General features: G+C 38.8%; 5 protein-coding genes across 11 annotated transcripts; 2 read left to right on the top strand and 3 right to left on the bottom strand.

Moving 5' to 3' along the window:
- Nucleotides 1-6,480: 6,480 nt before the first annotated feature.
- Nucleotides 6,481-26,527, bottom strand: lrrc38b (leucine rich repeat containing 38b). Its single transcript, XM_063473620.1, has 2 exons — nt 25,023-26,527; nt 6,481-11,733 (listed from the first exon to the last, which is right to left on the bottom strand). Exons 1-2 carry the CDS (start codon nt 25,648-25,650, stop codon nt 11,486-11,488), a joined length of 876 nt encoding a protein of 291 aa, XP_063329690.1. The 5' UTR covers nt 25,651-26,527; the 3' UTR covers nt 6,481-11,485.
- A 26,129-nt stretch (nt 26,528-52,656) lies between these two features.
- On the bottom strand, nt 52,657-176,274 carry ephb2b (eph receptor B2b). Of its 4 annotated transcripts, none has more exons than XM_063473618.1 (16): nt 176,126-176,274; nt 129,460-129,539; nt 114,731-115,415; nt 90,405-90,560; nt 87,600-87,935; nt 73,078-73,202; nt 70,781-70,943; nt 69,074-69,182; nt 67,591-67,658; nt 65,861-65,974; nt 65,496-65,743; nt 61,836-62,051; nt 61,254-61,403; nt 59,420-59,613; nt 58,637-58,792; nt 52,657-57,510 (listed from the first exon to the last, which is right to left on the bottom strand). In XM_063473618.1, the coding sequence occupies exons 1-16, from the start codon at nt 176,175-176,177 to the stop codon at nt 57,402-57,404; spliced, it is 2,961 nt and encodes a 986-aa protein (XP_063329688.1). In that variant the 5' UTR covers nt 176,178-176,274; the 3' UTR covers nt 52,657-57,401. The 4 variants fall into 4 exon arrangements, with proteins under 4 accessions (XP_063329688.1, XP_063329686.1, XP_063329687.1 ...); XM_063473616.1 differs by having other exon boundaries at nt 52,658-57,510; nt 65,861-65,983; XM_063473617.1 differs by having other exon boundaries at nt 52,658-57,510; nt 65,861-65,983; nt 67,591-67,655.
- A 30,775-nt stretch (nt 176,275-207,049) lies between these two features.
- lactbl1b (lactamase, beta-like 1b) lies at nt 207,050-230,829 on the top strand. Of its 4 annotated transcripts, none has more exons than XM_063473609.1 (9): nt 207,050-207,184; nt 211,275-211,353; nt 213,054-213,129; nt 216,306-216,486; nt 217,604-217,710; nt 218,750-218,907; nt 225,379-225,626; nt 228,193-228,298; nt 229,144-230,829. In XM_063473609.1, the coding sequence occupies exons 3-9, from the start codon at nt 213,070-213,072 to the stop codon at nt 230,120-230,122; spliced, it is 1,839 nt and encodes a 612-aa protein (XP_063329679.1). In that variant the 5' UTR covers nt 207,050-207,184; nt 211,275-211,353; nt 213,054-213,069; the 3' UTR covers nt 230,123-230,829. The 4 variants fall into 4 exon arrangements, with proteins under 4 accessions (XP_063329679.1, XP_063329680.1, XP_063329681.1 ...); XM_063473610.1 differs by having other exon boundaries at nt 211,275-211,374; XM_063473611.1 differs by lacking the exon at nt 211,275-211,353.
- Nucleotides 230,830-230,941: 112 nt separating this feature from the next.
- nmur3 (neuromedin U receptor 3) lies at nt 230,942-239,710 on the bottom strand. The gene is made up of 3 exons (XM_063473613.1): nt 239,550-239,710; nt 237,271-238,198; nt 230,942-233,749 (listed from the first exon to the last, which is right to left on the bottom strand). The coding sequence occupies exons 1-3, from the start codon at nt 239,562-239,564 to the stop codon at nt 233,319-233,321; spliced, it is 1,374 nt and encodes a 457-aa protein (XP_063329683.1). The 5' UTR covers nt 239,565-239,710; the 3' UTR covers nt 230,942-233,318.
- Nucleotides 239,711-274,143: 34,433 nt separating this feature from the next.
- Nucleotides 274,144-274,888, top strand: si:ch211-220m17.5 (guanylin family protein). The gene is made up of 3 exons (XM_063472872.1): nt 274,144-274,219; nt 274,453-274,645; nt 274,761-274,888. Exons 1-3 carry the CDS (start codon nt 274,145-274,147, stop codon nt 274,817-274,819), a joined length of 327 nt encoding a protein of 108 aa, XP_063328942.1. The 5' UTR covers nt 274,144; the 3' UTR covers nt 274,820-274,888.
- Nucleotides 274,889-283,281: the final 8,393 nt, after the last annotated feature.

Below are 283,281 nucleotides of genomic sequence, written 5' to 3'. Positions count from 1 at the left end.
AGAAATTCTTAACAATGTCAATTCAACTCTCATTACCAATCATAAACAGAAGCCTTTGTGCATGGTGACAACCTGTCTGCTCCTGGAGGGCATCATGTCTTCCTCACTTTAGGATAACTGGCAGTGATCGCTGAGCATGCAAGCACTGTCTCATATTAACTGGTTCCAATTAGCTGAACAATTGCCCAGAGCTGAAACCATCCCTTAAATGAAAGTGTTGAAGAGAAAAGGGTACGGGCCTGGAAGTTAACATTTGACACAGCATCTTTTCTTTTTCGAGGCAAATGAGTCAGCACGAGCCGTAAAGGTTTTGCTATATTTAGCTTCTTTTGCTGCCTTATTCCTAGGACTCCCGTATTCAGAGCAAGCATGTGTCAGAATACTTTGAATTCAACAGTGTGTCTGTAGTGCAAAAAATTACAAAAACAAGTCATCTCTCTAGCCACATTTCCTTCAACCTATCTTTAAATTCTAGCTGCAGTCTATTTGTTTGCATGTGTAAACAGTCAGGTGGGTTATTATTCTTGTCAGTCCTCTCTGGAGAGATGCATAGTCTCCCCTGCAGCTTCCTCCCTGCTTGGATAATCCAAACAGATGTGGACTTCCCTCAATGGCCCCCATCAGTCCTTTGGCCCCTCTCACATCGACTAATCTCAGCCATGCCTGTGATAGCAGAGAGTGCACCATCTGCTCTCCTCCAACCCTCTTTGAGATGGGCAGACCTCCACATCTGGACCCCTGCCTGCCCCGCCTGCTTTTTCTTCTTTTATCCCCTCTGTATACTGTCACTATCACTCACATAGAGTGCAACGAGGATTTAAGAGCTCATGAGGCTTTATAGTTTTAATATATCAATGTCACAATCAGTGAGCAGTGGATTTTAAACTAATCTAAAGTTAAGTGTTCCAGCAATTTTCTTTAAAATACGTTGAAAATATAAGGAAAATTTGTCTTTTATCTTTGAATATTTTATAAAATAAAAGGTCTGATTGGTATATATTTTATCACATGGAGCCTAAAAATAGTTATATTTTTTAACAACTAATCCTAACAGACCTCTGCTACTGTATGATGCAAATAAGTAAAATGAAGGAAAGATTTATATTTAAAGATATCTTTCTTTAAATTTTAAAGTGTTTCATTGTTATAGTCTTTGCACAATGAGTTATCATGATGTATTATTTTTTAGGCTTTTTTAACACAGCTGGCTTTTAATGAATGTCAATTAACTTTAATGAATCTGTTTTGAACTTGACAGTTAATAACAATACAAACAGAATTTAAAAACAATAGTCTTGATTCAAAGTCAGGCGGCATTCATGCAGGCTTTCAAAACTGCACTCACTAGTCCATTACGAACTTTAACAGCAGTTAATAAAGGAGCCTTTTTTTTCTGACACAATCATTAACATTCATGTTGTGTTTCAACATGCAATGAAAAATGATTGTCAGTCAGCTTCTTGCAATTAGCGATAGAGGATCCATTGATTTAATGGCACTACTCTTCGCTATGTAATGAACACTAAAATGATCCAACGCTCAAGGCACAAACAGAAACCCTGATTGATAGGCTTTTATTTTGTTGTTGCGAGAAAAAACACTCTCTTTTGTTAATTAAACCATTAACAATAGAGGCTCTTGTGAGCTGATTCTAATTAACCATTAAAATCAAGTGTGTAATTATTCATATATCTCATCTTAACACCCTTTTAATTTCCCTTGCAGGATTAATATACAAACAGTTAACCTAGCTAGGACATATTAGCACTGTTATTATGAAGTGATTTATTTATTTGATGTGCAAACTGCCAATAGCCTGCAGACTATATTATCACTGTCAAGGATAAATTGGCAGACACTGTTGCGCCAGGTATTGATTAAACCATTCATCTGTATCATCACCTCCAGACACACAATAGGAAAACATTTAGACACCCTAATGAAGTCCTTGAGGTTTCGTTTTTTTTTTTATGTTTACCACCAACGTGTCCCCTTACTACCCCCACGTTAACTGTTCCAGTGAGGGAGAGCAAACAAAGCTGACGTTCCTAATGGCTTCTCCACCCTTTAAAAACACTGAACATGAGCTCAGAGACCAGCAGGAAACTTATGAAGCATGCGCACAGGTCTCATTGTTTTATCCATCAGCAACTATTCATCCCATTGTGGGTGACTTCACAGGGAGAACAGCCCTGTTGCCAAAAAATGAACACTCTTGCAACCTTGACATTCATGATGTTGTGAAAGGGTTTGTAAACAGTGAGGACGTAGCACTGAGTGATGCCAGGAGGAAAACAAATGTGGTCTGTCTCCAGTCTTCTTTTCTCTGTTCCATTTGCTTTCTAACAATTTGTTGCTCTCTCAACCTAATCCATCTTTTAGCCCTAAGTAGGCCATATGGACGCCTATATTTATTTATAGCACACCTCTAAAATAACTCTTCTCTCTTTTATATATGTTTTATATATAGTATATGTTACTATTAGCATTTCTTAAATTATTTACATTTGATGACACATTATATAGCATGACACATGACACTTAGTGTGGCTCTTAGTGAAATATGACACATCTTTTATGTAAAAGAACGTCATCATTCAGTGTTCAGTTTGCTATTCTTCTCTTTTCTTTTTAAGTTAGCGCCACTTCTTTGTGTCAGAGGTTTTTGTAACTGGCATCTGAATTGCATGTGTGAGAATCCATGACAAGCATTTAGCTCTAATTGCAATCCTTCAGCTGGAGCATATTGTTTCAGTGTCTTAGTCTTTTCCATGTAGGACAAGTATTATATTACAAACATGTTAAATGAGTAATCGGAGATCCATCCAGATTTTGATAGACAAATCGTGACTTCAGCTGCTTGCAGCCTTGTTTTCTGGTGGCATAACTTAACTGCAGGCACTAAAAGTACATGTATCTGCTACCACTAGTGGTGCTTCATGCAAATGTAGTATTTTGTAGAGAATTTGATTAATGTGGTACATATTGACCTCATTAGGCCCCAAGTGAGTCAGGTTGAGCGATGCTAAGATCCATTCCCTCCTGCCACTTGGCGCTACCAGCTTACTCTTCCCCTCATTTATCTTTAATGTGTTTGCTGTGCTGGATTAATTTCTCCAGTTCAACACACATCAATCACAGGGTGATATCACTCCCCGCTTGGTGATTACAGTAAACACTTTTTTTCCATTATGCACTAATGTCCACTATATTGAAAATGGCTCGTTTTTACACAGCTTTTTCAGTTATTTTTGATTTGGCCTTATATTTTGGAGTGTAAAAAAATATTGCTTTTTTGATCTGTTCATCTGACAACTGTTTGCACTGACTATAAAGAGAGTGCATAACACTTTTATCACAAATATCAAAAATAACAAAGCAGATAAATCTGATTCTTTTGAAAGACATTAACTCAGCCCTAATTTTAACAATGGTGCATAATAGAACTTTGCTCTTAATGAACGTAAGGAAGCAGTATTTCTTTCACCATTCATTTATCATGTTTCACTCTTAATATTTACACATTTATGTTTTTTTCTCTATACAAAGAATACAATTTGAGGGTAATTGACTCAGCCAGCCTGCCAGCCTGTGTTTTGGTGCAGTGGATGAGCAGTTCGCCAGGAGTATGCATTGATGCTCATGGCTGCCCACGGCTGCGTTGTCCCTGATTCACCTCTCACCCTCTCTGCTTTGAATGATATTTCAAAGCTTCTGTCAAAGTGTGACTGGGCAGTGGCAAATACACATCATCACTACACTGTGGATTACTCTGACATTATGTTTTAAACAACATTGCAGTAGCAGTAGCAATTCCTATTTACACTACTTTGTTCAAATGCATGAATACTGTTTCGACTATTTCTTTAATTTGGCAGGTGAGAATGGAGGATGGAAGTCAGGTGGCAGACAATCATACTAAAATGCCAAGAGTAGCAGCTGTTCAAATTTCTCTTGACCACATTATTTTTCATCTTACCACTGGGGTGCACCAGAGTCAGAAATGTGTGCACAATGGTAATGGGTTTCATCAGACTTGCTAAAAGAGCACGTGAGATATTTTACACATGAGGGTCAGCTCATGTGTAAAAGAGGAGGGAGTAGTTTCTGTTAAGTCAGGCAGTTGCATAATGTCTCCCTTTTCTCTAGAAGGCGCTGTCTAAAGTAGAAAAAACTCTATGATGTCATCAGAGGATTAAAATCAGGATCTATCTGCATCTGGTGCTTCAGTTCTGATCATTTTTTTAAAGCCGTTTTCACACATGAGTTCCACACAATATCAGTATAACCAGGTTGGACAATGTCGAGAAATCCTCATAATGGGAAATAGTTCAGTTCAGTCCATACATGCTCACTTCTGAGTATGTTTGGTTTAGTCGAGACTGCTGGCTGTGCAGAGCACGCAGGAGGTGGGACACATGACACCCACTTCCTCACTGTGAAGTCACCAAAAATTTACCCGCCTTATTCTGACATACTCACAACTGGACATCATAAAGACTTTTTAGTGCAAAATTTAATTGTACTAGACACTGTGGTTATTCAGCAATTTTGGCAAATCTTAGCTAAATAAATAACAGCTGCAGTGCGAGAGTGCAGTGCAGAGGAAATATTCAAGGCAAATTAAAGTTACTGGTTAGGGAAAAAGAGGAACATTCTGAGAATCAAAGTGAAGAGTAAAGGTAGGATAAAGCATGAGAAGGTGACACAGCGTTTGATCTAACACCACCATTTTCTCTTTCACACTCATCTCCACTAAGTCCCCACTTCTGTGAACTCTGTGAACATTCAGCATCAGTTACACCAACAGAGAAACTGATCACACAGGGCTCCTTTGAACTTTGCAACCTGACCCACTGCTGCCCACTCCTTCCAAAAACCTTAACTCCACTGTAAGTCACCAGACCATTATTCATTCAGTGCTTCCTCTCTGGGGGTTGGCTTACTTTCCTTTCTATCCTGCTCACTTCCTGACTTTGTGGGTCACGAACAGACAGTAAAGAAAGACGCAGAGATAGATATCTAAATTTAAAAAATACACAAATGCTTCTTTTCCAAAACAAATTTCACCTACGTCATTTGCTTAAATAATTTATTACCATGTAATCTTTTGTCATAATTGTTAAAATTGAAGCTACTCTTATAGCCTACAGTGATCGTACATCTAACGTGTAGTGAAGCAGCTGTAACTATTGCTGAAAAAGATCAGTGATCCTTCCATGTTTGATGGCATTAATATACTCAGTGATGATAGGGGTGGGAGTGAAAGTCTAAAATGGGTTTACAGGGACACAGCGCTGCAGACATTCTTTTTCTTTTTTCTTTTTAGATGCCAGGTCCAGTTAGCTGATGCATGGAAAGAGAGGCGAGGCAGTCGCACACTGAGGGCCAAGCTTCCCAGCATCCCTCCCTCTCCCTGTTCCCGCCTCGGCGTCCAAGAGCTCGGGCCTCCGGCTGTGTAGCCATGACAACCAAATGAGGTAAATGGTTGCAGGAGAATCCTCATCACGACCACCTTCACAGCACTTCTTTTCAGTGTAGCATGAATGTAGTATGTACAAGTCTTTCCCGCATTCTGCTCTGTATCCAGTGTAGTAATTCCCATTTGGAGTCACAATAAATGAATCTCAGCTCATTCTTTTCTGCAGTATAGCATCCGCCTGCTTTCTGTCAAGCTAACATTACACGCCCCAAGGGTTGTTTTTATCCCATTATTCTCTTCAGATGGCTTTAAAAAAACATTATCTTGTTAGACTGTATAAGAGATTCTCACAAGAGAACATGACAAAGGCACATGCTGGGGAAAATATGGAAAAATGAATCATGAGTATGAGGGATCAAGAAAATGCAAACCTCTGTCATCCAAAGAGGTTACTCCTTTGTGCCGTGCATATAGAGGGAAAAAAAGGCTGCAAAAAAGTAGTAAAAGTATGGAATTGCATTGCATGTTGAGTAACCCTCCTGACTTTTTTTTTTATCCTTTCATCATATTGCACAATTGTCCAAATGCAGAAAGCTCACACTGACAGATACTGTACTTGAACAAGCTGGATACTTGTTATGCAAGCATATGGTATTTCATTTTTCTCCCAAGTCTCTAATTTCTCTAACACCCTTTCCAAAAATAGTGCAGCCATTTGCATACCTGCAGTGTGATAACACTGCTGTGTGAAATAACACACTGTGCAGTGTTTACAGATGAGCCTTCCTCATTTGCTGCTGTGACAAGAGAAAAGCTGTCAGATCCAGGGAAATGAAAGGAAGACAGTCACAATTATTATGGGATCATTTAAAGACTTTGCAGGCTTCGTGACGAATCACATTTCCACTAAAGATGGCATGTGATTGAAACAGAAAAATCCGAATGAATTAGAATGAGGTCCTCTTCCGTAAATAATATTTTACACTAACACACCCTTCCCCTTGCTTTCTTTACGAGTGCAGGCAAACAATGTTTTAAAATGTTTATTATTTGTCCAGTACAATTTGGTTTGTATCAGAGGTATATGGAAAATTAAACATATTTCATTAGTAGCAAATGAATATCCTTTTTTAAATCTGTATTTATACAACACAGTGTCTTTACAAATACAGACCACAAGACAGAAAAGAAAGGATTTTATTAGCAGTATTACTGTTTTTTTAACGAAACATGAAAATACAGCTACACATATGATCTCTTTAACAGTATCTGTTTGACATTTGGAAATGCATTCAGCAGCAGTAGCATTGTCACCACTCTCTTCTGTCACCCAGTTTAGATTTAAGCCTTACTGACATTTATCTGACAAAACATAACATGGTTTTTTTGGTATTCTAAGCAATATCGAGACACACTGTACGAGAGCAGCCACTACTAACTCTGCTTTCCAGGGTGCACAACGCCAGAATGTTATTTTGGGGACAGATTTTGAATAGAAATTGAATAGAAAAATAGAAATGAATCTGAAGTTTATACTGCAGATAACTCAACAGTGCATGCTGTAATGTGCTGATATTGTTACTTAATTAAACAAGTAAGGGAGAGGAAACTGCCATGCTAACATATGCTTTAAACTAACAATTAAGCTAAATAAATAAATTGTTAATGTACAGTAACTACATAGTAGTTGGAAATGATATGTATCAAAAGCCTCCCTCTGATTCCTTGACTTAGGTATGTGTCTGTTGTTATTAGCTGGGAATGTAGTTTGCCTTGTAACAGAAAAATGATTCGGCTAATTTAATCCCATTTAGCTATTCCGATGGTGTCATTTTTTTTCTTGAATATGTCAATATGCTCATCTACAATTACAAACTTTTGTCTCTGAGACTCAGTTCCTTCAAAAGTCCTTCCAATAGACTCTTTTAATGTGAACTTGCAACTAATAACATCTTTCCAGTGGCTGTTTTCAAATGTTGTTATTTAATAGAAACTGCCACAAGAAGTTGAAACTGGAGACTTGAAAAATGAAATTCAGGTGCAAAAAAGAATTGATTAGTTCAAGCCTGTCAAGCTTTCCATTGTTGCAATGCTGCTTTAAAGTTTAAAGTTATGACAGCAAAAGACTAAAAATCACACGTGATCTTAATTCTGAAGGACTGGGTCGTTCACTGCACGGAAATATAAAAGTATGCTTCTCATAGCTAGCTTACAAATGTGGCTTCAGCTTCTGATTACTTGACATGTGTGGAAGATATGTTCAGATTAGCAGCACTTTGTGTACAAAGCTACTCTGAACCAATTTTAAAGGCCTTTGTTATAATAAAAAAAACATAATACGTGTTATTTGTTCTTACATAAACCTTTAAATGTTTGCTTACTATAGAAACAACCTTTGACCATGCAGTTTGATTAGTGCTATGAATTGTTGTTCCAACTTTCAAACACCCTGCTTTACTTTTCCATGAAAAAGAGAAAAAGAAGAACAGAAATTTGGCAAATGTAGCAGTAGCCAACATAAGTTTGGCTGGAGTTGATAAGCATCAAATTCCCCGTTTGCAGGAAGGAGGTGCTACCATTAGAACTTTAAATTCTCATATAGTGCAATCTTGGCTAAGTGCAATGCTGAAAAGAACCTGTAAACCCACAAAAATATGTTTATTTTGTTATATTCTGCAGATATGCACTGTTGCTCATCTTGTAGAGCATGCACACCACTTCAGTATAGAAAACCAAAGCTTGACAGGCCTGCTGACATACCTAGTTACCGTTATGACCGGACAGTTTATGAAAGGAGTTTATTCAGAGGTCATTTTATATAAATTTATAATAATCATATCTTTAAAGTGTACCAGATGGTGTCAACTCTAGCAAATAAACAACATCCATACAGTAAAAATCACATTGTTTATAAGGATGTGGCATTTTCAGCACAACATGTGACATTACAGGCTGGTACCAACAAACAGTATGAGATAACACAAATTTCATGAGTGTGTACCAGGATCATAGGAGTTTCCTTTGTGCTTTTATTGATGCCTACACAAATGGAAAAATAACAAAAAACAAAGAAGGCCACATTTATTTTTTGTCAGTTTCTGCAAAAATGTGCTTAAAAATGATGCACATTCAGGGCTATGACTTCTTCAAAGGGGACAGAGGCATTTAGAATTCCTTTTTAACTTTTTTTAACCACACAGAAACAATGACTATTTTCTCATGGCTCTTTTTCTATCTGCTGTTTGTTTGCATTGAGAGGCTTGACATTCTTTCTGCTACATATCTCAATTTTACTGAATTATTCATGCCTTACAAGAATGTAAGAAGCAGTGCAATATACCTTCAGTTTGGGTGGCAAAAAAAGAGTCTAGCTTTCTGCTTTCCATATCTTAATAATGGAGGATTTAAATATACAAAATGCAAATATTGTAGCAAAAAGACATCCATGAAATTCAGGGCATAAGTTTATTAAATTTGGAATGTGCTGTACTGTTGCTGCTTTGAATACAGATCCTGTTCATGAAGCCGGGCCACGTTCACACTGCAAGCTTTAGCGCTCAATTCAGATTTAATGCTCATATCTGACGTTGTGTTGTTGTTGTGGTTGTTGCTTGCGTGCCTGCCTGCCTGCTTACAAAACTATTTAAATAGCCAGTTCAAATAGTAAATACATTTCTAATTCCACGGTGAACTGCTTGCCATCATAAACTGACCCACATTTGAAAAAGAACAAAAACAAAAATGTTGCATGCAACATGCTGTAAAGAATTAAACACATGGGCCACTGAGGCCATAGTGTTTCCTTTATAAGCTGATGTACAGTGGAAGCCAAATAGTTCATAAGGATGACAACAAGGATGAGGAAAAACAGAGCCAGCTTCTTAACACTATCCCCGCCAATGATGAAATATTCCAGCAATCAGTGTTTTCATATCATAAAAAAATCTCATTCTTACTTTTTCTTTTGGATTTCACTTTCTTTTAGCCTCATCTGCTCCCTGAAAAAGCACATAGAGTTGGGTTTTATCACCTGCCAACAAGGCTGGGTTGTTTAGAGTGATGTAAAAGCTGCGTGTTTACCAACATGACTGTTTCAATTGAGTTTGCATTGCAAAAACCCTTCTGGCTGGTCATGATTTTTAAATTTCTTTGAACAGTCATTAAATTGTTAGAACAAATATGTCTTGTCTTCACATATACATTCTTTCTAGTTTTTCTACCAGCTCGCTGTACTATCTAATGCTACAGCCAGAAAATTTTGGCAGTTCACCTAGAAGCTGTTTGCCAAGAACAACAAAAATAGAAGAACGCCTTACTAACTACGAGGCACTGGACTGTTAAAACATGTGTGACACAGCGGGGTGCTACGGCAAAAGCTGGACAAACACGCAAAGGCAAACACCACTACAGCCAGTCAAAGAATAGTCTAACATTTACCAGATAATTTTGGTCTAAATCAGAAATTAAAAAGTTGGTATTTCAACTGATTGCTGATTTGGACACTTTTGCCTGCAGTCTGAATGTAGCCATAAGAATTTTGATATGAAATTTTAATTTGGCAATATCAAAGCCTCAACTTTAATGCAAGATATCAAACTTTCTAATAAAGGTACAGCAAGATGTAAGTTATCTTTTAAATATTACTGGATGTTTAATTATTTATTCCTAAAGAAGCCAAACTCTTGCTTGTCACCCTCGTTCCCTTTTTCTTTTGAAGTGACCTTCCTGTTAACGTAAGTGTTGAACACTGTCATTTATATAACCAAGTAAGACAGAATGGAAGAAAATGTAAATCTTTGGAGATTATACCTGTTGGAGTAAAATGTGTGTACAGTGTGATTTGGCTTTGATTTGGGAGCTATGTTTACCTCACTAGAAACAACAAAGTCCTTATATGCAATTTCTCCTCCATCTGAACCTTTGGCAGATGAACACAGTACCAGTCTATTTGCTGTAATTGAGGACTAGCCAAAATTAGGTTCACCATTTAAAGTGCATCATTTAACACAACAATTCTACATAGATTCTATTTTTATATTGCATTTACCATAATTTATTCATTTAATTGATTATGCTGTTGATATTTTATGAATTTCTTTCTACACAGTTCACAAGTATCGATCTAAGGAAGTTACAGTATGTCCTCTTGATTTCTATGATTGTTTTACTTTACACCATTTTATTTTGTACATAAATTTGTGATTATGTAATAAATATGTGCTAGAATGTGTAGACCCACTAGAAGCTTTTTCTGCCTGCAGTACATAATTACCCAAATCCTGCTTGTTGAGCTGACATCCCTGCCACAGTCTAATTCTACATGCAGAGAGAACAACAGTATTTGCCTTCTTCAGTGCTTGTGAACAACGTCTTAATGTTAGTGAGAGTGGCTGTCCAACAGAGACTCGAGAAAATGGCAGGATATGCCAGCATATCATGTTATAGGCAGTTATATATCGAGGTCACTGGTCAATATGACATCCTTTTTTATGGAATCAAGATCAAGCATTCTGGCCTACTCAGATAAAACCCCAGTGAAAATCATTCAAAGGGTCACACTAACTTTGAAGCCATTTTTACAGGATTTCAGATTCCAGGATTGAATGTCCTACATGACTAAATTTTGAAAGATTTTTGGTATGACTAAGACTAATACGAGAGTACTGCAGCAACACTTTTTTTTATTATCTATTTCTTTTCTTTTTTTTATAAAGGTCTTGGCATATTTGTGTAGACTTATATCACTGAGCCAAGAGCCAGTGGCCATAAATGACCACAAGCGCTAACAGCCAAAAATAAGATCTCTATAATAGCATTTTGCAAGTGGTGCAGCACACACGCTAACCTTTAATAGGACTCATTCCTTTCCAGTGTCTTTTATTACCATATTTCAGAAGTCCATGTGCAAAGAAAACAACTTCAGCCTTAACAGGGCAAGATCGTACCATTGAACAGTCCTGGATATTGGCCAGAAAGGAAACGGCATGGGGCACACATTGTCTTCTATGTTCTCTCACTGCTGGAAGGAGAAGGGCCGTGCAGTTCTTTAAAAGTAAGTTCTTCTCACTCCTCACTCTCCTCTTCATCCCCCTTAGTGCCTTTACTCCAACGCTGGAAGCAATGAACAGTTGAAGCCAGGAAGAAACTGGTCATAATGGCCACCACAGACACTGAGATGCCAGAGAAAATGATGATAAGAAGGTCTGTTAGAGTCAGGGTGGCCTGGCACTCACGGAAGCTGTCCTTTGAGAGCTGGGTAAGGGATACACGTCTGCCATCCATAGGGAGGGAGCACTCCAAACCTTTGACCCCTACATAGAGAGAGTAAATGCAATTATACAAATGAACAAGACACATTGAACCTCACATTCATTCATTTCTATACAAATTCATTCTATGGCAGTACTTACATTACAGTTTACATCATATACAAAAACTAGCACATAGTCCAGGTACTGTAGGCCTTAATACAGTTCACTATATGCACTGCACAAACACAAGAACTCTAATTTAACTCCCCACTGGTTTAAAATTAAAGGTGATGTGCATTTGATCTACTGCTCATGCAGCCCACACCTGCTCAGAACTAAAGACTATCAAAGAAAAGTGGAGAGCATAGTTTGAGCTGTCCTGTTTGTATGAAGCCCTTTAATTCTGATAGTGGAATATCTCAGTTCAACAGGGTAACGCAGTTTCTTCCTAAGTGTGGGAGCTGATTTAATAACTGTAAGGTCGATCAGAAGTCTTCACTTATGAGTTGAAGTTGCACTGTGTATACAGTACACCCACCCACACCATGACTGTAGGTTCACTCTTGGAATACAGCTGAAATACTGTGAAGCAAAGTGATACAGTATATGCATTAGTGAGACATGGTTGATTTTATCTAGTGTGCTGTAGTGCTGTGAAAGGAGCCCATTTTCATGTCAAGATAAATGCATTAGTTTCAAATGGTTTGGTGAATGAAAATAATTTTAAAAATAATTTAATTTGCTAGCTGCACAAGGTAGATCTCTTAGAATGCACACGCTGTTGAATATGACCTCTGTTGCACTTCAAAAATCCACTGATGTACAGCATTAGCAAAGGGCACTGTCTCAGACAGGGGCACCTTGACCAAACTCATCTCAAGATGAAGCCGTGATAAATCAGTGAGTGCTGCTCTCTGTGCCTTTGTCACTTTAACGTGGTTTATTGTTCAGACATTGTTTAAATGGAAAAGGACAGTGACTGTGGCTTATTGGATTTCAAGGATACAAGCCCTTTATCAGAGTCTTCTTTTCCTCTCGTGATTACAAATGACATCAGCACTGGATCATTCGGATCAGTTTTAACATGCATGTGTTGATTACAGGCCACTGATACTATCACTAAAGACAGAAGGTGTTCATGCTTACAGAGTCAGGTATTCAAGTTATTTTAATGAAAACTTGATTAACATTTGACATTAACTTGATACAAGTTCTAATTTGGTGCTAGAAATCTTCTTTCTTTCTGTATTTCTTGACCTTCATACTGCAAATGTTATACATCAACAAATTTAATGTAACTAAATACTGGCAATGTACACAGGTGGGAAAAGTAACGTAGTACAAATATTTTGTTCTGTTCTGTGCTCTACTTGAGTTTTTAATTTTTTGGACAACTTGTTACTTTTATTCCCTACATTTTAGTACAAATATCTACTCTACTTAAATTTTTACAAAAAAAGGCCCAATACTTTTGGCTTAAGCCATTTGAGGGGAGTTATTGTTTCCTGTACCTCCACAAAGTAAATGGAGGGAACAATAATATATAAAATCTATCCTACTGGTGTACCCATCAGCTGTGCTTGTTGCACATAATAAGCATCAGTAAAATAGGTAAAAACATATAATTTAGACATCATTAATAGCAGTACTCAAGAATTACAGTGGGCTGGAATGATCCAGAAAAATCAGGAACGGCATTTTTGGTACAATTATTATGATTTAGACTCCACTTAAGTCTTATGGTTGTCTCACCCACTGAATCCACTTTTCATATCCCTCTTTAGGTATGGAGGCAAAGTCACTAAATCTACAATTTGGTAACAGCAAACAGAGACATTTACTATCTACCTAATCTACTTAATGAAGATTGTATGTACTTTTTCCACCTCTGACAATGTATTGTGTGAAGAACTAGACATATGGATGCAAGTGTTAGTTTATAGGTGGGTAGAGATAAATCTTTAGAATGTGGGTGGCTACTTTCTACTGATACTGTGCATGCAAATGCACACACTTGGCAGTACATCAATTCTGGATCTTTGCTCAACAGTCAGCACAACATGGAGCATACTGAAGATTTTCAGTACTGCCCGAGAGTGTGTTTGTTCAATTAAATACCTTAATTCTGCACCAAAATGACATTTTTTTATGTGGTGTTTAATTTATTACATTTAAATTGTGGTAAAGTATTAGAGTAATGTTAATAATACTAAACTAAATAAATAACTAAAACATCTGTGATGATCAATTAAATAATTGTTAAATGTATACAACTTTGTTGTAAAGGAACAAATAACCTTCGAAAGTTGAGCGAGTTGGAAATATAAATGTACAAATGTAAATATAATTGGAAATATGTGATGGTCCTTTGACTGACTGGTTAGAGTATTAGTTGGACTCTTTAAGACCTTGTTGAAACTTAGTGACACCAATCTCCTAATAAAAACCTCCTACATTTCCGCTGACATAAATATTATGGAACACGTCATCAAAATAACAACAACCCAAAATTACAGGACAGGAAAAAAGTTATGTTTCATACATATTAAATACACTATTTTGATTCAATGTTATTTTAAAATAACACCTGTCACAGTATTTGGGTTTTTCAGAAGGTTCTGTCCACATCTCCATCTCCGGCAAGGGTCTTTGTCACTAAACCTTTTAACAATAAAGTACAAAATCTAAATGTCAATAATCATGCACATATTTTGATCTAGTTTCATTTCCTCTGTTTTCATCCATCTTTTTCCAAGCACCTTCTTCACTTGTGCTAGACCGCAATAGGTCAGACAAAACATTAAAAAACACATTTCTTACAGACATCATGATTAATGTATTCCAGTGTAACTGTATAAACAATTTATAAATGCATTATAGCCTGGAAAACAATGAGGTTTGGTGGTTCTGCTCTTTTTAGCCTTAGACTTACATAAAAATGCCACATCCAAGTCATCATGTTTGGGAGTAATTCTGACAGTACATATTAATGTATTATACCTGTTATAACCATTTTTTAAGAACCACGGCATTAATGTATTTCAATTTCATCACAAAATCCCAGCATCAAGAGGCTTCAATAAGCCAATACCATCAGTCCTTATGAAGCTCAAGAGGAGCATATTGGTTCCTGGCATCATTAAGTCCACGACATGTCGGCCATATGCTCTGGGAATCAGAGATCAAAACAAATTCATGTTTCACTGCCTGTGAGAATACTGCTCATTCAAGTTGTCTGAGGGACATGCATGTGCTGAAGAGGCAAAGTTGGCCTTATAAAGGTCGCAATGTATTTAGAGATGTTTAATCTCCTTTCATGACAAGTATGAGCTGAAACGTTTTGTTGGCTTTTAATGCTTTCAAAATCCACTATTCTAAGCATTGCATTGCGTAACCAGCCACATGGCTCACACTTTGAAATTTGCAAAGTGCAGTTTAAATCAGCTGGGCTTCTTTGTTTTTCTTTTTTTTAATTGTTATTTTTTCCAACATTTCTATTTTCTCTGACAGTACTCAAAACTACTGCTTGGACCTATTTTATAGACATTAAGAGTGTGATTTCCTCCTTTAATATACAGGTTTATGAAATTAATTGTTTTTGTATAAAGAAGCATCTTGTTTTCTGTTTTATCTAATATGCACCATCAATATATATTCCAAAAAATAGACATGGGTAGAATGCAAATTAATTTGTATTAACTAGTTAACAGCAGTCATGCTGAATGAAAAGTCACCTCTAGCATAATTATCACATACAAACACTGCCTGTCTTGTCCATTTGCGCATAAAACAACCGATTTACATTCATATTCACAATGTGCTTTCTGCATTGCAAATAAACAGTCACCTTAGAGACTTCGCCTTTGCCTTTTGAGATAGTTCTGTCTGGTCTTGCCTCTTTCAGATGCTTGATTAATGACATCTGAGACTAAAATTATCCTGGTGAACACATGGCCCCTGCAGGAGTAGCAGCATTATCACATTTATCAAAATGGATTTAGAAAACAGACCATTGGTAGAAAGAGACAGCAAAGTTATCTTCTTCCCGGTAGTACTACTTTTGTGTGTGATAACAAACTTGTCATGTACCTTGACAACACAACTTTGTTTTTGTTAATTTTTACGTTTGTCTGAGCATGCCATACAATATGAAAAGCTCGCCTCGATTAATTTAAGATTTGTACCTAAACCACCTTGAAATAAGGGACATGTTGAACAGCTGTTGTGTTTAGCAAGAAGAGGAACTCTTATAGAAAGACATCTTATTGATACACAGAGGTTTTTCAGATTTTAGATGCAGGACATGGAAGACTGAGTCTGATATTTTAGAGGTAATTAACTGTGAGCTAACATTAAAAGAAAAAAACATTATCCCAGCTTGTTCTCCCATGGGATAAAATTACAGCCAAAATCTCACCAATGCTACAGCCAACTGACTGCAATTAAATCCATTATAATCCATTATTTTGAAATTACATGCAAACAAATCTTCTCTTATAAAACGATAACAGACTCTAGACTTGTATGAATGGAAATAGCCTCTTAGTTATGAAAAGTCAAGCCAGTGCAGAAGAACCTTAAACCTGCATTCCTTATAATAGCCACAAACTCCAATGATACACAAATGTAAAACAAATGATTCTTCACCAAAGTGAAGAGTTTATGGTTTCACTCTTTCAAATCTTATTAAACAGCGCAAAATCACGATTTTGTTAAAAATGATCCAAAGAGTCAAACATTGTAACTAAACAGGGTCGGCTTCAGGGTGTAGCCACCCAGTACTGTATGAGCATATCATCGCTACAGCTTTTATGATAAAGTATTTGAATGTATTCCATCATATTCCTCCTATTCTGCACTCTAAAAAGTAATTCAGAGGCTTAGTAAATATCACTATAAATATAAGTTAGATGAGCCTGATAAAATCTATAAATATTCTTTTAGTAATTATTTGAGTTTGATAAGTTGAAATAAATGTCTAAAATGTTAACGTATGTGTTTGTGTTAAATAAGGTATTTATTTACATTTATCTCAGACAAAAAATTCAGTATGTGGTTCACAGCATAACTTCTTTGCATGTACTTAATATTTTTATTTAAAATTGAATCAAAATATTTGAGAAATAGGTATCTATACTCATCAGTATCTTGTACTAAAATAATTAATTATTCAAATCAATATTATTTATTGTCAGCAACTACAACTGAAAAGTGTAAGTAAAACACGATAATGCAGAGTAATTGAGTACCATGAGCCTTTTTCATTGTTTTGTTCATTTTGTTTTTTAAATACTCTGAGCTTTTGTGTTTGCTCTCCTGGTTTGCCATTTATCCTTCAAGTATGTAAGGCTTTGAGCTAAAAGGGAAAAGGCTCTTGCCTTTTTAGTGCTTGTTCATTTCGAGTTATTTCCATGTTTATGAAAATTAAAATTTCATTTGGAAAAATGTTAACATGTGGTCATTTTTCATACATGTATTATGAAACACACAACTACATATTAGTTTGTTTGGTTTTTTAGACTTAGACTACTAGTGAAATACAATAACATTCATATTTGAATGTTAGGGGGTGATCATGGCTCAAGAGTTGGCAGTTCGTCTTGTGATCGGAAGGTTGCCGGTTCGAGCCCCGGCACCAACAGTCTCGGTCGCCTACTGACGGCGGTCAGAGGGCCCGGTGGCACCAGTGTCCGGCAGCCTCGCCTCTGTCAGTGCACCCCAGGGCAGCTGTGGCTACAATGTAGCTTGCCATCACCAATGGGTGGATGACTGAATGCAGTGTAAAGCGCTTTGGGGTCCTTAGGGACTAAGTAAAGTGCTATACAAATACAGGCCATTTACCATATTTAATATGAAGTACAATTTTGATTACGTTCAGTTTACAATATTAAGTAGATGGAACAATATTTTGGATTAACTGACCATCTATATTTCAGTTACATTGACCAAGCATGTCAGTGTTATTTACTCAATTTTTTCATGTTTGTTTAACAACTTCAATTATTCATTTCAACTTAATATGTTTAAGATTTAGTTATTTAATTGATCGAGTATATTGAACAGATTTGGCTGGTTTCCAATCTACTCAATATTTTTAAGTGTAAAAGTATTTCCTCAAAAATTTTAAGTAAATTTCAGTTTTAGTTTTTAGAGTGTGGGTACAGCTCAGAACAACACAAATCTTGTATTTGTGAGTCTCACCTGTAATCAAAACACAGTTAATGCATTTATCACATTTATTAATTGAACTGAAATAAATGAATACACTTTCATCTAATATAATACTCATTGCTTCAGTAGTTATTTCTCACAGTTATTTAGTAGTATCTATTATTTAAACAACTCTGCCTCTGTCACATAACCATTGTTATAGCTGGAGTAATACAGGGAGCTGGGAACAAGCTTTGTGACAGCAGTTATCCAGGACATCCAATGTTAGGCTCAGTGAAGCCAGGAAACCCCAAGAGAGCCAGACTAACTTAAACTCACTTCTGGGAAGAGGCTCAAAGGATGAGGCTCTCTTTTGACTTTTCTATTTATACAACTAGTTTAAAGTAAAAAAAAATAATAAAAAAGTGAGTGCAATGCAAATACAGTTAACAGATACCAACTGCATAAGTGAGCGAGAGCGAGAGAGACAGAGAGACAGAGAGAAAAAGCTTTGTTTCCTTTGCTTATACCTGTAATTGAATTTGGTACCTGTCTTGTCCAGTGTAAATATGTTTAGCAATGATGTATCTGGAAATACAGACTGTGTTTTGTTGCCCGGGGATAACACAAAGATGCACATTATCAACCTAGACTGAGCATATGCTCTTAAATGTTTAAAGCCCAATTCTTTGTGAATCCAGCAAAACATTTAATAAAGATATGATTTCTAGTAACTGTAACTTCACACTTACTCTGGCAGAAAAATAAGATGGTGTTTTAAAGTACACAGAGTATCTAGGTCCATGCAGTGAGTCAATGACAGCTTGTTAAATGAGTAAGCTGACGGGGTACAATTTTCAGAGTTCAAAAATGACCCCAAACACCAGCGTGATCACACACACAAAAAAAACACGTGTAAGGAGCAGGCTACTGTGCACTGACACAACACAAATCAGATCCTTACACTATCAGGTATGTCGGCCCACACAGCTATGTTACATTCCTGGCACGGACAGTTGATGGATTACATTTAGGATTATAGCCAGTCAACAGGACGGGCTATCTGCTGTCTCAGTCGTGATTGATCTACCTAGCTGTGGCAGAATGATATCAGAGGTTTGTTTCTCCTCTCTCCCTCAACACCACATTCTTTGTCCAGATTGATCTCTGCACCAAAGGCTAAAAGCAAAATTACCCCATCAGTACATCTGCACACGTATAGTAGTTAGCTTTCATTTGGCCATAGCATACTGGTGTCGAGGTACTCTCTATGAATACTCCAGCTGCGACAATGATTAACAAAACTGTCCCCTCCCTGCTGTATTAAACGGGATGAATGTGCCATTCAAGTCCAATATTCAGCGGATGTAAATAGAACAAGGCAGGCATAATTGCAGAGCGACTGAAAAATGATTCAGTTCTAATCCTCCAAAGAATTTGAAGGAAATCTGGGAGAAAATGGTGAGATGTATGCAAGAAAAGGGCAGCAGCAGGGACTGGAGTGTGGAATGTGTGAAGTGAATGCACAGCTGCACAAAATGACGAGCACGTATGTGACAGTGGGGTGAGGGTGACTCGTTCAGAAGGGGATTCCTTCTGCATGTAGACTCAGAGACATCGTTGTACTATGGGAATATTTAAAACATCTCATCTCAAAAACAATTGAAATTGCTTATTCCCAAACACCAGAGGTGACTGTTTAAAAGCAAATGCTAGCAGATATATTTCTACTATGTCATTAGACTGACAATGCAATTTGTCTATTGTCATAATTCATCCCAATTAAACAGTTAAATATGCAAGTCATTTATGTCATTTATGCCTCGCAGTTGGCTACATAGATGCACAAAAAAAAAATCTATCATGCACGATGTTACACACTCTCAGCGAGATAATGCTTTTGGCTTTTCACCTTTTATTTCTGACACTGGCAGATTATCCCTTTCTGCTTTTGTATAAGCTCTGTCTGATGCTATCCCACTTTGTAATCCTGTCCACCTCTTCACGCTCAGCTTTCCCTTCCCGGTACTCTCTCCTTCACATCCCAACTTTAAATAAACATTAAATTAGGCCAAGATAAAACAAGCTGTCCGTCTGTGTTAATGGAACAGATATTTTCTCTCCATGGTAAAGATAGCAAACGATCATGCTGGGTAGCATGGCAACATGCGAGTGTCAGCCAGTGGCATCATATTTTCAGAGTGTGCTTTGGAGTGCGGAAACAGGTCTCAAAGGAGATACTTGATACGTTGTCAAGGAATATTCTGATTTTGACCCTGTCACATGAACTGCTAGTTTGTCGTGAAAGTGTTTATGTCACGACTAGTGTTGATAGCAACTGCATGACGAGGCTCAGATCCAGTCTACCGTCGCCCATGAGAGTTGGCCTGTCTTGCCCTGTAGGCAGCTCTAGCTCCAATTACCCTGGCCAATGTGCTGTAGAACTGTGTCACTGTGAATTATACATGGCCTTTGTTCATCCTTAACCCAAGAGCACTGGAGACAGCAGTGGATCATGTTTACACTCATCCTTCCACTGAAACATTCATGAACTTCACTGTTGGCTAAAAACTAGACATTTAAATGGTGCAAATTCTTTTTTTTTAATGGAAAAGTTTATATATATGACTAATCAGCTGACTGCTCAACAGGACAGTTGATGGTTTTTGTATAAAGAAATGGTAAGTCTGGTTTAACTAATTTTAAAACAATCAATATTAATTTTTATCAATGTTGCACATCAACTTTATTTTTCTATCCAAAAAGTCCTGAATTGATGCACCTTCCAAGCACTCATCATGCTGGCCTGCAGTAATCACTGTTATGCAAACACGAAATTGCGCTGTACTGTGAACTCGAAATCACAGGGGAAATCAAGAGGTGAAAAATGAAATGGGAATCCAGTTTACAGCATGGGCTCTTCAGCTGCTACATTATGCAGGTCTTAACAAGGAAGTCATTGATACCTAGGGAAAACATAAAATAGCAATACAATTTTTCTTTATTTACAAGTTTGAAATTAGTTTGAGCTAGAGCGACAGACAGAAAGAGGGATAGTTTATTAGTGCTCTATATTAATTCTGGAGAAGGATTTCTGATTTAAAATTTAGTGAAAGGCTTTTTCCTGCAGCAGTCTAGCTTCTGCGGTCTTTGTTGAATTGCTAAGAAAACAAAAGCACATTCTTCAGTGTTTCTAGGTCTTCTGTTTATTGGAACAAAACCAAGGGAACTACGCTGATTTTCAGCTGGACTTTCTTTTTCACTTTCGTGTTTCATGCCTTGTTTCCCCTGCTCTCTCAACATCATTTTGTGGCTTATCATCTGCGTAGCTGGAGCAGACTATGACTTGGTACTTGGATGGTACTTTCATCACGGCTCCCATTATCACATGGTACTAGTACACTTCCAGTAGCAGCTGCGTTTTTTTATGTGGCCATGCAAATGATGTTATCACAAGCTATTTGCATAGAGTTGCACATAACTGTTTGCTTGTTTTTCTATTCTACCCTTTTTGCAGTAACGCCACTTAGTTTCAGTCTGAAGCCACATGACAGTGAATATTAAAATGAGTATGTAGTGTTTAATTGGGATACCACTGGAGTAGCCTTAGCCCTTCTGTTTTTAATATTATTGAGCTCTTGCTGGTAAGAGAGACAACATTCTCAAATTTAAAAACTATTTTTTGTAGCTATTTACCTGATTTGCTGCTTGCTAAAAAAGACATGAGGATGCAACACCCACAAGTGTGAAAAGAGCACACTAAAGGAGAATTTAAATTCTACTTTCTGTCTCTATAACTGATTTTCTCTGAGATGAGTGAGACATTAAGTGGCAACGCCCACACTGATGATGGTTGTTAGAGTTGATACATATTGAAACGCTTACCAAGTCAAGCTCATTCACTAATGAGTGTCCATCTGTTTATTGTGTAACCACTACCAATACAGCATTTCAGAGACTAGGTCATTGCATTTTTCCATGATCGAGAGCTCAGCCATTACGTTAATTAGGTCTGGCAGTTTGATTCCTGCATGTGTGAACCGTGTTTGTAAGTCCAATTCACTATAAGCATCCCAGCTATTTGTGCTTCCCACAGAGACTCTGTGAAACCACAAATTCTCCTGCAATATGTTCTTAACTTCTTTATATTTGTATGAGCTGGTTGAAAATTTAGTTACGTAAAATAAACTTCTGCTCACTTCAAAAAACACATTCAAGGTGTTAGTGACATACATGAACATAACAACACATGGATATAATCCACAGACAGTATTTTGGTAGCTGTGTAGTTTTATCATGAGATACACAAAGCCGCTTCTATAAACTAAACACAGAATAAGACAGCAACTTGTTTGGAAAGATATTGTCCTGTGTGACTGGTACTAATTTGCATTGTTTTCCAATAGACTATAATAAAGTATAATTAGTATCCCTTTCACCAAGATATTATTTATCTTGGTCTTATTAACACTAGAAAGTAAATTCCAGACATATTTTGTTTAAAGGAAATGATAAAATATTACAAAAGACTGAGCATAGACTAGTTTAAAGACTCTTTACTATTAGGTTTGACTGTGCATTTTGTCCAAGCTGCTAGGGCCATAAAACAAACACTTTCTGATGGGAATGTAAAAGCTGCTGATGAGGTGAGATAAGCATTACTAACTGAATTTGAGAGTGTGTTTTGGGGCCAGTTGGCAGTCATGACAGCAGCTTGGCCAGGCCTTTGGCTTCTTCTTTGTTGTTGATGTCTGTCTGGCCAGCTTTTGCCTTGGTCCAGACCTCTGAATCAGTCCAATCGACTGTGTTGACTGATTCATCTGGCATCGTGACATACAAACAAACAATGTTTTCTATTGAAAAAGCAAAGAGTGCCATGGGATCTCTAACGATTAACCATTAGCCCCTTAAAAAAAGCATTAGATTCAGGTGGAGACATTGGTCTCTAGTGATTGATTAGGGAAATTCAAATCACCTTGTCCCACAGAAATTGGTTAGAACGGAGGTAATGTCGACTGGAGATGGAAATAAAGTGTGATGTGTGATATTAGGTAAGGCCAGCGCTGCTAATGCAATTCATTATGCCCGGGAGTTGACAACACATAGAGCCTGTGATTAATGCATTTGCAAACTCCTGCTTGGGGGAATTGGGTAATCTTGCCAGTTTATCAACTTTGTTTCCTCACAGGCCTAAACTTGCAAATTTGGGGCAAATGAAAAAAGAACACAGAAGCAGAATCAATAGCATGGTACACCATGGCCTAAATGTATATTAGAAGTTTGCTTTTGTGAGGTGTCAGCAGTTTGTAACAGCCAGCCACTTTGGGAGGGAGCTGAATTAGAGTGTTACCCAGTCAGTTCACAATTTTAGCGAGGGTTATTTCACACATAAGGCATAAGGGCAGGCTGGCATTGATTTGGACTACATCTTTTAATAATTAACCATGAATTTCATTACAGAATAGGAATTCTGGAAAGGATATCCACTATCTGAATATCCTGTCTACACAAGAGGGCAAGGTAGAACATCAGCTGGCAGGGTGAGGGGGGTTGGGTGTTACCCGACTGTCTGACAAAATATTAATGTCAAACCCAAATCATTATCTTTTCTTAAACCATATGAGTATTTTGGAGCTTTAACCAGAACAAACAGCAAATGAAAAGGAATCTAATTGTCAAAAATATAATAAAATGAAATAAACTGAACAATAACTAAGCCACATCTAAAAACAAGGTATACACGCAGGAAACACAATTGAGATTCTTTTAAAACAAATTCCATCTAACGTCATACTTCCTTAAAAAAGGTGCCAGCTTTGGAAATTTGAAAACACTCATGTGGATGTGCGCATGGTTTTTCTGCAAACACTCATATCTTCTTTTTCTCGGTTAACCTATTTAGGAGATGAGAGCAAGTTTAAAACCCCCATCTTGAACCACACTGTTATTCAGGCTTTTGATAAAACATGTTTCTTTGTTTATGCAGGGCAACATTTTACACCCTGACAGTAACTGTACACCTTCATCTTTAAACCCAATAAACTGTTCATGAACATTTTGTGGCGTATTCACAGGTTTGGTTGCTGTTTTGTTCTTAAATACACCCACTGTGAGCCACATTCAAACAAAGTTCTCAGAAGATCTACAGCACAGTTTAAAATTCATGCATAGCAGTACTGTCAGATTTGTTTATTTTAGCTTTTCGATCGAGTGCAGTAGTCTTCTCTTTTGAGAAACCTTCTGTCTCTTATGTGAGAATGTTGATTGCGATTAAGATATTTTATATAGCCTGATAAACAGAACGCCAAACAATGGTAATGCGTTCTGTTTTATCTGGGACATACCATGCAACTCCCTTTAGAATACATTAGCTCTGCTTTCATGATGTAAGAAGATCTTACCCTGCGTATAATACTTCTGAAAGGACATGGTGACCCCCTTTGTCTTGTTTTATTCCTCAGATAAGCATGCACACATGGAGATTGCCTTGTAAAGCCTCCAAAACTTCAGTCCTGTTATCTAACTCAACGCTGCAGGCTAAATCACAGTGGTAGACAGCGTGTGTATATTATGAGCCTTAAAATTCACATGGATAGAGCAATCAGCACAGGAACAGGAGGAAGAGTCTGATTTTCAGTGGCATAGAAAAAGGTTACATGGCTGAAATATTGTCAACTAAATAGCAAATATTATGTGAGAATTATATATATTATCTTAAATATTATATAGCCAATATAAATATAAGCCACAAATGAATGCTGATGATTACACAGGATATAGGTCAGGCTTATCTACACATTCAAATGTGAAACCATTAGAAAAGCAAGTTAGATTCTTAATGTGAGTTGTTAAATTTCTCTTTACAAATCAGACAATATTACATTTCAAGTTGCTTTCTATAACAATTGATTAACTTTATACACACACTATCCTCGCAGTTTTCACTTTCAAATGAGTGCTATTGTCTCGTATTACACACATGGTCTCACACATTATAGGCTGTGGGGGTGGAGGGAAAAAAAGACACAAAATTAGAACAAGGGAGAGGGAGGGGGGTTTCCTCTCCTACAGGGAAAACATAAATAGACCAGAGAAGTGTTGTGGTAATGGATTTGCCATAATACTGTTGAATGTTGTAAAGAGATATGGTTTATTTGGGTCAAACACATGAAGAGAAAATGGCTCTTTTTGTTACTTACCATTTGGAAGCTTATTACTGTTCTCCGTTAGCCATGCAAACAGGTTGGCAAAGTTGCAATTGCACACCCAGGGGTTGCCCTCAAGCCTCACTACCCGCAGGGAGGGCAACTGACTCAATGCCCCCACCTTTAGGGTAGACAGCGCATTACGCTCCAGTTCAAGTTCTCTCAGAGAGGTGAGGCCCAGGAAAGCATCCTCACTCACCTTGCTCAGATATGGGTTGTTTCCCAGTCGTAGTTTGATCAAACTCCGAGACTCCCCAAATGTCCCCTTAGGGATTTCAGTCAAATTGTTGCTGCCAAGGTCCAGGAAGACCAGCCTGGAAGAGGTGCTGAGAGTCCCTTGTTCTATGTGGGAAAGGGAGTTGTTCCGAAGGTCCAGATAGACCAAGTCACTGTATAGAACCAGAAAGTCAGAGGGGATACGGTTTATCCAGTTGTCGGCCAGCAAAAGCCTCCGCACATCCAAGGGGATCTCATCGGGTAAACTGGTTAGCCCACGGCCACTGCAGTCCACAGTGTGAGGATCTGGGCACAAGCAGGTTGTTGGGCAGTTCTCCCCCCGGGTCCATAAGACAGAGGACAGCAAGATGAGGATAAGCTGAAACCAGCAGACACATGGCAACATGGTCAAGGGGGGGAAATGAGTTAGGGGAGAAAGAGGCTTGGGGTTAGGACAAATAGGAGAGGGTGGTTTGGGGTTAGGAACAAGAGGATGAGGGTCAGAGGGCAGGAGATCAGGACAAGGGAGGGGAAGGGGTGACTGAAGGGGGTGAAGGGGATCAATCCTCCTGGAGAAACATCCTTTTGTTATGGAGATGAATTTCTGGAAGGACTCAGGAATTGGGAGATGGCAGAGCAGCGTTGAAAGCTGCTTTCCAAGGGATCATGTAGCGAGCTGCCTGGATAAAATAATAGCCTGCCTGCTTTGAATGAGGAAAGACAGGAGGATAGTAAGCAGTAGGTAGCTTGAAAGCAAGAACGACTGCTTTTAACAACGAGGGGAGGGTAGAATGAGAGTGGTAAATAGACACGAGCGAGCAGGGAATGAAGAGACGTCGGGGGCACAGACAAGGGAGAGGGGGGTTGAGGAGGAGGCTCTGTCCGCCACACTACCCCACAGTTGATCTGGCGGCAGTGACAGACAAAGACAATAAGGTCTCTGACACAAAAGGATATAATACGAAGCTCTGATTCAAGCATGACAAGCAAAGAGTAACATCGTTACATCCCTCCATTAGACCCAGGTCTCTGTATAGAAAAGCCCGTTGGTCTGATGAGAGAAAGAGAGAAGCTCACGGAACATCGCTCAAGTGTTCGTAAGGTTGTCTCCCCTTATTATTCCTTCTCTATCTCCCAGTGCCCTGCAACATGCTGTCTTACGCTGTCCAGCCCTGCATCAAAGCTGTGTGAGAGAGAATCCAAATATCCAGGCAGAAGCCTCGTGAATGTAGATTGCAGTGCTGAGCTGCACACAGCCATGCCAATCCAATGTCTGCCTCTGAATCTACCACAGTTTATCACATGCCCTCTCCCCTCTCATTATTTCCAGGGGGCGTGCCTGAACCACGCTGTCAACACGTGATGTCACTTCCTATAGTGTTAAAAATGATGATTAGTTGTATCTTAAAGTATAAAATTTGAAAGATGTGATGCTGTTTATTTTAATTGGCATTTATGTGCCCTTAAAGACATATCCAGGAAAAAATATCTATCATGTTATATACTTTTCATTTTTTTAAATTTAGCAATGAACATGTAGATATATCGATAGACAGACAGATGTATAAATATATAGAAGTGTAAATACAATGGTCTTTATTTATGTATATTTATGTTCCTGTAGTATTTTGTTTCTACAATGAACATGAGCACAGTTTTGGTGTAGTGTTAAAATGCCCTTGCAGATCACCTGTCCTCTTGAAAGGAAAGTTTATTAATTATTTAGCTTTTCAATTTATACATATTTATAACATCAGTATCTGAGGTGCATTCAAGTCTCAACCCATAACGTAAAGAAGAGGATTAATTCTGAGTGTGTATTGAATTCGACAAATGGGATTTTTCTCTAACAGGTAAATGTAATTAGACCACGGTTGTTGCAGGGTCAAGGCAAATTAGACCTGTGGAGAATGAGGGTCGTGTGAAATGTCTAAGAAAGTGGCTTTGTCATGCATGAAATGTCAGTGTCTATTTCCAAGATGATAACAGATTCACACACTGGTTCACAAGTTTAACAAAAATTGGCCATGCACACACCTGCCCATAATAACAGGAAGATGACAGTAACATCTAACTCATTTCATCACAGAAGATCTAATAATAACTCTTTGCTCAAACTTTGCATTCACTGAAATGTCTGCAGCGACATCGTGTTGACAGGGGTGAAAGGCTCTCTCATCAAAAAGGGATATTTTTTGCACAGTTAGCATATAAGAGCTGTAAAACTCTAAAAGCTGAGGCAGCGTAAATTGTTTTCTGTAAACACATTTCAGCTTTACATCTCACTGAGAGAATTCAATGGCACTGCTGTTTTTCACAGTATGATGAAATATTTTCTGTCTCACGGACAGTTTGATGCTTTTCTAAGAAACAGTTTCCTACACTGGAACATACTGATACAGTTGACTGCTCCATGTCCATTTTACTGCTGTTGTATTCAAATAAATATAGTGATATAAGTGATAAGGAAAAACTGTAAATCCCATATTTGGATCTGTAGATCATTCCTGACCTAAAGAAGTCTGTTATAAATAAATCAGCTGTTTCCACGATGTAGAAGTTTATAAATACCCAACCACCCATTTTCTCCAAATTATCCAGTTCCAGACATGTCAGTTTAAACAAAGAAACCCAAACCTCACTCCCCTGGCCACCTTCTCCAGCTCATCCAGGGGGACACCAAGGCATTCCCCAGCCAGCATTTCCAGTATGTCCTGGGTCTGCCCCGTTGCTTGTCAAGGCTACAAAACACATGTAGAATGGTTGGGCAAACTTCAGCAGACCTTTAAATATCCTGGAGAGGATTAAGAGCTGGTCAAGTGTTCTGTAACCTGGTTGAAAACTGCGATCCCCCTCCCGTGCAGACCATTCCAGGGAGGCTGAGGAATGTGATTTTACTGTGTAACCATAGATCAATTTCTTTTTTTTTAAATGATGGTTTACAAAGATCTGGATTTATATGGAAGCAGTGATTAAGTTATGTAATGTTTGTTGTCATTCCACACCTGCCCACCAGCTGTCACTAGAGAGTTTCACATCTTACCTCAGTGGTTTCATATACCTGAGATACTTTCCATGTGCATTTAAGTTCAAAATAAGGCTGCTGAAAGACAAACATAGCCTTCTGCTCTTAAAAGTGAAGCCAGTAAGAAGTGCCTTAAACCTGCATTCGTTCAGAAAAGAAGAGTCCTCTGGCTGCAACTAAGAGAAAATAACCCCACTCTTCACTTGAATTATAACTTCAGTAAACATTTTCATAATTAATTGATAGCTGCTTCAGCCCAGCACAATGTCCATTTTTTCCCCCATTATGCTCCCACTTAGACTAAAACAGGGAATACTTTATGGTGTGGTCACCTCTGCACTATCCTTCAATCTGCCTTCAGATTCTGCCTTTGCATAAAACACTTCTCAGTTAAAAAAAAAAAAAACACTAGTATTTTGTTTTTACTTGCTTACATTTTGGTTTCTATACGTTTTATCCTCAAATGTTTATTTATTGGTGCTGTCTTTTCACCTATGTTTGTTTTAGACTTATCATCCATGTGTGATGTGATTTCCAGTGTTTGAGTAGTTTAGAAATGTGTTAAGGTTTAGCTGGCAACAGGCCACCATGACCAAGACTGAATTCAGGCTCCTGTTCCTGCTCGTGGTTTCTGATCCAGTGATACAGGTTATTTATCAAAGCAAAAACGTTTTAATTCACGCGACAGTGCTGATAATTGTTCATTTACTCCTGAATGAAATACAAGTGATGGGCATGCATTTTGTATTGACATTCTTCTGTTCATGCCCTGTTGTTAGTTAAATGACTAATGCTTGAACTGATATTAGTCATTCAGTTGTAGTGGCATTTTTTTCCTTATTGTTGGATTTTTGTCTCACAGCTGCAAGAGCATAACTGCCTGCTGATTTATTGCCAAGCAGTTCAGAAGAAATGGGCTTTTAGACATTTAGAATGGAGATGGTTTACATTGAAATTCAGCTAGAGCAATGCCACCAGTGAGTTTAATGGCCACTCTGTTGCTGAGGGCAGTCATGCAGATGCCCAATCCTCAAACGTGATCCCCAGAGTCTCTTGACAGCCATTTGACAGTGTAAAAAGCCCTGAAATGTTTGTATGGGTGTAGTAGACCTTTTAGTCTGTCATGCATTCATAAAAAAGCTACATTCAAGATAACCCTATCTCTTCTCTAATATCAGTGATGATTAATGGCAAAAATATAAATAACATTGTAAAATAAAGGTTGGGTTTTTTTGTGGTGGTGGTGGGGAGGTGGGGGGTACTGCATATTGTTAACCATGATCGTTTACCCTTCTTTTCATTGAAAAGGGTACAAAAAAGATTGAATAACTGAGAAAAGCTCTGTCATATTCTTCTGTATCTATCAGTATTGACCACAGATACGTCAGTGGATTGATCTTATAGTGAAACTTGCATTGAACCAGCAGTGTATAAGGTTCCAAGGCAAAGAAAAACTGCTTTGACACTAATGTCTAACTGAATTTTTGTGTATCTATTCATGTTTTACAAATATTATGTTGCTCTTAAGCCTCTGGGAATACTGAAAATTCCTTGTTTCCCTTCACTTTGTTCTCTTTTAACCTTGAAAACCTGAGAAAAACAATTTGATATTGAGTGTCCACAAGAGGAATGGATAGAGCAAAGCTTTCTCAACAGATGCTTGCACAAATTGATTTTCTAGTCTCGCACCAATGACACGTAACTTAAGTGTTAAAAGTATTGTACATGTATCGGGGAGGGAAGAACAAGCCTGTGCTTGACATTTTAGTGACCTTGTCACTGGTGACGCAGCATTAATCCAGGTTTACACAGTTGATGTGCCCACTGGATTTCATGTGTACTGCATAAAAGTAGCAATTGCTTACTTGCACATTAAAAACCCCAATTTTTAATCTTCTGAAAGACATCTTTTTAAAGTTTAAATATAATTTTCTCCTTTTCAGTCGTACATGCAAAAATCCATACAGAACACACATCAAGAGTTCAAGGAGCAGATGTGCTGATGTTCAATATTCAAGTTGACATTAGCCAGTGCTTTGGGGTTAGTTTGTGTCAGAGCAACCTTGCTTAAGGGGATTTGGTTGCAAAAGGGACAGGCAATCAAATTTCTCAAGGGGCCACATGTGAAACTAGGACTGCTGTGGAGGGCTGCACCAATAAGCTAAACTCAATTCTGCTCAGTATTAATTTTAATTCTTTAAAGCTTATTTGGTTCAACCCTTTCAGTTTCTCATGTCATGTCACTATCAGCTCTGTTGAACACTGAGCAGTTGTCAAGGAGCAGTTATGATTTAGGGTCTTGTTTAAGGATAGTAATGAAGCAGGGAATAGCAATATAACACATTACAGTCCTGACTGCTTAAACTATTTTGTGCCTCTGTAATCTTGTAGCCTTTTTTAGTTGGCTAAAATTACACCAAAGAATTTAAAGAGATTTTTCATACAGTATTTTTTGTGCAAGATGCCATTACCAAGATGGGAACTTGTTTACTTCCTCATATTTATATGGATCAGTGTAGATTGTACTGCTAGTATACAGATGATACAGTACAACACGTGGATTAACATATGCCATGTAATTTACACCATGACATGTATCACTGCAAAAGCAAAATAACATTGTCACACTCAGTTTGTATAAGGAATGATGTTCATCACAGTTTAATCTCTGCCTTGTTGTTGCTAAAATTAACCAACTGACCAAATGCAGCTGCTTATGAAGACAAATTAATCCCATGCCAGATGCAGATTAGATAAAAAGGGGGCTGGGGGTGGGGGCGTAGTCCTATGTCAGGGGTTGTAAATGAAAGAAAGACAGCCATGGTTGCAGGATAATACACATGTGAGGATTAGTGTAGGTTAAGGCAGGCTTCAGAAAATTAATCTTTACAGGGCTTCTGGCTTCTGAAAATTACATAACAGCTAACATACACAGCTGAATATACAAAGGTTATCTTAATAAATATAGTAGTTCTTGTGGCATTGGACAGACCTGAGATTTCTCTCACAATTACATGTGTACATGGCAAACTTTGTAAGCATACGTATTCAGGTTAAGAGGCCTTGAGGCTTACTTTGAGCCCTCTTCTTACTCTAGCTCCATTAGGTGGTTGATTTTCTGCCCCTATACCCACCTCTGAGCAAGAATGAAAGAAGTGTAAACAGAGAGTGAAATGCTAACAAAACGAAAAAAGAAGGGGGGGGGGGGGGAACAACCCTGCAGGTTATTTTTTTTGTGTGTCACAACCATTATAAGTCAACAGTGGTGCTCCCAGCACGCTGAGTAAATGTGGGCCCTCAGTAGGAGGGCCTTCCCCATGGATCAGCCAGTGTGAGAGCAGAGAAGCTAAGCACTCTCCTGCTGCAATTAAAGAGCAGCCCATCAATAAATGATGAATGTCAAACACAGCATGATGTTTGACCTGGTAAGAAGACTGGTATCCTATGTAGATCCATGGTCACAGTAGGGCAGGAAACAAGGGGTGGCATGATGGAAGCCGAGAGAGGAGACAAGAGGATGTTAAGAGCACCCTGCTGCAAATGTCACTTTGTCCCATTCACCAACTTCTCAGAATACAGCAGTGGACATTCAAGATGCAGACGCAGCTGTCATTTCTTAAGCCATCCACTGACATTTGGGATTCTGGGCAGCATGCCCTGTGCCGGCACAGGAAGCTGGATAGAGGACAAGGGGGTTCTCTATCAGCCAAGGGCATAGTGGAAGAGATGGCTCAGGACAATCATCGGTCATTACATTAGCACCAGAGAATATTTTTGTCACTGGACACACGTTTTCCATTTGGGGGAGAACTCTCTGAACTTCTCGTGCGATATCCTCTTAAAAGACAAGGTAGTAATGCAGTAATATCTGATTTCTTCCATGATACAGGGATCACCTAGTCATAAACATAAGTATGCCTAAGCTCTCTTTAAAAAACTAAATAACAATAATAAATACTGGGCTCACTATTGCACAACTAACTGCCCTTTGCAACACGACTGGAAGGCTTCCTTCTCTTGCCAATTTTACCAGTGGAGGGAGTGAGATGAGTCAGACTTGTTGTTGCCGAGCCTCTCTGCATGTAGTAAAAGCCCACAATAGGTGACACTCACCACGTAGAGACACTTTTGTTAAAGTCCAACAACGAAAATATTATTTGTCTACTTACATTAGAAACTAATTCTATCAATTTAATCTATAGATTACACACATTTCACCTATAGATTATTTAATCTATAGATTACATATAAAAAGAATAATTCCATTGTTTTAATACACATGTTGTTTTATTTGCTCTATATGAGTGATTTATCAGAGCTACATGTCAAGATGCAGCTGCTATATCCAATATCATTCTGTGTTGGTCATTAGTCCAAAGTCCACCAGGCATCGAAATCTACAAAAGGGTCTGAAATAGAACTGCCAGCTGTAACTTCAGGGGCACAAAAAGATCAAACATGGAGTTAGCACTTATACATAAAACATTTAGTGTTGCAACATGACAGCTTAGAGTGTTGTGCAATAAAAAATTTACTATGAAATATTGCGCACTGTACAAGAATAAAACAAATCTATATTTTATGGTATGCTTTATCCCTGAAAGTTGTTGTTTTTGTTTTGTTTTGTTTTTTCCAAAAATGGAAGGAATGGGATGGAAGACAGGAACCTTTTCATATCTTGTCATCCATGTAAGAGACGTTTCTGGGGCAATTTCACTGATAAACAGTTGGTGGAGGTAATGTGCCATAAATGTTGTGTTAGCTAAGGCAGAAGAAGATTGCTTGGCTGGAAACCTGCATTCAAACGATGTAGGTTTGCATGCAGGTTTGGAGCATAAATTTAATTTGATGTCTGTTACCCTGTAACACTGACCATGAACACCATAGCTGCTCTGTGCCAGTCTAACTTAGTCCATTATTGTAAACTTTATCCAGGAACTGCAAACCGACAAGCACAGTCTGCACTTAACCGCCCACAATTTTCATTTTCATGCAATATCTGAATATCAGAAAGCTAGTGTGCTTGAATTTGTTTTGCAGGATGTTTCTCAAAAACAAAATTCAGCAACACATCATGTACAGGTCCAATATCTGATTAAAACAACTCTAAAATAAAATGAGGACTTTAAATGTAAACTTTAAATTTGAGGTTTATCAGATGTCACAAAGCATTCCTTACCTTTGAAAATAACCTTTCTTCCTCTCTTGCTCTGTTTTTCTTACACTTTTCTCCTACTCTGAGCAAATTTATCTAATATTCTTTTCTCTCACTGGGAAATCAATGTGAGATAACTGTGTTTGCTAACTACAGGTTCAAGTACACAATGTGTTTCAACCCATAGCTAGCAAACACAGTGTGTGCCAACCTGCACAGAAACAGTTTGTCTGTGTTTGCTGATATTTGTTGAGCTATTAGAAACCTTTTATTTAAAATTACCTGCAGATTAAAAAATGTGACTCCCTAGCTAGAAACTGATGTACTGGTAATCATAGCTTATTAACACCTACACAAAAAAATCCATTCTGAATGTCCCAGCCCACTTTAACTCCTCATTATTGTGCTACAAGTCATGCATTATAGGTTTTATTGTACTAGATAAACAAATAGGATTGTCTTGTATGTGTTATTGTTTCCTCCATGTAGGTTCAAACCAGTTCGACATTTAAAGACACGCAGTGACGGGAAATAACAATTCATCATAAATGCATTAAACCTGAAATAATGAGCCTGTTTTGAAAAATATAAGGAGCAGAAAGTAGATATTTTTTGCAAAAATGTAGGGAATAAAAGTAAAGAAATTACTGAGAAATAAATACTCAAGTATAGATGCCTAAAAATTCAGCTTCAGTACAGTAACTTTACTCACATCACCTTCCATCTCTGGTCGTCAGCCCTTAATCTGAAAACCTGATGTTCCTATGCATTCCTTTGGGTTTGTTCATGAGTAAATAAAATTGAACTGTGTGATCTGAGGTGTCACTGGTCATGGCTGCTGTGTCCACTGTGACACTGTCAGTTGTCAGTAGTTTCTAAGTAGAGGAACCATAAGTGAGGCCTCCCAAACTGAAGCACATGTTTTCTAGACAGTTGTAAACCCCTTCGAGCAACATGGAAATGATGTGCATGCATGTGCACATACACACACCCAGATCCCCCAAAAGAACAACCAGACTCTCAATCTACTATCAGTTACTATCAGTTAAATGTGAAAAATTAACACACCTTTTTGACAACTGCATATCCAATAACTGCATACATTTATATTTCTAAATAACCTTATTAACTGTAAGTATTAAATGTTTGGTGTGAAATGTCAACTCACAAGAAATGACTAGGCTACATTATAAACTAAAATGTGTTATAATGGAGTTGTACACAGTTGGCACAAATGATGCCTGATTTTTCTTCCACAGTTCAGCAAAGGATGTTCATTAGTCAATCTTAGCCAGCTGGCTCCTTTAGAATTATGCTAGCACTGCAGAAAATAAAGAGAGTGTGAAGAGACGGCTGCATAAACACAGAAGCTGCTTCCTTCAGGCTCAAGGATGAATCTGATTAACCATGTCCTCCTAACTGTGTCATCTCTCAGCATGAAATGAGGCAGGTAAGAAACCAGCGAAACAAGGCAAAGGGACGCAGAAAGTGAAATTAAATGAAAAAATAAACAGGCTTAAGAATGAAACAAGAGATAAAGCGATAAAAATGGCAGTAGTTCCTGTGAATGTAGGAACACGAGGAGCACGTCCTGTCAACCTAGGACTCTCCTCTGACTTGTCAACCGCCAACACACAACTCTATAGCTGTGCCAGCTGCCAGGGCAACTGAGATGGCCGGTTGATCCTGCAGAGGGTTTGTATTACCCTCCTGCAACTGAGAACCTCCATTGCTTGCTGTCAGCTGTGCTATTGAGGGAAGTGTTTATGTGCCGTTTAGGATTTAACTATGCCCCAAGTCAGATGCCTGAATTTGTGCAACTTTGTCCCTATCAAATTTCGCTGCCATGTGTATTGTGTCAGCACATCAGTCTGTCATGCTACTGACAGCCTAGAAAGTTGATCTTTCGGATTTAATTGGAAAATATATTGCAGTCACATTTTTTTCGTATGCTAAATCTGAATTTATTCACAGATGACTACGGAAAAATCTACGAATGAATCTATGAATATGACTTGCAATGTGACTTTTGATCGGAAATATCCAAACTACCGTCAACAAGGCATGCCTTAAACTCACATTCAAGGTAAAATCAGACAAACTTTCAACTTTAAGCATGAATAATATAAAAATATCCAAAAATAAACCATTTCATTCACTGCCGTGCACAATAAATGATCAAAAGACATCTTTGAGTAGAGGGGGACTTATAAGGTATTCAACAACCTTGCATGTAGAAGTAAGCAGCCAAGCGCACAAAGCAGCCACCACATGCACGAGAGTTTGTTCTTGGCAAATGCTGGAGGGCAGACAGCTCTCACAGATAATTCTCAAAGTTACAGCTCAGTTCTGCTCATGTGCCTCAACCTAACTTTGACAGTACTTTGACTGTTTTTTTTTGTTTTGTTTTGTTTGTTTGTTTGTTTGTTTGTTTGTTTGTTTGTTTTGGGGGGGGGGTTAAATATGGGTAATTTAAAGTTACCAATTAACCTAACCCCACTAACTGCATGTCTTTGGAGTCTGGGAGGAGTGAGAACATGCAAACTCCACACATAAAGACAGGAACCTTTTCATATCTTGTCATCCATGTAAGAGACGTTTCTGGGGCAATTTCACTGATAAACAGTTGGTGGAGGTAATGTGCCATAAATGTTGTGTTAGCTAAGGCAGAAGAAGATTGCTTGGCTGGAAACCTGCATTCAAACGATGTAGGTTTGCATGCAGGTTTGGAGCATAAATTTAATTTGATGTCTGTTACCCTGTAACACTGACCATGAACACCATAGCTGCTCTGTGCCAGTCTAACTTAGTCCATTATTGTAAACTTTATCCAGGAACTGCAAACCGACAAGCACAGTCTGCACTTAACCGCCCACAATTTTCATTTTCATGCAATATCTGAATATCAGAAAGCTAGTGTGCTTGAATTTGTTTTGCAGGATGTTTCTCAAAAACAAAATTCAGCAATACATCATGTACAGGTCCAATATCTGATTAAAACAACTCTAAAAAGACCCCGGGCCTGATGGTGGAATTTAACTTAGGACCTTCTTGCTGTGAGGCAACAGCGCTAACCACTGTGCTGCAAAATAATAAATATATATAAAATATATTGCAGTGATATATGAAAAAAAAATATATCACAGCAATTTCATTTTAGTTACAGAGATTTTAACAAAGGGACAGCATTAATCTTCATCAGACTGAAAATTACATTTAGTACAATGTGATCAAAATCTGTGTTTGGTAACCCTCCGCCCACACACTTTTTCTCCAGACTCGTCTAATCTTATTTAGCGCTGGTGCAATCCCTTTAATTTCGGGATACAAATACGAGTGGCCAAGCTACACGTCACATTATTATCACTCATTCTCTCTTTCTCTGCACACAGTATCACAGAGATACACACGTAATACATTTGCAAAAAAACCAAGGGCACCATCTTCCACAGCATGTTTCTGTTTTGTTGAATTTAATACTGATGAAGCAACTCTATAGTTTTCCACCAGTTTGCAGATGCTAAATATAAAACGGACCATTAACAATTCACATTCATACAAGCAATGTTTTGGTCTTTTCATTTGATTGCTGTTAGCTGATGTTACACTTACTTTAACATTGCTTCAATTTTGCTGCAAAGCAGAAAATAGTCACATGTTCTTACACCACCGCAAAACTGTAATGGGGGAGTGAGTGGACAAGCTTACAAAGTGTCTGACTTCAACACCAGAGACCCGAGTATGCATCCCACCTAGTCACATCCTACAAATGCTTTATATTGGTTTCTTTTTTTCCTACTTCTAGGATCATTTTTCTTGTGGTGTTTCAGCAACATCAGCATGTTTCTGTTTTGTTGAGTGCGTGTAGACTTAATCTAAAAGCAATACACAGCTGCTTTGTGTTACAGTATGAAAATAGCTGAGATAGCCTGTACAGGGCTAGCACGTATTCTCAGTATGGTTCACTGGTTAAATATCTCCGTCATGAATTATGGAGCAACCTTTTACTTCAGTAGTAGGGTTTAGCGCAAAGGTTCATCTGTTTTACTAAGACTGAGGATCTGCTGGGAAAGTGGGTCTAAAATCCTCCACAGATTGGCCAGAGACCACTGTAGAGAGCTCATTGTGAAGATGTCACACATTTAGTGAGCTCGGTGACGGCAGAAGTCCCCCAAGGTTCATGCACATGCAAAAATAGCATGTTTGACTGACAGGCCAAAATACAACCAGGGATTTCCGTTCAGAGCCGTGATTTACATATCAAAGTAAGATATCACCCTCCAAAAGTGAGTGAACGTTTGGCATAACTTGAAATAAACACTACAGAAGTAATATATCATTTTTTTTTAAAGAAAAGCAACACAACTTAGACATATTGGGACATTTCAACATGAGAAATTAATGGTATTCTCCTGATGCAGGGATGGGGAAGTCACATGAAGCCTAATGACCTTGTCATATACCAAACAGACACACTGATTGACAGGGTTTTCTCTCTGCCAGCTGCCTCCGAGACCCCAGCAGCTGAAGTAAAATAATGTCTCTTCTGTACTGGAACAAGAAATGTCCTGGCATATTTCATCACCAAGAAAGACGATTTGAGGATGTGAGGACAGTTGAAAACCACCATAAACCAAATATAAAAGTTGTAGGCTGTGTCAAGGTCTGACACCAATTCTTAGACAATTTAGAAGCTCCTTAAGCCTGGATTCCTTCTAATAATCATTGACTCGTTTTTTGCAAAAAAAGGTCAAATTGATTTAAGAGAAAAATAAAAATAAAATAGTATTTAATCAATGGCTTTAAGAAAAGCCCCTCTAATGAGTTATGCTCTTAGTTGCTAATACAACATAATGTTCAAAATCTAAACACAGTACCCTTCACGTAAAATTGAAAAAGTACTAAATACTTCAAGTTGCAACTGACAAGTCACTAACATGTGCACTGTCTCAGTTAAACCGACCCTCACTCTTTATCTCTGGTTTCAAAAAACAAGGAAAAACAGGATTTCAAAACCCAAGAGTGATTTCACATGTTACTCCCATCTTTTTTTTTTTTACACAGCCTTTGTTGACAACTCATACCACAGGAAACCACCATGTTTTTTCTGTGTTTTGACAGACCAGAGACAAATAACTGCTATTGTGTCATCCAGTGGTCAGCTTCCTTTAGTAAAACTGGCTACATCTGAGGGCAGGGTTTTATTTATGTTTTACCCCATCATATATCATCAGCTGTGTTTTGATTTTTCTTTTCAGTTGCAAACATGAAGCAATTCCCCTTGACCATGGAGCAGCCAAGTCGTTGAGTGTTTTCGTTTTTGTTGCAGGCCTGTCAGCACAAATGAATCGCCATGATAGCGATAGTATTTTCAAGCAGCTCAATGTCAATCAAAAATATTTCTCAACTAGTGTTTTCCAGCACTAAGGCTTTCTCGAGCATCTTGGCATAACACTGTTTTGTCATGTCCACAGCTGCACACTGGACATCATCATTAATATGTCCTCAGCACAAGTTCAGGGGTCAAGAAGTGCAGCTGAGAGATGGCATGAAATGGTGACATCATTAGCTCAGTGCCACTGGGCAGCGTGATGGCAGGCAGAGGGTATGCAAGGTGGCACTGCAGGGTGGCAGGACAAAAATAACACAAGTGTAAATTTTTGCTGTGCCCTCTTGGCCAATGGAAACATGCTTGCGTTCTCCATCTAACACTTTGGAACCACGTTGTATCTGGCATTGGACACTAGCAGTGGACACTAAGCCTGATCTCGCAAAATAAATTCTAGTGTGTCCAAGAGGGGTGCTGAAATCCAAGGTTAACAGTGTTTGTGTTGGCATGAAATATGTACTTCTGTTTCAAGTCTTCAGGAGATGATGAAATTAGACAGGGCACTCTGCGTCAGATCACTCAGACAGAATGCATAATTTCATTCAAAGGCACATTAACTTTGAGACAGCTAATGAAAGAGATGGAAACACAGAGACGGAGACAGTTTCAATTGGTTCAACCGGGCGGAGATAGTTGCCAAGGAGATAAGTCGTGTGAGTGTGAGGTGTGACTTCTGCGTCACAGATTTTTTTCTTTTTTTAAAAAAAAAAATATAATTCTCTTTCCTCTCTTTAATATGGATCAGTCTTTCGTCCCTGCAACATCAGACACAACGTTTCCACCCCTCGCAACCCCCACGATCACGATGCGGTGGGGGTGGGACAGACAAGGTGGGGGCCTTGTCTGTTTTGCTTTTCCCAAGATCACCATCAAAGTCATGGCTTCACATCTGAGGAGTGAAGGAAAATATTTTTGACTGTCACATCTCCCTCCTGTTCACAACTAGTCAGCAAGTGTGAGGATGTTCTGTCAGCGCATGCCATTCTCAGCATTCACACACGCGCACATGCACACACTGGAGGAGAGAGATGACATTTGAGCTATGTGCAGCATTTCAGCATTTCCCAAACTCAGCCATGGAAGCCATATTTAGAGGTGATGAAAGGATTTGGGATGACATTTAGAGTCTACCTTAATTACTGGATAGGATGTTGCATGATTGCATACATAGCTGAGCAAAGCACACAAACTGACTGCCATGCATAAATAAATACTGCATATTTAACCTTCCCCCACTGCTCTGTACTGCCCAGTTATATAAGAAAGGACACACAAATTTTACTTCAGTTTTCCAGGGCCCTCATTAGAGGTCAATATATTATAATATCCCTGCCACAAGACCTTGTACGTTATGACTAACAAGCTTGACATACCTCCTTATATCATACAATATATGGGATGTTTTTACTGTTTTGTCAATCTGTATGTAGGTTTTGGCAGTTTGTTTAATGGACTTAATAAATCTGAAGGACTGACAGCAACATTGTATAGTCACTGTCAAATTGGTGAAGACTGTTGCCTTTCTTTTTTAAAACCTTTTTTCAGGTATGCACTAATATTTAACATTATCAGACAGACTGTATGATCAGTACATATATACACTGATGTATTACTTTACTTTTTTTTTGTTTTTCTTTTACAATTATTCTCTATTGCTGCCCAAGGAGACCTTGTATATCAATTAAAGCAAACAATAAATTAAAATCACTGTCTGCTGAATTATTTCAGCTTACACACACACACACACACACACACACACACACATATATATATATGCCTCATTAGTACACAAGTCAGTGATCTACACAGGCTGAGACGCTGTACACAACAGAGCACAAAATGCCCAACCCCTGCTGCTCCCTCCTCTCAAAGTCCCCGTGATTTGAACTTCAATGAAGAAAAAACTCAGTTCGGGGAGACAAATGTCCCCATCAATTCTCCTCCAATCTAATGGATGTCTCAGAGGGAGCCACAGCAAGGAGTTTCGCAATCACTCATGCCTCCCTCCCTTATCATTCACAACACCTTCCTGCCTGGCAAATGTCAGCGTGTCATAGCCTAACCTAACTCTGTGGTGCACGTGTGCGTTATATGTGCTGTGTGTGTGTGTGTGTACACCGTTGAGACATCTGAGTATGAGATGGACTGAAGCAGTGATGTGGAGGCAGCAGGATCGTGAGGGTAGAGAGGACAGCTACCGTGAAACGTCTCCCTGTGCCTGTATTAGTCAAAGCAATTCCATCTATCATCCCCCTCTCCACTCCTCACCCCCTTGACTCAATTGTCATTCTGCCCTGAAGAGTGTGATGGATAGACTCCACTTGATGTTTATTCCAACTCCATGAAAAAAACAGCCCTGGTTCGAAACACTTTGAACAAATGCTGCAATTGCTTGATTTAACCTTATTGAAGTACCCAGAAAAATGTATTTAAAAAGTCAATATAAATGTATGACTGTGCTTTACAAGCAAACTGCCTAAATAGAGCATGCGGACTTCACTCACTGTCCCTATAGAATGATGGAATACATATTATGGGCTAGGATACTGGACAAAAAATAAATTTTACATTTCAAGAGTTTCATGTCTTGGTTAAATAAAGTTTTTGTAGCTTTACATTCTAATTTCCTTATTCCAAAGTTTCTCAAAGTATTACAGATGTTCTGTATGAAATTGTCCACTTTTATGCCCAAAATGTTTAAATAATTTATTTTTAAAGAAAGCGTACTAGAGGATTCTACATCTGAAAAGTAAAACTAATATAGCAGCACTCTTTAACCTGCAGTGTTACTGATGGCCAGCGGGGGGCGACTCTTCTGACTGCAAGAAAAAAAACCCAAAACAACAAAAAACAAATATCTGGTTATATAAAAGTCTATGGGAACACCCCCTCAGCTCCTATGATACAATGACTTCAGCAAACACTTTTATGATGAGAATTATGGTCTCATCCCAAACTTTAGTAATACACAATGTTCATTTTGTAAATTGTAGTCCCATTAGAGTCAAAAAGGACCACAAAAACAGGACATGCTTTTAGGGCATGACTACCTTAAGTACACATAAATACCACATAAATGACAATGGCTCCCTTGTTATGTCTGATTTGAAAATGCTCAGCTGGAGGCTTCAAAAACATGACTTCACAAACCAATTGGTGATGCCAAGGTGGCTAGGTTCATCTTTTCTAGTCTTCTAATAGACTGGTTCGCAAAAATGAGGTACAGACCAGTATTATATGCCATCAAAAAGATAATCAACACTGGGCAAAAATTTGCTCTAACCGAGAAAAGACAACCCATTTCCAAACAAACGGCGACATTGTGTAAAATGTAAATCAAATCAGAATGCAATAATTTAGATATTTAAAAATATTTTCTTCTCAATGGAACATAGAAAAAAACATAAAATCTTTAAACTCAGATATTTTACAATCAAACTGAATTTGATGGCAGCAAAAAGTGAGTGGTACTAAAGAACAACTGGAGCAATATTTTGCAATTAACAGTTAATCAGTAACATGATTAAATATAAAAAGAGCTTCTTAGAGGAAGTTAATATGGGCTGAGATTCCGCAAACATCAGTACTGTATGGCTTTCATCTTTGGGCTTTCAGACAGCACTACATTAAAAATTGGGATAATTCTGTCAAGGAAGGACCATCTGACTTGTCATCAAAAGCCTGCATCTCTCATGGTATGGGGGTGCATCAGTGCCTATGGAATTGGCAGATTGCACATCTGGAAAGGCACCATCAGAGTTGAAAGGAATATGCAGGATTTGGAGCAACATATGCTCCCATCCAAGATATTTCCATGTGAGATAAGGCCTTGCATATTTCAGCCACACAATGCTAAACTGCATACTGCATTTTTTTAAGTCTTGGCCTGCATGTAGTCCAGATCTTTCACCAAGTGAAAACATTTGGCACATCATAAAACCAAATGCACAACAAAGAAGACCTAGGATTGACCCAGGACTGCTGAAAAGCTAGAATCCTATCAGATGAGAGCGGGACAACATTTCTCTCCTAAAAGTCCAGCAGGGGTGTAATTTCCAGGCATAATCAGACCCAACCAATATAACCCCCCCAATAAAATTATGAATTATCTTGCATAAATAGGCTGTTGATTTTCTTTACTCATTTCAGTTATTACCAGCAAAATAGTTGCATGTTTAATCATCTGGGAATTTAACCAGATTTATTTATTTATTTAGACAGAGATCTTGACCGCCCCCCCCAATGTTCAGCACAAAGTTACGCCGATGAAGTCCAGCAACCGGTCCTGTCTGTTACCAGGCATTTATGGACTGTCGTTAAAAGAACAGGGGATGCTACACAGTGGTAAACACGGCCCTGTCCCATTTTTTTCTTAGATTTGTTGTTGCCATCAAATTCAAAATTACCTTATTTTTTCTTTGCTGGAACTGGAGGTGAAAATAGTTGGACTTTTCCCCTTTGTCTGCACAAAGTAAATTCTTTGCTTTTTTTATTCTTACATACTCTATAGTATACCCTCCTCACAGTCGTGCACATATTACTATTTATATGGTAGCTCTTGCTCTTGAACTATGCTCAAACCAGTGCAAATTTAGGTACAGAAAAAATTAATTCAGTATAAATGTAGATATCCGCTATATCCAAGGCCCTCCTGACAGTCAGTAAATAATATCCTTCACATAATCACATATCATTCATCTGTACTCATGAGCAGATGGGATGGTGTGGCTGACATGTTGATGATATCTTCCAATCAATCATTTTTAGAACTGTAGTGATAACTGCTCGTATAATGTCACATGGGAGGAGATTAAAGGTGAGCAATGACCTTCTCTTGGATTACATACAGACTAAGTAATCTTTTGCAACTGGAGGACACACCTCACTGCATCTCAAAATATTCCTTCAATGTCTCTCCCGCGGGCCAGAGATCAAAAGAGAAGATATTACTTTGTTGCTGCTGGCATTTATCAGCCTCCTTTGACTGAAGTCCCATATGCCGGTTGTTTCTCCTTGCAGCCCAATTTCTGTTTCATTTTGTTGGTTGACAAATTTCATCAGCTTAGACAAGACAACAGTGGATAAGCTGCAAAATTGTCCGTTTAAACCATTCAGGTAGAAATGTTCGCACTCTCTTTGCTAGCTCCACAAAATAGAAGAAAATTGCAAGTTGTCTAGACAGACAGAGACCTTGGAGGGAAATTTGTCCTCCAGATCGTGACACTGGTTGAGCTGTTGTTAAACACTGCCCCCATGTGGTGAAATGTGTCAACAGTGCAACTGATTATCCACTGTAACTCCTTATTCAGTGGATAATCAGGATGCAAAAATCATATGACAGCCGACCCTTGTGTATTAGTACATATATTATATATGTAGAAACCTTTTATTTTCTGAGACTCCATGCTTATTTATGCTTGCACAGTGCCATAAAATTGAAATATTTGGTAAGATTTTGGCCTCATTTTATTCACACAATTCCCTTGGACTATATTTACTGGATGAACAAAGCATTTTCACTCAGATACATTTTAAAATGCGTCATACTCTCTTCAGCTGACAGCCACAATCATTTCTAGCCAGACTAAATTGTTTGGCTGTTAAAAGTTTCACATTGACAGCAACTTGGCTTCACTACCTGCTTTTTAGATCTTTGTTGAAATCGAGCCACACGGTCAGCCGCAAGAAAGGCCAGGTCTTTGTCATGTTTTCAGCAAAGAACATGAGAAATATTAAAGAGCTGTTTAAAGAAGGTTGAAGGACAGATGTATCTTTGTTTTCCATGAGTCAGGCAAGTGTCCACCAATCAAAAGGTTTTTTTTTCCCCTCTGTTTCCAGGAAAGTAGATGAGAGAATGAGCAAAGAGAAAGCACATGTGTACCCTGCTAAATTTCCTTCAACAAGACACGGGCTGAATTTGTAGGGGGAATGCCCAGGTTTGTTGGATAGAATTTGGCTGGTGAACAATGTGAGGGTTGATTCTGCTGGAATTCATGTATGTATGAATCAGCTCTTGAAGAGAAAACAGTAATATTAGGTATCGCATTTGATGTCTGCACTGTACCTCGAAGCAAGAATGTGCCATATTTCAAGGATTCAAAAAGCTACTTATTCGCTAAAGGAACGATGAGTGAACAGGAGTTACCTGGTAATTATAGTCATCTGTAGTTCCCTAACAAAAGCTAATAAATCGCCTTAATGATAGATAAAGAAGACATTTTTCAAAGATCCAGCTAGGAGATATTAGTGAATCACTGGGTCATACTTACTTTATGATTATCAATACATACATTTAACTTTTGCTTTCTCCAACATCTGTTTCTACTGAACTCTTATCTAAACACTGGGAGGTGCACAACAGCAGCTACTCATTCATTATTTATTACTTTCAATTTCATTCGTTTCATGTTGCTTTAAGTACTTAGTACATGCAGAATCCCTAAATAATTTGGCATTATTTCACTATTAAATAGTTTTATGTCTGCTCTCTTCACTCAAACAAGCACCAAGGAGCTGAATATGATACTTCAGGTTTTGAGGTAAATATAGCAACTGATCAGTAACAATTCTTGAAAAACATGGAAAGTTAGATCACTTTTATGGACAATTGTGTATTATCGATAACCTAATGACTTACTATCTCCCAGAATATAATTCTCTACTATATAGACCTGGATCCGGAGTTATTTGAGAAGTACTGAAGAACAATTTATTAATCATCAGCTACTTTCATAACTATGAAAGCTTTTGTTCCTGTACTGGAACATAAGATTGATTTTGTATGCAGTTTATGATAATATATTAATTAATTATTATATAATTAAAAAATATGATTTCAAGTAAGTGAAATTCTTAAAGAATGAAATAATGACTTTTGATATTAAAGAATATCTTATAGTAGCATACACGTGAATGGGTCCTTGTAACTAAGGGCAAGTCAAAATCCAGATCACTTATTCTAACACTAGAGGGCTCACTGAACCCATGACAAAACATAAATAACCCATTTTAATTTAAACCGGATGGACTGTAAATCTGTAAAATTGGCACAATAACTACACATGATTTTAATTTCAAATGTTACTGTTTGTTTGGATGAGTCCAAAGGACTGAGCTTTAATTATTTCTGCAAAGATCTTAAAGAATACTGTACTACTGTGGCTCTTGATGTGAATATATAAGTATAAAAGATTATTCTATGAATTTATGACTGCATGAATGTTCTACTGCTGCATATTTTTCTAAATGACATACAGTTTGTTCAGTTTTGTTCTGAAATGTAATATAACATTTATTTTGGATGCTGCAATTCCTAACCTTGACATGACTATTTGTGTTCGCGCACTCCAAATACTGGACTAGTCTAACCCTTTCGTCTCATGTTCACAGACTGACAGGTGAGCTTTTAATGGAGCATTTGATGTAATATCATCTAAATGTTTCGAAACAAAAATCTAGTTTCATCTCTTTAGAGACTGACTAAAATCAAATTGCTGACTATAGCGTCACATTTTTGTCAGTAAAGCTGATTAAATGAAACCTGTGCCTGAGCCTTTTTGTTGATTACATTTCTTCATCCCCTCAAGCATTACTCCCACCAACGTCAAAGCCCTGGGCACCTGCAGTTCTTCTTTCCAGCAGCTGATTTTACTAACATTTATTCAGCCACAGAGGAATGCATAATCACTGAAATCAGCTCTGGTGGTGATTGGATGGTATGAAAACCTGTCGACTCTCCAGTCTCCACAGCAAATGGTAATGAACAATTGCACTTTGTTGATCTATGCTTCTGTTTCTTGCCGTTTTTCTTTTATGTGATGTTTTTTTCCTTTGTGATTCACATTTGATTGCTTTTTGTGTGAAATGTACTGTATGAAAAAGCTGTTAATACATTCAGGCATACAGATGAGCAAATACTTCTGTCTTGATGTTAGAAGTATCTGGGACTTTTAACTGAACTTCACATTGTTTGGCTAAAAAACAAACAAAGAAGCAAAAAAAAATAAAAAACTATGGCAGCCATGCTAAACTAAATACTGAGAGCTTTAAAGCAGAAGCGATATAATGTAACTCTTTATCTCTATCACTAGATGGAGCTCAGGATCTTTTATAGCTTTCCAGAGCACAACAATTTCCATATTATTTCCATATTATTCAACAGCAACAATATTAAGTAAACTTAATTTATTAACAGTAAACTGAGGTACAGTGTTTGAGAAAAAAAGTCTTTGACTTCATGCTATCTCATTATAATAAAAATGTCATATAAAATGAGAAACAATGCAACAATATATAAGGAACGTAGTGGAATATATGATTTATACTGCCATGTAGGTCAGACATTCTAAGCTCCTCTGAGTCATGCCTCCATGCTTTGCTCCCTTTGCATGCTGGAGGCAGACATGAAGCTCAGCCTAAAACTCAGTGAGCATTTCTGCAAGAGGGAAAGATATTCCCTTTGGTTCTGCCCGACACGATGTGGCATCTGTGGGTTGTGTAACTCAAGTGGAAGGGAATTAAAAAGAAAAGCGGTTCAGCAGTCACCCGGAGTTCACGTGTCTCTCTGTGTTGCAGTGAATTTACACTTTGATGTTGGCACTCTGCAGCCACGCAAATGTCACTGCACGATTTAACTGTGGCAACTAATTGTCTTTTTACAATTGGATATATTATTAAGTACATAAAATCAGTGTATTTGCAGTCAGATTTTGCTTCACTTGCAGTGCAAGATGGAAAACCTGGCACATTTCCCTAGTTTTTGATTATATGCCTTGCCAGCTTCATACCGTTAATACTGATAACAAAGCTGTTGCTTGTCCTTGGGAAACGGCTTCTGTTTAAATGTTGCTTAAAGTGCCAAGCCATAGCAGTGTGCAACATGGATCAAATGTGGTTTTTATTTATAACCAAGGTCCTTGCAAGGTTCACATTAACCTCTGAGTCTTTTTTACTGTACCTGCTGGGCCATATTAAGCAGAGTCCAGTTAGAGCTGGATGTAATTTGCCAAAGCCCAAGCCCAGATGTCCAGATTTCTTGGACACATTAATTCATCAATCCAGACAAAGGGTCTAAGCAGTCTGTGCCGCATTAGCCACTGTCTCGTAACTCTCTTAAAACCTGGCTCCTGGGGTCAAACTTTTGAGCTTCTTGCCAATTAAGGGCAGTTGTATGGTAAGCAGATCCATTCCTCGTGTGCCCGGAGGAATCACTATGTCTTATTTCATTCTAATTCCACTTTCCATCATGTTTCTGGAGCAGGACATGATGGAAATGGCTTGTGACAGTTCTGACCCATTTGGAGGTCTTTCGACACAATATGAACTGGTGAACTCTTCCTCCCTCACTCACACTGGCCTTAATGTCCTTGGTGGCCACATACAGTTTTTCATCTTGCAGCCAACATTATGGAAAATCTGCAGTGATTTCCTGCTTCCAAATCTGTCTGCCTAATAGGGACATTTTCTGCAATGTGAAAATACTGGACAGCAGCTCGCATGAATTTTCAGAAAATCCAGAAAACATACCTGCTTCAGGCTATGCATATGCCAGTTTTTAATGTATTTAATGTTTTTACGCTATGCCTACTTCTTCGTAATCTTTCATGCATCTTTAGTTACTTTCTTTGTTTCTTTTGACATCTGGACCAAGATCCTTATTAAGAACTTTCCCAGCTGGTGGCTAGATGTTTTCATATAAAGTGAAAACCCAATCAAAGTTATAAAGTTACTCTTTCTGGTTTGTTTGGCTCAGGCTTTCGTCCAGATGTTCGGCAGAATTTTTTTTATTTTTTTTTTTTGTATGTGAACCTTTTGAACTGATTTTAACTGACTAACTGGTTCACCATAACTTACTGCTATTTAATTTCAAACAGAACTTTGATGATGTTGCATAAGTATTTTGAAAAGGTGATTCCAGCTCAGTGTGATGTTGTTTGACTTGTAAGGATTATGTAGTCTAGTTCTTCATATGTGGATGAGTGGAAAAAAGCTTAAAATTCTTCCCAATCCCACTACAGTGCCACTGGATACATTTTAAAATGCTGTATTAAATTTAAAGAAAAGAAAAGAAATAGCTATAATTGCACAAAAATGGATCAATGAATAATTACAATTTTAAAATCTGATTAAAGGCATGCTCGAATGCTCAAATGGCAGAAAATATGTGAACAAAAATGTAAAAAATCAACACAAACAGATCTGTTCCTTAGTTATGTTTACATGAAGCCAAATATTGTTTCACATTAGTTTTATTCTATTTAGGCTTTTAAACCATTCTACAAACACCATGATCAGATTTAACAAACTCAGACAAGTTTCAGACCCTTACATTAATCTTTACCTCACCTAATCAGAAGAAAAACTGTACTGTATTAATAACTTAGTCTGCTAACTTTCAGACTGCATGCATCCTATGTTGAATACGATTAAAGAATAGGAAGAAACGTCCTCAGTCTTAACATAAATGTGTGGGAAAATAGACCTCTCTTTCTAAAATAAGAAAAGTTGTTTTTTTTTTGTTTTTTTACATATTCAACATTTGTACACGTGAAAACTGTTGGTCCAAAATCTTAATTCAGAATCGTTTAGGTAAGAATAAACAAAATGTGTGTATGTAACCACTTACACTGTAACCACTTACAATGTGAAAATAATAATTTAATAATACCTCTTGCTAACACTAACTTTGACATTATAATAAATATTGACACTGTGTGAAATCATTTCTGTATGCGTCAGCATAGTTATGGTAACAGGCAAAATTATAAATGAATATAACTGATAATTGCCATTTAACTTTTTTCAAATGTTTAAAAAAATATTGCAACTGTAAGTGTAATTATCCATTTTGTTTTAGTACACATAACTGAAGTAAAACATTCGCATTATGAGACCACTAACCATTGTAGAATATAGTTTCATGCTCGCAAGTTATTTTTTCCGGTTGTTGATGCCTGCAAATACTGATCATCTAAAAATAAGTTTAATAATTGTAAAATTTTAAATTTAAAAATAACACATACTGAGAAGGCAACCCTAAAATTCCACTGCTTGGAAAAAATGAAAATCTGATTAGAAGAGATAGGGTGGAAAAATATAATATAATAACTCATTAATTCTTTTTAATGAGGCATTCACATCCCCCCTCTAGATAAACACCTGGTGCTTTGTTAGTCCGTCTGTTTTCCTGCGTGTGCTTGTTGTGCCTACCTTTGTTTCTTGGAAAGGTGTTTTGTTTTGACTATTTGAGCTAGCTTTCTGGATTCTGTTTTTTGCAGATTTTTCTACATTTGAATCGACTATTACATGGTCATTTTTTCTTCTGCATGCCTGCCTTCTGGATATAGGTTCTTTTACACTACTGCAAATGCAATAAGCCGTTAGTACAGTCCAACATCAGACTTATTTTCATGAAAGAAAAGAAGAACAACATGAACATGGCTGGTTCGCAACTCTTTTCTGTAAGTGGTTACACCAGGTGCAAAGGAGGGCTCTGGACGTAGTGTCGTAGCAATGAATTATGCAAAGGACAAGACCGTAGGCACCGCTACAAATCCCCCTTATCCCTATTCAACCATAATTCAACCAATATAAAAATGCTACCGTCACTCACGTAAAAACCTGTAATCTTCTTTGCACCCATCTTTCCCTCCACCAAGTGTACTGTATGTTCTTCCCCGCTCAGAGAAAAAAAAATCTATCAATTTGTTCCAATGCTGGACTGTGCTGGGCCTAGAGTCATCAAGGTATAACCAAGTGGGAGAAATTATGGGTGGTCAAGGGTAGCAGTTGAAAAGGGTTGGGTGTACCCCCCTCCACTGAACTCCTGAACCTCTCCCCTACTCCTCATGGGGTAAACCATTTAACACACACGCCATTCTCTAGCGGGTCAGGTCGAGGTCTCCAGCCTTTCACGCGTCGGCTGCTAATGAGGTTTCAAAAATCTCTGAGCAAGGTGAAAGGAGCCTGACCTACACTCGAGAAACGGAGCTGTGGAGAGATGGCAGCGCTGTTGGTCAAATCACTTCTGACACAAAACTACAGAACAATGTGCAGTAGGAAGGCTCCGGGCATACACTGAGAGAAGTGATGCTAACTTAAATGTTTAATTTGACCTAAAATAATCATCTCTGGATTTGCAGGTGCTTTTGAGACTAAGTCCATTTTGATGTGTATGCAATGCGACATTTATGAACATGAAAGCATTTACTAAATCTTTAGCCATGCTTTTAGTATTGGTGAAGTTACTACAGAAGATTTAATTTTTAAACTGTAGGAATTTGAATTATTTCCTGAGGGACTTTTTTTCCCCTTTCTTTTTAGGATAGCTCATTGTGAGCTCAAATAAATCCCATCAGTGTAGGACTTGTACCGCTGAAGGTTAAATAACCCTTCTCTTACGGTTTTCTTTTTTCATAAAACACCCGGTCAGGCATTTTAAATGTTAGAATTCTCAACATAAATACAGCACTCTATTGAGCAAAAACAGAAAGCAACAACTAAGCAGAAGTTTAGCTAAACTGGTTTCAATCTGGCTTGTAAACCAAATAAATGATTTTTTATGAGTTTTTATGAATCTGTTTTTTTGTCCTTTTAGGCTGCGTAACCCAGCAAAAAATATTGCCACAAATCCAAATATTGCATGCACAAGGGGAAAATGAAGCTTATGATGATTTGAACCTTGTATTTCAAAGGAATTAAAAACACTAACAGGTGGAATATTAAAGCAAAAGAGAGAGAGAAAAAGATCCTTTGCACCTACAGTGAGGGCATCCTGGGGCTCTGTTGTACTCTGATGAAACTCTTTTATCCTGATGAGAGTGGTCTCTTCCAGATTGCCAGTTCCCTGAATGATCTGTGAATATTATGTGAATCATATGCTAAAGATTTCTGTGTCATCTGATAATGCAGTGTGTCTGGATTAATGGCATCTCCACTAGAAGTTCCAGGAAGTTGTAAATACAATGGCTTAACAAAGATTTCCTGACAGTATGCTGTGGCCCAATTCCTTACTAAGAAACTTCTGTTAGCTTTTTCTTTAATCTTTCACCCATCTACATGCCTGCTCTGTCATGGGTAGATGGGGCCACCATTCAGTACGCCTAAAAAACGATGTAGAACACAAACAAACCCCATGTTAGCTGTTGAATGTAAGCAAGCTAGCCATAGCAACAGCTTACTTGAGCTTTTCCTTTTCATTATGACTAAATGTCTCATTTATTACTAAGGTTTTGCTTTGGGTTTGTCAGCGATGACTTAAAAAAAAATATATATCATCGGGGTAAAATCAAATCAGATATGTAGATATTAGCTGAAGTTTTCTTACCTGCTCTTTTCGGCTGTTTTTTCCCCTCAGTGCACTAGCTTCCTTGTGGCAGTATGCCTTAGGTGTTTTCAAAAGTGTCACTTGGCTTAGCTTTCAAATAGTTTATTTTTATTTTCTTTTTTACATTTACTCTAATAATTTATGTTATTGGGTAATTTTTGAAAGGCAAATAAGTATCAAACGTAATGTTAACCTAAAATACCACATTTTGCTTTTCTCAATTAATATTTAATTTTAATAAGAATTGTATCTAATGCTAGGAAAAAGTAATCCTCGGCATTTCAAGTGATTAGGTTTTGAGTGATTTGACATTCTTTTAAATTGCAAAAGAAATAATAGTAAAGTAAAATATAAATATAAAAAGTATAAAATATATATATATAAAATAAAAAAATATATATTTACTTACAGCATTTATTTGTAGCTGCCTTTTACTTGATTAAATTAAATGCCAGCTGACTAGACTATTGCCACAGAGACACATTTTTATTACATGTAAACTTAAAAAAAAAAAAAATCCTCAAAAAATGACTTAACCAGTAATTATTTGTCTGGCAGTGCAACAGCCAGAATCCACTCATGTTTGTGACACCACATATTTTTAGATAAACACTGTAAAACAGACGTTAAAAATCAATAAATAATGAAGAAAAAAAACCTTATCGACATTTTCTTTTTATTACAGATGTTTTTTTTCTTTGTGTTTTTTTTATTGAGGAGAGTCAAGTTGGGCTTTCCATTTTTAGAAAATAAACCAATGACAATATTACAAATAATGAAATTGTTACATCATTCACAGGGTTACAGTCAATATACATTTATACAGAAATACAGGATCTCCCACATCAGTCACAGTGGTCTGAACCAGCACTGGTCTATAATATAGGCTTTAACAGACCAGAGGAGCACACAGAGATACCCTGACTGCACTAACCAACAGCCAGAGTGGTAGTGGTGGAGTGAGGGACTGGGGTAGGGTGAGAGAAACAGAAGGCAACACAAGTGACAGGATGCCATACTGGAAGAAAAGTTTGTTGAACTGAGCGAAAGACACAGGCCTGCTCTGAGCAGCAGCCAGCATTTGTCCATCAGCAGAAGCTTTCTGAAATGTCCTAAACACTGGTAATCTGGCTGCTGCAGCATTCGCAAACTACTTGGACCTGAAAATGGCACCCCAATGAGATACATTTGACCACCATGGCAGTAGAGGGCGCTCTGGTACTTCAGTCTGCAGCCATTAAAGAGGAGCCATTTTCTGCCACAACAGGAGCTAGACTTCAAGGTCTGACCAAACTGTAGTAAGGTGGCGTCCATATGCAGCCCAGTTGCTGGCACAGCTCGTGTTTATGCACACGGTCGCGTAACTGTAACACTGAGGCTTAACGGTTTTTCTTCGTCCTTCAAAAAATTGGCACACGGTGAGGACAGAGCTGAGTGGTTTTACTTTTCTTCACAGATGTAAAAGGAGAAAGTACAAGATGTTTCTCTGAAAAATGCAGAGACAAAATGCGTGAAACCATCACTGGCATCACCACCACACTGCATCTACTTTACTACCCAGAGGAAAACAAGGGAAACTGGAGTCTGCATGTGTAGATGCCGTATATTTGCTGCGGTAAGACTACACCTGTTGAGGTACTCATACATGCTGTTTTTTGGGGGGGAGGTGAATGGTAAAAAGCAACTGCTCTGAAAGAAAAAATAAGCAAGTGAATAAAATAAAGAGCACAAAGACCCTTCTGTATTTACAAGTCATCAAATTTCCAAGTGATTGAATATTCTGATATATACTACTGCACTTCTGAACTGTGAAAACCATTTACAAAAATGGAAAAGTAATTTCATTTAAATGAAATATTCAGTCTGATTTCAGAGGCAATAAAAGAATAATCACATTGAGTGAAAAATTCTTTTAGAAACATGCCTGTCATAAAAACTGCACTAGCTGAATCACTAATTCATTTTCTATACATTTTTCAATAGCCTAGAAGTTGAACATACGGGCTCGCTGGTCACTGCTCTGATCTGCAACAATACTTTTTTGTGCCACGAGAATCATAAGATACATAGAGCAGACACTTCATGCTGCATTTCCAAACACTCCAAATTCAAACAAAAGATTTAAACTCCAATATATGAAATGAAAAATAAAACAAAACCAAACTCTAAGCTGCAAGAAGTACAGACAGTATGGACCAAAAGAAATTTGAATAATTTCAGCACTATTCTACCACTGCAGCATGTCCGCCCACCCTGTTTTAGGTACTTCCTTGAAGCTAACGTCAAGGATAATTGCTTGATTAATAACTCACAGTCTTGGCAGCATCCAAGGACAAGCATCTGAATGAGCTTTAATGGGGCTGGAGCGAAACCTCACCAGCCTTGTGTATACTCGAGTCTAATTTCTTAAGTGTTTTTCCTGACGACAGCATATTTGCTGTACCACGAGAGCATACAGCCTCAACTAAATAAAACTGATGAGCTGTTAAGTATTGGGAAATGGAAAGGGAAGATAATCAAAACTCAGGAAAAAAAAGGAGACTACATGTTGGCATCAGTGGCATTTAGGTCACAGCATCACTTCTCACTCGCGTCTCAGCTATGACTTAACAGCTCATGAGTCTCCTCCTCCAGTTTCATATGTTATGAAAAGCTTCCAGGGAAATATTTGTTCGATGTGTTGTACCGCAGATGAAAATAACCAAGCAGAGCATAGGGCAGAAAAAGAATGAAAATCCCACCATCCACTGTTGGCCTTAAATTCTCTGGACAGGCAGGGATAATGAAAGGTAGAACGACAGTGGAGCAGTAACTGAGGTTTCTCACTTTCTTTAAGAGGGGCTTTGGTGCTAAAGCTGTCTTGGGAACTCCTGTCTACATCTGAGGATTTGGTGCAAGCAAACATGGAAGCATTGTCCGGTCCGGAGGAATCTTTCTCTCATACTCAGTGGCATGCAGCATTAGGACAAGACATGACACAACTGCCCCACTCATGAGTGGCAGTTCGCCTGCTGCTGTAGATTCTTTTAAAATCGCCGAGATGAAACCGGACAACTGTTGGAAGCCGACTGTGTGGAGATCAGTGGAAGCGGCAGACAGGTGGCCCACAGGCATGTCTGTGATCAAGAGGACGGGGAAGGAATCAGTGCCTGGACAGAGCAGCAGTGATCAGGGTGCGGCTGCCCCGCTGTGACCAGACACATCTGACCGATGGCTCACAGCTGGACATCCATGTCTGGCTGTCAGGTCTCAGAGCGCAGCTCAGTGGGAGCTCTCCACTGCTGATAACATTTAGTGGCTGTGTACATAAACCCCTGTCTGATTCAACATTCACCATCGCTGGAGAATGACTGCATTGCTATACACTCCATCTTTCCCCCCATAACCCTTCCAACAGGTTACTGACCACAACACAAACAATGACTGAGTGCTCTGAACTCATTAGACAGTACCTTTCACAGGAAACCATAAAATAAATGCATATACTGTCTATTAAATAAAGCCAAGGCCTGTTACATGAAATTGCCATTTATCTACATGGTTTTGTGCACCAACATGATTCAAAAATAATTTCAAAGCATTTATGGAAGATCCAGAGTGTTTTGTTGGAGTCACACAGTAGACTCAGTGCAGAAAAAAAATCTTAAAGTAATAATAGCAGTTCATTGATACCAATAGAGAAATTAATACAACGCATTGCATGTTTTTCCATTCAGTCAACATCTCGCTGAAAAGTTCATTCACGAGTGGGATTGTGTGTGCAAGGAAAAAAAATGTACGAATTTGTTTACAAAAGGAAAACTGGCAGAAGAAGACCGAATATAATGCAGACGCATTACACTCTGTAAAGTGTGTCAAATCTAAGCTCTTACCAAACAGAGTTCTAGTAATTGCAGCAAATCAAAGCACTGTGAAATTAACCACTCACTCAGCATGCTATCAAACAAGTCCCGACGTTTCGGGAGCGACTGCTTCTTTGTGCATGTGTTATGCATGTGCACATGCGGACACACAGCACCGGAGATGAACATGAGGGAGGAAGCTTTAACAGGGACTTAATGCACGTGGATTCTAATGTATAACCTGTCTCTTTTTGTATGACTACACAGGAATTCAGTTTGCTTAAAAAATAAAAAAAATTAAAAAAAAATCAAGCAAATAAACTCAAGCCCCCCGCCTTTGCAATCAGTTCTTCTGCTCCTGAACTGTTTAATTACAATAGCTATCTCTGAGTCATCGTTTTATGGCAGGTCATGTGCATTTGATATGTACAGTACAGGATCATGATTGGGGTGCAAAATACTTCTATTTGGCAGGCTGTGAGGAAAAAAACACTTTAATTTTCTTTAGTGAGAGGAAGCATGGTGAGAGGGAGTCTTCATCACAAAATATCACACAATATAGAAAATTACTTGCAATGAGATTTTTTTTTTCCTTTTTCTTCAGTGTTGATTTCACTGTTTATCAGTCTGATTGAAAGTGGTTTTGACATTGTCTGTGGCAAAAGTTGTCTAGTTCACTCTTTTATATCATCTTTCCCGGGGAAACAGTTGGGTGTACACATCGGATCACCTAGTCTCCTCCACACCTTGCCTTTCTGAAAACCACAGAGAATTTCTGTGTTTTTGCACAATGTCCAAAATTAAAAACGAAAACAAAATCCAGGCCTTGTTGAGGGCAGTCTCCTCAACTCTTCCTTGTGTTCTTTTTTGTTGCCCTTTTAAAGGGTAGCTTTCCTACTCAGTTCATCTAGTGTTCAACCTTATATCATCTATAAATTTAGATAAACTCCTTTCCTTTTTCAGTTTTTCTTCTTTTTTTTTTCTTTAAAAAATTCTTTAAAAAATGATCAGAACAAGCAAACCAAAAAAATTAAAAAAAAAAATTAAAATAAAATAACAACATCAATGAAAAAAGGTGGAAGATTGAAAAAATGCGTTGCTGGTCACGTCTAACCTCCCATGTTTCTGGCTCTAAAGGTGGTTTGGCTGTGGGCGGTCTTATGCTTCTTCACAAGGACTTTTGTATTCCTAACTCTCCACAGCTGATCCCAAGGATGGAGGGAGAGTCAGGGTAAGGGGATAGGAGGAGCACAGAGGGAAGTGGAAAAGGGAATGGGAGATGAATGGCAGTCTGGTGGGAAGACCAGACACATTGTCACATGGAAAAAAAAAAAGAAAAGAAAAAAACATCAACTCCATCCTCTGCACCCAGAGCCCTGCATCCCAACCGCCTTATTTTTCCCTCTGCTCCACTTGGGAGGGTCAAACCTCCACCGACTGGATCTGGTTCATCTGTGCCCGCATCATCTGGACACTATTCAAGATCTTCTTTTGATGGCCTGCTAACGTCACACCAACCCTCAGGATGTCACTGGAAGTACAGACAGAAGCAGATGTTAGGCTGATGTTACCACAGGCTATAAAACAGTCTTTCACGACCTGTTACTCCATCTATCTTTCAATCTTTCCATCCACCCACAATATGCATCTAAAAGACAAATGGGCATTTGCCAAAAAAGTCAGAAATTGGTAGCAACATATCACCACATATCACAGCATAATATGACAGCATAAGACATGACACAAGCATTACAACTGAAAAAACACATGTATGAAAAACGGTTTGACAGTAATCGAACAAAAGCATGAATGATTTTGACAAGACACAGTTGTGTGTCCATGCACTGAGGTTAGAAATAAAACAAAAATAAAGCTTAAACGTCAGGGGGGTTTTTTGTAAAGGAAGTCTTCTGGCTGTCTCTCACCACTAAATCGAATGTATACAATGCCAAAATCGCAACATGTTTTTCACTAAAGTCTACCATAGAGAACATCCGTTACAAAGATCATGAGTTCCTGCTGAAATATCCAGTCCCACATTGTCTCAAGGCTTCGGCCCCAAATATCGCTTGCTTATAATGTGTTTCTTATCCATAAAATAATTAGTTTTCTTTCTCCTACTGCTAAGTCTCAGCAGTAATCACAGTTGTTGAATTACCCATTACCATCTGTTTTCTTCAAAAGAACTGAAGCTCAACATTTCTGTGAAACAATGTCAGGCATGTGATACTGTTATACACTGACAGCATTTTTTTTAATCAATTTCTCTACATGTGGCACTCTTAACAAGATTCTATTTTATATGTTTGGGGTAATTGTTCTCCTAGTATTTCATGAAACCGACCCCACATTCTGATGTTTCCTCTCAATCTTTAAAGTGAGGTCAAAGAGAGGCCTGCTGAACACATGGCAGAGAATAAAGGCTGATTTTATAGCTCTGAGCTATTGTGCCGATGGTTCAGCCTTGCAACTGCATTATTACAATCTGCTAATTGCATGCAGTGCTTGCGTCTTTTCGAACAGGCCAGAGGCAGAGTCTGGTGCTCGTTCAAGTTTTAGGTATATATGAGACTCAGCAAACCCACTTCTTGTGATCTTTTTTTTTTTTTCCCTTTTTCCTTATCGTATCCAGAATACCAGCAATCATCAGCACTTACTCCATGGTCATCTGAGACACCACATCAAATGTAGTGAAGTCCGCATTGGCAAAGCTGTCTTTATACTGGCCCATCTTGATGGCATCCAGCCACTCATCCACAGTGCTGAAGCTGGAGAAGTCTGGGATGCTGCGGTCCAGGAGAGGGAGATGAACACTGAAGGGGACACAAGCAGGGCCCGTTAAGAACAACGATAATACAAAATGGCAGCTTGAACATCAAAGCCAGTCTAGACCACCTGGGTATGATTCAAAGATGAATTATTACATTACATTTTCAAAATTTGAGACGGAACTTACAAAAATCCCACCGGCCTTATCCATGAACCAATATTTTCCAAAGTGATTCCTCATAAAGGGTATTTTCCAAATGAAGTGATAGGCTTCAGGGAGCCAATATATTCACTCAGTCTGTGTGGAAAATCTGGCCCTTGGTCCTGCAGTTCACCACAAACTAAACTACAGACGGGGATAATGGAAATCAGTAAACCCTGGCTCTCAAAGGAAACTAACACCCAGAGCAGAAACGCTTCAAATGTTTTGAAAATTTTGAAAGTGCTTCAATCGAGGATTTGCCTGAAGCATTCGTGGGAAGGATCTGATCTATCAAACCAAGGCTTTAATTTACATAACCACTCGGCGCCATGGGAAACAAGAGACAAAAGTTGACGGTGCTGTGGATGACACTGTAGCAAGAGGACGAATTTAGAAAGACAGAGTCTTTTTATGGAGAAAGACTCTGATGCTTATATTCTATCATTGACAAAATCTGTTTTTCACTCACCCTGAAGATAAAGGGGTCATCGCCTTCAGTGTGTTAGGATTACGGATCATCTTGTCAAGGTTGTTAACAATCTGGCTGAACTTGGGCCGGTTGTTGCGGTCCTTCTGCCAGCAGTCCAACATGAGCTGGTGAAGGGCACTGGGACAGTCCATGGGCGGGGGAAGCCGGTAGTCCTGCTCAATGGCATTGATGACCTGCAGGGGGAGACACAGATTTCTAAGGGCCGCTATGAGGCTCTACAAAGAGGAAACTGATTTTTAGGGAGAAGAGATTTAAGAGCCAATTCTGGAAGATGTGAAGACATCTTTCCTTAATTATAAATAACAATATGATAGTTTAAAATACTGAATTACATGGGCTACATTCGAAAGTATGGATGTTTGTCTGACAATATATTATAATACATTACGTTATTAGATTGTTAATTGCAGCAGTGCTTTTGAAAATAAAATCATGTAAGGTAGGACAAGGAAAAACAAAACAAAAGATTTACATTTTTATTTTTTGGTAAACTCTACATATATTTAGTGATATTTCTAAGACTTAGAGAAAAAGAAAAGTATCTTTGTTCAGAGTGCCAAAATAATGGCTCATAAAACTTTGAAAAGTTATAAGAAGCAGCTGCTTTTTATTGGGAAATTAGATCAATTTAATTTTTTAACGATGTAGTATCCCACGCCTAAAAAAAATAAAAGAATTCTCGATATTTCCCTTACAAATACAGTTATTAATTATTATTATTATTATTATTATTATCTTAGCTTTATAGAGTAATGCCCCAGCCACAGTAAAAATTCATCACAGCCACATCTAACACCAAGTAAATCCCGGCGCTGATGCTTTCATTTCTGATTAAATGAAATCATCAGCTAAGCAGTGAACTGCTACAGCCATTACTTTGTGCATTATTGCGCAAAGTAATGGCTGAAATATTTAAATTACTTTTAATTACAGTTATTCCATATATATAATATATGTGGAATATTTTTGTACAGAACTCACTATGTTAATTCCGATTTTGAAGAGGTGTGAAACTCTAGTTAGGTCAGTAGGAACATAAACCTTATTCCAACAACTTCACATTTCCCCTTACACTCTGCCAACAGTGACTTAATCTCCGGCCTTTAAAATGTATTTAATGCTTTCTCCCCATTAAGCCACCTTAAATATGTGTCTGACGTGTGCCATGGATGTTGTTGGTCGAGGGAGCACACAGAGGTGGTGCACGGTTAACAGAGTGAAACAACTCAGAGGACACTTGTGACAAGGATGCCCAATCCCCTGCTCATTATCAGGACCATTAAAGAAGCTCCATTCAGACCCAGATTAATCTCATTCATGAGACCTCCAAACGAGGACCCCGATGGAGCAGAAACACTATCTGGAGCTGCTAATAAGATAACTGTTGAGGTCCTCAGTCCCTCTTAGCACATTAGTGTTCTCACTTTCAATTTGAAACTATTTTCATTATCTCTCTCCCCATAATTTGCTCTCCCCTCCACTACCCAGAGGGAGATAGAAAATGGAGGCTCCAGTCAAGAGCAGAAATTGTCCACTGAGCAGGGCTGTGCATTTCAAATGATCTGATTATGTCTCTGTGGCGAGTGCGGGGAAATTTTCATATAAAGCCCATGTGTGAAAGCTGCTGTTTAGCTAAGGGAAAGCAGATACGATGGCAAAATGCCTCTCTAAGGAATTTGAGGCTGTAATGAAACTCAGAAACCCAAAATTTACCCGTGGTAAGGCCTCATTTAAAATGTTTCAAGGGGAACTTTGTCTAAAGAATTAAGAACAGCCAATTTAAAAATTATTTCAGCAAAAATTAAATACATACATCTTGATTAGTCATGTCCCAGTAAGGCCTCTCTCCGTAGGACATGACTTCCCACATGACAATCCCATAGCTCCACACATCACTAGCAGAGGTGAACTTTCTGTACTGGATAGCTTCGGGTGCAGTCCATCGGATAGGGATCTTCCCTCCCTGTGAACACAAAGGGCACAACCTCAGCGAAAGACGCAAGACCGAAACCTGACCGTCACAGTGTCCTGGCTCCGGAGAGAGACACTGTTCATGGCAACAATGCTGATGGTAATCCAAACTGGGAGATGGATATAACAAAACCCCTGGGAGGAAAGTGTGGTACATGAAATACTGGAGAGAGAGGAAGTAAAGAACAGGTGAAGGGGTGATATTTGTCTTGATAGGGAAAGCAGTCTGGGAGTGCACTGTAGTATGCACGTCAGAGCTTGACTTAACCCTTAAAATGACCTATAAAACTTTCTGCCAGCAGCAGAAATGGAAGCCACGTGGTCATTTGCAAAATCATGTATATCATTTAGAAGACACAGTTTTATTGACTGCTTGTGTGTCTCGTGTCTCATTAGGTGAAGTTAAGACTTGATTCTTTCATACCAAAGCGCTAGTGTAAGTAGGATCCGACGTATCATCCTCGAGGAAGCGTGAAAGGCCGAAGTCTGACACCTTGCACACAAGGTTGCTGTTGACCAGGATGTTTCGGGCAGCAAGGTCACGGTGCACATAATTCATGTCGGCAAGGTATTTCATGCCCGAGGCGATGCCGCGTAGCATACCAACAAGCTGGATCACTGTGAACTGCCCATCGTTTTGCTGTAAAAGAGATATATTGAGTTACAACCGCGTATTACATGGAGGGGTTCATAAAGAGGAGAAATTCTGGTTCACAGCAGGACAATATGTGCATACAGTTAGACCATCAGTGCAAATTCATCTTTAGATTTGTCATTTCTCAACTAAGTTTAAAAAATGTGTTTTCGGGATCGTCAGTCATGGTTTAATATTTTTAAAAAAAAAACAACTTTCACTGTCTTGCCTTAAACTTTTTATTAAACTTAAAAAAAAATGTTGTGTGTGTCCAGCTTGAGACTCAAAAAGATTATACCTAAAAAATACATCCAAAAGGGACAGGTGCTGTGCTCATACACTACAAGCATCATCTATTTGATGCACCAAATAAAATGTGACATTTCAAGCACCGCTGGTGATGAAGAGCAGTGGTGTTGAAATGTCACATTTTTTATGCTTAAAGCTTTTATTTTGTTGCATACAATTTAAACTTTCTTTTTTCAGAGATGAAAATGTTATTAATGTCATTTTCTTTCTTTTAACTGTTCCACACACTCTGCTAAAAATGTGCTACAAATACACACTTTAGTTTAATATAGTTAGATTATATATAGAAAAAAAACATGTATAGATCTGCCTGAAACCCGAGCCCATAATGTCAGCGTAGAAAGTTACTGTAACGTATTGGCTTTCCTTTAACAAAACACATTGAAGACAATGTTTGGGTTTGTACAACTCGGCTCAGCACGGACGGGCAGGACTAAGCTAGGTCTGGCTGGCAGTCTACAGCTGTTCCCCGCCCTGGTTTGGTTAGGGCTTTACCCCATACGTGGGGAGCGTCTGGAGCAGTGGTGCAGCTGTGCCTCCAACTGTGCACACCTGCACTCTCCCCACCACCCACCACGTTGCCCGGAAAACAAAAGATTCCACAGGATGGTGCATGGGAGCTCAGAGCCGGGTGTGAACAGACAAAAAGGCTAAGAAGTGGAATTGGAAGGGCAGGCAAACAAGGCCCAGAGCACAGCCAAATTCCTCTAGCCCATTTCTCTTTCAAACACTTTGCTGCTCATTAGCCGAGTGGATGCTTCTCCTCACGTCAAGCTGCTCCTCCTTGTGTACCACAGCAATTAAGCAGAATGCATTATTCATGAAACTTTTCTCACAAATACACAGTGCCACCTCATCTGAAAGCTATGTTTGCATATACTTTAATTGGAAAGATTCATCCAAAGTCTTTGGGGTCAGACTAACTGGAAGTAATACCCATGAATTTGTGAATGAAAGTCTAGTGTGACTGATATGAAAGCAGTGTTTCACATTAGAGACAGAATTTCATTTTTTGTACTTTCTCACCTCATATTGAGCTGCAGACACAACCCCCAGCTCTGATCGATCTATTCCTTTCTCTACCTTGCTGCAGGTTTGCTGCAGAAGGCAGCAGGGGAGACAGTCCTCCTGCAGGCATCTCACTGCAGTGACCATTTAAACAACCGCCCACCAATCACCTCAGAGAAGACACAAACCATGTTCGGAGGCTTTGACACTGTCAGCAACTGTTGTCATAAACTGTCACCATGAGGCGTTGCAGGCGTTCCCTGTTGCTTTGAGTACAATGTGCTGTCAAATATGTTTAGCAAAGATCTAAATATACACAAACACCATGAGCCACAAGATCAAATTCCAAAAAGAGACGATCCTTTCCCTCTCAGAGGTCAGAGGCAGAATGCAAATAAAGATTTTGAAACCAGTCTGAGCAGTATGCTGACAGGAGCTTGGATGTTTGTTTCTTAAGTCTTGGCCTAGGAAAGCTAAACTGGAGGATATCATTTAAAGAGATAGAGACTGTTCTCTGGTAGTTAATGATTAACCAAAAATACCATAGGAAACAAAGAAGAAAGGCAGTGGTTCTGGTGCTCACTGAGAAAATGGAAATAAAGCAATAAGGCTAGATTAATCCATATAAAATATACAAATCTACTAGTCTAAGATGCATTTTTATTTCACTCACATCCCAAGACAGATGGTAAAGGTTTGTCTGATATCTCATCTCATATCCAGTATCATTTTTAAACATCTGACATCTCATTTTAACTCTAGCAAAGTATCTTAATTATTTATGGGGGTTGTAAATGGCAGAGCATGCCTGCCTCATTCTAATATCCTTCTCTGGTTAAGATTATGAAAATTAAAAATCTTGGGAGCAATCCTTATTTTTTGTCAAGGAGTGGTTGTTGGGAGGGTCTCTGTATCCATAGTCTGATATCTATGTGCATCCATACACATTGCAGCATATTAAGTAGAAAGAGTAAACACAAGTAAAGACAAGAAAAATAGAAAAGCACACAGACAGTGCTGCAGTCTACCTTAAAATGCTTCTATATTTATTATTGGTTTCACTTTGAAGAGAAACTCGGAGTAAAAAATGTTAGTGTTGGGGTGAACACACATTCAGTGTGTGTGATGCATGATTGATGAGAACAATTTTAACACTGTGTAACTCACTGACTAAACTGGAGAGATTTTATGAATAATATTTCCTTGAACTAAGACTAAACGAGTGCATAAATGACATCAAATTATTTGAGAAGTACTTGTGTAACTGTCAGTGTGCGTTTGCGTGCACGTGTCTATGTGCAAATACCATTTAGTATTCTTGTTTGTGATGCATCTAAATAACTAGCAAACTAATATGGCTGAATGATTCATGTTTTCATATTAACACTGCAATCTGAAAACCATCCTACTTACAAAATGCAAAAGCTGCAATTTTACATTTTGAGAAGAACTTCACAAACTGTAATTAACAGTGCATTAATAATCAGGAGATGCTAAAAAAATTCAAACTGACAACTGTGCATTTCTTCAACAACCATTGGAGGTAAATTTACTGAAGTGAAGCTAATTAGCATTAATTCCGTGATTTGGCATAACAACTAAAAAAAAAAAAAATGAAAAACTTGTTTTCTTGATAATAATATGCTCTTGTCATAGTAGGGGTGATTGCCTCTTGTCAGTTTTTGACAGGTAGTTAGCAGGAAACTCAGCAGTTGTCTAGTGTAACAGACACTGTTGTCAAAAAACTCATTCTGCTAATACCATCACATCAGTTTTTAGGCTTGTCACAATAAAAGCCCTGAATTGAGACCTCTGAGATTCAAAGCAGTGAAGCAGTTCATCTTGTCAGTGTGTGAAGTTAATGTTACTGTTAGCAAAACAGCTGCAATAAAGAGAGCTTTCAGTTTCATAAGTCAGTCTGACTCACTGCCAGTTTTTCATTATTAATATACGGCTAACCATGCAACTAGCAGCAAACATAAATCAGTGCAATAATTATCTCATTTAGTACTATGTAGACCACATAAATTAAAATTTGTAGAAGAAGACTAAATCACAGGCGCAATATTGAGACAAAAAAAATCTATCACGGATGAGACCCAGGCTAAATAATGCAAACATGTAGTCACTTACTCTGAGGAAAGTGTCCAGAGATCCATTCTCCATGAACTCGGTGATGATCATAACGGGACTGCTCTTGGTGACCACACCTTCCAGATGAATCACATTAGGATGGTCAAACTGGCCCATGATACTGGCCTCGCTCAGGAAGTCTCGCCGTTGCTTCTCTGTGTAGCCAGACTTCAGTGTTTTTATCGCCACAAACATCTCCCTTTTACCTGGAAGCTTTAGGTTGCCACTGCACACCTCCCCAAACTCCCCTGCAAAGAGGTTGCATAGAAAAAATTGTTTAATTAAAGTTTGCATCAACTGCTATTTAGAAATCAGCAAACATTGCGTCGTATTCTGGCCACGTTTCAGTCAGATTTTTCCATTACCTGCACCAATGACCTGTTCAATCTTCACACAGGATATATCAATCTCCTTCGCAAACTCCCTCACAGCCTCATTGGGGTCCTCATATGTGAACGGATCAATATAAATCTTCATTCCTGGAGTCACTTGTAAAAAAGGAAAGCACAGCTATAATATTTGATTCTTGTGGTCATGCTTACACTGCTGTGGCTTGACAGCCAAATGCAGTGAGGCACATTAACAAGCAGTTCACCTTCCATTCACACACTCCTGTACAATTATGGGATTTCTGGTGTGACATTCAAGCGATGAAGGTTGAAAGATGGAAGCAGTAGTGTAGTTACAAATAGAGGTTATAAGTAGTGCCTCATGGCTACCATGCATGGCTATTCAGGCAGCAAGGACATGGTACCTCCAGTCCTATGATAAGGCAGGTTAAAATATATATGTATAATCTCCTGTGAGTCATAGTGCCATTAACACCCAGGAAAGAAACCTGGACCATATATCAGAATTGCTTAGCCCCACTCCAAGAAATAAATTGCCTATCCTAAGCCCCAGTGCCAGGTAAATTGGCTTAAGGTGGCTTTTAAGCGTTCAGGGACTTAAGTGTCCCAAGTTTTAAATCCGATTATTAAGCTCATACCTACACATCAAGCCAGAGGCTATTTGAATGGATACTGAACTAATGGTCCACTGCAGAGCTAGCCGGCCTAGCAGACTGCCTCAAAACCTGGCACACAACGCTGAAGAAACAGGGTGCAGAGATGAACAGATGGAGACGATCTTACCAGGAAACCCCCCACCCCCTTTACTAAACCCTAAAATCTCTTCCCAAGCTGTAGCACTGTTTAACAGACCACCTTCATGCGATGGCAAAGACCACCAAGAGCAAGGGCAGAAGTCTGAACTGTGACTGGTGTGAGGACAGAATGCACAAAGGCACACTGGCTTCTGATGTTAATAGCTGTGAAATACCCACGCTTTTCACTAGCACAGTGAAACTGAACTAAACTAGAATTCTTCGCACAGAGGATTTTACACAAAAAAGATGAAGCAGAGTGGTAATTACAAAATAAAATAAACAAATTTAGATTAGGTCATAAACTTGAGCTCAAAACAGATCTCTGTTTCTCCAATCATGCAGGAAAGAGACAGATTAGCTGTAAGATCTTAGATGAAGCAGTGGTGAAATTACTCCTCAGTCCTTTTTCACAGATTTATCTCTGCATTATTGTCCCTATAATATTGTACTGCCTGAAAACGAAGAAAATCATTGAGTAATTTCATTCATTCAGAGTCTTTTGAATTTTTTAACAATGACAAATGACTCACGTGCATTAGCATGCTAATGGCCTTAACGTGAGTAAAGACTGACCTATTTCTGGCACAATGGATTTAGTTAACTATGAAATGTGTTTCACAGTACACACAGACACACACACACACACACACACACGCACACACACACTTGGAACACTGGTTTTGATGTGGTTAAATCCAGGCTCTGAGTGAGCAGATCCAAATAACAAAGTGGGGGACGAACAAATAATGGGGTGCTGTGCAGGGCTGTAGCCAAGGACACCAGCATGCAAGGTGGTAGCCATGGAGACAGGTGTGTGTGGCAGCATGAGGTCTGAGTGATAGCCATAGAGATGACTATGTGACATGGTAGTCATGGAGACAGGTGTGTCTGGTGCAGGAGGAGGAGACAATGGTGGCCGCAAGCAGAGAGGAGTGGTGGTTTACTCACTGTGGCCACTGGTGTAGTGCTGCAGCTTGTCTGTGTATTCTGAATCTGCCCTGTCAAAGCCACGCCTCCTGGGGGAAAGACAAAGAACTCTAGCACTGGTTCAAGGAAAGGGAGCAGGGAGGAGGAGAGAGACAAATCAAACACCCCCAGGTCTACCTAAACTGAAGAGATACCAACTCCTGCAAGCCAGGACTTGGTGAGCAGAGAAGCCTTTTGCTGTACTGAGAAAAGTATCCAGCTATGCAGTCTTACTAATTCGATTTTCTTTCCAGTACACAACAGTTGGGCAGCTGCATGAATCTGCATGTCTCTCCCTCCTGCCCCAAGTTTATATAATGATAATATGGGTGGGGGTTATTGGTAAACGCATAAATACTAATTTTCAATTAGATAAGCTTGTATGGTAATCAGTAACATCACAGAGACTCTTCAAACAGAACATGACAGAGGTCTTCTTCACAGATGAATAAATACAGAAATATCAGGTATTGCCAATTACTACAGATCTTCCAATAAATACTTGATGCTTTCGCCAAAAACAAGTTAATCCCTCATTGACTGTTAAAATCCCCAAATTCAGCTACAAAAAATGAAGAAATTTGTGTTCCAGTTTTTTGTGACTAAGAATAGAGTATCTATTACTTAGCACTGTAGGTATGCACTTTATCGTTTCTGCTTATGAATCCAACTTGTAACTAAGCGTACCACCATAACCAGATATCTCAGAGAGCCACCCTAAGTTCTGGCTCAAAACAAAACAAAACAAAAAAAACCCTAACAAGATTATACTTCGGTTAGATGAAAAAGCTATTTTTTAAATTCTGTTTCTGTATCATAGTTTTAGCCACTGAGCTAGTTTTTAGTATTACAGACTTAACTTAATATATGGCACATCAGATCAGATTCTTAAGCATTGTTAAAATTCTCAGTGAGAAACCTTTTTACCTTTTTTTTTTTGCACTGTATGATCTACAGTATGTCATCACAATATATGACAGTGACATGTCTAAGCAAAATAGCCTGCCTACGTAGTAAAAAAAAAGAAAAAAAAAAAAAAAAAAAAAAAAGGGTTAGATCTCCTATAGAACACTGAAAAATTCATCTTGCCCATTCTTCTGTGAATTAAAATGCTGTACAGGTGGATGGCTACACTTTTAATTTAAGCGGCCATAATGAGAACTGAATTCTTAATCTTGCATTATAAACCTCTGGCACCGTCTGAGCGTGAGCATCCAAAGAGCTCTAATTTCAGAGATCTAGACTTTTACATATTATTTTTGCTGCTGCGAGACTGAAACTTATTAAGAATTAATATATGTTAATCAAATTGTTTTCATCACTGCAAAATCACATTTATGAAGCCATGACCCCGAATAAGCTTACTAATAAAAACTCAACAAATAAAAAGTGCTCATTGTTGCAGGCCTGTTCAGACATTATATCAGCGAGCAGTTTAATAAACTCTGTGTCAGGACTGACTCACCGATTACAGACGATGATGATGACAACCACCGCGATGAGGAACACCAACCCAGCAGCTGCTGAGCCAATGATGAGAGGCAGCTTCTCCTGAATGCTGGTGTTGTATTCCTCTGTAGAAAGAAAAAAGATATATAGATAAACACAGATAAACATGTGTCATGTAAAAATACACACACCCACGCACGCAGAGTCACAAGCTGAAACATATGGGCAAGCGTCTGAGCCACTGCATATGGAGGGAGCAATGGGTGACAGACAAACATACGGTTCGGTGAACCGATGAGCATTTTGGCATCTTGACTGGTTGCATGCACCATTTTCCAAAGCACAGTGAATGTGTTCAGATGCCACAGATATGGACAAATCATCTGGCAGAAAGTGTGTGAAGTGAGAGAAAGCATGTTTGGGTGAGACCCAGACTGATCAGGCAGCCAAAAATGGGAAACCAGCTACTGAATGTGCACACAGCCACGGCGCCAGATTTTTTTCTTGAGTACCACGAATGATAAACAACTTTGCAATCTTCCAGACAAATGGGTGTGTGAGTTCCCCACAGCTTTCCCTGTGATACAGTATATGACATTTCATAAATAGTTCATAATACAATGTAATGTAGGTGGCAGTAGAAAAAAAATCACATTTATTAATGAACAATATTCACCACCAAGATGTTATTTACATCTACGTCATGTTTGTATTATTTATTTTTATTATTTACAAAGATGTGTGGGGCTAGAAGTGTTGCCTAAATCATTAATAACATATAATAAACTCTTTGGAGTCTTCAATCATTCATCAAGAATAAAGTTAGTGCAAGTGATTGATAGTGTGCTGATGTCTGAAGAAATGTGCTGGATTATTATAGGTTGCTGGAACTCTGCTGAGAATTCGCCGATGTAATAATTTCTCTGTACAATTGTATTTTTTTTTTAAACTTTGATGTGGATACAGTTTAATAATTAATTAAAGCATCTGTGCTTTTCTTTTGAAACCCCAGTTTCAAAAATATAGTTACAAGCACAGTAGTTTCTGTTTTTTAGGTTTTTCAAAACTTTTCATTTGCTAGTCATTTTTCCTTTCGTCTTCTTTCAAACACATACACACACACACGTTAGAGTCTCTGTTTACACAATATTTACAGGTACGAGACAGTTTGATACCTGTATCATTAGCATGGCATCAAGGATATTTGTATTAAAGGCTGAAGACGGCACCGCAGGCACAGGAAATATGATGTTCAGAGGGGGAAAACCCAGGCTTGGTTCTAAAATTAAACAATTCCACTGATGTCTTCTAAATGTTCTTCGTCTTTAGTTGTATTGCAGTACAAAGATAAGGTATCGCAGTACCTTGTGTTTTACTTGAAAGCTTAAAAACAAAAAAGCTACATTTTTTCTTTTCATAAAGAAATCTGTTTAACAACACAAAGGAAAGAAATCTGCAGCGCTGAAAAGGAGGATAGTAATTATTATACAAATAAAATATTTAAGATTTCTCTTGCTGAAAAAAGGACAATGAAAATAAGAATATGACTTCAAGGGCTGTCTTATATGGTTTCGGGTATTGGGATTGTTTACGCCACAACATGCTTCCTTCGCATTCCAGCAGCTGTCTGAATTCATACTATACAACATGGTGTGTCGGCAGGCCACGCATGAAAGGTGATAACAGCCCTGCGTGCTCTGGTGAACATTGGCTAAATTCTCACCCTCAGTCATGGTCTGGAAGTACAGTTTGCCACTGTAACGTCCAAAACCAGCTACGGTGCGGGCCCGGACCTGGAACACGTAGATGCTTCCTGGCTTGAGGCTGCGGATGACTGCAGTGTTGGTCTGGCTTCTGATAGTGGTAGAGTTATATTCTGATTGGTCCTGCAAGAAAAAAACATGTTAAAGAAAACAAAATGTTAAATTTGGTAACATTAGTCATAACAGTCTTATAAGAATTATGAACTACTTCTTAAAGTAGAACCCAGAAGAGACAAATAATTCAATAGTACCGACAAGCACAGCATCTAGCACTTATAAGGAATTAAAAAAAAAAATAAATAAATAAATAAATAAATAAATATTATATATATATATATATATATATATATATATATATATATATATATATATATATATATATATATATATATATATATATATATATATATATATATATATATATATATATATATATATATATATATATATATTTTTTTTTTTTTTTTTTTCCTTTCTTATCTTCATTCATCACGCTGTGTTGTTTTAAACTGTGCATATATTAATCACATTGTACCTGCGATGTTTGGAGCTGGAACAGTGCAGAGGAAAAAAAGCACTGATAAATTTCCTGACTTCCCTACATTTCTTTTACATTCAAGGTAACCTCAAGAGAACTAATATGAATCATTTGCTACCACAAAAATAATGCAGTGTTTAATAAAGAAGCATGACTGAAAGTGCTCCAACAGCCCCAGTTAAGAAGGTAGAGCTGGTGGCAGTTCTAGGTCAGTCGGCTTTTTTGAGCCATACGTTCTGATGATCAGAGTTGTATTTCACCACCACGCTCTTCCTCTCCAGAAAGCTGACAGGTTTGAGAGCAGAGACTCTTTTAACTGCTCCCTTCAATGCAGTGCTCAGCGCACACTTCTGAGTCACAGCAGGGGTCAAGATGATTGTTTTGACAGCTCTCTCCAGCAGTGTCAGAAAAAGGAATTATACTCAAAAGTGGAATGGCTCAGCATGTAGACAAAAGCTTGACAAATGCTGCTTATGTGTGTGCAAATACGTGTGTGCGTGCCGTTATGTCTGTGAATGGCTATATGTATTTAAGTGAACGTTCTGCTCAAATCAATGCACGTTTCTCACTTCAAGCGTTGCTGTGAGAAAGTATGCCTATTTGGTGGAGCCTGCCCCTTAAAAACTATTTTTACAGCAGTCAGTGTACCATTGTTTTAACCACAAGTCTGCATCAGTCCCCAGTGGCTGTTACTGCAGGCCTGAGCATGGCTTCCTTTCCCACTGACGTCTGCTCATTCTCTATATATGAAAGAGTTTGACAAGCTCTTTCTACAAGCTTTATAGGATCTACTGTGGACAGACATTCTGAATTTAAATTAACAAACAAACAAAAAAAAACTGCTTAACAAATGACACTAACTGGCCACTTCATTAGATATACCTTACTAGTACCTAGTTGGACTCATGCTGTGTCATTTACACTACGCTCAGTTAGTTCTAAAGTGTGCTACAGAAATGTGCCCATATTATTACACCTCCACCAGCAGCCTAAACCTTTGATGTGAGGCAGGATGGGCCCATGCTTTCATGTTATTTATGCCAAATTCTGGCAGAAATTCAGACTGATCAAATCAGGCAACATTTCTCAGATCTTTTATTGTCCTGTTTTGGTGAGTTTGTGGAAATTGTAGCCTCAGTTTTCTGTTCTTAGCTGACAGGAGTGCCACCCTGTGTGGTCTTCCTCTGCTATAGCCCATGGTTCAAGGTTCAACATTTGCGTTCAGAGATGCTCTTCTGCATACCTTGGCTGTAATGAGATGATATTGCCTTCCCAATAGCTTAAAGCAGTTTGGATATTCTCTTCTGTCATCGATATAACCCAGAGAACTGCAGCGAGCTGGATACTTTCTTTTTCTGACCATTCTTTGTAAACCCTAGGGATGGTTATGTGGGAAAGTTCCAGTACATCAGCAGTTTCTGAAAAATTCAGACCAGCCCATCTGGCATCAACAACCACACCACGTCCAAAGCCACTTAAATTCACTTTCTTCCCTATTCTGATGTTTGTTTTAAACTTCCTCAGATCGTCTTAGCATTTTCTACATGCCTAAATGTTCTGTGTTGCTGCCATGTGTTTGGCTGATTAGAATTTTTTATATCAAATCAAGCGTCCTGTGATTGTATTTATTTATCCTAAAAAGGGAGAAAAAGAAATCGAATTCATGTTTATGAGTACAAGTAAAGAGTGTGTGTTCAAATCAATGTGCATGAACTGTACCTTCTCATAATACCGCAGTTCATAGTCTAGGATGACTCCATTAGGCTGGTCGGGCTGGGACCAGGAGAGGGTGATGCTGTCAACAGTACGGCTCACCTGGTGCATTATAGATACAGTCGATGGAGCTGTAAAGAGATAACAACAACAGCATATTAAGTAAAAAGCAAATCAATCACCACCAACTTCACAGTCATGCTCAGGAGAGTTTTACAGCATCTTTAAACTCACAGCCAAACACTGGGTTCTGCAAAGGTGTAAGGCTATAAAATCTAATGTAATAAAGTGGAGTCTCCTGCTGGAGAGTTTCATGGCTAGGAAGCATTGCAAGTTGGTTGCAACACTAGCTAAATCACATAAGCAGCCTCACGGGACTTCCCAGTATCAACCGTGACTTTCATGGAATTAATTCCCGCTTGTTTTACTGTTGATAACAGACCACCTTCTACAAATAAATCATTTTAAAATCACCAGACCATCATATATTACACGAAGAAAGCATATTTTGAATAAACTAAACAAATTAAGCTAATAACATGAGCCACAAAGAGTCTACACAAAATTCTTACCAAGCTGTTTTTGTCCTCCAGCATTCCTATTTTATTAAGAAATTTTTACAAATGGTGTGTTTTCTCTGCCAACATTTTTTGCAATTCCAACATTTAAAAATAAATAAATAAGGGTGACTGTTGACTGTGATGGATTGGCTTAGTAATAAGATTAAGTCAAACTGATTTTAAAGAGTGCTGCACAGTTGTTTGGCTGTAACGTTAAGTATCCATTTTCTAGTTAAATATTCAAAACTTTTGCTCTGTTTGCCTAACAACAACAGGTAAATGGCCTAAAAGGTAAATCCCTCTGGTAATTGTATATAGTTAGGACTTTTAATATTTGATCACACATGTGTCAGGTCTATCTTGAATAGTATTGTCTGTGTCATAAAGACATTCTTTAAAAAACAAAGCTTGTTTTTTGCATTTTTGTGAAACTTTTGTTTTTTTCTGTGAGTTTAAAAATGATTGGGCATAGAGAGAAAATATTTTTCAAGGTTGTGATATTAGTGAAGTTCTTTTTTCTTTTATGTAGCAAAACAAGTGAAAATATTTTTACTCCATTGCCTGATTTTATTCATACATGTGTTTTCGAGCAAACTGAGTCACAAAGTAATTTAAACTTCTTACATCATGGGTGGTCTACTCTGGTCTTACACAGCTCAGTGACCTAAAATTCTGTCAGGTCGGGGGGGGGGCGTGAACACCTCAAGTCATCCAACATCCATTATGATTAGTTCAGGGTGCTGCAGGTCAGTGTTAAGCTAAGAGAAGCTAAAGAGAATGTATGGGAAGTCTGGCAAGGCCTCCAGGCCTTAATGTCTGTTCCTCTGAGTGTGTGTGAAAGGGTAGGGTGGGTTAGGGTGTCAGAGAAGGAGGGGTGCTGGGCAAGATTTATGGACACCAAGCCCCATGCTCATCCCCTACAGACCCGTGCTGCTCACACACACAGCCCTCAACCAGCAACAAAGTGGCTCCCCAGAGTCCCAGCAATAAAGTCAAAAGTCTCTCCACTGGCACGCGTTCTCTATGGAAAATCCACTGACTGGAAAACTACAACTGCCACGCCTCTATAATCTAAGACTCTAAGGCTGTGTGCGTGTGGCTTTTTCATATTCAATAAAACTTTCATTCTTGTTGTGAAACGCTTACAAGTGAGTAACAGGAAGGCACATCTTTCTAACTACTGTCCTAAAGCAGGGGATAAAATATCATATATAAGTAACCATATTGACTGAATGAGCCAATGACTAAAAAGTCCCATTTTTAATCTTACTCATTATAATTAACCAATCAGCCAAGCTGTTAATGCCCTCTGACCAAAACAGAAGCATCCATCTGACGCAACAAATTATGATGTCTCATATAAACAGTGATATTCAAGGCAATGAGTATGTCCTCATGTATTACTGCCAGAAGATAATAAATTGAGGTTCTGTATTTCATCTCAGCAAAGCACTTAAACCATGATGGCCTGTGACTCTGCAAGTACATCATGCCCCTATCCTTGAGTCAGAGGTACAGTAATGTATACAGTATCCAGCCAGGACACCAGTCATAGGAATCTCTTCCATCTCCAAGTTCTTTTGCTAGTTTGGTTGCAGTCACAAGACGACGGCCTAATAAGGCAAACGGTGACTCTAAGGAGGACTCACGAGTATCACATTACGGATGTACATAGCATATATTGAAGACTGCCACATGGCCTTTCCTGCATAACATTTCTATTAAACACACAGTGCTGCCTTGCTTAGTAACCTGATACAGGGCCACAGAAACAAAGGCAGCTCATGTATTCATGTACAGAGGATGGACACATGCCAACATTGAAAGCTGTTGGAGGGGAACACTGTGGTTTTCTTCTGTTAAAGGACAACTTCCAGACAGAGTGGCAGTCGCCATGTCTGGGCTCAAGAAACCGATAAGGGGCGGTGCAACTAAAAACAAACAGATTAAGATTAAATGATGACATGACTGAGGTGAATACTAAGTAAGAATACCAAGTGTTGAAACATTACGCTTGCAGGGAAAATAAGAATGCATTTATGAATATAAATCCAGCTGTGCTGGATATTTCAAGTCAATTCAGTACACGCATTTCAAGCTAAGCTGACGTTCCACCAATTGACTGCAGAATGTAGCGGTATGCCAAGTCAGCCTTTCATTGCATTACGGGCTACAGCACTGATTCACATATGAAAACCATTTTCAGACATCCCATTGATGTACTCCAAATCTACAAGTCTCCATTATATTCCAAATCTTAAAGTGTACCAAGAATTATTTTCCACAAGTCCATCTATAATTTGAAGGGTTGAATAAATACTTGGTTTCCATTGTGTCAACATTAGTCACTGAGTTATGCCACTAAATACATATTGTAGCTGTTTCAAACAATTTTCTTTGTTGTTACAGTAATTATTTTTAAATCATGTGGATCCTGCTCCATTAAAGATAATTAGGAATTAAAAACAAAGATGTGAAAATCTTCCCTACCATTTAAATGAAGTAAGCCAATTTTCTGTCAAGTAAGATCAATGTCTTCATAGTGAGTGAGCTGCGCTTGCAATGGATGCTTTAGTTTTCTCAATGAATCCTCTGTTCATGTTCTTAAAACTAATGAAGCAGCTATAATGACAAAGACAGAGATTGCACATTCATATAATTTGATTAGACTGCTGAACCTAAAAGATAAATGCTGGGACCTAACTGGAGTATTTTATTATTTTCCCATACGTTACAGAATAGTGAAGCCACCAGGACAAGGACTGTTAGTGATAATCACAGCCGATACAATATCTTTGTCACAAGCATGCTTCTTCTGTTTCTGTGCCCTAGTATGATTATTATTTATTTTGTGTGACTGCATTTAACTTCCTGAACTCCAGTATAACTAAACTTATAAATAGCTCAGAGATAATCAGACTAATAATCAAATCAAATAATGAATACGCTGGGGCCTGGGGAGGAGTGCAATCGTATTGCTTAATTGTGAGAAGATGGGAGGCCCCAGCTGTTATAGGAGAATTAGGTTTCAGACCCCACATTATTACCCAGCCTGGGATCTGATATGGAAGACAGTGCTTTTGGAGTCTATTCTAGCATGACACTCTGGCCTTTGCTCAAAAGCAGAGAATACAAAGGCTCTGTTTTGCTTAACATCACTATAATAGATCTTTCCCTGTTATGTTTGAACATAACAGCGACTTCCCTAATCAATTATAGACAGGGTTTACGGGGATATTTTCACTCATTTAAATCCAAGGCAATTTAATGGGGAATGCTTCTGCTAACACACATAGATAAGTGTGGCTTTCCAATGGAACCGGTGTGAGATTAGGACCTAGTACTGCTTTGGTGAAAAAAGAGAGTAAATGCCCACTGGAGAGCTCCCTCAGTAGCTACATACCTTCAAGGGCTTTTTTCCTTCTCCCAGTAGGAACGCTAACCTGACTTAATAGCACAGCATAGAACAGCTAGAAAACCAACAAGATAGATGTTGTGATTTGAGCTGTGCTCTACACATGTCATGTGTTTCATGATGAAAATGGAAAGGCAGGGATTCAACCAGAAAAGTTGATAAGCCCAGCTACTATGACCAGCCCAAGGAACTACTCACCCATTATAAGGCCATTATGTTACCTGAGGCAAGAGGAAAAAGCAACTATGTAGATGCAGCTTAGTTTGTTCTTTTACTTTTTTGTAATCTTGTTTCAGCATCTTAATTTTCTGTCTATATCCCTTTGCTGTGTGTGAAGGCCCAAGTTAGCAAGTGTTAGGGGAAAGGGTATAAGCTTAATAAAGTCTGAACTTCACTGTCAGGCCATCTCTTTATGTTCTGCTCTATTTTAAAGCAGTCTCCTTTTTACACAGCTGATAATTACATGAAATTTATTAAAGTGCCCATTATCTGTGCTGGAACAACATTCTTACATCACTTGCTCATTTGTGCTGGAGAGCAGCTAACCTGAATTAGAACCAAAGAAATACAGAAAAAAAAGGGGCTTCTAAGATATTTGATGGTCGATTTCAGTGCAGACAGGGGCCTCCTTCAGGGTTATAAGAACTGAAAAAGTTCCTTTAGACTGAGTTACATAGCGTTATGTTTGGCTGAGCAGTGGTGGGAAAAAAAAGAAAAGGAAAAAAAAAATCACAGTAATCAAAATAATGATTTTACTTCCTGCAGCTAACAGACGACACCACCTGATGGTTTAATACTTTTCACTCTGTTCTATATCAGTCAACGCAGCACAGCCAAAAGGTGAAAAACATTCGCTGGCACATGAATCATGTTTCTGAGAAAGTATATGTTTGAGGCTTTTTATCTGCATCTTTCTTGCATCACTCTGTGTCTGCAACCATGTGGCTCTGATTTGATTAGATGTTCTGCTGCAGAGAACCATGCTATGATTTGGGGAAGATGGGGGAGGTAGCAAGAACAGGTCAGGGCTCGTAAATCCCTTTTTCCTTTCATTGTAAAAAATCTGTTTCCCTGCAGAGCAATCTCTCCCAAAGGGCTCAAACCAGCTGGTCCTCTACCAGGCTGTCTCCTAAACAGGCTGCCACTGCTCCAGTCTCTCGACTGCCGTCCATTTATTAGCAGCACGTTGAGATGTCTTAAAGAGAGAGGCCCATATTTGCATGTACTTTTAGCATGCTGGCAGCCTGCCCCGTTTCCCCAGCTGAAAAGGATTGCGGCTTCTATATCTATAAAGATTTTCCAGCGCAGTAAAGCTACAAAAGTGAGATTTCAGTTCATCAAGCTTTAAACCATCTGCACTGGAAAAGATTTGAGGACTTTAACGCACTCACACATCTATAAGCCAATTCTAAAATAGGCGATTCAGAGGTTTGACCAGTTTTCAGATGCTTGCAGAGGTTAGCGTTTAATTCTAATCCAATATATAAAATCTGCAGGCAGAAGAAATGCAAGCCAGGTTAGTATATGTGGACAGAGGGAAAGAGGGATATTTATACATTTTATAATCAAAACCAGTACATCTCTTTAGTGATTGCATGTTGGTGGATCTAACAAGGACATGCATGGTAGTGAATGACTGTCACTACAAAAGTTGATGGACTGCGAAAATAAACCAAGAGCAATCTTGTACCAGACGGTTTCATGTGTTGTATATAAACACAAGGGAACTTGGGGGGGGAAACCCAAAACTGTCAAAGCTGCTGCCAAATCACACAGATTCTTAAAATTCTTAAAAGTTTTCTTTTAGTACAACGAACTTTGTACATTCTCACCCACCCATTTCAATTGTTAAACACTTCAGATGGACTAAAGAATACAATATGTGTTTTGTTTGCTTCTGTGAGCAGAGTTGGGCATTACAAACAATGTTTGAGCTGTCTGGCACAGGGATATGCGTGGAATTACATTTGTGTCAAAAGCAGCACGCGAGATAAAACATGAGCGCAAGAAAATAACTTCATTTCATAGGTGCAGGTATGCATTGCCTCTCGCACAATTCAATTCCTCGCTTGTAAATTCAACAACCCGTGCACGTAGAACAGAGTTATTATAGTTTTATTTCATACTGACTTTTTGTTTTTAACTCAGTTTAGTTTCAGTTAGTTAGATTTTCTTGTTTCGGTTTAGTTTGTATTGTTTGGAAATGTTTAGTTTTAGTTTTGTTTTTATTAGTTTCAGTGTCAGTTTTATTTATCATTATCATTATTATTATCATCATTATTATTATGATTATGATTATTATTATTATAATATGGAGGACATGTGTCAGAGGCCAAGATTTAGGAAAATTAGTACAGATATTACAATAAAAAGTTGGCTCGCAGTCTTGTGGATATCCAGAGTCTCATTAATCTATCAGGTTTAGGTTAACATGTTAAGCCATAATAACTGCGTTATACTATATTTGTGCACTCTTGTCATGACAGACTAATGGAACAGGAGTGCAGTGGCTTCAGTCTCTTTTAAAGATTTCTTCAGTATTAAAGTGATTTGGTCATAATTGTCAGTACTTCCACAGCTACACACACACACACACACACACACACACACACACACACACAAAGAGAAAAAACAAAACAAAACAGCTGATAGTTAATTCCTACCAAAATGTCTGTGAATGTTCTCAGTCATCCAGGTCATCGTAGTCTAAGGAGCTTGGAAAGAAGTCCAGAAGTCCGTAAAGAAATCCAGATGCTTTTCTTTCCAAGATCCTTAGACTTAATTCATCAACTTTATTTTGTAGGTTGTGAAGAAGTACAATACGAAACAGTGCCCATGTTACTACCCAGTGAATCTCACTTTCAAATCGTAAATTGATCCCGCCAGGTACAGAGGTTGTGGTGTCACTGCTTCGAAAGTGACGAATCACATTACTTTCCTTCTTCCTCAGTGCTCCACCCCCCCAACTCTCAAAAGTCAGATTGATCTGCGTGAGTAGAATTCAGCTTCGTGATCAGAGCTGCCTGCGAGAGTGTGAATCTGCTGCAGAGTTTGCCAAGCAGGCACACTCATGTGAATGATGAGTTCTCTCTGAATTCAGTGCATATGAGTTGCTGAATTTATGTACAGGAAATTACAAAGTAATTTAACTGTTTGTGACAATGAATATCCAATAAAAAGTGAAATAAAATGATTTCTTCTTGGTTTTGTTTTTCCTCTCACACCACTTTTGACAAATATAATTCCACAGGTGTGGAATTAAGTTCTTGACACACACAGCTCTGAGAGGAACTGGAGGAACTCCATTTAATCAGCACTCTACTTTTAATGCATTTAAACAAGTTCTAAACTGCCATCTACAAGGAGAAAAACTCCAGAAGCATGTCAGTGTTTTACAGGGTTGGAATGACCAGCCTGTTCTCATTCCCTGGGCGCCAAACACTGCTGTAGTTAAAAATGCTGGCATCAGAGATATGCACAAGGTGTGTTTTGGCATCAGGGACTTGATGAACCAGGTTGTGGCAAGAGTGAGATGGATTTCATCTATTTAAATGTGATCCCCTGGCATCACATTTAAAGCAGGGCATGGTTAATGAGAGGCATATTTGAACTTAAACCTAGCTGTGAGTTTTTGGTGCCTAAACCTAGCCAGCAAGTAAAAATGCAAGTAAAGATGAAATAGTGTGTATTGTGCGGTCTCCTGACATGTTTAGGCCTTAATCCACCAGCACCTATCTGATCTCCAATTAAAAACCTTGTTTATTATCTTTCTGCTTTCAGTGTACTGAATTATCTACACCATGGGACACCTTGTGTGCATATCTGAAACCCAAGTAACATCTAAGAAGAGCAAAAACGTAATGCCCTGGGATGAAAATGTGTTTAAAAGAGTGGATAGTGTAACAACGTGAAGATATGAAATCCAGTATGGTGCGACATCCTTCAAACGGAGACCTGTTTAAAGATTATTTATTTGACAGCGATTTAAGCAGTGTCCTGATTTACCATCACTCTCATTTAACAAATATGAATATGTACGAGGATTTACACAAGTTCTGTCAGTTCCTGTCACTCCCACTCAGTAGCTCAGAAGTAATGATTATCTAAAATAAAGAAGATGTGGAAATTGCATTTACTACACCTGCTTCATTTCTGTTTCAATGAGCAGCAATGACTTCTGTCTTTACATTGAAGTCATTCTTATCTACACAGTATGAAGTTGTTATAATGAGTGGCGCACAATAGCACAGATTACAAAAGATCATCTCACATTATAAAGTTCCTGACCCCAATTTACAGTTAATACGTTCAAGTGGATGAGAGTCTGCAGCTTGTGTGCTCAGTATGATCCGTGCGAGCGAATCAAGGCTACATTAAAAAATGAGAGGTATTCATGACGTGCGAGTAGGAGCGGGGGGAAGGTGGCGTGTCACGATCACACCAGAAATTCCAGACAGGAAGAAGACAGTTGCTCAGACAGTGACAACTTTGTTTTGCAGCAGCCTTCAAAGGAATACTTGGTGTACATGACTGCAGGAATTTGAGTGTGTTTTGTAAACAGAAAGGTTGAGCGGGACACAAAAAGAGAGGATCAGGGAGAAAGTCAAAAGAGACAAAAGCGGGGAGTGGCACCGAGTTTATCATAAATCCATTTGCTTAATTGACAAAGTTAACTCCATAAAGTTTATAGAAAATCACTTAGAAAACAGCGAGCTGATTAGGTTGTCACCCCTTTTTGCTTCATGACCTTTATTTATTATCTATATTAATTATCAGCGCTTCATGCTCTTGAATGTAAAAAGTAAATAAATGATTGCATTCAAGCACGCTCAGTCATTTATGCACCTCAGTGTATAGCTAATACACTCAATGTTAATGAATAATGTATTCACGTTACGCTCACTTTTACAGCCCAAAGACCAAAAGATCATGGCCTTTTCACCAAGATGCATATACAGCTGAGGTGTTTTTTCTGTTCTGCTTTCCTGTATAAATGCAAATGAGGGAGAAAAGATCCATAAAATCTACCCTGAAAAAAAAAATTCAAATGACTACTGAAAGATTTATGAATAAAATCAATTAGTTAACTAATTTAGAGAATCCATGTGCTAATTCTCTTCTGGGGAGTCGTAATTAAATTCATATTGCTTATTTAAAGCCTGTAGCTGTGGCTCAGGTAGAGTGGGTATCCAATAATCGCAGGGTTGGCAGTTCGATCTGTGGCTTCTCAACATGCTGAAGTGTCCTTGGGCAATACACTGAACCCCAAGTTCCTCCTTTTGGCTCAGTATCAACAAGCACTTGAATGTGGTTTATGTATGGGTGGCTAGCTTACTACCAGAACAGCCTTCTCTCAAGGCTCTGTCAGTACTGAGGTCCAGGTGCATGCTGAGGCCTCCTGTCTGTCTGCCTGGCTGACCTACACTGGCACCCACCATATGTGCCCTTCTCAACACCTTCTGTCACTGTCACACTGCGCGGCATGTATACCGGTGGTCCCTGTCTGACTCTCAGTTTATTTTCTATTTTTCAGCTTGCATCTCTGGCATTTTGCTGATACTGAGCTGCTGCTCCACTGAGAAAATTTCTAAATATTTTCTGTCTCAAGTTTGATTGATTTTTTTCTTACCTTGGTCTGTTAGTAATGTGAACTGCATATGCACGAGGATGTATTATAACTTTTTAAGATACTATATAGTGAATGAAGCACACATAAGGCTTTTCAAACAGAAACACTTTTTTAAAATGTTACGTTTCAAGTCTCATCGATAAAAAAGCCACTGTATTAAACAAAGGCAGTCAATCAGTGGCCGTGGCCTAAAAATAATATATCTTTTTGTAACGGGTTTCACTGCCCTCAAGTTAACAGTGTAGTAGCCACATTTGGCTTTTTGGTGTACTGATACATTCTGGCGGTCCCACCTGGCTCTGTACCAGTGCTTTTCACACCATGGCCCAGTGGAGCAGCAAAGGACTTGGTAGCCTGGTTACAATGGACCTGGGCAATTTGGACCATAATTAAGTCATAAATCTTCTCTAGACCATATGAAAAGGCTGCACCCGATTACACGCCGCCCCCACCGCCACCCCACCCGGGTTCCCTCGCACAATCAGCCAGTTCAGCTGATAAGAAACCAATTCAGTTCCTCTGCTTTTCAATAGCATTAGCAGCAGCTCACCTTGAGTTAATGAAACGCCTAAACAAATATGTCCTCTGAAATCTAATATACTCAACCAGAATGCAATATGGCAAACACACTGGGGATATGGAGATCTCATTCATCTGTCTGCAGAATACCGATAGTACTCACTGAGGTAAGAGATGATCTCTATTCTATGCACTGAAATTGATGATACAGCATATCTAGAGTAAGCTATAACATAAATGTCAGTTCTGTTCTTAGCTATTATTTATTCATGTCTTGTCTGCATACAATAACTGGATAAAATCCCTACTGACATAATCCCAACTTCAACCAGTCTCAAGTGGAACCAATTTAAAGGACCGCCTGGTCACTCTGGCTTGGCAATAGTGGTTTATTAAGAAAAATGAGGTAAAAATCACAAAACCTAGGAAATGAAAACATCTAAAATATACTGATAATGCTGCTATTTGTCTGTGTGGCTACTACAAAACAATGTAATTTGCCTTATTGCTACATCTTTTTGCTTCACCTTACTGCTACTTTCATTTGACTGAAATCTACTTAGTTAAAGCATGAGTCAGACAAATGAAAAGCTCCCCAAGAATACAGTGAGGTGTAAAACAAAACTGCAAGATCTAAGTTGGTGCAGAGAGTGAGAAATTCTCTCTGGACAGTCATGCACAGTCATGAGTATACTAACAAAAACTGGATTTGCTGGATATAACCTCTTTCTTTCATAATGTACGTGTTCAGTAATTCACTGCTTAGAAGTTGTAATGACACACACTTGTTGTAAATCTTCTTACCAAACATAAGATGGACAAATATAAAATCTATCCTCACTGCACCATGTTCACTGCACGGAAGGGCAATCTCTTTAAAAGAGCTGAACTATTTTGGGGCATTTGTCTAGTTTACGTCTGTTTGCCTCTTTTTTTTTTTTTTGCCTTCCTAGGTTAGATTAACTAATGAAATGTAATGAAATTATTATTTTACTTATTTAAAAAATAATAAATAAACATGACTTCCCTATCCTGTCTAACTCTTTGCCCATAAATATTTGCACAGAGGAGTGACTTGAAAGAAACTGCAGTTAATAAATGAAATTGCAGGCCAATGGTGAACGTGATATATACAGATGTTTTTAATATTTTTTGGAAGACAAGGTAGACGACTAAGTTGTTGCTAAGTCAGACACTGAATACGCTAGCAAGAAATCTATTCACTTTTTTTCTTGGCCTTGTGTTGGCAGTACAAGCCACACATTCACACACTATTTTATTCTATGCATACCCTGCTGTTACACAGACTAATGGAGGCATCCTGGGATATTTGTTGTTCTATACAGTATTTTACCAAAGGAAATTTTTACTTGTATACCCACTAACTCCTGAGCTAGACCCTCATTTTCCTTATTTTCCCCCTGAAAGGAAGGGAGGGAGTATGTAATCGGTTGTGCTTGTTTGTTTGTCCATTTGTTAACATTCTAGCAGCCCTAGTTTTCAAGATATTATTTTCAAATTTTGTGTGATGGTAGATACCAATTACAGCTCGAGGTGATTTAATCTTGGTGAAAATTAGGTCAAGGTGACACCAAATGTGAAGAATCAGTAAAAACTTTATTTTACCCACGTATTGTCTTCACACTTTACAACAATTTAGTAGGCTTTGGTGGTCACAAGTATCTTTGTTGGCTAAGCATAGTTAACACCCAAGGTCAGAACTGGCTTGAAAATAAATCACAGCAAACGATATTGAGTAATATATCATATGGAAGGGCATGGAGAGAGCCTTTTTATTTTTTCAATATGACACTCTATGACATCACAATGGCACCATAACAGGCTGACATCGTCATATCGTAATAATAAAAACAAGAAACATCAAAAGTTTTAGTATAGCCCTTGTCCTTCAGGGGGAGTTGCACTCTGAGTGCTCTGGTTTCATTTATAATATTGTCACACACCCAATATCAACTATCAGTATAACTAATTTAGAATATGTATACATATAGTGCACCACAAAATGTTTGTGAGGATGGTCTTGTGGCATAACTACAGATGCATTACCCAGAAATGGCTTTTTCGCTGCTGTAAAGCATCTCTTTTGCAACTCTCTGCCTGATTCCCAGTGCATATTTCATGTCCCATATAAGTAACATATAAATACAGTGAAGCCAAAGTAAATGGCTTAAGTGTGACTCATTATTACAAAAAAGGCTTAGAGGCACATTTCAAGGCTTCTGCGTATTGCACACAATACAAGGTTTGGGGAATTAGTCATACGCTTATAAAACAGGCTCAAACGGCATTCAGCCCAGAATTTGCTTTTGTGTGGCATTACACTGTGTAATCAAGCGCCACACTTTCCAGGGCAATCATGTCCTTTATCACAGAGGAACTGTCGCCAACCACCTACAGAGTGGGAGGATAAGCCCTGTAGGTAATAGCGTGTGGTGGGTGCTTGATTGGGTATGGAGAGTGAGAAGTTTTGCTCACACTCCCCCCCCCCATACCCCACCACCCTTTACACCAACAAGTCATAGCAGAAGAGGCAGCCATCCGTACAAGTAACGAGACACACTTTTACGCCACTTGCTTCAAATTTTCTTTTTTGTTGCTTTCACGGAACGCTCTAGCCGATGGTCCAAAGCAGGTCGAATTTACATGCATGTATCTACAAAAATTCATAGACTCTGGCTTTTGTTTTCTCCATCTCACGCTCTCATTTTCATTGTAAGGGGAGGCATAAAACTGCCTGAGTTAATTAGGGGTGACACGATGTTTATGTAACCTCCAAGCCTCACAAACCAGACGCAATTATGGGCTCCAGTCCCTGTGACCCCAGCCTGTAGCATAGCACGGCAAAACTCCAATCCCGTGTCCCTGGAGTGAGCAGTAAGGTGATGGGGGAAGGTGGGAACGTGGAGAGGGGGGGAGCAAGAGTTGAGTTCTTTTCACAGCTCCATCTGACGGGAGCTCTCGCTGCCTAATCCAAAGTGACGGACACTTCAGTGGAGAGGGCACAGAGCCCCCCAATTTCCGCCAGGACCCCTCGGCAGGAGAAGCAGAGAAGCCAAGGGTTGGGGTGGCAGACTTATTGTGGCCCAGTGAGACAGAGTGGGGCAGGGGCCTCATTACAACGCTTAACTGCACTCACAGGCCCTCATTAACCCACCACACCAGTGACTCAAATCAAAACAGACAATAAAAAGAGGTCTGTGCTTGAATAAAGGCCTCTGTTTTAGTGTGACAGAGTTTCAGCATTGTAACGGAGCACTTTATGGAGCTTTTAAACAAACAAATCACATACGTTTGTTACAACGGGTCACTTTAAATAAAGGATTTCCCTCTTGTAGATATCATCATTCAACTTGCATACAGTTCTCTCGTTGTTTTCCTTTTTTTTTTAAAAAAGCACAATGAATTTATGATTCAAAAACAAAGGGCACCAACATGGTGCTGTAAGAAGCGCATTTATAAGACTACCTGCAGTGCAAAGGCATGGATGATGAGTGATGACAGACACCTAAGCATGCTGCCAATGGAATGCAAAGCCAGTGCAAAGATTAAGTGCAGGCTGTATCCCTCCGCTCATCAGTGCTTCGGGAAACGAAGCTTAGCCCGCCAAATGATGCGTTTCATAGACACAATTAAAGAACAAATCAATTCTGCTGCCTCGGTAAAATACTCAGAGATGCGGTGGCTGAATTTGGCTGCAATTGCATAGTGGAAAGCTTGGAAAGCGCCAACCATTGCACAAGAATGATTAAATAAGATTTTGATTTCTATAAAATCCTAAAGATTACAACGTTGCCCCACTTATCAAGATGTTTTATATTAACATACTAAAATACTGGTTTCTCGTTCATTTATGAAGTTTTTTTTAGTCTACAAGGTAGCTCATACATTGCGATACTAGCCTTGCTTTTATTACTTTTTTTTAAATGTAATTCTACAACCAAGTGGCTGCATGCGTATAAAGCTGTAATCACTGAACCGCAGATGAAGTGGGGAGACAGCAGCAAGCCTGCTCTCAGCTCCTCAGTCTGAAATACATGGTGATGAGGTCACACTGTAAAGACCAGCAGGCCATCACATTCTGTCTGTCACATCATCAACGGCACTCTCCTTCCCATTTACAGCCCTTAATCTGCATACATCACCATGCAGGAAAGAAACAGACATAGTGGAGCTTTATGTGCTGTGCATTATGTGCTTGTAGAGGAGTTTGAGCAATGAAGAGGTTCTCTACAAGGAGTGTGTGACAAAGGGGAGAAGTACAGAAATAAACACGGTGAGAAGAGAAGAGAAGAGAAGAGAAGAGAAGAGAAGAGAAGAGAAGAGAAGAGAAGAGAAGCCACATGGGGAGTATAATGTGCAGAAAAAGACAGATGGGTCCACTTACCAGCCTGGTTAGTGGTAATGTTGACTGAGGCATACTGAGGGGAGTAGGGGCTCTGATCTGACACCCCGTTGACAGCCTGCACCTCAAACGTGTACTGTGTGTGGGCCAACAGGTCACTAATGTAGACCCGAGTTTCTGTCAGGCCCAACTGGCGGGGTAAAAACTGAACGTTGTCCCCACATCGGGTGCACCCTCCTCGGCCTCCGCCGCAGCTTTTGCAGATGATGTTGAAGACCACATCCTCGCGGCCCCCTGAATCTCGAGGGGGCATCCACTCCAGCATTACAGAGGTTTCATTTACGCTGGAGATCACATTTTGCGGCGCTGAGGGGACAGCTGGAAAACACATAAATGTGTGCATTTATTCTAAATGCCGAAAAGTGCGAAGAAAAATTAATCAATAAAAAGGGAAAGAACACTTCAAGAAACAAATGAAAATGTAAAGAGGATCCAAGTCACTATTTTGACTCCAATTTTTGTCACATTACAGCCTTTACTTTTTTTGGGAAAGGGTGGGTGGGTGGTCAAACTGGAGCAAAGTAAAAATATAGTAACTATAAAGTCGATGCAAAAATGAAGCCAGGCAAGACTTACCGACTAACAGACTAACTTTATCATTTCATTTAGAGTTGGTCCTGTTTCATAAAGTTTGTTATTGAAATTATAATACGAAGCCCCCCTGAACCAAACAAAGCAGTAATTTAAATCTAAAACAAATGTTTTCCAAACATTAACTCATTGCTTACTTATTTCTAATATGAATCATCATTTTTCCTGAAGGATTTTCCTAATCTTAAACACGGCTTAATTGTAGCATTGGCACATCATATTCTCGATGAACTTGTATTGTTCTTTTGTTGTTTTGTTTTGTTTTGTATTTTTCATTTTTCAGATAAGACCTTTTTTTTTTTTTTTTTACTAATGCAACATCAGTGGTGGCTTCCCAAAAGAGCCCACCCAAGGAATACACATGGAAATCAGCTTTCAGCTGGACCTAGTACAATACTTGTATTGTGCATTGTCACTTTTTAATATCTAATAATCAGTGATTAAAAAAATTCTATAGAGATTTGCAATAGCATTGCAATATATACACAAATGTTGCAGCGTTTGCCATTAAATGAAAATTGCTTCTAGGTGGACCAGTGATGTATGTAGATCATGGACAATAAAAGGGAAAGAAAGACGATGAAATGTGTTTTTATTCATTATGTTATTCAAGCCAAACCTTTAAAGACATTTTTAGTTCTATATAGAATTGGTGTAATTTTGGGATGGAAGTTGTATTGCGTCCTTGATGGCATGGAGGGCAAAATTACAAACCCTATTTAAACAGTAGCAGAAAAAAAGCTCGCAAAGATACTGTATAGTCATTTTGAGGTCTGTGCTGACTGCATTCCAAGCTGGCAGCGCCTCTTCCCTCGGGATGCCCATTTACACTTTCTCATTTTCAATGCTGGTGTCCACTCCATCAAGTGTTTTCTTAACATCTATTCTTGACAATTTTCTCATGGAGCATCGTATAGAGTTACTGCAGCGGAGAGAAACCTACTGTTTCTCCTATTGAGACATTCTTAGCAGCTAGGCATTACAGAGTGGAAACTTTCCACATGGTGCTACATGTTGAGTGGCAGGCCAAACAAACAAACAATGAGAACTGTTTAGCTTTTACAGACATGTGCACCTAATTATGGTAGACGTATCCTCCAGGACTAATGAGATAAACAATTCCACTCCGCCCACAACATCCTAAAATCTGAATCGATCATTTCTTATTTAACCTCGTTTTAATTGGCAGCAATTAACAGATCTCTGGCTCTGGAAGAAAGCCCACTGGAGTGCCCTTCTTGGTGTCTCTTATACATAGAAACATAACTCCTCCTTGGCATCTCCTTCCTGGGGAGGAGGACTAATATCCGCCCCATTAGCTGGCGGGCCGCTCTGATGGGCCCATTCCCTTGCTTTAATCAGGCCGGGCCCTGCTGCGCTTAATACGGGTGACGTGACGCTGTTGCTTTCTCATTCACAACAGCTGCTCAACTCCCAGAGCCAGGCTTATGCAAATCTCCTTTGTTGGAGACCATCAAATCTTTTCCCTCCTCTCTCTGTTTCAATAGACAGAGAGGGGGAGTGAGGGAAAAAAATACTATCGAAGCATTGAAAGGCTTTTTTATCCCACTTTCTCCCATTTTGTTTTAGTTAGACTGCACTCTATGCAGTAATTCCGTCTTTTTCAAATACACGCACCCATTCTCCCTCAAATTCCTCCTTCGTGTCTTTCTGCATGTCTTTCCTCGCACTTTACCCCTCCCTTGCTCACTTTTGCTTAGGTCTATCCCCGGCCCGTCTCTCTCATCCAACCTCTATGTCAGTCTCAAATTCAAATTCAAATTCAAACAGCTTCATTGGCATGACAAGAGAGGGTCTCGCCTCGGCTCATTCTCCAAGTCTGCCCCCTCACATAACTATGCGCCCTGGCCCAGTAACCTCTGGTCTGGTTTGGAGTACGGACTTTGTGATGTTGAGGAGGGGCAGCTGAGGCTTGTGCGCTGGGTCAGATCTGTGGACAGCCACACTATGAGCATGTCAGCATCCCTTTCGTGTGAGGGACAGCTCTGACAGGGTTTCTGTTTGGAGTTACACAGACTACCACTGTCCTTTGATCCCGGAGCGCTTCTGCTTGTGCTTGTGACATGTGTGTGTCAGAAAGTTCATATCTGACGCCAAAAATTTTCCATTCCTGTCTGTGTATTATGTGCAAGTAATTGGCAAGTTCATATATCACAGCTTCAGTACCATACATACTTGTGCAAGGCATCTGGAGAGGATCTGAGTCGGTGCGATAGTATCCATTTCGGCAAACGCAGTTAATAGCACCTTCACTGGTGGTACGGCTGTTGATGGGACACTGCATACAGGGCTCATCTCCTTGAGTTGGCTTGAAAAAGCCTGACAGACAGGCTAAAAGAGAGAAGAGAAGAATTTTTAAAATCACAACCAGCTGATTTTCAAAAAGCAGACTGCATGTGAATAATGTATTTACATGCAGTTTGTATGAAACTTTACTTTGTACTGAAGTACTAGGTTTCTATAATACTATACTTATCATTGTGGCAGCCATAAAAAGGGTAGCCATGTAATTCCGTGTATATATGCATCCACTGCCAATGCATAGTTCATATTGTGTTATAAAAGAAAATCCATCAAGTTACCAGAAATCAAAATAAAAAAACCCAAACATACACACCATAAATCAAACAAAGATATATCAGAGCAACCCTGAATATAAACACACACTCTTGCATGCCTCTGCAGGTATGGCTACATGTAAGTTTGCTCTGAATTATTCACCATGCTGCAGTTGCCTGAGAAATCTCTGAAGTGCCCCGCTTCCTGTTAAGAACCCTTTTAAGGGCCTCTTTCTGGAAACATGGGAGGAAAGTTACATTTATCACAGAGACCGTGATGAACACACACACGGCTCAGCCATTAAATGTTCTATCTGTGCATCTGACTTTGTGTGGGTGAATCACAGGCTCTACCACTGGGTACATCTGTTTGCGTGTTGCCACAAGCGCCACTCACTGCTGCGATAAACAAACTTAGCTGTCTGTGAAATCCCCTTATCCTCCCCTTTCCAGTCACATTCCACCTAAACCTTCACTGCCTAAAAAATAATAATAAATAAAATAAAATAAAAATAAATAGCCTTTTTTTCAGCATTTGCACCTGCACCATGTCGAGAGATTTTCTCGTATCTCGGGCCAAAAAAGCTACGGTTTTGCTTCAGGTAATCCAGCTCCCACCTGCCCCTCCGATAAAAGAATATAGAGGTGTTGAGACAGAGACATGAAATAGTAACATGAAAAATTTACACACGGGACACACTGCATATCGGTAAGTTAAAAGCCCTCGGGTCTTTCGGTGCTTTTTCTGGGTAGAAAGCAAAATGGATTCAGTGCGATGAAAAGAAACAAAAGACAGAAGATGAATGCTTCCTTGCATATTTCTTTTATTTGAAAAGTTAAAACTGTTGATTTATATAGGGCTCCTTTTTAAAATGCACTTCAAACAATTTCTCTTCCTCATTAAGAAAACAAGTTATCCAATTTTCTACTAGTATTAAAAGCCTTACTATTACACGACTGCCATTTCTACACTGTAAAGTTATAAAAATACAGCCATTATTTCATTCTGAGACTATACTGGCAATTACAGCTCCACTGTAGCATCTGGAATGTGGAAATATCAGCAGCTGCAACTCCCATTTAAAGGAGGTCATTTCACAAGGCAGAATTAGTCCGGATCCAATCCCAATGTTTAGATTATGCAGACACCAGTGTACTCATAGACCATACAGGCCACAGATTAATGGCCTTTTTCCCTTTTGGAACTCGACATACATTTCTCAGAGCCATCACCTTCGACCACCATGAAGAACAATTCTCTGTAGTTCAACAAATCATAATAGTTTAGCCGTATCACCTACAGACAGTAGAGTAAAACATGCGCTACTACTTTACGAGGGGGCACTTTAAAAGAAGCTTCATTAATACAGTTTAGCGTGAATGCTAGTTTCATTAAAACTAACAAGAAACAGAAGAGATCATTTCTTTCATTCACTGAAAAAGTTACGCCTTAAAGACAAAAAGTACAAACAAACAAAAAACAGTGTTTTGTTACTGAATAACACAAACGCCAGAATGGCAGAAAGTTATTCCTGAATAAAATGGAGACAATCTTAAACATCTCCTCACTCAGTATTAGCTTTGACATGTTTTTCTACCACTGTGATTGATGGCTGAAAAATGTTTCGGGGTACAGCGTGAAACATGAGGCCTGGACATTCACCCTGCCAGTCAACGGGGTCTGTGAATGAGGCCCGGGCAACAGCTATGCGGGGAATTGCGATCGAACTTCAGTGGCGCAGTGAGGTCTATGAGAGCGAGGCGCTCTGAGGAGCAACACCAAAGGAAAAGGCATAAAGAGGTAGTCGGGGTGGGGGCGTAAGGACAGAAACAAAGAAAGGAGAGGGGCGATGTGGGGAATGGCTGTGTTTGGAGGTTTTTCAGCCAAGGATTCAAGTGCATCACTGGGCCCACAGTGAATGTACAGTATGTGCTGTAACAGTATGCAGACGGTGCATAACAATCAGAACAATGACTTGCGGAGGAAAATGGAAGTATTTAAATGATTAGCACTTATAAAGCCACATGATGCCATGCTACCACAGTGGTTGCATTTAAATACTCTGTGGTAGCTGTTGGATGGCAAAATGGTAGTTAATTCTTATTTTCCCACCAAGTCCCAAACCATCAAACATAAAAATTTTTTACCGTCTACTGTAAGCACATTCAATTAGGCGTGGAAAAAGTTTGAAAAAGCTTTCTTTGTTCATCAATTTTCAAACATTTTTACACACAAGTTCCTGTAACACCATAAAAGGTCAAACTGTAACCAATCACATGAGAGCAGAACAAAACTCATCATGGGCAAGTAAATAACATTTCCACTTCGAGTGACTACCTACAACAACGTTGCTCACTGTGTTAACACCTATTCATGTGGCACTTCATAAAGTTACAAGGAGAAATGTCTGTAAAAACCATCCTATGCCATTTCAAGAGGACACTGAATTATATGTCTTGGCTTTCCTGCGTGCTTCACCAGGGCCATTATTTTGGGGAAATATTTAGGGAATTTCCATTTTACTCTCGGATGACAGATTTTAAGAGTTGCACAGTTGTCTGGTGTCAGATGTAGAGAAGCAGAGACACGGAGAGCAGTGATTAAAAATCAGATCAGAGCTTTAATTCCCTACCTCCCTGCCTGCCCGGATTGCTGCTGTTGAGCTGTTTGATCATCATGCTGGCAGTCTTGCTCAACATGTGAGAACTAAAGGCTGTTATTTTGGATGCTCCTTCAAACTTCAGATATCCTTCTGGCAAGAAAGGTTTAATTACTGCAAGAATATTCATTGAAAAGAGCTCCTCTGTTGCTCCTGCTTCCTATACACACACACTGCTATTAATATCATCAATGGCAGCAATCAAACATGCCAAGTTTTCCTATTAGATCTCTGGAGACTGTGAACGTGGATTTTTGGAAATGGGACACACAATAAAACGTGGCAATAAGTCAAGAACAAAAGCCGCATAGAAAAGCTTAAAGGGAATTTATAAACACTTCAGACTCAATTTAGTGGTAGCTGTGTCAAAAGGTCCAGATCACCCCTAAAATTGGTTCCAGGCACACAGCAGGCACGTTCGCTCTTAAATCCCAAATTTGAAAAATACGTGAAAACCTCTGCCAACAGGGCGAGATAGTTTTGTTATGTTGCGTGTTCATCTGAAGAACGAGTATTGCATTACTTTAATCTAACAGTAAGTCTTAAATCGTAAACTGAATACCTTGCCCCATACACACATACCAAACCCCCAGCTGCTCGTGTCTGCCTATGTTTATGGCTTCCAATAATATATAGTGACATAAAAGCTTTAATTAGGGTTTTCTGCTCGACTCACTGAATAAAAATAGTTGTGCTGGAGCTGTGGGGTAAGGGGTAAGCCACTGCGCTAGGGTGCTAGTCAGTTTTTACAGCAGGTAATTTGCTGGTTGTTTCAAAGGTTTCCTGAATATTATAGCCGAAAGATTTATAACGCACTGAAGAGGAGACCTGTAGCTAAATCCACCTGAATTCGACTGTGTGTGCATGTATTTATATGTGGGAGGGAGCAGGGAACCATGTTAAAAGAGAGAAGAGGATTGCAAGCTCAGAGTATGACAGAGAAAGGAAGGGAGTGTTGTTTTCAGTGGCAATGGCAACATGAATGGCCGCGCTGGCCTGTCCCCTTTGTCCAAATCGCACACACACACACACACACACGTTTTCATATCTAAATGAGGACATCTAATTGACATAATGCTTTCCCTAGCCGCTTACCTTAACCCTTACCATCAAAAATGAAGGCCTAACCCTAACCCTTAGCCTAAACCCAACCATAACCTAATTGTAACCCTGATGCTAAAACCACATTTTGAGTTTTAAAAATGCCTTCAAACTCATGGCCACAGGCATTTTGTCCCCATAAGGGACTGTTGGTCCCCACAAGTATAGTAGCATTCCAGTTTTTGGTCCTCACCAACACAGTCGTAACACTACACACACACACAAAGAGACCAAACAAAATCAGGGCCTTTGACATTTCCATCATGGCTTCCTGGGAATTGGTCACAACCAGACAATCAGTTGGGAGATACAGGTAATCCACTCTATAAACCCCATATCTATTGTAAAAGGGAAAAAATAAATAAATAAAACAACCCAGCACTTCTCCAGCCTCCGTCTCCCACCATCTCTCATCTATAGCGTGCACAACAGCAGCCTTCTTTGTCCAGGAGGATGGGCCATCACAGCAAAAACAGCACACCCTTCAAGCCCCCTCCCAACTCACTCTTTTCAGGGCCCAATCCACCCTCCCCAAAACTGCTTTATTTGATGAACACACCATCAAAGAATAGACAAGGGAGATAAAGACAGGCAAGGGGTGTGTGTTCATGTGTGGTGTTCAAGGTGTAAAAGAGAAAAGGCTGGAGGGGTGAAAAAAAGAAAAAAAAGACAGAGGTGCTAGGTTTTGTGAGCACAGCAGGAAAAAGTGCTGAAAGCGGTGAAAATGGGCAGCGTCAGAGGGATTGTGTGTGTGTGTGTGGGGGGGGGTATTTCCCTGTATTCCTCTGTGACCAAAGAGGCCCCTAGAGCGAGCCATGGACAAGTTTGGGCCTCCATTTGCTTTGGTGCTGCCCGTAAAAACTACATGAATCACTGACGGGACAAATTAGAGGCTTATATAAAGAGATTTGTTCTTTTTACAAGAGAGACCAACGCTCATTCAAAGGGCTAAATTAGATTAAGACAACCTGTTAGCTTTTGCAATGGCTTTCTCATTACCTTTACCATCATTCAGCCACAAATATAGACTATCAGCCCTTGAACTGGTCACATCTGAGTGGAGTGTAACCTTGTGAAATGTCAGTCACGGCCACAGATAAACTATAGTAGAGCAGCCACGAGTTGCGTGTCTGTTCTTGGGACCGAGGACAAACTGGCTTGCCCCCCTCTGCTTCAGCACTTCCATGGGGAACACTAGACAGCACTGTTTGCAACACAGGGTCTCTGCAATTCAATTAGGAACGCAGTCCTCCTGGCCGTCTAATTCAATCAGGCTTGTGTGAAAGCTATTAGACAACTGGCATTCGCTTCACTCCACACACACATACATATGCACACACACACTGGCACACAAATGATATATTCATTTCTCCCTGTAGGTTTCCATGTCTGGTGCAATTAACAGGTCTGGGGCTCTGTGTGGCTCCTCACACTGTGAGCCAGGACAGTGCCAGTGTGTGAGGGTAACCACTGATGAACTCCAAGGTGTAAATCAGCCCACACTCAAACTCAAGGATACCACAGGGTCATTTAAATGGGGTATATTGTAAGAAACTCCTGTCTGATATTCAACTTTTATAACTAAGGCACGTCAGGAAAACTATAACAAAACACTACCAATTTATTCACTAGATGGGTGAAGTGGCTAAACATACACGTTTGCTGATCTTACATACATACATTTTTGCGACTTTGTGTGCTTATGTACTCATACAGGCGACTGGACTCATGCATCCTGGGGTATGAGAGGACAGCAGAATGATTTTTCCCACTATGTACCTCAGCATTTTGCTCTAAGCTGTGTTTCCTATGCAGTTGTCACAGAGCTCAGATCCCCAATCCCCCTCCCTTCAGCAGAGTCCTTTGAGACAGATTAGGAGCCGAAGTGAGGAGCAGATTAGCTGGGAATGTGGGGCACCTGGGAAATGAGCGCCGAGGGTGTAGGCACCTTAGGGGGGCTAAGACCCAAAGCACACATACACACAAACAGGACCTGTACCGTACCTACTCCCAGGAAACTCATTTAATCCATCTTCTTCCGATACACATACATCAACACATAAATAAGTAGAGGCCGTAAAGCAGAAAGCTACTAATAAACCCCATCTGGCCACGGCCCAAAGGACAATTTCAGCTCATACTTCAAGGGCTTAACCTCATAGATGTGGCACGTATATGAGGCTCACCATCACAAGGTTTGGTATTTACAAGGACAAAAAAAAGTGTTCAGAATGTCAGCGGCAGCTAAAAATATTCTGCAAGGGAAATATTCATCATGTAACAACTGGTGTAAATTAATTTCCTACTAACTGACCTTATTTCTTATTATCTCTTTAACGTTGGCCATAAATAACACAGGGGAGCAACAAGGCACAGATATAGTATATATTACGCTCAAGTATTTTTGGTCTCTTTTGAATTTTCTATAAAGCAGATTTTGACAAAATAATTTTTATTTTGTTTACTATAATCACAGTTGATTGTTGGAAAATATTGCATACATGTATGCAGCTGGGGATAAAACTGATTTTTTTTTTCCGTCTCCAATTTATTGGACAGATATGCTTTAATTAATCTATTCAACTTAATTCTTTTAAGACATCAGAAATTTTCTTTTGAAAAAGGCCTCAACATGGTTCCAGTCCCAACCCCCAAGAGATATTTAATTTAAATTATCATAATACAGAAAAGCTGAAAATCTTTATTTGAGAAACCAGAAGCAGGAAAAAAAAAAAAGGCTTTTTCCCAAATTTCCAATTTTTCAAACAACTGATGTACTTTCAATTGATTAATTAAATTTTTAACTCGAGTCATATATCAACACTTTGGTGCAACACTAAAGTACGCACTCCATGAGTACACCACTGCACTCAAACACTCAGCGTCTCTGCAGAACATCATTCCCATGTGGCACATGTTAGCTTCTTGATTCATACAACATTGGCAGATTGGTCCTCTGTTCAAGACCACAACGCTCTCAAGACGATCATCAGGTCATAAATACCAAAGCGGGGAAAAAAAAAAATCAGTGAAAACTATCTTAACCACAGTATTTCCATACTGTCTGATAACTACCATCTGTCAATAAAGGAGGAAACAGAGATGAAAGGAAAGTATCACTGGAGCCATGCATGCTGCACAGTAATAATGTCTGGAATTTTCACTGCTCTCTGTTTTTTCATCTTTTCCCACTTTTTTCAGTAGGGGAGGAAAAAAACAGAAGAAGCACAAATGGTGAAATTACAGGCATCTGAGCCAACACATATACACACAGGGTAGGAACATGAACAAGGCTAGAGGGTGGGCGGTTGGGGGGAATAAAGCGGAAAGGGTCATTTCATGCAGGCAGATCACTTGACAGCTTGCTCTCCAGAGGATGTAGAGGTCCAATCAGGTTGCTGGTGGACCTCTTAGGTACACTGGGTTGCAGATGGTTGGGGTGTGGCAGGAGGCAGGCCCCATTGTCTGCATTAATCTCTATTTAAGATGGCTTGTCAGCCTTGAGGATCCACATCACACAGAAGCTAGCTAAAATGTGTCCTACTATTTGTAGTGACAGATCATTAACAAGACTGGAAAAAACATCAGTTAATGCAGATAATGGTATATAATTTGAAATTAGAACACGGTACTTCATAATCTGACCACTAATTAAATGTCTGTGCTTGGAAAAAGTAATTAATTCAGTAAAAAAATCTGTGGTTTATTGCAGAAGGTTCGCAGATGTATGCACTGTGCTTGGTTGTTTCGAATAGCTGAATTCTAATGAACTTTTTGCATATTTACTAATCATATGCTTTGCAAAGCTAATTACAGTTGTTCTTCATTAAACCATATCATTTCACAGCTGTTTTTAAATAGGTCGAAAGTTTTCAAAACTATTTAAAAGTCCGTTTAAATTCACCTTTGTTGCATAAAGTTATTTTCCCTCAGTCTTAAGCCTTACCTAACATTGCATGCAAGCTGCAAGTAGAGACACTGAACTTTTACTGTAAGCTGACACGGCGTACCAGTTATTGTGTTTGTAGTACCTTGGTGTTTATGACAGAGGAAGGGGGAAAAAAGCTCCACCTTTCTTTTTACGTACCAGCTGAATGGGTGTGCACTGTTTCAAATTTGAGATGGGTAGGAAATGAGAAGACACAGTAGCGATCAGATGTCAGACCGTTGAGCTGTCATTGTGGAGGCAAACAAAAGAATGTGAGCAGGCTTTACCAACCCTCGCCTGCACCTTCATGGGAACAGATCACCTGCTGCACCACGGGATGCATTGAAAAGCACAGCATCCCTCGAAACGCAAGACTATACAGTGGTTGCAGAGTTGCTGCCTCCCCCCCTATGGAGAATCACTCTAATACATTCCAAACTACTCATGCTCTATATCACAGCTCTCTAAGGCTATGATTCAGACATCCATTTTTAAAGCATTTCTGGAGGACTGTGTTTACACTACGTGCTTTCTTGAGATGTAAAGATCAATGTGTCTGAACTCGTTATGAGTTTTGACTGGGGCTGTTAGTGCTATGGCCTCCTAAACCCCCAAATGTGCCCTTTTCTCAAGGACAGCCAGTTGCTAGGGCAACAGGAGCCATTGCTATGTGAGGCAGCTTCCCCGCTCCGTTCCGCAGGCTGCACCCGGACCTTACAGCCCCGATCGTCTCAGACTGCTGATGACAGTAGGACTCGGTGAGCGCAGGAAGAGGATAAGAGGTGGAAAAGGAAGAGGCAGAAGAATAGTGGGACGAATGGATGATAAATAACCTCAGTGACCCACTGAAGACATAAAGCACGTTGGCCTAGAATTCCCATACTTGTCTTCGTGTAGATAAGCACCAATACAGAATGACTTGTGCTGCACAGTGTGTGAAATAAACAACCTATTAAAGTTGTCCGACTGTTTTTGGAGCTTGTCTGAATTTGTAAAATACCATCAGCTTCACATTGACTTTAATCTTCCTTATCTAGTTCAACAGGCAGCATTTATTTTCTGCGCAGCACAACAACCCCAGTAACTGGCATCCTGGCCGGTACAGGTGAGAGGCAAGCTAGGAGATGGGTAGAGGCGGTAGAGTCCTTTGTGCCTGGAGGCAGATGTAGGAAATAGCTGACAGAGGCAATCACCGGTCTGTATATGTCTTTTTGTGTGTCTGTGTTTGTAAAGGACAGCACAGAGAGCAACAGCAAGCAAGACAGAGCAAGAGAGAAAGAGACGAGGAAAGAGGGGGGAGGAGGAAGGAGGCTTTACTAAAATCCAAACAAAGGCAGAAAGCGGCAGCTCCAAGCTCGGCGACAGAGGCTCCCTAAGGTGCAGTCTAGCTGATGGACAGGTGGCATAAAGGGGCTGCGTGTTGTCCAGTCAGTAGGGACAAGGGAGGTGTCACAGCAGAAGGGTGGGGTGGGTGTGGGTGTGAGGGGTAGTGGGGTGAGTGGCATTGCAAGGAGCAGCTGGTGCTGAATCCTGTCACTGTCCCTGTGTAACCCTCCAATGCACACATACAAACACACAAAGACATACCTCATACAAAGCACAAAAGATAAACAGTGCCCCAAACTGGACCGTGGGTATCATTTTCAGGGGCTGGATTTCATATCTACAACCATCTCTCCCTGGAGTGTATTTATTGAAGATTATATCAATTCTTCTGACCACAAGCATTTAATGAGGCAGTAGGGAGTCCGAGTGAATTATATTATCCATTTCATCTACAAGAGAAGAAAAACACTCCCAAAACAGCTGTAACGTGCCTATTTGGCACCTGTGCTCGCATCCATGAAGCATGTAGACACACGTCTGCACAAACAAACGTTACTTTAAAAATACATTTATAGACAAAATATTATTCTTTCAGCCTGTCAATCAATAGGAAGACACGTTTCAACCTCGTTCAGCTTCTTGCAAATGATAAATAAATATCAAATCCTTTTGCAGACCTTGTAAGTTGCCAAGAATAATACAAGGCAAAAGATGTACGTTTCACATATATTCTCTGCTTTGATCGTGTGACTCAAATCAGGCTTACTTGTCAAATGGATAATAAGTTCATAAAAATTCAAGTCATGACAAGCCACGGAAGACAAATCACCAAAATACGATTTTACCCGACTCAAAAGATGCAACCTCAAGGAGCAAAATCAGACATTTGCACCTACACAAAACACATCTAAAACCTCTTCCCTGCTCCATTACACCTGCACCTGAAAAGAGTGGTATTGTTGGGAGGAGATTCATTTGAAGGCTTTAATGACTGCCATTTAGAGGTGGAATACATTAAATAGTCCAATCATGGCTGCGGAGTGAGGTGATGGCCCAAGCATATTTATACTGAGTGAATACATCGACTAATTAGCCTTTAAATATGTCATTAATTCATCTAAAACAAGCGATCTCCGAGCTATTCATCTGCCTGCTCTACATCTTCTCCCCCTCTATGACTACATCCTTAACCCCGATAAAGGAGGGGCTTAGCTGGCTGGTCTCCCTTCCATTTGTCCTAATCAATGGAGACTGTTCAGCCAAGACCCGGGGGGTCAGTGAAATTAAGTATCCAGCTCACACAGAGGATCAGGCTGATTCTGGGGGAGAGGGAGAGATAGGCAAGCCCTTTGTTACCTTGGTAACTAGTCTGCTCCTGAGTTTCTCCAATCTATGCCTTCAGGCCAAGTCTTCCCTTGTTGGGATGGCTTACGCCAAAACAGCTGCTCTCTAAGAATAGTTACACACTGTGTCCTCTTCATGGAAACATACTTTTTAACATTTTTTCACTAATTATTTGTGAATGCTTGGTGTTTGTTTATGCTCATTGAATAGACCGTATTGCCTAAAACCACTGAAAACATATTAACACTGATTTGTGTGAAGTACTCACCCTTTACCATGGATGCTCCTTGCAAAAGTATTAATATATTCACACAAAGCACTAACATGACTAACACTAACATATTGTAGCACTTTCTTGGTTCAAATCTCTGAGGTAAATAAATGGTTTTATACTGTAATTATCTCTTTTGTGTTTCACAGAATGGCAAAGCCAAAGAGAGACAGACAGGTCTGAACACATTACATCTAGTTCGAAGACCTTTCTAAAAAAATGTTTGTAAGCGATTAACTACAAAGGGGGTTAAGAAAATAATTACTGTATATAAGGATAACCATTGATGCTTCCATGTTCCCTCGCAAAACATTTATTTAAAGAATCTTGAATCCTCTTCATTTTCAAGAAATGCTCCTCTATGCTATGCCAGGTGTTAGCAATTTGGACTTTTTAAGGAGGAATGAAGGCCTGGTTTCAGTCGGTATTTTAGTTTTTAATTTTGTTGTCAGCCCTACAGAAACATTAACATTTGCTGTAATGGGATGAGAAGTTACACTACGTTAATGGATAAATGCATCACTTCATTGTATCTTTAATAGCATTTTTTCTCTTTACAGCATAGTGGTTTTGAACCCAACATTCAAATTGTTTCATTATGGGTTGTGGCGAAAACTAGACATCTTTATTAGATGAGATTTTTTTATGTATGCCAATCACGTCCTGGAGAGTCCCTGATGAGGCTAGTCAATCATCCTCAGTTAGAGACGCTTAATAGTATGACTGAAATGCATATATGTCACACACATACACATAAAACCCTAATTCAGCGCACCTTGCCTGAAGCATAGCTTTCTACTTGGCACAATTCAACACATTCCAGTACCACATATCTGACATACCCACACAAACCAACACATATCCCCTTTGACATTAATGCCAATGTGCTGAAAAGGTCATTGTACAAATATAAAGGCTGAGAAGATGCCTACAGTCGCTGTCTGAGGCATAGCTACTGTACTGTACTTAGTCATAAACTGACAGTCATGTGAGCCATCATTACCACATCTATTTGTGAGAAATTTACAGCACTGGCATAAACTTGCCTATGCGCAAAAAAAAGAAAAAACGAAGACATCAGTCAGATCCACTTTTGGGTTTCTAAAGTTAGAGTGTCAGAAGTTGAGGCAGCTTCAAATGAGTTAGGGCCTGCAAAAGGACGACTGGCAGATTAGTCTTGGGTTCCTGGAGGCAGCAGGATTATCCTAGGGAGGCTAGCGGGGGTCATGTCAGTTGCACTCAGACTAAAATCCCTGTCCACAGAACCCATAAATGAAATGCCAAGTGCAAAAAAGCCAAAAAAAAAACCCAAACAAAAAACATTACACATGTTTTAGATGGTCAGAAATGCCATAGAGGTGTGTTTTCACAAAGTGCCAGACAAGGCTAAAGTAAATTTGTGTAACATCTGTGTCTTAGTCGTACAGGTTTCTGAAAATCGAATAACCTACTATTAACAGGGGGGGAGATGAAGTGCCAAAACTATTTTAGAAGATCTGGTACAATGAGAAAACAGGACGGTGGAAACAACGCTACTCTTGCTTTTCTGCTTGGAACTTTGATGAGGAAACGGGAAGGGCAGCCTTCCAAAGCCATTGATTTGTAGACCTCTTCCAACTCTCTTAACCAGTGAGAGAATATACAGATTACGTAAAAAGAAAACCTAACTATGAACCTATGTTGTGATTTTTTTCAGGGGTCTTTCTTTATCAACGTACAATCTCTAGAACCCTGGCCTGACATTCACAATTATTGTGCCTAATACATCTAATAAGGTGTCAGAAAAAAAACTGTTCAATTCTAAACAAATAAAACTATATTTCAAAGTTTATTTCAATACAGAAAAAATATAAAATACAGTAACAATGTGTTCCACTGGGAACCAGTGCGGGCCTCCTAAGAGGTCAAATACCTTCTTATCAGCACACTAACAGGTTCTGGCTCGACAAGCTCAATTAGCTAGCGCTTAGTGCAGTGTATGAGAAGTCCACGCTCTCAGCACAAGTCCCATATCAACAGAACCAGGGAGATGACAGACAAGCCAGGCCCACAAAGGCCCAATTGTGGCTGTCCCTAGAAGACCAATGAATGACTAACGGAGGAGGAAGGACTTATGTTCTCAGGGGTTTTGTGATGTGGCTGATAAAATCTCTCAGGTGAATGACAATGCCACTGTAGAAACTCTACTGAATAAATTACTTCCATTGAGGTCAAAATCCTGAAATGAGTTTTACAGAAAATATAGTGTTGATAGATGAGGTTAAAATGAAAGATTGAAACTGGGAATATATTAAGTATAATGTGCTGTTTTCTTTTGCATACTCAAGGATTTACTGGAAAGAGCTTACACATCACTTTTGACTGGGCTTCTGTTTTGTTTGGAAGACCAAAAAGATAAACAGTGAAGTGTTTAGGCATGTCTGATAAATGTGTTCTGATAAAACAATGACAGTATTTGTGGATCGCTGATGATTTGACTGGAATAACAGTGATCCTGTTGATGCCCATCCCTCTTGCAACATAATACTGACAGATAATGAGGTGCGTCAGAGCCATGATTTCAATCATAGTCAGTCATTTAGTAATGGGAAACCTGCCTGCTGGCATGGCGTACAAGCAGATGGAATTTAAACCATCTTTTGCCAAGTTTTCATTGGCTCTTTTCCCCATTGCCACACTTTATTAGCAATGAGGTACAATACTGTGAATGATCCGTACTTAATCACACTGCCTGCAGGCCAAATTGACTCTCATAATCTCACAAGTTTTCATGTTGTTGAGAAAACATCTTCTGAGGGCCTTGAGAGCATGACCAAAAAAACAAATGCTGTGATCAAAATGTTAAAAACAGATCCTCTAGACTACACTTGTGCAGGATTCCTACATTGACAATGGATGTGTGCAAATGTTATGAACAGGTCATCACGAATACATGGTCGATAGAACCAAGAACCAAGGCTCCACTGAAAGAAAACTACTTAACTACAAGCAATCTGTTGAAATAGGTCATTATGGTGGAGGCAAGCTGTGAATGCGCCACATCCCCAAATCAATACGTGAATTGCTATATTTAGTAAGAAGGTCGCAAGGAGGAGTTATCAAGGCTCTAGAAGGAATGAATGACATCAATGTATCAGTGCTGTGCTTGAGTGGGGCCTGCTCATTTTAGATTCAGATAGCTTCAAAATGTCTTCTCTATTGGGGCTTACTCTCTGTGGAGTGCTGAGCTATCCCTTACGGTGGCTGAAAATGTCACATTCTGCTCAGTGTCAATGTCATAACATTAACCTTCACGGTGGTACACTGACACAGTGCAGAGAAATATTCTTTCTTATTCTAATTGTCAGTATTCTCATTTGTATTTAAATCATGCAGAATATATCTCATAGGGAGTGTTTACATTTAATGTTTTATATAATTTAATTAGGTGGGTTGTCGATTTTAAATTATGACAATCTGAATATTAGTAATATGCGCAGATGCTGCCTAAATGAGATAAAACAAAATTTTAAAAACTATAATCCTTGGATCTGCTTTTGGCAGATGACGTGATTCTGTTGGCTTCATCAGGTAGTGGCTTCCAGCTCATACAGAGTTCACTGCCGAGTGTGAAGCAGCAGGAATTATGGGAATCACGACCTCTAAGTGCAAGAACATGGCTCTCAGCGGCACGAGTTAAAATCCCTCTACCTGGGTTAGTAAGTATTTTGGGGTCTTGGTCACGAGTGAGGGGAGACTGCCAAAAGGATTGGGGGGACGTCCACATTGAAGAGAGGTGATGAGAGAGCTGAGCATAAAAGCAAAGCTGTCGATTTACCAGTGGTTCTTTGTCCCCACCCTCACCCATAACCTAAAGAATGAGGCTGTAGATACAAGCAGCGGAAATGAGTTTCTTTTGAAGGGTGGCTGGACAAAGGCAAAATTCATAATGTAAGTTAACTATAAATCCTATATATCTTATACCGAGTTACTATCGTCCCATAAACAAAGCAAATCCACTCCCTTGCCAAAGGAAGTTTATGATAAGCAGAGACATAGCATAAGTTTACACTGAACCTTTCTTTCTAAGTCTCTTTTTGTTCTATTCCTCTCGCCAAATCACCGTTTAGTTTTAACTATGTCTGTCTCCCTGAGAGCTGACAAGATCTGTCTTTTCGTTTCAGCTAAAATCCCCAGCATCACGATGACTTCGCACAGTGGGGAAAAAAAGCCAAGACAGAGGGAGACAAAAATCAAAACAGCCTCATTAATAACTGTGACTAATATATTCCATACAGTTCTTTAAGCCTGTTACTTCAGAAGAACAGAGATGCCCATATTGTGGGGGGAGCCAGTAGTGGCCCCAATGTGTGCTGAGATGGTGCCATACAAAGTCAGTTGGCGGGGTGTAATGAAAACACCCTGCACATGAAAATGCACGGATACCCCCACCCCTGCTCCCACCCACTTTAAAAGCGAGTGAAACACTGTAAAGACCACACAGCCTTGAGATGACCACAATAAACCAGAACACTGGTCCCAGCACGAATTGAGCATTTCCCAGGCATCAATACGCTGCAAGGCCAATCTGTGCTTTATAGTAAACACTGGCGGGTGGTTAATGTCCAACTAGAGGAGCAGGGTACGTGATTTTTCTGTTTATCCCCTTGAGTGTGTCTCTGTTTTAGTGCCTGTTATTCTCCAATCCTTCTCTCTCTTTGAGCCATAGAGTTTGATCTAAAGCTTTATGAGAGGCCACGCTTTGAGTAAACAGGAAATCAAACCTTGACCTAAAGAACCTTCTCTCTTTTTTAGGTTAGTGCTAAAATCCAGTATTTATTGTTGAGTTAATAGGTTTTCAGCAACCAATGTATTCAGGTATTCCTTGCATGGAATCCTAGTATCAAGATTTAAATAAATTAACCGTAAAAGGTTCAGATGATACTGAGTGGATAGAGTCCTTCATTATAACAAGAAGTGGCGATATCAATCAATTCCTTAGGTAAAATGAGTGTATCAGCTGAGTCTATTTTAACAGTGTGCAAAGTATGAACTGCTAACGTGTGTGCGTTATCATTCCACGGAATTAAAAGGCTACAGTTCAGCTTATTAAAAGGAAATTAAGAAGTAATTACTGTCCAATTTTCACGCATGATGGGGACATAAAAACACAATTGATAATATCTCAGTACTGCACTCATGCTGTGAGGTCCAAAGGAAGCAATGTTTTTTCACCCCCACACAAGGCAGCAGCCTTCTTATTAGCTTGTTATTTTGCCACCAACAAAAAAAACCAAAAAACTAAAATCCCTAAAGGGTTTACTGTATAAACTGTGGGAAAATAAAACTAATCATAATGCAAAGACCTAGAGGTAGAGAGGAAGAACACGAAAGAGAGTGGGGCATTGTGAGATTTCTCACCCATAAACCACGGGTGCATATTATAATGAACTGGAAAGCGTATTCTAGCTGACTAGATAAGGATTAGCCAAGCGGATTGTGCCATGCCTTTCATCTTCCAAGGCATGTTTTCAAAAAAAATCTGTATCCTTTAGATGAACCCAGTTCTTTACAAGAGTGCTAAGAATGAGAAAAACCGTGTCGAACCATACCTTTTAGCCGATAGCTTGTGAATTCCACGGGAGAGTGGAACAGCTCATTATACTGAGTAATTTATTTGCTTAGCAGCAGCCCGATGGGAGGTAAAAAAAGTTTTAACATCCAGAAAATTCTGTAAGTAGCCCATTTACAAAGCAGAGCTGTCCCCCGCAGCAATGAAACACCATCCCCCTCAAAGTGGCTTCAATAGTTAAACCAGGCCAGTATTTTGGCTGAAGTACGAAGTACTAGTACTGGATAGAGTGACAATGTGTGTGTAGGAAACCAACAATAAAATAGAGCTTGGAAAAAAAACATGAATTAGAGAATACGCAGTAAGTGCCAAGTACAGACGCTGCTTATCTGTGTTTTGTAACAGCAGTGATTCTGGCTGTGACTATTTTTACTTTTGGTAGCTACAAGGTTCTAGGAATAGATAGTCTTAAGATATCTAAAATTAGGTGCAGATATACACGGTTCCCTCACTATGAAGCCTTAAGATCCTCTCACTTTCTTCTACTGTTATCTGTAGTTCAGGCTTTTTACTTTATCCTCTGAAATATCTGGTATAGCATCCAGTACATGGGCTAGTAGAGAATTCAGATCAACATTCATGGCTCCAGATGCCAAAATGATGACACTGGAGATGAGCATTTTCTTTTCTTGCACTACTACTGTTTGTGGTTTTGAGTGAAATATTAATGAACTCTGGAGCACATTTTCTTACTACCATCAGTTTAAACTGCACTAACTTTGGTGATCCTCATCCGGCAACATGACAAAGTTACACTTGAGATCAAATCTAGTTCTATTTAAAATATTAACTTTAAAATCATTTTTCAGATCAATTTCAGATCATTCTTGAGGTGTGATGTTTGATATAGTGAATGACCTAATACAATATTAGTGATGTGGATTTCAGCCAGAAGTCAGGAAGACACATGTAGTAACCTGGCTAAGAAAACACAGCACAGTTGTGCAGCAGTGGTTCTCAACAGGGGAGAGCTTAACTTTTCATGGGGCTTTGCGTGGAAGTGCTCAGTTTCAGACTCAAACACCACTCAGAAACCTTCCTGGGAGGCTGAGGACAGAAAACTTTGCTATAAGAGTCCAACTTCTGGGTTGACATTAACCAGATGGTTTCTAAACATTATGGAATGAAATCCACAAATAAAACAAATATCAACATAACCTCCTTGATTTGGTTGTTGACATTGCTCAAACTCTGCAGAGGCTCCGGGGGTTACGTAAAGCTTGCGTGGACACAATCACCACACTGAGATGGACAGAGATGTTGCCCTTGAATCCAAGGATACTTTCTGTTTGTTGATTCTTCTTATTCAGTCTCAGCCTGTGGAAATAGTCGTTAAATTAACTCAATCTTTTTTGTTTTCCTTTACAGCAGCAGGAAGTCCTTTCTGAAGCTAAATCGCCTTGATTGCCTACTAATTAAATGCACAGGAATTTATCTTAATGACACTGCAAGGGAGATATATCGACAACACAGAGATTTACAGTGCATGCTGACTCATTCTACAAAGTTAAGTGGCACTCATAGTGTCAAGCAGATAAACAAGTATACATTTAAACCACTTAACTGTAGAAATTACTTTTCTTTTCTTTTCTTTTTTTTTTAAGTCCAAGTACTGGAGGTCACTGTATGTAAAGGAAAAAAATGCTTATTTCTCCGTATTGGTCATATTACGAATTATGGTTCAAAAGTCAAAGAAAGCAGACTTATTTTCATATTAACAGCCACAGTTTTTCATATTATATAAAGTGATTTTGAAAGGAACTGTACCGTCTCATCTCAATGCGTATGACCAAGTAATCCCCAAGTTGAAGTCAAAACATCAGAATGACAAAATACCGCACTTATGAGGTTTATGGCATTAATATTCTCTCTGTGTGATATCTTTCTCTTCGGCTGCTCAGTGGAGATTATCTCTCTTGGTTATTAGTGCAGCATGTTGACAGGCATTGGGGCATGTTACACTGATAAGAGGAGAAGAAGAGAAACGAACTCTAGCTCTAGTCTGTCCCTGTTAATACGTCCCACCTACACTTTGCCTTTCGATTTCATTTATCTCTCTCCCTTCCCATCTCTTGGCCTCACCAGTGCAGCTATTTAATCTTTAAGCAAGTGAAGTTTAGCAGTGGAGAGATCTTTGTTGTTGGGTTATGCTTCTCATTTTAGATCCTATTATTGTTTATATGAGTCTGCAGAGGAGGAAGCAAATATCAAATGAAATAAAAAAGCAACACAATAAATGACTGCTAGATTATAACTAAAACACCTGTCTATAATGCTGCAGTGTTCCCATTGTGCTCCCACTCAGAGTGGTCTAGAGCGTCTGAGTCTGAAACACTGTGATGCTGTATGAGACTGAATGGTCACCCTCCTAAAATGATCAAGTGTTTACCTCTGTGTGAACAAGCGTGCACACACTATGGGCATAAATTACATGTGGCACTTTTAAGCACACTGTTTTTTCTCTGCTCTCACTTTTAGATTAGCTGCAATGTAGGTCAACAGCACACAACACAAGACACCACAATTTTTTCAGTGTTGACCGAGTTCTAATATATCATTGAAAGAAGCAAAAAAAAAAAAAAAAAAAACAAGGTCACTGATACTCGAGAGGGATTCCTGTCTTAAACAGTGAGCTCAATTGTTTCTCTTTTTCTGTGTTTTTTTTTTTACCAGACAGATGCTTGATCCATCAGTCTCTCTTAGCTGAGAGAGCGAGGATTCCTCTAACAGGACACGGGTCGAGGACATCTGAGAGACAACACATGGGGATGTTTTGACAAAGCCCCGGCCTCGTCTCTGATGAGAAAGAGAGTCCCATATGGATGGATCTGTGCACTGCACGGCTCTCATTTCCAGAATTGCCTGTCCAAGGCAAATTAATCGCAGATAAATCCATAAGGTCTCAGAGTTGTCACTCTGCCTTGCTTTCATGGAGAAATCCCAGAAAACCACCTATAGTATCTTGGGGCTCAGAGTGAGACAGGTATAGGTGTTACAAGCAAGAAGCAGACCAACAGGAAGCCCTTACAGTCAACGAGAAGGCCAATAATGTGAAAAGAGGTGCCGGGATTATAAGAGGTCATACTGTCTGAATTTGAGATTCAAAAGATGGTGTGGGATAATGAGGAGTGTGACGGAGGGGCATATGGAGCAGAGCCCGGCATGTGCAAAACCATGTGGAAAACGTTTGCAGGCTTAACAGGCCATGATCTTTGAATTCTGAGAGATTCGCAGGGATCGCAGGTCACGTTATCACATCCACATATGATAAATGTGCTGTGAAAATGAGGATAATAAAGTGCATGTGTATGGGTATACAAATGACTGCTTACTGTTATTTGATTTGTGTACTAACAACACGGCTGCGTTTTGACAGTTTTGTCTTAATAGACTCTTTCTTTCCTCTTATCTGAAGCTCCCTTAATTCTTCTTGTTTTTCACCCTTTTTGCTGCTATATGGATGTGTGCAGGGTGGAGAACAGACAGAAATAGAAGACCAACAGACAGAAAAAAAAAGCACCTGGCCATACTGAAATCCCATCACAGTGGGGAAGAAGGAATAAAGGCTCCTGAATGTTCCCTGGGGCCCTCTGGGAACAAAATGACATGTCTTAGAGCTCGTCTATTCACCTCCTGCTGTTACAACATCCTACAATGTGTACAGACCAAAGAGGCCGCCTCTATCAAACACACATCACAATCCTTTATAGGATCCATGTTTAAAAGAAAAGGGGGGAAAAAAAGAAATCAGTTATGGAAATTAAGGGATGCCGCTTATGATGCAGATATTAAGTCATGTTGTCTGTAATGCCATTTAACAGGCAAATGTTGCAGTAATGAACATCTGCTGAGGCACTAATTTGTATTCCTTATGTTTAACTAAACAGCTCCTAACAGCAGCCGAAGCAGCCATCAATCCACAAGAATACGTGTGGCTTTTACTTTAACATAATATTGTGTGAATGCCTATTGTGTAGGCAGGCTGTTGACATTTTGGTCTCTCTTTCTTTCCCTTATTTTCTCCCACTCTCTCTCTCCCCTCACTCGCTTTCCTCCGTTACTGCAGCCCAATGCAAACCTTCCCTCATCTTTGTTTGCACAATGCACAATGCAGCAGAAGCCTTGAGGGGGTGTGTTTGTTTTGTTTTGCTTTGTGTCTTGTTCCACACAGAGGACAGCCATCCAGTCATCAGCATGGCTGTTCCCCACGTGCACTGTTAGTCAATTAGAGCTGCCATTAAAGACAGAGGCACCGAGGGAAATAAAGGCAGCAGCGTGGATTTGTCTGTGCTGCGCTGATTTCCATCCTTAAAGCCTCTCCAGACGAAGAGGCTGCAATAATTGGGATTCTGACAGTGGGTTAGGGGGACTCATTTCCTGGTTTCGCCTCCTCCCCACCACTTTTCCATGCAATCATGTCTATCCAATCATGTCTGCCCAGCACCTACCTTTGCACTCGATCCCCCTAACTCTCTTTATCTATAGCCACATTTGGCTGAAGAATTACTGAAGCCTTTCCTCCTTAATCTAATTGCTCTGGTGTAACTGCAGGAACATTGCTTCCAAGCACCTACTACCGATGATGCAGACCTCACCAGGAGACAGACTTGTGTTGTTTCCAATTCTTTTCAATGTGACCTAAAACACGTAGTTCTACTATTAGTTGGGAGAAGTTCTCTAATAAACAGTATGTCTAAATACTGGAGTAGTTGCCAATAAATCTGGTAGATATCAGAGTTACAGAATATTACTACTCCAACAAATCTGGGCCACAAGGGTACACAAACTGCTACTTCTTTTACAATACTTTTCTTTCTCCTTAGATACAGTGACTATCAAAATCATTGCCAGACATAAATCAAGTTGTTGTTATCACTGTGACAGATTGTCTCCGTCTGAATCTTCACTCCTCAATAACATGAGCCACACTCCCACAGTCGAGACCCTTGAACTCACAATAGCATGGGGTTAGATGATCAGATTACACTCAGGAAAACACACATGGGCATTGTTAAAGGAGATTGCAATTCCACCCATGAACATGGCTCTCATTGTGCCCCACTGAAGAGAATGCTTTTCATTCTAGAGCGAACAGCAAGGGCAAACAGGACCTCATGTGTCTCTGTGGTGCACCATCTCCTCAAGGCTCTGAGGGGAAATCAGATCTTTCTCGTCAGGGCCAGCTCTACTGAAAGGGTCTGGTATGGTTTCTTCACTCATGGCACTTCTTAGAGAAGAAACTTAATCTCACTTGTAAGACAATTGCAGAGAGAAAAAAAAAAAGACCTCAGCAATTTGATGTAAGCACCCCATTCTGCTGTCAATATTTTGACAGATTTCATGACAGTATAATTATTTGCCGGGATCCCTGCCAAGGGTTTAATTGTTACATGCGTAATTACACGTTTAGTTGAGGAGATGTTGGTACAAAGCACTGGTTGCATTATTACTATTAGAGGACAAATAGTGTCTTTCATCTTGCCTCCTTTATGCTGTCTTTACGGCTCCATAATCCCCGCATGTAAGAGGATACCTTACGAACCCTCTGAGGGCACCTCTCACAAATCAATTCATTACCCCATAATATCGGCTGGCATATGCGCATCTTTCATAGATCAATTCATTATCCAACTTCTGGCAGCTGAAAGGCGGCGGCTGACCACAGTTTAATGTAGTGATATCAGTTTGCAGTGTTCAGGAAGATGACTAGAGAGCACATGAATTGAAGGCAGTCTTCCATCCAAAAAGGCTTCTGACAGGGGGAACTACAACGCAACATCTTTTTATTTTAGTCGTAATGGTTTTATGTCCTTTCTTGGTAAAGGACACACTTCCCAATTGTTTGTGCTGAAGCTCATAATTATTGTATAGAGCCATAAAATCCATCTCTGTATCATTGTGCTGCATTCCAGAGCTGCACTCACAGATAATCCATCCCTCACATAAAGCTTTAATAATGAGTCAATGCATCACAGGATCAAGGGAAACAGAGAGAAAAAGAAAATGGTGAAATTCTGTGCTCATGTAGTGTATATATGCTTGCCAGAATAACTGCCAGTACCCAAATCTACATATAACTTTCACTGCCTAAGTGGTGCTGAAGACGAAAAGGGAAAATCGGCCATTAAAAAGGTTTTATCCTAGTTGATCCTGACCAACAAAGCCAGTGAACAGAAACTGAGAAATAAATATGGAGGCAATCAGACAGAGCAGGCAAAACGCAGTGAGGATATGGAGTGGATCAACATACTTTCCCTGAGTGGACAACATTTAATTGTATAATCCCATTTAGCTCAAAAAACACCATGACTGAGGACACCCCTGAGATGTTCCAATCCACCACATGCAGTGAATTACATGTAGGTCAGAAAACAAGCAGATTAGTGTAATTATCCATGGATGTGGATCAGAGTAGCTTGCTGCACCATCTTCACATGCCTCTTATTGGCCCATATTCCTTAAGGAGGAGCCGCTGCCTGTCCCCATTAGTAGTCCTTGAACAGGCCTGACAGTGTTTGGGGAGGCAGCACCCATCAAGTTTTTCCCTCCCAGCACACAGGCGCTGGGGGATGCGCTGTAATTACAGGTGCACATAAGAGAGGCAGCAACACACCGCTCTGAAATGCAGGTGGGTGGTTTGTTGTGCTGAGCTGGATCAGCACTGCTGCAGTCTGCAGGTTACACGCTGCCGTGCTGCTTCAAGTGATCAACATCTCTAAGCACGCTGTCCAAATGCCACCTGCCAGAGTGTGGATAGGGCATGGCACAGGTAAATGTTGGGTGCATTGATGTTTTGAAAAGCCAAATCGATTTGCCTGAGAGGGATTCCAATTGACAGGAAAATGTGTGCAATTTTGAAAAATGTCCTCTTTGTCCCACTGGTTGGGAGGAGGCATACTACAAAGAGAAGAATTTTACAGATTCAAAATTGTTGTTAGCATTTGAGTGTGTGCGTGTGCGTGTGTGTGTGTGTGTGTGTGTGTGTATAGTCTTATTTAAATATCTGTTGAACTTGATCACTGTGAACAATATGCACAGAGATGTGTTTTTCTCTGGGAAGAAGCTCAAATGCTTAAAAGCACTAATATTAATAAAAAATACATACATATGGAATAAAGAATGTATTCATGCAGGAGATAAAACAAAACAAAATCACATACTGATTGTGTATAATTTAAGGATTCATTTAAATCACTCATTTCTGACTGAAAGGTCTACTCTAAATGTTCTGCAATTTCCAGAGCAGGAAAGTTAATAAACGACTGCTTCTCTGAAAAGCAGTTATGATTTTAAACCAAACACCTATGTTGTTTGGTGCTGCGACTCACATCCTTTTATGGCTGCGCAGAAAAACTCAACATGTTCTGTAGTCATGACTTCCAGCAGTAGCTGTGTAGTTTAAGATCAAACGCCAGCAACTATTATTTCTGCTGGAAAAAGGATAGGATCATATTTTGTATGGAAATGCCCCAATGTTGAATAAGCTATGCATAGAATATGTACCTCCCATCATATTCTTGATATATTACCTAATATCATTTTATAGTGTCAATTACATTGTAATAAATAGATCTCGGAACAGCTTAGTGCACTACAAGAGATAAAAATTGCAAGGACTATATCCTTTAGTTGATGGAGTACACTGTTATGACAGAGAAGACTGATTAACTAGTCTTAGGAGAAAGCAGAGAGCAAAACATACCTCGACAAACAGTCCCATTTTCCACAGGCTCATTCCCAGCTTTGCACATACAGCGCCCGATAGGTACCATCCACTCTCCATCGCCGTTGCAGTACAGCTTAATAGGCACATCCACCTCCTCTGCATTTGGGATACAAACCCCTCTTGCTGCCACAAGGGAGGTGCTCTCTGCTCCAGATAGTGTCTCCTGGAATAATGCCCCGTTAGTGATTATACGAGGACACTTCCGGTAGAAGACACGAACAGCGATGAGAGACATGCAGCCGCCATAATCTTGGAAGGCCAAGTAAAAGCCATTCCGTGACACTGGGCCAAAGCTTCGAACCTCAGTGTTAATCTTCATCACTCTGCCCCCAAGGTCCACCTGGGAGAAGCTCTCATCTGCTGCAATGGTGTCAACCTTGATCCAGGGGTTCTCCATCCAAGGTGGTGATGTTCTGGTGGCTGAATCAGAATCAGATTCATAGTAATATAGGTTAAAAGTCTCTTTACAGGAGCCTGGAACATTAGGAATGCTACTGCAATCCCTAACAGAGAACTTCATCTCCACGTGGATTCGCTGCGCACCGCGACGCCGGATGTATTTTGTCCGTACCCAGTTGTTCTGATTGGTGTCGAAAACATTACAGACTTGGTACGTCCGGATGGTGTTCATGTTTTCATCATAACCGCTCACCTCTTCCCACTGTTGATCAAAGACATGGAATAAATTTTGTGTCAGCTTTCAAAAACACTTTGATTTAAATACATTAAAACAAAAAGCAAAAAACCTGCAACAGAGACACTCGTAAGCCATATTCAGTAATGTTTTCTGATCATTTCTAATAACAGAAATTATCATCAAGTCCCGGAGCTACCTAGTTTCCAGCAATAACAGGTATGTTTTCATTCACTTCTAATAACTTCAATTACTGGGAGTAATCAGCTTAAAACAATATTTTGATTCTAATGACTACGTGGTAAGAGGAAACATAATATCTCTAATAACTTTACAAGGATGCATTCCACTAGCTTAAAGAACAAATGAGAACCAGCCCTCCCAGCATGTTCAAATACGAGTATTACCTTGAGAAAAGGAAAAGCCTTCTCCAACTTCTCAAGGTAGTTATTAAGAAATTAAAGTATGTTTCATGCTTACTTTGAATCATACTTAACTTCATTTCATTCGATACAGTCAATAAAATAACAGTTTTCAAAACAATAGTAGCAATAGTAATAGAAACCACTTCCTCTACTGAAAAAAGGCTCACTCTTCAGGGCTTCTAAAATGTTGCTCAGTTATTCCTAATGCTTAATTTCTGGATATTTTAGGTCAGGGTATGAATTGAGTTTCAAGCTTCGTCGGGCAGCAGTTTGTTGCATGGTAGAGTCTGTCAAGAGTTAAATATAGCATTTAAGAGTACGTGTTAAACTTTTAGAAAGAATCTCATTTGGGGAAAATAAATGCATTTCGGGTGGTTATAGAAAAGGAAATCTTTTTCCACAGGCTTAGACTTCTTATATTCGACTGCTCCTTCCCATTTTCTCAGTAAAGAAATATTTCACATGCTATACCGCTCAAAGAGAAATTGGAGATGTGACATTAGTCACTTGAACACAGCAGAGAGGCTCTGGTTTATATGATAGCGTGTCCTACTTTTTTTTTTTTATTGTAACTTAATAGGACACATTCATAGCACATGCTGTTATGGGGTATTGAAAATGTAGTGAAAGCGCCTTTCACTATGGTGAAGCACTGAGAAAACATGACATGAATTTTCCACAATCAAAGTCACACTAAACTAGCATAATCATATTACACAGGTAATCATATAAAGAATAATCAGGGGGCAAATTTTACTCCAGGTTTTTTCAGTATGCTGTTCCACTTCAAAGTCCACATTCTGCACACCAATTTAAGTTCTCGCTCCAGCTATACAGAGTCCAGATGCAGCCTCTGTGGATTTCCTGCCCCTTGGCTAAGGATCAAACCAGCTTTAAACACCATGTACTCTAACCACTATGCAGGCCATGACCTTGACCCCAGCATCTCAGCCAAGAAAAGAATCCAGTTCTCACCCCCATGAACCACTTTGCATTGGCTGCTCCCGCTACGGTTTCTACCATTCTTCCTCCCCCTTCACTCTTCACTTCACAGCTGATATAATTTCTCAAATTAGTGCCCACTTAGTGAAGATTTTGACAGATTTTGACGGTTTGGGAGAAAAAAGTCACCCCTCCTGTTACAAACTTGCATTCTATCAAACACTTTTACTAATTAAAACAGCTTTAGTTCTTAATTCCCATGTCCCAATTAATCATTGCTAGTGTAATGCTTGGCGTGACCCAAACAATCACAGAAGCCAACCTAAACAGAAAAGTCTGATGTGCAGCCAAAAATAATACTAATAATGAGAGAAAAGAAGAAAGCTGCATTAAAAAATTAAATAAGAGCTTAAATGGGCCTTTCATCCAGGCAGCAATGAAAAAAACTGAAGTCTCCCTATTAAAAAAGAAAAAAAAAGTGTTACAATTGAAATTTATATTTATTTATATTTCTCTTCTTGACTATCTATATACAAATGAATTTCTAGCGTTTATCCTTATATTGATTATCTCACTATAATTATGAGCATTTTCCTTCCGGTACCTTTAGAGATCAGATTAAAACCTAATTAGTTGGAAGGCATGGATGTATGTGCTACAGTTCACGGGTATGGTTAACAGGGGAGGAAAAAAAAAAAATCTGTCTTTTGCCCAGTATTGGCAGACATCATCATCCCAGGTCATGAGCACCCATTGACCTTCCCACTTGTTGAGGAGCAGTAGGGAGGCTGTGGGCCAATTAAATAAGAGCGGACAGCTTGCTTGTAGTGAGCAGAGCATTGGGCAATCACAGTTTAATAAAATGAATGTGGAGACAGGTGGGGGTTGCTACTAATGAGGGATGCAGACAGGGGAAACTCCAGGAAAGTGTTGGCAGGGATGTGGGGGAAGGGTTGAATCTGGCTAAAAAAGACCCCAAACAAAATGTGTTTTGATGAAGGGCCCCTTTTTGTCCTGTCACGGCCTCTTTGCCCTGCTTTCATCACAGCCAGTGGAGGGAAGCAAATGGGGCATAATAAGACCCTAACGATCAAGCGCAGAGTGTGAAATTAGAAGAAACGTCTTCATTTTCACAGCTTTTTCCCCTGGCTCTTCACGGAGAGTGCTGTAAAAGGGTGGTCATGTGTTTTGAGTACAGCAGGTGAAGGTAGCACTGATGGAGGATGTCTAGAGAGATTAGATGGAGGGAATGAGCTGCCCTCAGATGACGATGGAAACAAAAACTCCTACTCATTGTACCAAGATCCTGATACATTTGGCAAAAGTTTTCTCAGCAAAAGTCAACAAGCAATGGAATAAGCAGACTGAACAGTGCACTAATAGACCGTAAAATAAGCTCCTTTGCATTTGTGCATGATTTGGGGTAATTTTTCAAAACTGTTAGACATGATACTGCTTCAAGATAAACAAAAACTAATGGTTTTTCACGGTACACATGCTTCCTTCCTCAGAGAAACATCCTCTCATGATGAAAAACCAATGGTGTGAAACCGAATGCGCGACTGGTTCCAAACAAAAGCACACTGTTCTGTGTTTTAATTGCTCTCGTTGGGGTCCTAGCTCGAACAATCTTGGGTCGAATGGTGCAAGAAAATAGTTTGCTATGTTTGGTTTAACCGGCTGGATGTTACTCATTGGTTAATCCAAACATACTTAAGCAAACACTAGTATTTACCTGCATGTAATAAGTGATTACTCTGATAAAAAGCAGGTTTTAAAAACTATGATAGAATCTTTGAGAATCCCTAGCAGTGCCATATGAAAGTAAATTGTTACATTCATGGCACAGTCTAACCACTTTTCAAATACACTTCTTGTTACATAAAGTGTACTAGAGTCCAGACAAGTAATTGCTCTTGTACTTTACATAGAACCTCTATTTTCCTGCCAACTGTTGTTATGTTTTCTTAACAAACTATTTACAGGTCCACTAACTGCTGAGGAGTCTGATTTAGATTACTCTGGAAAAGCAACACTGAGAAACTATTGTCTTAAACAGAAAAAAAATGTGCAGCTTCAGAGTATGAACTCTCTCAGGCAAATTTTCTTATAATTTCTTGAAGTAGTCTTTAGGAATAGTTCTCCAGGCTTAATTCCCTGCATTTTGGTAATTTTTCACCATTGTCATGTTGAAACAATCAGATATTTTCCAGACCAAAACCTGATGGTACTTTTCTGTGTTGATGAGTCCATAAGTATAATAACGGTCCCAAACACCACTGGCTGAAATGGAGCCCCAAACCATGACAGAGCCACCACGGTGTTTTAAATATGGCTGTAGGAACTCATGTTTGTATTGCTCTCCTGAGCTCCTCTGTACAATGACGCTTTAAAACACATATTTCAAATTTGGACTGATCCCTCAATAAGACCTGTTGCCAGTGTTGTTTTTAGTCCAGTTCTTTTGCAGTTGGGCATAAAAGGCTAAGGTGTGCCAATTTCCCTTCCTTTAGAGTGTTATCTTGATAGTCACTCTTCTTTTGGGACCATTTTTGATGTGTCTTCAGCAAACAGTAGTTGCTGCAGAGCCACATGTATCTCTCAGGTATTTTATCTAGTCTTTGCTGGATTTTCCTCCCTAATTCTTAAGATCAAGACTTTTTGATACTTTTCAGCTGCTGTAAGAAGTTTTTTTAGGCCTCCAACTTCTCTACATTTTTCAAGTTTTTCCAAGGAAAGACACAACATGCCATGCCAGGATATACCAAGATTCTGGCCAATGTCTCTTTGGAAATCACCTTGATGTTCAGGCTGTTATTTTTGCTGTTTTTCCTAGATTTCACTTGAATGATTCATAGGTCACTGTTAAGGAGCTTAACAAACAAATAAACAAAATGTGAAGAGTAGAAAGATATTTTGTTGTTATTATTTGCTGCCATTTTTATAATCATCATTACCATTTCATTATTAATAGTGATATGGCATTCAGAGGCATTCAGATGTTCAAATATATTGGTATCATATTAGCCTTTATTACAGGTGCAGATAGAACTACGTTAAACTGTTGAGTTGAATCTATAACCCGAAATGCTTTTGAATCTATAATTTTAAATGCTTTTCAATGCTCCTATAATCTTAAATGTTTCTGTGCAGACTGCAGGGACAGGAAATATATTTTGTGCAAAGGGAGACAGGAAACCACATGCTTTGCAGAAGTGAAACTGAAAGCAGAGTCAGACTGTAAGGTGTTTTGAGCAGGCTGTTTTATTATGCATTTATATCTCTGATTAAGCTTTGATTAAGTTTTAAGTAGTTGTATTAGATTGAAACATTTGTTTTATACATTTTACACAGAAATCAAGATTAGTACACACAGGATGGCCTTAGCCTGGTTGCCTAAGTTGAGGTCAACTAAGGTGCAGAGAGCATATGCACACTCTGTGCACGCACAGACAGACATACACACACACACACTGTTAGGGTGTAGGTGAAAGTTGAGCATGCTTACTGATGAAGATGCACGATGCGAGAGCTGAGCTGGCTTGCGGGAAACCACCGGGGAGAAGCCAGTGCCCTTTTAATTGTGTCACAAGTTGTTAAATAGAACATTTGTGGTTTTGAAGCTGATGTACTGACGCAATGAGGGGGCGTCACAAAATATACTCTGATGCATATAAAACTGTATTTTGATGTTTGGAGATAGAGATTTTGGTGCTGTCTGTTTACAGAGTCAGCTCATTCTCCCACGCGTGTCATTTCATTAAAATCATCGTCTTTACCCTTTGGACCAGTGTGGTTACTTGCATTCCGCCTGTATTTACTTCCCTATATTTTTGAACCTTAACAAAAACCAAAAAAAGCCTTTCCTCTGAAAATATCAGGTACAAGGACTGGACTGAAAATATATGAAAAATAGCCAGTGTCCAAAGAAAAACTTCCAGGACCTCTAGAAAGGCAGGACAATTATTACTCTTTTAAACATTACTTGAAACTCTGGTTCCTTGCAACCCAAAATATGAAGGAATGAGGGTTGGCACAAGACTTTTACACAGCATTGTAGATTGTGCTAGACTAGAGACTGCCGCTCCTCTCTTCTTCTGTAGTTATTTAAGGTGCTTCAGTTCAGTGAAGCTCGCTGAGAGTGAGGCTCAGAATCAATATCTCTTGTGCCATTTGAGGAGAGGGAAAGAAAAGTTCACCTGACCTGCAATCCATGTCTCTTCATGACAGTATGTCTCTACTTTATCTGTAAAGCCAGGCGGAACGCACCGACAAGGCTGAATTATTGACTAGAGTAGGCCCTACAGCTCAGATTATTAACCAAAGATGGTTTTTTCTTTAAGTCCATGGTTTCATATCTCTTCAGAAGTTTTTTTTTAGCAAAAATACATAAAAACTTCATTATCTGTGCACATTATGTAAAAGATATTGTATACTACCTCTTGTATCCAATTACCGTGTAATTTAACAGTAACTTTATTTAAACACGATTTAAACAAAATTAGCAGGCACAGGTGTTTTTTGTTTATGTTTATGCTGTAATAAATAACCCCACTCTCCTATTTCTGATTTAAGAAAACTTTTATCCATGTTATGGCTTTGTGTAAGTGCCAAATTAAACTTTCGCAAATATAAAAAAGTACGTAAACGGGCAGAGAATTGCACCAAATACAACCAATTTAAGTGCGGATGTTACACATTTCAAGGATCCTGCCATGGAAAATCCAGAGCAGACTGCAAAACCCTCAGGATCAATGTGCTGTATTTGAATCTGCTTAACCAGCTGCTGCCAATCTGGGCATGAAATGTGATGTTTTGATTACATTAACTTATTTGAGAACTGCACTTGTAATTGACAAGTCATTAGCCAATTAGCATACTCTACCACCAATCCTCCTAACTAATAATGAACAAAGTTTGAAGAAAGAACTTGATGCCTACTAGTGCATGCCCATGCTGTTGTACTGTTTGGCCTGTTCATGATGTTCAAAATGATGGGGGCTACTTAATCAGGTGACAAAAGGAGTGGTAGATATTGTTTATATTTAAAAAAAAATGGGCCATTTTAGCCTACTGTTAGGTAGTCGCTAGATATGCATGAGTCAACTTTTCTAGATCTACAAGAGACGCTATTTTCAACAAACAATAGGAAGCTTACATTAGGTGTTATAGGTACACAGAATATAAAAAACAGGTAATGCATCATGCATAATTCAACTTTTGTGGCTATACAGTAGATGTTGTGAAATAAAAAAAAAATTATAGGAAGTGTTAAATGGTCATTTTTGCCCATTGCTAGGTAGTTGCTAGGTAACATAATGACATAATAATATCTGCTACAAAAAAAACAAACACAAACAAAAAACTTCAGTGATATAAGATGTGCCAAATTTGGCTGCACAACTCCTGGTGGTCTGGGAGGAGTTTGCAGACAAAGAAGAGATAAAGAGAGATTTCACATATTCTAAAGTTCTCTGAAACTAGAGATTGATATCATAAGCTCATCAGGAAACCGTTTACTGAGATCACTGTCAGGCTTCTTTACAATGAAGTCCTTTTTGCAACCACAGAAGTTACCCCCAAGTGCCCTTTAGAAAGAATTCAGTTTTAAGGCACTTCCATGCCAGCTTCATTTTTCAGACTCTAAGCTAAATCCGTCTTTTAAACTGTCTGAAGCAGAACAGTCATAGTCATGTTGCGTGACCAGTGTTCAAGAACAGCACTTGCATCTTTCTATAAAACATGAACTTAGTAACCCTGTGGACCTTGGCCCACTGGATCCTTATGTTAAGCTCAGTGTAAATAACCTTGGTGTAAAAATGGACTCTGACTTTAAGCTGAACAAACAGATTAATTCTGTTGTGAAATCAGTTTTTTACCAATTGAGCCTTTTTCCCCCAAGCTCAAGCTCTTCTTATCTTTTAATCATTTTGAGTTACACATGCTTTTATAACAACTCAACTGACTATTGTAATGCCCTTTACACATTACAATGGTCATTTACTTCTGTCAGTGATACTTTCAAGCCTTCCAACATGCTACTGCACACCTCCATAACAAAACCCGTAAGATGGATCATATCTCCCCTGTTCTGGCATCCCTTCACTGGCTTCCTGTGCATTTTAGGACTGATTTTAAGATTTTATTGTAAGTTTATAAATCCTTTAATGGGTTGGCTTCCTCATATCTTGCTGATCTCGTAACACCTTATGTTCTTTAAGGTCTCAGATCTGCAGATTAGCTAATCCTCCATGTACCAAAGAATAGATTTAAGAAACTTTCTCAGCCACAGTCCTTAAACTGTGGAATGATTTACCTCCACATGTTAGGCTGGCCATTTTGTAAAGTATGCCTTTATTCTTCAGCTTTCAGAGTGAACGCTTTGGTATTTAGTGTTGTATTTTGTGATTCTTTAGATGTGTTCGTGCATGTGTGTGTGTATTCATTTGTTTCATGTGAAGCACTTTGGTCAACTTTGTTATTTTTAACTTTTCTTTATTAATAAATGTGGATTGGAAAGGAAATAAAAACAGCTACACTGACACGAAAGCACACAAAACAAAATAACTCAAAAATATTGCTTAGTGCTAATGCTGCCATTTACTTTCAAAATCATCCTCGTGACTAAACTGCTTCCAAAGATTTCCACAAAAACACAAGTGTTATGTCATCTGTTATATTTCTCTAGTAGGACTACTATGCTTGTACAACATATTCAAACTGCATGTAATGCACTCAAGTTGGCAGAAAGTTTTCCTCTGGATCTGTGCAAATGGAGAAACTTAACCAGCATGCAGACAGTCAGTACATTTGTTGGCTACGAATAGTCTACCACAAACACGCTCTTTGGGACTGCTGTTGATGCAGTCAGATTTCTGATAGATGGTTCTGCTTGGAAAGCACAATTTGAAGATTGTTGATTGTCATTACAATCATTCGAAGCTGTGTGAAGGTCTGTTATCTTGGCAACCAGATGAAAAATAAAAAATGACCTCATCTATTACTGCACCGAGCAGCAAGGTCATGCATAACTTGAGAGATTATTTTACACCTTTCATATGCTATCTGCACATTTTCAATGATTAAAAGCATGTCATATTATCATAGATATTTACTGGCAAACCAATAAATAAAATACATTATAGATAAGTGTTTAGCTGCAAAACAGACATGCAGAAGTAAACAGCTTGTTTAACAACCCCAAAACTGGTGAGAATAGTGACACATCACTGACGAACGTACTGTCAGAACCCTAAAAACATTTAACAGTTTCATAGGTTGACATAACATCTACTGTCTGTTTATAGCATCTTGTCATTACGATGTTTGAATTAAACTGATTTAGTTTCACAGTCCTGAGCCACATAACATAACACATCACTGCTCTATCACTGACAGAAGTAAATAAATTATTCACACAAACATGGAGAAAGAGACCCAGTGGAAAACTCCCGGGGCATAGTCGAGCCATTTGCAGTTGTGGGAAATCTGTCAGAGCAAGAGTGGCTTCCCTAGAGGGACACAGGACAAATGACACCCACTCTCTGCATTCAATTACTACAAGAGAGGCCATGGGAGCCAAGTCCTGTAGGAGACTGGGCTTCACCGAGAGGAGAGACTCACCCACACACAGACATAAGTAGAACTGTCTGCTGCAGTCAACTCTAATCACCACTGTCCATTACTAATGCACAACATGTGAAAGTAGGAGAACAACTCCATCTTTTACCCCAATTCCACAAAGTTATATGTGGATTACGTTAGCATATTTCTATACATAACTCCAAAATTTCACAGACTTAATTGTGAATTACAACAAATCGGTGGTCACTGTAAACTCCAGCATCCCTGTGTTTTACAAATTGCTCGTTTATGTTTAGAAAAAGCATGCCTTGTTGGTTTACCACACAATTACACGTAAGCAGCCACATTCATATTTCCAAAGGAATTCTTAGTTATCTTTGATAAATTACAAGGAAACAAATTTCTTTTACAAACATTTTGCAAGATGTGCTGCATATTGTCTTTCTGGAAAAGTGTGCACTGCGGTGTGTCCCTAAATGACACGAGATATATCCTGGTACAGCACCACATTATGACACATACATAATGATAACCTAACCCACAGAGTACCTAATTATGCTCTCTGCCGACGCAGGAGACCTCAGTTTTTCTTCCACAGTAGCTGTGTGTGCGCCATGCAGCCATAAGTCCATTTCTAAATGACTACTGTTGTTAGTACTTCAGCGTGGCAATGAAGAGGTCAGGAGGTCTGACCTGATGTTCACACATCTCTCAGCTCCACTTGAGAGGAAAACCATTGACCACTTAACCCTGCTCTGCTAGTGCTGTTTTTCATAGCTGATTTTCATTAGGTCAAGTTCTCTGGGTAACTTTAGATAAAACACAGCCACATCAGTTTCTTTGTAGCACATCTTTGAAGCTGTTTATCCTAATAATGTGTTCTTGAAGTGCATAAGTAAGGTGTAAACTTGTTGAAACAGTGCTACACATTTACATATTACCATTACTTTTGTGCAGTCAGTTTCCTTTTGGCCATCTTCACAAAAGCTGCCCAAAGACACAGTTTAAGTACTGTACACCGAGTGCAGGAGTTTTCATGTGTGGGTGTGCTTAGGCATGGGAAATGCATTTTACTGCCAGAATGTGAGGACTTTTTATTAGGAGATACTTCCTCAACACTTCCTAAATGCCCCTAGCTAAACTTTGGTTTGGTAAATATTATATTGATTCTTAGTGTTTTTATCATTACTATCAAGAATAATGTGGCTGTCTTGCTTGTCTGGCTCAGGCACAATATACTGCTTGACTGTCATTTTCCATAATTAAAAAGGAGAGCTGCCTGGCAATACACAGAGAAAGCTATAAAACTTGATTTACACATCCTGAAGTGTAATATTGTTTCATATAAATCACTTCCAAAGACCCACTGTGGGATGACGATTTTGTGGCTTCATTTGAACGAATTTTTTAAATAATAATTTGACAGACATTATTCAAGTATCCTGTAAAATAAGATAAGAATAACAACAACTGCCATAACATTTCTGACTTTCAGTAATATCACACTGTTTCTTGTTTGCATTGCCATTGTTGTAACATATCACATGCCATGTTAGGATATAGAGTATTTCATGAAGCTACAGAGAGCAGTGAAAGCCAACTGCTGGTGCGGCACTCTGCTGGATGTTACTGATCCACTAACTAAGCCCGTGAAGCCATGCATATATATGTGTAAGACAATAGCTTCTGTAAAGCACCTCTTGCTGTTATACTGAGAGGGGGGAGTAAGCTCTGTTTCCACACCTGTTGCCCTGGCCCCTAAGGGACAGGCTATCTCCATCGCCCTCATTCTTTGCTTTCCAACAGCCCAGGCTTTGGCCAAGCTCAGCCACATCATCATAAAGCCTTAGTGCCCACACTGATAAGGCCAAGCTATACCTGATTAAATCCAGGGGTTTAAGGACTTTACATTTCATTGCACTCCCAATGTGGAACTTTTCCAAAAGAAGCAAGAACTGATTTGGGAAAATAAGAGCCCAAACTAAAAAAAAAAAAAAAAAAAAAAAGAGAGAGAGAAAATCATATTCATAAAACTGAATATGATTTGGAAAAGAAAATAACCACAAAATCAGGCAGTACACCACATTTAACTGGAAGACATATGATTATTGAAGAGCTTAGAGGTCTTTAGTTTGATGTTTAGACTCTAGTTTTACTTATTTTGGCAAGCATGAGCATTTTAACTGCATGCACAAAGTTTACAACGGTGACCTTTTCATGTTTCTTTAAATATTAAACTTCTTAGTCTAGAGTTTCCACTTAATATGAAATCTCATTATAAAAAAATGGTGAATGAATGTTTTGCTGAATCAAACATTTTGCAAAGATGAAAGAAAAATGTGATGTAAACTGTCTTTGGAGTTTGCATTAGCTCGCTCTCTGCAGATTGGATCCAGAGCTGGCAGGAGAAAAGGAGACCGGGGATCTTCATGTTTTGGTATTGATTGTAAAAATTAGCATGGGAAGAGACAATGTGCCCTCAGGTTGGTAGAGATGAAGCAGTCCTAAATTTTTTACCGTAGAGCTTTGAAGTTGTATCATGGAACTGCTGACGGCCAGCACTCATCGCTGCATTTTCTTTAACTTTTTTTTTTTCTGTGCAAACAGACACAGCGTGATGGAGTATAATTCGAACCATCTCTAATACAAACCACAGAAGCATAAATAATTGAATAAAATCGGCAGAGGTTTTTGAAATGCACCAGCAAATAAGCCTACAATGTTTTTCTCTCTCTTTTGGATCCATTCTAGGAAGGCAAAATTCTGTGGTGGAGAAAAAAGTGGAGGAGACTCTGGTTTTGGCTGCTTGAAGTGGGCCTGGCTCGCATGTGGCTTGGAGGAACCAACGCGCTGGCAAACCATGTGGAAATACTGTGCATCAAACACCAACAAGGCTCATAACACATTGCTTCCAGTCTGGCATTAGAACACACATATTTAGCTTTAAATGAACATACTTCACCCATAAAGTGCTTGCCTTGAACCAGAAAGTTCAGATGAGGCTAAAATGTACAACATCCTATAAAAAAGAAAAAAGCTGCATCATTCTCCGACTCAGTCTGCCAGCACATCTAAAACCTGCCTATTGTTTTTTTGTCATCATTCTTAACCTGCTCTCTCCTCTCCCTAGTGCTGATGGGCTGCAAAGATTGACCTGCATGCATAAAAAGCCAGAGAAGACCACAGGGTCAGAACTCTCTCTCATTCTCTCTGGTCCCCTCATCTCTCTATCAGCACCGGGATTATTCCTCTTTTTTTTTGCTTATTTATAATTTTGTTTATTAATGAGTTGAGTTGGAAGTCCCGTTTTCAGTTTTGGTTTTATTAATTTACTTTACTAATGTTAACTATGGGGACAAGCCTGAATCCAAATAGTCGTGCTGTTGGTTTTGTTTGTTTTAGCGGGGGTTCCCTTCTCCCTTATTTGTTTTCCATGTTTGTAAGAAATGAGTTTCTACAGCAGTGATGGGACATCTTGTAGGTTTGTTTCTTTTTGAGGCATGTATTTCTGGACCCTAATATATTTAGGTGCTCGTGCTACTTTTGTCTCCTTGTTTCACTGATAACTTTCATTGTAATCTACTGTTGCATCAGTGAAGCTTCTGCATCTGTTACTTTGTGTGTACTTGCAACACTCTGGCTTGGTTATTTTGGGAATATTTTCTCTCCGCCTGTTACTTTTGAATCACTACAGGATTTATGTGAATTATTGATGTTAATTCAGCGATTTATCTTGAGACTTTACTGAAGCTGTATTTTTCTTTTCAGCTAATTGATGCCCTCAGTCTTCAGCTTTCAGACTGGAAACATACAAAATTAAGATTCAAAATGTTCCTTTTTGATAAAGCTCATATGCTTTTGGCAAGATCAGGTGACCCTGGTCCCTTAGTTATGGTAGCATCGGCTCAGACTGTTGTGGGACTTGTGAGACACTGAGCATTTCTTCTTGGCTTACCTCTTTCACTTCCAAGGTGTTAAATAACACTGCAGCATGTCCTTAAATTTTGTCTTCTCTTTCTCTCATAGTTTGTCCCGTCTCCCTATTCCTTTTTCTCTTCTCTTTCTCCTCACCCCCCAACAAGTTGTAGCAGATGGCTGCCCCTCCCTGAGCCGGGTTCTGCCAGTTTTTCACATAATGCTTGCTCGTGAGGATTGTCCGATTGTTAGGAATTTCTCTCGAAAACTGTAGGGCAGTATAAAGCATCTTCAGGTAATTATTGTTGTGATTTCACACTATATTAATAGATCTGAACCGAATTGATCTGAACCTAATTTTTAGCTCATGGCTCATTGAGGAAGTTTTTTGTCCTCTACATTTTGTTGCGTTTTTTTTATGTCTGAGCTGTGTTTTTAACAAAGAAATGTGGTTGCATTTAGAGGGCTTTGCAGTTTTGCCGAGCCTTGATAAATTTAATCACTGCATTAAAGATCCTTTGTTGGCTATTGCTGCTCGTTTTTCTGTGCCTGTTCAAAGAATCTAAAAAGAAAGCAATCAAATCTGAACTACGGACTGCTATGGTATGAATATTTAAATGCTAGGATAAAAACGTACAAAGAACACCACAAGTGTGTGGAGTTTGTTATTTCTAAATTCAAGTGATTTCCCGCTCTGCAGAGCAGGCAGGCTCAGTGGTTGATCTTTTGGCCTGAGAGTGAGAAACAAAAACACTGACTACCATCATAAAAAAAAGCTTTCATGGGAGAGTGAGCAAATAAGCAAAATTAAAAGCATTTAAACAATTAACCTTATTGACTTTTAAAGAAAGGATAGGGGCACTAAGTACAACAGAGGCTATTACAGGTTAATCATAGAACGGCTGGGAGGGAAGATCTATTTAATAAAGAACTAGGACGATTCCTTGTTCTGTTTTTTTTACTTCTTTCTTGATTTAAACACTGATGTCAAACTGCAAACTTTTCTATTTAGTTCTTGAAAAAAGTGCTACATGGCACAATCTGTGGCACTGAGATAACTGTAATGTTGTGACTGTTATTTCAATGTAAATATGTGACCAAAAACTACATTTAAAAAGTCTTTGCCACACTTATAAATACTTAAATAATAGCTTAAATGAAATCTTCACTGTAAGAAGTGGCACAAAGTAAAAGCAGGCACTTACACTGTTGTCACTTGACCCTGACACAGGGTAGACAGTCCAGCCGAGCTCCGCCGTGGCTGTAGTGGAGTCCATGAGTGTCTCTGTGGAGAGCCATAAGAAGAGATGGCAGACACATAATATTACTGGGGTTGAATATGAACTGCTTGAGTCAGAAAAACATTTTAAGGGGAAGTCTACAGTATGAAATGTCAAAGTGTTGTAATGTCTACTGAAACATCTGAATATTTCTTTATATTATAAAGGACTGTTTTAAATGTGCTGGGAAAAAGGGGGGAGGAGATATGTTGAAAACTAATTCCAGATTCAAATCAACATAATTGTAAAGAAATTCTAAACACTATATTCTTAGACTAAGTGCACTTTAATTTTAGATTACCACCTACAAAGACATCAGAGACAACTAGAGTAATATTGGGAAAAAAACAACAACAGTTGATTCAACAGCTGGATATCAGGAGGCAACAATTTTATTGTTCGTTTTTTAATGTTTTCTGTTCCCATTCTCATTTGTCTAGTCAATAAAAAGAGCACTAGTTACAATGCTATAAGTTTCATAACAGCTGTGGTATTATTTGTATGACTTTATAGAAAGAATAGAGCTTAGAGCTCAGAATAACAAAAAATACAATAGAATCTCCATGACATAGAATAGAGGCTACACCCTATACTGCACTGTATATGAGGGAGAGAAACAACTCTGGTAATTGGGGTCAAACAGAAATGTGCCTCCTATCTGTCATGAGGTCATCTGTGCCACACATTCCTCCAGCCTGAACCAACTGTCTGTCATATGCTTACTGAGCCATTGGCACAGTCGCCTCCTTTGCTCCTTTTGCTTAATCTCTGTACCCATGCCCTCACGCCTGCTTTTCCACCACTTCCTCTCACTTGTGCCACACACTTTAACAGAGGGCAGGTCTAATGAATTTCTTCAGCTCATTATGCCTGTGTCTGTCTTGTAGACTAGTGTTGAACTGCAGCAGATGTAGAGACCATTCATCAGGTTCAAGGCGTCAGCTGCAAGTCCAAAATGCCACAGAGGGATTTAGAAGCCCCCTTGACAAACACGGCTACTAAGCTTAACATAAGTCACAGCCAGTGATTGTTATGCAGGGCCAGCAGACAAATGCATGCTGTGGCTCTTCATTATCATTGTTGAATGGACTGATGGACTAGGTGCTAACTGTGTGGGTTAATTAAAAGTAGAGTCAAGGTTAGATAGATCTGTTTTTTAAATTTATTTATTTATTTTTTACGAGTAATAAGTGAATGAAATCAAAGCCAGAGAGGATCTCTGTCTCACAGGACTTTGTTCAGCCCTGTGCATGCTCTGAACAAAATCTGTAGCTCTGTAACAGCCTGCAAGAAATGTTGGAGATTTAAAGTTGTTTCATAACCCTGGATTTTCTCTGATTTTTATTCCAGCAAAGGCAGCAGCTTTTAATTAACAGGTTCCACACACGCTGGTTTATTTCAGGGCCTTGTGCTGACTTTCAGCATCGCACCAGCACTCAGAAGACATAATACCAGATTTTGCATCCTATTCGGTTATCACAAAGTCTAAATCTTATAATTAGGCAGATAAGACTGCAATTGAGCATCTATTGATAACCTTGTGTGTGACTCAGAGCTGAGGAGTCTACATGGGTGTTAGGGAGTGAAATGGTAATTATCCCCCATAATGATAACGATAATTAGTGGAAAGTAAAGTGAGAATAATGAACCCCCTCTGTGGTGGTTAGGGAGTGTTGTGGGGGAACAAGGAGGAAATTTCCCCAGGAATGTAACACTCCAGCCTCCTCTTTCTCTTCTTCTTTTCTCTCTCTCCCTCCATTTGTTGCTTTTCAGTATCCCTCCCTTCACACTATACCGCTTCATTCTTTCTCCAATCTCTCTCTCTTCCTTCTCTCATAGCACACCTCCTCTCAACCCCTTCTTCTCTCCTTTATGCTCAGACTCTCCAGCTATCAGCAGCCCACATGCTGGAAAAGTAGAACCTCTCCCTGAAAGACTGATCACTTTTCTTCCTCCTGCTGTCTACACTCAAGTCCGCGGCAGCCACACCGATTCATTACCTCCCGTGGAGCAGAGCGGCACATAGCTCACCACTGTCAGCCACTGCCTCGTTTTCAGTGTGAACCCCCAGCTGTGGCAGAGCATGGCTGCTCAGCACGACCCTTTGGCTATTAATCAAAAAGAGGACATGGTACAGAGGTTCTCATCTAAATCCAGCAACAGGAATCACTTATTTTGGTTTGTTCTTGTGGGCAGTTGTTTATAGTGTGAGGATTTGAATTCTGACACTCTTGGGAATAGCACTGACGCATTGATATCAAGCTACCGCTGGTTCGCCTGGTTGTTATGATCGGCACCATTGGGGTTGTTTCCAGCCTCAGAATGGGCAAGTTGGGGGTCCACATACAGTTAAGGCTTATTAACAGACAGGCTTTGTTTTGGATTTTACTGCCACTTTTAAATAGTTAAAATAACAAAAAAGAAAAGAAAGAAAAATGACCATTAATAAAACCCTCAAAAATTCCTCTATGAAGAGAAAAAAAAAAGCATTCTATGAATAAAGAGGTGCAGGAATATGATCACTGTCAACAAACCATTAAAAAAAATAAATAAATAAATAAAAAACAGATCACAGAAAAGTATAAAATCAGGTACAATCAATCAGGGCAAGTTTTATTAAAGGCCTTCAATTAGATGATTTAAATGATGATTTAAAATGCCTAACAGACCTCACAAGACTTCCATTAGGCCTTTAATAGAAAAAACAGATTAATAACACATGGTGCTCACGTTACACTGGAAGTCTAAATTACCTGTCTGTCAACTAACTCAATTACAGGATATCAATCAAGGTATATTTGAAAAATATGTGTTAAATAATGACTATTCTCTTTGCTGTATTTGACTGAAGAATATTTCCTGTTCTGTGAAAAATGTTATCAAATTTAAAAGCACCCCAATGTGGGCTTATTAAATATTAAAAGTGACTGAGTACTTGGTGTGTATATTATTTCTTCATTTGGGGAAAAAAAAAAAGAAAACTTTTTTTTTGTGAAAAACTTTTTTAGACATGTGTTTTGTAATTGAGAAAAAGATTTTAGCATGGGAAGAGACTCCCCCCCCCCCCCCAATCGCTCTCTTAACTTAAACAGTCATTAAAAGATTGTAGTTTTTTCCCCCCCAGAAAGTCTTCCAGATGATCTTCATTACCAAACAAGTTGGCATTTTGCAATATATCCCCCTAACACTGGAAACTGTGTAATGGATTTTTCCAACACCAGAATCTGTTGTTCAGAAGGACACACGCAGCGCTCTAAGATCTGATGACAAACTGCAGCCTCTCAATTTGCCACTTACAGCAGAGAGTGTCTTTGTATTGTTTGTGCGGCAGCTGAGGGATGCAGCTCGTGGGAAAATGGACACCGTGTTGGCGGTCAAAAACAGCAACGATATTTCTCTTGACAAAGAAATGCTTTCAAATATGAAGCATTAATGAGCAATCCTTTCTTAAATCACAGACAGCGAGAACAATTTGACAGTAAATAATTAAATGTTGGATGTCTTTTTTCCCCCCCATTTCAAACCTGATACCCTTGACTTTGGAGGGTACTATGAATATGCAATGAGACCTAGGAATCTAAGAAAAGCCTACTAGGCTGAGAGTGCTTCCTCCAACACTTCCTGAGACTAAGGAGAGAGTTTAGTGCTGATCTGAGAGAGAGCTCTCCAGTGAGAGGCTGTCTGAAGTGACAGGCGGGGGGAGTGGAGGGGGGGGGGGGGGGGGGGGGGCAGTGGTACTATAACAACACTCTTCTTCTCTAAGAGGGGTCAACGCTGCATCTCAGCTTTCTAAAGAAAGCAGCAGCATTTTCAATGAGGGATACAGAGAAGAGCTGTTCACAGAAAAGACATTTCAGCTGAAACAACCATAGCGAGAAAGAAAATAAACATTTTGAACATGCAAATGTGTGCTGAAAACTTCAGACTGAAAGGAATCTAGTGTGTACACTATTGTGTTCAAGCACTAATGAATGAGAGGAATAAATGATATCATTGATAGGTGCTTTATGCATTATTCTTTCTCTCTGCAGAAGTTGTGGTCCTGGTATTTCCTTTTCCCCTTTTTCACAGTCGGTTTGTACCACTCATGATTTGGCCAAAGGGCATAGAAATCAGTTTTTGATAGATAGAAAACCAATTAGTTAGAGGAGACAGACAGAATCCCGCAATCTGAGTGATAGATGGCTCTCCTGCCAAAGTTAATCTTTAAACTAAACCTGTACACCTTTTCCCAGGGCAGGTAACACAAAGAGCACAGCTTTTCAAATAGAAAGCCATCTCCTGGCTTTCAATCACATACAAGTACATAGTGTACATGCTGTTACACGCTCATGTGTAATTATATAGTGAGATATTTCTCCTTCACTTTCTTTTTGCAGCATGAAGAACCCAATTGACAAATTGCTTTGCAGCTTATTGCATCACTGTTGAAAGAAAAAATCCTGCATATAAATTAGTCTGACATGGTAGCTTAAACAGAATCAAAGAGAACATACAGATCGTTTCCCCCCCAAACAAACTAGCCTATATTTAGACCCTTTAGGTTTAATGAGAGTATTTTAAAGATGCAATTGACCTCTAAAAACAGCATGAAGCAGCTTAGAAGCATGACTTCTTTTTATCTTTCTCGCAACCAGAACTGTAGCCTCTGCTTTGAATGGAACAAATCCCTCAACGCTCACTTCAGCATCGGCATAAACCGCATATGGCTCTTTCCGTTGCTGTGATAATGTCATCTAACAGAGCTAAAAAGCAGCTAAACATTCTCCTCATAAAATCCAAGCTGTGTAAAGTTCAGTTTAACCACTGTTGAATTCTGCATGTGTATCACGTTCTACTACACTGAACACCTGAAACCACAATATTTAATGGCAAATGTGGGAAGATTGTAGTATGCAGTGCAGTTGTAGAGTAACATGAGCAAGCTGTTCCTTGTACTAAAAACAGAATCCTATAGAGTGGACCCAGCACGGAAATCTGCCCAGATTAAGGAGAAAGGGAATGATATACCCCTGAGGGAGCCACTGCTAGTGCAGAGACATGATTCATAGCTTTAATGATGGACAAGGCTACTGTATGGCCTGTTGGAAATAATAACAGTCTGTTTCATTTAGAAGTAGGAAGTGGATGGAGCCCCTGGTCTAGAGCAACTTAGCTCAACTCATCTGTCAGCACAAGCTGGGCCCATTAAAGGTACTGTAGAGCTCCCACCACTGTCACAGAACAGCTTATCCCTGTGTGTTAAATGAATTTTTAATCCCACTTTTACAATGAAACAGGCTTTGTGGACCATGCACTATGGACCCAAACACCAGAAATACAGCTTTTCTTTCTCAAAGTGTCCAAGGCAGACTGGCATACAGCCCTGGGTGTACAGGTGTGTTAGTAGTGAGACATCATATCAGAGAGATTTATAGCATGTGTAGATTACTAATGAGTTCCAGAAGTATTCAGAATTTAGATGATTGTGTAGGTGTGTTAGGAAAGACCATACACTGTATATATAAGATAGACACCATTAACCATGTTAATGCTTGTAAGGTTAGCTATACAACATTCATAAGCTGTATGGCTCTAAAGCAGGGGTGGGCAATCTCAGTCCATGAGGGCCGGTGTCCCTGCAGGTTTTAGATCTCACCTTGGGTCAACACACCTGAATCATATGATTAGTTGGTTACCAGGCCTCTGGAGAACTTCAGGACATGTTGAGGAGCTAATTTAGCCATTTAAATCAGCTGTGTTGGTTCGAGGACACATCTAAAACCTGCAGGGACACCGGCCCTCGTGGACTGAGATTGCCCACCCCTGCTCTAAAGCATACACATCTGCTAATTAGTGATATGTAACAGAATCATAAAAACACAAGAATTTTACTCAACAGGAGTGAAGCTCCAACTTTCAGATGCTCTACTATACAGCAAGAGATACTATTTATCAGGTAATTTTATTTAAAACATTTTCAAAAGGCACTAACAGCACAAACATGACAGAAAGATTCAGTTCAGTAACTTTAATTAGCAGAAACAAGGCCTACCAGGCAAAGATCAGTTACAGTTCCCCGTAATGTGCTACACTACTTGCTACACAAAGCATCCATGGCCCAAACCAGTGTCCAGTGAGTTCTTTTAAAAGAGGAAAAAAAAAAAAAAAAACTAAAAGGAAAAAAAAACCCCAAAACTATCCATAGGGGCTAAAACCCATTATTTGTAATAGGCTGTAAAGAGTATCTTTCATATGATGGACACTTTAACACGGGATTGCCTTTATTTTGGAGCCAGCCTCAAGTGGTCATTAGAGGAACTACAGGTTTATGCTCTTCTGCTTTGGCTTCATTTTTCAGCCTTGGGTAGGACTCAAAATTCAGCCCCACTTCATCAAGGATGCGGAGTGTTGGGTTTTCCGAGGCAGAGAAAGATGAGGGAGGAAGCTGGGCAGTTGATTTTGGCAGAGCATGGTGCAGAGTGAAATATAGTACAACACTGACAACACGGACACACAGAAAGTAGAGCACTCTCACAGCACTAATGGTTGACAGAATGATACAGCATGGCATTCCCAGGAGGCCTCAAGCAGGATGTACGACAGTAATCCCTACACAGCCAAGCTGTGTTATCAGTCAATGTAACTTAACTTGTCAGCAATGCCATGGGACAACAGCCAAAAAACAAATGTAAGAGATGCAAAAACTGTGACTTGACGTATGTCAGGTTCTAAAACGGCCTGCCATTAACAAACTTAGCATCTCATGGGTTCTTTTAATTTTTGTGATGACAGAAGACAGCTTAAGGTTGTTTGTACTGTAAACGTAAAAGCAGCCAGGTACTCTTTGAGTTGCTGTATCTCCCTACACAGTTTGTATTTTCTTATTTTGTCAATGCATTTTGCTTATTTAATGTAAACAAGCAAAGTAGCATGGAAACATAACTAAATTGCCTTTTATGGGCCTGCTTAAAAAAATTACTATACTATAGGTATAATAAGCATGTAACTTTGGCTTTTTATGTTAGTAGGCTTGCAGGTTTCTATAGTTTATAGATATATAGTAAATGTTTCAGGAGTAATGAATCCTAACTTTTTGTTGGATAGGTAGTAAAAGAAGTCTTATATTCACAGAAAAACTTTCCAAACTAGTCAGACGTTGAGTAAAGTAGAGGGCGTTTTTTGTAATCATTTAACAACTGCCACCACCCCATATTACCTTTGACTACAATACTACTGTCGTGCCAGTCATGCGAAAGTGCAGATTTTCTTAGAAGATATGTTTTTGCTATCAGTGACACCTGTAGGGGTGCATCATTAAGGACGTTTTACCCTTAAAATAGTTCAGTTAGATGACACCATATTTCATGGCAGAGACACGTCAATCTAAGCAATAAACTGTGAGCGGGAACAGTCACCTGGCCTCACATAAGCCGTCTGAAAGAAACCTGGCTAATAACACACGCTTGAGGATTTATTAGTACGCCTTCCATATTTCCCAAAAATGCCTGACACTCCAACAAGACCTGTTTAAACAATCAGTACATTTCAAATTTTGCAGTGGAAAATTCTGTAAAAGTGGTTCCGCAGTTTTATAAGCAGCAGCTGAAGTGAACATGTGTATGACTCAAAAAGAGGCCATACTAGTGAAATTCCTCTAACCATCCAATCGTTTTAAGTGTTCTATGAGCACTCTGGTGTTCATCCATGAGTGTAGTTGAAATACCTGCAGCAAAGTTAGACAGGGATGCACAAATCACCTTTCATCAAAGTGACAGCTTTTCAGAAACCACTACTAATTGACTTGATGGAAATAATCACCACCAGCCTCCCACACCTTGCCTACAAGCCATTAGTCAAACGTGGATGATTAAAAACGTACAATGCTCATGGAAAAACAAGTTTTCTCTCTTTCTCCTTTCTTTTTTAATCTTCCTAGAGGCCTTTTAGGAGCTGTGTGACCACGATATGCTTGTATTAGTCCAAAAGATGAGATGTTCCCCCCAGCTTAAAATATACTCAGAGAGTGTGGGAGCAAAGGGACCAATTTCCCCTCCTAATTTGCCCTACATGAGATGAGATCTGTGGCAGTCAAGGGACCAGCTATCTCCATGCCTACCAGTTTGATTGGCAGCTCTGGCAAAAATGAGGAAAATATGATGCAAGAAAAAGTGCTTTGGAGATTTAATACAAGGAGAATCCCCCAGAGTTCAACTCTGGGTTGAAAAGAAAGTGTATGTCTAGGTATGTTTGTGTGAAAGCGAGGTAGGTACCCCTTTTTATTGTGCTGGCCTGTCCTTGCTTGGCTGATAAAAAGGATTCTACTATATATTACGAGCCAAGTCAAGCCATTAAAGTCTGACAAACAAATTTAGTTTACAACCTATTCTACATTCTTTTAAAGACTGTCATCCTTTGAAAGTTGCTTTAAAACCGGTTGTAAATTCCAGTGCATGGGCACTGGATCTTTATCATTTGAGGTTTGTTGATAAGGTTCCTTTAAGATTCAGAGCTGGATTTTGGCCAAAGACTAATTAGCTTCATTGAAAAATACATTTGACAGTTTTTACAGTCACATTGAAGGCTCCACTAAGATAGTCCCAACAAAAGTGAACCTATAAACTGAACAGGATTGATTGACACCAGATTGATAAATATTTAATAGGAATTACAGTAAAGAATGCTGTACAGTACCATTATATGCATTACAAAATGTGCAAGACAGTGGCTTCGGTTTATGGTACTTAAAAGTAAATATTTCTCTCCAGTAATCTTTCTTATATCTCTATGCTTAAGACAGTTTAAGTATCTAGTTTGAATTATGACTTTTTTCAGCAGCATTAAGCCCTAATCAAGACATACCAAGACAGCTCCACAAATGACAGTGAGAATCTGCAGTAGGATCTGCAGCTCTCATGTACTGAAGTGTATCTCAGAAACAACACAGATTTTTTTTTAACACCCTAATTTGATTTCTGGGTCAAGTACTGGGGGAAAAAGCAAAAAGACCCCTAAGACTTTGTTGTGTTTAATGATAAATGCGGCTCATCTGGAGCTGTAAATGTTTCACAAAACCTAAATAAATGAGTAGCTTTTCCTTGGTGCAAAACAGTATTTGTCACAGGCTAAGTTGTGATTACAAGCAATCAAGGACGCAAACAGGAACCTTCATCTGTGAAGAAGTTAGATACAAAATAAAGCAGTAACATTTAATAATTTAAAAATCAACTACACCAAGAGAGTCTGAAAACACACCAAACCGTTGAAGTCATTTAAGAAATATACCGGTACCTGGTTTCTGTGCTTCACCTTTGATAGCTCATGAACTGTCTGCTATTGAATAACCAAGGTTGCAAGATGTGGCCTTGCTCTATCTACACAAGGACACCAATATCCTCCCTGTATGGCACATCCATGTTCATCAACAACAATTCTATTTATCATCTGATCTTTCTAAATTGTGTGTGTTGTTAAATAGCTTTGGAGATATGAAGAATCACTGTCTGCCACAGTTACCAGCGTTTAAACACCGTTTCTATTAGTTCAAGCTCTTTATTATATCAGGAAAGATAAATAATATTATAATTGCTCATTATATCAAATCTTTTTAAAAAAATGTTGTTATGTTAAGATATGAGATTAGAAGCTAGCATGATACTATATGAACATGCTTTGACATGCTGTGTTAACTTTACTGGAATTCAAGACAGCGTTCAAGCATGTCAATGAATTCACACACTCTGGAATCAATAAATAAATCAAAATAATTAAGATTGAAGGGGGGGAAAGAAAATGTCACTGTCAAAAATGCCATTCAACCAAATCTGCCCTTTTCCATCCAGAGTTTTCTGTTAAGCTTCCAGGTACAACATTTCATGCCTTCATGTCATCTGGAGGAATTTGAACAGCGTTATTGATGTGTGAGAGGTCAAACTAGGGAAGCTGATCTCTTGCCAGTCAATACAGCCTGTCTGCCAAGAAAGTCATCACATCAGACTTTCTCTGTCTGGGCAGATATTGCTGCCTCTTTTCCCCACTCCCTTCCACACGCACACATGTAGACAGACCCACACACCACCCAAATCCCATGCTAGTTAATCAACTGCACGGGGTACTAAGCCAATATATTTTCTCACTTCTTTGTTGCTAATGTTATGGAAAGAATGATACTTAAGATAAGAGGCTTTAAATAATGTATGCACATTAAAAAGTAATGAGGTAGGTGCAGAAAAAGAAAATGCTCTATGCGGTTGAGCAACTTACAATAAAATGGTGCTGTTAAGGATGTTACGGACCGATCATGTGAAAGAGGGAGGGTAGATGGAGGAGTGTAATGTATATTAATGGGTATCTTTATTTGTGTTTTACAAGGCCTGTTGCTGTGTGAGGAGGGTTAAAGAAGAGTAATGATTCATTTCCTTTTAGCAGTACACCAAAGATTTCCTGTTTGCAATTATCCTCATTTACATTCATTTCCTTCTCTACCATATTTTCTTTTCTTCTTTCCACCGACTGTCCTGTTTCCTACAGTCCACCCCATCTGAACCCCATCGTCCCATCTCCACCCTAGGTCATAGGTATTGTTTCCTCTCTGCTACCACCTGACATTGCTTTATTCCATCCACCCCATTATCAGCTCTAATCCCCCACACTCTGTGACCCAGAGAGAAAGAAAGTGTACCTCCTAACAGGCATGACTGTTTAACTATCACCACCGCTGTCTGTCCCCACCCTGCTTTTCCTGATGAGGACCACACATTTCATGGAAGAGGAAGGCAAGGGGGATCACACGGGAGGAAAGGCATACTGGTGGATTCCAGGCCTGTGAGCTAGCTCCTCTCCCTCTCTAGCTGTGGAAGAGTTATGGTGGGGTCACAACCCTCTGAAGGTCTATAAAGCAGAGAATGGGAGGCAGTGGAAGGCAGTACCTCAGTCATATACCTTCCTGCCTGCATGCCTGCTTCACTGCTGGGACCATTACTGCATCCAATCACACAGACACAGAGCAACAACAGGCCACAGAATAACCCAAATATCACTTACGATACAGGCACCCCTAAAGCCCCAGCAATCAACATCCTCTTAATCAACAACTGCACGGCACAATGGAAATTGTGTTGCCCAACCATTAAGGCACCTTAAGGACTTACTGTTAGTCAAACTAACATACACTGGGAGACATTGGATACCAGTGGAGCACAAACAGAGAGCTAATGGTTTCACGGTGGTCAGCTGTGAAAGAAGACAGAAGCTAAATGAGAGAAGGGGAGAGAAAAGGGAAAAAGGAGAGAAAAGATGGAGGGGACTTAAAGAAAGCAAGACAGCGCTACCTTGGAGACTGTTTATACAAGGCAAAAGCCTCTTCCCTGATCTGTGCCAGCCCTCAGACAGTGTACCCTTCATCTGAAATGAGGGCCAGCCTGAGCATATTAAATTGCTTAAAGTGGATTTTTAAAGAAACTTTAAGTCTCAAAGGCCTGCTACTGTTTCACAAAAGTGTCAAGTTAAACTACAAGTGCATAAGAACAGTGTTACATTATTATTACAATTTAAAATGATTAACTTTACAAGCAGACTTCAATATTTTCAAGACTTAAATTTTTTATTGCTAAAGGGCACTTTGTCTGGATATAAACGAGGTTTGGATAAAACAAATAAAAATTTGAGAAAGAACAAAAATATAAACTCTCGTTCTATTTGGCCATACAATTAAAAACACTTTCCACTGCAAATGTACCAACACAACTCTGCCTAAAGCAAAGATTCTTTGCTTTTAAGAAATCCCCCTTTTAAGGTTTCGTAGTACTCGCATAGCAAGTTGGTTTAGTGTATCTGTCATGTGGCATTATGTCGGGAACAGGAAGGTGTGCGCCAGACTTGGCCATTCGCCTATAAACTTGGATAAATGTTTGCATTACAACCTGCAAGGTAAACAGACAGCGTCTGGCTCAAGTTAAATCCAGAGATGCTTTGTGGTTTTCTGTGGAATGCAAAGTCCTTCTCTCCTCTGAAGAAGTGAACCCTCCTTCTGTTTGTTCTATAGCCATTACAGCCACTTAGCCTGACAGAGTACTTTGTTTCCCTTATCTCCTCAACAGCTAAAACACATAAGTGTTTTCAGCGTCTGTTCAACCTTGAGTTTAACTCCTATCGCCATATTTACTTGTGACACACATGAAAGACAGATTGTTTTTTATGACTGCTTGCCCAGAAACTAAGAAAAAAAGCTTCTTTATGTGAGCAACTTTAAGGTTCATTCCAACAGGAAAAAGACAAAAGGCATATTTCAGTGTCAAGTGCTGCCTCTGACAGCTGAACACAGAAGTAAGACATACAAACAGAACTTGTGCTGACTAATGGCAGCACATAGCACTGCCTAGGAGTAAGTCAAAGGAAAAGAAAATATTGTTGTTTGAGTGATTTTACTTATATTACTCAAAGTCAAGAACTAAAAGTATCTTTAAGAAACCACAGCAACAGTTGTTTCTGTGCAGGTTAGAAAGTAACTGTTCTAGAATTCTGTTAACAGTAAAGGCCACGTCCTGCTTTCTCCATCCATAATAGTCATATGGGTTTGCAGGATGTAAAGTATGGCATCTTCCCAAGTACGCAAGGGTGTCCAAGGCTCAGCGGACTGTCAACGTGTAGCCCAAAGTTTGTGACCGTGTGGACGGTATGCAGTGCAATTACTAGAAGAAATAAAATAGATGCCTAGTTAGGTAAGGCTGTACAGGCCTTTTCCCCATTATATATACTTCAATAATTCATCATGAAAAAATACAGTGATAAGCAGATGATTTTGAACTGAACAAAAACCCTGCCCCAGGTCTGGCTGATGTACTGGAAAAGCAGAAAAGAAACAATCTCCAGCTCCAGGCCACTCCAGAACTTGGCACATCTCAAGGATAAACACCGACACAATGCTAAGTAGCTGCCATACTTTGTAGGGCAAAGACTGTACCCAAAAGTTATCAAGTCTCAGCCACAACTACCTTCAGAAACATACACAGGATCTCTGTGTGTTGATCTGTAACTCATCTACTAGAAACGTATCCTCTGTCCTGTTGTATGAACTGAGTTGCATGCATGCCCATACAAGAAGGACTTAAAAGACTTTAGTTCTTCAAGTCAAGATAACATCATCTAGAGGACAGGAGGGAGTGATAAAGTGGAACTGCTTATCAGACGGGGAAAAACGTGTTGAGCTTCATGATTACAGACAGTGCTCTCAACAACCAGATATTCAACCCTCAGACACACCACAGAAAAGATTAAATGCCTCTAAAAACATTGTCAGCAGAGTTGCATAGTAAAAGCTAAACCAAGATACTTCCACCTGGTTTTGGTTAGGCTGTTAAAACCTTAAAAATCAAACCTCATTCAGCCCCTGAAAACAAAAACAAAATCTAAAACATAGTGTATTAAATTCTACCTGAAGATCTTATGTCCCCCCAGAAACCACTTTATTTCTCAGTTTAACCAAATTTACCCTTAACAGCGTCACTTCATCTCATTCATTTAGACACACATTGTCGGGAACTTCTGCCCAGCCTTTCTTCATAGCTTTAATAGAAGAAGGGGAATGAGCAGGAAATAAAAATGTCACACAAGTAAAAGTGTTATATTTCAAACTGAAATGTGCCGATGGGAGTTTCTAAGGGTTTTAGAAGTAGAGATGCGAAGGGGGTATAAACATCTACACGCAATAGAATATACAGTGTTCACTCCATTGCATCATCTTTACATTTACACACATGTGTGTACATATAAAAATGGATGACAAAGAAAAAAAAAAAACAACCCCATAACAACCTAAAGTTTATTATTAAGGCCAAAACAGCTCCAGTGCTCCTTTTTGCATTTCTCTGGAACTCTTCTAGAACAAAGAAACAGTGTTCTTCCAAAAAGTAATTCCCTGCTTGGATGTGTTGATGACTATGGAGGAAAAACCAGCCAAAGATATAAGGCCAAGATCTCCACTCGCTGTTCAACTGGTTCAACTCCGGTGACTATAAAAGCTGTAGTAGAAACAATGACTTTGTGTATCTTGAATTAATTATTAGGTAATGTGTTTGAAAGAACATGTGATGTATTATTATACTAACTTAGTATGATGTATTACTCGTATACGTCTCTGTCTTTTGTTTCTGTGTATTTGCAGTACATCTGTATGTCATTTTTATAAATTGTGCTTTTCTGACCTGCCACTAGACTTCTGGATGTGGATGTGTTGCAGTTTTGCTTACATCTGACATTTTTGCATTTTATTATTCCATACTGTGAACCACTAACATGCACTGTCCCTGCTAACTAGATGAAATCACACATCGTTGCAGAATGGCATGTTCTATAACAACTTTACTTGTGGAAACGTTTTAATATAAATCTTAAAAATCCTCGTAATAATAAAGGCATCAACAGGTAGCAGAATTCAACATTAAGGACAGGCTCAAACATGAAAAAAAAAAATAACACAGCCAGGAGAATCCTGACAAACCTAAAGATTAGGCGCAGACATGGGGATCAGGAGGAACAAAATGATATAGATAAACAGATTGAAGGATTGAGCCAGCTGAAGCACAGAGAGACTGATTCACAAGCGTGGTGAACGGTTGGCAAGCAAATCAAGCCTGTGTGGGGTTACAGGCAGGGTGAGAAGCGGGTGCATGAAGGGCCTTCACAGGCAGTCATTTGCCAGCATTCAGCTCCCATCAATATCAGGACAGATTAATGAGGGGCTAGAGGGGAGAGCAGGGAGAGGGCACATAGGACTGAGTGGAGGTGGGGGGGGGGGCAACGGCCAGGTGTTGGAGGAGGAAGAGAATGGGAATAAAGAGGACGCAGGCAGTGATCCGCGAGGAATTCCAGCCGAGCAGCAACAGGAGTGGTGTGGGGGGTGGCTGTTAGTCATGCACTGCAAAAAAAAAATGGTCATTAAAAGGCTGCACTTGGTTCTATTTTCATTTTTTAGGGATCATTAGTAGTCTAATTTATAAATGAAACTGTAACACACACACACACACACACACACACACACACACACACACACACACACACACACACACACACACACACACACACACACACACACACACACACACACACCCTACTACAAGGAGTGGGCAGAATGCAGCACTGATCTGTGTATTTATTTATGAAAAGTGAAGCATCCTTTAGTAATGTTGTTTTACACAATATCTGGGTAATGGAAATGCAGTAATTCCCCATCTTTCTACAAGACAAGAAAAGTCACTCTTTAGGCTGTTCACCTCTTTGAAAAAGTATTTTGTATTTCTCTTTCTGAAACACATCATTTGGAGTGAAAACTGGTAGTAAAGAAGCACTTCTACATTAGATCTTTAAAAAAAGATTCAACTATTGCAACATTGTATCATGTGGACTATGGCAGACTGAGAGGCATAGATAAAAATGAAAGAAAGGGACGAGGGGTTTGATGTGTGTTTGGCTGCGTGTCTGAGAATGTCTTTGTGAGGCCCTTTAAAGGTTTGAGACAAAGTTTTAAAGCAAAATCATGTTTCAACTTCAAAAAGTGCTCCTCCCTTAGAGGAAAGGTTCCCAGTATGGATGACAAAGGGTCGTGTTCTTTTAGGCATCTGGGAGCCTAAGGTTGTGCTTTATTGTCAGTCCTGCCTGTTGTCCAAGTGGGTGGCCGTGAATGTATGAGTGCTCGTGGACCGTGTATGTGTGTACACATTTAGGTGTCGCATGAGTGAATGCGAATGTGGATTCTGTTTAGCTGATGTGAGTGTGCTATGAAAACTTGTGTGTTAACACAAAGGAACAACATCAGCGGTTTAGCATGTGTATGTGTGTGCGCGTGTGCATGTGTGCGGGTAAGAAAGAAAACTGAGCCCAAGGGAGCAGGGATTTTGGGGTGACCGCAAGGAAGTGTTTGGGGAGGTGGGGTGGGGGGCAGTCCCCTCTTGCTTAGTCTATGACTCGCCAGGTCATGTGACCACTTGTTCTCACAGAAGCACTGGGCAGTCAGAAACAAGAGGGCAGCGTGTTAGGCCTGCAAGGCTGTTCATTGTTTGTGCAGGGTGCCTCACTGCTGAATGCAGACAAATCAGTCCTGAAGTATCAGCATCAATCCACAAGTGCAAACTGGCCTGAACGAGGCAGGACAGAGGCAGCACTGTACTGACTTGTTTCTGGGAATTGGCTCAATGACAGTGAAGCGCATTTCCTCCTCATTTATCTGTTTGCATGTCTCCTCTGTCTGGCTCGGTTTTCTGTTGTCTATCCTCATGGTAGGGAGAGGAAGGAAATATGTTTCTCTCCCTCTCTTTTTCTTAACTCAGGTAATGTTGCAAATCCTGTAATTATTAAAGGTACTCCGTGTAAAAATACAAAATGGGGGTAGAAGAATGTGTAAGTGCTAATTTGAGATTCTCGGTTACACCTCTGGACTGACACCAAGCAGTTGCATTTCCTCCGTGACTAAGTGAAGGGAAGGAGAAGAGCAATATATCAAGACATATAGTATTACCCATGGTAGCATTAAATCCTCGTTTTCAGTTTTATTAAAGGTAAATGTTTACCAAGGCAACTGAATATCATAACACTACAATTTCTAACCTGCTAGACAGGAGTGCAGTAGGGATCAGAAACTGGAAACTGCAGATCGGTCTCTTGATTTACGCATCAATGATATGAAAGTTGGGTTTTTTGTTTTTTTTTTAAAGAATAATGTCACAGATTTACTCTAAAGCTGCGTCTGCATTTAAGTTGTGCTTAATGAAATTCACTACAGCAGTGTGTAACTCTGTAAGGAGATCCACTTTATAAGAGTAAAAACAGGCCCGACCGTTTACACAGAAACAGGCCAAAGAGTGTTTGTTCCTTTTTCAATTAAACTGCCAGCATACAGGAAATTATTGTAGCATCTGCATCTTTTTTACTAGTAACTTCAGCCCTTATATAGTCTACAGCAGTCTGGAGATGTAGAACTTACTCATATTACATGAACTTGATGAAAAATATTTCACAGGGCTGTGCTAGGTCTATAAATTGAAACATAACACAATTCCAAAAAGACATCTCATCCTTTTGTTTTGCCTGAGCACTGCAAGTGCAGCCAAAATCCACACTGTCATTCAGGAACCATATTAGAGATAAAGAGAAAGGACAGAGTACAATTGAGTCCTGCCTGCAGTGGAGGAGAGAACAATTATTATCTTCATTGACTTTCTATGGTAAGTCAGTGAAGTCAGTGCTGGGATGCACTAAGAACTAAGAGCTAAGATTTTGTAAGCTACCAAAGCAAAAGACTGAGCCTTGAAAGAACCAAAACTGGAAACAACTGACAAAAAAGCACCAGACAACAGAAGGAATCAGAATGCTCAGTACTCAGTCACTTACATGTGTAGCAAGCTTTCACTTTTTTATTTTCAAAGTAAAATGTTCACATCAGCTGAAGGCAAGTTTATTTCTGTAAGTAAGGCTGAAGCAGTTTTGATAGCATGTGTCTGTTTTTGCAGAGTATTTTTCCTAAAAAATGCAAATTCCTTAGCTAAACACAGTAGCAAAAATGAGCTTTCAAATAGGTAAGTAAACAAAGGGTGTTAAATGCGAAAAATAGCAAAATGCATTTTGTAAAGGTATCAGCACTCAATCGCTGAAACCTGTTGGGATATGAAGAATTATTTTTGATATGGGTTTCAACACTCTTTTTAATAAGCCCTACACAATCGCGAGGTCACATATTGGACCAAATTACTGAATGAAGCATATCTTCCTCACGTTTTACTAAATATCAAAAGCCTCAAAATAATTTGAAACATTTGCTCTGAAGCACATACAACCAGCCAAACCAGTGACATTAAAGTCTTTTATATTTTCCAATCGCAGCACTCTATAGATATCGCAGATCATTGTAGATAGCTTTGTGAATCCCCGACACTGGTTCCCGATTTCTTCAGAGGGCTGTCAAGTTGCGTTGGTGGTTATGACAAGGTCAGATTTAACAATCAGCTAAAATAAACAAAATAAATTGGGGAATTCTGGCACAACTCCTTTGGAAATAAATGCCAGATCCGTTGCGAGAAAACCTCAACACACACACAAAGGTCGCTTTGATTTCCAGACAGCTCGATGATTCCCAAGGGTGGGGTCTGGGCCTGGTAGGACGGTGGCGGTAGCGGTGGTGGCGGTGAAGGGGGTGGTGACTGACTCGGCATCTCTGACAAGCCCACTGTGGCACCGGGTGGCTCTCCCTCCCTGGTGACCTGAGAGAGTGTTAGGGCCTTCGCTGAATAACCAGTCCCATCCGCCACATTCAGACAAGGGCTAAAAGGTTAATTGAACCTCTGTGCTGTGCCTTCCTCTGTGTAATTTACTGTGATTAATGCATGGAGGTTACTGTCAGACTCATTTACTAATTGTCCAAAGCAGTATGTAATTAACCACATCTGCAAAAATGTGTCTGGAACTGTACAGGCTCAGAAGAACAAGGCTTGTGTCCAGACAACAATGTGCCTCTCAGTCAGTCGGCTCTCTTTGTTACAGTGTTAGTCTGACTGAAGAAACTAATGCATTAAAATTGCTGAGCTTCTGTAAAAATCAGACTCTGTTAAATTTAGAATAGGACAAAGCCACTCCTCCACTAACAAGAACTAGGGCTGCTCACTGTGAAGAAGACTTCAGAGGATTAATACCTCCCTCACACAAGTTTCTGTGTGAAACTACTGACATACAGAAGTTCACATCAAGAGAGGAGATGAAGCCAAAGGGATCATAGTGTGCTCTCTTATAATGCATCTTTGACTAACAGTGTGATATCCAGGCTAAACTTTTCAAGTTTTTTTTTCTGCCGATGCCAGCCTGAGCCTGTCTGGCTTCGTTTCCTGTGTCAATTATTTCTGGAGATTCTTTTTGCCAGACTGTCAGACAGCTCTTGTATGCAAAGTGTGCAGCTCTCTAAAGTGAGAGTGTCATGTAGGCAGCTAAAGCTATGCTTGTGTTATCTTTGTTTTGCATGAGCATCGGTTATTCAAACGCTTGGAAAGTTACAGGGAACATTTTGTTTTGACTGCTTTCCCGAGACAGCAGCAAATAAATAACAGAAATTACAAATGTAATGTTAGAGTCTATAAGCCTCGGCTCTTAAAGGGCTTAAATTTTAATGGAGCCTTCTCTTTTTTTGATGATATGGATGGCCAAAGTCCCCTGACGACACGCTGCCACAGCTTATCTTTGGGAGAGAGTGTGTGTGTGCATTAATTTTCTTGTGTATTCTCTCTGCTGGGGTATGTGCCTGCATACGTTGAGCACATTCTGCCGGCCCAGTGCTGTGACCTTATGTCCCTGTGTGCGACTGTGTGTGTATTTAGCGCTCTGGGGAACCTAGCCTATTCTCTTGCTCTTTCTTGATAATGGGTGTATATACATTTTAATCTTGGATTACTTGGCCGACTTCGACGAGGGCTTTCTTGTCAGCCCAGTGCACGCAGACAGCCGCCCTGAAGCTGAGCACGAAGATCAGTGCCATTTGTATGCTTTTTCCCCCCATTTTTGTGCTGCTAACTTAAGGCATCAACAAACACAAAGGCATCAAGACAGAACTGAGCTGGGGAATGAATTGCATTCAGTCTATGCTCCCTATACACAAAATGATATATCAGTTGTGTCTTTATGCAAAGGACAATGTTGTCTCTTACAGCCTCATACATCACCCGAATTTTTGATGAGCACACAAACTGACAATGATTACATTTACATCAATTAAAAGGCACTTTCACCCTTAAGCTTTAATAAGATTTCCAATGTCATGTTTAAACAACATTTTCTCACATTTTCTAAGGGCATCTTTTAGAACTAATTACAGCAAAGTCAAACTTCCCTGTAATTAATTGTTATTTATGAGGGAGAATTAATTTCCAGAAAGTTGTGGGCTACTTTGAAATGTATGCTGACCTTGGCAGTAGGACACAACGCAGTAATGCATTCACACCGTTGGCAGATTTTATGCAAACGAAAGGAAACCTGAATATTTGATCAGGTTTTTGCTCCCAAGGTTACATGGTTGGTGGTTTTCCCTGCTACTCTTTGATTATGTATGCTTTGTAGAGCTTCCTGTTATACATTTTTGACGGTCGCCAGTCTATCTATAAAGGTAGCAGAGATTCACAGTGGGTCGCTACGGTCAGCTCCAGAGGGAATGCAAAGAGAGGAATGAGGAATTGTGGGTTGTAATTAATTTACTGGTAGATTGCACTGGATAATGCCCGTATCATTACTAAATTAGGCTGACATTGGTCTTGGTGTTGATAGTATTTGGGGCATGTATCAATACACAAAGGATTTGCATTTGTCTGTTTGTGGAGGTCATGTGTTAATTAAGCTCCTCTCCTTCTCTATGATCAAATAAAATCTCACAAAGTAGTTTTTACATTTTGACAAACAATTACATTCATTTCCTCAATTAAGTTAAAGTATACTTTAGTTCCTTTGGAATTTTAAAAGCAGCACAAACAGTTAAACATTTGTAATATTTTTAAGGATAATTCAGGAGAGTCCGGTCTCATAATGAAGCATGTCATAGATATGTCAGTCCACAGAGCAAACCATGGCAAGCAAGCTTTCTAAAATGCCAATTTTTTCTCAGTGTATTAAGGAAGCAGTAAGGAGAATGGAACTTGTAACATCTGATTTAACATTATGAACAACTGTTAAAATACAAAAATGTATTTGGTGTTTTTATTGTTGGTATCCTGATCACTCCTTGTCCCCCCTTCTTTGTCTTCCCTTTGCCCTCAGGTGAAGGTTAAAAGGGAGTTCTTTATCCCCACCTTCACCACGTGTTTGTGAATAGATTAATAAAAGAAACTAATAAATCACTCTACATATATTTAAGGTTGAGGTCCTCACTATCACTAAATGTATTTATGGCGAATAAAAAGCATTTCATATGTATTTTTCTTTTTTAAATTCATCTGAATTCTTGCATGTGATCTGTAACATCACAGCTTGCCCCTGAAGCTCAGTAACGGAAAAGACGTTTTCAAGATGAGTCTCCAGAACACTTGAATGGTTCTCTCCATTCTATCCCTTCTCTCACTCTTCCCTTGTCCTTTGATTTGCACTTGAACAAAAGCAGTCAAAATGCAAAAATGCTTGACCATTCCACAGGCGTTCACTCTCTGCATAAACTTCTCTGTTGCCCCTTTGTGCGATTAATACCTTCATGTCTTTCAGACTCCCCCCCTACCCCAACCCCACATTGCCATCCCAGACAAGCCTTAGTCCTCATTATACACAGCTTCCACTCTAGTTCCCAAGATTAGGCAAATGAGCTCCCAAGCGCAGTCTATAGACAGCAACCCAGACCCCACTCCCTTTTCAAAATCAATCCCGACATTCACTACAAAAACTTACAAGTACATAGTAAGTACTGTTTTGCTTTCTTATATAACCTAAAATTGTAGTCTGACAGGATATGAGCAGCAATTACAGTAAGTGGATATTAAAATATTAATATTTTTCCCCTTTATTTTATAATTCACCCAAAATTCAGAATAAGCATTGCTATTCATAACAATAGCTCATTCTTGAGCAGTGGGGCAAATCCTTTCATACAGCAGAAAATGAAGGCTCTTGAACAAAACACATCACATGGAAAGCAAACATAATTCAGCATCAATTGAATCACTTCCTGTCATTTCAAATGAAGCATGAATTAATACATTACTGCTCATTTATTCTTGAGTGAACTTCATCACTTAGCGTGGGAAAAGACTGTAGTCTGCAGAAAGCTTACAGAGTGACAAGAAAGTAATTTTGTTGTTGTTGTTTGTCCCCCCAGTGTAAAGTTTTTTTAACCTATTAATTTCATAGTAATAAGGAGCCTACTCTTGAATTTAAATTTCTGTATAAACAGAGTTACCAACTTGCAGTGCATGCCTGTCCTATCCATTATAGTTTCAGTTTACATACAATACATGCCTGTTCACATTTGTAATACATGTATTGAAGAATCAAAGAAATTGATAGTTGGCCACAAAGATTTATGTCACAAAAATACAACCTACTTAGAACAGAAGATTGCAAGAAACTGAGAGATAACAGTAACATTTATGTTTGGTCTTTTGGATCCTTTTTTTTTTTTTTTTAGTCTATCAGACATCAGTGCGATTATTCACAAAGTGATGAAGTACTTCTGTTTTCGCCAAGTATGTGATTTCTGAAGTTACAGAGACCTGGACCTTTGACCACCAAAATCTAATCAGATTTTTTTTTCTTTCCTTTTTTTGGTCCAAGTAAAATTCCCTTAAGGCATTCTTAAGATATTGCATTTACAAGAATGGGAAGGACAGATGATGGGGTCAGGACAAGAGGTCACAGCGACCTCAATACCTTTGACCACCAGTATCTAATGACTTTTTCCTCAACTCCATGTGAATGTTTGTGCTAAATTTGTAGAAACACACCAGTTTATCAGAGAAGAAATCAGATTTTTACTGTCACTTTTTGAATGCTGTATTGCCTTTTCTTATCATTAAATGTATTTATACTTAGAATTCAATAGAAATTTAGGTTTATTATTTTGTATTTTCTAACATAATAATTAAACTAGACAAGTAAGATGGTTTTCAATGACAGCAGCATTCAGCAGTAGTTAAAAGGAAAATCAAAATGATATGCATGTCCATATTGCCAAGAGCTAGTGCATTTATGGTGGTGTATGTTGTAAGCATTCCATTTCTACTTTCCTTACTGAACACAATAAATACATTTACTGGGAAAATCCATTCTTTCTTTATCAGATAATGAAATCTCATATTCGGGAGTCCCATATCCCAACTTGGACGATATCCCAGCTATGCGCATTTCAGTTTAACAACTCCACAGCACAGTTATACGAGGAAACAGTATGGTATTGAGCTTCAGAGAGATGTGAAGCTGATTATATCTTTCTACCTCCTTCCAGCTCCCTGGGTTTTCCAATACTCTTAACCTCATTGTATTCCCACTGGTCACTGCAAGAAGGAGTAGTCAGCTAAGAGAGGGTTAAATGTCAGGAACCGTGAAACTATGGATCAATAGTTGTGGGAATTTGTGGTAATCACCTTATTTGATTTTGATTTGAATGATTTATTACACAACTGCACTGTTATTGAATTACAAGTATCAGTGTTTTATTAAATTTTTAAATTCATTCAGCACATCAAGGAAAAAAAATCCCCTCAAGTGAATTTCACCCTAAACCATACTTATGGCTTATATATTGCAACTGGCTGGACACACAGAGATGCCAGTTAATGTAAGGTAAAAATAGGGATGCACCAAACAACATTTTCAGCTATACAGCTTTTGATTGCCATTGCTGTTTCAAATCCAGAGAAGGCCATGCTTCGCAGATTATAGCTACCTCAGTGCAGCAGATCGGCTGAATCTGTGGCTTCTTTGAAGCTTTTGCTGAAAACTCAATTTTTTAGAAGTTAAAATGTTGTTCTGTGTGTTGGGATATGAAGAATTATTTTCAATATGGGTTTCAACACTCTTTTTAATAAGCCCTACACAAATAAAACAATTATTCAGCAACCAATTAACAAACTACATAACATTGACTGATGCAGTAATCACTGTTTATCTGCTGTACCCCATAAATTTTTTCAGTCATTATATCAGGGATCCAGTTTCATAAGTTTATATGATTGGATTTGTGCTTATTCAAAAATGAAAATGTAGAAAAATGTGGAAACAGAAGCACAAAGTTCAGTTTTCTTAAACTGTCTAACATGCCAATTACGATTTTGGCAAATTTCAATTAAAGAAAATTCACTCTGCAACTCATCTTAAGTGGAAAATGTAATTTATCTTCATGTTAAAATGCTGACCATTTAATACATTTACACCACGTGACTTCCCATTTTATTCAAGCCAACCAAAACAAAGTACTACAGGCTACTGGCAAGAACTTCTTTAATAACTAAAATTCAACTAAAACTGAATTCTAGTATATCTCTCTTTACCGAACATCTTGTTTTCTCAGTAGTGTTCACATTGTGTCTGACATAAAGCTTACGATCAAACAGTTCCTTTTTCAGAAATAGTTACTACAAAAAAGAGAGGATTTTATAAATACCTGAGTCTATATATAGATTGAGCTGAGTAATGAAAATGAGGGAAAACAACAGCCAGTAATCTCAAAGTGTGCTAGCTACTGCATTAGTGTAAATAACCAAACAAACAGGTAAATTACTTATTTATAATGACTTCTTTGTGTCTTTGGGCAAATACATGGGGAATACATTTTGAACTAAAAAATGTAACAGAAATAAATTATACATTAGACACATCATCTTTTACTAGTATTACATCTCTTGTTTGAATCACCCTGCCCTCCATATTCCCTAATTTACTCCTACAAGTAGAATCTAATCAAATGTGTAGTCACTGCAAATGGCTTAGATCTACAAGACATCTCATATTACTCATTGACAGAAATGAACTCCAAAATGTCAAAGTCATCAGCTACTTAAAAAAAAGCAGTGCTGAAGTTGATAAAACAACTCGATCCATCTTCTTGGCATTAACCTTTATGTACATTCCTTTCCCCCCGCCAACACATGAAAAGAACCACAGAGAAAATTGTTGTTAACCCAGACAGTACTCATTCCTTGACATTTGCTCCCAATTTATTCTGCTTGTGTGAGCTAATCTGTTTAAAAAAAAAAAAAAAATTGGGCAAACTCACTGCCTAATGGCTTCATGAACACCAATACCACTTCAAGAACTCTGGAGGCATGCATGTGAAAAATGAAAGACAGAAGTAAGGTTAAGATTTGGCTCTAGTTACATTTGTTTGGTTTATGATTGTCTGGTTTTGACACAACATAAAGTTGGACAGTAAAACTTTGCTCAAAGCTGCTTAACTGCTGCTAAACGCAGGAAGACGTTGCATCCCTTTCAAACTTGGAAAGAAGTGTGAATCCTAAGCCGGCAGCCAAGATGATAATAATTCATCATACATAGCTATTGGTCCAATCTAAGCTGGACGACAGCCAAAACAGCACTTTCAAGAGAGAAAAGACACCTTTGCCTTTTAAAGCAGCCATAAATCCTGTTGATTGGAGTTAAATGCTTTCATTCTGTGGATACCAGCTATTACACCAAGCTGTGTGTAAAAAGGGGGGAGGGATCATTCAGAAATAGCAAGGTACTCAACTAATGTTCATTTTAGATGAAGTCAATATTGGACTTAATGTACAGATCAGTGCTGTAAGACATGAGTTTGCATTTCTTCTGTGTTCCAGGGGGAAATTATGAAATCCAAATACATGTCCTCACCTTTTGTTCTGACTGGTCATACTGGTATGGTTTAACCAAACTACCCATTATTTAGCTGACATACTGTATAGGACTAGGACTAACCTGCACATTAAGTTTACAGTAAAGATCATAATGTATGAATAACATCAACATGTAGCAACATTCGACTGTGTCTTCTCCTAACAATTGCTACCTTTACACTGTGACCACTGCAGGAGTGGAAGAAGAACAAACAAAGAAAGACACAAACCATGCTACATCCAAGGTTCTTTCACTGCAGGGAAACTTTCTGGATGGATCACTAGGGCTATTTTTAGCAACTTCTTCTCACAGTGCTCCACAACAGCTTTAATCCTAAAATAAATTGTGCTTTTAAAACCTCTGTCCCAAAAGACTTTTCAAATCCTTGACTGCAGTTCTATTACTGACAGAATACTGACAATCATATTGTTAAGAGTTACGAGCACCCGTGAGATCAAAGCAAAGATATCAAGGTAATGATTATAATGAGTTTTTGACTTTTAATTTGTATAACTTTAACTGTAGCAGAAGGAAATGTGCAGGAAATAATATTCTGATGCAGCTGCCAAGAGTTTACTATCAACTCTACCGTTGGCCTAGGGAAAGAGTAGACAGAAGGAAATGAGACCGAACTAGTCAGTACTGTTTCAATAAACATTCGTTGTCCAAAAGGCACACCAAGTCAAAATCACTGTAATTTGCCATTTAGCTACACTTTCACTTGTAGTTTAGACTAAAAGGGTGCGAAGTCACAACTTCAAGAGTAATCTCATATATTTAGTACAAGTACACAATATGTTGTATCAACGTTTTCAGTGTATAGTAAGTAACCCTTTCTCACATCTCTAACATGTCCATCAATTATGCCAGTAAGCCAGATCTGTAAGAAAATGCTCTGAGTATGATATATACCTCTTTATTTGCATGCATCCTAGTGCATTTGTTTAGCAATCAGACTTGAGTGGGGTCAGGGCTCCTCTTCCCATCAGTCCCATTTACACTGTGTGTTTATTTTGCAATGAAGAGACAAAACGGCAGTTGCTTAGCCAAGGCTTAATGGGCAATTACATAAAAAAAGCATGACTGCTTTCAATTATTAAGTCAGCAATGCAGCAATCCATATTAATTTTACATTAATCAGTTATTTTATAGCTAAGTACTAGGAGTAACTTAGCAGACTTGTCATGAAAAGGAATGATCAGCAGTGCTGCAATAAAGCAGTAATCTTGTGAATATTTGCTTTTTAGTACAGGATAAGGCAAAATTAGCCACAACAATAAAATTCCTTCCCTAATATTATGTAGGTCTCCCTCCTGCCTTAAAAAAAAGGAGCTCTGACACAGGAATTTGGGGGTGTTCTGTAGTGTCTCATTCCTGTGGTTTGCGTCATGGTGCTTTCTCTGCAACAGTGTTTAAGTACGTGGTTCTTTTAACATCCGCATGAATGTCTGGACACAAGGTTTCCTAGTTGAACACTGCATTGTAACAAGATGTCAGCGATTTTATTGTATGGTTTTAATTGCTAAAAAGGTCCTTTTATTTATCATACAAAAAATCTGCATGAAATACAAAAGCATCAAGTCCCCTTACCATTTGTATTCAACTTACTTGGCCTTGTTTTAGTAATATTTTTTTTTAAAACCACTAAGCAAGTAGTAATGTAAGCGGCAACCTTTCTTCAGGTTGTTGAATTGCAATTTAGTTGGCTGAATAGCTAGTTGATGAGCCGTCTAGAACAATAAAAGTCAGGGTGCAGCCCTTAAAGAGTCTTTGTCATCTCTGAACAGTGTATGAAAATCACTACAACAGAGTCAGCATCTCTGCTTACACAAGAAAAAAATAGCATGCCCTTCAGTGGCTTATAGGTCAAATCTCTGCAGTAATCTGTAGATTAGATTTCATACAGAGATCATAAACATCTTAGTTTAAGCATAGCTATATGTTCCAAGAAGTGCATGATTGGAGGAAATGATTAAGCGGAGCTGGCCAAATCCCCTGCTGGTCTGCTTATAGTTGACATGAAAGCAGCTAGGCACTGGAAAAACATGGGGCTAAGTTCCTTATGTTAACCCAAGCAGACATGTCACTTACTGTATTATATAAAAATAAAAAAAAAAACACTGAGAAGAAATAGCTCTATGCCATCCTCTGAGGCTTCAGTATTATCTGTCCAACTACAAATAAAACGGAGGTCAACAACAAATGGAGGCATTACAAGACAACTTAATAATATAGTCTCGCCAGTCCTCAAGGGCTCAAAACCAAGTCAGATTCCCCACAGTTTCTTTTCACCCTCTGACCTGCTACTGCTACTTTACTGTTTGCTATAATAAACATCGTATCTTAAGTCTGACACATATCCTCCAGTGAAGATCCTAAATCCATAAAATTGCTTAGCTGTATAATACACATAAATGATCTACTTGACTCCCAAAAAGCAGATAATGTGCTGATCATGACAAAATATGCGCAACCACATCTTCTTTCAGTTTCCAGAAATGACCAATACCTTAACATAAGTGAGCTCATCTTCTAGTGCTGGCTGCCATTTGGTGAAAAGGGGAGCACACATATACAACAGTGACAGAAATTATATGCTGACTTCTGCAATCTTAATGAGGAGATTAGGTATGACTTTCCTCCCTTCAGTTCTTGTACCAAACTCCATCATGCCTGTGTAATAAATTGCTGGGGCTACATCCTGCCAAGGCTGGCTTCAATAATCACCACATTAAATTCTTCTGCTGACAAGGAAAAAGCCGTTGGTTGCAGTGAATCCAGGATCATGCAGTCCAACAAAAATATGTGATTATTGTTTGCAGTAAGTCCCTCAGCAATCTTAGACCTGAGTCAAGCATATGCAATCAGCTCGAGTCCACTGGCCGGGGAGCTAAAAGGAACTAATGACTCATGGTCTACTGATGGAGCGGCTCAGTGTGTATGTGAGAGAATATGATTTAAGAAGGAAAGGTGGGCTTTGAGACTTAACCCCATACTGTCAGACAGCCCCCACCATGAGGGAGGACAACATGAAGTGTGGCCTGGCAGTATAATTCACTCAGGGAACAAGCATGTTTACCAGCCCTGTTATCCAAATTCCAAAGCATATGCTGCTCGCACGAGCATCAAGATTTTCTGTGCAGATGGTCTTCCATGAAAATCAAATCCCACTCTTACTCAGCCGTGTAAACTCCTGTTGGCATCGGCCAAGGGGCTGTAAAGCCACTCGCAAGCACAAGACAGCAATAAGGGACAGCATCGGTGCCATCACTGCCATATGACCGAATAAAAATATTTTTTAAAATACCATATTTGCCAGTCTAAATTTTCATTGACTTTCTCACTATGCAAATTAGCAGGAGCTAATGAAATACATAAAATAGATAACATTTATAAACAAATGGAAATGTTTTTTTATTCCACTTTTCAATGAAATACTGAACTCGCTTTTTTTTTTTCCCCCAAAGCGTGACATTACCAAATTAGAAAAGAAAGCTAAAATATTATTGAGAATTATTATAAAAAGGAAAATATAAGATTAAAAAACTGCTGTTCATAACATTTAGCATTTCAACATACACAATGATTAAACTGCATACTTTCAGAAACTAAACTAAGACTGTTACATTTATTTCAGCCAAGACGATGTTCAATAGATAAATGTAACACCCTTTTGGCAAGCACAATGGCAATTGTTTTATGATAGATATAGATACAAGTACAAAAATAAAAGCAGATCATTTAAAATGAGATCGTCTTCTTTAATGTAGCACTTGCTGTTGAGATTATATGAATGAACACACTGACAATTCATTCTTGCACTTTGTAAGAGGCTTTTTGGCTGAATCAAAAAGCTGCCACAAGTCTGCCAAATGCCAAAAAAACAAAAAACAATACAGAAAAAAAAAAAAAAAAAAAAAAAAAAAAAAAGCGTGTTAGCTTTAAGAGCACTCTGCAAAACAAGAGCTCAGATCTTCTGCTGCATCATCTCAAACCTGAATGTAGAGGTTAAAACAAAGCCCTGGGCTCAGTATAAAGATTACTATTATTATTAAGATTATTTAATCATTATTTGCTTTTCCTATCCATCTTACTTTTTCTGTAAAAAAAACAAAAACAAAATTTCAGTAATGCATTTTAAGAGTGTATCATTTTGTTCCCTTATATTGTCCATATTATTTTCTCCAAAAATAGATCAACATGCTGCAAAAAGGTACATGACTTTATCTTAAGTTATTACTTTACATTAAGGGTGCACTACATACAAAAAAAAAAAAAAAAAAAAAAAAAAAAAAAGACTCGCCATTTTGAAATATTACACAGCAAGCACTTTGGATCCTAAGCGGTGCTACTTTTGTTTCTCAGCCTAATTGGCTTTAATTAATCGATCGATCTTACAGCAGGGGCCAAGCCTCCAGTCCACTAAAATAAATATTAGTTTGCCTAAAAACAATTGAGCTCTGAAAATGTGGAGGTTGTGTATAGAAATGGCTTTAATTCTTAAAAAGTGAATGCAATACATTTGTTAAACCCTTTGAGCTGATGCCAAAAATCAACAGAGGCAGTGAATGAAGCAGAAATTACACTAATTGTGTCATTGTTCTCCATATACATATGAACCCAACTATTATAATTAAAGCAAGATCAAAAGGTAACAAAAAGGTAAAAGACTAAAACAAACTGTAGCTGGCTAGCTCCTCTGTCAATGCTGCTCTTCAAAAGGCCGCTTTCCAAGAGCTTCAGTTACTGCTGTATTTACTGTGTAGTTCATTGATGGCCTCTCCCTCCGTATAACAGATAATAAATCCTAGACTATATAAACGAAAGATACAATCTCTGGACATTTTGACTTCATCTTGCTCTCGTGTTACTGAAGCCAGACTGGATGCTAGATTGTGGTTTCAAGCAAAGGTAAGCCAACTTCATTACACACCTCTGAAACACATATTATATGAACGATCTCCCTTTAGAGATTAGACAGGCTTCTTCCCTACCTGTTTTTAAATCACTCCTGAAAACCCATCTCTTTACCCTGTTCTTTGACACCATGTGAGGTGTTGGTTTTTATTTTTAGTTTTATTTTAGTTGTTTTTAGTTGATTCTATGTTGTTTTATCTTTTTATTATTATTATTATTATTATTATTATTATAGGGCTGTTTTATTTTTTTATGTATTATGTGTTTTATTTATTTATTTTTGCTGTTTTCTGTTATTCTATTGTTTTTAACTTATTTTCTGTACAGCACTTTGGTCCTGTGCTGGGTAAGTGCTTTATAAATAAAACTGGATTGGATTGGAGCTTCATAAAATGTAATAGATGTTAATTCTTTACATACTTTTGATATTGTTGTTCTAAACTATGTTCTAAACTAAAACAAATCTTTCATATTTTTTTACTTTTTTTTTTTTTTTACCTTTGCTATCCATCCCATAGCAATATATTTCATATGTCATGTGCATCTCATCTCAAGTCCATTTGTTATATATTTAGGCATGATTTGCACACAGCCAATTTCCCTGTGGACCTCCAAGACAGCGCCAGCCATGGTTTCTGAGAACTTATGTGATGCAGCTGCAGAGCCTTGATATAATGGATGTCTGTTCACTAAACCCAACCACACTTTGCCTCTGACACAACCTTGCACCTCCTCTAGCGTACATCCCAAAGGAGCAATTCACTTTGTCAGGGATGTTAAATATAACCAACCTACAAACCCACCTGTTCAAGGCTCCCCATCCACTCCTACACTTGCACTCCTACACATAGAAAAAAGTCAGTGGCAACAACATGGCTAGACAAACCATTTGGGTTAAATGAACAAAGAGTGCTTTCTATCACATTTCAACTGAGATGGCCCTTAGAAAGACATAGCACCCCCTGCACTCGTGTAGGAGTTGCTCAACGCCATCACCACAGTTTTCTACTGAAATATCTTGTTCTGCAATGTTTCAGTGTGTGCACAGTGTATAAAGTCTTCTTCCCATCAAGTATGTTTTTTGTTTTTGTTTTTTGGGGGGAATTTAGAATTTAGCAGGGATCTGGGCTGTGGCTACAGTGGGAGGAACAGCGATAGAGCTGGGAAGAAGGACTGTCCTGGGACTAAAGCCATGCAACCAGAGAGGAATGGGGGTTTGGCGGGATGTGGTTAGAAAAAGTCTGGGGCCAACTAAGGATGGGAAAACAGCAAAAATATAAGTTAGTTATCCCCATATTTAGCAGTTTTCAGTGAAAACGCATAAATGTGTGTTCCAGTGTGACAGGAAAATTTACATCTTTCATCCGGTGTCCAAAGCTAGTCTATTTCTTTTGAAAAAAATCCAATGCAAAATAAAGAGCAGCCAGTTTTTGTTTGCCAGGAAAATACCACTAGATAACAGAAACAAGGGTAATTAAATCATGTCCAAGCAGATTTTGTTTAGAAGAACACGTAATTTTAAAGATAAAACAGGTAATTATAGTAGACATTTTGCTTCGATGGAAAGTTGTGTGAATGGAGATAAAAAGCAAGTTTTCAGCATTGGATGTTTCGAAGGGTGAAGAAAGAACAAATCTCTAAATATTGCACATCTGCTGTAAAAGACTCAAGTTTGACAATATCCATAATGCAAATATCGTTACATCGTTAAAAATCCCCTGTCCGCCCCAATAGCTTATTTTCGTATAAGAGCTTTTTCATCAGATTCAATTCAGTGATGAAGAGCTTCTCCACGTGCAGTGTCAGGTAGAATGATGGTTTCAGACAGCCCATTAACTGCTTCAATTAGACCTGCTGGTTCTCACCTCCTCCTCACTCCCTGTGAAACTGACTTAGCTCTTCCGCACCGCAGCTGTACACAGCAGACAGACACACGCTCAAGTGAGAAAAAAAAAAACAACACTATTCAACACACACATCTGGTGCTGCTTGTCTGACGCCTTAAAAAAAAAAAGAAAAAAAAAAAGGCACATATGTTTCTTTATAGCCACAGGCACAATTATGTCCCTCCTGACAACCTTAAAAAAGGCCCTTAAATCACTTGACACTGGTGAGGTCCTAATCCAGAGACAGGATGACAGGTAATGTATTTCTACGAAGTGGTGCGTTTCTGTTTGGGCTCCCAGGCTATTAATGTTTCACATTAGCATTGGGGTGACAGGTGGAAGCTGGTCACAAAAAGAATAGCAAGACAAGCCGTTTTTTGTTTTTTTTTGAACGGAACAGGCTGGGCGCAGGACAAAGGAAATGAAGATGGCAGCAAATGTTTTCTGAAATAAAAGCTGTGAGCGCAAGCCATTAAGTGCCCTCCACCTACCTGAGTGTATAAGAAGTGTAAGGAGTTCAGCACACTTGTGTCAGCTGGAGGATTATGTGCTCTGTTTTCTTTGTCCCATAGCCTTCCTACAATGAAAAGCTTAAAACCTTCACAATGACCGCTTTCTTTTGAAAACTGACTAATTTATTAAATGTATGGCTTGACTTAAACATACAAAGGTTACTTTTTGTTAGAGAACGAATGAAAGACAAAAAGTGCACGATCAATGAGTTTGCATCTATAACAATAAGTCATATGTGCTGTAGTGTTTGCAGATACTCAGTGGTGAAAACATTTAATCTCCCAAGGCAATAGATTTTTCTCAGCACTTAGTATCATTTAACTTTAAATCCATGTTTCATTAAGCTTACTTGATGCTACACATTTGAATGGTGGATGAAGTTCAGGGACACTGCCTTTTCAAAACAGCAAAGTTTATTGAAGTTTGTGATCCTCTTAATACTCCTTTTAAAAAAATGGATTGGGTTTGTCATGTTGCATTTCTCATGATGACAAAAGAAATATAATCTAACAATAACTCGTATTCTTTGAGTTTTGGTTGCTAGGTCCCACGGTGACATTTCCAACTTTATGATTTTGTTGCTAGATGCTTTGTCATCTGTGCTGTGATTTAATATCATGGATATTGCAAAACTCCCAGCTTAGCTCGAGTGCCATTTTCAGCACAGGACTTATGTTATTAACAGAAATTATAACCTTGAGTTAAAACAAGATCATCAAGAAGCTGCCACTTGCAATCTGCACTAAGCACAAGGAAACTTAAGGTTCTTCAAGACACATCCCTCAGGCTTTAACATGAGCTGGAATCAACAGCAAATGTAAACAGCAAAAGGTGATTAATTTTTCTTTCAGAGACAGCATATGCTGTGTACTGTGATAGGACATGCAAGAGTGAAAGGACATGACAAAACACCAGCTGAAGCGCTAGTATACTTGCCCAAAAACCTTGTGTTCACACCTCCTCCTGAGTAATCCAGCTTCAGGCCTCTGATATTCATGTTAATGCCAAAGAAAAAAAAAAAAAGCCTGACAGGCCAACCCTGCAGGTGTTGAGTTTGAAATAACTCAGAGAAAAAAATGTTCATACATTTGTTTATGTGTGTGAGTAAGAGAGAAGGCTAGAAAGAGAAAGGAGAGAGAGAGAGAGAGAGAGAAAATGAGCATGCTAGTATCTGTGAAATAGAGATTAGTACTGCTCAAGCCAAAAATCTGTCTGTGCAGAAGAAAACCACTAAACACTATTACGGGTCTCAATTTCTGTTTCTCAAAAATGGGACATATTACTGTAGGCACCGAGATCAAAGGAAAACCTGTTTTTGCATAATATGCTGTTTTACAGGTTCTTATGGCAGGAACAAAAAAGTTAAATCACACAGTAAAACGACCTAAAGCCTTTACATTTTGCTCAATGAGGCAAAAAATTTAGCAAACTCAAAACAACAACCACTGTTCTCTTCATGTTCTGTTGAATTTAACCTGCCCACGGGAAATCTGGAGCAAGGATTTAAATGATCTTTTTTCTTGTATTGCTCTTAATTGGCAGCAAAAATGGCTCCTGCACCAATTTGGAATAAAATTTATGTGTTTGTGCTTGCTGGCAATGTGCGTAAATGTGTTTATGAGATTGTGAATATGCGACTGTAAGAGGCTACCTCTCTGTAGAGTGAAAGTAGTGAGGTCCAACTCAATTTAGTCAGTCACTCAACACCGAGCCAGTCTCAAAGAGCAGTGCAACCCCCAGACTCACACCCCTCAAGTGTCACACAGATGAGGACAGACCACTAATCCCAAACATGCCTTTTCAGTACCTCAAACAGGCAGGGTTCCTTACAGCAGCTCAGTCAACTTACACAGGCACTACATGCATACATGGTGCCTGCCTGACCACTACAAAGTGTCAAACCATTTGTAAAGGAGAGCAGCTTGGAAAGTGCTCAGAAGAGGTGTAATCAGTCTGAGGTGTTACCATAGTAAGCACAGCATGAGAGTAACTGTAGCCGATTCGGGGGTTCCTTCCCTGCTGAGCCACCCATGCCACAAATGTAATTGTTACTTTATGTCCTTTACATAGGAATCATTTATTGCATGGTTTCACCCAGATTGATGACTAAACCATCCAGGAGTGATGATGAAACCACGCAGGAAATTATTCATATGTTTAGTATATCTAAAGATATCAAGACATTTTAAATACTTTGTTCTTTTAAATGCCCGTTTTATTCTATGAAATGACTGCGCCAAAAAGCAGACATAGGCTAAACACAGATGGTACTGCTCATCATACAGATGAACTAAAAACAGAATTAGTTCCAACACAAATTATTAGTAAGGTAATGGCTTAGGCAAACGGTAGCAAAAGAAAGAATAAATACTTTAGAGGGTTTCCTATTAGTCTAAGTTGCTTTCTCAGCATTCCCAGCCAACTCAATCCACGATAACATACATTTCTAGTACAGGCGCACAGCCGGTGTTACCCATGCTGAACCACACTGCAGGGTCCTGCTTAGTATCACGGCTGACCACAACCAACTGTAATGGTCTCCTCTTAGGCCTGCCACTGGCATCTCAACTCAAGTGTGCTAGAGACAGAGAGACTCTGTTAGTATAAGTCTCTCTGTGTTCAGCTGGAGCATCTACCTGAATCTCTCCAGTTCATCTTAACTCCCACATATTTTTACTTTCTGAAATCAGCCTCTGTTGTGATGCAAACTAAACAGTTCCTTTTGCCTCCTATTACATATCTTCCATTGCTGAGCCAGTGAGTTGCTCCTATTGTTTAGTTATTGGAAATACACTGTGCATACCAATACAGTTAGCTTCATCAGGGGTCCAGGTAAACAACATTACATTATTGTGCAGTGCAGTGGAAAAACACTTAGACCATGCTAGCAGCTTCACTGCTAACTATTCACTCTACATTAGAACCTCTCAGTACAAGTATTTAATACCCATATTTATTTACATCTGTATGTGTTATTAAACAGCAATTGATGGATTAATCAAAAACATTAATAAGGTCAGTTTTATATTTCAAGAGTATTTTAATCAGGGAAATTACATCATATATTTGAAACAGCTTTATACCAGATTAGGAGATGTGTGCTAAAGGAGAGACAGAAAATGACAAACCCATAGCTGATGGTGGTTTGATTTTATACGACAGTGCTACCTGAGTGCTGACAACTGTTATCTGCTGCTATATTCTCTTTAGAGAAACTACATAAAAGTCAACTTTACATAAAATAAATATTACATTTATGTAACTTGACCACACTGCATCTCTATGTATCTTAGACAACAGGTGAAAAAGGTGGACTGTGCAATGCATATATGAGGTGTCCTTATTGATGCCTGTGCCTTCTTGTACTATTTGCAGATGAAAAACCTATTTGGACTCTATGAATAATAATATTCTATGTATTTAACCCTATCATGTGACATTCATTTCATTTAATGGTCTCAGCTGGACCTCTGTATTGATTTCACAGGCACAGTAGGTCTCCTGAGATCCTCTATGGATATTCCAGCTGCCCTCCCAAATGATCCATTGTGATTTGTACCCAAAGGGCTCCTGCCACTGAAAGGCATGGAAAACAGTCATCATTTCACCATCTCCTTGTATACCTGGCTCCCGTTTGGTAGGCCACGTTACCTCATGGCTGTATTGAGAATCCAGACATGGCTTTATTGACCCCAAAAGACATGTATCGGTCTTTCTTTGGCAGCTCTTCAGAACTGTGGCCATATGGTTTGCAGATAGTATGTCCTGCTGGAAATCTTTAACAGGTTTGAAATTAGCATATAATAAGAATGAATTGTTAGCTGGAAGAAGAGGGGGGGAAGATGGTATTGCAATAACAGGAGCTCTTACAAGTGTGAGTGAGGCAGATGCTGCTGATTGCTCCCCTCCACTAGATCCATTTCAGACAAGTGATTATGTAAATTCAGGTAAGCCTTCTCTGCTCGAATGGAACGTTTATCATGGGCTTTGCTGAATATGAAATGACTATAATGAAGTGTCAATTGATAAGACTCCATAAACAAAATCATAGGAGTTTAATCTTTGCTGAGTCTGGGTTATTGATTTTGGACTGATGGCATGAGGTCAAGGCAAAAAAAACAAAAACAAAAAAACCCAGCAAGTGGAAAAAGTCTAGCTTTCGTCTGTCCCAATTACACTATTGTTTGAAGAAAAGGCCTAACAGCAAAACCATGTTAAGGTTCACTGTGTGGGCCACATGTCACTCCACAGTAACCTGAAATCTATTGTATGGCTGTAACTGGGTTGAGCTCTGCTTCACTAGGGAGACACACATCACCAGCAATAATATCACATAAATCATTTGTGGCCTTCAGCTAACTCCAGACAACAAACTCACCACTGATGCTCAAAGAATGAATAATAGAAATACTTTTTTTTTTTTAAAAAGAAACATATTTTGCCAATCAGTTGTTAGATATCTGCTGCAAATTAATTCGTGTTTTTATTATCTTGACCTCTTGATCAGCTGAGAATGGGCTAGAAACATAAATTTCAATAATAAATGAAGCTAAATTACAGCTTTGAAAAAGACAACAATTTGTTGAATTTTACAAAAAGCCCAAACAGTATAAACTAAATGATTGGTAGGATCTGTCAAAACACAGTTGTTGCTAGGCAGGTGTACCCTGATAAAATGAAAACTGCCCATATCAGCTCTCAAAGTGTTCAATTTTCATTAAGTCAAAAATTGCAGAATTTAGTGCTTATGAGAGTGTAAAGATTTAATTGCACAGATAAGTGAACAGACCTCTTTTACTACCCACCACTCAGATAAGGATGTAATGTTAAGTGTCACAGGGTTAACTGTATTAAATATGGTGTATGTGGACATCAATAGTACCACTGCAAAATAATCATAGTCTCCAGCTAAAAGTTAAAATCATAATTACAAATTTACTGTTAACAAACAGCCATCCAGGCATACCATAGTTCTGTAATTAGACTACAGGCAGTTAAGCATGAAGAAGTGCATTTACCGTGCTGTCGTCATAATGCGTGCCTTTGACAATCCTCACTCCCCCCACCCCCCCACCCCCTAAAGCTCATTTTCTTCAGTTTTATCAAAGGTAACCAAATGTTACCAAAATGGATACTGTCCGTCTCCACTCGTCAGTGTTAAATGTATATATTTTGATGAATTATATCCAGTTCCAGGGTTTCTGCAATTGACTGAATGCAATTTCCAAATTAATCTATGAAAATACTCCAGCTCTCTAAAACCAGACAAGTCACAGCCAAAGGCCAAATCAGTTAATTGCCTTGTGTTAATTCCCTATTCTCTGAGCTAATGCAATTACTTGTGAAAAGAAAACCAACTATCACACTTGAGGACACAAAAAGTCATTTTGGTTCCCTTCCCTCCATCTGTTTTTCAAATGTTACACCCAGTTTAAGCTATTGAATTTATTCATAAAGCATCTTAAATAGAAAGGTTTTTAAAAAAAAAAAAAAAAAAAAAAAAAAAAGGAAGAAGAAGAAGAAGAAGAAGCAGCAGCATTTATCTTATAATCCTGTGCTCGAGATATTTCTATTTATATCACTTCCAAATATGTTTATTGCAGGATAAAAAGTGCCAATTCAGGTCATAAAATATGAAAGGAAGATGGTGACTTTGAAAAGTAATTTGATAGTGATAAAACATGTAAACACTTGTTTTGAAAAAAGTCAAAATAAGGCTTAGGCGTGTACTTATGTACACAGGCTTAAGAAGTTTATCTGAAAACAGAAGCTTGATCTGTTTCTGTTGTGGCTGTTGGAGCCGGTTAGGTCAGCGACGCAAGGCAGGTCATCAGTTACAGAAGAACAGAGCCTGTTTTCCCAGCACACTAATCAGATAAAACACATCTGCACCTCAGCTGGGGTGTCTGTCTGAATGAGACTGCTAGACCCATTAAGGTCTGATATTATGAAGCTGGGATTTGGTTTCATGTATATGCATGCTGACCAATCTAAGATCCAGCTAGCCAGCCAGACCCAGCGGGAGATAGACAACAAATGTGTTAGTGGGTCTTTGTAGCGAGAGGAGCTGTTGCATACTGCATTAAGCACATAACTACCGGCAAAACCAGAAAACGGCAGTGTTGGTACAGACTAAAACGCTGGCCTAAACTGAGAAGGGATGGGGGAGGGGGTCTTGTTGTTGATATGGACTGTGGTGGACAGACGGTGTGGGGCAGAGAGAAAGGATAGAAGGGAGGGGGAGGCAGAGATAGAAAAAAAAAAAAAAAAAAGGCAGATGTCACGTGGGTCCGGAGTCGCGATAGAAGTGATGCATAGCATGGCACACAGGCAGTGGTTCAGGTAAAAAAGGCTTCCCTTTGTGATGCAGATGACAACGCAATCAGCCCCGCTTTGTCTCGGCCAATGGGCTCTGCTCCCAGGGACATTGAGAGACAGACACTAATCCGGTGGGTTTGTGTTCTCCAGCCACACTCATAAAAGCAGTGTCACAGTACCTGGGGTGTGTGTGGATGGGGGTCTCTGAAACGAGGTCTGACCTCTCTCAGGGTACTCTCCCTCCGCCTTTGCTTTCTTCTGTCTTTCTACTCTCATCCTAGCTCAGTAGTTGGCTTTGCTGGGGTGAAAAAAATTTAAGTGCCGAATTGTTAATGTGCATGACTCCATGTTCGCGTTAGGGATGTGACATAAACAGAGGTTGCACTGATTAATTCTATTCTAGTTTTGGAGAAAATTCTGTTATAAACAGAGATTTCACTGCTTGGATAAAATGAGGAATTATAGAGTGACAAAGACACAAAATTCACTGATTCCACATAATAGCTGAGACTTGTGTAAAAAATGAAAATTAGGTCTACATGTTGCAGAGCCATTTTGATTGTGAGTGCTTACACGGTTCATATTATGAATAATGTCTGGAAACACATTTCACTGTCCCCTAATGATTTCCATTCCCAAAGGGTTGGGATGAATCAGGCGCTCCCTAATAAATATGACTTACCAAGAGACTGCGCATTGCCAATTAACATGTGCTAATTAAGATAGCAGGCTATAAGAACATCCTTGATCTAGATTCCTGTGTGAAATATCAGAAAGGTTACAGAGAGGTAAAGCAAGTTTCTTCCACAACTATCCAAAAAAAAGTCTCTTCCAGTTAAGCAATAAAATACTATATGGAGTCTTTATCGCACAGTCTGAAGCAGGCCCACAAATGACAAATTTAATAAAGAGTTAGAGTTGCTAAATTAATTTATGGCATGTGTCTGCAAACTTGATTAGGGAATATACATGACAGATGTACGATATGCGCGCACACACACACACACACACACACACACACAGAGACACTTGCTGTTAACAAACAGCTGTCCATATTTCATGTATTTATGTTCTATTAATGTTAAGGATCATTTGATAATGCTTACTGCAGCCTAAATGTGTCAAGTACTCAAATGTTCTTCGACTACTGATTACAGCAAGATATTAAACCAGATCAATCCAAATTTCTAGTTCAAGGTCCAACATCTATTTATCATAGATTTTCGAGCACACACATATTCTGTAGACAGATATATACATGAAAACTTGATGATTTTTAAGTTTTGTTTTTGTTTTTTTTCTCTTGTTATTTCAGTTATATTTGCATGTTCAAAATAAAATTTCTATCTAATCTAATAATAAATTTATAACACCACAATGTATGCACAAACAGATGCACTTCCTCGCAGCAAATGAATAATTGTTAATCTAAGAGTTAAGGGCATTTTAAAATCATAAAAGTGTCTGTGAATATGAACTCACTGACGTGGAATTTGTTGGTACCTTTTCATTTTTTCCTGTGATTGTCTAATGGCTAAAGAGAAATGCGTGCAAAATATTCAGTTTTAAATGAATTCCCTCCAGTTGTTGAGCACTGGCCGCACTGGGTAGCACACTGAAAGACTAAAAACACCTGTTGACTCTAAAAATATTTCCATTATCAGATACCATCAAAAAGCTGTAATATCTGTTCTTCTCAAACTAGTCTGGCCTGATTTAGAACAAAGTGACACCTGTTCCTTTTCAAAATATATGAAAAAAAATTTAACTAAGTGTAACGGACCTGATAGTTTTGGATACAGAGCCTGTTAAACACCAGGTTTATAAAAATTATTGACTTACCTAAGGAGTACCTCAAGCATACCATTTACACCTCTGCGGTAAGTGAAGTCACTAGGTGCAGTATGTGGATTTTGTGCAGCGAGACTCAGAACACTTTTGTGCTCGGCTAGTGAGGGTTTTCTTAAGTAGGTCATATTGTGTTTTTAATGTATAATGTAGTACTACCCAGTACGTTAAAGGCAGAAGACTTCCACTATTAACTCTGCAGTGCTTTCATGTACATTTCCCCACACATAGATTTTTCAGGGATACTACCTAGTTTTGTTTTTTCTTTTTTTAAATCTGTCAAAGAGTACAACGACAATACCCTTTTTTTATTTTGAAAGCTAGATCCACTCCTTCCCACAGTCCTCAGTGTTCCCAGACAGGATCTTGTCATGCAGTCAGAGGTATTTCACCATCTTGGACTGCAGTTGGCAATGGTGTAGAACTGTTTTATGTGCTGCTTTGCCGAGCTCACCGAGCCTGAAGAGCAGAACAAACGCTACCATTGCCAGCTACATACAGTCCATAACAGTAGAATTGGACCTTGTCCACAGGATAAGAGACTCATTGTATAAGCAGCTGATTTTATTGGTATGGTATGGATGGGGGTGTGTGTGTGTGTGTGTGTACACACACACACACACACACACACACACACACACACACACACACACACACACACACACACACACACACACACACATATAGTGCTTGTCAAATAAATTTTTTGAGGAGGAGTTTGCATTATTTTTGTGCACATACACCATGTGTAAACAAGTCAGAAATTAAGTACAGTTTATTTGTATACCACTTCTCAAGAACAAAATTCACAAAATGCTTTGCAATAGAGAATAAGATATAAAATACTCTGAGCATATGAAGTAAACAAATAAGATGTTTGGCAAACATGTCGTTCTTTACACCTTCCTGTTTCAGTGAAGTGTATTGTTGTCAAGAACTGAAAGTACCCCAGATTTGAAAAGTCTTTCCAAGTCCACACATGTGGTATCATGGATGCACCATTGATTTTAATTCATTTCAGTTTACACATGAAATACTAAAATGTCAGTTTACCATCACCTCTAGAGGACAAAATGTGTGTTGACTAGAAGGAATGAAGAGTTGGCTTCAGACAGTGAACCACAGAAGCAGAGCTGAACAGCCGAAAGCATGGAAACACTTTCAAACAGCTCATCATGCACTGAACTGAATCCGAAGTTAAACTGGTTAAAACAAGCTAAAGCCAGGAACAACATACAACTATTTTGCTTGCAAAGCCAACTGGAACAAAAGCTTACAAAACAGAAAAACCCTTGTTTGGGGGGTTTCTGCTTAACTTTTAGATGTTTCTGTATTGATTTCCGTATATTCACTCTTGCAGAAATGTGACCAAAGTCTAGGTTTGATACATACAGCAGCTCACTGCAGTGACTGTAACCTTTTGCAAGGACTACAAAAATTTCTCAAGCAAATCAGTAATAATACTTCCATAATCTCACCCTAAAGGTAGCCATAGATGTCTCTGAAATGTGACACCCCGCTTCAAGTGAAACAACTGGTACCAGCACTAATTGAAATTTTGCATGCAAAGTGACAATGCCTGGGCCCTCGGCAGCATGGATTAAGGCTTGAATAGAGACAGATTCTTTGTGAAAGCCTACTGTGGCGGTTGGCGTGCAGGCCAGCTCCCTGCATCTGCTCACTGGGTGGACTGAGAAAACACTGGATTGTATACGGTCGCTCATTTTACCTTTATCTAATCCCATTTCAGAACCCGCCTCCGTCAGTCTTTTGTTACTCTTCCACAAGACATAATGCTTCCATGTTACACTCACACATCGATTCCTTACAAAACAATTCCGGTCAGAAACAGCCACTGAATTTACATATGAAAGCATTTTTTAACCAAACTTGGCAGGATTTTCTAAACATTAAGAGTCATACTCGGTCTCAAAGAGTCAGGTCATCCAATTTTGTGGAAGAAAAATGGTACTGATAGAAAATCCAAATGTAATACACAGAAAAGTACATTCTTGCATAATTATTTAAAAAGGGAAACCATTTCAAACATCAACTTTGCCACTATTTGCCAACATTCAACTGAGTCTTCCAGTGTTCAATAGAGCACTAAAGGAATCCAGTGCATATTGAAATGCAATCAAATCTGTAAGACATTCTTTGAAGACTCCATGCTGTGATGTCATTCTGCCCCACGTCAGCATCCTCTACTGTGGTTTCTGTCCCTTTATATATTGTTCAAAGAAAAACAGGAGGAAAAAAGTTATATCAGAGTGATCTATTCTCCCACTAACTTCACCAACAACACGCATACATGTCTAGATGGGGTTGTTATTGCATCACAGCAACACCAATCCTCCTAGAAAACATCTGCCATAGCTGCACTGCACAAACTGTAATACCACAACAGAAAGGGCCAAACGGAAAAGCCAAATTATCTGTCTAGTAAATTTCATCTCCTACAAACAAAACAGGCAACTCGAATTTTATGGCTCAGTATGAATATGAGAATTTCCACTCAGCAGAATTAGATGAGTGCCATCGTTGTTAGTGTGGCTGTCAACTGAACACTGATGACAATGAATGGCCAAACTAATGAAGAGATAAATCCACACTGTGTTTTCATAGACATGTTTGGCATAGCTAGGCTAATTTCCTAGGCAGTAGTATGTCCATTAATTTCCGAAAAGAGCCCGTCTGTTCTTGTTAACTAAACCAATAAGACATGGCATCGGCTTACATTAACACAAATAAACAATTTAGAGTTGTTTCACATTCCACGCGGTGAATTAAATGCCTTTGAAAACTGGCTGATTGCAGCTGATGAATGAATGCCATTTGTAGTTGTCTAACATGGTGATACTAACTGAAGCCGGGGGAGTACATAGTCTAGCGAATAGAGATGAGACGCTGAGGGGGAAAAAAGACAGTACGATAGCTTTAACATCGTTTGCAGTATACTTTTCGCAAAATAATCACTTGGTACACATTTGGTTGTCTGGAGTTCGGCCCCAGTTTTAATCCTTTAATCCTTGCCAACGTGACCCTTGCCTGATTCTTTGATTATCTGTACAACAAATAGTATTTTCATGTTTATGCATTCAAAATAAGCTGTAGAAGATGCTATAATTTCATTCATCAATTCATTTGATATTTTTATTTTTATTTTAAATATTTAAAAAAGAAAACTAAAAAAAACAAACAAAAACAATGTGATTTAGCGATCAACACATATTGAAATTACACGGGACAGTGTAACATAGCAGACAATAAATAATCAACATGAACTATTGAGAAATAAATGCATTTGACGTATTTTTCCCCGTTTATTGAAAAAAAAATTGTGTCCCGGCACTTTACGTGTCAAAATGGTCCACTGGAGAGATTTCTTCTGTTGCATGCTGGGATGGGGCTCTTTTTTTGGATTAGAGCCGCAGTGACCTCTTTTTCAACTCTTTATTTTACCTACGTAAACCATTCTTGCAACTTCATTGGACAGTCAGCTAGGGTGATTCAAGGGATAAAATGGAGGGTGGCGGTGGAGGGGGGGCTGCTTTCGGCTTGTGATGCGACTAGCTGGTTTCCACATCAAAACTGAAGTACCACAGTCCCAAACGGTACTTGCAACATGCATGTTGTATTTACCGTAAGTACTATCAAGAAATATTAACAGCATCATTCTTGGGGAAATCGCATAATTGCACAGCAATGGCTGTTTGAGGGACGTGCAAACTGCTGTTTGAGGCAATACACGCCGTCTACTTTTACATATTTTTCACATGAAATTTTACAAGTAGAGAAACAGTATCCATGGACATGTTTGTTTTTTAGAGAAAATGAGAAGACAAGAGGAAGTGGAACACTCTGTAGTGTGAATTTGATGTTATTTTTGGCATTTGTCATATCCTGTGTTACCCCTCACTCATCAACAGAATAGAGCAGATAAAAATCAAACAATAAATAAGCATTATGAAAGCAATCGAGCACTCATAACAAGTAATTGAACAAAAGCAAACCTAAAATTATGTACATAAATACAGTATTTAGTTTTACAGTAACTTGTTTTATTGAATATAGTCTACATAAAATAATTATCTGGTATACAAATTTACATATATTATAAATATATTATTAAAAATTAATTTGGGACATGAAGTTTTAATCTGCACAGTTTTAATGTGAACATATCTAAGCGGTTTTATATTGTTCATAAGAGAAAAAAAAAAAAAATATATATATATATATATATATATATATATATATATATATATATATATATATATATATATATATATATAAGTAAAAACAAAAATACAGTGTATGTATTGTATGAAATGTGGGTTGCACATCATTTCCAGTATTTTTGTAATGCTGAGAGTGCACTGCATCTCTAACTTTCCTAAGTAACAAGGTTGATGAAACCTTAAATTGAAAAAAAAAAAATCTAATAAAAATTAAATTAAAGCTAACAAATGTTCAACCTGCCAATAGGAAATGTAAGCTGTTGAGATCTCTCTTTTTTAGGTATTGGATACGTTAACTACATTGAAACCATAAACTGGAACAGTCAGTAGTAGTCTGCATAAATACGCATGACATCTGTCAAAGTCTGTGCCAGTCCTACAGTGAACCTGGCATGTCCTCTAAACTTTCTGCACATATCTGGCACGCTGTTACATATGCACAAGTGATGTGAATATTTTTCCCTGTTTTTCTTTTTCTTGTTGTTTCATCCTGCTCTAACATTCAGCTGACTTTTCAAATAGTTTCTTTTCGCCACCTGTAATTATGAGGTTTAGTTAAACTGTCCAGAGGAGGAAGATGCATTTGTTCTCTGAGAGCATCCTCAAAATAGACTGAATAAATAACTGGGCTGACACTTTCCATTCTTCAGTGCTGAGTCTCCTAACCTGTCACAAAGCAACCTGAATCCATCAAATCAAAAACAACAGAAAATTACAATTTAAATCAAGACTGGAATTCTTAAATTAAAAAGAAACATGGTTTCCTGATGTTTAGGTCTGCTTATTTTTATTTAAGTTTAAATAATCTAACATCAATACAGTCTTTCTCTGTTGCAGCACTTGTATATTATGCTGCATAATATGTGGGGAAGCCTTACTTTGGAGCATCACACGCATACAACAGTAAACACATATTACGGGGATTATTTTCACCATTCAACCTGTCTCATTGTGCGCTGAGCCACGATGACTCCTACCCTTTACTGCTTAGCCAGGCTTTGCGTACAAATGACTGCATAGTGACCAGGCAGAGCCCTTTTGTGAGTCCGACAACAGGATGTTCAATGCTTATGTTTGTATTTGTTTTCCGGAAGCCTAAAAAAACAAACAAACAAATTAAGCAGAAGTCCTTGTTTGTCGTTTGTTTTGTTTGTCACGCTTTTGTCACCAACTGTTGGACAACTAATAGTGACACACCTCCACGGACAAAAAGGATGCGCCTTACCTGAATGGGATCTCATGTTTTATATTCTGCTGGAGCTACCTGTGCAACACAAAAGGCTGTATGTTTCCTCTCTTTATTAAGGCTATTAGCGCTTGATAACATCCGCAGCGCACCTGCGAGATGCGGGAACATATGTTTTTATGCCCCACAGCCATCCCTCTGCATGAACCGACTCTGTCTTTGCTAGAATTAAGTACTGGAATTGCAATACTACTAAAATTTACACATATGAAGGCAGGAGTATAGAAATTTAGTCCGAAAAAGAAATCGTGAAATCACGCGCTTTGTTTCAAACTCGAAGCCGGCAAGATGATGCGGCTTTACGCGTTGGGATGAAAACACTAGCTTACCTTCAATAGCTATTACGGCCGGTAAGGTCCATAATATCCATAGAATATCCATTATTGGTCACTTAAAAGTCCCAGACATTCAAATAAAATATGTTCCGAAAGCCATTGACAGCAAAAGCAGAGAGGGGACAGGCAGTCCTTCTCCTCCAATAGAGCGATCCCAGATAGCAGAGACTACGAACTCAAATCTGAACCAAGTTTGGGCGAAACCAAACAACCGACAGACAGAGGGGAGTACTGAGCAACATAGAAACACAGCTCTGTCTTTCAGGAAAATATTAGTCCAGTAAGTGCTATATACTCTAGAAACAGCAATGTAAATAATCAAGGTTAAAACATTCAAATTTGTAGTTTCGTCATTGTAAACGCTCATCAACACGTTTGTTCATCCCCGTCAAATCTACTTCAATTTACCCGGCTGTCAGTCATCGACAGAAGGATGGTCCACAGTACCTTACCTAGCGATAATTAAGTTTTTGTGGCGCATGTGGGGCATTTATAAAAGATGGAGCAACTTATTTTCACTGCCACGCTGCTCGAAGTGGAAATAGTCGTTTTTGCTTTATCAGTCAAGGCTTGAATATGTATTTGGGGTACACCTCGAGGCTCTTATAGGGAAGTAAGAACAGCTTCACCGCAGCTTTTGACGCTGGAACAGGTGACCAACAGGAGAGAAAATGTAAAGTAAGTTTAACATTTTCATTTCCTCTTTTTAAATATATTTTCTTTCCAAGACGTTTGACGTTTCAAGTGTATACTTTTCAACAACCTTGTACTTCAGGCGGTTTCAGCGAAAAGTGACTCATAATGTTAATTCACCGTGTAAGCATTAGTAATATTTTAATTACAAGCAAATGCTCGTATTGAGTGCAATTATAGTTCGTTTTTTGCGTTTCCAGATTTAAGAAAAAATGTTATTTATATTAATCAATGTAACGATGTAATACAAGTAAGATAAATCCAAATTATGAGTAGTACCATTTGAGTAACAGTGTTTTAAAAACTTTATATTACTTTCCCTCCCTTTGTTAAGGAAAATATGTGTGTGTGTGTGTGTGTGTGTGTGTGTGTGTGTGTGTGTGTGTGTGTGTGTGTGTGCGTTAATCACTTTCATACCTTATGTAAAATTAATAATTTGATTTGAACATGTCATATGAACATACAGTAGTCTTTTAAAAACTCGCCAAAGAGTCAAATATGTATAATAAAATGTGACTCCAATCATTTAAAAATCAGATGATGTAAATCATCATAAAACGATAATCAGCTGATGTGATGCTGGCTCAGTGTTTCAATACTTCAAAAATATGACACAATTAATCTTCCACAATTATTAACTTTGAGCTGTGTTTGCACTAAATTGATTTAAGTTGGCACAACAGAATCTGGCAGCTCCTTTCCTGGCAATCATTGCCATCTATCAATAAAAATGCTATACATAAAATAAATACACGTATCAAAAATCATACTGCCTTCAACTTTCATGAATTTTCTGCTGTTTTAATGGGATTACGCTTTGCCAAGCAGGTCCGAGTTGCCAGTCATAGTTGGCACCAAGTCAAAATTTATTGAGCATCTTGTGAGATATAGTTACATTTTTTTTTAATTTCTTGAGAGTAGTATAAAACTTATTTCCTGTTCTAGGAGTTGGTAGTAAAATTCCAGTGTCTTTGTAGGTACTGTGTAAAAACTAAAACACAGACTGGTTTTATATGACACAATGACGGGCATGGGGACTGACAGCGATACATTAAAACAGCTGCAGAAATGACAGAAAAGTAAAAAAATGATCGCTTTGCTTTAAAAGCAGCGCAACGATATACACTGAAATGCATTAAGAGAGAGAGAAAGCCAGGCAAAAAATGTATAATTTTAATTTGCTTTTTGTATAAAGAAAGTACCAAACATTGTAGGACAAACAAAAGCGGGCTTGCAGATGTCCTCATGACATTTTCCAGTCCAAAGTAAACATGCATGAGGAGGAGGATGTGTCCTAGATACTAAGTATGAAGTTACTAAAGCTGGCTGAGGAACAAGAATTTATAATAAATTGTTTGTCATCAAACATACCTTTTTTATTACATTCCACAATCCTGCAGCAGGACTCTCATGGGTTAAATGAGCCAGGCTGATTTATTTGCCTCCACTGAGCTCAACTATATTGATTCCAGGTCACTTGACTGGCTGACTTCAGATCATGTTCAGGTGACTACAAAACAGATGGAACACAACGGCAAGGCACCGAGAAAGCAGCTTTTCCTTACTATAATGAATTCCATACAAGCTCAATATTGACTTAAGCCAGGAAAGAAGTGAAAGATGTTGAAGGAATGATATTAATACTTCTCTAATATTATACAGAGATCTCTCTTCCACGCTATGTTATGATGACTACAATGTCTGTAATATATTGTAATGCAGAGCAGAGAGGTTTAACATTAGCCAGAAATACTCTCATGGTTGTTTACAACTTTGTTATCCACAAAAACGCAACATAGAGTGCTACAGCTAAAACAACACTGACCACAGCAGATGATATTAAATACAAGCTACAGTATAACTCATATGCAACAAATTAGGTACAACTATTCTCTTAACAATGCATAAAAGGTGCACTGAGAAATTAATTTGAAGTTCCTTCAGCTTGCTAAGGTGCAGCCACTGAATACATATTATGTGTGGGCAATTTGTGTGTTTTTAACAAATAAATATTCATCACAATGATATTTTGGCATTGCTTAACATTATATGTATGAATTAGAAACATATTTTTATTTATTAATATAAAAGGTTTCCTATAGAATTCACTGAATTAATTTAACACTAATATTTTACTTTATTCTTATATGCGATTGTGTTTTTTTGGCATTTGTTACCTATTTAATATCACTGAATAACTATTCCTTTCTTCATTTAATATTAAATATTTTATCAATACGGTTATAGAAATAGAGGGTTAAATAATATTTAATATAGTGTAAAAAACTGTAATTTAAATATAGATTTCTGAGCATCCTTTGTATGACATTAACAGTTGCATTTATATTTATAGTAAATAATTAACAGGACTTTAAGTAAAAAGGTTGAACTTTTTTATTTTATTTTAATTTTCTAATTTTACTTAAAACTAGGAGAACGTTGCACTTTCATTTGTAAATGTTCATATATTTTTTCTTTTTTGGCAATTTCTTATATTCATCAAAATGTACTGTGCTTTTTATGTGTTATTTTTCAAAATTAAATATACATACTGACTATGAACAATATATTCATATTGATTAATTCAATATAATTGTGTATATTGATGAGAATGTAATTAATATTCATATGAGTGATCTCAGATTTAGAGACACAATATGCAGGCATTCATATTTTGTGTATACATTTATAAGGAAGGGATTAAAGGAATTTAAATGTTTTAAAGGTCATAATATAGAAAAAATAATTTTATACAGAATAACAGAACAAAAGAATATATTACATTTTTGGCCAGCAGTAGAGGATGTCTTTTCTAATGATATGAAACGTCATTGCATCGACACTGCCACCTAGAGTTTAAAAGCTCACACCATTGACAAATGCCTTGTTATTGAATACACCGCAAATGTATACCAAAAAAGTGTCTCAGGGTAATAATGTGAGTTGAGTCTAGTTCAACCTTTTTTTCGCACTTGCCTGAAAGTGCAGCTTCTATTGTAATTACAGTTATAAAATTTTGCTCTTGTGATAATTAGACTCGTAAATTTAAAAAAAAAGTTTCATGGTCTTAAAACAAGATTTTTTGAATTCAGAAATTCAAACCTCACTTGCATGATTAATTACACAAAAAATATCCAAACAACCTCTGGAATAAAAAGAAAGATTTGTTTGTTATTTGTGTTTTAAGTTTATTTAGTTCAGTTTTAAATCACGTTTTCAGTCAAATTTCAATTCTTGTCATTGACTTTGTTTTGTTGACATATGATAATAATAATCTAATTTTACTGTATATTTTTACCAAACAAAAATTTTTAGCTTAAAATTCATTTGACCTCAGCCTATCACAGAACCCATAAATGTTTAAACACATGCTATTTTTCATTGGTGAAAATGAAATAAACTTCATGGGGGAGAGAATGAGTTTCTGCAATTCATAAGCTGTTTTTATCCTTTGGAATATTTAGCTTGCGCTTAGGCTCATTCAAAACGGCCACACTGCACTGGAATCGATTTCACCTTGAGCCTTAAAGGGCTTACAGGGAAGTACTGCACCCAGTCAGCGTTAGCAGCTGGATAAGGACCGAGGAAATAAAATGGCCTGCTCTCCATAAAAGTTGGTGTGTGATCCCTGACCCTGTGCCGAGAAAAAGCTGCGAACTCCTCTAATCTCGGGAGACCTTTTGCATGTGGATTAACCTTAGTTAAGACAAGGGCAGGCGGTGTAGAGTTGGCTGGAATGAACTCTGACAAGCAGAGAAACCAAAATTAATGTGGATCGTTCAGGATTTTAAATGTTTTTATTTTTTAAATTGTCTGAGCAGTGAAGACAATTTTTGTTGTTTTGTAAAAAAAAAAAAAAGAAGAAGAAGAAATAACACAGCCACAGAGGATCTAAATATATCGTAGTTGTTTTGAAAAGAAAGTATTTGTTTAGTGGAGTCGAAAAAAAGATAGTCTTATTGCTTATCTTTCATGAATAGTCTCCTCCACCCCACTGCACTCCTACCACCCGCCACCACCTTCCCAGCGTATTGGTTTACCCCTGCCAAAAATTTAATTCAATCCGGCTAAGTTGCTCCAGCTTTAATTAAATAGACCAAAAGCCTTGGCAGGGTTTAATTTACTTTCTCGTTAAGTGAACTTTACAGAAACTGTATAACTTTCACTAGTATACTGCCGGGACCTGATAGAAGGTTTTTCTTTATTATTTTTAAACTTTTTAAAATCAAATCACACCATTTCCAACAACTGAGTTGAGTTTTGAGGTGAAGTAAAGGCTGAAGTCTGGTTTATGTTGGTCCACTGGCTTATAGTCAGATGGAAATGTGCTTGAATGGTGTACGCCTGTCAGAGGGCAGACAACACTTTTTATCATCATAATAAATCTTAGATCTATTGCTATAAAGCAGAGACCCAGTAAAAAGTGATTCAGCTGACAGTCATGATGAAATGAATGCCTTGATAAAATGGCAGACATCAATCATGAGTTTGGTTTTGGATGCTAACGTCCCCTCTAAGCTCTCTGCTAATTGATATGAACCGTTCACATAAATCAGCTGCTGTGTATTGATACTGCGTGCTGTTGACACTGTGGTTTGCATTTCAGAACTAAAGATTTTATTTTTCCCATAACACATACTAAGTTGGAGTCCATGTGTGTTGTAGTTATTCTCCTGTAATGTGGATAGTTTTGTTGTATTGGAAACACACTAGAACGTTTTCCTAAATTTAAGGATGCATATTTTCACTTATATCTTCACTTCTACTAACTTTGTTTTGTGGACGGTCTAAAAATAGCCGAGGTCTGACTGCAGATGAGTCCAGACTTCAAACACTATTCGAAATGACCATTAGCAGCATATAGAGCCGTATACACATGCAGATCTGCACCATTAAATGAACTGCTTTCTTTCTTAAGGAAAAACTAAAATTGTTCTTAGGAATATATTTAAATAAAGTCTCAATTAAGAAATAAACAATAAAGGTAACTTCTTTAGTGTACAGCGGTCGTATCACTGTTGCCTAGTTAGAGTGACTTCTATATAACACCTTTAAATTTTCATAGCGTAAAGAAGGAAAAAGTCAAGAAGCAAAAAAGTTCCTTCTTTTTTCGCTCACTTCTCTTGGTGTACAGACAGTCAATTTGTTTGTCTTCAAGATAGCTTTAAATAAATACAAGATTACATGTATATACAAATATATACTAGTATTAAACTTTATGCTTTGGGGTTTGGGACTATTTGTAAAATATCTGAAAAAAGTGGTACTGGGTACATTTTAGTAGTTGTTGTCTCAATCACTAAATAATATGTTTTATTTATCTCATACGAGTGGCATAATGTAGCAGAGAGAATATGTTATGGGAATTATCACACAACACGTAAAAAATATGTATCCATAATAAATAACATTTACACAACTACATTATTTATATAGCATTTTTTATTGACTTTGGATGTTGCAAGCTGAGCAAGCTTAAATAAAAACCAGAATACTGTATGTCTTATCTTTTTCTCTTTTCTCTCCATCTAGACTGTCAGCCATCACAGAACAACAGATGGAGGTGCACGACAGGATATTGCTTCTAAGAGGATTCCTGTTTCTTTCCCTGTCACTCTGGACATTTTTGTGGGGACAGACTCTTTCATCGTGACCCAGCTCAAATGGCTTACTGGAACTGGTGTAGAGTTGATGGTTAAGCCCTCTAAAAGCCACCACTACCCGTGTTGACCTGCTTGGCAAACAGAATTTCCCGATCATATCTGCTGTGAATAACATTTAAATAAGTAACCGGGTGAGATTAGAAAGTACTGGTGTTCTCCTAAGTCTCTGAACTCTGACGTTACCCTAATAACTCTAAGGTATGTGCCAGCTCTTTGCATGTTAATGGCCCGGTATCAAATTTTCTTGTCTCTTTAGGACTACCGTAACACCCTTACAAGAAGCAGTGGTTCCCTCGCATCAGCTTGTAGTTAGAATATCAAATGCAGGAATATTTGCTCCTGCATATGAACAAATATGCAGGCAGACATTATGATATTCACTTTTCTACAAAGAATCTACAAAGAATCATTTCTAGAAAGAAGTTTAAAAGATAAATATTTGGTCATTGACTCTTATAAGCATTACAACACAATTAGCATTTTTTTACTGTTATGGATGCACCACCATTATCATTAATAGTAACTTTTTTAATTAGGAAAATAAAATATTAGTTGTTTACCGTCTCAATAGCATGACAGCAACCGAGTGATGTAAATCGGAAAAAACAACGGAAAAATTCTTAAAAATAATTTATGACAAATTTGAGGTAATATGTGCTGTTGACGTTTCGAGCTCTACTAATGACATAATGTACGATTTCTAAGATAGTGAGACGCTGTAACATATTTACTATATATGGATTAATTTTATCATTTTGGAGTGTAAAATATTTTATTACTTCAGTCATAAAGATATTCTGAAAGTTTGTATTTAAAAAAAGGCAACTGAGGGCAGACGCTTGATTTCTTCTTTTGTTCTGGCCGCATTTTTATTGCAGAAGCCCTCTCTCATGGCACACAGAGCATGCTGACGTGCTGAGCCTGTAATCTGTTTTATCTCCATGCACTAACGGAAAAACGAGCTGTTTTTTTCACTTGCACAGAAAGCTATATAGTTACATACAGGTGAAGCTAGAACTTTATTAATCATAGTGACTGAATAGTGAGTTTTAACTTATTAATTTTTTTTTAAATTCAAAGTGGTGTTTACATACTGCATGATTATGGTAACCTGGTATGTAAATCGGCATAAATAGAGGAGATGTATATACTTACACATCATCTTGTGTCTTTATGAGGAAATATCCAGCATTTTGTATGATTATCGGGATTGTCCCGAGTTATTAGGGTCACATTAAAAGTTTTACCAACTGTCCAGAGTAATATAGCAGTTCAGTTTATCACAGTAGTAACATAAATGTCCTTATTAGCTTTTGTAATACTATTTTTGACTAAATTTAATTTAAAAGCATTATATCTTATACCTTATATCTGTACTTTTTTAGACCATGTCGCATTAGTGATTTCACACAACTGACTGACCTCCTAAGGCGAATGTAGGTTTTCACGCTTGCACAGTTCAATGAATATCTAATAAAAATTCTACAGTCATGTAATGACTTCATGGGGATCTAGATATAGATGCTTTTCTTGTCGGAAAACATAAAAATGGTTAATTTAACTTGGTTGCTGCTCTGAGGGATATTACCTCTTTACTGTATTTCCTTTGTATTTAACCTAGACCCTAAGAGGAAGGAGGGAAACTCAGAATCTCCTGGGGGACCCAATTATATTTTCTCCTGTGTTCTCTGCAATATAATGACTTTGCAACAAGATCGTTTTTCCTGCCTCTGTTTTATTTTCTTCTGATTTTATCTCAGTAGACATAAGAAATTAAGCTTATTTCACTCAAGGATCATTTCTCTGGTCCCCTTATCCTGTTTCATTTTATAGTTTTTACCTAACGACCACTATAACAGGCTATGAGGGACTGTACTGTTGCCTGTGGTAGCAGGTCAGTGCTCGAGGTAAATTATTCTATTTCACAAACTGTTATTCAATTCATGCTATAAACAATGATCACTGTCTTTTAAGGTTGGCCCGGAGCAACTCCAAATTCAGTGGTGAACAGTTCCCCTGCAGATCATCATGCTGAATTCAGCCATAACTTTTCATGCAGTCAGTCATAAAGTTTCAGCTTGAACAGACGTGGTAGGTTTCCAAACCCAATAGCTTGTGGCTAGATTTTTCTTTGCAGTCTAGCACAAATCGCTGACCACAGACCAGACCAGAATTTGTCTGGAGGCTTTAAGGATCCTCAGATGTTCAACAGAGTTAACTTGCCAAATATATAGGAATTATATTTAATGCTCATGAAGTCTATAAAAAGCAACATACAATTTAAAAATGTATGTGATTACAACAAATTGGATATGTACTTGATTTAACAAGCCAATACACAAACATGTCCTGGTTATATGAAGAATAAGTACAAACAGTGACGCACTCAAATGTGGGTGGTGGCGCTGCACTGTGTATTAGTGTCTAGGCATACACATTTATGCGTTGTATAAGCATGCACGCAAGTGTCCAAATGCCACTGCATGTAAACGTCTGTATTTGGAGAGGGAACAGAGAGGGCTAAACTACAGAGTAGAGTGAGGAAATAGAGCAGAAGAATACAGGCCTGACGTAAAGAAATCCTGGATAATTCTGCCCTAAGATGTATGAGGGCTACAAAGAGCAGAACGCAACATCCAGAGGTTGTTCCCATGGCAACCTTTGCCCAGGGAGATCACTGACCCTCCCGCCCTGCAGTGCAAGCGGGGGCACAGATTGTAGGTCACATATGGCACCAGTGATCCAATCAGGTCTAATCTGGCTTGACTTTTAGGTCATAAATTATACTGGCAAGCTGGTATATATTCAGGCTTCAGTCAGCTTAGCTGTCTAACAATGGTTGCTTTAAAAGACAAGTTGATGAACTGACCCGTTAAGTAGGCATGTAAACAAATGTACATTTTGTCCGTCATTATGGAACACATACAGATCGAGAGCATAAGCAAAGCATAAAAAGCACCGTCATATTGATCTGTTGGGTTGGCTAAATGCAATACAATAAAAGAGCAATTCAGCAAAAGAATGGCTTTGCATTGTTACACATGCTGATTACGTCTATTAAACAATATACACATGTACCAAAAATGTAATATGTCCAACATTACAGAAATGATCACATGCACAGTATTTTCACATTAAAATATAAATGTGAATGTCAGTTTCTAGGTCATGTCATTAATGTTAAATTGTCTTTTCTGCAATATTGTATTAAAAATAAGGTTTTTTAAGTATTTAAAAGATATAATGCTGGTAAAAGGTTACCTTGAAATATTTTTTTAATCTTTTTTCAAGCCAAAATACACACTTTTTTTTTTTTTTTTTTTTTTTTACAACAGCAGAGTTAACAGTTATTTGGTATTTGTGAGAGCTAGTGCCATTTAAAGTAGTCAACACCAAATGTGGATAAAAAGCATTTTTTAACACTTGTGATATCTGAAAATTCAATAAGAAGTAATGTGTTTGCAAAATTCTATTTAAGTATGATTATTCTCATAAATATAGGACATGTAACATTACTAATCTGGGATGTGGAAACCCCACAAAGGGAAATGAGAAATGCCCGATTGCACAGGAATTGCGTGTTGGTATTTCACAATGTTTAAATGAATTATAATGCCCCTACCAAAGTTCTTGTACCATATCTGCACACATATGTAATTCATGATGACCTCAATATCACCAGTGTGAGAAACTCTGGGGGAATCTTTTTTTCTGGATGTGGATGTTAGATGCCGGTGGTCATGCAGCAGAAACACAGATATGATATGAATGATTCATACACCATGTTCCTGGAATATTGGGATAGGGCACCTGGCCATCATCAAATGGGCCTTGTAGTTATATGTGCCTTTGCAAAGAGTTTCCAGACACAAGAAAAAACACCCACACCCACAGATACATCATTGTGAACTAAGCTTTTAAATCCTAGTTTAAGTTGGGGTTGTTTCATGGTCTGGATCATCTGAATTTTCTTAGCACTCACTTATGCATTAATAAAGCAGATGTTATGTGTGGTATCTTTGCTGCATATTTAATGGATGCTTTTTTGTTGCCTCAGGTTCTATATTTTGCTTATATTTATTGTGTCTAATGTATGTTTCCCCATGTTTATGCATATCTTTTTCTGTTTTTCAGTTTAAATCATGTTAAGATAAATGAAATGAAATGTGCAACATAAATAGCATTTCTATTTGATTACACTTTATGCATTCAGGTCAAACTCAGTCTGATAGAAAACTGCTCCTGATCTCGAACCATCTCTACTCACTCACTGCCCTGTGGTTTGTGATTTCATGAGTGAGCTGGTAATAATCACGGGTGACTGGATTTTCACCTTTTTGCTGAGATCTATACATGAAGGCGCAGCTCCACTGTGAGACCTTGAGCTGCCATATGGGAATGCCTGAATTCCGAAGTCAGACAAGTCTTTACATCTGCTTCTCATTGCCTTATCTGCATCTTATATGCACCCAAGTAAAGGAAACCAGTGTATATTTAGCAGAATTGCTGTAATTATTTTTAAAAAGCCAAATATGACAAATTATTGCAGTATGAAGAGTGTTTATATGTTCTTTTTGGTGATGGATCTGTTACAGTGTTAGAAATAAATGGAAATGGAATGTAATTTTAGACATCTCAACATATTCAAGAAAAGCACCTGCAGGTGTTAATAAAATTATACCAGTTCAGCGGTCTAGAATGAAGCATGACTTATTTGTTTTTTCTCTTGGCTTTTTCACCCTAACTCTGTGTTCTGCCTCGTCTCTCTGTGCTCTACTTTTCTTTATTTCTTTTCTCGTTCTCTTCAGCCTTCAACCAGTCGCAGCAAACAGATGCCCCTGCCTGAGGTTTCTTCCTCTTAGAACTGAGTTTTTCTTTCCCACTGTCACATAGTGCTTACTCATTGCTTGTAGCTTTTTCCTCAACAATATTACAGGGTTCTTTACCTTGGTGGATAACAGACCTTGAGGCAACTGTTGTGATTTGGCACTATATAAATAAACCTGAATGAATTGAACTGGAGGGAGTATGTTATGAATAACAGAAAACATTCGGTAAATATTCAGAAAATTCACAATAATTTCAGCAATTAAATTATTGTACATTCTGATTTCAGTTGAACATATTGAGAGGATTACTTGTGAATGTTACTCTTATTATTTGGACTCAGTCTTTCTTTTAGTGGAAACTGGTCACTGGTCTTGATGTCTGCCTACACAATTATGACTCATGACTGCATCTAGTCAGAGTCAACTGTCTTATCTCTTTTCCCTCCTTGACTTCTTACATTGCTTCTGTCCTTCTGTCATTTTAATTTGGCTGATACACTAAGTTAAATATATCGTAACAAAGGAAAATATTACTCCTTTAGGATGATCTGATGAATTATTTCCTTAAGAAACACAACAGATTGTCAATATTGGCTAGGCTGATTGGCAAACAGTACAAAGATAAGAAAACCAAACTGAATGAGGAATTAATCATTAAAACCAAAACTGGGAAAACACTAGGAAACCTGAACAGGAACATGGAGACACAGGAGTGGGTAAACAGACCCTCTGAAAAAGGACCAGGGAAAACAGAGACAATATATAAACTGAGGGATGATCAGGGAAGTGGGAACACAGCAGGGACAAATTAGCACATAGCAAAACAGGGAAGTAAAACTGAACACAATGTACATGAGACGAGGGATTGACAAAATAAAACAGTAAGAAGCACTCACACCAAGATTCAGACAAGGACACACAAGCTTGACACCAGGACGGGTATAAACAAACATGGGAACACACGAGAGACTGGGGAGACAAGGACAAAACATGAAGAAGAACATGGGAATAAACAGGTAAGGGGGACAGAACACTGAGACATGACTGGGATGAAAGAAAGAGGGTGAGAGGCACTGCAAGAGTAGATATTAAATAAGGGAAATCAATACATCAGTGTTAGTCATTTCACATTAATCACCAAAATAAATCTAGACTAAATATAAATAAATGGAAAACATAAGAGCTTAGTGAAAACTAAAGGCAAAACCATACTTTTAAGTATATATTGCACAGTGTATTAGCCATACTATGCTATAATACACTGTGCATAAGTGAACGTTAGATGTATATTATGGAAAAAGCTGTACAGTGATGTCTGTCTGCAGAGGATGGGTAGCTTTATTGTTGCATTATATTCCAAATTATATTGCTATGTTACAATGCTGATTGATAGGCTATAATTATATTGTTCATTGTGATTGTTCTGCATAAATAAAAAGAGAAAATATTGTGGCAGTGTGCTAATCCTATGACTAATGTTGTAAGTATAAGGCTGACTCATACGAAGTCTGTATGAACTGTTTCTAGTTGTACTGTTGTCCAGACAGTTCCAAACTCTGCATCTGTGTCTTTAAAATGTCTTCAAGGTTAACTTGATGGAACATGGCTTGATGGAACTTTCTGGTACAGTGAAGTGCACACAGAGTGAGTGATCCGACCTTTTCTTGTTACTGAATCATGCAATGTTCAACCTCTCAGACTGCTTGTTTTAGGAAACCCGTCCGAACGCATGGAAGAGAAGTAAGACAGGATGGAGGAGCAAAAGGTGACAAGAGCAGAACTCTGACACTAATGCAATCTGAAGTGGCCTGTAATGCGGTGTTTCTAAATTGAAAAAATTGACCTTCCTTGGAGAGGTGACACAAGCCTGCACTCCGAGATGTTTCAGGGGCTAAGTGGAAGTTTCAGAGCAAGCTGCAGTGGAGCCTGAAGGCCGAGCAAATTTTTCATGAGTAATTTAATATCTGGAACATGAGAGCGTGCTCCACTCAGAATCCTGGCCCGGATACGGACAGTGATCTGTCAAGGAGGGGGAGAAAGTCAAAAGGGAAAACCAATGAGTAGCCAAGACTGTACATCAACTTTCATCCAAGGATGCTTAGGAATGATGCATTGCCACCAACCTCAAAAAATGTCTTTACCAGGAAATGCTTCTGGGAGTCCAGTTTTGGGGGGATCATTCTTCATTTTGTTTAAATGTGAATCTCTCGGTTCTTAAAAATGATCCAAAATTGGGTTTCAGTTCATTAGCACCATGCAACACAAGTGTTAGTTCACATAATGTGTTACTCAGAATTCGCAAGTCAAGCCTTCTAACGTAACCACTAACTCCTACTAAATCATCAGATGTGTAAAAGGATTGAAAAACTGGGGAGTTGTGTTGTCAGCAAAATGTTGCAACACCAATAATGAAGTCTGCTACTAGGTCTGTAGCATGGGCCACAGCAATTATGACTTGGTACAAAGCTTTTGCTGCTGAGTAACCCAATCTATGGTCCAGTTCTTCTTCAGTCCTTACACGGCCTCCCGCTCAACAACAGTCCTTGTTTAGCCATATGACCTTTGGGCAGAAATAGTGGAGAAAACAGAAACCAGAGTTGAACAAACCACTGCCAGTCTAGGATTTTTGTGGATGAAATTTTGAGGGTTATGTTATAATCCTGGAATTAAATCTATGGGTGGGGAAAGGCACACATAAACTTATGCAGACTGGACCACCAGCAGTCACATGCGGCTTCAGATCACCATGAACTCCTTACTACTTACCACTGCAAGTCTGGAAGCGAGAGTGGTGTGTGGGAGAGAAGTCTTCCTCACAGACAAAAATCAGTCATGCAGTCTCTTCTTTTATCAATCCAATTGGGCTAAATTCAGGAACATCTTGTTGATGAATGGCCCCATCATCTCTTGTAGACCTTTTAATATTGTGTCAACCCAACAGTGCATTTTCCACTCAGTTGCTTATTTGGGGTTCCAAAATCTTCCACAAGTAGGCTAAGAAACAGTGCTTTCGGTTATCAGACTCCTTTCCTGTGGAACCAGCTCCAATGTTGGATTTAGGAGACAGACATCATCTCTATATTTAAGATTAAGGGTTAAAATCTTCCTTTTTGATAAATCTCATCCCTTAATTTCACATCCCTCAGATGTGAGGGATGATGGTGCTATATACTCAGACTGCTGTGGGACCTCTCATGATGCCCTCAGTATTTCCTTTCCTTTAAACCCTTTGTGTTTAAATCAAGTCAAGTCAAGTCAAGTTGGTTTTATTGTCACTTCAACCATATACAGTTAGTACACAGTGAAACGAAACAACGTTCCTCCAGGACCAAGGTGCTACATGCAACATAAATTTACAACATAAATTAACAGAAAAATACTAAACTAGCTAACTAAGAGGCCTAGTTAGCTGGCTAGCAGAGACAAGACAGACTGACCTAACATAAATTACAACATAAATTAACAAAAACTAACTATCTAACTATCTAAGGAAAAAAAACTTGGTAGGTAGGTAGTGCAGGAACAGTAAACATTCACTACTGCACTACTGTATGCCATTAACTTTTGTCTTCTCTCTCTTATAGTTTTGTTTTGTTCTTGTCTCTTCAGTTTTCTCTTTCCCCTCAATTCCCAACTGGCAAGTGACTGCGCCTCCCTGAGCGTAGCAGGAGGTCTCTTCCTGCTAAAGGTAAGATCTTCATTCCCACTGTTGCCAAGTGCTTGTGCAAAGGGGATCATCTGATTTGGGGCTTTTCTCACCAAAATTGTGCATGTACTTTACATGTAAAACACTTAAAGGTGCTGCACAAATATACTGCATAAAAAGTGTGATTTTCTCAGTGAGTGCCGCTGGAAATTAAAAGTCAATGCCTCTTGACAATTTTGCCTAAACTGTTTTATTTAGCTGAAACACACATAATAATAACATACATGCTCATGTGCCAATGTTGGCGTTTTCTGCGGTGGACAGGGGTTAGCACCAGTAATCTGAGTAGCTTGTGGCTGTGCAGCCCCATATGCACCAAACTGCAATGCACTGTGTACTCTGGCAAAAAGGTGCCAGAGTACACAGTGCACCACCATTATTTTTTTCAGCAATCTAAACTCGAGTGGCTCGTCTGTCAGATCAGACACGGGCCATCCTTGGCTCCCCATGTGAGCCTTGGCCACCCATGACCTTGATAGTGGTTCATCACTCTTCCTTCTTTGGACTACTTTTGATATATAGTGACCACTGCTGACTAGAAATACCACTCAGTTTTAAAGATACTCTGAATCCACTCATCTAGCCATCACAATTTGGCACCGTGTCAAAATCACTTTTTCTTACAGATTTTCTTCAAAATCATTCCTTGAGTATATAAAGGATAATTTGGTCTCTATTGTTGTCACATGATATTGTTTTTACCTGAGAAAAGTAAAGACTTATTTTAGATGTTGTAAATTTTAGCATTTCAGTAGAGTTTAATGATTAATTATGCAAAATGATATTCATGAGAAAAATGGTAGTGTCAGATACAGCCCTGCTGTATCTAGTGTAGTTATGTTTTTTTCAACTGCATATGGCATCATCCTGCTGGCAAACACACACACACACACACTCACAAAGTCGGATCCATGTATTTGCATAGAACATAAAACAATTCCCAGGACAAGGAAACTACCGATACATGTATCCTAACAGTACTGCTTATTCAGCTGTGTATAACACCACATCACAATGTCATGTGAATGAGAAAATCTATTTGACAAAATTTGGAAAAATGCCGTTTTAAGGCTATATTCCTTGCTAAGCTGCATAGTAGCATTCAGATTTCATTGCATATATATTGTATATTTCATTCAAATATTGCATTTTTTTTTTTATTTTGATGATGATTTATCTTAAATACAGCATACAAAACAATGATGTTACTTAAGGGAAACACAGTTCTGCAGCACTGTTGTATAAAAGGAATGTAATTCATAAAATATTTTCACAAGTCATGTTTCTACAATCCAGTCATTGCTTTGCAACAATAACTTGGAGAAAGAATTGTTTTTATCAGTGTTAACATCATCTTTGGAGGACATAACTAAACCATGACTTCAAGCTGCTTCAATGGGTGTATTCCTGATTGTTCAAAAAATTCTTTGCATATAATTAATTCTTGACACTCACCTCAAAAGTTAACATCTCTTCATTTCACCATCCTCTAGCTATCTTTAAAGTTGGGTGATTATCCGTATATAGATTTTCCCATATTAGATTAGATTTTGTGAGAAACTGTCATCCACAAAATATTTAGTATTCATGGTCATGATCATTTTATATCATTAAACATCAAACCAACCAGAGCCCTTTGGTTAAAAAGCCTATGCTTTACTACTTAAAAAAAATAATATTAAAAGCTGCTCTTGATGATATTTTTCTAAATAGGTTATTTATATCTTTGAAGGTTCGTCATAGATTGAATGAACTCTTCTGGCTAATCATGGCAGCTCTTTCACTGAAGAAGTAACAACCATCCACACATCCATTATCTTATACTTATATAAAGTTGGCTCACAGTGACAGGATGCTAAGATGTATTCTGGTACAATGCCTGCAGTACTGCTGGTGCCACACCAATCTGCAGGTCCAGCTCACACTCTACATCACATCACATGAATAAGATGTAAAGGCACTTGAACTCCCTTGCTTGGGGCATCACAGAATCATGGCCTCGGACTGGGAGGTGCTGACTCTCATCCCCAGCCATTTTACACTAGGCTGCAAACCGCTCCATGTGCATGCTGACGGTCATGCTACGTTGAAGCCAAAAGAACCGCATCATCTGCAAAAAGCAGGGATGTTATTCTGAGGTTTCTAAAGTGAACACCCTCATCCTCCCCCGGCTATGACTGGAGAGCCTGCTTTTCCTTACTAACCTAAAAATAAAACAGCAAAAGTTTTTGTGAGGTTATAGTTAAGTTGGTTAAAATACCTTCCTGTCTGTCCCTTGTCATTTGTGTCCTGCTGAATTTTTGCCAGGAACGTTTAGTTCTATTTCTGTGCTATTAATTTAGCAAACCTCTAATTAAAAAGAAAAAAAGATTAGGTTGCTGAAAACATTATAAAGGTATCTGCTACACAGTGTTTTTTTTAGATCTCACTGAGGTTTAACATCAGGAGGATGAAGAATTTTGTGAATCACAATTTTTATTGTACTGTTGCTTTTATATAGATTACCACTGTAATACCACAGTTTGTGTTACATTCATAGAAATGTTGGAATTTTTAAAATTTTTTTAACCTTTACTCATACAGGTAATCCCATTGAAACTGAATGTCTCATGTTTGTTTGTTTTTTATTTATGGCAATATAACTATATGTTTTTAAATGGGTTACAACAAGATAATCAATATTAAACAACTGATTAAAAAATATTCTGTCCACTAATCTTTCTTAAAAAGTGGCACTTCCCACAGTTTTTTCTATATAAAACATCTAAAAACATTTATCAGCTTACTGACTGAAAACCTAGAGCTTATGTTTGTTTATCACAGCAGACTTTCTAACTTGTTCCAGCAAGTAAAGCACAGATAAAAAAAATAGCATGAGTTGTGACTGACTGAAATTATTTTAGGCATGCAGGGACCTGGTCTTGTGCATTGTTGTTATAAGCTTACTAAGAAATTCTCATTAGCAGCAGCTATGCACATGCTCACACAAGTCAAAATTCAGTTGTTAATAAGGTCTGCAGCTGCGACACGACCTGTGTCACAGTGATTTCCAAGATTAGAGCTATTCTCTCTCCACCAAGTGGCTCTTCAGTAGGTTACTCTCCATGATACTGTGAAGCTGCTGACATTAAAATCGATCGCTGTCAACACACTGTCAGTGCTGATACCACAAAGGACATTGACAACTGGGGCTGGTGAGAAGACCTGCAGATAAGGACAAATGTCTCTGATAGAGACCAGAAGGGAAAAGAGTATGAAAGAATTTACAGGTCTTCATAAACTTACCTACCACTTGACAGTCCCAGGTGCTTCTTTATATGATTTCATGGATGGACTTGAGTTAGAGTTAAAATACAATTAAAACATTCAAACTGGACATTAAAACTATACAATATATTTTATTTTGATGCAGCTAAATCCTTTTTAAGGCTGAAAAACTACGATTTTATGTTTTTTTACATTTATTTTTATTTTTTTGTGCATGTGTTGAAAATATTTTTATTCTCATACAAACCAGTGTCTTTTCAATGTGCGGTGGGCTAAATGTTCAGCATGGTAGAAATGTAATGTAAACCTGTAAACCCACTCTGAGAGTGCACACACACCATCCCACCAATCTGGATCTGCTAAAGGAAAAAAATGTAATATATTCTTCCTTTATCGTGCTCCACTTTACCACTAGGTTTAATGATAATTGCCCTTTTAGTTTTTACATAGTCCTGCTGACAGACAGATAAACAGCAACAATAAATGTACTGTATGTTTCAGACTATTAGTGGCTTTTTACTGAGAGAAAAAAACAGCAAATATTATATTCATGATTAATTCTATTGATTTAACTGTGTTTGTGCACACGTAAAATCCACAGAAAATATCAACCACAAAACCTGTGAGACTGAGTTTAGGCTCTGTGTCACTTGTGGTTATGTGATGTGTTCACAGCCAACACTGGATGGTAAAGTGCTTGTGCTTACCCAGCTTCGAGCTTCACCATAAGCCATGGCTGGCTGGATCTGGAGTGTCACACAGGGGTCATGAAGAGTTTGGTAGTCTGAACTCGCTGATGTTAACTGAAGCATGCAAGCATCAATGCTTGCACCCCTCGAGGCACTGCTGCCCGCTAAATCTGTGTCAAACTACGTAAACCCAATGCATCTCCTCTGCAGTGCAAAATCATGAGAGACATCAGTTGTTCGCCTCTAGAGGCCGATCAATGGGCCAACCAAACTTATTAAGCTGCGTAAATGACATTCGACAGAATCTACTAAGTGTAAAACCGCAGGGTGGAATTAGGAAAGGACAGACACAAATATACACAGTCAATGACCTCTTTGCAATGCTTTGCTTCAGCTTTAAAGGTCCAGTGAGTGCTTTACATGTACAGCATCATAGTGATATGAAGCACTGTGAACACAAAACATTGATATTACCCCAGAATTTAATTATATTTGTAATGTGAGAGTTCCTATTACTCCCAGTTACACAATATAGTTACGTTCCTGTATGAGAGAAGATCAAACCACGTACTTAGGAAATTATATTTAACAAGTGTATTACTTTCTACTACTTGTTTCTCTAGAGTCCTTCCTTCCCTCTTGCACTCCATTTTTCCCTTCTTCCCTTTGTCTCTCTTTTTTTCCTTCTTTCCTTTTTTCTTTTTGGAATATTGGGATGTATTTAAATAGGATACAAGCCAAGGAGCTTGGAAACTGCTCAAGGTCTCACAAGACGGCTGCACATTGCAAGATTCAAACTGTGGATGAAGAACAGAAACCAAGAGCCACATAAAAATTTGACTGGATTATCAGTTAACTGTTCTGAAAAAAGAATGAGATGTACATGAAAAACTATTACTGCTTGAAATGTATAATATAGATAATTAAGAATGTCTTTCAAAATTGTTGAGTTTTTTTAAGGTTACTGTCTGCCCCCAAGAGGTCAAAATATCTAAATACAGTTTTAATCAAACACAAGTTCTTTTTCTTTTTGTTTCAGCAACCAGTAAGAGATTTTTCATGTTGTATTTCATGTTGGCGTCTCACGGTGGATAAACCCAATGGTATCCATTAATATAAAAGACTTTATTAACCTAAACATAATGTAATGCATGTCAAAAATAAATAATTATACAACCAGATAAATGGCTAAACAAGCATGAAGCATGAAAAGGCACTGGAAACAGATGGAATTTTTCCCCAGCGCAGAGACATCCCATGAAAATGCACAACCCTGCAATTACAGCTAGTTGTACTTCTCTGCTTCACACACACACACACACACACACAGGCAGACACATACACACACAAGCACACCAACACTTTCATGCATTCTTGATCTGTTTATGGTTTGTTCGTGACACTGAAGGCCATTTGCTGACCTATATAGACAGCAGCGTTTGAGTAGCTCTTGATGGGAACGCTACGTCCAGATGCCCCTCTGTTTGCTCTGGAGTGAAAATAGGTCAGAGGTCGGGAGAAAACCAATGAAAGAATGGGATTCACACAATCAGCAACGAGCATCATGGAAGAGGACAAAAAGTCTGGGCTGTTTCCTTATGCCATGTTTGCTGCAGGCTCGGCTTGTCTAAGAATGAGAGGGTAAGAGTGGTACAGACTCTGTCAGGAAATGCATAAACATAAGAGTGTCTGAGTTTGAAATATAAATTCATTGTTCGTTACAGAGTCAACCACTGAGTGTATGTCATAAGCTGAAGGAATCAGTGAACAATCGAGTGATTTTAGTCACTCAAATATTTTGTGTTTACACAAGAAATTTGATAAAATTATGTGCTCTCAACATGCCGTTGTTGATTCTCTGCAAAATAGAAATTGTGTCAACAAGAAATTTATTACAACATATCAGAAACAAGCTACAATTACGGGAAACATAAAACCAAACGTGTGATATCAAAGAAACCATTTCAAATGGTACACCTATCATATCTTTTCCTATCTGAACAGCATAGAGAACCATATAATTGATATAACTGCATAAGCAGCACAAAAATATGAAGGCAGTATGTCTGTTTTGGTCAATATGCCAAATGAAATGTTGGTTTTTCAGTAAGTTTTTCATACTGCATTTAGTGTCACCAGGTGTTTCACTCTATATGAGACTGTACAGCATTTTTGTTCCTTGCTCCTAACACAAATTGAAAAAAAAAAAAAAAGGTCAGCACTCTAAAACAAATATTTTAAGTCAGATTTTTCCTTTTTTTTCTTTTCTTTTCTTTTTTTTTTTTTTTAGCTATGAATGAAGCAGGGAATATGGTTAACCTGGGTCAAATGGAGGGCAACCTGTCATATCTTGCCAATGCTATGCCCCCCCACCCAGAAAAAATAAATAAATAATAATAAAACAGTTATCAGGAGTGTAGATTTTGGCTAAATCTGACTCCACACAGAAGAAGCTATAGCAAAGTTTGAGAAACTATTTAGGCCTAGAGAGATGTTGTTTGTAGATCATTCTCAGAACATTTTTGGCTATTTTTTCCAGGGGTATTTTTAAAGAATGTGACACAAAGACATTTCTTTCTTGCCACCCATGACAAATGCTACTGGATTGTCCAATTGTTGTGGTTTTCTCTCTAATGTCCTGCCTTTAACTTACAAGGTGAAGGCAAAATTTGTCAGACTTCAACTTGTTATGTTTATAAAGCACGGCTGTTCACAGAATCAGTTTCATTCCAACCTCTCCACCAGACCAAAGAGCTGTCAAAGGATGTCAGAGATAAGATTTTAGACATGCATAAGGCTCGGATGGGTTATAAGACCACCAGTAAGATGCTTGGTGAGAAGGGGACAACTGTTAGTGCCATTATCTGAAAATGGAAGAAATACAAAATGACCATTAATTGCCCTAGATCTGGAGCTTCATGCAAGATCTTGTCTCATGGGATGAGGATGGGAGAAGCTTGTTAATGATCTGAAGGCAATTGGGACCACAGTCAGCAAGAACACTATTGATAACATACTACGCCATAATGGATTCAAATGCAGTGCAAGCAAGGTCTCTCTGCTCAAGAAACCACAGGTGTCATAGGTGTGAAGAGGCAAGGACATTGGACCCAGAATGCAGACTCGTAGGCAAAATACTCAAAGCTCAAAACTCAAAGCTCAGCTTTATTGCTGGACAGGAAAATACAAAACTAAATTGGGAGATACTGGAAACTAACAAACAGAACACACTGCCGGAGAATGAGGGAGATCACGACGCAGGACAGAGGGAGACGCAGACATAAATAGTAACAATGGCAACGAGGGAACAAACCACATGAGGGAATGACAGCTCAGAGGAGACACCTGGGAAGCACAGCTGAAAACGATCTAACAGACGAGACGGGGGAAGCAAAACTGAACACACTGGGGCAAGACCCAGAAAAACAGGACACAGAGATGAGACCAAGTCATAAACGGCACCAAATACTAACTAAGACAACCAAAACTAGAAATACTGAATAAACTCAGAGAAGGCTCGGGATAAAGTGCTATAGTCAGATTTAACTAAATTGAGCTCTTTGGCATCAACTTGACCCTCAATTTTTGGAGAAAGAGGAATGCTGAGGATGACCCAAAGAAAACCAACCCCACAGTTAAGCACGGAAGTGGAAACATTATGCTTTGGGGCTGTTCCTCTGCTAGGGGTATTGGATAACTTCACCAAGTTGCAGGGCAAATGCACCGTAAAATCTTGGATGAGAACCTCCTTCCTTTAGCCAGGACATTGAAGATAAGTGCCTGATAGGTATTCCCATGACAATGATCCAAAACATATTGTGAGGGCAATTAAGAAGTAGCCAAAGAAGAAGCAAACTAAGGTCATGGAGTGCACACTCTCCAGACACCAATCCTATAGAAAATCTGTTGAGGCACCTGAGAGTTACTATCTCTTTGTAAGTGAAGTGAATTCAGCAGAGGAATTTCAGTATTAGTAAAATGTTCACACAAACACACTCATAGCAGCAGTCCCATTTGTTTATCCCAAATTTCAGATACTGTCTGATTATTGTCAGAAGATATCTTTCACTATAGTGAATACTCTACATTTAACCTCCCTCGCTGGATGTAGTTTCACCATGTTGAAGCCAGAACCAGAGATATCGTAACAATTCTATAATCTGTTTGATCTGTCATGTTGAGTAGCCCAAAATCGCACCAGTCTTAGCCAATCTAAGTGCTCTAGGAGCTCTGTTTTCAAACATCAAATTGTTGACTGCTGAAAAAACAAGCAGCGCATAAATTTTTCAGCATTGCATCCACACAGTGTGCACAGATGAAGTCATTTAATTGTGTATCGTGTTTAGGGAAAGAATTGTGTGCTTTGAAGACATTGCTGCACTGCTATATATAGGCCACTAATGATCTTTAATTAGTTAGCCATAATAGGCTTTCCAACAAAGTTTTGTTGTAAAGTTACTCTTTGAGTTCTCTCTGCTCCATTTACCATAATTATGAATCTGTGGTTTTATATGTAGATTGTGTTCACCTGGTTTAGTCATCTTTGATACTGCTTAACGTGGCCTCAACCTTTTACTGCATTTGCTTGTTCTTTTCTTTAAATAAGAAAGCAATAATCTTAAATTACAAGTCCTAGCTGGTCTTTGGTGGTTTATAACATTGCTTTTAAAGGGTATTTTTAAAAGAGATGGTTTATTTAAAGCATTAAAACATAGAACAAAGAAGGAAACTTCTCAAAGCTGCATTGGACTTTTGAGCTGTTAGAAACATTGGTTACCTCTGACTCCTGTCATGAAATCTTTCTGTCTGATTACTGATCTTTTTTTTTACTCACAAAATCTTCTTCTTTGTAAGTGAGGACTATTTTTTTTTCAAAGTAAGTTTTCAGATGGTCCAAGGCAGATATTTCCCTCGTTTTAATCACAGCCCTGAAGCGCACTGTAATTGTTTGATTATCATATTTGACCTTCAGTGTGCTGACTGGATTGTTTACATGGTTTTGGGGTTGCCAGAAAAGTAAAGAAGAAAAACACCAAAGATCCGTGTGATACTGTAATTGAGTGTCACATGTCGGTGCATTTGCTGGATCGTGCCTCGAGAAACCGTCCTCACCATTGCTCCCATATGTTACAGTCATGTGAGCATTCTGGCAATCGGCACCACTTAATTTTCCACTTTTCCCTCTTTTATGCTCCTGGCTTCACATCCTGGCAGGCAGCACAACCTTCTTCTTTTTTTCATATATATCCATCCACAGAAAATCACAATCTGAGATGCCTGCATCCTGACTTTTCCCCAGGGACGTAACTTGATTGCAATTTTGTATCAGCAATGGAAAGTCTTGTGGGTTTTGTGTTGGTGGCAACTGTTGGCAAGACTCTGCCGACTTGGCACACAAATATTTTAAAAGAAACACGGCCAAGATGCAACACAAGCCAACAGTGTTATTTACTTTAATAGTGTTTTCCCCACTGGTGGAAAACAGATGACAGTAAACAGAGGGGGATTACCAGCAAATTGATAAAACAGTCTTAGGATAATTCATCACGCAACTTTTCTTTTACACAGTGCGCTGTTTCATTCTTCTGTATTTATCAAAAGATGCTGTAAGCTAGTCCAAGCTAGTTAGTGGAGCGGAGCATTAGTGCCATCTAGTGTCAAGGGCATATCACCACAAATCCAGGCTTAGAAGGAATGTCTGCTAAGCAGAAATATAGTATCATTTCATGCTAATGTAAGCCCGTATTCATCCATTCACAACTACTTAGATATGTAATAACAGGAAAAGCATGTTGCTGGGGTCATTTTGGCCTGCAGTAAAAAATAACTCATGCCGAGTGATAATAAGCTACAGTAAGTGGACGGAAAACTCAGAACTCACGCATTCGTCCCGACTCTCTTGCTCAAAGACAGCATGCTCTCCTCTCCTGAATACGCACCAAACGCACACATAACAATGCGCGCCTGCGGTCTCTCTGAACCACATCGAACTGGCAAGCCAACAGTATTTTTTCAGTTGATCGATTGACAAAAGAAAAGGAAAGGTGGAGGAGAGAGGAAGAGACTGAAAAGAGAAAAGGCTAAAAGACACTGGAACCTCGAGGAGCAGGGCAAGACTGTGGAGACTTGGCACACAAATAAGCCGCCGTGCATTGCGGCGTATGTGACGCTTTCTAAATGTGATATATATAATTATTTAGGAATTGTGAAAAACGTTGTGTCATTCTAGTTCTGAAACGAGTGTAGCTTAATTGCTTTGTTTGTCTAGCTATGTTTGCTCATTCATCCACAGCTATAATGCATCACGAACACTCAGTATTCATACTGACCTATTTATAAGTCCCTATTTTATTGTTTTATTTTTCATAAAGGTTTCCTCTCAGATGAGCACTGTACACAAACCTATAGTCGTTTTCCTGTTACATTAAGGGTAGGTAACATATCAGCCTGCTGCATTTGATGATAACTGTGTTATTTGAAAAGTATTTATGAAACACGCTCATATTTTATATATTTTTTGTTTTTTGCACATGTGGATACAAGTTCATTATTATGTTTTATTAGTTAAATTTAAGAAAATAGAAAACAAAACATAAAATTAAAGACTGATTGGACTAAAACATTACTGTTTTTTATCCATATATTCCCAAGACATCAAAACAATATGGGAATTCCCCAGTAAGTCTGTAGAGAAAATGTGGTATTTGGTACCCCTAATCAGCACGTAGCTTAGTTTACTCTTGGTTTGCGTGAACATAGACAGCTGGGATGGGGTCCAATTTCCATCTTGAATTATAATGTAAGTCAACCCCGAGATTAATGCTGAATAAGAACCTGAAGCTGAATCTGCCGAACAAAGTTCACTGATAATCAGCAGTTTTTAAACATCTTCTGTTCCTGCTGTAAAAATGTCTGCGCTTGTTTATTACAGTGCCTTTAAAAAGCAAGCATCAAAAAAAAAAAAAAGATCAGCTCAAGGCAAAGAAACCTAGAAGAGTAAATAATGACTGTTGATAGGGTATCTGTTATTATTCCCAACAAGTGTGGTGGAATGCCCTTGCAGAGATTCTTAAGGCTGCAGTTGTCCTGTCAGTGATGTCTTTATAACATGGCTTTTTAATGTCAGCTTTGATTATGTATAACAACACCTACGTCTGTCAAAACATGTCAGCCATCAGTAGCATATCTTATTTGTCAGAATGATCTGGTGATGACCCCGGCCAGACTGATATGATTAAAGTTATAAAAATAAATGCATTTAATGAGCTCTGGAAATGTCACACTGTGTTAACTGAAATAGTTTATGAACAATACCGATCCTGTCAGTGAGCTCAAGTGGTGCTGAGTTGGTCTGAAGAAGCTGTTTCCTGTTTGTTTACACTTTATACAATAAACACAGTTAATGGTCTAATTCTCATGGTTCTGGGATCGTGTGATAAATTTGTTATTTTGTTACCTTTTATAATTACATTTGTATTTCTCCTTGTATTCATATTTTTCTAATACCCCAAGTGTTTCTTGGCTTTGTCTCCCTCTGTTTTGTATGTGTGGCATTTTGTTTTTCTACTTCCTGGTTTTTTTTTTTTCATTCTTTGCTTTTTCTTGTGTCTCCTAACGTTTGATGTTGTCCCTTTTATCCCTGTTTTTTGTCAACCTGTGCCTTATTCCCACCTGTGTCTTGTTCTCCACCCTCTGTGAATAGTCTTATCTTCCCTTTGTCGTTCTGTCAGATTGTCAGATTGTGCTTCAGGTGTCTTCCACTCCCCTCTCTTGCATTCTTTTGTGGTTTCCACTTTTGTTTCCTATTTTGGTTTTTGTACATTTTTAGATTTTTGCAACAGCCAGAGTCACTTTGCCATCCTGCTTTGGTTCCTCTCACCACTGACCCATGGCACTAATGGTTATTTTTGCAAATGTAGAAAGAAAAGACTGATATTGTTACGGTCCTGGGTCGGTTCGACCCAGCATTTTGAGTTCCTTAGGTTTTGGTTTATCTCTGCATTATGGATTAGTTCTTATTCTCGGGTGATGCTGTTTTGATTGTGATTGTATTCTGTTTCTTTAAGCTATCTGGGGATGATGATGATTATTTCTGGTTTGGGTTTCGTTATCCTGCCCTCATGTTTAGTTTAGGTTGCCTGTGCTTAGTCTTCTCTGTCTGTCCATGATGTCCTTATGCCTGCTTATGAGTCTGCGTCTGTGTCTCTGTCTGTCGTGTGCTTCCTGTTTTATTCTGTAGGTCTGTGTCCTATGTCAGTGCGTTCAGCTTTGTGCTCTCCCTGTCTCGTCAGTGTAATCAGCGTCAGCCGTGTCTCCCAGCTGTTTCCTCTTCGCTCCGTTCACCTCTTGTATTTAGTGTCTGTGTCTTCCCCTACTCGGTGTCGCGTCGTCAACGTCTACTCACCCTCAGTTTCTGCCGTGTGTCCTGTTACCTGTTTTTGCCTGCCTGTTAGTTTATATTTTCCAGTTTAGTTAGTCTTCTGTTTGGTAAGCAGCCTGCAATAAAGCAGTTCATTCTGAGTTACTTTCGCTTCCGTGAGTCCTGCGTTTTGGGTCCTTCCTCTCTGCCTGCCTGCACACAGCCATGACAGATATGAATTTTCTCAGATTTCCTAACAGAGAATCCAAATGTTGAATTATTAATTAAAAAGTTCCAAATTCTTCTTCTTTAAAGACTCGTAATTTTATTTTAAGGTCTACTTGAATAACTGTATGTCTTATAGTGAAAAGGAGGCAAAGACATTGAGCTTTTGAATAATATCAGTAATCGATTATATTAATATTTCTCAAATGTTTAAACGGTTACATTTGGTGTTTAAATGAAACTCTCTTTTAAGACATTGTAGTAATTTAACTTGTCCAGGGATTACATATTTGACTTTGTGAGTTCAAGGTGAGAATGAAAGCTGTAATTTATTAACTTCATATAAAACCTTTGATGGCATTTATCTGTCTGCTGAACTCATAAAGACGAGACATTGACAGTGAACACATAAAGAGAACCCAGATCAATCAGTCTGTGCAAAGCTTGGTGAATTTAAAAAGGATAATTCTTCACTAGCCCTGACATTTGCTTTGAAGCTCATCAAAGTTACGACAGGAAACAGGATCATTAAATCATCCATCATCCATTTAAACCTTTTAGGACTAGAATTTAAAATATATTCAGAGTTCTAACACCATAATGCCATCTACATTTCTAATTAAAATAAAGTTATATGTTAAAGATTTAACAGGGCTAGAATCTTAATTAAAATCTCTTAATGTAGGATTTACTTACAGACATGGCTGTAATACGCACTTTGTCCACAAGATGCCAGTATAACCAGGTCAAAACAGAACAGAGAGTTTGTCAGTGCTGACAAATCAAACTCCAGTGCCTCTACCATGGGTGTCAAACTCCAGTCCTCGGGGGCTTTGATTCATATTACAGCAGCTTATGAGTGAGTGAACATGGGGCAATAAAAGTACTATTAAAAGTAAATTTTTCCAAACATTTACTTCAGGATTTTTTTTAATTACCTGAGTAGGGTTAGGGGCTGCCACCTCAGAATGCAGTCAAGTTCTATAGAGTCTTGCTAATGACCTACTAATTTTATTCAAGTGTGTTGCAGCAGGGAAACATTTAAAAGTTTCAGGACACCGGCCCTCAAGGACTGGAGTTTGACACCCCTGCTCGAAACCATTATCCCTCTGCCATCACACCATGTGTGGGTAAGATGAACACCCTTCAGTTACATTTGTTCCCCACAAATTTAAGTGAAGATTAAAGACAAAGTCTTGGCTTGTAAAGTGTGAAGTAAAACAATAAAAACAGCGTTTTAAAAAACAAATGAAATGTAATGATAGTGATTAGAAAGCTGACAGCTAAGACAAAAAGATTTGAAATACTTAATAAATCCAGTGTCTGAATTGGATTTGCAAAGGTGAGTGGTAAATCGTCTGCATTTGTATAGCCCATTTTCCATTTACTGCAAAAGTACAGACTGCTGGAGTCTTAATCTTGCAACAAGAAGAAAGAAAGTAACACATGTAGATTTGCAATATAGTAATTAACATGGAACAACTGAAATAGAAATGCACAACATTAACAGAAGTAGCAGAAAGTATAGAAAATGAATAGTGACCTTTTATAACGATTACAATGGGTAGTCTGATTAGCTCAAAATTCACAGAAAAGTGCCCTTACATCTTATGTTATGGAAAATAAGCACAAAGATCCTCTTAGAATTAGATTATAGAGTACAGATGCAGTAATGATCCAGCAATTGTTCTTACAGCGTGTGTAATAGCTGGATATTTGTTCAGTCAAGAATCTGGCATATTAGAGAGTAACTAATTTGTTAACCCTTCAGATTTTCACTAAAAGAGCCTTTAAATCATGGATACATTTTTTATACCCTAAAAACTGTACGGTGATTTAATATGATGTCAAAAAGGTAAGAAACAATAGTTTATGCACTAACATTATATCAGATCATGGTGCCTTTTCCTTAAAATGGTTTACACTGTTTGAATCATGAGGGTGTCTTTGTGTATACCATATGTATAGAGGTCATAAGTACATTTCCGTAATGTATGCAACCATTATCTGAAATTGTTGATGGAAAACAAAGGATTACATTTTCTGTTTCCAGTAGCTTTAGACTGTTGCATAGTAATCTTACATTATGTAGCATTTAAAGACCACAGGATTGTATACATAGATTAGAGTTCAGAGGTAGATCTGATGTTATGGTTAACCAATAAGAACAAGATGGAAGGAAAAGGCACACTACACTGTGAATATTTATTTATGGCCTAGGGCATAGTTTTATTTTGCAGGCTTTTATTTAAAGATCATATTATATATTTGTGTACTTTTGTGGCTGCACACAAATAGTTGGGTTTTTTTTTTATATTTCATTAAAATATACCACAGAAAACAGCCTAAGCATGTTCCTCTTTGTCCAACAGCATCTGAGATAATCCGTTCCTGTGTAAATACACATCCATCATCCAGATAAGGGTTTAGTGTCAGGATTGCATAACACAGATGCTATAGTGACCCTATGGCAGACTGTCTCATGTCACCAGTGATCTTGCACATAAACAAAGAGACAGTGGGCGCAGCCACGTACACTATAGAGAGCTATCTACATATTTATCCCTCACAATTCTTGCGGCAAGTGCCCAAAGAGCATTTCCCTGTTTATAAAATGTATAAATCCATCCATGCTCCTTCCTGCTTGCAGGCATGAAAGGATTTACAGAACTACAACTTGTCCACTTTTTACATTCTGGTTGTCACTGACAACAGGCAAGACTGAGCGCTTATCTGTGTTCATCTAATGTTTGCATTAAAGTGTAGCTGACCCACAAGATGTTTTCCATGTTTCTGTTTAACATGAAATGAGAACATTGCAGAGAATTAGGTCAGATGTCTTCTATAAATCCAAATCAGATCCACAGTCAGGGGAACGAGTTGCCTTTAGATTCTTTTTTTTTTTTTTTTTTTTTTTGCCAGATTCTTTTGTAACCCCCCCCCCCCCCCCCCCCCCCCCCCCCCCAAAAAAAAAACAAAAACCAGTTGCGAATCAGTGAAGCAAAGGAATATGCTTGTTAAATATGCCAGAAAGTTAACAAAAAGATCTGAACAATTTGCAGCTCTCGCCTGTTAGGTAAGACTGCATGATTGAGCCACCAAAGACTTTTTTTTTAGCATCTAATGAATCTTTTGAAGTTCTTTCATGTCCTGGTGGATGCACAAACAACCTCAAGATCCATAACCTCATTAATGGGCTGTAATCTTTTCCTGTCACTAAAACTATGTCAAATCAAGCAAATAGCTCCAGTTGGCTTTTTTATTTCGTTGAGTAAGCTTTTACTCCAAAAACCAAGTGCCATGCTAATGCAAATACAAATGAAAATGCAAATGCAAAAAAAAAAGAAGCAGAAAAAAAAGAAACCCACACACACATAAAGCACATGCCGCACACACTGAGAGGGCACCTATTTTTGAGCTATGACAGATGTGGCCATTGGCTGTGATGGTTAATCCAGAATACTGGGTTTGATACAAGGAGATTTAGCCATAACCATGATACGAACATCTGTCAGGCTCCCCTTTCGAGCTCTCTAACCCAGGCAGTACAAAAGCGGAATATTTTTTCTCTTACCATTTTGATGAAGAAGAGGAAAAGCAGTTAATAGTTTCAGAACCTGAGGTAAGTGCACAAGAAATTAATCAATGTAGGATGTTCCATGGCCTAGAAAAAGAGGTGCCTGATTCACTACAGCTTATGTAATATGTTTTCCACAATTTGGATTCTACATGCTTTGTATTTGTGATACATTCAAATTGACAAATGTCTTCAACAAATATTATTCAGGCGACAGTAAATACAACTGCAGTTCATTAATACATATACTGATAAAAGCAGGTATGACAATGCAGTTACAAATATACTGGACAAGGTGGAGACATTTAGAAACCTATTTTGCCAGTGAAAAGAGGTTATATGGGGTTGTGTTTTAATTAGTCAACTTGGCTTGAAGGTTATACTTTATAAGTTGACTCAAACGTTGTTTTGCTCCCATCATGGATGCATTTGATTTCAATATGACATTCATGCTATCATCTTTTACAATTAGCTGAAGATGATAAATGCATATATCATCTGAAATTTGCAACTGCACACTTAAATGCAGATAGTTTGAAGTGTTCAGAAGTGGTTTATTATATTTGAAGTGTTGCAGAGTCAGTGTAATGTAGATGGCACTCTTAACTTTATAAAGTTTAATAAACCTCTGCATTCGATACTCAAATTATCTGAAAACATGGTCAAGTTCTGTCATTTGACATTTGAATTTTCTTTTATACTTTGCAAAAGCACTTTTAATTCAGGATCATACCCTCACTGCCTGCAGCTTGCAAAGAGCGTAAAATAACTGCAGACGCAGCCCACATTCACAGCATGACATGCTGCCTTGTATAAAAATGAGGGGGGAAAAATGTGAGCATGCCAATGGACATGACGATTTTAGATTGACTGATGAAATGAAATTTTAATGATCCTTGAAAGAAATTGGGTCATTGCAGCAGCATACAGCACAGAAGGAAAACAGAACAGATGTTGAAGGCAAAGTAAGTGAGGCAATTAACGATGACATTATTACAGCATTAAAGAAAATGATTCTCAAGATGCAATGTGTCCTAGAAAAATCAATATGATGTATTAATCATCGAAACATTGCTGGCAAAATGTTCCATTAAATAAGGGAATAACTGTATTAATTACTTGTAAAATACCACGTTCAACCACAGGTAAGCGATAGGCTAATTATTTTTTAAGGTCACACTCTCGGTGGGCCAGTCATATTTGAAGATAAATTAATAAATAAAAAATGTCAGATTACATTCGATAGTATGTTCTCATGATTTTAAATACACTGTAAAGCTACTTTTTTTTTTATCATGGATAAATTGGGTCTGCAGCAAATGAATTATCTACCCTCAGCAACATTTGTCAAAAAACACCCCAAAAGAGCCCAAAACGATAAGCGTTTCATAACATTTATAAACAGAGGTGGGCAGTAATGTGTTAAAAGTAACGTGTTACAGCAGAGGTTCCCAAAGTGTGGGGCCCTCCCCCTAGGGGGGCGCAGAGCCATTGCAGGGGGGGCTCAGTATGAAAAGAAAAAGAAAAAAAAAAGAACGCTTGGACACTGCTAGCATAATGGACAGATTTTTGACGGGGCTCCCACACAAACGCAAAGCGCGAGATGAAGCGTCGCCAAATATGTTTCCAAACCAACTTCCTTCCAAGCCAAAGACTAGAAAATATGGTGAAGCGTATCTTCCCTTTGGCTTCACCTGCACAAGTGCCAAGGTAGGTCTCCCCTGCAGAATTGGTTTTCCCTGCATCGGGAGCACGCGCTGGGCTCTTCAAATCACCGACAAACAGTATCCCACATTCTTGATTTTTAGTTCACAAACACTTCTTGTAATGACTAACTACTCCTGACATTTTGGAGATGTTAGCTCTTTATACAGTAAAGTTACAGTGGGATACAAATAATATCAGGCTGATCCTGCCACGATTTGTTCCCCCGGTCCAAACCACGGACAAACAGCATCCCACAGTTGTTTATGTTTTTAAACCCATTTTGCACAGAGAGGCATTTTTTGAAAAATGTATTGATGGAGTCGAACATTTTTCTTGTAAAACAAAGGGGGGTCTAGCAAAAAAAGTTTTGGGAACCACTGTGTTACAGTAATCCGATTACTTTTTCAAATAATGAGTAAAGGATTAACATTGCAAAAAAGTAATTAGATTACTGTTACTTTCCCGTAAGCACGCTGCGTTACTGCGTTACTAAACCGTGATTTTGTCTGCTTGATAGAATATGCATAAAGTTAAAAGTTTAAAACTAATAAAAACAAGTTTTAAAAATAGACTTTTTAATTCGATTCACATTTATATGATGGACTATGCAGAAAAATAGAATCTTACCTATTCAGGTTGTGTATCATGTTTTTAAAAAGTAACTAAGTAATAAAGTAACTACTTACTTTTGAAACTAAGTAATTAATAAAGTAACAGGATTAATTTCTATGAGAGGTAATCAGTAAGTAGTAACTAATTACTATTTTCAAGTAACTTGACCAACACTTTTCATAACATAGTGAAGAAATACTACATTTACAGACTAGTTGATGTCTCCCATTCAAACTACAGGTAACTGTAATCTGCTAAAGCAATCACAAGGGGGTTTCTGGTGCACCACACAGAAACTTTTAAGTAAAGAAACTTTTAAGATTATATATGTTCTACCATATTAACATGAATGTGACCTCTAGAGTATTTTCAGAAACTGTATGATCACACCTTTTTGTGTTAGATATGTTTAGTTAAATGTAGACTGTCCAGGTTTCAACTGTCTAGTTATCGAGCTGAGGTGAAGTTGAAGAATTTGGAGGCAGTCCTCCTTCTTCATTATTCTAATCACTTTGTGCAAGGAGTAATTTAAATGAATTCCACTGCAAAGAAGACTGATGAAATATCCAGTCAGAATTATGCCAGAAGCTTGTTAATGGCAACCAAAAGCACCTGGCCAAGGTGCAACTTGCTAAGAGACATTTAACCAAATACAAGCGGGAGGTAATATATGCTTCTGACCTTGTATTTATACTTTTGGCCCTATGTGGATTAGAGAAAATTGAAATTAAATCCAGTTATTGTTTTTTTTTCAGTGCAGCAATATGTGAATTATAACACATTGTCATAGCGTATGCATAAATAGCACTGCTGCAGTGTCCATGCGGTGCAGATATTCCAACATTTGTATGCAGCAGAGATAATTGCACATACAGTAATTATGTTGCAATAATTATGTTACATTAAAGCAGTGTCTGTAATTCATCAGCACCTGTCTGCCTTTATTTCCTAATAAATCCATGTAGCAAACCCTAAAAGTCATTGTGGAGAAGGTGACAGTCCATACACAGCAATGGTAAATCCACAGACTGTGTAAATATATACCATGCTACATATCGGCATGTTAGCATTACCAAAGCACAGCAGCACTTCAAAACAGCTTTGCACTTCTGAAACAAGCTATGTCTCATTAGGAGTTTTGAGGATAGACTTCATATATCTATATATCTATATAGATATATAGATATATATTTTACTGCATCAGCAGAAGCATTTTTTTTTCAACAACCGAACCATCAATTCTGATATCAGACTAATGACACTGCTGAAACGATGCAGCCTCATCAACACATATAGCTGCTCTGTAAGCAGTGAGTAATTTCAGCTTATTACCCCTGGTACACCGAGTAAGTACCCAACTGCCAGGTCATGTTTTAGCCCTGCACTGAATATCTGATTTAGTTTTAATTGGTTTGGAGACCAACAGATGAAGGGCAAACTACAATCTTTTTTGTGTGCTTCTTTGCAACAGGATTAAAGGTAAACATGCATAATCCAGTGTAATTCTCTAGACTGACTGAGTGACCTTACAGTCACATTCAAAATCAGTAAATCATTTTTGCCAGAAAACAACATCCATTCAATAAATATTCAGTAATCCAAGTTGATGACTGAGATGCAGAAGTCCTCCCCCTCACGTGTCACCCTAGTTTATTAATCAGCAGATGCTTGAATTTTATTTTAGCACTAAACTCAGGGCTCAACAAGAAACAACAATGTTATTGTATATCCTGCCTTGTTATGATCAGCTCTCGTGTTTTCTGGTACTGATGTGCTTTTTTTCTTTTTTGTTTCTTCTTCTTGCTTTTGAACAAAGGCAGAAAATCCTTGACTGACCTGAAGACATTTAGTCGAATGGCAAGCGTGTAACATAAAGAAAAACACAGGAATCTCCAGTAAGCACTATCTCAATACATGTATGTGTATATATGTATCTATGACATCACATTAAAATTGGAATAACTTTGTGGAAACATCAATCATAAATTAATATTTTAACATGTCATTTTTGAGGCCAAACTCTACAAAACATGAAACATTGATTCTATAAAACATGCTTCTTGTAGTATTTGATAATAATTATATATATATAATTTTAAAAAAAATTTAATCAACAGATTCTGTTTAAAAAGAAAGAAAAAAAACTTAGTTTTGCTTTTGTAAATGAAATAGTTTCCGTTTTTAAAGGGAAGCCGGGAAAATCCTCCAGACATACCAAATTTAATTTTAAAGCCAATACATTACAGTCATTGAGCTGAACACAGTAAGTTTTGTGTTGTAGTCAATGATTTAGGCCCTTATAAAAGTTGTACAATAAAGACATAGTATACGCTTACTGAAATTGGATGTGGTAAGTCACCCAAAGCACTTCAGAGTAATCAGCCTCTCTCCTTTCTCTCAGCAGCAACATAAACTGAACCTTTAGATAACATGCTCCCCACTTGAGAGTGGGGAAGAGCAGTTTGAACTTTACTCCATGATTCGATTGAATGCAGTACCCTGCACTGACATTTACCTTTACTTGTAAGCCAGCAGCGATTTGTACTATCAAAGGTGGATTCAAAGCTGCACCTTTTGCTGCTGTTTTCTTGATCCAAGTAGCTGTCTGCATTGTCTGGGGAAAAATATAAACAACATTTAAATTCAATATTTTGATGGAATAAATTCACAAATTGGGCTGGATTGTATTGGTAAGTGTGCATTTAGTCAGTGTTATTATAGACACACGCTCCTCAATCCCAGGGTCTCAATCCTTGTAACCTTATGCCTTGCTGATGTCAGAACTCGGAGTGACCATGTGCTGCAAACACAGCACATGGTCATTGTGGCCGACAAGTAGAAACAAGTAGACTTTAAACTTCTGTCTCAATTCTGAATCCAGCCAATCCCAGTTCTCTTAAACCAGACACACTCTGGACAGGTTATTACAGGACCGCTCTCAAGTCACTTTATTTTATATATAGCACAACCAGGTGCAATATATGACTTCATTCAATGAGAGTCTGATCTTGTCTCACCCCTCTCTGTGATGACAGATCACCTCACCTTTTAGTGTTGACATTTGTGAGATATACACTATATATATATCATGGATATAACACTTTTCAAGTAACACTTGGAACAAAGTAGGTCATTCCAGGTCATCAGTGATTAACACTTCCTTTTTTGACTCTTGTCTATTTCATAAATTTGTATTCCCTTTGACTGATGCTTTGTTCATTGGTAAATTCATCGGCTTTTTGAGATTTTGCAGCAAAAGGTCATCTGATTCTCAAATGTTTATTCATGATGTTGCAGGTCTTAGTTTCCTTCTCCACCTCTGAGCTATTGTAATAAATTTACTGTCTTGCACTCAAGCTTTGCTCCACACTTATATTTTACTGCTGTTATTGGTGAAGTTGTTGGGGGTTTTTTTAATCTGTGGCTCATCCATAGCACAAAGGCTATTGATACCCTTAATGTTGCGTCGCTTCCCCTTCTTCATCTATACTGAAAACTACAAAAATTTTTCACTTTACAGTAATACAGCAAAGAACGCAGGCTTTGTGCAGAAGCACTAATTAATTTTTTCTGTTTATTTTTCTTCATATAACAGCTGGTGCAGTAAAACCATGGGCAAGACAGGGAGTAAAGTTCTCATAGAAACCTCTGTGGATGGGGTTCAAGCACAGGTAAAAGCAGCCACCTAGAACACAACACACAACCTTCACACACAAACACATTCGGAACCTAACTGGCAAACACACATATAATATCTGTGTGTTCAGTAAAAACCCATTACCCTACTGTGAGTGTTAATGCTCTGGTGGTTAGAAAAATGTGAGTTTCCTGGTAAAATGGGCCAGCTGCTGTACTCTCTGGCTATGACAGGTTATGCAACCAGATCAGACACAGCTTCCTTTCACACTTCAATTTTTTTTCGCATCCCTCCATCATACCTATAATCATCAAAATACATTACTGTGCTTTGGAAAATCCATTTTAGCCATTAATAACAGGACTAAAGAGATGCTCTGAGTGATGGATAGAAAAACAGCTATTTTCTCATCAAAAAAACAAAAAAAACCCTTTAAATCTTTATGTAAACTTCTCACAATAACCGACGTAGCTAGATCAAATTTCCAGTGTGATCTTTGTACTGTAACTTGTTAAGTTAATTAAGAACATTTTACAGATAAATCTTCACACTTTTTCTTGCACTTTTTCCTATACACAGCAAATCTCTCCAAATGCCATGAGAGATGTTTTAATTAATGGCCATAAATATAGAAAAAAAATCTTTTTGCACCATCATTACTTTAGGTCATTTTCTAAAGCAAGCGAAGCCAGATATGATGAAATCAAAAAGAAGAAGAGAACAAATTTAACAAAAAAGTAACAGCTAATTTCACAGAGCTTGAATTTCTTATCACTATAATTTACTCTGTTTAGAAACAACTATTAGTATGAAAAACGGACCATTTACAAACTGGATTCTAAGTAACTGAGTGCTTACTAAATTTGATGAGGCCTCAGAGTTAGTATTCATTTAATTATTTATACTAAAAATAGATGCACTTGTGTAATGGCTTTGTGCATAAATGTCTCTCTGCTGTTGTTGTTGGACCTTGCTGAAGCATTTTCTAGCCAGACAGTGCCTCCTTTTTTAACTCTGCCAGAGACTTTACTTTGAATCAAAGGCCTCTGTTACTTTTCCAACTCAGAAGTCTTTGTGCTTTGTGAGAATTCAAAAGTGAGACCTCTGAATTAAAAGCATTTCCTTTTCTACATTTCTTCAATGAGTGTAATTTCACATTAGGGTAAATTGTGCTTTTTCTTTGCTGTTCCTTTCATGCCCTGTCTAATGGATCTGGATAGTGTTACGCTTCCTGGAGCAGGATGCACAGAATTAAATTAATATTTCAAAATGTTTATAATGTTTTCCTGCTGCACGCAGAAATGTGCTTTGTTCACTTAAAGCTCAGCTTTACCATCATATTAAATGCAAGTTCACCCTGAACAAGGGCATGTACCAGCAGGAGTTTGTGACATTACAACTTGTTAGCATCCAATGATGGTCCAGCGCAATAAGGAGGAAAACTTAGTTCAGTGAAATAGGACACACATTGTAATCAGTAGGGAAACATTTGAAACAAATAATATTTTGATATTAACTTTTTAAATTATTTAATTAGGTAGAATGCGGAGATAGGTAATCACAAAAGTGCTAAATTATTTATAGAGCTTAAAACATGTTTGAAGGGTACCTTAATATATTGGATCTTGAATAAAATAGACATGTGGAATTTTTTGGGAATCTCAGCATCGTTTGAAATAGATACAGAAGTTAGAGACAGCTGTTGTTAAAGACCACATAAAGAGGAGGCCACATTCAAGATTCACTGTATAAACTTATATTAACAAAACAAAAATCACTGAAACCATGAGAGCCTGGGGGCCTGGCCTTGAAAAGATAGGAGTCTAAGCTGACCACACAGTGGCCCTAAAACCCAAAGTTTCCAATCTAATCTTCAACTAATTAAAAAGTGCATAAACTATCAAATAGTACTGCAAAAAAGAAAAAGACCTAAATCTCAAAAAGCCACAAAAAAAAAAATCTAACTATTGGAAAAGAGACTCCTTTTCTCCAGACTGGCTTAAATTGGTTCAGATGTATCCTTGTAGTCTTTGCTTCAGTGTTTCACGCTCATATTTTAAAAGAGGCTTTTGAATTTCCAGCACCTAAACTTTGAAACAGGCGTCCTCAGTTTGTCAGATCAAATGAATCTGTGGTTTGTTTTAAAGGCTGCTGCCCATTGTCTGTAGCCTTATGTTCTCCTAATATGTGTGTAAAGGAGTGTGTATGCATGAAAGACTGTGTTCGCATGTATAAATATGTACACTAATTTTTAATGTGTAATGTTGTTGTTTTTTTTATCCAAACTGTGAAGCACTTTAAAACAGTGTGTTTTTAAAATGTTATATACATTATTATTATTATTGTGATTATGATTATGATTGTGATTATGATGATGATGATGATTATTATTATTCCAGTGCGTAATATCCTTGGTCATCTACTGTACTTTCCCCTCAGTGCCCCAAATTTTCTTTCATTCCTTAACCTAGCTGACCCAAATTTCCTGCACCAAGTGAGTGTACTTTCCAGCTTATGCTGTGGCTAAAAGGCATACCCTAACACCCAATCTCTACTTGTTCTTGCTGACTGGGTGCCATCATTGTAAGCTCTTGTGACTCGGTGGTGGGCTCCACAAGACGAAGCTAGACTGAAGTGCATTGCTTCACTGGGATTAGGGATTAAGATTTCCCTGGCTGCTTTGGTTGAGTAAATCTGGGGATTATGATGTCGACAGCCTGTGGCTGCAGGAGAGGAAATTGAATTGTGACGGACGGAACACCAATGGCCCAGAATTACAGCGCAGTGAGTGAGAAGTCAGAGATGGGAGTCCATGTCTGTGCCTTTCTCCTGCTCAGGAAAACCTCCGTTGGACACCATTTACTGCCTTAGGGGTGTAGGGATTGCTTACATAGCAGAATCAATCTGAGTAGATGTTTAGGATGTTGATTGTGTGCTAAGAAGATTTCTGTATCACTGGTAATCCTGCTCTGACCTGTGAAGCATCAGGTGGTGAGTACTGTGAACTGCAACAGGAAACACTTACATATTAACCAAAGGATTTCTCACTTGTTGTACAACTGAAGTCAGTGTTAAAGAGAATATCTTGTCTCTATGTGTGAGAATCCAAAAACATGAGAAGCTGTGTAAATATGACCGTGTAAGATAACAAACTGACACATTCAGTGCCAACTTACTGTGTTCATGTGTGCCTGTCTGTCTGTGCATAAGCCAACCCCTGCTGTTGCTCCTCCTGCTGCTGCTGCTGCTGCTGTTAAATTCGAAGGACAAACTAAAACCAGCAGGATGAAGGTGAAATGGACCCAGCTGGGTTTGGTGTTCTTCCTCACTTTGTCACTGGTGATGACAGGATGCTTCTTCTGGCAATATCAGATGCCAAAAGTCCAGCCAGGTGAGAGCACGTGATTGGTGTCTGGTGAATAAAAACCTCAAACAAAGAACATTTATATTGATTAACATTATATTAATTATAACACAGATGCAAATAAAAAAAAGTCACAATTTAGGGATTTTATACAGGCTTTTTTTTTTTAAATAGTTATTTAGGTCAGGCTAAATATTGCAATTAGCCTCCAGACTGTGAGCTGTGGATTATTTGAGATTTCAGGCACTCTCTTGAGACTTGAAATAAAATAAACTGTCTTTCATGATTTGATTTTTCACACAAATTGCACAAAAGTATTATACTTCTGAAATGTGTTTGACGTGATTTGAGTCACTCAAGTCTTGCCTTAGACAGTTTGCCTTAAAACTGTCTAAAAAGCAGCTGTAGAAGCTTTTTTTTTTATCTTCACTGTGCTTTCTTTCTGGACAAATGATTAATATGCACTTGGTTACAGCCAAATTAATCATTTGACAAGCAGGTCCTCAATGTGCTATCCAGTTACACCCAGTTCCTTATGTCCATCCACTAAATGCCTCTTTCTTATCTGATGTGAATGCAAAAATGAGACACTCAAGATATACAGATCTCTTAATTATGAGATAAAACAATCTCATAATTGTATGATCTTTATCTTGTAATTATGAGATGTACCAGTAGCTTGCTTAGTGGGAGCATTCGTAGCATCATTGCAAGTTCAAAATCTCAGAAAGCGGCTTCAGGTAAGGTAAGCTAAGAACTTTAATGCACTAAAGCAAACCCAGCACACAAGATATGTAATGTGATTCTACATGAATAAAGAGGATATTAATGGGAAAGGTCTTTTGAAAGAAATCAGCTCTTTAGAATTAAAAGGGAAATAATAAATCCATTGAAATATTACGTTAATGCATGACGCGGTCACATGCTTTTTGATGAAAGAGTTATGTATCGCACGTTTTGTGAGATTGGATCCTATAAGAACAGTGAGGTTCATTAAAAAAAGCAGAGAATTATTGAACCTCCAGCCCACTTAGACTACGTTATACTTGCCTTGACTGACAGTATCAAGTGGTGATTCCAGTAGTCTACCCTCTCCCTCTGCTCTTTATTTCTCATTTCCCCTTGTACTGTCTATACCACCCAGATGAAGGAATGGGTCGCAGTGCCAAATCAGAGATGATGTGTCCCCGTTTCCCTGAGCCTCTACCTCTGGAGCATCCTATCCCCAGTCTAAAAGAAGCATTGGAAAAGGTGAGACGAGTTTGCCATGCACAGACCACAGACTTAAATCTGCAGGCGCTTTTCCAGCATGTCCATTTAAGTCGGAGTAAATTTACAGGCTGGCCGGTAATCCTTAACACCAAATGTCGGTTCAGTTGACAGAGGGAGATTAAAGACATAGTGGATGAAAAATCTGAGAGTCTCTCTGAGCAAAAGGTTGTGTTACTGTAGCCAGGAGGTTGCACTGTAGCACCCACTAGAGAATTTGGGAATGCAATGTAGTGGATGCACATAACTGCAGTAACCACAGAAATAAACTGAAATGAGCATAAAGTCTGGTAAATCTAAGGCGGAGCAGATGATTGCCATTTACACTTTAGTTTGTATTTTCTATCATTTGAGAAAAGCTTCTTTTACTGTAATCTCAGCAGCCACCAAAGCCAAACAGAAAATGGATAAAAGACATGTGAACATTTGATCTGATTACACTGAAAATGTTCTTGTGCTAACATTGCCACCCTCTCACCTGTACATACTAATGTAGTGTAGTAATCAAATTCAGTCATTTCTCCTAATTACAGTTTTTCTCGATTGGTTTGGCTCATTTCCTGAAACCGAGATGACATTCTCAAAATAACATGGACAAATCTCCAAACCACCTTGCAATTGTTCACAACAGAATGTCATTTTTCATTGGTTTAATCAAATTGCAAATGCTTTAGTACATGTCTCAAGTGACTCTAAACCAATCGAGAAAAACTGTAATGTAGGAATATAGATAGACAACCAGAGAGGCGTACTCCATCTAGTGACAAAGGTTAAGAAATGATAGATAGATAGATAGATAGATAGATAGATAGATAGATAGATAGATAGATAGATAGATAGATAGATAGATAGATAGATAGATAGATAGATAGATAGATAGATAGATAGATAGATAGATAGATAGATAGATGCCACCTTCGCATCTTTAAAATAAAGCTCTAACATGAAGCAAAGAATAAGAAGTTCATTAACTGGAAATATTTTGGAACTAACTACTCACTTCTTGCTGTGTCTCACCCAGGTGGACGTTTTGCTTCGGCAGACCATCAACCCTATCAGCCTTCCTGCCTTGTCGGCCATCGTAATCCTAAATGACACTGTTTTGTGGACAGGCAACTTTGGAAAGCGGAATGCCAGCGACCCTCACTCAGGACCAACAAACGAGTACACAATCTACAGGTGAGTGCCTTAAAGCTCATTCATAGGTCTTATGATCCTGTCTATAAAAGTCCAAACTTCATTAAACTGCTTGATTAAAGAAGAAAATATTGAAAATATAAGAAAATATTCATAGCAGCTTGTGAATAGTCTTCCCTGGTCCACAAAAATAATGACATAATGATAATGAGGTGTACATTACCTGTTCAATTATATATTCTTGGAGCAGCAGCTGGAGCAGGTCCTTTATAGAAATCCTCTTAAAACCAAAACTAAATTAAGCTGTTTTCACACAGGCACTCCAGCCCTGACCTTTTCTAGGACTTACCCGACAGAGGTGCAAATGTCAGATCAGGCATTAGCCACTCTTTACCCTAACCAGCTCCCCTATACAAAGTCCATGTCGAATGTGTGAATACAGCAACCGATATAGCAGTCCAGTGTGTGCATCATGTGTTTGCCTGCTGCACACAATATATAAGCAGTATTTCCAGTCCCACATGAATCATCAAAAAGTGTCTGAAGGTCAAGTGTGAAGATGTCTTTAAATACATTTTTCATAGATTTTGCATATCTGCTCCTGCAAAGAATAATGTAAATCATTTAATATCATTATAGTTTGTTTATTTAGTTCTAAACTAGTCATACTTACATACAATGAGCCCAAGAGTCTTGGAATCAGAGATAACAAATGTATGTGTTTTCAAATGTGAACTTCCTTCAAGCTCATTGAAAGTCTCACATTTATAATTCAGAAGGCATGACCTCTGTCTGATCTATTGCCAAACAGCTGATGCCATCTTTTGTTACTAAAAGTGTTAAGTGCTACTGCTTCCACTATTAATGTCACAGTCTGCAGCTCTGCTGGCAACAGGCCCGCTGCTCATGTTTCCGCAGACCTGCCTTGCAGCTGTTTGCCAGATGTCCTCGGGCTTTCCCTCCTGTTCTCTTAACCTGACTACATCACTCTTCAAAACACTAGTTCCCAGTTGTCAGTGGCTCCAAGATCCCCCCCACAACCACATCGTTCTTTTGTGCTCGTTAACCCTTTTAGGAGTTTGCTCGATTGGTTTCTTGCAGACTGTTAGCTCCAGTTGCTGATTGCTGAATGCCTCTTTATTGGAACTGGCTGCTGCCTGTAAATGTCTGATTTAGTTTACCTGTTGTGGATGCCTTCTATGGTGCTGACCCTTGATCACATAACCATCGTGTAAGCCTTTGCACCCACTGCTGCTACCTGGGTAACAGGTGGAGGGCTAGATCATGTTACCAAACAATTCAGCCAGCACACATCTGGATAGTATCAGTGTCATGACAGTCCACACTAGCTCAAGAGGTTAAGTAAAATGAGATCAAAATTTATAACTTCTAACAATGTTCAAAGTCAAAAAGTGCAGCAGATCAGATTTTCATGATTTTCTTTCTTTCTTTTGTGTTTTTAATCAAATAATTTTCTATTTCAGTGGAAACATCTCCTCTTGTTATCCATGCAAACACAAGCAGTTTGTGAAATGCTCAAGGGATCATGCAATACACATGCAATTCATTCATTTCTGTTTCTAGACCATTACTTTGTGTTGTGGGGCATTAATCGTACTTATTTATTTATTTATTTTACTTGAACATTTTTCATCAGACCTGTTTAATATCTATGCCAGTGCTGAGGGTGAGAAGTTAAAGTTTTACAACACTGAACTTTTAATCTCAACATTTTGACTATTATGCGTACACCTCTGGGGCACTTTTAGAATACTTAATTCAGCTGTACTTAGTGGGAAAGCAGCTAATCAGATGAGATGATTCGCTAACTTCCATCCACCCATTTTCTTAACCACTTATGCGATTCAGGATTATGAGGGGAAGATGGGGCACATCCCCAACTGTCATAGGTGGAGACACAGGGTGAATCCTGGACAGGCTGTCAGTCTATCACAGCTCTAACACACAGAGTAACCAATTAATTTGATAAGCATGTCTTTGGACTATGATGCTGGAGTACCCTGAGAGAACCCACAAAGGGAGAACCTTCAAAATTGGCATTAACAGCTAAGGATGATGCGAAGATCTACTTCCAACGCTATCACAATTTATCCTCTTGGGATTTCATCCAAAGGTGGTCACAATATGTTAGGTTTAACTAAAGTAATTGACCATTATCCAGAATGCCAGTGTGTCTAAAAATTAGACTCTAGCACTTACCTCAAAAAAAAAATAGTCGAACCATGAAAAAGATCTTAGAAATGTTACCTCACTTATTGCTTTAAAGAGGTATAAAGCTGGAGGATTTGTGAAAGACAGATGAGTTGAAATCAAAGCCTCCAAATCGGACTTTAAGTTGCTAAGCTGGCGTCCTTTGTTTTAACTATAGAAATGTCAAAGTTCTTTCATCAGACCCTCTTTGCCCAATACATGCTGTAATCTGAAACGCCAGTGTTCAAGTTTGTAAAGCAGTCTTTCTCTTAAAAACATTCATTTTTCAAACCCAGTGCTAGAAAAATCATTACATGATAAAAGGTTATTGTCTCACACTTAAGAAGTTTTCTCTTTATTTACATAACAAAACCCAATTTTTAGTTATCACTCTGTTAGAAAAATACTAAGAGCTAGTCGAATAACACCTTTTTTCTAAACAGTAAATAACAAAAGCGAACTCAACATCTGAATTAACTCCTAAATGTCAAACAATCTAAAAATTATGTCATCTCTCAAGTTTACAAGTACAGTTTATTTTCTAATGAATTACCAAAAATGTATTTAAAATCAGTGTACACCCATGCTTTCCACTGAGCCGAATTGCTCTTCAGTTTTGTGCTGATGGACTTCTTCTATCCACAGTTTTGAAAAATTAATCCACATTGAAACGAAATACCAAAAGATGTGAAAAAACTCTAATTGCAAGATGTCACAAAGTTGAGAGTGTACAAAAAGATCAGTGATCAAGTAGAAATTAGTGAAAACACAGATGCAACGGTAATCAGGTGGTACAGAATAAGCCACAGTGCGACTAATCAAAGCTGAAGACGCCGTCTTCCTAAAATGACACCACAGACAGTGCAATCTGTAGCTCGACAGGCAGTGCTTTAGATTTGGCACAGCAGTCACCAGTGGAAATCAAGTTTCTGTGACAGCTTAGATAGTGTGAAGAAAATTGCGTAACTCCGACCTGCATGTAATAAATCTCGGTTGGTCTTTTGCACACAACTTCATGCGTTTTCTAAAGAAGTTTGATAAGTTAATCATATTTAATTTAATAAAATAAAAATAATTTTTTAATAAAAAAAAAAATTTTTTTGTTTGTTTGTTTTTATGGGTGACACCAAGAAAAAATGGGGCTCACACTGTGAACTACCTCAGTGAATGCGTAGCCCGGACAGTGTAGTATGGACGTAGGAGTGTGATCATATAGAGCAATGCAAAAGTTACTGAGGAAAAGACGTATATAGATTGCACTGCCTGTGGATGCTGTCATGGTCTGCAGAAGCAGACCGTGTGGAGTGTGTGAGGAGGACCCAGGAGCAGACACAGGCAAGGAGACATACTCAGTTCCGACAAAAGGCGAGCCTTTATTTCAGGCTGATATACGTGGAACATAAAAGAAAGTGAAAACAAACTAGAGCCCAAAAAGACTGAGGAACTCTGACTTCACAAAGAAAACTATGAATCAACTATGGTACTAAGACGACTATGAACTAACTAGGAAGCTATGACGACTGTGACTACTATGACTATGAACTATGACATTAACTATGATCTTTGAACTATGACTTGACGTGGGAAAAATAGCACAGACGATCCGAAAAAGACTGAAGGGAAACACACAGACTAAGTACACACAAGGGGTGATCATGGGAAGTGGAAACACATGAGGAAACAGCTGACACAATAAATCATAATGACACCACAGGGAAAGTGTAAACTAAGCACATAGAACATGGAAACGAGACTTTCAAAATAAACAGGAAACATGACGGGACGCAGACAAGACACATGCTTGACAACATGAACCACGCAGACATGAAATATGACAGCTTAAGACATGAACCAACAAGAAAGGCCTAACCACAGGGGGCGAACACAAAAATGGCTCTAACAAGCAAAGAACTAAAACTAAGCAATTTAGGAGGTAATATCTAAATTAACTTAACATAAACAATGAATAGCAAAATACAAGGAAACTCAGAACTCAATTAATAATAGCAACAACCAGAACTTAACATATCTTCAATAACATAGGTCAACAATACAAACTGAACTCAAAATGCTGGGTCACAGACCCAGCCCGTGACAGATGCGCTGGTTTACTGAAGAAACCCAAGGCAAAAAGATACATGATAAAGCACAAAGGCAAACTCAAACGAAACAAGAAAAACTGGAAAGAAAATTAAAAGATGGTTAAAAAAATGAACCTTTTTTTCAGTTGTTCAGATTTGAGGACGGGTTTGGTCTAAACAAATAGTGATAGTTGGGGATGGATATGGGAAAAAATAACAAAAATAATGACACTGAAAATGTTGTTGTCCCACCAACATAATACTGCACTCTTTTTTTTAGCTTAGTTGAATATGAATATCCTACTACCACTGGAATTACTGGACTGCTTCATGAATCAAAGGAGATTACAACAGAGGACACATAATAAATAATTTCAGAATGTAGCATTAGAAAATGTTATACTCTACTCCTAAAATAAGTACCTTACCTTACCTTTTGTTATCTCTCTGTGTACTCCAGAGAGATAACAAAGGGTAAGTCTGAAAGAATGCTTCAAATTCCTTGAATGAATCCTTAAAAAGAATGCCAAGAAATTCAAAAAGGTTCCAAGGACTCTACATAAGAGGTCAACCTAAGGTCAACCTCAATTACAACATTAAATCTTCCTTATACATTAATAATAATAACATATCTATAATAAATGGTCTAGATTTCCAGTAGATAAATGGGTGCTTTATCACTTTTCTCTCCTTCATAACTCGCTGTCATCTTGCTTTATCCCTCTGCTTCTCTTGCACACTGTGTCCATCACCATTATTTGGCTATGATCATGGTGCTGAAGAAGATTTAACAGTTTATGTATCAGTGATTTGTGCACCTTTGGCAGCATCTGCCTGAAGGGACTGATTTCCTTTTTCTTTGAGCCCCTGCTTTCTCCAATTCTGTTTTGCACTTTATGTATTTTGGCACTTTATCTTTGTTTTGTTTTTGTTTGTTTTTTTGTTTTGTTTTTAGGTATGAAGTTCAAGGAAATAAGCCCCAAAGAAGGAGAATTTAAAAAATTTTTAACAAGCTGTTTTGGCTTTAACACCACTTCACTGACTGGAGAAATTTGTATTAGTGTACTTTGAAGTATAGTTTGTTTAATTAACGGTTAGATTTTCTTAAACTATTAACTATTTAAACCAACTATTTTATTATATTATTATCAGTATGACCAAAGTCACATCTCAGTCAGAATATACTTTAAATTGCAAATTCATTTCAGGAATTTATTAAATAAAATCCCAAACCCACATATCAGTGTACATGAATTCAAAATTCAAACTTCTGTGCACACAGCTTCGACTGATCAATCGGATTTTGAAAGGATAGCTCAGCATTTTGAAAAATATGTTTATTTACTTTCCAAGCTCTTGTTTAAAGCCTTATCCACACAAGGAGTGATTTGCTCATGGCACATCACTTTGTGGTTGATGGTTGGTTGCTTGCAGAAATTCCAGTCTCTGATTGCCTAGATAACCCTCTGGTGTGTTTACCCTACCCTGTCAATAAAGTGCATCCTGCACTCTCGTTAGTATTTGCTTTAGTTATTCGCCTCAAAGCTTAGAAAAGTTTAACTCGGGTCTGCCCACTCGGTCTCTTGTGGCGGTTTCCTATGTAAACAGCGCTTTAAAAGTTGGTTGTCAAGCAGTCAGCAGCAAGTTCAGGAAATTTCTAACCCCAACCAAGAAAAATTACAGTACATAAATGCCAATAGTACTTTTCCAGAGTAAACAAAAACAGTAACATTGTTTCTACACAGGCAATTTCAGCAAAAAAGAACAAAGAATAATAAGCTAAATCCACACCTGAATAGCTACTTTAATAGTAACAATCCATATGAATTTCACTCAGTAATAAACTGAATTTGATAACTGGGATTGGCACCAGCTCCTCCACAGCCCTGAATTGGATAAGCAGAAGAAAATGGATGGATGGATGATACTGCAGCAAATGCAGAATATAGCAGTTATAGCATGTTCATCCTGGGGAAATGTTTAGTGTCGCTATCTTTAAAAAAAACAAAAAAAACAAAAACTGAATATAAGCCAATGTAAAGCATAGTTTTTTATATACCTGACACAGGGTAAAGCACATTTTTATGTGGTGAAAGGAAAAAGGAAACCAAGGAGGAATACAAAAAATGTGCATCAGTGTGTGATTAAAAAAACTTTTCAACCTTAGCTATCTTTTGCTACAACAAAATAATATTATATTGCTTTGTTATCTCTCTTTTAGAATTGCAAGCTTATCAAAACTTTTTCCGACGCTGATGCTGTACAAGCTGTGGGAGGACGGGAAGATTGGCTCCCTTGATGACCCTCTGGAGAAATATGTGGAGAACTTCACCATCAAAAACCCTCTGGGGAAGATGCGAGACTCCGAGTTGAAATATGTGACAGATGGCCTGATATTTCTCGACAGTGGAGAAGTTCAGATCCGCTCATCTTCAGTCACTCTACGGAGGATGGCTAGCCAGCTTTCAGGTACATATGTATACTATGACCCTATGACCTTAAAATAACACTGAATTCTAGCCTTTTCTTGTTAAAAGAAAGCAAAATGCTTCAGCAAAGCAGCACTTGACTTTTGGGTTTGCATCAAACAGCTTTTTGTCAGCCAATAAACAGAAATTTATAAATCACAAATTTATCTTTGTGTATAATTCATGTGTTGAATATCTGATTGAACTTTAAATAATTTCAACCAGCTACACCAATCAGGCAGAACATTATGGCCTACTATTGTGACACCAAAACAGCCCTGACCTGCCGCGGCATGGACTCTTCTAGACCCCTGAAAATGTGATGTGGTATTTGGCACCAAAATGTTAGCAACAGATCATTGAAGGTGCTGCAAGCTCTGAGTGGGGCCTCCGTGGGCTGGACTTGTTTGTCCAGCACATCGTACAGATGCTCCATTGGACTGACACCTGGGGAATTTGGAGACCAAGTCAACACCTCAAACTCATTGTTGTGCTTCTCAAACCTTTCCTAAACCATTTTTGCTTCATGGCAGGGGTACATTATCCTGCTGAAAGCAGCCACAGCTAGATACCACACCTTTCTATTAGAACTAGCATGAACTTTTCAGCAATTTAAGCTAAAGTAGCTCATCTGTTGGATCAGGGGACAGGTGACAGCTTTTGCTCCCCATGTGCATTAATGGACCTTGGCCCCTCATGAACCTGTCGCTGGTTCACCACTGTTCCTTCCTTGGATCAATTTTGATAGATGCTGACCACTGCAGACTGGGAACACCCACAGGAGGGGCAGTTTTGGAGATGCTCTGAACCAGCCATCAAAATTTCACTCGCAATCCTTTCAGTTACATATTTTTGCTGCTTCTAACACATCAACTCTTAGGACAAAATATTCACTTACTCCCTAATATATTCCACCCACTAACAGGTGATGAAGAGATAATTAGTGTTATTCACTTCGCCTGTCAGTGGTCATAATGTTATGCCTGATTAGCATATACATGACTGTATGGTTTTCCATTTTAAAACACCAAGTTGTACTGGCCTAATAAGGAGGCTGATTTTGCCAGTGGTCCAACTAGCAGAAATATTGTCTCGCCCTCTCCTTTGAGAGAATGTTTATCAAAGGTCTGCTATTCTTTTTCTATCTCTCTTCCGCCTCTTCCAGTTTCCAGTTATTGTTCCAATATCACTCAAGCTACTAATAGCTACAAACACTCTTCCAGTGTTGTTCGTGCAGTTGACCTTTTATTATCCCAGGAGATTTGGTGGCAGACAAAATTGCACAGTGAAAGTGAAGCCTCTCGGGAACCATTCTAAATGCACTATTCAACAGTCTATCAAAAATGTCAGAAAAACAGACAAAATGAGCCAAACTTTGAGAGTAAGTGCCTCAAGAAACAAGCTTTTGAATGAAAACCTCTTGAGATTATTTCCTTTCAGAGGAAGAAAGAATCCCAAGAACCATTAGGTTGCAGTTAACATCAAAAGCTAAAGCAAAGTAAATTAGCTGTTGCCACTTTAAGGTTGAATTTATAATCAAACTGGAACAAAAGAAGGGAACAAAGGGACGGAAGAGGTTCTAGGAAAGCTCTTGCTACATGCTTGATTCCTGCGACAATATTTATTTATTTATTTAGCAACAATATTTCTGGAGACTAATGATGCTTTATGGATCGATTTTGAGCTGAAGCAAATGATTCATGAACTGATGAGCCAAATGGCAGTAAACCTACTATTACTGTGTCACGATGAAGAATTTGGTGCTTTTCCACAGCACAATAAATTCAGTTCGTCTGGATTTTAAAGAGTGGTTCAGACCCTTCAGTAATATGAAGGTGTCTTTAGAAAGTTGCCATTTTTTATAGAAAGTTGCCAATTTTCTGACATATTCTGACAAACAATTAATGAATGAAGGACAAAAACAATGTTACAGCAGTAGCTGGTTTGACCTCTCTTTTTTGTCATTTAAAGCCATTTAAAATCGCTTCTTACAGTGCTTCTAATTTAATGTTAAACATCTATGATCTTTTCATTTTCACTGATATGCATAAGTAAAGCAGACATTCAAAAGCGCTTGCACTACCTGCAGTAAAAAAAATATCTAACCCTCAGGTGCTGTTTAGATTTGTAGCATCTATTCAGATAAGACTTCAGCTAAGAGTTGCGACGAACATGCCTAAACAGGAAACTGTTTATCTGAAGAAGTTTTCAATAAGTAACACTTCTGTCTGTGTAAAGAATTAAAATATGAGACACACATCTATTGCAAGGAAGGATAATAGGTCTTTAAAAATCCAACCATGTCTCACAATTTGTCATCAAGCCAGAGTGGCTGAACATAATAATCCTTTAAAGAAAACTGGTCAAATTTGTCACGTACAAAGAAAGTGCTGTTACAAGGTAAATGAAATAACTATTAGAGTGAAATATAAAGTGAAGATACGTGTTTGAGAAGGCTAAAATATACTAATACAATTCACCCTTTGTTTTTTTTTTATTTACGAAATTTACTTTTTCTTTTCTTTTTTTTTTTAAATTTAACACTGTTTTGCTGTTGTTTAATCCAGGCCTGCCCAGGAGGCTCCGAGCTACAAATTTGCTTTGGAAAGGAAAAACTCAATCTGCAATCAATCTTCTACAAGATGATGTCCTCGTCGCGGATCCAGGCACCAAGTATGATTTCTTTTATTGCGCTGACATCAGTGTTTTCATGGGTAAATTCTGACCAAGCAAATAAGTGTTCCTGCAGTGTACAAATATTATTCTTTTACTTATTTCTTACATTAGAACTACATTCTGCTTCGTAATGACAAAAACTGTAATTACAATAATCCCTCTTGATGCTACTTGGATGTATGGAGGATGTATAATTAAATGTCAAGTTTAATTGGCTCAGGTCTTTCCACATACTGTACCTGTCTCTACATATTACACTGATTAGTAAAATATTTGACCTTTGAGTAAACGAGTGTTTTCAAGTGATATTTTAATATCTCCAGCACCACATTGTGTTTGTATTAAACCTGCAGGGACCTGAGCTCAGCTAAGAAATAGTCCATCAAATATTATTTGGTAGCAACGTGTCATTTTTATACTTTAATATTTGTCCTGATGAAACAAACAAGAATTAATATTTAAGACGTGCTGATAAATAATTTGTTTACCTTCAGACAGAGGCTGATCAGTTGTTGTGCACTTTTTTCAGCATGTATAGCCAGTTTTACAAATGCACTGCAGGCCCGAATCCTCCAAAAGGTGTATGTGAGTAAATCGGTCTTTAACCTGCGAGCTTCATAAGTCTCTGTGATGTTGTACTGCACCCCCAAGGGAGCAGTCTATATTGCATTCCGTTCTCTGCTAGTGAATGGGATTTTTATGTGCTAGGCTTCCTGCATTTTCTGTCCAAAGAGCTCGCTCACTTAAATTACATGGAATATTTCAAGTATGGTGATATTTAAACGTGAAATATCATGTATTCTTCTTCATTCTCCCAATGCTTTTTATATTTATTCTTGCAGATGTCACTACAGTAACCTTGCCTTCTCACTACTCGCTCATGTGATGGCAGAGCGAGTGGCCGGAGTTGACTACCAGCGATGGATCACAGAGAACATCCTGGACCGGCTGGGGATGGAAGACACCAGCTTTGACCTCACCCCAGGGATGCAGAGCCAATTGGCTGTTGGAGTGTACTCAAATGGAAAACCAGCCCCACTCTATGACCTCGGCTGGTACCGGCCTTCTGGTCAGATGTTCTCGACAGCCGCAGATTTGGCCAAGCTTGCCATGATGCTGCTGGGTGCGTATCATCGCAAGCTGCTGGAGCCAGACTCTTTGAAGATTATGCTGACCCCACTCTTTAGGTGCGATAAGGATTATTTTGCTAACCGTACTGGAACACCATGGGAGGTGAATGAGCTGATGGGCTATGAATTGTTGCGTAAAGATGGGGATTTGGATGGCTACTCTGCCACTTTTTCCCTGGTTCCCAGACTGAAGCTTGGCCTAGTGGTGCTAATGGCAGGCAGCCGATCTCAGAAACAGGATGTGGTCACAAAGGCCTACAACCACATTGTCCCAGCCATAGAGAGAGCCTTCAGAGAGGCTAAAAAGGTCCTCGTTGCTCCTCCAAACCCTGATCATTACATTGGATTTTTCACTTACAGCAACATCACTTTCTATGAGATCAAAGTAGGGCCAGACGGAGTACTGATCATGCAGCAGTTTGGTCCTCAGATTGAAGAGCTCATACCAGAGAAGTACAGGACAATAAAACTTAACTACCTGGTTGAGCGTGTGTTTAAAGTGGTGTTTGAAAAAGAGTACCCTTGTGTTTTGCGAGTCGGCACCGCTTCAGTGTCCCTGGAAGCCCAAGATGGCCAATTATTTAACTTCTACGTGTTTAATAAGCAGGGTTTATCTCCAGGTTTTGATGCACCAGGGCTGAACACATATAACGTGGTCAGAATACCCCGTAGGCCATCCTTCTCCAGCTGAATTGCAACCGTGTTGTGGCCTAAAGACAAACATTGTGTCCTTGGGATGTGTAGGGGTTGTAAATAGACATTATAAAATATCAAAAGACTGAAGTGAGATGTTGCGATTATTCTAGAGGTCAAAGACATGATTGTGCTCTTGATATACAGAGAGCACAGATAAGCATGGCATCATGTTCAGTCAGCTGTATAATGTCCTTCACAGAAAATGTATTAAATTCACTTCTGAACAATGTATATGAATATCCTTCTCACACTGGCCCTTCATTACACTTGAGAACTGAACAATTCACTCTGTGGTGAGAGTGCTTGTGTTTTTTTCCTGTACTTCATTTAAATTTCACATCGCAGTGATCTTCCTTTTCTTGAGTTTTCATCAGACAGAACTGGAGAACAGCTCTTATTGTGGCCATTTACATGAATAGTTACATTCATTCTATATTCAACTCTTAAACTGTGATTGAAGTTGCATGAAATGTGTCACTCATACATATTCATCTTTCTCTGGAAAACAATGTGTTTGTGTTACTTTACTCATGGCAGGTAGAAGTAGAACATTTAAATGGCAAACTGGAATGTCACCTATTAAATAGGTATATTGCCACAGATTTGAAACTGCTGGGTTAAAAGCAACAAACAAGCACTGACATGTCACTAAGGTACAAATTGTTTTTGCTCCACAATAAGAGGCGATTAAGGACAGGAACACTTCTGGGTGCCTGTGTGACTCTTTTCTGTATAATCCCTGAAAATGGACTCATTCATACCAACCTCTAAAACCAATATGAATATGAATACTCCACTCCGAATGCTGCAAGAAGATAACACATTCAAGAGAACAAAAGTAACGTATAATGCAAAGGCCGATATTTTGTTTTGTATTAGATAACATGTCTGAGAATTTTATGGAAATGAAATCTGTATTGAAAATGTTGTTTAGTGTTCAAGCATCCAGTCCAATGAGTGAAAGTGAGTGAATATGAATGCAAATCTCCCTACTGTATCCATTTCATCCTGCCGTGGCTTGCAGAACTGCCATTCTGCTATTCAATTCAATGTTGTCACAGCTGACGGATTAAAGCTTATTCTGATCAATAGTGGAAAGCAAAAAAATATAATTTGACTCATGCGGTGTAGTGGCAAATTAAAAAAAAAAAAAAAAAAAACACGTATTATACCATGCATCAATTCTCAACCATTGCTCAAAGGATTGGCCAATATGCTAAAAATTCTTAACCATAATAACAACTGTCAGTATATTTAGAGGTGTGTGTGTGTGTGTGCGTGTATGCAGTGCCCCTGCTTCAACAGTAATCATTCATAACAAAAAAGCGTAGAAAACCACCTGCTGGAAAGCCAACAGCGAGGCCAATGGGCCTAAAAAAGGTAACTGGATCAAGGATACCTAAATAATAAGCAAAAAGGTAAGAATAACATATTCTATTGCTAAGTGAGGTGGGTATACAGCCTGTAATATGTGGTGGGATTGGTGAAGACTACCACATATTTAGGCCAGCAACACAAGGGCAGTAGGACAACTTACTAGTGACTCTAAAGACCCAATACATTCAACCAGTCAATATGTCCTAGCTTATTATTTTGGTTCAAACCACACAAGGTCTATAAACTCTTGTGGAAAAAGAAATTCCGTAATGCAATCACGGTGATGAATAAACTCTTCAGTTTCATGGTTCAGTAATCAAAATAACAGCACTCTAATAATGTGTTGCCAGCATTTACATAGTTCAAACATGTGACAGCTATGTAGAGACAGCTTAATATTTATTTTGCTTTTGAATTAGCCATTGCACAATAGCCATAATCAGTTTTCATTTTTGCAATCACAGTGAACAACAGCTTACCGGCTGGCCATGCAACAAGAGAAAAAAACCCCAAAAATATTAGCAACAGCTCACAATAAATTATCACATTCTTTGTCCCACTGAAACACAGAGACATATACTACTTCTTTTTGCAAATTAGCATCACGTTAATTTTCAGGTACAACATATCAATTACAACATGTAATCATTTGGCTCAGATCGATCTGATTTTCCACTTTCCGACATAAGGCATACAGCAGTTAAAAAATAAGACAGCAGGTAAAATATGCAGGCACTGTTGTCAAATATGATTCAAAGCTTCAAACAAAGAATAAATAATCATTTTACATCCAAGCTTTTTAGTGACATGTAATAAGTTTAAAAAAATAGCAAAACATACTGGAAATTATGCTTATCCACATCCTTTGCTAGGATTATATGAGAATATCCATAATACTACTGCTAAATATGATACTGGAGCTACAGGAAAGCTAAGCAACTAAAGACTGTAAATATAGGGGGACGGTTAGCTTGGCTCTCAAAGATTTAAAAAACAAATATATGCCCTTTACCCTTACAATGTATTTTTACAGGTATCTTGATATTTTAAAAAGGGGGGGGGGGGTTCTTTCACATTCAACCTCCTATCCTGTCAGCTATTTTTTTGCTGTCTCTTTTATTATCACATCATTTTCGAAATCATCTCCTAAAAAAACTGCCATTGTCACTACTCTTCTCCAGTGAAATCTGTGCTCTCCAAGCCAATCAGCCAGTAGTTCCTATTCTCTATCCTCACTGTCACTATGCCCTTTAGGCATTGCTTCTCCCCATCTCAATCTCAGACTGGTTCTTCAGTGAATCTCATCTTTATGGTGTTCATCAACCATATTTTTGCTCCACCACCACCACTAAACATCAGGGGGTCCAGTCCCAGTCCCCAATAACATCATGCTTCATAGTCTCAGCAGCCTAACTGCCAAAAATTCGTACATTTCCAGTGTCATGATTTTGCAGTAGATTTTGTTGTTTTCTTCCAAATGATCTCTCTTTGCACTAAAATACAACACGAAAACAACTTTTGGATTTACATGGCTCATCAATTAGAACCTTTTTTACTTTTGAGATGAGCCAATGTTAATAAAAGGGTCAGAGACGAGAAGACGGGACAGTTTCATTACATTATGACACAGCCTACTTGTCTTCATTTGTTTCAAGTCTCAGTTCTAAGCTAAGCTCATTTTCTTCTGGCAGTATTCATCATACAGCATCATGTCAACAAATTCTGGAAACAAATAAACCTAAGATCCAAAATGTTAATCTGTCAGTTTACAATATTTCTGCACCAGCTGCTTTCTAGCTTGTTCAAATAAAATGTCAGAATACAGAGGTCTTGCACGTTGTGTCTGTACAAGCACATGTGAGGATTTCAGTGTCCATACTCAGTGTCATGTTAGGAGACAGCAAAGGGATGAAAGCATTAGAGTCCTTCCCCTCGGCCTGACCCCTTGAACTTGCAACGGAGGGATCCAGCAAAATTTTAGGAAAAGGAGGGGAGTCTCTGACAGAGTTACTGTCCTCCCCCTGGGAACAAACAAGTTCTCGAAAACACTCTCTGAACCGCGTGGAGAGCAGGCTGTAGATGATAGGGTTGACTGCAGAGCTGAGGTAGAAGAAGACGCCAGACAGGATGTGGACATACTGATAAATGTTGTGCATCAAGTCGGTCCACTGGCTGATAGAGCTCCACAGGAGACGCTCGATGTGAAAGGGTGCCCAGCAGACTCCAAACACTGCCACCACGATTGCTGGAGAGAAAGATGATGAATACATTTATTTTTGCAGAATGAATGAATGTTAAAATTAAACTTTTTGGCTTGTGGTCCTTTATAAAAATCCACTCTACTGTTTATGAGTTCTTATCAATTGTTAGCGATCCAGCCATAAAATGATTTATCTCCTCAACTTTATTTGAAAACCTTGTTTAAACAAACTGAGACAAACGTTTCTAAAAGGAGTACACAGATTTGTGGAGGAGAATTTCTTCTTCTTCTTCTCATTTTCATTTAAAACAGCTGTATATGGATGGACTAGAGTTAGGTGTTCTGGTGTGTTCAGTCAGTGTCATGCTATTGCAAACATTGCATTAGCAAAACTTGAAAGAATAGCATGTTCTTGCCCTAGGGTTTAAATTACTATTATTCTGTCCTTGCTGCTGACATAATATGAATTTGTCAGCTTGTAGGCTCCTGTTTGGTCTGGTTTGTGAGCTAAATGGCCGCACTGTGAAAATAAGGTTTAGGAACATATTATGTTTTGATGTTAAAATGTTCCTTTCTGACCACATCAGTCTTACTATGCTTATGCATTGGACCTATATGCTCATATTTTCTTACTATGTTTGTTTTTAACATCCATAAATGACAAAAGACAGTGTGTGTCAACAGCTTTGAAAAAATTACAGCGTTTAATGCTCCAGGAATGAGAATGAGGTCATAAGAAGGACGGATAAACAGCTGTATTCATGACCTTTGTGGTAATCGTGATGTAATTTAGAGTTAAGTTAGATTGCTTATTGATGCCCTTAAGGCAAATGAGTCAAGAGATTCTTAAAAATGGAAATTCAGCATATCATTATCCTTTAACTGAAGTTCTTGTTTAGCAAATGTTGCACTTCAGTAACCACAATATATCAAGGACACAGATTGTAGACTCCTAACAGAGTCTACAATCTTGGCTTACAGATAAGACTAGAAACCAATTCAAACAGGTATAATAAGTCTTATCAATTTTAGAGTTTAATGACTGTTCTTAGCCAAATGTAAATGCTTCATTCTGTGCAACAAACGATGTTCAGCATTTTTTGATGATGGAGCACAAGTACATTCCTCGCCAAATAATCTAGGCATAATGCTCTCAGGGGCTCTCTCTGCAGGAGGTCCAGCAGGCACAGGCAGTGTTTGGCTTTTTATGATCGTGGGCATATGGCATCAAGCTTTGCTTGGTGGCACTCAACACACTGCCAAGATATTTACATTTATAAATATGGCATTTAGCACTTGGTTTTGTTCTTTCTTTCCCAGACTACAGCGATTCGCATAGTGCATTTTAACTTTTTCATTTGTCTAAAGCTTCAAGGTTAGGACAAAATGCTGTATTTTACAGTTTATTAAAGAATCACATTTATACTCTGTATCATCTTGTTCCAGCTCTTCATTAAAGATATATTTATCCTGAGTGAAATACTCGGACCGCGAAACCATATTTTTCTCTGTGCAGTTTTTGCATAATTGTTACGTGTGTGTTTTACTAAGTCAAGGCTGATGTGTTTGATGTGTTTAGAAACTTTATCTTTACTATAAGAGAAAGTTTGGTAACAAAGTTTGGCTGAACAGCATGAATTGACAACAGAAATTGTTGTCAAGAACACAGGGTATATATGTGAAGATGTTCAGTATGAAAATATAGCTTGATGACCAATAAGTAGCTTTCAGCTTGCTGCACTTTTAGTTGTTGATAGTGAGTGGAAATCAATTAAAGAGAGTAAGCTTTTATCGAGTTAGCTGCTCATAGATGCAAATGTTAAACCTTTTTAAAAACTAAAATATGCATGTCATTTTTCCTGAAATCCATTGTATTGCAGCTACTTTACATGGGAAACACACACGTTAAAAACAAAACCAATGTTATTTTACTATAAATTACTATTTGACTAAAAGAACAAGATAAGGAGGAGGATGACAGAAGCAGTCTGATCAACTGTGCAAATCAAAGCAATCAATCTTTTTGTTCATACATTTCATATTTATTATTTTTAATTTAAATTTTATCACCCATTCTCCAGAACAGATGGCATTCCTGATAAAGGAATCCACCTGCAGTGGAACCAGAAAGTATCCCCCAAACCTCTTTTGAATTTTTCAACATTTCGAAAAGATCTTCAGTTGGGATTCTTTTAAGAAAAACATCATTTAAAGGTCCCCTGTGATGTTTTAGACATCTAGTAGTGCTGTGGATGTATTTGCTTTTGCACCTGTTTTCTTTATCTCTCATCAGTTGCACAGAACATAACTGCACAGAGAGATGTGCTGCACGGAGCCAACAAAGGCAGAGGAAGCTAGCTGTTATGCTTTAGAAGAAAAAGCCATGCGTTCAGCACTTCCATTAAGCCTCATGAATTTACATTTCACACCTTGGAGAGTAACATTGAACGTAAACACAACTTTTATTAGTTTTGAAGAAAACTCCACAATTTTTTTGGGCTTTTAGAGCTCTAGGAAAAATAACTCTCAGATGGAATGTGCTACATATGAGGCAAATATCTTCTTGCAATATGCAGCTCTACAGATGCAAAGATAAGAATAAGGAAATGTCTTTATTTTTAAGTGTTGCTGGTATTTTGTATGCAGCTGGGGCAGTTAGATTTTTTTTGTTGTTATGATGGCTATAAATTTGGTTATATGCTTTTATTTAACTCTCAAACATCAGCACAGATATCAAAAAGTACAGAAAAGGTCAGGGTATAATTTTTTTTTTCAGCGTTTCATTAAATAAATCACCGGTGTGTTAGCTAAAGAAGCAGTTTAAAATTCACCTTTAGGCCTTTTCTTGAAATATTAGATATTTGTGACTCAGGGTGCAATATCAGTTAGAAATTAATGATATATTGGGGGGGCTTGTTTGTTTGTTGCAGGTTTTTAAACAAAAACATTAAAAAAAAGTAGCGACTAATTTCTATACTGTGAAATTATGACTGGCTGTACAAATACAATGAGAATAGCATCACCAACATCCACTCTAAACTCCTGAGAGGAGCTATGACAAAAGCTTAAATGCAGACATTTCCTGTGACATTACCACTATCACGCTGCTAATTGTGTTCATAATGGATATTCTGATAATTTACTCTTTGCAATAATTGCCAGTTGGTTCAGAAAATAGGTTTTCAGATTGACTCCTAATGCTATTTTTTGCCAGTTATTATTTTTGCCATTCGTAGTGTGAGAATCTTTAGATGGTGGATGTAATGGGAAATTCCTCAATGTAAAAAAAAAAAAATAGCTACAGCAAAAGTGTCTTACACTAACGTGTAATCTTGTCAAGTTGCAGAATTAGGAGATGCAACTCAAAAGGAAGCCCTTCGGAATCTTAATAATCCATCCAAACTGCTGATAATCCTGTGTCATTATTTACTCTCTGTTTTCATCATGTTTTGTCTATGGGATCATGCCTTGGCGGTGACAATACAGATTAGAGGAGATATGCTTTCAAGTCAGAGCAGCATGACAGAGCAATGCTTGCCTTTTGAAGAGAGAGAAAAAAAACTCACAGAGCATTTTGATGACCTGTCTCCTTCGGCCATTCTCCACTCTCATCTTCCTTCGAGTGCTGCAACAGTTCTTTCCCAGGTTCCCACTGGACTGCCGCCTTTCTCTCCCCAAATGAAGGCCCATGACTAAGTACAGCATGCTAATAACCATCATGGGTATAAAATAGAAGCAGACAGTTGTGATTTGCATGACCAGGTTATAGATCCACAAAGGTTTCAGCACAGTGCAAATAGCTGACTCCTCCATTCTATCTGGCAGGTAGAAGATGCCGTGCAGTGAGGTGTTGGGGATGGCACAGATCATTGAAACCACCCACACAATGGTGATGACCCGTTTGGCGTGCTGGTTAGTCGACAGGTATCGTGTTTTGAGTGGATATACCACAGCTATGTACCTCTCCACACTCAGAGCTGTGACATTAAGGATGGAGGCAAAGCACACAGTTTCAAACAGGAACGTTTTGAAGTAGCAGCCACCCTCACCAAAGGGGAATGGATAGTTTTCCCACAGGTCATAAATCTCCAAGGGCATCCCAAACAAAAGCACGAGAAGATCCGATACAGCCAGGCTCACAAGGTAAAAGTTTGTAGGATTACGCATTTTTTTGTGCTTTGCAATCACTGCACATGTGAGCAGATTTCCAGACAAGCCAATGAGAAAGATGAGAAGGTAAATACTGGTCACTGGGAAGAAAAAGGGAGAGCGTTTCGGACCCAGGATTTCAAAGAGGTTGACCTCTGTGAACTGGTTGTTAGTATAATTCCCAGAGGCGTTGACAGGAATGCTGATATTGTGGAGCAGTTTTGATAAGTTTAAAGAGGATCCCTGCAAAAAGAGGTCCATTGTTGAGAGGAAGGCTGGAGGAACAAATGAAGGTGTCAAAACATCCTCTGCTGGTTTCTTGGGGTATTCAGTGCTGGGGTGTTGCTATTAAAAGAAAAATAAGAAGATAAAACAGACAGTGCCGTGATCAGAAGAGGGTTTTTTTTTTCCTGTTTAAAAGCTCTTTGATGCTGCTTATTGGGGTCAAACTTAAGCTTAATATTTCTTCATCTTGTTTAATGAATAACTTCTCGACGAATGCATAAATTCCCACAACATGAGACCTAATTTTATCTTACCTAAAAGCTTGGCAGTTATTATTGTTGCCATTTTGGGGGGATTTCTGAGTGATTTTGTCCATAATATTTCTGAAAAAGCAAACATTTCCATTTCGCCTCAGAGAACCTCAAGGGACCATCAGTTCGAATCAAAACTTCATCAGATTAAAGTCAATTAGATGACAACAGCAGCATTTTTTTCATTCTGGGTGGGAAAACTATTAACCTAATGCAGTTTCTGTGTCGCTCATGCATTTTCTATTATTCTATTATTTTCTCTGTCTCTCTCGGTTTTTGGCATCCTTTATGTCTAAAACAAACAACAGATGTTTCTTAAGATGCATCAAGCAGTGTGTGAACCAAGATTTTTCAGTGAACAAACAAATTAGTGTGATGATGTCAGCGGCATATCATTCGAAACAAATAAAGGGAACTTTAAGCTTGTTTACTAGGTATGACACATCCTTGTTTGTATTTGCATCATTTTGTTAAAATGGACTTTGCTGTTTCTATTTTGAATAGCAGTAGCAGTAAAGAACTGAAATCCCACAGACTTATAGAAAAACAACATTTTCTGTAATTTCTGCATAGAGAGAAAAAAATCGTACATTTTTTACAGATTGCAGATTCCCTCGTGGACAGGAGAACATTGCTTTTAGTGGCAATATAATATTACTAAACTCTTTCTCATCAGCTGATGACTGTTCGGGATAATTACCACTACACACACTGCACTGAGAGATGCTAATGACTTCATCTCAAAGGTTAATTATGTGGCCAAATCTCATGTATTACTCGGCAACTCCAAGGTTATTGGACTAATATGATATGGACAGCATTATAAGAATTAACGTTAAAGAGAGTTGAACATTATATTTATCTGACATGTCAATTGGGAAATATAACCAGCCTGCAGTTAACAAAAGATTCCAATGACATTGTGTTTAATGTCTTTAAATCGTATTGCAAAATTGTTTATTAATAATTGGATATTTAAGTTGAACGGACTTAATTGTGCATTTTAAAATACTTACAAGCGCTAGTGGGAAAAACAAAATCAAAAGCAGACTAGATGCAGACAACGAACTAAACAGACAATATGTTTTACAGTATTTTAAACAAAAGTTTCCCAAAAACTAAAACAACAGTTCAATGTAAAAGTAGAAATAAATTCTCACCTTGATTCTGCTCATCTGCAAGTCGTTTCTGACTATCCCCTCTCTGTGCGTTCATGATTGAGAATGACGAATCAAACAGCGCAAAAACGAAGCAAATTGAAATATACATATATACATATATCAGCCTAATGCTGAATGAAAAGTTGTTTGACACGCTTCTGGTCGGTGGTTGAGGGGAAAGGAGATACTTGGAGGATCCACAGGGGAAGGCACTGTAAATGCGCTGCAGCCACGTTCCCATCAGACAGAGAGAGAGAGGGAGAGAGAAAGAGAGAGCGGGGGGGGGACGTTCCTGGGATCATACATCTTCTTCATTTATTTATTTAGGTTAGCCTATAAGGGTTGAATCACAAAGGGCGTGCGTAAGCTTTCATTCATAAAAAAAAAACGAAAAGAAAGGGGCTGGTCTATAATTTTACACATAATAATCCAGCCACTGGAAGTAATAATCTACTGTAGCACTCTATGGCATTAGAATTAAGAAATATAACTGTTAAAGGTTGCTTCTGTTTTTGCACTTAAGGGTTAACGGTGTATTTTTTTGAGACAGCAGAGGGGGTTGTTTCAGCAGGAACAATTATGTTTCAGGATTGCGTCATTGAGCCTATGGATTGCATATAATTGAAATTTCTCCATAATGGTCCACTGTAAAGAGATGAGTTAGCATAAAGCTCCAAGCAGATACAAATGATTCCTTCTTTCAAAGAGGACTGCATAAATAAGGAACAAAAAAGTGAGAGCCAGTGAAAATGATAATAGTTTATGTTTCCTTAGTGTCATTCAACTCTGCCCACTTTAAGGAAAGCCAGTACACGAGGCTAGAAATGATAACAATAATAGTAATAAAAATCATAGTTTAAATGTAAAAATACTAAAGAAATTAGGTTGTTCAACTTTGTCTCATAAAACTAAGAAAATCATTTGATTTGTTGTCTTTGTTAAGTAAAAAATTGAATTAATATGGATGCAAGAGCCAATGAATATCTCACTGGGGCTTATCCAAGCTGTGTTAGTGCAGCTGTACATGTGTTCTGGACTTGATTTATTTTCCATGGTTTAGAACTATGTGAGGGGTTTCAGCTGGCAAGCTCAGCTTAGAGTTCCTCATTCAGAAGTGCAGTCACGTCTTTTTCTTTTCTCTCAGTGGATTGTTCCTCTATGCTCACCAGCTGTAATGTAAACCCGAGGCACATTCTTCTTGTAGCTCACCTAATTTACTATTACACGAGCCATCCTTCATGGAATGTGCACCTTAGTTTTTACTGAAGCACAGGTGTGAGTTGAAGAAGCAAATCAAAGTAGAACTGGATTTGGATCCAGTCTCGTATTCACATGCTATAAAACTTGTTAGCCTCCGTCAGTCAATGGGGACAGAACACTGTCTGACATTGGGTAAAAGTCAGGCCATTACAGAGCTAACATGGAGAGACAGTCAACCATTCATGCTCACAACTACACCTACAGCCAATTTGTAATCAGCATACATATATTTGGACAGGAGGAGGAAGCTGAAGCAACCCAAAAACAGAGACGAGTACATGCTTATATGGTAGTGACTTGTCTGCTGTGGAGCATTCCCTTCTTTATCCTTATTTTTGACTCCAGTGGCGATCATCATTTTCATTTTAATTCACAGCAAGATGTTGTATTTAATAGCACCTGAAACTACCAGTTTAGACCTTAAAGTAATACACAAAATTGAGGTCATAGACAAGCATGGAAAAGTGTGATTTTCTCCGTAGATTTCTATTCAGACATACCTTTTTCATAACCCAAAGAGTTTCTATTAGAAAGAATAGAGGTTTAAAGCACTTTTTGCACTGGTTTCAATCTTCAGACCCCAAAGCTTTATACATACCATCCTTGATCCAGTGAGATAACATTTTCCTGTGAGATGAACTTAAATTGAAACAGAGAGGGTCTGTGTGCTTATATCAAAGCTAGATTTAAATAGAAGTCTACATAAATTACTGTAATGTTTTTAAATCTCATTTCTAACATTTTTTCTTTAACTCTTACTGTGAAAATAGAATTTAATCATGTGTAAAGGTATAAATCTTTGCAGCTCCTTTACTCCTTTATTTTGTTATACAGATTTATTATTTTGTTAGCACCCAGTGAACAGCTTTGCTTTTCTAAAATAAACACTTAGACCCACTAATTTTATTCCCTAGACCTTCAAGCACCAATTTAGTGATTATACTATTTGACAGTGGTGGTTATGGTGTTCTTTCTGTTTGTTTGTGGTCATGAAAATCACCTATAAAAATAACAACTGACCTGGCTTAATTTTCATGGGGACATGTCACTCTTGCCACTCTACTGTTTTTATGTTGCTGAGTGAAGTGCTTAAATGGGCATTTAAACCGTTTTTGCTTGCTGCAGTGATTCCTCTTGAAAGCCAGTGATGGCTTTTTCTGTCACTTTTTCTTCTTCTCCCATGCTATGAGAGCCTGCTTTTCAAAGTCCACCTTCCTATTCATCTGGGAAAAAAAACAACTGATTTGTGACATGGTTCAACAGCATGTCTTAGGTATCAGCTCTCAGACGCCATGACCCAGCCTTAAGTGTAAAGGTTGCATTGAAAAGTTGTCGGGACTTTTTGAGTTTTGAACTTGTCCAGCAAGCAATCCTGCCCTGTTAGCTTTAATGTTGTAAACAGCCTCCTGATGTGTTAAGTGACATTTTGACTAAATAATTAAAGTAAAATGTCCTTATTATAGAACACCCGCCGTCTTATGAAGGCCGTCTAAAACAATTATTTCACAATGCCTAGGCCTATGTTTATACCTCGGTGAAGACTGAGTTGTGTGTCCTGTGGTCAAACTGTGCACAAAATCATGCAGCTGTTTAAAAGCATGTCTGGCAGAATTTTAAGTGCCTGTGGGTAAAATACTTTCCTCAGCGCATCTAACAGAAGTGCATCTGAAAATTAGGTTTCAAATAGTGCCTGGAAGATACTGTGTTTCATTCTCACCCTGCTGACTTATTTGTACTGTGGCTGTAATTAAATAAATCAGCATAATTAAAGCTGGTATGTGCGATGTTTAGTGATTTATAAGTTATTACTAAACCCATCTGTCTGGTTGAGTTTTGTGTACAACTAAAATTTTGTGGAGACTTCCTGTTTTTATGATGATGAGTAACGTGAGGCAGGTGGTAATGCGAACACGAACCCAAGAACCCATCACACATCACCAGCAGACCAAGGCTGAAAGCAAGCAAGACAAAACACAAACTACAGAGGAGAGCGGACAAACTTGTGGCATCTGAACACACTTGGAGTGAAAAGGGGAAAGTGAAGGGCAAGTAGTACTTTTAAAATCAAGTCAAGATGTCAAGATGATGACACTGCTTCAATAATGTTGAGGTCTGGACTCTGGGGAGGCCAATCAATGACTGATAGTGTTCCATTGTGTGTTTCTTCTATCCACTTGCATTGGCAGAGTGTTTGAGATCATACTCACGCTGGAAAATGAAGCCACTTTCAGTCAGATGCTTTCCAGGTGGTATTGCAAAGTGGATCAGAATCTGATGCCATTCATCAATTTTGACAAGATCCCAACACCACTGGCTGAAATGCAGAGCCAAAATACAGCAGAGCCTCCACCACACTGTAGATAACTGTAGACACTCACTGTTGCATCTCTCCTGCCCTCCTCTGTAGCTACTGATGATGGTTTGAAACAAAACTTTCTTATTTTTTAAATTTTACTCCAAAAGGCCTTTTGCCACAGATTTTCAAACCAGTTCTTGCAAATTCAGCATAACTCAGCTTTTTCTCCCTGTTTCCTTTTATAAGAATGGCTTGTTGACAGCCACCCCTTGGCTGAGATTATTTCTGATTAATCTTTAGTTAACAGTAGTAAACGGAATCAGTTTAAGGGCCAGATGCACCTCATCCTTTTTCTTAAGGATATGACTTTCAGACACCTGCTATTAATAGCTTTTTTAGGTCTGTCACTTCTTCTTTTTGGCTAATTGCTCTTTGGGAACCATAGTGTTCATGCAGAAATACTATGGTGTCAAAACTGTATCATATTGTTTGCATTTTTTGCAGTTTCAACACATTATAAGGGAAAATTTGTCTTTTGTGACTGGCTGCTAGTAGCAAAGTGCCTATGGATAAAATGTGCCGGATAAAATGTCAAATTGGTTCTTTGCTAAATTGCCTGTTATGTGAGGGCACAACACTGGTGCATCCCTTAAGTTCAGCGCCTTTTTTAGTCTTGAATGATTCATAGGTCAGTGGCTGATCATTTACATTATCAGGCAGCAAAATAATGTTTAACTCAAGTTTAACTCGTGTTTAATTCAAGTTTAACAAATTATTACATTTTTTGCAAACTTGTAGAGTAAAGGACTCTTGCACTCATCGTTAACTTAAAATTAACATTCCATAATACAGGATATTAGTTCTCCAGTGATTGCTTAGGGAAAATCGCCTGCCATCCACACACACACACACACACACACACACAGACTTTAATACAGGACTGAGACACAGTAACTCCCAGTTTACAATAATGCCACGACTGCTGCATTAAGGCATGAAAGGATAGCTTGTCCGTATCGCAGTGATGCCAATGGCTTCTGGCAAATACTCTTGGATGAAAACACATCAGATGCAACCTGTGGTACAGTACTTCTGCTGCACATACTGGGTAATCAGGTAAATATATGCTTGTATGAATATATGCTCCGAAATAAAGTCAAAGCTGTTTTCATGAATAAATGTAAGCATTTAAAATTAGATGGAAGAAATGGTAGATTCAGTCTGCTCTTTTGGGAAATTCAAACCCAACTGTGACATCTTGTGGCACCACCTTAAATGCTCTCAGCAGGTTGTTCACATACTGATTCTGCTTTTTGAAAACCCTTTTCTTACTGCAGACAATGTTCCCAAAGAAATAAAAGAACCAGCTTACACATGATCATCATTGTTTTTTTTGTGTGTGTGTCATTATGCAAATATCATCAAATAAAGTGATTTTACAAGAGTCGACCTGTGTAACTGAAAACAAATAAAAAGAATGAACATTAAATAAATGAAGAACCTCTGCAACCTGCACTCACATTGTTCACACTTCACACGCCCTTAACTGAGGCACTCTTGGGTCTGCTTCCAGCTCTTACTGACTGCAAGGTTATATGCACAAGCTCAATAAATTCAGAAGCATCCATTCATACATAATACATCAGACTTTTCTGTTCTCAGTTTGGAACGAAGGGTTACCACCATCATCACCGAAACAGAATGTGCACTAATCTGCTCTGTCAACTTTTTGGTGTCCATTTTAAATAGACTAAATGCTGCAATGCTCTGTATAAATATTTCAGCTACACTGTAATCCACTGAATGACCTACTTACTTCAATTTCATTCAGTCCTTAAAGACTATTATTCTTTTAAGTCGTATGCAGGAAATTGTGATTCTTATTCAGTCCCTGTATGGCTTTCTCTATTATTCCATGTGGTGACACACCCACACTCTCTTTGCTCAAAGTACACGCCATAAAATTGCTTGTCTATGCCATTTTTAAATCCGCAACACACTGCTGTTTTTAGTTTAGGTATTCTGTTAAAACCTACCTGAAAACACTTATAGTTATTTATAATTAATGGGCTTCTAAATACCCCAGCTCTTGCTTTATGAGAGCGGGGAAAGGCTTTGTTTGCATCCAACAGCCTCTGTAGAGAGTTAGAGAGAGATTGTATTTGCTAAAATGCAATCTCAAAACAATCAAGTAACAGTTTAGGTTTTCAGGTTTCTAGCTGGCTACACTGGAAGTCCCGGATTATTGGTCATTTTTTCCAAAACCCAAGTCACTAGACAGTTCCTGACAGGGTTCAGATTCTGTTTATGGCCACCTTAAGATGTGCTTTGTGGTCTCCTCCAATTCCTGAGGGAAATATTTGGCTTATTGGCAGCTACATGCTCCACATGTGCTCACTTGCTAGTTGGTAATTTAGTCTGTCTGCTATTCAGTGTTGAGTGCTTTTATACCTTTTTTGTTAAAAACAGCTGCCTGCTGTGGCCACACTTCAGAGCACTGAGATGGTCAATCAGAAAAAGCCCAAAAAACAAAAATAGTCATGTGGTTTCAGCTGGAAAGCTCCTGGAGAGCTGCAGTGATTATCTCTTGGTGACAACTTTTAAATTATCCATCTGACATATTGTTATAACAAGAAAGTAATTTGCACCAGTTGCAGGGATGAAGAACTTGAAGATCTAGCTTCATTATTACACTTATGTACTGAGCATAATCCTAAATATATAAGGTTTTAAAATACCACACTGCAACTTAGTGCAATGTAATATTTCTGGATCACCTGTACAACAAATGGAGGCATCTGGGGAAAAGGGCAACCCTTAATGTAAGTAAAGAATTCCACCAAAAGCCCTTCCTGCATAATATCGCTGATCAAAGATGGCAGCACAAAAATACCAAGCCAAATTCTTTTATGAAACCTCACCCAATGCTTGTAGTCTGTATTTGTAATGCAGCTATAATCTAATAGTTATTAAAAATATATTTGTTTTGGCTCAACTTAAAATACAGAAGATGAAGCTACAGATAACATGTGAATGAACAATTACAGCACCAATAAGTATTCAATTCAACCTTAAAAAATTCATTATCATTTTCAGAAAACACAATGTTCTACACAAAGCACAGTGTTTTTTCTACACAGTCACATCATAACAAGAGCCAGATGATGTCGTCTATAGCCTTTGATAAAGCACTGAATAACTGCTATTATTTCTAGCTGAAAAGATGCTACACTAAAAAAATAAATAAAAGAAACAAAGAAACAAACAAAAAAATATCCTTCTTTCATGCATACTGCAATCATTTCCAATTATTTTCAGTGCCATGTGAGGTAATAACATGTTTTTTTTCTTTTCCTCCACTAATCTAGGTGCACCTATTTCAATTGTCTCACAGGATTTGAGTGGTCTCTCAGATAATATCCCGGCTAGAGAGAAAAACAATTGTTGCCCTTGACACTTGAAGTTGCCAACAGAGGGCACAGTACGTTCAGGTTGTAATACTGACTGCATACACCTCCACAAAAGCTACTGTGGATGTTTGGAAAGCATGACAGCTGTGTGATATCTATAACTAAATATATATTAGTTATTATCATACAGCAGTTAACAAGGTGGTGTCGAAGTGTCCAACAAAAAACTGTGGAAATCTGGGTGCTCTTAAATGCTCTTTTGCAGCTACAATTTTCAAAAGGTTGGGACACTGTGCTAAATGCAATTAACAATACAAGGCAATGATTTGCAAATCTCATAAACCCATAATAGAAAAGATAGCAAATGTTTAAACAAAGACATTTTACAGTTTCATGACAAATGTCGACTGAAGAAGGCTGAAAAATTAATTGGTAATAAAAAGAAATGGCTGGAGGAATAATTTGCAAGTAACTGGTGACAGGTTAACAACATGGTTGGGTAAAACGAGAGCATCTTAGAGAGGCTGAGTTTCTCAGAAGTAATGATATAATTTCATCAATCAGCAAAAACTAATTGTGAAACTATTTCAGAATAATGTTCCTTTAATAACGAGACCAAATATCTCGTCATCTACAGTACAATAATATCAAATCTATGTGTTCAAGAGCCCAAAACTCATTTACCATGTGGGAAAAAAGCATCGCATCTAAGTGGAAAACTGTACTGTGGTCAAGTTCTTTTTGGAAAACATGGATGTCCCATCCTCCAGACTAGAGGAGAGCAACCATCCAGCTTGCTATCGGCGCTCAGTTTAAAAGACTGGATCTCTGATGATGTGCCTGTTCAATTGACAAGTGTGGGAGCACACTGTCAGTGCTCAAAGAGCCATACAGATTTCAAACATATGCTCCCATCCAGATGATGTCTTTTATAGTTCAGCAAGACAATGTAACTGTAATGCATTCTGCATTACAACAGCGTGGCTTTGTAGTAGAACAGTGTTTCCCAACCTTTTGGAGCCAAGGTACATATTTCACATTAGAAAAATCAGATGGCACACCACCAAACAAAAATGTCACAAAAAGCATATTGATCATTTTTCCCCGCGCACCACGTATAGGGGTTTGTCCCCAGTATACCTTTTTTGCCTTCTTCTGACCACTACTCATGCTAGGGCCTTCATCTGGGTTGGAATTTCCTCCAGGACCCAGGTCAGATTGACTACTTTTTCTTTTCAAATATTTATCTTTTGCTATTGCGGCAGCCTTGTCTCGCTCACAGCATATGTAATTTCTTCTTGTCTTCTTCTATTTTACTGGCAGTTGGTGACCCATTTAATTAGAGCAGGTAGTTGTACTGCCCTCTAGTGGAAGTTGTTCTGCCCGTTACTCACGCCGGTCGCATAGCGTACTAATCAGGTGGAACCAGATAATCTTCCACGGCACACCTGATCATTTCTCATGGCACACCGATGTGCCGCGGCACAGTGGTTGGGAAACACTGTAGTAGAAGAGTCAGATTGGTGAACTTCCTGCCTGTGCAGTCCAGACCTTTCACCGACTGAAAACATAGCTATAATCTTATATGAGACAATGAGAATGAGAAAACCTTCTCTTCACTTCTCAGACATTTATAGACTGTGGTTAAAAGAAGATAGATGCTACACAGTGTAATTAATTGTATTCTGTTTTTATTTCAGTTTTACACTGCATTCTAGTGTTTTTTGGAATTGCAGTTGTAAAATACTCTGCACTAATTTGCATCTTTATACAAACAGTTAAGTTGCTTGTGGCGACACTCACTCTGCATTTCCCCTCAGTTTCACACAGTGGAGGTTGTTTTTCTGGCTTGCAATTTTATTGTTTTTGGTTTTCTCATACTCCTCCCAATAGCCCTGTTTCCAGCTGCACAAGGTACCTCTACTCAACAATAAAGTTCAGAGCCCAGTATTAAACCCATCATGGCAAAGGCAGAGAAAATTCACGACTAAATTGTGTGCATTTAGAAGCTAAAGAGCCAGAAATTTCCCTCAGGTATATGTGGAGACCAAAATAGAGCAGGTCTATTGGCAAGGTAACTCAAAATGTAACTGTGAAAATGAAATGTTTTTGCAGATAGGCATTTGTTAATAGGTTCACTAGTTATATTTTTGACACTCAATCAATCAATCAATTAGTTAATGCAAGATTATTAATTTTATGGTGTCCCTTGCTTTAAGCCTTTCTGCTATTTTCTCTACAAAGGAATGGTTTTCTAATTTTGAAAGAACTGATTTCCCCTTTATAAGTTTGATTGGCCTGCTATAACCTCCAATCATTACTGCGATTTTATGCTAGAGTGTGTAGACTGATCTAGATCTTATTACTCAACTTCTCGGGTTAACCACCCCGCTTTTATGAAGGTGGTAAGAGTGAGACAATTACTTAAATTTGTGCAGTATGGAAACTGATTTATTCCATGTAGAAGTGCACCAAGGTTTCATATATACTTTGTCAAATAACTCTCAAATGGATAAAAGCTTGGAAGAGGTGCTAAAGTTTTTCATTATTTAATTGTTGATAAAGTTCTTAAAATAGTTACAACTTAAACACTTTGTTGAGGTGGGAAAATGCAGTGTGAGGACATTGATGATAGAGATAGGTTTCTGGAAAAATAAAGAAATAAAATCTGAATAAAAAGATGTAACTATTATTCTGATTGTGTGCATAACTATTCAATTGGTTCCTCTGTTATTGTATGGGATGCCAAGAGGTCTTGGTCCCCTTTAGCCACATCTTGTCTTCACCACTGAGCATCACTTATGCTTATGGTTTCTCATGGCTTGACCGAAAATAACTTTTGGAACTAATGCAGGGAAATGCAACCAGTTTTACTACAGTGAGATAATATAACTGATGTCATAAAATTATATTTGTTTTGTGTTAAACATCTGACGTATGTGTTTAAATGCAGTCTGTTGTGGCTGCTTTTAAGACTGTTTGATTTATATTGATTCACACAACTCCACAGAATCATAACAAGTAAAATAAGATGTAGCCTAGTTTTCTTTTAGAAAGAAATTCTGTCATTGATTAACAAGCGTAGGCAACATGAGACAAGGTGTAAAGTGACATCAAGTTTAAACATAGACTTTATATCGGCAAAGAGTAATAAATGTACAAAACTTCATCCAACATGATTCAGTAAATATACAGCAGGGCCATTCATCTTGCATAATGTAGCTTTCACATGTTTTCTTAGAGCACTTCCCCTTAGCGTTATCATGTAAACATGACTGGCCTTTTGCTGCACAATTTTTTTCCATAGTTGCTCTTAACAATGCACTGCAGATGTAAATCAAAGAGGCTTTGAGGTCATGATTTACCAAAAAAAAAACAAAAAAAAAAAACACAGGCTGCCTAAAAAGAGCGCATATCTCTAGTGTAAAGCATGTTTAATCATTGCTATTAGTTGCATCACATGAGAAAACTTTAAGTAGAGATGTGTGGCTCCCAGCTTGCCAGGTTTTATCCTCAGATAAGACCTTGGCCTCTGCATCAAATAATCACACAATTTGATTGTCATTTCAGTTTTAAAGGCCAGTGTTTCGTGTTGTTGGACCTTTTGAATCTTATTAATTCGTTGTTGCTTTGATTTTGAGAAGTGAACTTGATCCCTTGTGTTTATGAGTTTTTCTGTCATGGTTAGGCTGTGTGGCAGGCAGGAAGTGGACCCAAACGCAAAACTCACGGGAAAACAGGACTGAACTCAAAATACAGCTTTATTGCTGACAACAGATGACAAAAGATAACAGCGATACAAAATAACATAAAACTAAACTGGGAAGAACTAAGGTAACTGACTTACGAGGAACACATGGAGGAGCACACAGTCATGAGGGAGAACGCGACACAGAACTGAGGGAGACGCAGACCTAAATACACAGAGGGTTAACGAGGGGAGTGGGAGCACACGGGGAACACAGGTGACACTGATAATCATAACGAGACAGGGGAGGAGTGAACACAACATGACGGATGCTGATGAGGGACTGTCAAAGCAAAACAGGAAGTGCACAGAGGTTCAGACAGGAGGAGAGAGAGCACGGGGAGAGCACAGACATAACGGGCTGGGGAAAACATGGAATAAAACACAAGGAGAGAGGAGGGCTCAGATACACAAAGGGGCACACAGGGGGTAAGAGCCACAAGGGGGAAAACACATAAGGAACAATGTAACAGGGCAGGAACCATGGCCTAAATAAAGAACAAAATACAAAAATACATGAAAACTAAGAATGCTGGGCCAACATGGCCCAGGATCATGACACCACCCCCCCCTCAAGGGCTGGCTCCTGACAGCCGAAACCCGAGAACCAAAACAAGAAAAACCAAAAACAACCCACCCAGGGCGGGTGGCGGGGGACCAGGACGGAGGGAACAAAACCAAACGAAACACAAAGAGCATGATACATAACCAGGTTCAGAGGAACACAAAAATAGTCCAGGACAGGGAAGCAATGTCCACATAGAACAGAGTGTCGACTCGGGGGCGACAGCACCAAAGTTCACAGTACGGCTGTTCCGGAGGCCGCCCAAGCGAAAAGCGGCAGTGGCAGCAGAGCGGGTCCGAAGGCCGGCCGCGTGGAAGACGGCGGCGACGTGGACACGGGTCCGGAGGCCGGCCGCGTGGAAGACGGCGGCGACGTGGACACGGGTCCGGAGGCCGGCCGTGCGCAGGGCAACGGCGGCGACGCAGAGGACACAGTTTTGGGGGCCGACCGTGTGGACGGCAACGTTGCGGGAACAGTTCAGGGGGCCGGCCTCGACGGCGGTGACATCTGGCTGGTGGCCCGGAAAGGGACCGGCGATTCCCAGGTGCAGAAGCTGGACCAAGCGTAGCAGAAGCCGAGGCCGGGCCAGGCGCGGGCGAAGCTGGAGCCGATGCAGAGGCCGGGCCAGGCGGCGGCGTGGAAGCCAGGGACGGCGGCACTGGGGCCTGGGCTGCAGGCGACACAGGGAGCACTGGGGCAGGCTGGACTGACTGAACTGGGGCAGGCTGGACTGACTGAACTGGGGCAGGCTGGACTGACTGAACTGGGGCAGGCTGGACTGACTGAACTGGGGCAGGCTGGACTGACTGAACTGGGGCAGGCTGGACTGACTGAACTGGGGCAGGCTGGACTGACTGAACTGGGGCAGGCTGGACTGACTGAACTGGGGCAGGCTGGACTGACTGAACTGGAGCAGGCTGGACTGACTGAACTGGAGCAGGCTGTAGAGCAGGTGACTGGGCTACAGGAGACTGGGCTGGAGTGTGAACGAAAGGCAGTTGAGCTGGGGACTGGACTGCAGGTGACACTGGACACTGAACTAGTGGCTGTAGTAATGGTTGTGGTGAGAGTGGAGTTGGTGGTCGGGTGGACGACTGAGCTAGCGGGGACACAGGAGACTGAGCTAGCGGGGGCTGCGCTGGGGTATGAACTGGGGGAAAAGCTGATGCCTGCGCTAAGACCTGAGCTACTGGAGGCTGGGCAGCTAAGTGAGCTCCTGGAGAAAGTGGAGGTGTGGTGGAGCGAGGATAGCGAGGACGCAGTCTCTTTCTGAAGGGAGGATCGAAGGATTTGGTTATTAACCGTGACGGAAAAAGATGCTGACGCCGAGAATACCAGGCTGCGAGGGCGTCCAGAAGGGCCGCAGAGTCTTCTTTGCCCGGATCACCAATGCCAAACAGCTCAAACCAAAGCCTGGCTCTCAGAGCTGCTATTATTTGTTTCAGTCTTTTGATGTCTAAAAAGCTGGCTGTGCAGAAGGTGGAAGACAAAAAGTTGTCAAAAAAAAACAACCTGGACGTGTCTCTCGGGAGCGTCCTTAGCGTGGATAACGCCCCGACAATACTTCCACAACTGCACGAGAAACAGTGGGTCTGCTGTCATGGTTGGCTGAGCTAACTCTTCGGAGCCTTCTGAACACGAAGACGCTGGCTGGACAGACTTGCTCACACTTACAGTAGACACGGGAACGGGTGCAGGCTTCTGCCAGACACAAGCTGCTCCCACCCGAGGAGTAGGTACGGGTGCAGAGGCAGGCTGTGTACTAGCTGGCCTCACCTCAGGGACCGGCACTGGTGATATGGCAGACCGGACACCAGCCACTCCCACCCGAGGAGTAGGTACGGGTGCAGGAGGAAGCTGAGTCACGGCTGCCCTGGGAGCCGGAGTAGGGACCAGCTGAACCTCAGCTTTCTCCACCCGAGGGACTGAAACGGGTGCAGAGAGAAGCTGGGCCCGAGCTGCCCTGGGAGAAGAAACACAGGAAGACGAAGAGGCAGGCTCAGATAAGACAGTCTTTGAATGGGCAGACTCAGGGGTTACACACACAGGGTCAGAAAAAACTGTTTCATCAAACATCGGTGTAGCCCTTCTGCCATCACAATTTACAGTCTTTGACTTAGCCGTCTTTGGAGGTTTTAAAGAGTGGTGAGAGTCCTTGATAAATCCCAACTCAGAGGGAGCTGGATGGAAATAATTCTCCCAGTCTATGTCGTCGTCCATAAGGGAAGTTCCCCACGGATCAGAGGTGAGTTTATTACTGTTAATGTCAGATGGGATGTGAGGATAAAAGTCATTGCCGCTCACCACCGTGGGTTGTTCACCATTGTCCGGCTTATGGCGGCGTGTGCGCCGCTTCCTACGGGAAGGGGAAGCGGGCGGAGAAAACAGCTGAGCCTCCGGCATGCAGAACGGCGAAGCCGAGCCTGGAGCGTGGGCATCTGAAGAGACGCGGAGAATTCCCACCTGAAGCGGCCGCAGCTTGGGTGCAGGTGAAGCAGCAGGTGGGGGCTTTCGGCAGCTCCGGGGACCGCCGAGAGCCAGCCGAGTTCCTCGGAAAATCTGCCCGTAGTCAGGAGTGCGCCACGGCCTCAAGCGGAGCTCCTCCTCCAGCTCGGCAAAGGCAGCATCCTGACGCTCACGCAGCTGAGAGCGGTTTGCTGGGTCCATGTACTGGTCGCGTTCTACTGTCATGGTTAGGCTGTGTGGCAGGCAGGAAGTGGACCCAAACGCAAAACTCACGGGAAAACAGGACTGAACTCAAAATACAGCTTTATTGCTGACAACAGATGACAAAAGATAACAGCGATACAAAATAACATAAAACTAAACTGGGAAGAACTAAGGTAACTGACTTACGAGGAACACATGGAGGAGCACACAGTCATGAGGGAGAACGCGACACAGAACTGAGGGAGACGCAGACCTAAATACACAGAGGGTTAACGAGGGGAGTGGGAGCACACGGGGAACACAGGTGACACTGATAATCATAACGAGACAGGGGAGGAGTGAACACAACATGACGGATGCTGATGAGGGACTGTCAAAGCAAAACAGGAAGTGCACAGAGGTTCAGACAGGAGGAGAGAGAGCACGGGGAGAGCACAGACATAACGGGCTGGGGAAAACATGGAATAAAACACAAGGAGAGAGGAGGGCTCAGATACACAAAGGGGCACACAGGGGGTAAGAGCCACAAGGGGGAAAACACATAAGGAACAATGTAACAGGGCAGGAACCATGGCCTAAATAAAGAACAAAATACAAAAATACATGAAAACTAAGAATGCTGGGCCAACATGGCCCAGGATCATGACATTTTCTGTTCAGTGTTAGTTCCCTACTATATTATTTGAGATCTCCAGGTCAGTCATAAATGACTTTAGGGTTATGAGTTTACTTCCTCTTCTCTCACTCTTGTCTCTGTGGTTCTTCCCTTGGTGTCTATATATGTTAAGCCTGTCATGGCACATCTCTGTGCTTGTTTACCTTTGGACTCCCCAGCCCATTATGTAACTCTCTTGCTGTCTCGCTGTGTGTGTGTGTGTGTGTTTGTCTCACTCTCTCTCTCTGTCTGCCCTCTCATGCCTTTTATGTGTTTATTACTCTCTTCCTGCATCAAGTTTGTGTGTCTTGAGTCTGGGTTTTTGTCCCTGTTGTGTTTCCTATCTTATTTTGATAGTCTTTGTCTCACGTGCATTATGTTTAGTTTTGCTTCCCCTGTCTTATTACTCCTGATTTCTCCCTGCTCTTTTTCCAGCTGTTTCCACTTCCCTGATCACCCTCTTGTTTATGTAATGTCTCCATCTCAAGTCACCCTTCCTCCTTTTTCCCAATTCCTGTTTCCCCGCCTTTGTCACAAGCTACAGGGGCGGACCATGTGGAGGTGTGTGTTGAGGACCCAGGAGCAGACAGAGGCGTGGAGACAGGACTGAGTTTTAACTAAAGGTGAGCCTTTATTTGGGCATGACAGGAACAGAGGCTATGGCTAAACTAAAACCTAAACTGGAAAAAATACTAGAAATGACTAAATGGAGTAACTATGACTACTGTGAACAGGACTCTGTGCAGGTGCATGAAAAACTATGAACCACATGGCATGAATAAACCAACATAAACATGACCAGCATAGAACCTCTTCGTGCGGGTGCATGAAAGAACTAAGAATTCAACGACATGAATGGCAACATGACTTAAATACACACATGAGGTGATCAGGAGAAGTGGAGACACATGAGGACACAGCTGACACACAAACCTAATGATGGGACAGGGGAGGTGAAACTAAATACGATGAACAAAGAACACCAGACTCTTTCAAAATAAAACAGGAAACATGATGAGACAGACATGACAATATGAAGGGTAAGGGAGACCAAAACACAGGGTGAGAACACACGGGGAATCTACTAAACAATGAACAATAACAGCGACCTAGGCATAATAGAAATTAACTGGATAAGCTAAGCTAAAACATAAATGACCCAGGACTGTGACAGCCTTAGTGTTATTATCAGTCAGTTTGTTCCTGGTTTTTCTTTTGTATTTATGTTTTGCTTTTTGTTGGCTCACTTTCAGTTTACCATCTGCTTTTCCATATCAGCATTTGAGTCATCGCACTCATCTCCATGAAACATGACACCGTGTCCAACGAATACCTGTGGTGCATTTATTGCAGTAACCATGGTAACACATGACAGAAAATAATCACTTCTAAGCTGACAGCACTTGACACATTAAACACATAAAATATGACAGTCATAGAATTTGATCAACCTACATGGCTTAAGTTCTATCCAACTTACAATGGCTGCTCGAACAGATTTTATTTAGGCTTATTGGACACATTTCCACAAGACAGTAATTCTGACAAATAATCAAACGAAAAAAAGACCATGTCAGAGCTACTGTACTAAAATTAAAGAATAATAAACAAATGCTAATTAAAAAATAGCATTTAAATCATGAAATAAATGTAATTTATTATATACTTCTGCTGTAAACATGTTAATGTTTTGGTAACTATGATGTTCGCATGTACAATATTACTACAGTTTAGTGTCAGCATAAAAATGTGTGTTAACTGGGACCAAGTAGAGTTGATCCTGATAAGAATTAGTTATGCAGTTATTTAGTCTCAATTTAAAGTCTTGATATTTTTAGCCTGATCCATTACAGTCTTGTGGAAAAGTGTCAGATTAGTTTAAAGTGATTTATACATGTATATTGACAGAAAATGTTCCTTAGTAAGAGAGTAGGAAGTTCACAACAGTAAAATTAGACTATTGCAACTGAAAATCTGTTTCCAACCTGCAACCACTATTTATTTGAGACACCAGGGACAGCATATATGGTCCATGTGAAATTGAGTTTTGAAATATGTGGCCTTGAGCTATTCCTAAAGCTGACCGAACTGTGAAAATGCATTTTAAGTTCATAAAAAAAAGTGTAAACAGCAGGATTCAAACTGTAGTCTATAAGGTCAAAAATGGGTGACTTTTGCCACTACTGCCACTTCTGTCTTCCTGAAGCAAGTGACGTTGCTTTTTCAAACAGGAACCACTGCAATTAGTGTCCATTGACGCAAACTGCCTTTTTACAGTTTCTTGTTTGAACTGGCTCAATACAAGTTTTTTTAAAATGTCAGTACATTAAGCAACATTACATCCAGAAGTGGAGAAAGTTAGATAAATGAAGCTGAAAATCCCACTTTTACATTAATTATCCCCTTGACTAGAACATAACATCATTACTGGCATCAGTTTATTATGTTGTTATTGCTTAGTATGTTCAGTATCATTCTCTTTCATGTATTGCTTACTTGTTTGGGAACCAGAATTTAATCAGCTCATAACTGTTGTACTGAATGATAATTAGGGCCAATAAAGTCCTCAAGATAATCAATATGTAACTGAAATGTCAGCAAAGACTTGCAAACCTTTTCTGTGTATCTCTATTCTATATTTTCCACCCTCGGTCTAATTCATTCCACAACAGAGGACCTTCCTTTAAGAGTGGTTCTGTTTATGAAAACAGCAGAATCACAAACCAGTATGGTATGTTTGGCCCTGATTTGTAAAATATTTGTATCAAAACATCAATAAAATATACCAAAAGAAAAATACACTGCAGTCCGAGTATGAGTGTCACCATGATGGACGTGCAGCTGCAGTGGTGTCTTTTTAGATAAACACTCCATTGACTGATTGTTGAGTGCAAAATATGGGTGTGTCTCTTTTTTTCATTCCAATTATAGATAAGATAACATTAACACTAAATTCAAATGCAACTATGTGTGCAAGTCATCAAATCAAATTCACATTGGTCAATTATAAGAAATGAATAAAGAAATACATTTTCTATTGGACAAATCAACTCAGTTCATTTATTCCTTTGTAAATATTAGATGTGTGTGAAACTAGGTCATGTGATTCTATTTTCTCTATTGGGAACTGGTTAGATCAGTGTTTATCAGTCACAGGGCTAAGACATGAAAGCCAGTTTAAACCCTTTATCCTTTATCTAACTTTAATGACAGTGTCTCTGTTTTTTTTTCCTCCCATTTTTTTATTTATTTGAATCAGGCTCACAAAGGTCAACTGTGGTAAAATGGGTATCATTATTCAGTGATTCAGAATAAAAAGGCTGAAAACAAAAAGCATTTTATGTAAGACTGACCTATTTTGCAGTTTTTGTATCCTACCTATCATTTCCTGAGATCTGAAATGAAAAACCAATGTACTTCGTAAGTCACACACTCATTAAATTCAAACTCTTTATTACACAATGTGAAGTACACACGGTGTAGTTTTTATTATAGTGACGACATCTCATTGTAAGTATTAGTATGTTCGGTGTTATTGCAGATTTACTTTATTTTGTGCTTTGACAATCATTTCTTGATTTGTATTGTATGAATCCGATAATTTGTTTGTATAACTGCTTATCCAACTTAAGTTCATTGGGAGGCAGGCGCTTATTCCTAATGTGACAGGGTGAGAGTGGGGTAGTTGCTGGACAGATCCCCAGTCCATTGCAGAGGCAGACAACCACACACTATTATATCCACACTTAAAGCTAACTTAAAATCACCATTTAACCTAATGTGTTTGCCTTTGAACAATGAAGGCAAGGACCAAGGACCTGCAGGAACCACAGCAGGCAAAATCCACACAGAAGGGTCCCAGAAGAGTCCCAGTCGACCAGGAGGTTCAGTCCTGAAATCTTCTGTGATGTTACGCCACGCACACTACATGTAATTTATTAATTATTATACATTTATTGCTGTTTAGAGATTTCACTTTACATGTGATTGTGGCAGTATAAGCTAATCAAACAATGGCTGGAGACAGTCTGCTACTCCCTACAATTTTGACTCTTAAGCGTTGCCACTCAGACTCAGACTTCTACACTGAACCCTGACCTTACAGGAGAGGCAGTATAGACAATAGCTGGAATAATACAAACAATAACTGGAGTAATAAAAACAATAATTTAAGGAGTGTGTGCTTAGCCTGATTTGTAGAAATATATAATGTACAAGTAATATATTTATCAGCATGTAAAAAGATAATGCCTTTGTTAAACAAATTGTAATGTATTGTAACTGTGTTTGGCTTACTCACAATAATGAGATAGCTAATTTTCTTCCAATGTAGATTTGTTTTAATATTTCCAACCTCCAAGCCCAGAACAATAATTTCAGTTTCACTTGTGATACCAGAATAATGTGGATACACCAATTCACAAATATAAATAAAAACCACAGCATCACTCACCCTATAGGGATGCTGAAGGGATTCAAGGAGCATAAATCAAACCTAATGCAACCCTTGCCTTATTTAGTGGCCACTATTGCATTTACTACCATACCTACTATTTTAATTATCTGTCTAAATGTTGTATTTGACAGCCTTCTGGACAGGTATAGTTCCGAGACCCAGTCTCTATGTAAGCTCTACTATTAAAGAGAGGAGCAGGACTTTTGAATAATATTTGTTCAACACTCTTATGAAATGTTAGCCTTTTGAAGGAGCTATACGAGGAGAGAATTTGGTAGTAGTCACAGTACTAACTAGAATAACATAAACATTTCACATGAAACAAACAATGCCGATTTATTGATGAGGATTAAATGAGTCATGCGTAATTCTGACACTCCTGATGAATTTCCACAAGGATAGTCTGCAGGAAGCGGTTGAGTCCATTTATAGCTTTGCAGGAAAGCTGTCACTGTTGACTCTAGAGGGGTATAAATTAAAGCAGGAGACCTATCATTAGCAATGAGTCTCCAGAATAGAATTAACTTTTATACCATGACCTTCAAAATTGATACAGACGGCAGGTTGGGAACAAAATCTATTATATTTGTTGAGGATTATTTATACAGCTATAACTTTATTTTTTCCCTGTACTTCTTACTTCTTCTTCGTTCTTCTTCTTACTTGACACTCTCCTAATATCCAAGTTCCTTCTGTATAACGCTGTGTTGTTGTGGACAGATTAATATATATATCAAGAAAATATTGCAAAAGCACAAAATAAAGTAAATCTGCGGTAGCACTGAATGTACTAATCCCTACAATGAGAGATTTTGTGAGTTTAATTACAATTACACAGCACCTGCTTCACATTGTGTAATAAAAAGAGTTTCAATTTAATGAGTGTGACTGATTCAGCTCATAGTTAATGAATGGAGTCTGTCTGGGTTTTCAGACTGTTTTTTATGAGCCATTCAACTCCTGATGGTGTTGCACTGAAATGTAACCCACTGGCTTATTGACCTTATAAGCCTGTAAGGTCAAAAATAATGCCAAAACAAAAAAATTAATTAGAAAAAAAATAGCGAGAGTTATCTGGACAAAAATGCCATGTTGAGGAAACAGATGGGCTACAGCAGCAGAAGTCCACAAAGGGTGCCACGCCTGTCAACTAAGAACAGGAAACTGAGGCTATAATTTGCACTGGCTCACCAAAATTGGAGAACAGATGACTAGACAAATGTTTCCTGGTCTAATGAATCTTGATTTCTGGTATGGCTTTCAGATGGTACAGTTCGCAACCAGTGATTCTTGTAAGTTCAGGCTTTTTGTAGTGAACTGTTGCAATCAGTATTTTCTTGGCACACATTAAGTCCCTTATTATTGAGCATCATTTAAATTCCACAGCCTACCGGAGTGTTATTGCTGTCCATCGTTTCATGATCACATTGCACCCATCAACTGATGACTGCTTCCAGCAGCATAAGATAAGATAAGATAAGATAAGATAAGATAAGATAAGATAAGATAAGATAAGAAAAACTTTATTTATCCCGAGGGAATCTCTTTTGTCGTAAACATGCTCAATGCAGCAAGAGGAAAAAATGAGTGCAGATAAAATAAAATAACACAACTATCAGTACGAGTAATTATGACAAATGACATAATGCTAATGTTAGTGCAATGAATAATTGGATGGCATGGATAACATGCCATGCCACAAAGCTCACAATATCTCAAACTAGTGAATATTGTACATCCAAGCTGTTTTTGAAATTAATCTGATGCAACCCTTTGAATTACATTTAACTATGTAGCTCTGCAGCATTCGTCAGACATAGTCGCTTTCCCTGCTGCAAACTGTATAACATTAAAAACTAGAATGAATATTTGTTTTTTACAGATCACTAATATGACCGGCTCTGCTTCTGTCAGGCCAGTCACGAAATCATTTTGTTTGTATTCACTTGACATTTCTACAATTGCATTTCTATTATTAGGCCACCGGATGAAATATGATCCATTGGTTTTTCAAGTGTTTTGGCATTTCAGGGTGTAGTTCGTTATCTTTTTATTGGCTATGCTGTGACATAATAATGTTTGATGGTTATTGTTCATTCAATTTACAACTTTAGATGCGTCAGAAAGAGTCCACTTTTAAAACCCAAAGGCTCAGATAAGAAAAGACCGCTTTCACCTGAATCATGACTCCTAGATAATATCCTGTATCTTGATTGATTATGTGTATCCAGTTTCATTGAGTTTATACATTAAACCCATTTTTTCAATGGTAAGACTGAAATGTCTATAAAACTTTACATTGTCTAAATAAAGGAAGAGATCTAGATTTTGTTCGCTTTTCTTTCCACAATAAATGGGAAGTAAATATTGAATTACAGCCAGATAGGCCAAGTAGGTATCCTCCTTCACATAGGAGCCCAGTATTTTTAGATTCTGTCCCCTCTGTCTCACATATTGAGACAATGTCCTGCATTTTGGCTGGTTTAGATTTACAAAGGTTAAACTTTAAATTCCAAAAGAAACATGTGGCTCAAAGTAAAATGCCCTAGTGTGAGATGTATACCTCCTAAAACCTAAAACAAAACACTGAAATATGTTATTGTACAGTTACAGTTATTGCTATAAAAAATCAAATAAGTGTGCAAAGACTACCATGTGGCCATAAAAGATCAATTTTTTGCAATGCACTGATGTCACAGCTTAAGGATAAGTCTCTGCAGATGACCACACACGTGCAGACAGACAAACACACATATCACATACCCTGTCTTCCTAATGTGCATTAGTACCAAGTGCAATCTTCTCAATATAACAAGTATTTTATTCTATTTTGTATAGTATGTTATTCTTCTTTTATCTTATTCTATTCTATTGTTTTTGTTCTTAATTTTTACTGCTCTTAACTTGTACTTTCTCAACAAAACACTACTACTTTCAAAACATTGCCCACATGTGGGACTAATAAAGATTTATCTTGTCTTATCTTCTTAAACCTGCAGTATTTGTGTGTTTGATTCCTGTCTTAGATATCTAACCACCTACCTACCTAATTAGTAATAAATCCCATGTTGTTCTGAATATGTATAGTCTTTGAAATTTAGTTAGTTGGAATCCAGTAACACCACAGCCATGATGGGCACTTTACCTCGGTATGTAGATTGGAAACAAAGGAAAACAGCTAGCTTCCTTTCTGTTCTAGTCTTCTTTTTTTTTTTTGTTTAAAGCAGCAGAAGACTGTCTCCTTCCCCCTCTCACCAAGTGCAAGATACACGAGGCTGTATTTATGCCGGGATTTTCATTCAGCCATCAATTCTCTTCCACTTATCCTTATCAGGGTTGCAGGAGGGCTGGAGCCTACAGTATCCTAGCTACTATAGGACGAGAAGAGGGGTACACCCTGGACAGGTCGCCAATCTGTCGCAGGGCTAGCACAGAGAGACAGACAACCATTCTCACTCACATTCACACCTATGGGGAACTTAGAATTACCAATTCACCTAACCCCACTAACTGCATGTCTTTGGACTGTGGGAGGAAGACAGAGGACTCAGAGAGAACCCACACAAACACAGGGAGAACATGCAAACTCTACACAGAAAGGCACCAGACAGACAGCGGAGCTGAACTCAGGACCTTCTTGCTGTGAGGCAACAGTGCTACGTTATGCACCACGCCACCGCGCTCCCCGATTGCTGGGGTTTCTCTCTAAAATTGTTGGGTCTTTAGAGTATAAAATGCCAGCTGAGGTAACTGTTATTTTGAATTGTTAAATTGAACATTTCAGTTATTGTTATCACAAGATTAACATCAGACCATACAGTCTATTATAGTCAATTACACCAGAAAGTATTGCATAGTAGATTAAATTTTAGTTGTTATTTACTATTATTCAATATGACTGCAATGTTGTTATTTCTTGATTGGACTCCACTGGTAGAAAACGATATGTTCACGCGTCCTGTATGTCAGAACCAAATGAAGCTATGAAGTCAAAGTCCACTTTGCCATTATAGATTACTAATTATGGATAAATTATAGACCCTATTACAATATAACAAAGTGAAAAGTCTGAATACTTTCTGACTTAATATTTTGAACCTTTACTCTGAGTGTATCGTATATACATGTTGTTTTTTAGCTGAAACAACAACATGGAAACTGAAACAAATAAAAACATTATCAAGCGTTCAGTTTAGTATTTTACCAGTTTACTATTAACTACTTAACAACAGAGAGCAAATGATTACTGAAGTATGGGTGCAGTTTGTAACCGTTATAAACATCAACATAATGTAGTACTCAAACCTCTCCAAACACAAAAGTAAAGTACTTTTCAAATTAGCAGTGTCTTACCTTCAGTCACACCCACACTGATAAGTCACAGTGATAAACAGTCAGAATACTTTTATCTTGATGTTGTTGTGATAAAGGATAAATGAGTCAGAGTTGTTTTGAAATAATAAATTGCATTTAGCTGTAACAATGCATAAAAAGGGCAAAGGTTTGTTATCCAACAGTAAAAAAATGCAGTAACCGTGGCACGTTTGGATTTCTCGACATCTCCTTGTAAAATAAAATTTCTTCAATGACCATATGCTTGGATGACATGATTTCAAAATGTTTTACAACCCAAAAAACACAAATCATAATCACAAAGAGTCAGTAGTAGTTTAGACAAATAAATATTTGTTCCAAGTTGGAAAATGGTAAAGTTTATGGCAGGAAAAGCAACAACTGGACCCCCTGCTAGGGCACAGAACGGAACGGGCATCAATTACAGCAAAGTCCCTGAGTGTGACAGAGCAGCAGGTATGTCATCTCCTCAATGTCGTACATTGTTGTGCTGTGTTATTGTGCCGCATGCAAATGACGTCACAGGACTTTCAGCTGTATTGCTGTAATGACCTTGACTTAATGCACATTTTAAGTGGCACTCAATTATAATGAAAAACTGCTAAAACCGAGTAGAGAAGCATCTCGAGTCGGGTTAAACCAAGTTGGTACTGGTAGAAAAGAGTGAGCAGACTTCTATCAATATGGCTCTGGTGCTTAGGCCCTGTTCTTGTCCTGCATTGATGAGAGCCGTTTTGTGTATTATTTGTTTGTTTGCTTTAATGCTGGGGTGTTTTTAGTCTTAACGTCCACAAATACATCTTACCAGCCTGCAGAAGTTTGACGGATAGTTTAATTGGCCCACTTGAGTGTGAAATGTTGAGAAGTCACACTACTTCAAGAGATTCTATTCACTCTCAGGCTGATGATTTACTCTCTCCACCCTAAACTGCTGCCATTAGTGTGAATAATTGCTCTTTCCCATGACTTGGAGGCTATTATTCACTTTTTGCAAACAGAAAACTGTTTGTTTTGACAAGCTTGGACAAATAGTGATGCGAAAAAAGTTTTTGACCACTGATAACTGGGCCTCTTAGTCTGGTCTGTTTATTTTATTTGAGATTAACAGAGGTCACTTTGTGCAGTAAAATGCCAGACCCAGTTAAATTCACCAACTCTAACCTATTACTCAACACTTTGTCACATCAAATCAGCCCATAATAATGCTTCAGCACTATTAAATTATTAACATGTATTGAGTTATCCCAATATTTTTACAACACACTGTACTGCCCACACATTTCCGCCAGACAGCCTTAAATGGCAGCCCGTTGGACCGATTTCAAAAGAGAATCCTTTCCTGTCTGAAGTGAAGATTATTGATTAACAGTGCGGGCTTAGCCTCATATACTAGTACCACCCTTCTACACTGGCTGTATGATAAAGGCAATGCAAAAACTGACTAACACAGCCTTTAAATGATGACACAGGCATAATTTTACATTTTAATTAGATTTTATATATATAGTGCCGAACCACAAAATCCCCAAGACATCTCAAGTTATCATTACCCCTGCTTACATCATACAGTGTCTCAATTGGCTTGAGTCAGTGCCATCATAAACTGTGTGAATGGCATATAGTACAGGTTTCCTGTATGTCACAACTGTTGACACATTCAGACAGATAACATCCTAACGTCCTCCCTAACACCCTTTTCACACACACACACACACACACACACACACACACAGAGAGAGAGAGAGAGAGAAAGAAACACACACACCCACTAATATCTGGCTTTTTCTTTAATGACTCTCCAGTTTTCACAAACATTTCTCGGCTCCAATTCCAATCAGCAGTGATGGAAAAATTATATTCAAGATGGGCAGACTAATCTTTGCCTGCCTTTTAACACGATGCCATGAGGCGTGATGAAGCTGTCGCCTCCATTAGTAACACCTGTGATCCTTTGTCATTTCAGCCAAAAATCCCTGACTGTCTCCATTCAAGCAGCACTCAGACATTGTTCAGTCGAGTTTGAAATATATAAAATCTAAACCACCGTGACACTGGCCTCCAGGCTGCTTTTCACTCTTTCCTAACTTTATTTTCCAGCATGTCAGTGACACCAAATGTGGCACATCTGAGAAAAAAATTAAAACATAAAACGCAAACTTATTTACCGGCAATGGGAAATGAGTGATAACATTGAATATACACATTAGGTATATTTTTATGTGCCATTGTAACATTTTTTTTTATCTTAAAAATGTTTCATAGGTTCTGTGCCAGTACAGGTACAGGTCAGTGAAGCAGGCTGAGCAGGTGGTCAATGCCAAAAGGCTACGGCAGGGGCCTGGGTTTGATTCTGCCCTGGGTGGCTTCTTCTATGTTGTTCTCATTTTTACTGTTCTGTTGAAAAAACAGAATTCCCTCATAGACACCTCAACTTTTTTAATTCATTTTTTTCTAGTATTATTGAAAAAAAAGATATTAATTTAGAAACACGATATAATTTATAATTAATGTGTAATATGTGATTTTGAATTTTAATTTATTATATAATCTATTAGATTAATTTACACAATAATTTTAGTTGATAAAATAGTTTGGTCAGTTAAGGGTTACAGCATGGCTCCACCAAGGTTATCGCATTTGCCTTACAGGCAGAAGATCCCTAGTTTGAGGATACACAAACTCAACCCAGTAAAAAGCTAGTGTTCTCCTAGTGCCAGCCCTAAACCTGAAAAAATGGAACAGACGTATCAGGAAAGGTATCCAGGATAAAACCTGTGCCAAATCAAAGCAGACAGGTCCATCCGCTGTGGGAACCCCTAGGGAATTTGGGAGTGGCTCAAAGTACCTTCACTTGAGGGTTAATGGCAGGACATCCTCAATGAAAACTATTTCTCATAACATCTTTTGTCAAACTGCAGCACTTTAATGTAGAGAAGGAAAAGACTACTGTCATAAAATGAAGAGCTCGTCAACCGTGGTGTGAAGTGGGTGTTTTCGTGGGTAAATAATTTTTACCCACGAAAGCACCATAAATTAGCATGAATGAGTATTCATTCTCCTCTGCTATTAAAAGTGTGTGACGGCTCAGCAGTAAGATAAACTCACTTCAATAAAGTGCAAAGACAGCAGTTTGACTGGAGGCAATCACCAAACTGTGAAAACAGAAGTGGATAAAACACCAGTCTGAGCGTGGCTATAAATCAAATAAGGCGAGATGTCATAAACAATAGTTAGAGCGGACTGTTGTAAAAGTCAATTCAGTAATAAAGAAACCTGAAGACCACTGAATTCACAGGAGTAAAGACAAAACGGTGACTTTCCCCTCCGGTAAGGAAGAAATAAAGTACACTGCTCAAAACATTAAAGAAACACTTTACCTCAGTAGGAAAACATTTTAGCTCACACAGCAAAATCGCCAGTGTCAAATTGACACTGTGAGTGTTAAATTTAACACTAGAAAAGTGTCTATATGTGTCCACTCTTTTGAGTGTTAAATTAACACTTTTCAAAGTGTTATATTTTAAACAATGAGCTAGTGTTATTTTAACACTGCACAGAGTTAAAGATTAACACTGAGTAACACTGACCAGTGTCAAAAATATTCTACACTGGTGTTAAGTGTTAAAAAATTAACACCGAATAGTGTTGGTAGTACTTTACACTAGCCCTGGTGTTTAAAAATTCAACACTGAATAGTGTTAATTTTCTAACACTAGTGTCAGTCAAATCATTAATACCACCAGATTACAATAAACTCACATTAATCTCTGATATCTCTACTGCTACAATTAACCCCTAACATCTACCCATTACAAAGAAATACAAGACATTAACGTTCCAAAATACTTTGTATTCTGATACACCACAAGTAAACAAGTTATACAAAATTACAGTATGGGACATTACATTTTGTCATCAGTGCCATTTGAAAATTGCCTATCATAAGCGCTATAGTACACCAGATCATCTACAGAGATCAGTGCAAAGACATCTAATCCATCCTCAATAACAAATGCATTTAAGTGATCATTGAAATATACTGTTGATGCCTTACAAGTTAGAAGATAAGCATTGCAATCTCTAACAATTATATTGACAATCTTACTGAACAAAGGCATCTCATTTTCAACACCAGAACAAACATACATCCCAACTTGATATCAGTATCATGGTATCAGTTGACAAACAGTCAACAACAGATTGTTTTGCATGTGCATGGATGTCATTAACCAGTTCCTTCAATGAACCAACTAAACACTGCACAGTACTTTCAGGAACTCCTGATGATTGTACTTGAGCAATAACAGAGCTGCACATGTTCAGTATTTGCCTTTTTTCAACTGGAACCTGTGTAGTAATTGTCATGGGATGAGCCACATTTACAGGCTGTGAAACAGAGGTTCCATCATTAGGTACAGGCTCAAAATTATTGATGACCTCAGAGTGAAGACAGTCTCCATGTGCTCGGAGTAAGTCCCGCTTGTAACCAGAGTACGTGCGAAAGATAAATGAACATCCAGGCTCTCCACAGGTCAAACATTAAAACCTTCCTGGGTACAAAACATGCTGGAACTTCAAATGTCTAAATAACACTGAGCAACTTGTGTGGTGTATCTTGCAAATGTAACAGATGAACATTTCCAGTCAAAGTGCTGAATAGTGGATATCTTTAAACTGTACAATGAAGACTTCCTCTTGTTTCCCTGACCCGAGGACTCTCCTTCACGCTGCCAACATCAATGCCATACACGGTGGTCTGGATGAATGTGTAGAAGTTGTCCAATGCCTTGTCAAAGGACACGGCAAATAAAAAATGTGCCTTGAAAAGTTTTGCCTTGTCAAAACCTGCAACTCCGATCTGTGTCACACAGGGAATGACCTTTTGATCTAGGACAATGTAGAAACTCTGGATGATGTTCTTTCTTTCTCCAACACACAGGACGAATGGCTGAGTGGGGCCAGCCTTAAGAAAAGCCTCCGTGCTACCTCCCACCTGAGGGAGAGAAAGAAACCAAGTGATTCACATTAAACAAAATTGGTAATCTGATGTTGAGGCATAGCTGCCTGAAATTATGACAATATTAAAATGTTTCACTCTGCACGCACAATTATTTTTGTTTCAATGTGTACATTTAGTTTTAATAGAAACAATGACATGTCAGTCCTGCAACACCAAGCCTGTCTGGGATAGATACATCTGCTGCACGTTGGATCACCTTGCCATCTTAAAATATCAGCCCTTGATAATTTGCATCTGTTCTCATCAAAAGAGAAATATGCAATTCTAAAAATCATACCTTGATGAATTTCATTAGGTGGTGAGCAGCATCTGATGTGCTAATCTTTGAAGACTTCCCTCCCTTAGATGTTGGAGGTAACAAGTGAAGCAGCAAAAGCTGGCAGCCGCCTCGCAGTCCCAAACTACAGAATAGGAATTAAGATCATCACAATTACTGTCATTTAAAGGACCACAGCAGTCATTTTTTCCGCGTTATGTAATACCATAATGACATTTTAGACACCCGATAATTTTTCAAATAAGGCAGTTTTCCAGTGGCTTGGTATACAAATTTCTTTCTAGAGACTTAAAATCTTCTGGCCACCACGTGAAGTACATATCGAGTCATAACAATAGTAAGATTACGTAACTTTTTTTGTGTTCAAACTACATTAAATGTCATTTCAGGTTTAACATGTTTGTAAGCTTGTTTTCATACCATACAGAAATGAACAGAAACCCAATGTGATTTAGAAAACGGACAGCTGTATTCCAATTTGTAGTAAAGGTTTACCGGTATGGTCCAGTGATATATTGTGTTGTGGGAATTAAGCAAATGCTGTAAAGGCATGCAAAATCTACCATTTCCAACTTACACTTACCACCCTCGTCAGAGTAACGCTGTGCAGAAATGAGCAGCTCATCCAATTCTGTACTCTGAGACAGATTTTTGCAATCTTTGATGATCCTTGGCTTGGTTGGCCACTTTGCAAGGAACTTAGCAGACACTTCCTCCCCAACAAACAGCATTGTGAAGTCTTGGTCAATCTTAAACAAAGTGTAACAACAGAAACAACACATTAACAAGAAAACAAACAAAGGAACCACAAACCTGTCACTAAATCATTTTATGCCTTACCAAGCCAGGTGTATACAGAAATCTTGGGAAAAGGTCCAGGACAGTAGAAGCTGTGGCAGGTTCTTGAACCACTTTTTGCCTATGTTGAAATGTCACCTTCATGTTGTCTTTGACATGTTTCATGTCAGTTGAGTGCCTCTTCCTTGCATTCATCACCTGACAACAGCCTCACATTTGAACACAGGTTGCGAGGAGTCTTGGGGCTGTCTTGAAAAGCTGACTTTGATTTCTTCATCTCTTCTCAGGAACCAGCATATCACCACCTTCCAATAGTAGAATAAGGTCAAGCATATAACACCTTTCTTTGCAAAATATCTAGCATGTCTAGTCCCTTTAGACTGAGCTAAAATTGATTTTGTTAAGAAAAAACATCCTTGGTCCATCTTTAAGTAGTACAAGCTTTGTAACATGACTGCAATACAGTATTCTCTCAATTATCGCAGGGGTCAGTAGAAACCATATTTCTATTTTTTTTTTATATATTTTAAGCCATAAAAACCCTCCCCACTCTCTAACAAACCCTAATATAACCCTGTTATTCATTTTTAGACTAGAAAATGCTTAATTTACCATGAAAAAATTTTAATCTAAAAAAAAAGAAAAATACCTACACAGCAAAAATGCCAGTGTTGATTTTTCAGTGTTAGTAGAATTCAACAGAGTTCTGAGTTAGTTCAACACTTAATCAAGTTAAAATAACACATCGGGAGTTTATTCCTGAAAAGTGTTGGTGTGGATTTTAGTCGTTACTGCATTTTAACACTGTGGGTGTTAAATTAGACCACACCTTCATTTCCTGTGGAGCTTCGCATTTCAGAATCTTCGGTCGCCATTTTTTCTTGCTGCTGCGGTAAGTTTTATTCGGTTAAATATTAAGTTTTAGATAGATGTTAGAACAAGTAACATGATAACTAGTAAAAAAAAATAGTATTTATATTAAAATACATCATCTTTAAGTGTCATATTTGAATTTTAACTGTTTTTTGTTTAGCTGGGCTACTGCTAGCTAGAACTCTGCAAAGTACCAGTTACTTTCCTAATATTCATTTAGCATAATCTGGCTATTGGCAGACTGTAATGAATATTACTTAATATATGTCACAGTTTTTATTAAATGCCTTTTATTTATTTTCGATTTAAACTGCCAAAGCCCTAGGGTCAGTGGTCTCAAACTCCCGGCCCAGAGGCCACTTGTGGCCCACGTCACACCTTCTTGCGGCCTGTATATTGAGGTGAAGAAGTATAATGCAATTTGGCCCTTGAAGTGACTTTTTTTTTGGTCATTAGCCAAAAATGATTTAATATGAAGGCAATAAGGGCAGAGTGTTACAGGCCCTCATGGGCAGTGTAGTCCGTGCTGTAGGGAGAATGTTGTGTGTTTGAGCGCGAGAGAGGGAGAAAGTAGGAGCTGTTACCGAGGAGAAATGAAAGAAGAAAGCATGTAAATATAATAATAACCACTGCCGCCAAAAGGAGTGCCTGGTTGTAAGAAAGCTGTTAAGACTCGACTGTACACTGTGTTCGCTGACAGTAAAGCTACAAGCCCGACAACCCGATGTATTAGCCAGAGGTCTCTTTACCACGGTTTAGAGCTGCGGACCTGGCCGAGGTAACAAGAGAGTACAAACATGTGGAGGGATTGGCTTTGTTAGTTCAGTGAGAGTCAAAAACTAATGTGTACACTTATTTCTGCATTTTTATTTTGTTAAATATGAACAAAATTACAGTAGAAGTGCTGCAAAGTGTCTGACCAGAAAGAGAGGACCATTGTGTTCATTTGGTAGTTCAATTAAAGGCATCGGTTAGTTAAGAGTGAGAGGGGGAAAATGTGTTCATATTTTCAGTTTTGTCTTGTTATACAATATTTGAAATTTGAAAACAAACAAACCAAACGCTACATTGTCAGGAATATTTGTGGGTGTTTTCTTTGTGGTTTCTGTTTTTTTTACTACTTGAACACTGAAGTGGCCCTTCAATGAGATGACAGCTCATTTAAGTTTGAGACCCTGCCTTAGGTGAACTAGGATGCTTAAGGGTAACCTGAGAGTATTTTTACACTATAATGGCCCCTACATCTTGTAAATTATGGGAATTTCATTATAGTGCGCATTTCTGTAGCCAGTAGGAAAAATAATAATTAATTATAAATAATAAAAAAAATCACTAGGCAGACCAGTCCATGTGGCCAGAATATTATTGTAGTGATTCAAAATTCTACTCAATTTGGCCCCCACATGCTTGTATGCATGCCTAACAATGTCAGGGCATGCTCCTAATGAGGTAATGGATGGTGTATTGAGCAATCTCCTCCAAGATCTGGATTCACTGAGCTCCTGGAAAGTCTGAGGTGCAACCTGTTGGCATCAGATAGACCAAAGCACAATGTCCCACAGGTGCTTGATTGAATTTAGGTCAGGTGAGCATCAGGGCCAGTTACTGGTGTCAATGTCTTTATCCTCTGGGAACTAGGGTACCTAATGGCAATCAGGGTGTCGTTACCTAGCCTGTAAAGATCTGTGCTGGCCAATGACCCAACACCAACCCACCATCAGGCAAGGTCATGAAATTTGTTTGGCCTGGCGGAGATCATTTTGTAACTGGATGAGCACAAAGCAGCTGACATCGGTCCTGCCTCGGTTAGGGACCTGTCCGTTTCCCCAGAGAAACTGCCTGTATCCTCCAGCTCTTCAGACTGCGCTGGGAGACACAGTAAGCACAGTAAACCAATATGCCATCCTGGAGGAGTTGGACTACCCGTGCAACCTCTGTAGAGTCCAGGTATCGCCTCATGCTACCAGTAGAAACACTGACCCTAGCCAAATGAAAAACAAATGAAAAAAACATTAGAAAAGATGAAGGAGGAAAATATGTCAGTGGCCTCCAGCTGTAATGCCATTGCTGATTTGTTGCCCCTCTAGTGCACCTGTTTCATTATCACAAAGGCAACTGAAGCAACCCCCTTTAGCGACCGGATTCACCACATCAAATATCATATTACCAATAACTAATACAGTGACTAACCTGGCTATTAGTAATTCCAGTTTCTCCTTGCTCATTTAGAGCAAGTATTCAATTCCCAGTTTTAAGCAGCATCTGCTTCACCAACAGAAAAATGCCATGTGATGTAAAAAAAAAAAAACAAAAAAAACAGCAGGACAATTAGCAACAGCCACTGCTGTTCCCTACTTCTTAAAGACAGCTGGAAGAAAAACAGTTTAATTTGCTAAACGGCCTTAAAGATTTTTTTTGATCCTACAGAGGATAAGCATGTTTTGGTGATTTGGGCAACGCAATTAAAACAAATACAATTTAAATCACCCAGAAGAAATGCTCACTCGTTACCTTAAAGAAGTCCAGTAACTTTCTTTCTGAGCTCATTAGGTTAAATTGTTAATGTTACTGTTAATGTTTTACTTGCCCTTCATGGACAGAATGTACATCGTGGTCTTTTCCAATGCAAATTAAAGCTTACAGCTGTGACTCAAACAATTTAGAGAATAATTTTGGTCATGTAAGCAATGAAAGAGAGAGCTAGAAGGAAAAAGTTCCTTCATCTTACGGTCAGATAATAGCACAATTTATATATATATATATATATATATATATATATACACATATGTATATATATATAAATTTAACACAGAGCCAGAAATGCAGTAGTTGCACGTTAGAGGCGTACTAGGGGATAGTAAAGAAATGAGCTACATAATATATTTGTTATTAGATTGGATTTCTTCAGGGAAGTAAGTGATAATTAAAAAGAGATAAAATAACACCATCCTTTTCCTGCTCTAGCTGAAACCACCTGATAAATCGCTCAGACTCAAACTAAAGATGACCAAAATATATTTGAGATGCACTGTGCCACAGCAGGTCTGTTCACCGGATAGATTGATCCTTCATGCTCCAGGTAAAAAAATTGTTGTTAATGAACTCATTAAAATCCTGCCAGCTGTGTCTCTGGGCTGCCACACCCAGTGCCGTGTATGTGATTGCACATTTGGTGCCATTCCAAAGCAAGTCAATTAACTTTACTTGCATCTCTTTTTTGTTTTTATAATGGAAGGTCAGATGCGCTATGCACTATAGCCTGTAGAGAAATACTTCCATAGATAAACAAGTGAGGTACAAACTTTTCTACTGATTGAAACCTTTTACAACTTATGTTATACCCAGCCTGATCGCACCACGTCAAAAAATCCTTTTAGAAAGTATGACTATGCACTTTTAATGATGATTAATTCAAGTCAGGGCAGGCTTGTCAAGGACAAAATAAATAAATAAATAAAACTGAACTCTGTTCAGCTGTTTTCTGCAGCAGAAGCAGGAAAAGCAGTCAATTTTTTGCACTAGTATTCAATGAGTATTCTCAGCCAGGGGCTAATAAGATCTCTGTACACATCTCACATAGGAGAGAACACTATTTGCATATAGCTGTAGTCCAGTTAAGTGCTTTTGGGTGTGTTTTTGTTGATAAGAAAATCAAAGCTATGAAAGAAAAGTACTGACACTGACATAAATAAACCTTTTCTGTAATAAACAATGCACTATGAGTGTGCGTGTGTGTGTGTGTGTGGGGGGGGGGGGGGGGGGGGGGGTATTTAAATATAAAAACTGTTTGTCCGACATTTTTCCACATTAAACAAAAGCCCATTATTTGGATCAATTTCTAACAATGGCTCTGTGAGTCACTATCGTCACAGGAATTCAAGGTAACTCTTTAACCAACCCAAGACGCAGCAGACGTGAGCCAGAGATCCATAAATCTAATCAGAGAGGCGATGAGCTCAAAGTAGGATTTATGAATTTCTCTTTACAGCCTTGTAAAACACTAACTCTAATCTCACTAATTATTAACCCGTGAGAAAAACTTTGCTCTCATTTGCGGCATATCTGGTCACATGATAATGGGACTGCTGGGTAGAATTGTATAAAAGGAGGTTTGCAGGCACAGGGAAATCAGAAACATCAAACTGAGCACCTGCTGAGCACATCTACAATAAGACGCAAAAAGACTGCAAGACAAACTGCTGTCTACTGACACCATGAAAGCCACATTTGCCATCACCGCTCTCGTCGTCCTGGCTCTGGGCTGGACCTCTGAGGCTGTGCAAGTTGAAGTAAGTGCCTACCTTAGCATCATTGCATGACTGATGTGTTCATGATGAGATTGCAGGCTTGAACAATGAAAATTTTCTGCTCATTAGTAGAGAGAGTGAAGCTCAAATTTGAGAAATTAAACTAACTTTTGTTCTGGACTTTCATGGATTACAAATCATACTGAAACTGTGTAGACTCTGAAGCTTTAGATGAAGTTGCAGTGCCTTTGTAACTGCAATTGCTTCTCTTTCAGGAGAACGGATTGTCTTTCTCAATGGAAGCTGTCAAGCGGCTTCAAGAGCTGTCGGAGAGTAACGGTATGACAGGACAACACAACCCAAGACTGAAGGCTAACACCATGTCCCTCTGCGCTGACCCCATGCTCCCACAGGAGTTTCTGCCACTCTGCAGGCAGAGAGGAGCATCTGCTTCCCTTACCAGATTATGTAAGGCATTTATAAATTCAGTTTGCCTGAATCATAACATCTTAGGTCATAAATATTAAATATAGATGACTCAGCACTGTACCTTATCTGCTTCCATTTCTTGTCTTCATTTTAGCTGCTGTACCTTTGGACATCTGTGAGATCTGCGCATTTGCTGCCTGCACTGGTTGCTAAACAAACAAAGCAAGCCAGAAACATCCTGCTTACTTGTGATTTATTTTTCAACCCCTGCTAAAATGTTTTAAGGAAATTCGACTTTTAACCACATGCATTGATGAACCAATGGCTTTATCTCTGCATTTTTGACTCTGGCCCATTGGATACCTGAAATTTTTAGACTAAAAATATCTCAAAAATGAACAGAAAAAAAGAATCTGACAAAATGGGGAATGTTTTGCAAACTGTTACTTAGCATAATATAGCATATTTACTGTTTTATTTTTCTGCAGAAAATTCTTTGGCATGCATTTTGTTTTGGATTTTTCGTTTGTTACATTTCCATCTTGCCTTGCTTTATATTCATATTTAAAGAAATGTTTTCTTTTTATTATTATTGTTTGGAATAAAAAGCCTTCATTGATAGATGACGTGTACATTGTGGTCTATTCTACAAATGCAAATATGCTATTGCCATTCTTATTAACACACTAGTAGGTAAGGTAGCAAAAATATTATTTCAATGTTGTTAGTTGTAACAACATCTGACCCATATTTTAAATGGAAATCTGACTACCAAAGCTACTTTCAGCGCTTCCCTCGTCACAGGGCATCACTACAGCACAGTTTAATGCTAGATGCCCTTCCTGTGGAACTGAACCACTACACTAATCACAACTGGCCAAAATATATATATTTTTTGGAAATGGCTTGTAACATTTTATAACACTTTCTCACTGAGACATCCAGCAATATGTAGACGCCCGATCTCCCCTTTAAAATCCCCATCTAGATCTTTAAATACTTGATCTAGGGCATGATGTAATTTATTTCTGTCAAGTGTACAGGGAAGTAGAGAAACAATAAATGTAAACAGAACCTGCGTGGACACAAAAAAGTGATTTCATTTCATGCAATATTATAGCAGGAAATTCGTCATCACAGATGACATGGACCCAGAACTTTTGTGTATCTGAATTTTGGAGGTTTTGTGAGTATATTTTACACTTCGGGTTTCTGTTTGGGGATTATTATTCTAGTATGAGAAGTTTTGAAGTCCTTGATTGTTACTTGGATTTCATTATTATTCTAAAATTATAATGATAATAGTTTCCAGTTTTTACCTAGTGGATTTCATCTTTGCTGTTTCGCCATCTGTATTGAGGTTTCATGTGAGTTTTTTTGAGAAGCACGATTCATGGCTTAGCAAGCTGTGGGGAGCTGAAAGTCAGAGTTTTCTGTGTCATGGAATTGGCTCTTTTGTGCCTGGCTAAATGCCAAGTAAAAATCATAAAATCAACCATAATCTATTGTGCTATCTACTGTACTGCTATCTACTGTACAATATAAAGCGCCTTGAGGCGACTTTTGTTGTGATTTGGCGCTATATAAATAAAATTGAATTGAATTGAATCTAAGCAAGGGAAAAAGCAAGGAAATTTAGCTGACAAGTTAAAACCATACATTTGAATTGTTGATTGTACTTTTTTCTTGCCTCACTGCCATTCTAAAAAACTTGCTCAGGCATTAATTTCAATGCTGTTTTTCCTGGAATACCCTAAAATCAGAATCAGCATCAGAATCAGAATACTTTATTGATCCCTAGGGGAAATTATGTTGGTTACAGTGCTCCAGTACAAACAGTAACAAAGACAGACACTACAAGAAGTAAGAATAGCAGAATATATACAATATATACATACATATAAGTCACTTATTGATAAATATCTGAATAAGAAAGAAGAGCATGTGCAAAAAGGGTGTAGCTATTGCAGTATACAGTGTGTTAGATAGATGAGTTGTACAGGGAGATGGCCACAGACAGGAATGATTTCCTGTGTCGTTCAGTGGTGCTTTTTGGTAATCTCAGTCTCTTACTGAACATGCTCCTGTGGCTAGCCAGCATGTCATGGAGTGGGTGGGAGGGATTAACCAACATTATCTTTATCTTGGACAACATTCGCCTCTCCAACACCACCTTAAGAGAGTCCAGCTCCATCCCCACAACATTGCTGGCCTTGCAGATCAGTTTATTGAGTCTGTTAGCGAAACGATGTGGGCTTCATAGATAATTGGCAAACCTTCTGGAGGAAACCTGGTCTTGTTAGGAGAGACGGCATCCATCCCATTTTGGATGGAGCAGCTCTCATTTCTAGAAATATGGACAAATTTATTAAACCCCCCAAAATATGACTATCCAGAGTTGGGACCAGGAAGCAGAGTTGCAGTCTTACACGCCTCTCTGCAGCTTCTCTCCTCCTGTTACACCCCCCCCCCCAAAAAACCCCATTTCCATTGAGACTGTGTCAGCTCCCAAAAAGACAAAAAACAAACTAAAAATCAGCAACAAACAACTTAAACATAAAAAAAAAAAAAAAAAAAAAAAAAAATCACAAAGAAAGAACAATAGAGTATCCACATCTGAACCAAAGAGTAAAACAGTGAAATGTGGATTATTAAATATTAGGTCTCTCTCCTCCAAGTCTCTGTTAGTACATGACTTAATAATTGATCAACAAATCGATTTACTCTGCCTTACAGAAACCTGGTTACAGCAGGATGAGTATGTTAGTTTAAATGAATCAACACCCCCGAGTCATTCTAACTACCAGAAACCTCGAAGCACAGGCCGAGGGGGCGGTGTGGCAGCAATCTTTCACACCAGCCTATTAATCAACGAAAGACCAAGACAGACTTTTAATTCATTTGAAAGCCTGATGCTTAACCTTGTCCACCCCAGCTGTAAAACTCAGAAACCAGTCTTACTTGTTATCATCTGTCGTCCACCTGGGCCTTACACAGAGTTTCTCTCTGATTTCTCAGACTTTTTATCTGATTTAGTGCTCAGCTCTGATAAAATAATTATTATGGATGATTTTAACATTCATGTAGATGCTAAAAATGACAGCCTCAACATGGCATTTAATCTGTTATTAGACTCAATTGGCTTCTCTCAAACTGTAAAAGAACCCACCCACCACTTTAATCACACTCTAGATCTTGTTTTAACATATGGCATAGAAACTGAACATTTAACAGTGTTTCCTGAAAACCCTCTCCTGTCTGATCATTTCCTGATAACATTTACATTTACTTCATCACAGTAGATGTCTTTCTGAAAGTGCTGTAACTAAGTTTAAGAATATAATCCACCCACTGTTATCATCTTCAATGCCCTGTACCAACATAGAGCAGAGCAGCTATCTGAACGCTACCCCATCAGAGGTCGATTATCTTGTTAATAACTTTACCTCCTCACTACGTACGACTCTGGGTACTGTAGCTCCGGTGAAAACTAAGGCCTCAAATCAGAAGCACCTAACTTTGTGGTATAATTCTCAAACACGTAGCCTAAAGCACATAACTCGTAAGCTGGAGAGGAAATGGCGTGTCACAAATTTAGAAGATCATCATTTAGCCTGGAGAAATAGTTTGTTGCTTTATAAGTGTTACGACCCGGCTCAAAAGCCGCAACATAAAAAAGGAGACAAATACCTGAGTGAGTGTGAGAAGAGGTTTTATCTTAAAATGGCATGGCAGGTTGGCTAAAACGGCTGGTGCCACCAAGGCAAAGACAAGTGAGCTCCCTGAAAGCTTGCCTCAGGTATGCTTTTATCCACACCTGACTAGGTGTGGCCAATTAGCACCAGCTGAACGAACACATTAAGATGATTAGGGGCTGCAGAGGGACGTAACACCACCTCCCTCAAAAGGGTTCCTCTAGGACCCCTAAATTTATTAAAAGCCCCTCTGAAGCCTTCAGGTCCTCGACCCACAAACCTGAAATAAAAGTAAAAGCTAACAGAAGCACAGTGTTCACATTATAGTTGGCATCTGTAAGCATGGATGGGCATGAGGATTTGAAGTTGCCACACTGAACACACACAAAAAGTAACATGTGACTAACACAAAGGAGCACAACAGTCACCAACCCAAAACGATTACCTGACCTACAACACAAAACCAAAAGTAGGAACAAATAATCACAAGTGATCTGTTGTCTCCACCACACAAACAGTCACATACAAGTGGCCCTATACCACAACAAGTTACTTTAATCCAAAAAGTTCAGTAAAGCAAGCACACTAGTGACCAACCACAAAATGGAGAGCTATGGCCACACAATGATCACATCAAGGGTGGCTCAGCACCCCTCAGTGTTATTGCCATCACCTGGCCAACAACACTCACAAGTGATCCAACAAAATAGCCATATTCCCCACAACACTAAAGGTCACAGCACAAAACACTCACCTCATGAGGATCTCATTAGCATCCATCAACACTGACATATGCACAAACAGTACACATTATGCCAACTTAAAAACAGCCTACCTGCCTCAGCTACAGATCATAATTAATGACTGGTCTCAAACCTCCTGCCAAGTTTAATGCCACTGGTTCACTTTGAGCAACTCCCATCCTAAAATGCTAAAAAAAAAAAAAAAAACCAATAAAACTTTACCTGTCTAGTCTTCAGTGGTGTACCGGGCTCGAGGCACCTTTAAACGCAAACTCAAGGGTAGGCAGCAGACCAGGGGTACAGTCTCCCACCAAACCCTGAAGCGTACCCAAATCAAATCAAATCAAATCACTTTTATTGTCACATCACATGTGCAGGTACACTGGTACAGTACATGTGAGTGAAATTCTTGTGTGCGAGCTTCACAAGCAACAGAGTTGTGCAAAATACAATAATGTAAAACAAGCAAAATATAAAAATGGCTAATCTAAAAAGTAATAAATATATGTACAATATGTAAAGGTATATACATTACTGAATGTGTATACTAAATATGTTTTTCTACGTGTGCGTGTTTGAGTGTGTATATAGTATGTATATACATGTTTTACAAATGAAATAAAGTAAACAATAAAATAAGATATATAAAATATACAGAGGTTGGTATGTGCAAAACAGTGGCATTAATGTACAGTATGGAGTGCATAATGTTGAAGTTCCAGTAGTGAGGGTGAGGTGTCTATGAAGTGCTCAGCAGTCTGATGGCCTGATGGAAAAAGCTGTCTCTCAGTCTGCTGGTACGGGACCGGATGCTGCAGAACCTCCTTCCTGATGGAAGTAGTCTGAACAGTTTATGGCTGGGGTGACTGGAGTCCTTGATGATCCTCCCCGCTTTCCTCAGGCACCGCTTCCTGTAGATGTCTTGGAGGGAGGGAAGCTCACCTCCAATTATCCGTTCAGCACACCGCACTACTCTCTGGAGAGCTTTGCGGTTGTGAGCGGTGCTGTTGCCGTACCAGGTGGTGATGCATCCAGTGAGGATGCTCTCAATGGCACAGCGATAGAAGGTCCTGAGGATGCGGGGGCTCATGCCGAATCTTTTCAGTCTCCTGAGAAAGAAGAGGCGCTGCTGCACCTTCTTCACTGTTTTGTTTATGTGTACTGACCACGTAAGATCCTCAGCCAGATGTACACCAAGGAAGCGGAAGCTGCTCACTCTCTCCACAGCGGCGCCGTTGATGGTGATGGGGGTGTGTACTCCTCTGCACCTCCGGAAGTCCACTATCAACTCCTTTGTCTTTGCGACGTTGAGGGTGAGATGGTTGTCTTGACACCAGTGGGTCAGGGCGCTGACCTCCTCCCTGTAGGCCGTCTCATCACCGTTGGTAATAAGACCCACCACTGTAGTGTCGTCCGCAAACTTCACAATGATGTTGGAGTTTCTAGTGGCCGTGCAGTCGTAGGTGTAGAGTGAGTACAGGAGAGGGCTCAGTACACACCCCTGTGGAGCACCAGTGTTCAGTGTGATGGGGGATGAGGTGGTGCTGCCCAGTCTGACCACTTGGCGTCTGTCAGACAGGAAGTTAAGGATCCAGCTGCCGAGGGAGCTGCTCAGTCCTAGATCCTGCAGTTTCCTGTCCAGCTTCGAGGGAACGATGGTGTTGAATGCTGAGCTGTAATCTACAAACAGCATTCTCACATACGTGTCTCTCTTCTCCAGGTGTGACAGGGCAGCATGTAGTGTCAGGGCTATGGCATCATCAGTGGACCTGTTGTGGCGGTATGCGAACTGTAGAGGGTCCAGTGAGTCGGGTAGTGCAGAGCAGATGAAGTCCCTGACCAGCTTCTCGAAGCATTTGCTCACGATGGGGGTCAGGGCTACGGGTCGCCAGTCGTTCAATGAGGAGATGGTGGAGGATTTGGGTACAGGGACGATGGTGGCCATTTTGAAGCAGGCTGGGACTACAGACAGAGAGAGGGAAAGGTTGAAGATGTGTGTAAACACTCCAGCCAGCTGAGCCGCGCATGACTTGAGGACGCGGCCGGGAATCCCGTCCGGACCAGTAGCTTTGCGTGCGTTCACCCTCCTGAAGCACTTCCGCACATCCTCCTCAGACACAGTGTGCGCACTGACGTCATCCGCGGTGCGCACACTGTCCGGTCTCGTGGTGTTCGCTGTGTCGAATCTAGCGTAGAATACGTTTAGATCCTCACACAGAGAGGCCGTGGTCTGCGGTGTGCTGGTTTTCCCTCTAAAGTCTGTGATCGTGTTTAGTCCCTGCCACATACTCCGAGGGTTGTCAAAATGTTGCTCCACCTTGTCCCTGTACTCACGTTTGGCTGCTTTGATCGTCTTCCGGAGTTGGTAATGTGCGTGTTTGTAGTCCGATGTGTTCGCGGAGGCAAAAGCGGTGCTCCGTGCCGCCAGTGCTGTGCGAACATCTCTGTTAATCCAGGGTTTTTGATTTGGGAAGGATTTAACTGTTCTGGATGGGACGACATCTTCCACGCATTTTCTGATAAATCCGCAGACTGAGTCTGTGTACTCATCAATGTCTTTAGCAGCCACGTGAAACATTTCCCAGTCCGCGTGATCAAAACAGTCCCGCAGCGTAGACTCCGATTGGTCCGACCAACGGTGCACCGCCCTCAGGGTTGGAGCTTCCTGTTTCAGCTTCTGCCTGTAGGCGGGCAGGAGCAGGATGGAGCGGTGATCTGATTGGCCGAATGGGGCGCGGGGGAGGGCTTTGTATGCATCCCGGAAAGAGGTGTAGCAGTGGTCAAGAAGCCGGTCTCCACGAGTGCTGAAATGGATGTGTTGGTGATCCACCCAGGATAACCACCAAACACAAAAAACTAAAACAACAAAGCAAAACAACAAACAAGTGCTTCGATGGAAGGGCAGCACAGCCACCCAGCTGAAACACACTTACTAAAGGGATGTTACTCAATCACAGTGAACACCTTTGCTCACCCACTTAAAAGTCAAACAGATATTCAGACTCCACTAAAATGTCCAAATAATCCCGGACGAGCCCCCACTTATGTTACGACCCGGCTCAAAAGCCGCAACATAAAAAAGGAGACAAATACCTGAGTGAGTGTGAGAGGAGGTTTTATCTTAAAATGGCATGGCAGGTTGGCTAAAACAGCTGGTGCCACCAAGGCAAAGACAAGTGAGCTCCCTGAAAGCTTGCCTCAGGTATGCTTTTATCCACACCTGACTAGGTGTGGCCAATTAGCACCAGCTGAACGAACACATTAAGATGATTAGGGGCTGCAGAGGGACGTAACAATAAGAAAGCCCTCCGCAAAGCCAGAACATCTTACTATTTGTCACTGATTGAAGAAAATAAGAACAACCCTAGGTTTCTCTTCAGCACTGTAGCCAGGCTGACAAAAAGTCAGAGTTCTATTGAGCCAACCATCCCTTTAACGTTAACTAGCAATGACTTCATGAACTTCTTCACAAATAAAATTTTAATCATTAAAGAAAAAATTACCAATAATCATCCCACAGATGTAATATTATCTACAGCTACTTTTAGTACCATTGATATTCATTTAGACTCTTTTGCTCCAATTGATCTTTCTGGGTTAACTTCAATAATTACTTCCTCCAAACCATCAACATGTCTTTTAGACCCCATTCCTACAAAACTGCTCAAAGAAGTCCTGCCGTTAATTAATGCTTCAATCTTAAATATGATCAACTCATCTCTAATAGTCGGTTATGTACCACAGGCCTTCAAGCTGGCTGTAGTTAAACCTTTACTTAAAAAGCCATCTCTAGACCCAGCTGTCTTAGCTAATTATAGGCCAATCTCCAACCTTCCTTCATATCAAAAATCCTTGAAAGAGTAGTTGTCAAACAGCTAACAGATCATCTGCAGAGGAATGGCTTATTTGAAGAGTTTCAGTCAGGATTCAGAGCCCACACAGCAAATCTCTGGAGTTAAATATTCTGGAGTTAGGCATAAAAGTGCACAAGAGTTACATTCCAGGAGTTTATTTTTCACCTTATACTACAGTCAGTGTTGGGGAGTACTCTAAAGCGGTGTAATATTTAGGTGTTCATTCACTGGGTGCTAAGGAGTCTAATTCAACACATTGCTGGTGTTGTTTGTCTGTCGACTGTTACCGTGCCTATCTGTGTTTCTTTCTTGGACTCCGACATGTAGGAGGTAAAAATACTTTATTTACTTTGGGATTTTCTGTGAGTGTAGTGATGTTATTT

The sequence above is a fragment of the Pelmatolapia mariae genome, linkage group LG5, assembly GCF_036321145.2.
Source record: "Pelmatolapia mariae isolate MD_Pm_ZW linkage group LG5, Pm_UMD_F_2, whole genome shotgun sequence".
In the NCBI taxonomy this organism is placed as follows: Eukaryota; Metazoa; Chordata; class Actinopteri; order Cichliformes; family Cichlidae; genus Pelmatolapia; species Pelmatolapia mariae.
The sequence above is the reverse complement of the archived record's forward strand: the minus strand, read 5'-3'. Positions and strand labels throughout refer to the sequence as shown.

Bases quoted from the DNA above. Each gene is read 5' to 3' on its own strand.
- lrrc38b (XM_063473620.1), bottom strand. From the start codon at position 25,650: ATGTTGCCATGTGTCTGCTGGTTTCAGCTTATCCTCATCTTGCTGTCC. The intron at 11,734-25,022 runs GTAAGTAACAAA...CTCTCTATGTAG, and splicing joins CAGTAATAAGCTTCCAAATG to GGGTCAAAGGTTTGGAGTGC.
- ephb2b (XM_063473616.1), bottom strand. From the start codon at position 176,177: ATGGATATTCTATGGATATTATGGACCTTACCGGCCGTAATAGCTATT. The intron at 87,936-90,404 runs GTATGTATGGTA...TGTGTTTTCCAG, and splicing joins TCTCCAGATGCCTTGCACAA to CTGTCCCCTCAGCGCCGCAA. The intron at 70,944-73,077 runs GTACAGTTCATG...TTTTTCTTGCAG, and splicing joins AACTGCGGTATTATGAGAAG to GACCAATCAGAATATAACTC.
- lactbl1b (XM_063473611.1), top strand. From the start codon at position 213,070: ATGGGCAAGACAGGGAGTAAAGTTCTCATAGAAACCTCTGTGGATGGG. The intron at 217,711-218,749 runs GTGAGACGAGTT...TGTCTCACCCAG, and splicing joins TAAAAGAAGCATTGGAAAAG to GTGGACGTTTTGCTTCGGCA. The intron at 218,908-225,378 runs GTGAGTGCCTTA...TCTCTCTTTTAG, and splicing joins AACGAGTACACAATCTACAG to AATTGCAAGCTTATCAAAAC.
- nmur3 (XM_063473613.1), bottom strand. The intron at 233,750-237,270 runs GTGAGTTTTTTT...CTTTCTCTCCAG, and splicing joins ACAGGTCATCAAAATGCTCT to CAATCGTGGTGGCAGTGTTT.
- si:ch211-220m17.5 (XM_063472872.1), top strand. From the start codon at position 274,145: ATGAAAGCCACATTTGCCATCACCGCTCTCGTCGTCCTGGCTCTGGGC. The intron at 274,220-274,452 runs GTAAGTGCCTAC...CTTCTCTTTCAG, and splicing joins CTGAGGCTGTGCAAGTTGAA to GAGAACGGATTGTCTTTCTC. The intron at 274,646-274,760 runs GTAAGGCATTTA...TCTTCATTTTAG, and splicing joins TGCTTCCCTTACCAGATTAT to CTGCTGTACCTTTGGACATC.